This window comes from Solenopsis invicta, chromosome 9 (assembly GCF_016802725.1).
Source record: "Solenopsis invicta isolate M01_SB chromosome 9, UNIL_Sinv_3.0, whole genome shotgun sequence".
In the NCBI taxonomy this organism is placed as follows: domain Eukaryota; kingdom Metazoa; phylum Arthropoda; class Insecta; order Hymenoptera; family Formicidae; genus Solenopsis; species Solenopsis invicta.
In genome coordinates this window covers 6622995-6866600 of record NC_052672.1, presented here as the reverse complement: position 1 = coordinate 6866600, position 243606 = coordinate 6622995, and the positions used below count along the sequence as shown (strand labels likewise).

The 243606-nt window shown below is 30.5% G+C and overlaps 15 protein-coding genes and 1 long non-coding RNA gene across 50 annotated transcripts; 8 read left to right on the top strand and 8 right to left on the bottom strand.

The window, feature by feature from the left end:
• Positions 1 to 4915: 4915 nt before the first annotated feature.
• LOC105200317 (acylamino-acid-releasing enzyme) lies at positions 4916 to 14440 on the top strand. 9 transcript variants are annotated; one of them, XM_026140086.2, is made up of 16 exons: positions 4916 to 5276; positions 5755 to 5875; positions 6105 to 6179; positions 6810 to 7027; positions 7824 to 7987; positions 10106 to 10254; positions 10382 to 10643; positions 10754 to 10905; positions 11465 to 11633; positions 11731 to 11985; positions 12071 to 12208; positions 13199 to 13419; positions 13499 to 13578; positions 13654 to 13701; positions 13883 to 14101; positions 14183 to 14351. In XM_026140086.2, exons 3-16 carry the CDS (start codon positions 6165 to 6167, stop codon positions 14289 to 14291), a joined length of 2199 nt encoding a protein of 732 aa, XP_025995871.2. In that variant the 5' UTR covers positions 4916 to 5276; positions 5755 to 5875; positions 6105 to 6164; the 3' UTR covers positions 14292 to 14351. The 9 variants fall into 9 exon arrangements, with proteins under 9 accessions (XP_025995871.2, XP_039309608.1, XP_025995870.2 ...); XM_026140083.2 differs by having other exon boundaries at positions 4918 to 5276; positions 6795 to 7027; XM_039453671.1 differs by having other exon boundaries at positions 4918 to 5276; positions 5713 to 5875; positions 6795 to 7027.
• LOC105200308 lies at positions 14318 to 41848 on the bottom strand. Of its 2 annotated transcripts, none has more exons than XM_011167785.3 (4): positions 41495 to 41848; positions 18802 to 19034; positions 17319 to 17589; positions 14318 to 17107 (listed from the first exon to the last, which is right to left on the bottom strand). In XM_011167785.3, exons 2-4 carry the CDS (start codon positions 18937 to 18939, stop codon positions 16650 to 16652), a joined length of 867 nt encoding a protein of 288 aa, XP_011166087.1. In that variant the 5' UTR covers positions 18940 to 19034; positions 41495 to 41848; the 3' UTR covers positions 14318 to 16649. The 2 variants fall into 2 exon arrangements, with proteins under 2 accessions (XP_011166087.1, XP_011166086.1); XM_011167784.3 differs by lacking the exon at positions 41495 to 41848 and adding an exon at positions 19325 to 19640.
• LOC105200312 (cilia- and flagella-associated protein 65) lies at positions 19807 to 23713 on the top strand. Its single transcript, XM_026140090.2, has 3 exons — positions 19807 to 19959; positions 21777 to 21996; positions 23224 to 23713. Exons 1-3 carry the CDS (start codon positions 19861 to 19863, stop codon positions 23583 to 23585), a joined length of 681 nt encoding a protein of 226 aa, XP_025995875.1. The 5' UTR covers positions 19807 to 19860; the 3' UTR covers positions 23586 to 23713.
• On the top strand, positions 25293 to 27501 carry LOC113005076 (cilia- and flagella-associated protein 65). The gene is made up of 3 exons (XM_026140088.2): positions 25293 to 25713; positions 26612 to 26818; positions 27095 to 27501. Exons 1-3 carry the CDS (start codon positions 25413 to 25415, stop codon positions 27325 to 27327), a joined length of 741 nt encoding a protein of 246 aa, XP_025995873.1. The 5' UTR covers positions 25293 to 25412; the 3' UTR covers positions 27328 to 27501.
• Positions 26479 to 64311, bottom strand: LOC105200314 (tRNA (guanine-N(7)-)-methyltransferase). Of its 3 annotated transcripts, none has more exons than XR_005575581.1 (8): positions 64076 to 64311; positions 63714 to 63941; positions 63508 to 63641; positions 63259 to 63443; positions 63060 to 63173; positions 60618 to 60719; positions 60359 to 60542; positions 26479 to 26767 (listed from the first exon to the last, which is right to left on the bottom strand). XR_005575581.1 is itself a non-coding variant. In XM_039453678.1 (7 exons), exons 2-7 carry the CDS (start codon positions 63797 to 63799, stop codon positions 60411 to 60413), a joined length of 753 nt encoding a protein of 250 aa, XP_039309612.1. In that variant the 5' UTR covers positions 63800 to 63941; positions 64076 to 64310; the 3' UTR covers positions 60246 to 60410. The 3 variants fall into 3 exon arrangements, 1 of the variants encoding a protein (XP_039309612.1); XR_850960.3 differs by lacking the exon at positions 26479 to 26767 and adding an exon at positions 59958 to 60211 and having other exon boundaries at positions 64076 to 64310; XM_039453678.1 differs by lacking the exon at positions 26479 to 26767 and having other exon boundaries at positions 60246 to 60542; positions 64076 to 64310.
• Positions 30500 to 31462, top strand: LOC105200309 (peritrophin-1). Its single transcript, XM_011167786.3, has 2 exons — positions 30500 to 30616; positions 31071 to 31462. Exons 1-2 carry the CDS (start codon positions 30610 to 30612, stop codon positions 31385 to 31387), a joined length of 324 nt encoding a protein of 107 aa, XP_011166088.3. The 5' UTR covers positions 30500 to 30609; the 3' UTR covers positions 31388 to 31462.
• On the top strand, positions 33116 to 34206 carry LOC120358676. The gene is made up of 2 exons (XM_039453680.1): positions 33116 to 33218; positions 33672 to 34206. Exons 1-2 carry the CDS (start codon positions 33212 to 33214, stop codon positions 33971 to 33973), a joined length of 309 nt encoding a protein of 102 aa, XP_039309614.1. The 5' UTR covers positions 33116 to 33211; the 3' UTR covers positions 33974 to 34206.
• Positions 36144 to 40112, top strand: LOC105200311 (peritrophin-1). The gene is made up of 3 exons (XM_026140094.2): positions 36144 to 36266; positions 38161 to 38228; positions 39612 to 40112. The coding sequence occupies exons 2-3, from the start codon at positions 38162 to 38164 to the stop codon at positions 39899 to 39901; spliced, it is 357 nt and encodes a 118-aa protein (XP_025995879.2). The 5' UTR covers positions 36144 to 36266; position 38161; the 3' UTR covers positions 39902 to 40112.
• On the top strand, positions 44323 to 51137 carry LOC113005078. Of its 2 annotated transcripts, none has more exons than XM_026140093.2 (3): positions 44323 to 44806; positions 44943 to 45121; positions 51025 to 51137. In XM_026140093.2, exons 1-3 carry the CDS (start codon positions 44681 to 44683, stop codon positions 51056 to 51058), a joined length of 339 nt encoding a protein of 112 aa, XP_025995878.2. In that variant the 5' UTR covers positions 44323 to 44680; the 3' UTR covers positions 51059 to 51137. The 2 variants fall into 2 exon arrangements, with proteins under 2 accessions (XP_025995878.2, XP_025995877.2); XM_026140092.2 differs by having other exon boundaries at positions 44323 to 44830.
• On the top strand, positions 61892 to 121983 carry LOC105200315 (kinase D-interacting substrate of 220 kDa). 20 transcript variants are annotated; one of them, XM_039453667.1, is made up of 25 exons: positions 64413 to 64629; positions 66516 to 66585; positions 71858 to 72387; positions 77481 to 77781; positions 104066 to 104197; positions 105251 to 105349; positions 105429 to 105527; positions 106415 to 106612; positions 106685 to 106783; positions 108766 to 109062; positions 109403 to 109778; positions 110956 to 111120; positions 111289 to 111496; positions 111572 to 111994; positions 113459 to 113681; positions 113761 to 113940; positions 114207 to 114666; positions 115109 to 115274; positions 116124 to 116580; positions 116667 to 116840; positions 117053 to 117194; positions 117257 to 117378; positions 118151 to 118156; positions 118297 to 118414; positions 120271 to 121983. In XM_039453667.1, the coding sequence occupies exons 4-25, from the start codon at positions 77632 to 77634 to the stop codon at positions 121011 to 121013; spliced, it is 5037 nt and encodes a 1678-aa protein (XP_039309601.1). In that variant the 5' UTR covers positions 64413 to 64629; positions 66516 to 66585; positions 71858 to 72387; positions 77481 to 77631; the 3' UTR covers positions 121014 to 121983. The 20 variants fall into 20 exon arrangements, with proteins under 20 accessions (XP_039309596.1, XP_025995863.1, XP_039309594.1 ...); XM_039453666.1 differs by having other exon boundaries at positions 77210 to 77781; XM_039453665.1 differs by having other exon boundaries at positions 77148 to 77781.
• Positions 86300 to 93754, bottom strand: LOC113005079. Its single transcript, XR_003269358.2, has 3 exons — positions 91646 to 93754; positions 89240 to 89423; positions 86300 to 89141 (listed from the first exon to the last, which is right to left on the bottom strand). It is a non-coding gene; the product is annotated as an uncharacterized LOC113005079 (long non-coding RNA).
• A 511-nt stretch (positions 121984 to 122494) lies between the features above and the next one.
• On the bottom strand, positions 122495 to 132767 carry LOC105200316 (band 4.1-like protein 5). Of its 2 annotated transcripts, XM_026140068.2 has the most exons (7): positions 131820 to 132763; positions 130916 to 131063; positions 130629 to 130805; positions 128870 to 129571; positions 127752 to 128185; positions 125970 to 126398; positions 122495 to 125282 (listed from the first exon to the last, which is right to left on the bottom strand). In XM_026140068.2, the coding sequence occupies exons 1-7, from the start codon at positions 131970 to 131972 to the stop codon at positions 125151 to 125153; spliced, it is 2175 nt and encodes a 724-aa protein (XP_025995853.1). In that variant the 5' UTR covers positions 131973 to 132763; the 3' UTR covers positions 122495 to 125150. The 2 variants fall into 2 exon arrangements, with proteins under 2 accessions (XP_025995853.1, XP_039309609.1); XM_039453675.1 differs by lacking the exon at positions 125970 to 126398 and having other exon boundaries at positions 131820 to 132767.
• Positions 132768 to 133743: 976 nt separating this feature from the next.
• LOC105200306 (probable cytochrome P450 49a1) lies at positions 133744 to 144285 on the bottom strand. 2 transcript variants are annotated; one of them, XM_026140069.2, is made up of 8 exons: positions 142817 to 144281; positions 140924 to 141167; positions 139972 to 140168; positions 139658 to 139859; positions 138905 to 139058; positions 137381 to 137629; positions 134969 to 135184; positions 133744 to 134607 (listed from the first exon to the last, which is right to left on the bottom strand). In XM_026140069.2, the coding sequence occupies exons 1-8, from the start codon at positions 143025 to 143027 to the stop codon at positions 134500 to 134502; spliced, it is 1581 nt and encodes a 526-aa protein (XP_025995854.1). In that variant the 5' UTR covers positions 143028 to 144281; the 3' UTR covers positions 133744 to 134499. The 2 variants fall into 2 exon arrangements, with proteins under 2 accessions (XP_025995854.1, XP_039309610.1); XM_039453676.1 differs by lacking the exons at positions 133744 to 134607; positions 134969 to 135184 and adding an exon at positions 136940 to 137301 and having other exon boundaries at positions 142817 to 144285.
• A 970-nt stretch (positions 144286 to 145255) lies between these two features.
• LOC105200307 (NTF2-related export protein) lies at positions 145256 to 149164 on the bottom strand. The gene is made up of 4 exons (XM_011167783.3): positions 148829 to 149164; positions 148142 to 148228; positions 147927 to 148071; positions 145256 to 145978 (listed from the first exon to the last, which is right to left on the bottom strand). Exons 1-4 carry the CDS (start codon positions 148835 to 148837, stop codon positions 145800 to 145802), a joined length of 420 nt encoding a protein of 139 aa, XP_011166085.1. The 5' UTR covers positions 148838 to 149164; the 3' UTR covers positions 145256 to 145799.
• Positions 149165 to 152579: 3415 nt separating this feature from the next.
• On the bottom strand, positions 152580 to 159809 carry LOC105200305 (SOSS complex subunit B homolog). Of its 2 annotated transcripts, none has more exons than XM_011167780.3 (2): positions 159258 to 159809; positions 152580 to 153969 (listed from the first exon to the last, which is right to left on the bottom strand). In XM_011167780.3, the coding sequence occupies exons 1-2, from the start codon at positions 159764 to 159766 to the stop codon at positions 153633 to 153635; spliced, it is 846 nt and encodes a 281-aa protein (XP_011166082.1). In that variant the 5' UTR covers positions 159767 to 159809; the 3' UTR covers positions 152580 to 153632. The 2 variants fall into 2 exon arrangements, with proteins under 2 accessions (XP_011166082.1, XP_011166083.1); XM_011167781.3 differs by having other exon boundaries at positions 159314 to 159809.
• A 2922-nt stretch (positions 159810 to 162731) lies between these two features.
• Positions 162732 to 164275, bottom strand: LOC113002766 (52 kDa repressor of the inhibitor of the protein kinase-like). The gene is made up of 2 exons (XM_026129921.2): positions 163518 to 164275; positions 162732 to 163373 (listed from the first exon to the last, which is right to left on the bottom strand). The coding sequence occupies exons 1-2, from the start codon at positions 163613 to 163615 to the stop codon at positions 163193 to 163195; spliced, it is 279 nt and encodes a 92-aa protein (XP_025985706.1). The 5' UTR covers positions 163616 to 164275; the 3' UTR covers positions 162732 to 163192.
• Between the last annotated feature and the right edge of the window lie 79331 nt (positions 164276 to 243606).

Genomic DNA, 243606 nt, shown 5'->3' with positions numbered 1-243606 from the left:
GTAAGATTTCTTGATTTTTCGAAAAAAAATCTGATCTACACCTCATTATGATTTATTGCAGAAAGTGCGTAGGATTTCTGGATTTTTCGAAGAAACAACGCCGATTTACGCCTCGTTACATATTATTACGGAAAGGGCATAGAATTTCTTGGTTTTTCGAAGAAATAATGTTGATCTATGTCTTACCACGATTTTCTACGAAATTGACATAATTCTTTTAGTTATCCCATAAAACTAAGCTTATTCTACGTCTCATTGCGTATTCCTTCGAATTAGACGTAGATTTTTTATTTATGAGTATGTCTATAAGCGTTACAATATTATTTAATACTAAACAATATTCCTAAAATATTATTTAATAAATAGGTTATATGTCCTTTTCTGATGACATTGTATAAATATTATTTGTATTTTAAATAATAAGTAAATAACATTAGATACTTTAATACTTTAAATTATCGGGAATATTATAATTTATTGTAATAATTATAAAGTTTATAAATATTTTATGCACAATAGATTACATTAATTTTTAAACAAAAATAAAATTTATAGAACATTTTCATAATATTTCATGGATATTGAAATAATATACCATGTATATTATTGTATAAAGCAAACATATAACATTAATACAATATTCTTTTAATATTGCAAGTTATTAAAAATGTTGAACAATATTTTTGGAATATTATTTTAATATAATTTTAACATTTAATAATATTGTAATGTTCTAGGAATATTGTAACGCTTATATAGAGATTAAAATACTAACAGGCTTTTCACATGATATTTTGTAAAAAACGCATGAAGGATTCAACTTTAAAATTTTTAACTATAATAGTTTCTATCCAATCTAACGGAAAAATTTTTACAAAAAACTAAGAAAATAACTAAGAACTTTAACGACAAATTACAGGAAATCTACATAGCTGATTGGAACAAAATCTTAAAAAATTTTGGTTTTTTTCCCTAGATATTTGTACACTATAGGAATAATATTTCTTTTAATAAGTTCGAGTTTCAAGTCCGTTGAATTATGCATAACTATTAATCATCACATAATACTACACCGATCGACATTCTTGGACATTTATAGAATATGGTGGAAATATCTACGATAGATTACGAGTGACGACGAACTACGCATAACTAAGAAAAAATCATTGCGTATTTTGATTGTGTATTGAGGGGCTAATAGTATAATTTTCCTTTAATCCCACTCACAAATGTACGAATATGATCGCTCGATAATATTATGCTTTAACTCTGCACAGAACATTAACAAAGCATTGAAATATAATAAAAAAATTGATTTCTGACTCACCGACCCGATGCGCAACGAGTGGAGTTAATCAGCTACGAAGCTACGATGATTACTGTAACACAAACATAAGATTTAAAAATTAAAACTGCGCTCAAAATCAATAAATTCAAAAGTTATTTCTTATACACTCAGAAAAAGGTTTCTTTGAGTAAAAAAATATTTGCTTGACTCAAAGAATGCACTGCTATATGGTTAAAGAAAAGTTTCTTTGACTTAAAGAAATTTTTTGATTGTTCCTTTTATTAGTATTAAGAAAACAATTTAATTGTGCAAAGCAAATTTTATTTAAATGAAAGAGATGGATTTTTAAAATTAGAACAATAAATTATTTAAAAAATTTTTCTTAATACCTTTGTTAAATTAAATAAATAATTGCTTAAATTAAATAAATAATTTAAACAAATAATTAATTTACTTTTAAAAAGGTTTATAACGTGACTTCCTAAAGTCAAATAAATTTTTATGTTCCTCAAAAGTATTTTCACTTCAACTCAAAACAATCGAGTTAAAGAAACGATTTCATCAATTTAAATGTAACTTTTATTGTTGTAACTTTTAAACGATTCGACTATAAACAACGGGAAAATCACTATAAACAACTACAATCAATTCTAAAACAAATATATCAAGCGGATTTGAGATATCTTTAAGATTTAAAAATTCACTTTTTATAAAATTGTTTAAATAATTATATCTCGCGCACGGTTCAATCATAAACGGAAATAATTTTACTATAATCCACTACAAACAATTCTGTATAAGAAACAAACGTTAAAATTGATTTATTTCAAAGTCGGGGATGACATTTTTTTAATTCGCTATATATTTTTTTTATTACTATAAAAAAAACCAGTTTTACTACATTCAACTACATACAAAAATCTTTTGAAAAAATAAAAAAAGAAAATTATTACTGCAAGTCGGGTGCCAAGTTCACAAAGTCCAGATTCTTCGATGCGATTGATCGAGCGTAAATTTAAATTTATCTTATTGTAAGAAAAATTTATTTTATTTTTCTATTACTCATTTTCATTTTTATTTACAAAATGCTAATAAATACTGCGTGGATATACGATTAATACTTTATTATCTAAACAGTAAAACATGCTATGTACTGTATTATAATTGTAAGAGTAGTTTGAAAAAATAAACGTAAGTATCGCTATTAAGAACAGCTAAACTTAAAAGTAAATTTATTTTAAGCTTATTATAATTTTTCCAAAAATAATGCGTCATTTTTAAATATTTCAAATTAATACAGTATTATATATGAAAAATTCACATGCTTATATACATATGCATGAAAAGGACTTAATATTTTTATGTCTAATTTATTATAATTTCTTCTCTGAAAAAGTATAAAAAAATTCGAATTATGGGCCTCAATAATACAATTATAAACAAAATTAAAAAAGAAAACCTTAGATCTCTTAGGTCGTAAATCGGATTTTGGACTGGTCTGGATTAAATTATGATTATCATTATTATTAATCTTTAATCGATTACTTTAGTTTAGTGAAAACTTAATCAAATTGATTGTACAAAGTAAGTATCAACAATAGTTATGTACCATGCATCACGAGCGACTGGTATCTCCCACTATTCTATTCCTTGTCAATGATTATGAAAGAACGCTCCTCCCACCTACAGTAATAATTTTATATATCAAGTTTATACAAAATAATTATTGTTTTTTATATGAAATTGTTCTTTCTCATTTACAATTTATTTCTTTTATATAGAATTTTATATAAAATTGTATTCAAAGTCATCTTTATCTTGCCTATAATAAATTGAAAATCAAAAAGAGAAATTTATTCATATTTGGAGGTTATTATATATTTTTATTTTTATTAAAAACTTATAAAATTATTTTTATTGTTTTTATTTTTATGAAAAGATTAACCATTTTATTAATAATAAAATATTTTAATATAAATAAATTAATAAATAAGAATTAGTAAATAAAAATAAAATTTATAAAATTTAATTTTTATTTAAAAAATTTATTTTATGATTATAATATAAATAATATTAAAAAAAAAAAATAAAAATAAAAATAATTTTATAAAAAATAAAATTAATATTTATATTAATTATAAATTTATGAAGATAAAAAATAGTAATTTATAAAAATAATAATAAATTTATTGCCAATAATCGCGGTTAAACTAAAGTTATTAATATATTTAATTTTAATTTTGAATTATGTAAAATTTTTAAATTGAATATATAATATAATTTTATTTTGTATGGTCAAATATAAAAATTAATGTGATTATGTAAGTAAATTTGAAAAATAGAATTTAGAAAATTAAAATAATAAATTAGAATTAGGATAGATTTTACGAGAAAATCGAAAGGAAGAAGAGAAGAAGAAGCTTGAGAATAGCCATGTCCACGATTTAGCTTATACGATTTTTCGAGACGCCATACGCCATCTCTACAACGTGAACATACACTACGATGCCAATGTATCTACATACATACAGTTGGTCAATACCTCGGAAAGCACGTCAAATGGCGTCTGTTGGCACACCTGGCAAAAGGATGAGTGCCGAGCGCGCGTAAACAAACTTTATATTAATGAGTCGCAATTTATACGAGCGTAATCAGAACGAGACACAAATACTGAAATGTGGCGGCGAATAAATAGTAGATACTCGTACAAATAAATTGACTCACCGTTCGCCGCTGGTCGCTCCGTCCAGCTCCGTCTCGTAGTCTCAACCGTCGCTTTCGAAGATCCAGAAGATCCTCCTCTTTTCGATTCATATTTGGCATAAACGCGCGACACTTGGTTCATTTTTGGCACTCCCGGTACTCACGCCCGTCGAAAACTCGAGATATATACGGGATATACGGGGCAACGGAGAAGACGCGATTGAACGCGCGACGCAACTTCGCACCGTCCCGCTCGACCGTCCATTGTCGTCCGAGTGACACGGAGAATCCAAGGCCGGTATTCATAGTCGATTCTTATATTTAAGATCGTCTTAAGTATCACCTTAAGATGCCATCAACCAATCAGAGAGCCGTATTAGCATCTTAAGACGTTGCTTAAAACAATCTTGAAATAAGACTCGACTATGAATACCGGCCCAAGATTCACGACGATTCGTCTTGATTCATACTTGGCACGAACGCGCGATCCTTCGTTTTCGGCACTCTCAAAACCCTCCCGGTGCTCACGCTTGTCGGAAACTCGGAATAGGAGGCAACGGAGAAGCTGCGAAACACGATTGAACGCGACACGACTTCCTACCATGCATTCGACGCGACGGATGTCGGTATAAAGGCCGACACTTCACTTTCGACAGTCCACAACACTCTCGAAACACTCGTTCACACTCGGTCGCATCAAACACTCGTACGGAATGACGAGGATGCGAGTTGAAATGCGCTGCGACGCGCCGCGACCTCTGCCGTGCTCTCTAGCCGACCGACTGCTGGCACTGCGTACTGCGTAGCTGCGTGACTGGCGCGTGATCACCCCCACGCGCTTGCGCGCCGCTACGCCGCTACTACGTAGTACGCAGTGCCAGCAGTCGGTCGGTTAGGGGGGATCGGTGGAAAGGCATGGCGCGTCGCGGCGCATTTCAACTCGCATCCTCGTCGTCCTGTATATATGAGTTCTTGACGCGAGCGAATGTTTCGAGAGTTTCGTAAAATGTCGGCCGTTCGTATCAACATCCGTCGTCAGTTGGATACGATGCATGGTGCGAAGTCGTGTTGCGTTCAAACGTGTTTTGCATCTCTCCGTTGCCTCGTGTCTCGAGTTTCCGACGCGCGTGAATACTGGGAATGTTTTAAAAGTGCCGAAAACGAAGGGTCATGCCAAGTGTGAATCAAGACGAATCGTCGTAAGGAGGATTTTGGATTTTTCGAATGTTCGACAGCAGCGTCTGAGACCTGAGACAGAGCTGAATGGAGCGAACAGCGGCGAAAGGTGGGTCAATCTGTATACTCATCTGTACTCGTATCTACTGTTTATTTGCCTCTACAATTCGGTATTCGCTCCTCGTCCTCATTGCATTCGCGTAAATTATCGACGATATTGGTGCGGCGAGATGAATCAATTAGTCGCACGAAACTTTAGGAGTTAGGACAGGAACGATTGACTTCGTATACGCGCACTCGGCGTTCTCTTCGCCAGGTGTGCAAACAGTCGGACGACGTTAAAAAATATAAATGAATTAAAATATGAGTCAAATTGTCTCCCTATAACACGCGATATCGATTCGATTAATCATTTCTAGCTTTCGAAACATCTAGCCACGTTGTCACACGTGGTTATATGCAATAGCTACACCTATTCATATACGAACGATATTCATACAAGCAACTTATTAAAAAGATGTGTAAATGTATAACTTGTTTTATAGTTAGAAGTTTCTCTGTCAAAAACATTAAAATTTCTCCGTCAGGGATGTATCTATATATACACGCATACACCATGGTGCAAAGAAATACATGAACATGACGCGACGCCGGTAACGCAGTATGACGCAGTATCACCTTTCGATCGTTCTTATAACCTTATTTCGGGTGAGTGTCACATAAATAAACATGTATTTAATAGTTTGTTTTTTATAGCCAATTTACATTGTAATACAATATTTCAAATTTTCCTTACTTTAACGTTTTGTTTATCATAATGCAATAGCAGAAAGATAAGATACGGTGTATTAAAATGCAAGTTGTGTCATTTACATAAGATAATATTCGTTATCATAAGATAATGTACGGTACATAAACGAATTCTCTTGAATTACAGACGTTTCATGAAACGCTTACCTAAGTAGCATTCGTATTGCAAAGAGACAAAAGATTCAGGATGGCATTGGGACAGGTATGCAATGATTTCCTATACCATACAACCGTATTCATAGTTCTTTCTTGAGAAACAAGGATTCCTTGTTATTGTCTGTCTTTGTCTCACGTACTACGTTTTACCCTATGCAAAACAAAGACAGCCAGAAACAAGAAATCCTCATTTTTTTAAGGAGGGACTATGAATATGGGTATTAGTTTACACCAAGCACTTTGATATGTGTACTAATCCTGCTTAAAAAGTTAGATAAGAAATGATAGAAACATATAGAAATTTAATAGAAGTCTATAAGTTTAAATAAAATTATTATATAGGATTTCTATTAAATTTATAAATGTTTTTATTATTTCTTATTTGGTTTCTTATATTTTTTTAAGTTGGGAAGCAAATATTTACAGCGTTACATACAAGTGCTAAAGATGTGTACTATTTTGATTCAATATGTCTGATACATATTGTATCAGACTAATATGTCATCATTTATATCATTGAAGTAAGTTAATTTATTACAAATGTTATACTTTATTCATATATCAAATGACTGGTATAAACTAAGTTTATATTGCTGATATTTCTTGCAGTAAATTTTTTCTAATTGAACAATGCACAATTGTGCAAAATAATTGTGTCCAGAGAGCATCTTTGCAGGTAAAGGAATTGGTGAATTTATACAAATCATTAGCTGCATATCCATCCTTGAGCAGTGCACAGATTCTTGGTACTACAAGTGGCAGATTGTCCATACAAGGCTCGTGGTCACAAAGAAATCTGGAGAGGAAGACAGATCAACGCTTCTTACAGAATTATGACTTAAACTCAGACTTGACACCAGTTTCTATTGGATTTCCAGTTGATATTACCACAGAGTATGCTATTGAGATATTTTAATAATTACAGAATATTCAATATTGCTTGTAATTCAACAGAGTTGGAAAGTAACTTATTACTTGTATAGAAATTACTGAAGAGTTACTCTTAGAGTTACTCTTTTACAATAACTGTAAAGTTATATTTTTTTTAGTAATAAGTAACTAATTTAGTTGTTATTTTTATAGTAGTTTTATACATATTTACAAATTTATTCATTAACCATATAAACTCTTCAGCAAAATAAAATAATAGTTTATCTTCAAGAAAGCTAATCATTATGCAAACATTACAGTTGAAACTTTACCCTTTAAAACAAGATATTTACAGCAATTTTATTACAAAACTAAAAGAGTTTGAACATGCTAAACTTTTTAACTGAAAATATTGATCCTATAATTTTGATTCTATTTGTATATATTAATTTAATTAATGTATATTAAATATGTTTGATTTTAAGTTCTTAAAATAACTATGATTTATTATAAAATAATGTAGCTTACGACTGTTTTGTATAATAAGCAAAATAATTTATTAATGTTAGAAATAATATAAAAAGATATTTGTATCTATTTAAAATAGCAATACATAAACATTACAAGCAATTAACAAAAAGTAATCCAAGCGGTTTGTTACTTTTTAACTATAACTAAAATTTGTTATTTTTTAAAGATAACTTATAACAGTAATTAGTTAACTTTTTGAAAAAAAAACTGTAAATGTAAACTAAAAACTGTAAACTAATTACGTCTACAAAGTAACTTTTCAGCATTTAAATATATCTATTTGAAATAGGTTGATGTCCACCCTAACAAAGAATGAAGAACGTAGAGCTGTGCTGCGACAAGTCACAATTGATAATTCTACAAAACAGTTTATAGAAATCTGGGATAAGCAACATTTTGTGAAGAATTATGATCTGTCTGCTCTGGATGTCCATGGCGATGTTTACACAGATAGTATATAAACTATCACCTTTTGTCTTACATGAGGTTTCCAACTCAGAAGTTTAAAAAATTAAAAAGCTTGGGCAATACGAAAAATATTTTTTGACAATAGAAAAAATTCTGATAAATAATTAACTGATAATACAAAAAAATATTATTTGGCAGTAGAAAAACTCATAATAAATAATTAACTATTTTTTACTGCCTGAATTTACTCTAAAGCTAAATTCAACTTTTAAAAATTTACTCATTTTTTAATTTTTATTTTATTATTAAACAATGTTTTGGTAATTTTTCTAATTGATAAAAATTAAAAAATTTTTTTCAGAACCTTTTCTATTTTAATTTTAAAAAAATTTTTAATATGAAATTTTGTTTTATCTCCTTTTGTCGATATAATAAAACAAATACGAAAAATAACTCATTTTTTGAAGTTAATTTTATCTCTTCAAGATACATTCTGGCAGTAAAAAAATACAGTTTATTGTACAAAATGATTCCTAAGTGATTACAAAATATTTAAAGAGATATTCTTTGGTTTTTTTATAAAGAAAAGGTGAACATATATCCATAAAGTAAAAAGATATTGGACCATTACTGTAACAACACAAATTAAACAAGAATGCTTTCTACGGTCGTAGCTAGATCTTCATGCTTGTATTATTTGTGTGATTTTATATACTTTCTTCAAATTCAATAAACTGTGCCCCGAATTGTTTTTTCGGTTCATAACGTAGCTCTACATTGAACAAGATTTAGTAATATCACGTATTATTTAATTGAAATTAATATTAACTCCCTCTCCCCTGAAAAAAACTAAAGAATTTATTGCGAAAAATATCACCTCAGCCAGGGTTTTTTCAGGGGGGGGGGGTTTAATATTAATTTCAATTGAATAATACGTGATATTACTAAATCTTGTTCAATGTAGGGATGTGTTATGACTGAAAAAATAATTCGGCGCACAGTTATTAAATTTGAAGAAAGTATATAAAATCACACGAATAATACAAGCACGAAGATCTAGCTACGACCGTAGAAGCCATTCTTGTTTAATATATTCGTAAATTTTTGTCATCTTTTAAAACTTTATTTTATCACAAAATTAAGATTTTATTTTCAAAACAGAGTTTTGACATGAAAGTTAAAAAAAAATACATAAAAATTTTGACAATTTAAAGAACGATTTATTTAAATTTAGTACATGATATTAAGAACATATTTTAATTAAACATTTTTAGATTCACGAAAGACGTTCGTACGGATAATCATATTAAATTTTTTAAATGGAAAAATAGTGAATGGCTATTTTTTTTCTCAAAAGTTCAACAATTTTTTGAACTAAATTTGAATGAAACTTTAATTTTGAACTAAAATTCTATAAAAACTTACTTACATTTTGTTTATGCGGTTAACTTTTGAGTTGAAGTAAAAAATTAAAATTATAAATTATAAATATCATTTTAGGTATCAATAATTTTAAATAAAAACAAAAATAATATCAACAAAAGGTCCTTAATGAGCAAGTAAATTTTAGATTTTATATTGAGAGCATATTAAGTTTAATCCATGGTTTCTTACAACTTACAAAAATCATGTGAATGTTTTGGCTTCGCTAATTGTAAGTTCCTTATTTGCACAAACAATCAACAACAAAAGTCACTTACTAAACTTTAACATAATTACAACGAGGTTTAAATTTCATATAGGTCCACATTCACAGTTTCACAACGTAAAATTTTTCTATACTTAAAGTATTAGTAATTTGTATAAAAAATACATGGTTAAAAAAAGGAAAATTTTATACATTATTATGAATAAGTTGCTTTTTTCAAGAAGTTAATTTTGTTGAGTGTCCAATGTATTCAAATAAAACCAAACCATGTGGATCTCCTCATTATTGTTAATTGATTTAAAGAAAGATAAAAAACGGACCGAACTGAAGTTAAATTATCAATAACTTTAACTCGAAAACATCTAGCCGCATGAAGCAACATAAGAAACAGTTTTTGCAGAGTTTTGCTATATGTATTGTCAAAACTGCATAAATATTTTAATTTCCGAATGGGAAACCTTTGTTTATCAAATTTTTAATATTTTAAATGTATGTTAACTATGTGCTTCTTTCAGTGGAATTTCGTTCATTTGAGTGGTCTCCGGATAATACTAAGATTCTATATATAGCAGAAAAAAAGCTTCCCAAGTCAGAACCGTTTTATAAGCAGAAGTCATTGGATAAGAAAGATAAAGAAAAAAAAGAGGATGATGAAGCAACGGTGGTAAGATTTATTTCTTGTTTCGTTAAACAATTATATACATTTTGTATATATATATATATATATATATATATTTTATATGTATATATATATATATATCTTATTTTATTATTTGATTTTCTTGATCCAGGGTAACGAATATATTTACAAGCCACACTGGGGAGAGCAATTAGTAGGTAAACACCGACCTGTTGTTGCTGTCCTTGATACGACGATGGACACCATTACTGTGTTACCTGGAATACCAGATGAACTATCTCCCGGCCAAGTAATCTGGACAAAAGATCAAGATATAATCGGGGTTGCTTGGAAACATGAGCCAATATACTTAGGCATTACTGCGTGTACTAATAGATACTCTTGGATATTTGTATTGAAAAATGGAGAATATCGTAAGGAACATTGAAATTATTAGTATAGAAGATATATATGTAATAAGTAAAAAAGTATATATGAAATATATATATAATAACAAGAAAAAACAATAACTTTTTTTGTACAGGAAATTTGTCTGATGAAGGATGTGCAGTGCACAGTCCTAGAATCAGTCCTGATGGAAATTATCTCGTATGGTTGCAGAGGGAAACAGGTGCTGTGCCACATCATAACGTACACAAGCTTATATTGCGAGATTTGAGAATGGAAAAAGATCATGTAATATATTAAAACTAAAGATTTAATTAATTTAATTATAATTAATAATATTAATAGCATTACATTAATTAGAATTAATAAATAATAAGTATGATTAGGGTCGATAAACTTGTCAAACATATGAGGAAAACTTATATCGATCTTGTGGTTTTTATGCCTTTTAGTCGAATTGATGATACCTGTATAGAATGTATGGAGATCCGGATTCAAATCCTAGCTCTAAGGTATTAGTTTTCACAATAAATTCTTTACAGTGATGTAAAGAATTCTGTTAGATGTTCATGAGCATCAATATTATTAAATTGCTCGTTAATTTAATTTGTGACATAGTGTGCCTGATTTCATTTTATTTACACAAAAATTATTATAAAAAACAAGATTAATCAAGGATTACTGCAAAATCGATATTGGCTTTACTCGTTTATATAATTAATATATACAGATTTTAAATTAATTAAATTTAATTATTGAATTATTAAATCTTACTAATTATTATCAAAAATTAAATAGAAATACGTTTAATATTCTAAATTTTCAAATTGTTTTATTTTATATCTAGACTATCGAGATTGTGGAAGCAGTGGGAACGAGTAAAACAATTAATCACAGCAAGCAATTTTATGGAATATATGGTCGTTTACCTCGTCGTTGTTGGAGTGACGATTCTCAGTACTTATTTTTCAGTACTCCACAAAAGAACAATATCGTCTCATATATCGTGAATATAAGTAAGATAGTAAACTTTTATCTGTTAGACGTTAGACTATAATTTAACATATTAATAGATTTGTTGCTATTTAAAAACATAATAAATTATCTTTGCAGATACAAAAGATATTACTGAGATAAAAAATGATAAAAGCAGTCTTTCTGTACTGGATGTAAAGGGGAATGTGATTGCGTTTCTAAACACGTCTTTATTGCAACCTTCTAGCCTTATGGTAGGTCGTTTTGAAAATGAAGCAGCAAATAGTGGCGATATCCCCAAGATTGCACTTACAACTCCAATGAAAATTCCTGGTTTCGAAGAAATGATGTATGAGCAAAATGAATATAGTTATAATAATGACGACAGCATAAGTAAGTCTATCATGTTATTATTTGCATAATTTTTTTAATGCATCTATTTGAGTTTTCTAATTTTTCTAAGTTTTCTAATTTTCAGAGCAATTTAACTATATTTATTTCGGTCGAAAAAGTGGTAAAGTTCAATCAGTACCTTTTATAGTTATACCACATGGAGGACCTCATAGCAGTTTTGCAAACACATTTTCTCTAGAGTCGGCTTTCTTTATATTAGCAGGTAAGTTATACATTTTTTTGCATAACATTTGAAACCAATTAATATTGAATTCAATCCACTTTAGCATAGTAGATAAGAATCACAAAAGGTTGAAAAATGAATAAATAATGAGATGAATAATGAGTAATGAGTAAAATAAAGAATAAAAAGTTTTTATTCAAACATTCAATAATAACAAAAGACGATTTTGACTTTACTCATTATCAGTCATCATTAGTCGCAATTAAAAAATAGCTAGATTATCAGAATTACTAATAAATTAAGACATTGAAAACGAATGTAAAGCGTTGGATAAAATAGATATAAAAAAAACCAACCACATTAAAGGTCAGACGTATACATATATAATATAGATGAACACAAAATAAAATTAAGACAAAATGAAAAATCATGGACTTCATTTTTATTGCACAAACTTTTCATGGAAAGTGTGTCTCATTTTGTCTTAATTTTTTTATGTTACATTTTTGTTATTTTATCTATTTTATCTAATGTCTTATTATCATTTTAATATCTTAATTTATTATTTATTTTCATATACTGTTGATCAATTTTTCAATTACAGCTGATAATGACTGAGTAAAATCGAATTTATCTTTATTATTATTGAACATGTGACTAAAAACTTTTTACAATAAATTATATATGTGTATATATATATATGAATATAGACACATGTATAGAAACACATTGTATACATATGCATACACGTATAATATGCAGAATATGACAAAAATCAGAGGAAGGCCAATGAATAATCATAGCAACATCTTAGTGTTCAATAATATTTCTTGTTTGATTTTATATACATTTTCTAGTTCTTCAAATTATCTACCATTACTTTCGAAATCTTGAAATTGTTTTTAAATTGAACAAGAATATTAATAGTAAAAAAATTTTTACTTTTTTTATGTTACTCATTTTTTGACCTCTCTTTTCCATGTTTCTTAATATTTAACAATTTTACTATATTAATTCTGCATAATTCAGGTTTCGCGGTAGTGCTAGTAAACTATCGTGGCTCTACGGGGATGGGCAGCGCGACGGTAGAGTATCTTCAAGGAAAAGTCGGAAATGTGGATGTGAAGGATTGTATAACTGCTACGCAGGAAACGATCAAGAAATATCCCTGGCTTGACTCTAAACGCATAGGTCTTTGCGGCGGATCTCACGGTGGATTCTTGGTAGCACATTTAAGTGGGCAAGCTCCAGTAAGCGAGTTTAATAATAATTTTGTACAATCCATTTTATTAATTTGTATATTGTAAAAGCTATTTTTTTACATTTTAGGATCTGTTCAAAGCGGTAGTTGCTAAAAATCCAGTAATCGATATCTCAACCATGTTCGGTACATCCGACATTCCAGACTGGTAAAGAAGCACTCAATATTAATAACGATATTCCTCACGTCCTTTCAATTATTCAATCCCTTATTTGTATTTCAGTCGCAATGCTCTGACTAAGGAAGAGAAAATAGCGTATCTTCGTAATGTGTAAGCTTAATCGTTATCTCAAATGTACCAATAGTTGCGACTAGTCTAAGCTTGACTGAAATACATAGTCTTCTTTTTGTCTAAATGTACATAAATTATTTGTGATGAGGATGTTTACAAATATATTTGTATTTATATCAAGTGTTTATTCACATTAATGTGATGTAACTTTTTATTGCAGGTGCGGTGTGGAGGCAGGTATTCTTTACAATATCATTACCGGTCCTTGGCCCGAAGACATCGACATGCTCGTAAAAATGAGAAAATGCTCACCCATCATACACGTAGATAAAGTTAAGGCACCGACCTTGGTCTGTATTGGAACAAAAGATCTGCGAGTACCATCTTCTCAAGGAACGATGTGGTACAATCGGCTCAAAATTAACAAAGTGAAAACTAAGTAAGTTGGCAATCATGTTCATATTAAACATGTAAAACATGAAAAAACTTGCGTCGTTAGAGATTTAATTTCCTGTTACAGAATGCTCGTGTACGATGACAATCATCAACTGTCAACTGCATCAGCTGAGATCGATCATATTATCAACGACTGTCTTTGGTTACTGGAACATACATCTAAAGAATCCTAAGACAAAAAATAAATTGCTGCATTTGATTATGTGTGTATATATACATAGATCTTTATTATCACAAATTGAATATTTACAACTTTATTACATACATTTTATAAAGAGATTTACATAACATTCAATCTCCAAAAATATACGCACAAGTCTAAGATTTGTATACATTCTATAAAATTTTTATGTTTTATATACGTACAAAAATTATATACATATATATATAACATATATATGTATATATAAGTCGCGCATACTCAAATAAAGCAGCCCTTAGACGATCAATATGTTGTACAATAATCTTCTGAACAATTCCAAACAAACTTAATATAATCTTCAGACGATCCATAATATTGTGCAATAAATATTGAATGTCTGGGAATTGCTTAAGACGTAACATCAAAGTATGTTACAATACAGCGAGTTCATGCACCATTCATTTCGCGAATGATTGCCTATGAACACAATAAATCAGATTCCTTTTATTTCGAGACAGATATTATCATTATATCAAATATTGTCGCAAGTAATACAATGCATTATAACTTAAATGTAAAAAACTAATAGATGTAAAACTGATAAGATAGAGCTTTATATTTAACGTATTTAAAAAATACGTTAATTAATTTTGTTATAGAAAGTTGTAATATTTACTAACAAAAGAAGATTCAGGTATGTACTAAAAATATATAGTAGTACATATTTACAATTTGCGCATTAATGACCGTCTCATTAGTCCAATCTAATTTTTGTATTATTAAATTTCGAGAGTTCAATGTTATTACAATTATGAATTATTACATCCAATTCTATATCTTTGTATTGAACTTTCCAAAATTTGCAAGATACATATACATGGATCTTCCCTTGTAAGAAGCTGTTTTTAGACCTTTGTTTTTTGTGCTATTATCGATGAATGAAAATGTGTATTATTTCTTCAATATTTGTTAGAAAATAATACAAAACATAAAAACTCACATTTAAAATTCCTGTTTTCTAATTGTAGCCATAAGTTCATAAATCAGAAGTGAGAATTGTCATACAAATTTTTTTCTTACAATAAGCTATTGAACACTAGTAGTGGCATATGGAAAATTTAATTTATTTTAGTGTATATTGGAAGAAAAATTATACGGTTCCTCATTTCTGATGTAATAAAACAATAAAACTGCAAGGAGGAAACAGAAAATTTTAAAACTATACACGTATAATAGAGTGTTCACTACTGGAAAAGAACCAGAAAACCTGGAATTTTCGGAGAATTAATTTTTTTATCCTTGAAAATTATGGATTTTTATTAGCACTTAAGAAAATTTTTAGAAAACTTTGAAATTTAAATTCTATCTTTCTGACAAAATTATTTTGTGACCATTTTTCTTGATGCAAAATCAATTAGCAATAAATATGGCATACACGTTTACGTATATTTTCTTGTAATCCACGAGTTTTTATAAGAAAACTAGTGACAATACATCGTTTTAAATTGGCACTGTGTGTTTAATCACTTTTCGAATTCTTATACTTCTAATGAGCTAAATTTGTGTACTGCGGACGCTGTATGCCATATTTAGTTTATATTATTTCTTTATGATTATATGATTAAGGAATATTAAAAGGTATATAAAAAAATAAATTTATTTCAAAGCTGCATTAAAAAATTCTCTGACATGGAATTTTGAATAAAATTCTTAGAAAATCCGAGAATTCTAGGGAATATTTTTACAAAAACACTTTTTGAATAAACACTCTGATATAAGAAAACTTTAAAACTATACATAAGTAAAAAAAAACTTAACTGAGCTATCTATTCACCACTGCATTTCGCATAATCTCACTAATATACAAAAAGAAACAACGAATATGTGTTAATATGACAGTACTGCATATAAATGTACTGTATGCAGGGGTGCATTTAGATATGGACGGCGGATGAGCAATATTGATGCTCCAATAATAAGGAATTACTTTGGTCAAAATGATTGAAATCGATGCATGCAATAATTCGTTGATTTAACACTATCTTCATCCATTATCAAAGAACGGACAAAAAACATAGTGTCGTGTACTTCTCGTATCTCAGTCACAAATGACTTATTTATAGTATTAATAGCGCAATAATCCTAAAGCTGCGAATTTAACTCACACGCCAGGAAATAACGATTACAGAATCGAAATTGGCGCATGTAACTTTCGTTAATTTATTATAACGTTTTTTTAATAATAAAATCCTGCTCGCACTTTGCAGAACAGTGTACGCGTAGAGGAAGATCGATCTAATTATGTCATTAAGTGCGCGACAACGCAGCGTCTAATTAAAACATTAGACGGTATGTTTAATGCATTTAGTTCATACTCGGATACGATAACTTACGATCTGGCAGGATTACTCTGTTCGGGGAACAACGAGTCGTAACTGGGTGGCAGATCTTTGTCTGCGACGGGTGAGGACACGGCAACCTCCAACATAGGGGCCGTTGGCACAGCGCGATTGGACCCTTGACTTGTGTCCGCATCCGGCAGAGAAACTGGTCGCGAGCACACGTTCGGACCAGCACAGTCTGACGACCAGCACAACTTTTGCGATTTCTTACAGATCCACAGACACATAACGAAAATGATGAAACAGAGAATCATTGTGGTGACCGCTCCTACAGTGACTTTAGTGGCGGTATCGTCCTTAGGATGCCGATCGTTGCCCGCGCAATTCTCTTCGTCTGAACATATGCCGAAAGGACAATTGTAAACCTTGTCGCATAGGTACTCCTTCCGTATGCAACTGTTATTTCCAACCAACTTGTATTGGTCGAGATCTACCTGATTGCAATCTGCAAATGAGTTATCAATAAGTTAATGTATCTATGATTCACGTTTGTTACATTTTATACCAGGGTCTAATTTATAATAATTTACATTGCTTATATTGTCTACATGGAAAAGATTCGTATTAATGTAAACAATAGGTAAATAATCCATATAGATGTAAAATCTTGAAATGCACAACACAACCTTGTTTAATATAAATACGTTAAAACGTACTTTTGTATGGGGTGTAAGCTATAACAAGGTCCAGGTTCTGATGCGACGGTGCTTTGGAAATGAATATTTCGGTTTCTATCATAGACTGCGTATGCCATGGTTTTCGTTGTTTAATGGGATCGTATTCTGCATACATATCATAATTATATAATCGGCTATCGCTTGTTTTACCCGAATTGTCATCAGGCTCAGGAACCGGAAGATACGTTATTCCGCTGCGATCTATCTCCCCGCAGAATTTGTTTGTATAGTGACCGTCGCTTCTCTTGAACTAATATAAAACAATAATTATCGTTATTATTATCAAGAGTTTTTCTAATTTTAAGAATCAAAAAAGATAGAAAGTATCATCAGATAGCAATGTATTGCTGACATATTCCCAATTATATGTTGCTCTCAGAATTGCAGCTCACATTTGTTAAGTAAATTGATGCCTTTACGATATGACAACTTTAAATTTCCCAACATACTAACAACTTTGAAAATGTCATCAAACGGAAGAGAAATCATCTTAAAGCTTGTTTTTTGTACAATAAAAATGAAACATTTTTACATTGTATTGTTATATGTGATGAAAAATGGATTCTCTTCGACAATCGCAAGCATTTGATACAATGATTGGATAAAGATAAAGTGTCAAAATATAGTCCAAAACTGAATATTCACTAAAAACAATATCTAATAATGACTGTTTGGTGGTTCAGTGCAAGTATTATCCTTTATTCTAAACCTGGTTAATTAATTACAACAAATTGAATAAAATGATGAGGAAACTGAGAACTTGTGATTAATCAGCCGAGATTAGTCAACAGAGATAGGGTGTTACAGGAAGAGAAGAGGGCGTTACAGGAAGAGAAGACGGCGTTATAGGAAGAGAAGAGGAGAGGCTAATCCTCTTGCAAGATAACACTGAACCACATATTCCATAAATAATGCTGCTCAAACTACAAGAACTAGACTCAGAAACTCTCTGTCACCTATTATATTCACCAGACCTTATACTTTCTTCCATTGCATTGGACCATTTATAAGGAAAAATATTCAATTCTCAACAAGCTAACATTACAATTCACTTCTTTGCTGTTGGTATAAACAAGCCACTATTAAGATAACAAAACTATGTCAATAGTTTAGGCATACACTTTAATTAATTGTATTGCTTTTTGTTTAAGATATAATACATCAAACTTTTTATTTGAAATTGGACATTTATATTCGATGACCTATATAAAGTTGTCAGCATAAGTAATCACCCTTTAACAAAAAGAACTGGTAAAACGTTTCAATGAACTGATTACCATATCTAATATTTCATGAGTTTATTGGAACACTTTCTCAGTTCTTTTTAAGGGAGAATGCAATTTTATTTACAAGCACTTTATTATCTGGTTACACCTTATTACAAGTTAAACCAGAATTAAAATTAAAATTAATTTATATTGGTGCAAAATTAGATCTAAATAAATGTAATTTATCTACTTACCCGTACATAATCGATACACTGATCGCCCTCGCGGCGGAAAAGCATCTTCTGAATAACCGCGAAGAGGCCCTCATCCTTACTGGTCTTGAAGACAAATGTGCAGTTGCGATTAACCTTGACATCCCAATAATCAAACATGTGACGCGGGACAATAATCGCCGCAGCACTGTTTTGCAACTCGAGCGTATGCTTCTTATTCAGGGGATGACAAATTCTTTCGTTCTCGAGGCGATCTATGGAACAAAACAGTATTGTCAGGTTATATTTATAATAAATATAAGCAAAAATTAAAGTATTATAAATCAATATAATTCCTAAAAAATATTATAAATTTTTCTCCCCTAAAAACTCCTCTCTTTTTTAAGTTACATAATAATAAATTCAAAATTGGAGTTAAGTCTCCCAACCTAGCTACTTTAGGACGAAAACACGTAAAAGTGAGGTTAAACGACTGAGGTTAACTGGCGAGAAGGAAAAGGAGAATGTTTTCTGCCGAGTTGGACGAATGTTAAGTTGGACTTACACTCGTTATAATACTTGTAATTGATGTTACGCGCGCACGAGCACAGGTGCACGATCACGATCAGCAGGTAGACGACGCCTGCGTCCCGGACCATCTTCGGGTCGCGATCGCGCGAGGCTGGGTGTCACAGAGCCATACAGGACGCGTGTGGAACGGCCAGGTCTCGCGGGCGGCGATGACGAGCAATGACGAGAAACGCTGCGACGTGAAAACGCAGCGACGACGGAAGATTATTTACGTGGAGTCGAGCAACGACACCCGGATTGCGCGTTACCGTAAGATGCGTCAGCGTCACCCATCCGTCTCCCCCACGGGGGTGACCAAACAAGTCCCGACGATCGACGACTGACGAGTCGACCGATACCGCCGCCTTCGAGAGAGTCAGACATCGATCGTATGATCGAGACCTCGACGAGAGATTCCGCGGCCCGCTTCTCAGAGCAATCGGAGCTGTGGCTGTGACTGTGAGCGAAAGAAAGGGAAAGAAAGAAAGAGAAACATTGCTCAATCATCAGAGATTGGAACGAAAAGAGAAAATGCTCTGTGATGCGAATAGAAAAATCCATGTGGAATTCGGTGAAGTCGAAACGGGCGCCACGGCTGTCAAGTGGCTAGAGATAGTCAACGAGAGTAGCGTTAGTGTTTGATTCATTTCTACGTTTAAAAGTGATTTTAATCAAGCTTCAATTAATTTAATACAAAATGCATTTAAAAATTATCTACACTTTTTTATTTAGAAACGAAGTAAATTATTTGTTGCATATCTTGAACTATATAAATAAATGATTTTTAGATATGTCTAAATGTTTAAAAAAAAAGGTAATATAATGTCCGACTTTTTATTTATGTTTGCAAGCGATATTAAAAACTTTAATTAATTTAAAAAAGATGCATTTGAAAATGATTAAAACATTATTTTTTTAATTTAAAACGAGAATAGATGATTTTCTGCTCATTGGAACTGTATAAAATAATTTTTAGATATATTGAAAATCTATAATATTTATACATTAAAAAAGAAGTTGCACGTTAGTATCTGATTCCTTGTCTAAAAGCGATTTCAACTAAACTTTAATTAATTTAAAAAGATGCAGCTGGAAATGACTAATTAAAGACCAATCTTTATATGTTATTTACTGCCCTGTTCCCTCTGTTCTTGTATATACATACAGTGTAAAATAATATTTAGACATGTCTAAATATTTAAAAAGGAAGCTGTATTGTGTCCAATTCCTTCTGCATCTAAAGAGCAATTTTGATTAAGCTTCGATTAATTTAAGAAAATGCATTTAAAAATAATCAATTTTTTTATTTAAATTTATTTTATTTTAAAAATATCAAATTTTATTATTTAAAACCAGTAAATTGTTTTCCGCTCTCATTAAACTGTATAAAATAATTTTTAAATATGTTTAAATGTTTAAAAAGGATATTGTAATAGTGTTTGACTTTTTGTTTATTATGTCGGTAAGCGATTCCGATTAAAAACGATTTTGACCAAACTTTGATTAACGTAAAAGGACATTTTTAAAAATGTTCAAAATATTAACTTTTTTAAATTTAAAAACACAGTAGATTATTTTCTGTATACTTTAAGCTGTAAAATAATAAAATAATTTTCGGATACATTTAAATGTTTAAAAAGATGTTTGTATTAATATCCAACATTTTGTTTATGTTAAGAGCGATTTCAACTAATGTCTGTCTCCAGTAATATTAACCTTTAATCTGGATTTAATTTATTTTTTATCCTTTTCAATCCTAAAAATTAAGAAAAGATAAAAACTTAAAATTAAATTAAAATTATTAAAGTTAATCAATGACTTAATTAAGGCTCTGCAAACTAAAGTCAAAAATTAATAGTGCTAATAAGAGAGCCAACATAGGATAGTTGAAAGAGTATATATAATTTTATTAATTTAAATTCTAAATAACAATTAGGTGACAATGTAATTTAGATAAATAAAATTTTATATACATATACATACATACATACGTATATATATATATATATATATACATACATACGTATATATATATATATATATATATGCTTATATTTACACGCGACTATTCCATATTAGCTCTTATATTAGCATTTTTAATTCTTTGATTAAAATTAATTGATGGAAAAAAACATTGAAACTGGTTTGATTAACTTAAGAAGATACATTTGAAAATAACTCAAGTGTCACATTTTTTAATTCAAATAAAAAGTAGATTATTTTCTGCATATTTTTTTAATTATATAAAATAATTTTTAAATGTTTTAAATATTTAAAAAAAAATTAGACATTTAATCTTTTTGTTATATGAATAATTAGAATAATGCGGATAATGAAGAAGTAACAAAAATATATTTTTCTTTTATTTGTCATTTGCTTATAAAGCTTGAATATTTATTTTCTAAAGCAATTACATTGTTATAAGACTAATTGATGATGTAATACAGATTGAGCAGATTTACGAGGCTCGAAGAGATGCGACTACCAATCCGCTGGATCATGTGTTTGAATTATGTAGTTACTCTTGGTCTTTGCTTCCTGGCCAAACGTACAAGTGCAAAATATACTATCGGCCGTTCGTGCCGTTTGCTGTAAACGTAGATTACTTTACAATCGTGGATTCAGCTGGCGAACGTGCGGAAATCCAAGTCCGTGGAACATGCATCGGTACGGAATCCTTAATATATGTTATTTGGGAAAAATATCTTTCGCAATTAAAGCTTCTTATAACTAGAAGCAAATCTGATCAATAACTACTTTTTTATGAACTAATTAATTTTCATTTAGAAATTAATTTTAGTTTACTTAATTACAGTGTTTGCCATTATTTTTATGAAATTATCAAGTTAATCATCTATATAAAAAAATAGTTTTATCTTGTTTTTATCTAAATAATGTATATTATTTTTATTTTGATCTTAGATAAAAGAAATGTTATTTTTTTCAAATTATATAAAATAATATGAAAAATAACGAGAATAAAATTGTAATGATGAGACTATAGTCTCAATACTTATATAGTCTCAATCTTCAAGTTATCATTTATCCTAAAAAGAAAATTTTTTAAAGAGGTAACTCAGATGAGAACTCCGTTTATTGCCAATATAAAAAATCTATAGCATATAAATTTTTAGTATTGTTAGTGTATACCAGAATGCAGCCCAAATTACACAGATTAGTAATAATGCAATATCAAAATTGTCCCAAAATTATAAATTTGAAAACTTTTACCAGGAATTTTGTTAGTTATTTTGTGAGTTATATATTCCTTTTATTTTTTAAATTTTGACTTTATTTGCGTTCTGATTTAAAAAAGAAATATTTTCTTAATAGATTCGATTATTTAAAGAAAGAATTTTTGTTTTTAAGAAATACACATTTAAAAATAAAAATATGAATATATCGTTTTGATATCCTAAATTGTTTTACTCAACAACGATATTTTCTAAAAGTTTATCTAGATTAAATTTTATTTTTTTATTATTAAAATTAAATTATCTTTATTATGTAAGATACATTTACATGTGTTTCATCTTATCTTTATCTAAATAATTTTAAATTATCTAAGCGCAAAGCTACTTAATTATAACTCTCTCTTCCTCCCTCTTCTTTTTTTTCTCCTTTATTTTATGCAGTATTCAGCTTAACTTCTCAGGGGCTCAATTGTTAAAGTGTGACAGACATCAAAAGAATCGGAGAGAGATAATTACGGTTTTATTTTTCCATTGAGAAGCATACGTCATTCGAAGTCCCGGAATAGATTAAGTCCCGTTGCATTTAAGTATTTTAAGTTATGAGTCATTAATTATCCGGATACACATATGTCCTAAAATTGCGATGACACTTACGGTAGACACGCGCCATGTGACGTGAATTGATTATTTACGTGCGCAGGACCTGTGATCTCTTTGTCTACCACGAGATTAATCATGATGTGTACGAGCGAGAATCGCGAGGCGAAGAAACGAATCAGGCTTGTCAACGATTCGAACGCTACAGCAACTTTCGTGTTTGACATCGATCTGCTTATGAGACCGTTCCAAGCAAATCCGCAACACGGACAGATCGAACCCCGTTCTCGCAAGTGTGTAACGATTATCTTCGCGCCGCGGAAGGATGGGATTTACGCGTGCCACTTTCCGTGCTTAATCCTGAATCATGTAATGAAAACATTTGAATTTTTACAAACAACCCCGATGGAAGTATTTACTGAAAGCGTAATAAATAACACTGAAATATTACTGAATTACATATAAAAATATCATTTTCAATGAAAATTAAACCATTTTTAGTATCATTCTATTAAAATTTTAATAATACAATAATTCAATATATTCAAGACGTTAAGATTATATATTCAGTAAAGTTTAAAATAAAATTTAATAAACGCAATAAATTTAATAAAATGATTTAGCAAAATTTATTAAAATTTAATATTGTATATGAATGGATCAGAATAAAAGTATGTCTTCAAATTATAAAGAAATAAAAAAAATTCAATACACTGTAAACCAAGTGGCAAAAATCAACATGTCTCACATTCTATGCTACCCATCCTATACTTCACCATAAGTATATTAATATAGCATGAATATATTCTTTGTTAAAGGTAACTGCAACTAAAACTAACGTAGGATCCGCCGCCGCGCCGTCGTTACCCGATATCTCTTTTGATAAAATTTGTTATCGAGAAAGCGCGGCTGTTACAAAAGAAAATACCGCGCCACAACGCAGATACTCCGGTTAGATAAAGAAATATTTCTGAGAAGAGCGGATGCGATGAGGTACGTAGGTCTCTGATATATGTCACCATGAGAACTGACATGAGTTTCGCGGAATGATGCAAGAGAGATGGCGATACTTCGGCTGATTAAACAAATTGTTCCGCGGAAATTAATGCTACAGTTAGATAAAGAAGTTGCGGATGAAATGACAGGTAGGTAAACATCGGCATTTCTCTTGCATCATTCCGCGAAAATTTCCTCCATGACGGCACAAATCAGAGAAATTAAAAACAAATAATGTACGCGCCGATGTATACCTACCTATCATTTGCAAACTTCATCCGCAACTTCTTTGTCCTTTTGTCTAACTGGAGCATTGTCATTAGCTTCAGAGTCGCAATTTATTTAATCAACAAGTATTGGCGTTGCATCATCCTGCAAAGAATCTTCCCATGGCGACGCATATCAGAGGATCATGTATCTTAAAAACAGATTATGTTCGCGCCGATGTTTATCCATCTATCATGTTATCCGCAACTTCTTTGTCCAATCGTCATTGACTTCCGCTGTCCGCAACTTATTTGTCCCATTGTGAAAGCAGCCGAAGTATCGGCGCCTTTCTTGCATCACCCTACGAAAATCAGCCCCTATGATGGCACATATAAGAGAATCATGTACCTCAACATTGCATCCACTCTTTCCGGAAATATTCTAACCGAAGCACTCGCACGTTTTCTCGATAAGCAATTTTATCAAGAGATAGCATGCGGTGACGACCCCGCATCACGCGAAAATCGCCCCATCAGGTTTTCGAGGATATTCCTCTCTCCTCTGTCGACACGGTTCACAGAACCGTGTTTAGCACAACATGTTCGCGCAGATTTTTAAGTAAACTATCAGTACCATCGACAACGATTCCTGGAACTGCACGTGACGTCCTCCGCCATCTCCCCCGCGTCTCCATTTCCCTTGTACCTCACGGAAGATCTAGTTTAAAACCGGTCTATATATTCTGCTTCCTTATGTTAATGGACTAATCAATTTTCTTATGCACATTGGTTATGCAGCTATGCAACCAATGTTTGAATAGATCCTTAGGGACACCTTGAACATGAAATTTTTTTACTAATTCTCACATTAAAACATTTTTCTTCGCCTCACTTATTTATAAGTATTCAAAATAATTGAAAATATACATTTTTTATTATAAGGAACTTATAAAATTAGCGGAAACAGCACTCTGTCAGACCGCTGTTTACACATGGTACGCATTCATCACTAGTTACAATTTAAGAATTAAATGCGTTTGTAACATTTCATTCATAAAAAAAAATTTCTTATGTATGTAAAGTATTTATAATGATACACATTTTACAGAAACCGATTATCATAGAACTATACGGCTATTGCTGCAAGGCGTTACGTAAGACTTGTATACAAAGTCGATTTACTTATCCTGCGAGGTTGAAAAATGGCTTTGAAGGATACACGAGCGATACAGTCGTCACTGCGCAAGATCTACCAGCAATTTCTTCATCTAAAAATTGCATTGACTTCGGTCAAGCCGACGTGGAGGCGGAAAACGGTGCTCGAAGAATTCCGGAAACCCTGTGTCTTACTAATCACAGTCAGTCTGACGTATTAATTAAATGGAAGGAAGGTAAACGCTTATCGAATCATTAATATTAATATGCTACCATTTACTATTTTTTATCTTGTAAATTGTGAAATTATTTTAAACGGACGTAGAAATTATAAAGTTAAATACTGTTATAAGCACACAGATTTATTCTTCCATAATTAATTAATTAAATGATAAATAATTTTGTACTTGTACACAAAAAATATAAATTTTATCGTTTAAAAATGTAATTACTATATTTACTTTTATTTTTTAAAAACTATTTTTAATAATAAATATTTTCTTGATAATAATTTTAAAATATACTTATCATACAAATGAGAAAAACTCATTATTAGACATTAAAAAAAAATTATATTCTTTCAAAGAACATTATAAAATTGTATCAAAAAAAAAAATTCAAAATAATAAACAAATCAAATATTCGTTTTAGCTTAATATTCTTGATTTATAATAAATTACTATTTATATAAAATAATTATTTCATTATTATCAAAAATTATTATTTAAGAAATAACAAATTTCTTATAAAGATTATAATTTATGATTTATATTTACTATCATAAAATTAATATTTAATTTAAATATCGATTAACTTTAACAATGATTAAAAATTAATACGTTTTTTCAAAATATAATTTAATTAATATAATATTTAACATTAGAAAATTAATATTTAATTTGAATCATTAGTTAACGAGTGTTTAATCATTTTTGTTATAATCTGCTAGATCAATTTCAATTAATACTACGTTTGTAAATCTGAAAAAGTCGAGGTAGTCGTAAATAGAATGACAACTATATATTTCTTAATAAAGATACTTTGACAAACTTATAATACATTTGAGAATAAATTTCTGAAACTTTTGAAATTTTTAAAATAAATAATTGACGGTATGTATTTTTCTGTGTGCAGATGATGAAGGAATTTTTGACATAACACCTGCTGTCGCGAGGATACCGGCGAGCCAAACGGCTTTGTTCGAAATCGCATTTAGTCCCAATCGAGGAAGCAGTCTCTTTGGGAATGACCTCATTGGAGATGTTTTTGTCGAGCAGCAAGAAGATCGCTCTGAAAAAGAAACCTTGATATTCCCTACAATCATGTCCGTGCGGTTAATTGGTGCGTGTGTATTCTTTCTCTCTCTGTTTCTCACGTTTGCATAACATCAAGATTATACTGAAAAAGAAGTTTTTTATATTGAAATAAATATAATTATTTTAATATCATGATTTAAATAAATATTTGCTAATATAAAATAATTTATTTTTATATTTAGGAAATATTTTTTTTAATAAAGAAAATGATAGGATAAACATATTTACTTATATACTTATATACTGAATATAAAAAATCTTGTTCAGTGTATTTATAATTCAATCTATCCTTTTTACACAGGTCACTCTTTTCCTGTTTTCTCTGACGGTTGGATTCCTCAGTACGAGATACCTCATGTAGTTAAGATGCCTCCTTGTGTGCCGTTGTCACCCACGTACACAACATTTCTCATACGAAAATACGGACATCTCCCACTGATGTATCGCTTCGTACCGCCGGCATCGAGTCACTTCGTCGTGAAGCCGATGATGGGCATAATTTATCAGTATTTACATTTAGTATTTAAAATATAATATTTTATATGATTCTAATTACTTGGAAATCTCACTACAAATACTTATTGTACGTAATCAGTGATATGCAACCTTTTGTAAACTAAAAGCCATTTTCAGAAATAGTCTTGCGTGCCGCATACACACACACACACACGCGCGCGCGCGCGTGCGCGTATATTTATATTAATATAAATACATATGTGTGTATAATAATTAAAAAAATTTATTTCTTAGTACTAATAAGAAAATAAAAAATTTCAACCTAACTTATAAAAATTAAATTTTCTAAACATATTTATTTATGAAATAAACTACATTTTTAAATTTAATTTCTTAAAAAATACTTAAAAATGCAAAAATAAAACTATAGAACTATAAACATGTATTACGTATTAATGTGATATTTAATGATTATGTGTTATATTTGATTATGAAGTGAGCGGCAAATGATTTATAAACTGGCCGCATGCAAGTTGCATATCACTGTGCTATATCATGTTTGATTATCTGGATATTTTATTAATCAGCTGATTAATTTCTTTTAAGGAAATAACAAAAAATTTTCTTTAAAAATAGAAAGTTCCAATAACATACTTGATTTTGCAATAAGACTTTTTACAAAACCTTTTTTTTATTATTAACTAGAAATTTTTCAAAATTGTAACAAAATCAAGCAATTTAAAGAAAAAATTTATTGCAATTCTGTAAATTTACAATCTTTTTGCATCCGAAATTCGGATTGCATCCAATCGTTTGTTTTCTAGCATCTCATCCTCAAAACATATTTCATTTTCTACGATGAATTTTGAATTCGAGACAAAATTGAGATAAGATTTTTGTGTTAAGTTTCAAGCTAAGACGAGATTCTGGATTTTAAATTCTCGAAATGCTTGAATCACGAAAAATTATATTTGAGACTCATCGATAGAGATGTCATGTATACGCATCTTTATATATGGGTAAAAATCGAATTCATATTCAGCGTCATAAAGTTCACAGAATTTTTTAATAAAGTTCATAGAATAAAAAAAAAACGTTAAACTTGTCATTACAGAAAATGACTAGTTTGAAATTTGTTTTTTAACTAAATTATTATTTTTGAATTTTAGGAACGTATTAATTCATGTTTTTCTACTGGTAAAATATAAAAATACTATCATTTCTAATTGGCTGATAAAAAAATAAAATATTATTAATATTCGAAAACAAATATATTATCGGTAGTAGCTATTTTAAATTTTGATTATGAGAGCGTTAATGTTTATGACATTGCATTTCGAAGATTAACTTTTCATGTGTTCATGTGACGATTAGTAACGTTGTCTTTTCTAGCGACTATGCTATTCATGTGTTTGTATATCGTGATTAATTTCACTTGAACTCTACGATATATTGCACCTGATAAATCATTCAAACATATTTTGCTACATTTAACAACTTTTTTTTATTTATAATTATTATGTTTTAAGTTTCCATCCTTTTCTTTTTTTCTTTTAGTACGTTTTTTTTATTATTTAAAGGTATATTCTTTTACTCGAAGAAAAGGTAATAATATGGCGTTTATTTATATTTTATACAATAACTCTATTAATATTTAATATTTTATATTGAAACTTGAACGATTATATTAGTCAAAGTGTTTAATAGATTCTAAATTCAAAGTGAAATACTTATTACGTAAAACATGATTTATAAAAATATGACAACACTACATAATAGGTGGAAGGGAAAACATGATAGTAACATGTCATTCCAAAAATAAATTTAAAAAATTAATTTTGTTTAAAGAACACAGTATTTCATTACAAAAATTATATATTTTTAATTTTCCATTGTTTAGCATTTTTCTGGGTTAGAATTTTCCATCTAGAAATATTAGAGATATTTATTTTATCCTTGTTTAACTTTAGAATGACATTTGATTTATTGAAAAAATATTTCAATATAAAAATCTCGCTCAAATAGTCATATTAATAAAATGCTATATCGAAATGAATATAGCCGAATAAGAAAAAGAACACTTGAGTGTACATACATTCGTTTGATAATATGCTCAAGTTTAAAAACAATGAAGAAATATATGTAATTAAATATTAAAATGTATTTTGAAAAAATTTAGAAATGCTGAAAAGTAAAAATACTTTATAATAATCGTCAGCTATTGTATTGGTATATATATAATAGCGCCACTATATAATGGTGGACTATTAAACAACAAATGATTCTATAAGCAATCGTTGAAATTCGTTACTTAACGGAGATAATAGGGGTAATCATAATGCTTACAATAGCCAATACTTATAGCTTTTCCTCTAAATACATTATGCGACGAAAATATGCCAATTGCTATGTATTTTTATCAGACGTTTACTACTTAATTTATATAAAATCTTTACAAATGATGTTGTGAATAGTGAGAATAACTCTCAAAAAAAGTAATAGTTTTTTATAAATTCTTTTCTCATCAATATTTTTGTTTATTTTATGTATTTCTATCATTTGAAATACCTGTTAAATCATAACAGATACAAAAAAAGCGTAAACACCTCATCAATTTTTATAAAACTTAATAATGTAAATAAAAATTTACTTCTTGATTTTTCAAAATTATAAGAAGGTTATCGTCTTTTTTAAATAAAAATAAAAGATTTTTCTTATATAATATATATTTTTCTAATTATTCTATATATAAAAATATTAAGATACAATTATTGAAAAATTAGTAGATTATGAGATATTTATACTTTATTTTAATATACTTCAACATAAAATATTTTATAAACTATTAATTTTTTAAAATAATCATATCATGATTCTTTTATATACACAAAATAATAAAATAAATTAATAGCATAAAAACAACATAGTTGCTTTTTCAATTAAGTTCAGTAATTGTATGTTGTAAATTACATTATTTTATTTTATTATAACTATGCGTTTTCTTTACACCAATTCTATGCATAAAATTATTAAAATACTGTTATCAAAAAATTAATAAAGATTGCCAGGATATTTTATACTTTATTCTTTGACAAAAATATAAAAGATTTCATGAACTATTTTTTTCATATAATAATCATATTTTAATATTAATTCTCGTTTGTACTTGTGAGTACATTTCTAGAATAATCCTAGTTCAGGATGAGAAAAAAAAATTCTTATCAATTTTATCAACGTTATTATCTTTCAAACGATAAAATGATTGATATAAAAATTGATATGTCTGTTGCAACTGCCAGTTATTGCAACTTTAGCTGCCGGACGCGTGTTATATTGTGATATACCAAATTAATAATCACGATGAAAGGTGAGTTTTTGAAGACAGAATAATTATTGATAACAGCAAGATAAGTAATGATTTAAATTCTTAACATTAGTGTAAAAGTTGATATCAAATTATGACGTCAAAGTGCTGCTACATGATTCGCAATAAAATTTATTTCTTACCTCTTTTTATTGTAAATTATATGCAAAAATCTATTTTAAACGTAAGCAAGATTTAACTATTAAATCCAAACAAGTTAAAGTTTTTTTCAGGTAAGAAACAATTTTTTACTGTGACTGTTTATTTAACGCTTATTGACGAGAAATGTTGCATCATCAAACAGTGACATCCTCGATAACAGCCGATAAATGTTATTCCTCATTACGCAGTGAAATGAAAGTTGTTTTCGTAATGTCGTCAAAAATATGCAGGCCTAGACGTAGCTGTTAAAGAACTTAATTTTTTTTCGATAATTGAGAATACTTATAATTTATAGGATACTATTCGGTGATCATTGCACTGACACTCGTCGTTCTTGGAGTATCTGCAAGCCGAATTCCGAGGTCATTTATAAAGGAGCCTGAATGTCCGCAGTCAGGCAAGATCAAGGTACCTTATCCGGAGCTCTGCACTGATAAATATTTCATTTGTGAAAATGGCAAGCCTACCATAAGCGAGTGTCCCGAGGGTCTGCACTTCATTGAAAATCTGCAGATATGTGACTTTCCGCTCAAGGAATGCTACCCCGACAAGCCAATACCTCAAATTATAGATAATTCCGATATACACTCCGCACCTATATTGAAAATTTAATGTAACAAGTATTTACTATATTTAAGGTAAATAAACTATACCAATAAATAGTTATCCTATCTACTATCTACAAAAAAATTAAAAACATGAAATATTAATTTCTTATGTTATAAGAAACTTTTAAAAATCTTTGTACTTTTCTCACATTTATCAATTCACATATGGATAAAACAAGCTGAATAAAAAATACAAGAGCTAAATATTTGTATTTTGCTATACTCCATCCTTGACTAGCCACTTATGTATTATGAAATAATTACTAAACCTTTTACATTCTCTAGAAAGAGTAATCATCAAAAAAAGAAGATTTAACTCAATAATGCTAACAATGTATTGTATCACCAAACATGCTTAACTCGAATCATTCTATTTCCGCCGAAATATAATTAAATGTAAATTTTGTTAACGTTTCTACATTGGCTTTATTCCCATCTCTTAATAAAGTGTATTGTGGGCCCGAAACTCATGTTGTTTTTGTTACAAAATCTTCGTGATTTCTCAAATGCCAGAAAATTGATTATTGCCAAGACCAAAACTAGATGCTGTTTATAAATTCTGTAATTAAAATTTTTTATGAATAACTATATATCATATAGTAAAGAGAATACATAGGTATGTTATAGTGTATCAGCTTTAATAAGTGTATTTACACTAAATATGCTATAACGGAAAAATTATTTTATATTTGTAATTTTTGCAAATAATGAATTGTATATAAAAGCAATTGTATAGAAATTTGTATTGCGGGGAGTATTTTTTTACTACTTTTTTTCACAACTATTTCTGTATTACTATATCTAAATATTCTTATTAGAATAACTTTTGTATTTATTTATTTCTTTTTTTTCATTTTTTTAATTACCTTTTATATTTAAAATATGTTTTATTTTACTGGTTGATTTCAATAATTTTTTTAGTAAATTTAATCTGTTATAATTATTATTTAATTACATAAAGATAAACCTCACAAAAGAGATAATCATCTTTCCAGTTTTTGCCTGCGCAGCTAGATTTACTTTTAGGATATGATACTTTGGACAAAATTATTATCTTATTAACATGCTACCAATGTTACAAAGATTATTATCATATTAAACGATAAAATGATTACTATAAAAATTAATACGTTTGTTGCAACTATTAGTTATTGTCTTCTTAAATGTCAAATGCATTATACGTTTTGATATACCAATTTATTAAGCACAAGAGCTTTTAAAAATGTACAATTTCTGATAACAGCAGAGTAAGTATCTATGAGCAGACAATGTTTTTAAAATTTTTTTAAATATTTATTTATAAAATATTTTATAAACTATTAATTTTTTTTTAATAATCATATCTTGATTCTTTTATATATACAAAATAATGAAATAAATTAATAGCACAAAAACTACATAGTTGCTTTTGAAATAAGTTCTGTAATTCTATATTGTAAATTACATTATTCTTTTTTTTAGTAAAACTATGTGCTTTCTTTACACCAATTCTATGCCTAAAAATATTAAAATACTATTATCAAAAAATTAATAGAGGTTGCCAAGATATTTTGTACTTTATTCTTTGACAAAAATATTAAATATTTTATAAACTATTGATTTTTTTTATAATAATCATACTTTGATATTAATTCTTGCTTGTACTAAGTTCAATTCTAGAATAATCATAGTTTAGGAAGAAAAAAAATCCTTATCAATTTTATCAACATTATTATCTTTTAAACGATAAAATAATTGTTATAAAAATTTACCTGTTGCAACTGCCAGTTATTGCAACTTTAGCTGTCCAACGCGTGTTATATTGTGATATACCAAATTAATAACCACGATGAGAGGTGAGTTTTTGAAAACTGAATAATTATTGGCAACAGCAAGATAAGTAACGATTTAATTTCTTAACATTAGTGTAAAAGTTGATATCAAATTTTGACGAATCAAATTTTGCTGCACCTACATGGTTTGCAATAAAATTTATTTCTTGCCTTTTTTATTGTGAATTATACGCAAAAATCCATTTTAAACGCGAAGATTTAACCATTGAATCCAAATAAGTTAAAGGTTTATCAGTTAAGAAACATTTTTTTTACTGTTAACGTTTATTTAACGCTTGATGAGAAATATTGCATTATCGAATAGTGATATCCTCGATAACAGCCGATAGAAGTTATTCCTCGTTACGTAGTGGAATTAAAGTTGTTTTTGTAACGTTGTCAAAAATATGCAGGCGAAGATGTAGGTGTTAAAGAACCCAATTCTTTCCAATAATTGAGAATACTTGTAATTTATAGGATACTATTCGGTGATCATCGCACTGACACTCGTCGTTCTTGGATTATCTGCAAGTCGAATTCCGAGTTCATTTATAAAGGAGCCCGAATGTCCGCCGTCAGGCACCGTCAAATTGCCTTATACGGAGAGCTGCACTAATTTATATTACATTTGTAAAAATGGCAAGGCCATCATAGCCGAGTGTCCCGAAGGACTGCATTTCGTTGAAAATCTGCAGATATGTGACTTTCCGCCCAAGGAATGTTACCCCGACAAGCCGATACCTCAAATTATAGATGATTCCGATATAGATTCCGAGTAATTCCGATATATACTCTACACCTATATTGAAAATTTAATGTAACAAGTATTTACTATATTTAAGGTAAATAAACTATACCTATAAATACTTATTTTATCTACTATAAAAAAATTTTAAACATGAAATATTAATTTCTTATGTTATAAGAAACTTTTAAAAATCTTTGTATTTTTCTCACATTTATCAATTCACATATGGATAAAACAAGCTAAATAAAGAATACAAGAGCTAAATATTTGTATTTTGCTATACTCCATCCTTGACTAGCCACTTATGTATTATGAAATAATTATTAAACTTTTTACACTCTCTAGAAAGAGTAATCATAAAAAAAATAATAAATGTTAAAAAGTAAATATTATATAAAAATTAACAAGGAAATAATGTTTTGATTTATAAAGAAGATCTATGAAAGCATATTTCTCCAATATAATTAATAATTAATAATTATAATATGTTAACGAATACATTTTATCCTTTGTCTTAGAAATATACGTTTCAAAACTGCATCGCTTTTATGTTATTTGTTTATTTATGTATAAATTGTATTATTTTATAGCACTAAAAAATGTTAAATATCAATTTGAAATAAAGTATTTAAATAATATAATGGTATTACGTTAAATTAACACTCGGGTATATCAAAAATTAAAGACAAAAATTTTAACCAGATATTAACATAAATATTATAAAATATTTTCTATTGTGTGGTTTAATATTAACAGTAAAAAATTATAATCACCACAATACTAACAAAGGCATATAACAGAATGCTTGCGTACAAATTATCTTCACTCTTTTTATTTTATCTGACTTGTGCGGCGTAAATATCATAGTTATTCTATTCGAGAGGTATCTGATTTCGGATCTTATAAATGAAACGACTGTATTTTTGCCGTACAGGGATGACAGCAAAAAATTTTGCAATGCCAGAATAGCGTTGCGTTCTTTATGTACTATCTAACCGAGTTGTATTTTGACAAAGCAATGTGCATCTGCAAAGTCGGTTAATTGCCATTAATAAAATAATAAACAAACATGCAGCGTAAACTTTTGCGCATGAGAATTGAAGTAGAAAGAAATAGAAGCGTGCAATTTTTTGGACTTTCCATTCCTTCAATCGATTATTTGTTTGGGCATGATGTTTCTTATACCATGCGTTTGGACTGAAAAGACAGAAAAAACAATTGATGATGAGGGTTTAGTTATCTTACGTCAGTATTCATAGTCATTTCTCAAATCTCATATCCTAGTCTGTCTTCTGCGTTCTACATTTTACCATGTACGAGTTAAAGACAGACCGAGATTTGAGATTTGAAAAACGACTTTGAATACGGACCTTAAAGCCTTGAGAATCGAATACTATTAATTAAGAAGAAGAAAAAAATAATTTTGGCAAACATATCTCTCCTAGATTTTGATAGCAAGCAATAAATGTATTATAATAAATTATAACTTTTTATGTAATATATTTTATACGTTAAACAAAAAAACATTTATATAAATTACCAAAATTAGTAAATGTTAAATAACAACAGTATTGCTGATTATAATTTATATTTGATTATTGCTAAAATAATAATTTAACTAATTTAAGCGTTTTGTTATGTCAGGATTTTAAATCCACTATTCCTTTTCTCACGATAGCAATATGTTCTCATGTCGCGACTTTTGGTAAATACCAAAAGATATTATTTCATCTCATAATTTTCAATTCATATCTCGATGTTTTTATTTTTGTAACTCTTTGCAAAGGCCAAAGTTAAAATCTTATTAAAACAAAACTGGTTTAAGAAGATTTAATTTAATAATACTAACAATCTCTGTTGTATCACCAAACATGCTTAGCTCGAATAGATGACTCATTGTCAGAATGACTTCTTTATTTTTTTTTTTTTTTTTTTCAATTACCTTTTTTATTTAAAATATGTTTTTTTCTTTACGTTTTATTTTACAATAATTTTTTCAATAATTTTTAATCGGTTATAACTATTATTTAATTACATAAAGATAAACGTTATAAAATAATCATCTTTCGAGTTTCTGCCTGCGCAGCTAGATTTACATTTAAAATATGATACTTTGCACAAAATTATTATCTTATTAACATTATCAATCTTATCAAGATTATTATCTTATCAAATGATAAGATGATTACTATAAAAATTGATACGTTTGTTGCAACTACTAGTTATTGTCTTCTTAAATGTCGAATGTATTATACGTTTTGATATACCAATTTATTAATCACAAGAGCTTTTAAAAACTCTGTACAATTTTTGATATCAACAGAGTAAGTGATAAACAATTTAGTTTCTTTTAACCCTTAACTATATCTATAAAAAGTCACCCTAATCTATGAGTATTTTAGACTCTTGACTTCTTTTCGCTATATCTTCCATAAATTTCAATAAATTTGAATTTTAAAAAAAATAAAAAGCTACACTATATAGAATTTATATCTACAAGCAAAAAAATGTTAATAATAATATTAAAAGTTATATTCAAAAAAACGTAATCAGAAGTTTTTCAAAATAGTGTAAAAAAGACATTTTGTTTAAAAAACAAGTTTTTATTTAAAAAAATAAATAAATAAATAAATTCAAGTACTGTTTTAAAAAAAGGAAATCATGAACTTTAAGAAAAAGATATGTTAAAATGTCAGAAAATTGAATTGTTTTAATAGGGATAAAAGTTAAGATATTTTAAGACATGTTTAAAAAATAAAATCAGAGATACAACTAAAAAAGTAAAGAAGAAGATAACGTTACAATATTATAGCACAAATAATATTTATTGGCATGAATAATTTTGCCAAAAGTACAAATTACTTTTTTTTTATTAATTATGATTATAATTTTTATTATTAATGTAAAAAGGAACATAAAACACTTCTTTGCATCTTTTTCAACTATAAAAATAAAAATCTTTTTGTAAAGTAATAAAATAGTTTAATAATTTATAAAATATTAGTTAAATATTAGTTAAAAAATTATTTTGTTAGCTTTTATTTACGATTTTGTTATTCAAAATATGCACCAACAGTCACTTCACGTTTACAATAAAAATGCATTTTTTATAAATAAAACTGTTTTTTCATTAGAATAATATTTAATTCCAAATACTAGTGAAAAATTTACCGACGAATCTATCTTATTCAAATGCAAGTGTCCAATTTTGATTTTTAAAACGTCTCGCTTGAACATAGAGTGGAATTAAACTATCGCTAATATGGCGATTAATAAAGAAAAGTTCAAATAATTTTATCTACAATTGGAAATTTCATAACTGGCAAACTGTACAGAAATGCTTAGTTTCAGAAAGTGTAATTATTTCAAATGCTATTTGATTAAAACTTTCTTTAGGTAAGAGAATGATGTCCGCTTCGGTTCGGAACGGACAAAATAAAAACATTCTTTGTGATTATCCCATTTATTGCTATACATTAAGCCGTACATGCCAATCACTAACAAAATCGAAACAACGCATCTGATTTACAGACTTTCCACGCTTACAGTAAATACTTGGGATTCTGTATACATATTTATCCACAAATTCTCTGCTTCAAAGACGCAAAACGTCTGCTTTAAAGACACAAAAATTATATACAAAAATAATTTATGTCTTTAAAGCAGACATTTTGTGCCATATTTCCAATAGTACATAATTATCTCATTTTTTATTAATAAATATTTGTTGTTAATAATTTTTTTAATGAAAAGTGAGCATTACTTAAAACCTTTTGCATTGTCACTTAGAACCCTTGATAACATATGTCAGGATTAAGGTCGTCAGAGGCTGTTTCCCTTTTGTGAACATTGATCAAATCTTGCACTATTGCATAAAATATTCGCAATCAAAAGTCAATGAAAGTTACTCCTCTTCCCAGATAGCAAAATACTAGCAATTTGCTAACAAATGGGCAACAAATCAATAAGATTTTTACTGCAGATCCATAATTATCTGTTCGATCAGTTTGTTCCTAATCTGTCGACAAAGCATACAATAAATGTATGTTATATCAGCAGATTTGTGGCAGAAATCGAGCAGGATCTGCGCAATCTGATGGTAGTCTTTGTCATATTTTTGATGATTTACTGACATTATCAAATATTACAGATTCGGTATAGATGTAAAAAAATCTAATTCTTTTCAAGATAATTGAGAATACATTTTATAATTTATAGGATGCTACGCGTTATCATCGCCGCATTGATGCTCGTCACTATCGGAGTATCTGCGTGCCAACCTCGCCGTACGTAGCAAGCATGTCATTATGATATGTTAAGACTAATAGCACGTGAAAAATATGAGCAGTCAATGAGTAAATTATTATTCCATTTTATTGCCAATTACTACCGAATAAAACAGTAAAGCTTGATTTATCGAGAACGAGTATTAACTTATGCTGAAATTGATAAAATTCAACTCTGGGATTTTAATGTTTTTATTCAACAAGTCTCTATGAATAAAAGCATTGAAATCTTATAAAATCGAACTTTACCAGTACGGTGTAAATTAATAGGCACAATCTGCAAAGATCAGACTTAATGTAATCGGTAGCAAATAAAAAAATGTTGATTTCCTTACTGCTTATGTCTTACTACAGATAATACAAAATATTTATAACAAATATCTATAAATATTTTACATTATCTTATATACCCGAAAACAAATATCATAAAATCTTTATTCAATGTGTTATTAAAGTATACATATTTTGTAAATATTTTTACGTGATATTTATGACAAATCTTTATAATTCGTTTAATCTAAGATCGCAAAAATGTTTTGTAAAATATTTTTGTAAATATTTATGAAATATTCACATAATTATTATAAATATTTTATAAATCTTTTATAAATATTTTGTGCTGTTTAAGACTGCTTAAGTTTATTATGTGCCATTAGTTAAACTCGTCATTACGTTGTAACATCTCAACTGATTTGAAACTAATTGACGTATCTATTATGTAACTAATAGGCAAATTTTTGATGACAGAAACATTATAAGAACATGTATTTATAACTTTACGTGATCTGAAAATTAATTAATATTGAGAACACAAATAAAACAAGAACGCCTTCAACGGTTGCAGCTAGATCTTAATGTTTATATTTACTCGTGTGATTTTATATACTTCTTCAAATTCATCAAACTGCGTGCCGAATTACTTATATGACGGAAAAGTAATTCGGCGCGCAGTTTGATGAATTGGAAGACGTATATAAAATCCACGAATAAATATAAAAACTAAGATCTAGTTACGACCGTTAAAGGCGTTCTTGTTTAATTTGTGTTGTCACATTATCGATCGAATATTTCTCTACTTTAATTTTAAGAAATTAAAATTGTGTTTATTGTATTATTATAAATGTGCATTATTATAAAATGCTTGTCACAAACAAAATGGCTATCCTTTAAGGTATTATTTCATCATCTTTTTATTAGATGCTAGAAATCTCACAATACTACGCATTTTATTCTAACTGTATTTTTTGTTGGAAATTAAGTCCACCGCGTACCGCTTACGGATGAGCGATTTTATATTACATCGCGGCAACGTGTGAGAGATATATTATATTTTTTTTATGAATTTACGATCAAAATAGCATATCTCTGTTACATATGATGCAGGCAGAGAAAATCCAAGGTGTTTGCCGTCAGACACTACCACCATTACCGAAGTGTCTACGAATAAAATTCCGACCGAAGCCAATACACTTGATGCCTGCACAGATGCCACATGTCCAATTCCGAAACCGGACGATTTTGAAAATATACTTTACCCATACTATGGTAATTGCACTAAATTTTGCTATTGCATTGACGGCATCCCGTATGTTTGGAATTGTCCGTCCGGATTGCATTTCAACGATAATCTGTACGTTTGCGATTGGCCGCAAAACGTCCATTGCCAATACTAAACAAGCAAAGGATACAATGTAAAATCTAAGAGGACAAGAATTGAAGTAAAAAGAAGAATAAATACAGTTTCTCCGACTGATACTTCTAGTAATTATTCGTACATTGGACTGAAGAGACAAAGGAAAAAATCTCTGCGACATTTTTATTGCGCATTATAAATGTATTATATAATTAAAAAATGTAGCAAAATAAATTGAAATTTATGTAATACATTTGTGTTTATATATTATATACATTAGTTAAGCAGAAAATTATTTATATAAATTACCAAATTGATAAATTTAGTAATCAATTAATAACGGAGTATCTCTACTTACATTTAAATATTAAAAATGATAATTAAATTAATCTTTGTTTTATTACATCAAGATTTTAAATCGATTGTCTCTTTCTTTCGATTATAGCACATATGTTCCATAATTCATAATTTTTGGTAAATTCCAAAAGACGTCATTTAGCTTGATTTTTCACTTTTCATAATTCTTTACAATTCAGCCCAAAATTAAAATCTTGTTAAAATAAAATAGGCTTAAGAAAATTTAATCGTTAAATACCTTTAGCTTGATACGATTTTAATAATTCCTTAAAAAATGATCAAATTAAGCATTTTTATTACTCTTGTAATATTTTCGATTATTTCAACATTGTTACACTCTCTTTACATCATGATAAACGAATACTTTGATAAAATAAAATTCTATTCTTTTACGCGTACTTAAATTTTACATCTACATTTACGAAATACCGCGTTTTATTAATTGCCATCCTATATATGCTATAACAAAATATGCATATATTTTTACACTTGTCTCGAAATGCTTAAATGACTTTTTTAAGAAAATTTTTACTAAATATTTTAAATATAATAGCTTTTTAAGAAAAAGATAAAAGGCACCAAGTATATGCGCTCCTCGAAAAATAACTGTCATACATTTACCTACTTAACAAAAAAATTAAAAAGCTTAAATAGAAATATTATTTACTTTTTGAAAAAACATATATGTATAACTATAAATTTCTTAAAAAATAATAATATCACAAAATTGCGCTAATTAAAAGAAAATTTAAGCTCGTTAGAGGAGATAATGACTTTGTTCTAGCTTTTGATATAATGGTCAATCATAATATCTCTGTTATTAAGTAACGAATTCTAATGATTACTTACAGAATCTGTAACGGTTCTGAGAAGATTGAAAGAGCTTCGTTTAAAGAGTACTGTTTTCACGTGTCTAGAACTTCTTTGTCTGTGTCAAATTACAATTATAGATAACCGGTCTTTACAATTAATGATCTCGTGAGAATTTTTATGTTATCGAGTCTGTCTATCTGTCAATAAATCGAAAAGAACTTGCTTATAACATGTTACACTCGCAACTGATTAAATTAATTATTGTACAGATTAAAATAATCAAAGTTGTCAAATTAAAGTATTTCGAAGTATGACGAATTTAAGAAGAGCGGTTTTTACAAATCAAAGTTGCGTATTAAGTGCGCCGGAGTGTTGAATCGCGTGAAATCGTCCCACGAAGAAGCTTCTTCTATTATCTGTTTTGTTTATCTTGTTAATAAAACAGTACATAAAATAGTACTACCTTATCGAGCCGTTCCAGAGAAGAAAAGGGCGAGTTCTGTCACGCTTTTGTCTTTATCACTTGGCCTCTGTGTTCTTCTATACCGCAAAGCTCGATCGAGGTGGACGCCACATCTTCGAAAAACTTGAAGTCACTCCGTTTAATGTAACAACTTTTTATTAAAATAACTTTTTATCCAGATAGAAAATCACTTCCTTAATACTGTTACTGGAGACCTTTTCTCGTCCGCGTACTGCCTCCGACTAGTTTCAATTCTCTCTCTGAATACACGTATGTCTTTGACACCTCGTATTCTTTGCCTCTCTTTCTCGATCCATTCGGCTCAACGTTTACAGCTCTTCTGACTCCACTTGAATCTGCTCTCTCTCTCTCTCTCTCTCTCTTTCTCGAGCGATGATCGTTTTTCAGCCCCACTTGTTTCGATCTTATTATTTTGATACAGATTTGCTTCTTATGTACATTTGTTTCATCTTTACCGAATTTTCTTTTTATCCATTTATACTTATCTTATTTATAATTATCTCCCTCAACTATCTGTCATTTATTTTTACAACAAGGGATTTTTTACAACAATCTTAATTTCTTGTGTAAATACTTTAAGTATTCAAAATAATTTATACGAAGTTTTATTGTAATTGTCCGTGTAGTTATTTTGTAAATAAATAAATTTTGTTTATTTTACAGAACTGATCTCTGCATTGCAATAAAACTTTACGTAAATAATCTTGAATGTTTAAAGTACTTAAATAGAACATTTTATATTTTTTTTTCATTACTTCTTACTTCATTATTTCATTATTAATTTTATTTTCATTAGAGCACATGTATACTTTTTATTAAAATAACTTTATAGAAAGTTAGGAAATTACTGCTAAATTTTTTCTATTACTTTCAAATGCAATATAAAACAATGTGTAATATTTTCATAATTTTTTTAATGTTTTGAGAAATGTTATATGCATCCTTAATACCACATTTTCTACTTATTGTTAGTTACCCTAGTGATAGTGTCTTCTTTATTACAGAACTGAATCAAAGTTATATGTATCTTCAAATTTTCATTTAAGAATAATTTTGTTTGAATTCAAGTAGTTAAATATAGATTTGAATATAGAAGATAAAATTTATACAAAAAGATCAAAATAGAGGCAATTTCAAAAATATGAAACTTTTATTTAAGTACCATAAATATTCAAGATGATTTATGTAAAGTTTCATTATGATGCAGAGATCAGTTCATATTACCACCTTTTTTCTATCATGTTTATTATTAATTTTTATCTGTTATCATGACATTATGATTTTTTTCAGAGATTATCAGATCATTGTAGTCGGCATGTTACCCAAAAATGACGATGAGCGTGTTTATGTGGAACGTTGGGCGATACGTTTCAATGGAAACACGAAATCGGAATGTTTCATAGATTTTCAAGGATTCACGGAATACGCAAAAGTCAATTTTAGCGATCGAAATATCGTGAGCTTTGCACCGACATTTCCAGGCTGTCAGAACTTGCAGCAGTTCTATATGCGGAATATCACTCGACATACAATAAAGTAAATTTCTATAATATATTAATATTAATTTTATAGAATGTACATATTAATAAGAGACACGCTGGCAGGAAAAATTTTTCCATTTTAAGAAATGCTACAAAAATCTACACAAAAAAATACTAACATTGGAACACTTTGTTAATTTTATTAATTAAATGCATATTTCTAAAAAAAAAAAAATAAATATTTACGAAAAAAACTAATACTTTCTATAAATTTCTATTATTAGTAGAACTTTGTATTTAATCATAAAAATTTTTTTTGCCAGAGTAAACTATTTAACTTTCACTGGGGAGTTCATAGAAATCACAGAAACGATAAACTACACAATACACAAATTTACAAAAATTTAGAAAAATGTTTCAATTCTAGCATTTTCATGTAGATTTTTATGTATTTCTCTCTCTTAAGGTGCAGTTACATGCAAGCGTCGATTGTCGAGTATTGAGTTGCGCAGAAAATTATTGTGCAGCTTCTTGACACTGAAATCTGGACTTGCAGATTTCAGTTTCTTGGCGCTGCAAGGTAAGTAAAGGGAGATTACGTTTTGATGTACCCAAACTTTCTAACATGTAATAATTGAAATAAGAGATGTATTCCAATATTCTGTATACGGAATGTTAACTATAGATTTTCACAATTGGCAATGAATATTGGAACACGGTCTCAATAAAATTATTGCGCATCTTTTAATGCTCGACGCTTGATGCTCCCATGTAAAGGTACTTTTAAATTTGTGTAGAATTTTGTAAGAATTTTTCCGCCAAGGATGCTTTAAACAATTTTAGCATTCGACTTTTTAAACAATTAATTATTAATTTAGTAATTAAACTACTAGCATGATAAAAAAATCTTTCTCTACATTTTCATGCCAAGGATCGAGTCAGTAAATTCTATAACTTTTTAGTAGTAAATAAAATACGAACATACTGCGTTATATAAAATAGGCAAATCGTAATACAAATTATCTATATGGCAAACTAAATTAGTAAAAATGCAATAGATGTAAAAAACAAATTGAAGATATATATTTTTGGATAAAAATTGATCATTTGATAATGTTACGTCCAGTAGTACAATTCTTTTCTTTCATAAAAATTTATACGTCGTTGCGTCAGCATAGTTTCTTGAAATTCAAACGATAAGGACCGTTTGAAACTCGAAACCATGCGTCTGTAGGAACCGTCTCTTCGAAAGATAATAAAAACAAACCTGATAGCTCGGCGGAAAAATCTGATCGCCTCGCAGATGAAATACATTGGATGATAAGAAATGTCATTCGATATTATGCCTGCATGTACATGTAACCAAAGGATACCGCGAATCAATGATTGATACAAGAGCATGCCGTGAAATCTAAATAAGAGTTTCACATAAACATTTAACACAAGTCAACTATCCCCACCTTTTAAAGACGCTAATTTTATCACATCCAATCCTAAATGAGAGGGGTGTGATTCCCTTGAATGGTACCCACTTGTCTGCAACAATGATTGGCCAAGTCTAATTAAAAGACCTCTTGATTGGTGTCATTCAAATTATGGGAAGCATCGAGAAATCGTGAACCTCCACACCAAAACCTTTAGTATCCTATTGAATCCCCCCACCACTTCCAACTTCGCATATATTATGACCATCAGAGTAGCAATCAGACCTTCGGACATCAACGTCGCTTTTCTCTTCTTTCTGGTGTTGCAAAAACTTCGTGAGCTACTACTCGAGAGAAGCTTTAGATTTGCTTGTTGGCCGCATATAGTAAGGGTGATTCTGAATAGCGTGGTTGGTATTGCTAACGCAATTCATTTTAAGTTTTGATTCCTTATTAAGACTTTGTATTCCGTATCTACCTCGAGAATTTGTTGCAAAACCTACTGGCATTCTGGTTGTTTAGTTTCCGAATTTACAAGAGGAGCTGGTACCACTATCAGAAGAAGAAAAGAGAAGCTTTAGCAACTTGAAAACCGAAACCTTCGATCGACTGTTTGGGAAATTCTATTTCACATTACCTGACAAAGAGGCTTCTAAAATCAATATCCAACAGGAGCTGGAACTTAAGCAACCTCGCAAGTAGTAAGTTTAGCACAATTTTTTCATTATATTAATAAAGGAAAAGAAGATAATATGGCACTCATTTTTATTTTATCAAATAACTTTGTTAATAATTAATATTTTTTATTAAAACTTGAATGATTAGATTCATCAAAGTGTTATTTAATAGATTCTAGATTCAACATAACGAAATAGTTATATTGCTTTGGACGTGATTTATAAAAATATGACGCACTGCATAATCAGTGGAAAAGAAAAAGTGTTAGTAATATGGCTAAAGAATCACATTTCAATAGTTATTATTTTATTATTTTTAATATTTTTAATTATATCGAAAAGGTAGATAAAATTCCAACGCGTGAAGTCTCGTAGCGCTCGAGGGGGCCGCGCGTCGAGAGGACGGCGTGCGCGATATTCTTATAGCGTTTTTCACTGGGAAAACTACTGCACTGATTGTGAGTGTGCACTCGCCGCTGGCAATTGGATGTTTCGGTTCGCGCTTTGACGGTGCCAACGAAAACACCCAATTACCTGCAGCAAGTGCACACTCAGTGCGCACTAGTTTTTCCAGTGAAAAACGCTATTAGACGCTCGCAGGAACTGCGCACGTGAAGATCGTGAGCGCAATGTTTCTTGATGGTCGCGGAAACTGCGTGACGCGAGGCTCGCATGTGCTAGGGCCCGTATTGTACCATAATGACACTTTTTAATAAATTTAAACGTAAAAAAATTAATAAATGTATTACAACCAACGGTTTAACATTAGCATCGAACATTCGCCTTTCTTTTGCAATAATCCTGGTTGCAAAATTTAAACAACTAATAACAACATTTTTATTCAATTTATTAATGATCGATGTCATACGTCACGATGTAGGTGTGCGCTGGTATTTTTGTGTGAATCTCCCGAGATAAATGCAGCTCACTATATGAACCCTGTAATTTATGCAGATTCATTGTTAGTCTAAAAAACTCAGTCCATCAAGAGACAAGCTCCCGTGGAGTAATCCCGAGTTGCTTTTCTCTAGAGTTCAATATAAGTATATCAGAAGTAATCCGTGAAAATGTACGTGCTTCCAAGCCTACTTCTGATTTAATTCAGTGGCCTGGACAGTTAAACAATTTTCGTGAAAAATAAAAGAAATATATTATTAAAGCTGCTGAACGACTCCGTGTCCAGCACTTACGTGTCGATCTTTCACACCTCTGCACAGCAGAGGTCTGCCGCAACTGTCAGAGAACGGGAGGAATTACATTTTGTCTCAGAGATCGACTTGCATTAATAACGAGTAAGTTATATTAATAAAATGTGTATAACTGAAACGTGTATAATTAAAATACATACGAGTCACCCGTGCCCCACATTCTGAAACCGTGCCCCCCCCCCTGTACCTCCAGTTGCCTGCGAGAATTAATTAATCAGCGGGTCCCGATAGCGCACATCCCGATAGCACACAAACCACTCACAATGGCAGATGCCTAGAGATTTTCCGTAGGTTGGATTAGATAAGTCAAGATGATTGGTTGGTGGGCTATCGGGATGTGCGCTATCGGAACCCTCCCTTAATTAATACATCTCAATATTAAGCTGAACTCACACACACACACACACACACACACACACACACGCGCGCGCGCGCGCACCTACGCACACACGTACACACGCACACACGCACATAAACCTCAAGTATATACGTATATCTCTTATGAAATTATATGATTCCCTCTCGTTTTGAAAAAGATAGCTGACTCATACTTTAATCACCTTTCATTTATAACAAATTATTTAGACACCTCTATGTACCCGGTCTCCTAAAAATAAAAATCTTAAAATAAAAATCCAGAAAATTATAATCGTTAACATTATCATTGTTTTATGACATTAAAGGAATCTAAAAAAAATTTTAAGCATTTCCATACCCAAAATCCATATTAAAATCCACTAATTCACTAAATAACGAATTATTCTAAGAAATTTTGGAATTTGTCGGAAGTTAAAGAAAATTATCAAACCCAGCTCAAGTGAGAAAACATAAAACCTCAAGCAATTAAGTCTATATATTGTGCAAATCTAACTATACATATATATATAATGACTAAAAATTGATTTTTCAAGCTTTTCAGGGAAAGTGAGTTTTACTAATAACCGAGTAAAATCAGTGAAAACTTATTGAAATGAAAGAGCGCGAAAATATCTTTAATTAAATCTAGAATTTATGCACGAAAAATAAGTAAAAATATAAAATTTCAATTTTTGAAAATTAAGTTCAGTTTTAGGAAAATCATAAGAGTCACACAAGTGAGAAAAATTCTGAAATATAGTTCAACAGGAAACGTATTAAAAACTCATTAAGTAAGCTTACAAATTTTTCAAGATTTTGAGCGGAAGTGTTAAAATTTTGAATTTTTTAAATTAAATTTGAAAGAAATAAAATCAGTAAAGATAACGTCAGTGACAAGTGAAGTGAAATCTTAGAAAAAAAACCAAAAGTACCATTTTCTAAAATAAACCTCTGCTCATTTTTTTTAAATTAAAAAACTGAAAATTTTCGGTAGAAAAAAATTTTTACTAAGTATTGTTACGTCCTGCGTAGTAACAATTCTTTTCTTTCGAGCGAGTACCCCTTTGTTTGACAGAAAGATACGCATAAGCTCCCCCACCAAACGCTAAAGCCAGATAGTCGATAAACACAAGTACGCAGCCCTTTCGGCTCCCAGAAACTCAGCGCCCACACCACAATAAATCGCTTTAAAAATTGTCATTCTCTGCAGTTCGCTAATGAGTCATCTACGCTCTTTACCGAGAAGCCTACTGTCAAAAAAAAATTATGAAGTTCCTTAAGTAGACGGCGTTCTTTGACGCCTGACACGTGTTCGGTCGGCGAAGCGTTAAAGACAAAGAGCGTTATTAAACTGAAACTCATGGAAGAGCGCGTAGGCGTTACAATAAATAAAATCGGTGCGCACGACCCCAAGAATCATCGGCCAAAACTAGTACAAATAAGCAGCCTTCCTAAGCAGGAAAGGCATTCTTTCTTTCCATTTCATTCGTCGCACAATCCGTGGTATCTTGTATGCTCGAGTCTGTGACGCTCGGATTCATTCTTTCCTTCCATCTCATCAACTCTAGTCCGTCGCACAGTCCGTGGCATCTTATATGCTCGAGTCTGTGCGATCGGATCCTCATTAATACTCATTGTCAGTTATTCGGTTGACAACAAGTTCTGCCAGTGCTAAGTGTCAAGACATTCAGTAGAAATTTTTACAAGTAACCTCTTCTTGCAAGTATCATGGGGCTAGACATCCTCCACACGATGGGCAACCAGCAACTCGTTGATCACTACCACCAAGCAGTAAGTCTACACTCCGCTTCTTCCCTTCATTTACCCTCTTATATAAGTACCACCCTTTTCTCTCTCGCAAAGATTTTTCTTTCATATATTAGTACACTTATAAGTATTAAGAATTAGTACTCTCACCCCTCGGTCCAATTCCTTTATTATTTTCTTCCTTTCATTCGGATTGAATTGAATACTTTAATTCAATTCTAAAGAATTTCTTTTCCTACTGCCGCTCTCATCCGGATTGAATTGAATACTTCAATTCGATTCTAAAGAGTTTCTTTTTCTACTCCTCCTCTCATTTGAATTGAATTGAATACTTCAATTCGATTCTAAAGAGTTTCTGTTTTTATTTCTCCTCTTTTTCGGATTAGATTGAATTATTTCAATCCGATTTAAACGAATTTTTCCCACTTCTTTCCCTTCTCGGGTAAACCTTAAAATTTTAACTATACTGTTTCATCTGAACAACCAGAGAGCAACGGTTCCTTATTGTTGATATTTATTTAGTGGACAAAGTTTCCTCGCTACACGAAAGATAGTAATTCATCATTCATTTATTCATTCATTCATTCATTCTTTCTTCCTTTCTCCCCCGCCCCCCCCTTTTTTATTAACTAAAAATCGATTACTAAAGAATAATCACAGAAGTTAATATCCCGTTTCTTTCCGATATATGAAATTAATAATAATCTAGCCAAATCGCCCTCGAAAATGTGTCATAATTATACATACGCTTACTTATATATATTTTGTAACAATTGTTTAATAATCTATAAATTATAATTATTTGAGTAATGTTGTAATAATCAAATAATATTATTTAGATTATATGCTTAGATTATGAACCGTCAAATGTGTAACGTTCGCAATTAATCATCTCTTTTATTTACAACTCAATGAAAAAAATTAACGTTAAACCAATACATCCCTGGTAATAAATAAATGCGGCAAATCAAATTGTCAAATGTACAATCTTCTTTTCTCTTTTATTGATATATAATAATTATATCGTTATGTGTAACACATTAGTTTTAAAATATATGTTATGCTAGTTTTTATAAAGAAATTTAATTGTTAAAATTTATTACATTTCCCCTCAAATTAACCCGTCTCGTTGAACACCTTCTCCTAGTAAAAGATCACGCGAGGTCCAATCCCGAATTAAAGAGAGTAGATTCTCTGACTCAAATAAGGACCAATGATCGCACGACTCTCGGAAGGGCGTCAAAGCGTGTCGTGGCACGGTAACCCAATTTCCAGAGTCATAAAAGTGCGTTCGCCCTCATTGTCATACGTCCGTCTAGTACGATCACGAGTTTAAAGATTCTGTTGCGTCCTTCCCTACCTTTCCTAAATTCCAAATGGCCTTTTCTTAACCATCTTTCCTTGAAGGCTAGACGTAACAGTATCAATAAGGCCCGGTTGTGCCACCTTATGGTAAGTATCAGGTAATTTAACTGTTAGGTAAACCTATGCATTTTGCATAGGTTTACCTAATAATTAAATTATCTGATACTTACCATAAGGTGGAACAACCGGGCCTAAGTGATCCTTCCCTAATATCATCATCCTTTCTATAATTTTCTTCTCTTTTACCCTTCCTCGTTTGTTTTTCTACTCTTCTACAAATCTGGTGCGACTGCGTGGTGAACAAGCGTTCATTACATATCATTGCCGCTTTCTTTCACTTTCAATTCTAAGAAATTATCTTTCTATCTTTTAACCATCTCCCTCATGCCTGCCTTTCTAGAAATCTTGATAAAACTAATTTTGAAAGACATATCTGAAAACTACCTTGAATAAAGAATATTTCTCATTATAATCCATATCCAGCATACGTGCCTCACCACTTTTCATACCCAGCTTAACTCTCAACGCCCCAGGATATTGCCGGCCAAGCAGGTAGCGCTAAAAAGAGAGTAACCCTTTTTCGCGTGACCGAGATACGCGTGAGATCGGAAAGTTCGTCCTCCGAGACGTAACAATATGAAATTAAGTACTAAAGTGTACCTTGAAAAAGTTTCAAAGTGCTCAAAAATAAAAATGCTTTATAATAATTTTTAAATCTTGTGTATTGGTGGCATATTGACGCCATTAAAAAACGGCGGACTAAACGAATAATTCCATAAACAATCGTTAGTATTCGTCACCTGATAACAAAGATAAAGCCGTAATGTCCACAATAGCCAAAATACTTCCTTCTCCTCTATATTTGTAAGAATTTCCTTGAAGGAAATCTCGTAAAATGTTAAATTCTTATTTTAATAGAACTTTGGATATATATTTGTTATATAAATAGATAAATTTAGAAAATATAAATTGTTGCCTAAAAACGGTTTAATCGCCCTTGAGGTGAAATCGCCCTTTATGTGTAAAACGATTTTCAGCTTTTTCGTTATACTTTAAAAAAACTATTCAAGATATCAAAAAAATTTTATACAGTTAAAAGTTTTACAATAAAATTACCTCTATCTATTCATATCAATAATATTTTTTTAAAACTAATTATTCCGACAACTTAGCAAAAATCTTTTGTTAATAATTATTTTTAAAAGACTAATTCTATTAAATATTTTTTAGTGTGCAAGAAATCGTTCCCCGACGACCATCGTAGTCGGAGTATGGCCAAACGCCTACGGCATCGTCGTGTGAGGCAGATTCGAAAACTCCTGACATTAATAGCATTAATAGCATTAATAACATTCATGGTACAAATGACCAATGATTTATTGATGACAACCAGCTTTCTCAAGTATCGAATTCCTACCCCGAATATGTTTTTCAATGAGTTTTTGCGTCTTCTTCACAACCTGAACTCGAACCAGTTCCTCTTTCTCCTGCTCCTGTATCGCAAGTTTAATTTTTACAGACACTGTCTCTAATCTCACAAACAAAATCTTTCCTCTCCTTCCCTTTATTTCCTCCGATTCCTGACAAATCTCGCTTATAATGCACAAATACGAGTACCAATTTTTCGTCCCCATACCTTTTCAGATCATTATCTACCTTATTTATCCACCTATCTATCTGCTGCATATATCCATTATATACTTAATTATATACACATTATACTTATTTAAATAATAAGTAAAATGCAGCATTATTTATAATTTTCTATATTTACTCATAATTTAAAATTTATTCAAATGTATAATGTAATTTTTACATTAACATAATTTTTTTATAATTTTATACAATGTATTTGTTCAATATAATTTTTTTGAATTTTCATCAATAAAATTATTTGTAAAAATAAATACTTGTATAATAGCATATTCATTTTTATTTAAATTTATTTCTAAGTGATCTTTCTTTCATTCTTGCTCCAAAAAAAAATCTGCATTTGGTCCAATTCTGGTCGTAAAACGATTAAATTCACTGACTCAAAATCAGGATTGACGAAGCAACACCAGATAAGCATTAAAATGTTTTAATACGCTAATCTACATTCCAGAATTCTTTTAAGTGTGTTTGACTTGTCGCACGTTCTATTGTAGTGTGCCTGTAAAAAAAGTTTTGTTGTGTCCACTCAGAACTTCTATAATTCCCGTCAAATTAATAATAAATATAAAAAAGAATTTTTTTGAATCTGAACGTAACAATATCTTTTAAAATTGTTTTGAAATTATTGTAATTGTACTGTTATTATTAAAAATATTAAAACTAACTTTCTTTCTTTTTTTTAATTAATAATAATACACTTACATTTATTCTCTTAAGTTGCAAAAAATTAATACAAAATTTTACAACAATCGAAAATTTACTTGCGTCTTCTTAAATAAAATTTTTCGCTTTTTTAATAGTTTTTCTTCAATAATTAATCTCTTTTTTGTAATACTTGTCTTAAAGTAACTAAATTAATTTTATAAACCATTAACTTTAATTTAGTTAAGAAATCTATTTACTTATTCAATTGAGTGATCTATAAATATATCTATTACTATAAAAAATTAATTAATAAATTAGTTAATAAAAATAGAATAAAAACCGTTATGTAAATACACATTTAATTAAAGTCGAGTCTTAATTCAGTCATAATTGGATTTTTGAGCTGATGGATTCCTTGTGTAATTTTATATACTTTTTCAAATTTATTAAACAGCACGCCAACTAAATCTTTTTGGTCTTGAAATACAGTTTTAAATTAAACAAGAATAGCAATATCACACGATATTAAATTGATAATTAATTTAATAATAATGATACTAACAAACATCTCTTTACTTTTTCTCTTCTCCAAATACTATAAATTTAAAACTGTCATAAGATCAAAAATTTATTTGTCGCACATAGTTCAACAAATTTGAAAAGATATATAAAATTACAGAAACATCAACAAGAGCACTCAGTTATAACCGAATAAAGCTTATCTTTAATTAATTAATTAATTAACAGTATTTTTAGAATAAACTGTTGTTTTATTGTTATTACTGTTTTTGATTAATACATTAACATCGTCTTCTTTTAGATATGAATTTATTAACGTATCACCTGAACTTCAGATGCGAAATAGAAATGGTAAAATTTATTCTAACGATATTGTTATTCACGAATGGTTATTCTGTCCTGTGGTACTTGGAGATTACGAATTGGATATAAACTGCATATTGATCGTACTGAAAGACGGAATTTCTGTTGGTGCCAGCGTCTGTGTATCATTACATGTAACAGGAAGATGCGAATCTGGCTTTCTTGTGGTAAATTAATTAATAAATAATAAACCTTTTACAACGGAAGTTAGTAATATAACGAAAAACCGTTATAATTTAAAAAATCTTGGCAAAACAATTTTATTGACCTTTTGATCTTTAATTTCTTTAATATCTTTAGAGTTAACTAATTTGACTCATGTTTTGTCTTGATAGAACTTGGTTACCTATTGATAAAAGTAAAATTTGAGAAAATTAAGAGTCGTTTCTAAAAAATCTGGCAAACGAGTGGTCAGATTAATAGTATAAAATAATAAAATAGTTTATTACGCTACATTATTCAATATGTAAAATAATAAAAAATAATAATAAAAAAAATAATAAATTAATTTTTAAAAACAAAAATATTAAAAAAATAAGTTCAGTCCTAGAATATTTTAAGAATTTTATTCCTATATTCTCAATAATAAAAGTCACTTTTTATCTGAAACCTCTTTATCTGAAATTTATCAATCTTACCCCCTTAACTATAAAAAAAATGTTATAAAAATTTTACAAATAATTATAATTGATATATTTAAAAATATTTAAAAAAAGAAATAGACAGGGTATCGATATTCTAAGGTGTGCATTAAGTGTTACAAAAAAATAATTTTAATAACGCATACTATTACATTTAGTCAGCGCCAGATGAATTAAATTTCGGAGTTCAAGCTTACAAAAGTGTGAAAGAATTGAGTTTTCACGTATTTAATTTGAGTGCCGTAAACATCCATTACAAAATGATATGTAGTCATTGCAATTGGCCATGTATCAAGAATATAGAGCGTGACGTAAAAATACATCCAATCGCGGACACCATTCTTGCTGGTCAAGATAAAGCCATCACTGTTCTTATCACACCCACTACGCCGGGTTATTACGAGTTTTTTGTAAAATATTTTGTGAGGATGAGTTCTGATACAGATACATTGATTCCGAATCAGACATCAAGAAATATCTGTAAAGTGCATTGCTTATGTATACTGCCTACTCTGAAGGTAAAATGCATATTATTTTAAAGTAGTATTTACCAAGAAACGCATTTTTAAATAATATAATTGAAGAATTTTCTATAAAAATCAAACAAGTCCAAAAAGTTAAATTTTCAGAAAACAAAAAAACTTTTTATTTTAAACCGTTTATTGTGTAAACATAAAAAGTAAAATAATGGTTAAATTTTTCTCTGGACGCATATAAGTAAGTAAAAACAGCTATATTATTATTTTGTGAGGATTTATTTAAAAGATAAAAATAGAATAAAAATAAAAAAAATCTCTCGGAACCTGTTTTGGTTCTTGCAAAAATTTTATATTTAGTACCTATTTTTTAAATAATATTTTATATTTATTTTTTGTATAATATTAATGATGAAAAACACAGAAGGAAATATTATTTAAATATTATATATTTTTGTTAACAAAATTTTACAATTTATTTCCAGGGAAAAAGTTTTTTATATATATTTATATATAATTATATATAAAATAAGAGCATAATTACATATAATTATATATATATAATATTTTAATATATATGGACATATTTGATATATAATTCTGTATATTATATATTTAACAAAAATGTCCTTTTATATTCTTTTTATATGAATACAAACGTTTTTCTCCAAATATGTCATAAATATAAAGACAATGTTTTAAATTTTAATTAATATTGTTGCGCCCATGTTGTCGGCCAGGCTTAAATCAGCTGGTCGAAGAAAAAATCAATACAAAATCAGCTGACCGCAGGGAAAAATCGATACCGAACAGAAAGAGTCGTTCATTAAACAGTGACACTTAGGCTCATACCGAGCCTGAAATCCAGGGCTTATAATAAGAGAGTTGTTCATTCGCGACATTGTTGTTTACGCTGCTCGGATTGCGACGTGTGTTCCCGTTTACATGCTCGTTTGTATTTTACGTTGCAATAAAGTCTTTCGTCAGTTATGAAAGAATTCTTTCCCTTCACGAGTGCGGAAATGAGCAACGGATGCAACATTTTGGGGACTCGTTCGTTCGATCTCAGAGCGCGACCAGAAATGAAAAAGGGAGCCATGACATCATGATGAATACTCCGAGGAAGAGAAAATTTGTACTCATTCTTCGGGAGAAGCTGAATACTCGCAGGGAGACAACGAGGGTACGTCAGTAGAATCTGAGACACTAAACACGGAGGCTGTTCTCCGTTCAACGTTGGAGGAGTTCAGACGAATGCGAGATCCCGAGTTGAAATCCCTTTTCCTCAGTTTTGAGAGAGTTCTTTCCTTTTGCAAGTACGGAAGTGCGGTGTGAATCGCGCGAGTGCAAAAGCGAGCGACGGACGCAACAATATTTTGAGAACACATTATAAAAATTAAAAACTTCTGAACTGTTTTGGGTCTTGCAGACATTTTGTAGTTACCATTTGTTTACATGTATATACATTTTCTATTTTCTGTTTGATTTCTGCTAAGAGCAAAATTGTTCATTATGTAATGTTACCGATAAAAAAAAATGATTTGGCGTCATAACACAAGTTTTAAGAAAAATAAACTTGTTTGATTTTTGTAAAAAAATTCTGCAATTATAATTGTAATAATTCGACGAAACAAAATGATTGTGATAAAATAATAATTATTCCTTTTTTATAAATAGGTGACAGATTTGCAATGTTACGGACCTCACCCGAACGCGAGCAAAGTTTTCCTTTGGAAGTTGATGAAAATAAACATGTACATAGAATATTCTGTATTTTTCTCGATTTCATAATAAACACAATTCATAATGTTTTAATCACGCGTGTATATGTGTATTTTTAGGCTCAATATGTTATTCAGAAATTTACAACCGGAAACGTCACAAACATCATACATAAACTTCCCAGCGATGGTTTTACAGAAAAGCCCGACTGTTATAAAATTACTTTTAACCAACGTATCTGCAGTGATTGCTTCGTGGAATATAAAAAAAGTGCAGCTCTGTTCTTGCCGACCAGTTGCAAAAGGCCAAGGTCTTAAATTTCAACGTGCAAAATACGATTGCTTACACAGAAAAGTGTGTTCTATGCAACCAAAAACGGGAAATCTGAAAGTACAACCTTTTGTGATATTACAGTAATTTTATTTATTTATTCATTTATTTTGTAATTTATTTATTCAATATTATTTTTCAATAAAACGCAGCCAAAAGAAGAAGCTTGGATAACTCTAGAGTTGCATCACACATTGTTAGGAAAAACCGAAACAAAGTGGGACTTGGATCTTGGAGATGATCGACACATTTTTTTTATTATAACGATAGAATGTTTATCTGATACTGATAATAAGCTCCATCTTATAAATGGCACGCATTTTAAATTCCAGCAAGTTTACTTTGGTGAAAAGGATCCTATTTATCAGGTTATATTTAATTTAAAGACAATTACATTCCTAGTAAAAAAATGTTAATAAAATAAAATATAAAATTTTGTTAGAATATTAATGAATGTGCAATGAAATTCCAATTACACTTTGTCAAAAATATTATTTTTTACATTTAAGAAAATAGATGACATTCCAACGACAACTCAATGAAAGTGAAATAAAATTTTAACGCAAAATTATTAACAAACTATTTAATGACAGAAAATTTTATTAAAATTATAATAAATTTTTAATAAAAATGCAATAAAAATCGCAGATATTCCATAATAATAAATTAATATTTTATTAAAATTAATAAATAATGAAATTTTGATGAAATCATAAAATCTAAAATAAACATAAAATTCAACAAATGTCATTAAAATTTCATTAAAATTTCTTCACCAAAGCATCTTTGAAATTTTTCAGATGTGTTGGTTGTACAACGGTACAAATCACAGCATTCCGTTTTCCATAAATCCGAGAACAATGCATGAAATAAATCAGGAATATTGTTATAAAGTTTTCTCCTGCGCGACTCTATACGCAATTGCGAATCCGCAAACTTTTGTCCCGATCCTTTTAAAATTTCAGCCAAGGCAATTCGGCATATTTAAAGTACGTATACGTACGTTAATAAAATTAATATATAAATTTTTCTTTCCAGACAAAAAATGTACAATTGTTGTATCTCTTTCTTAACAGGGGAAATTGCATTTGACTCTGGGTGATGACGAAAAAGAGTTAACACTCGAAGGCGAATCCTCCTTGCCATATAAACCGGCAATTGGAGAATATGTGCTATGTGAACATAAGTTCCAGGATGATGAAAGTATTCCTATATACTTTAGCACTGATTGCATAAATGTTTGGCACATGTCTACGCATAGCCATACAGTTAAAATGATTATGATGCACAATAATTTGATGCAAGATGTACTCGCCTATGAATGGAAAAGGTTTGCTATCATAAATTAAACTATAAAAACTGTAAAATAAATTATTATTAATCGGTCAAAATATTTTTCCAAAATGAAATTGATTTTTCTTCATCCCTATCAGACCTGAAATATCTGAAGTAATTAACGTAGACATTTATCCGCGTAAAGGTTTCATAAAGCCAATGTCCGTTAAAAGCTTCCGTATAATTATATACACCAAAGAATACCCCTGCATGATTGATATTGATATACCGTGCATGTTTATTAATGCCAGCCAAAGACGAATTTATCAGCGAAGTATATATATTCACGAAGACTTGTCTCAGGAACTAAAAAGGCAGTTTACTATCACAGAAAAAGGCATCAATGTCCCAGTAAATAAAAATATACAAAATTTCTCCTTAAAAATTTAAGAATTTAAAAATTATTTTAAGAAAATTTAAATGTAAAATTTTTAGGAAATTGATTAATAGTCCCATTCATATAAAAATAAGAATTGTTATAACTTTTAATCTACATAATATTCTATTTTAATCAATCATTTAATTGCTGTTATTTGCGTGTTACATTATTTTTGTATTTAGTTTAGATGATGATTGAAAAAGATTAAGTAAAATCAAAATTTTTCATTATTTATTGTGAGAAATAAATTATCTATTTATCTATTTAAATTTTTATCTTATATGCTCATTATTCTGGTAGAAATATGTTAAGAAAATTTGGATATAATTGTGTTGAATTTTATATTCATCTTAGAATATTTAAACCAGTGATTTCATTAAATTTCATTAAAAATTCATTAGTTTCCATAAAAAATTATTTAATTTGCTAATACAGAATATCTGCAATTTTTCGTTGCAATTTTATCCAAAATTCATTATAATTTCAATAAAATTTATTTTTTCATTAAATAGCTAATAGTTAATAATTTTTCGTTAAAGTTTCATTACATATTTATTGAATTCTCATTAAAATTTCATTAATGTTTTTAATTAAATACACAAAACAATTTTAGCAAAAAATTATTACGAACCGTTATTGCGCCAACTGATATCGATCGACAAGAGGCGCGACACTGAAAGATCGCGCCGTTGTATTGTTTCTGAATATGAGTTCAACTTGAGCTGTATTTATGCACGTGTAATGATCAGCTTATATCTTGTAATGTTATCTCATTAAAACCGTTGCTCTTAAAAAAGACAGTCTTTATTTGCACGAGTGTTTTATTGCTACGAGAAAGTGTTGAAGTGCTGCACGAGCGTAACAACAAAATTAAAATTTCATAGTATTTATATTAAAATTTCATAAAAATTAATAAAACATCAGTTCATCAAAACTTCATATTTCTATCAAAATAACTGTTTTTTTTATGTAAAAGTTAAAGTTTTTCTTTAAACTTTTAAATTCATATTCTTTTGTCTTTAGCAATTACAGACGAAAATGTTAGAAAAACCTCAGCCATTTTATAAAGCTGTAATGATTCGATGTTCTATATATAGCGTAGAAGATAAATTTCTGAAAGTTAGTCTAATGAAAGAATTAACAAGTGCACCGCCAAAAGGTATATGTATCGAGGAAAATGAAAGAATGACATTCGAAAAAGAAGATATTAGTCGGTCTTCGTTTATTATAGAGTGTCTACTGTGGTACTATATATTTCATTTTCATATTTTAATAATAATCAAGATAAGTCTATATTAATTTATTTGTGAAATAAACATTTTTAATAATTTGATCAACTTTATTTTAGGGAAATAGTTAACAGTAAATTATTCAAAGATATGATGCAAGATATTTTGCGGAAAAAATCGAATTTATTTTACTCGCAATTCAGGATGAATTTGTACGAAAGAAATAGATTAATACAAAGATCGTACATTTCACCTCCGCGAGCGTTGATTAACCGTATACTTGAAGAGGTAGGATCTTATTTCTGATTCGATATTTATTAGAGGAACAGAATTTGCTGGAAAAGTCCAATGGGTGGAAAAAACCGTGGCAAATTTTATTGTCTCGAACTTTATCCAATAAAATGAACTAGCCAAAAAGTTAAAAATGACAAATACGTAACACTAAAATATATTTATATAATTTTTTGCAAAAAGATATTCTACTTTGATTAATAAAATAATATCACTATGGTTTAAATTTTAAAGAAAACTAATATTAACGAGCTTACGCCTATTTCTACTAACACAGATTAACTTTAATTTTAGTTGCTTACTCTTTCTTTTTTCAATTCTTAGAACTAAAGAAAAATAAAGAATAAGATAAACTGAGATTAAAGTTAATTTGCGTTGGTAGCAGATTATAGCAATAAAACTATATAATAAAAACTTTCTTTAATACAAATTAATAAAAAGTATATTTTTCTTTAAAACAATCTTAAAAATATAAACATTATTAAAAATTATATTAATTTTTAGTTTAATGAGAAAAACGTAATATCAGAATAAAAAATTGTTAACACTATAGATTCTTTGCGTTTACTATTCAACTGTCTTGTAATAAAAAACTAATTTATTTACTATGTCGATTTATAATCTATTACAAATTCTATTGTAGAATAAAGCTTAAATTGGAAAACACAATCTTAGTCGACAACACTATTTCATTGTTTCCCAATCCTGATTAATTGTCGAGCGGCATTATTTTGCAGATGTTATTCATCATAATGCATGAAGAATTTGCATTGAAGACCGCACATTTAGTTCAACATACGGATGTTAGACATACGGACTATTTGAATATGATACCTAGCGTCAGCAGGAGAAAGACGATTAAAAGAGGTATTACGAAATATATTTTATTTTCAAAAAATAGTTAATTTTATTTCTTGCAACTTATTTTAGAAACAAAGTTGCTATTTCAAGATAAATCTCTCATGACACCAAAATTAGTACCTTCATCCAGAATATCCTTCGTTGAGTAATTATAGCCAAATAATTGCCACTGCTAGCTATTCGTCGCAATACAAGGATCTGCAATTCTCCTGAACACGGCCAGAAACTTATTTCCTTTGTTCCTAGTGACTTTCTTGCCTTCTTCAGTGCTTTCGTATAATTTTTCTACTACAGGATCCGCTGCCTGCGTCAACAAAATTTGTAAGTTTTATCATGTAAAAAATAAAAAAAAAAACAAGAAATAAATAACTATACGTACCAAATCCTGCTTGGCAACTTCTTCAAACAGTGGATGCTCTTGAAAATGTTGAATTATCCATTTATGTAGGTCCTCCACGTCTGTTACAGTATATACAATAGCCTATGTAACAATAATTTTAAAAAATTAATCAAAATATGGCAATATCAGTCGAAAGCGGTTCTTAGTGCTCAATAATTTTTCATAAATAAATTTATAAATATTTATAAGATTCCCCCAAATTACGCGCCGCAATTTTAATTTCGAATGTAATATTACCAAATTAAATTGCTAATCAATTTAATTATTTTTTATGCCACGCATCTCTACTATCCCCCTTAAACTCACAAAACTGTAAGATTATTGCAAAAAATATTACCTCGACTAGGATTTGAACCTGGATTCCCCACTAATCTATCCGAGAAGGGTGTTGTAGCTATTTTGACCATTAAGGCACTTGATAATATTTACCACAATAATTGATGTTATTGCAATTATTGATTTTTACAGTCGACGCGTATATATAATACAAATAATCCGAGTTTAAAGGGGATAGTAGAGATACGTATAAAAATAAAAAAAATAATTAAATTAATTAGCAATTGGTGATATTACATTCGAGATTTTTCTTAAAAAGCTGTATTTTAAGTTCAGCAAATTTGCGACGCGCAGTTTAACAGAATCTTGTAAATATTTATCAATTTACCTAGAAAAAATTATTGAGCACTAAGAACTGCTTTCGACCAGTATTGCGGTATTCGTTATTTTATTTTGTTATTACATTTCTCGGTCATATTAGGATTATTTGTATTGTAAAAAATATTAATTCCTAGAATTAAAAAGATATTTTGCTTTGTTGAAATAAATATTTCATATCCCACTCAAATATTTCATATCTCTTAAAACTAGACAGATCACGGATATTTGCAGTTTTAAAAAATCTCGAGCCACATAAGTTTAAGAAATTCTACTCGTGTACACAAATTTTTGAATATACGATTTAGAAACAATTTAGAAGAACTTTAAGAATCGACAAACAATCAGATATCAAAATTGGTAATACAAAACTAGTTTTGCGGAAAATATAAATAAAGCAATCAAAATAGATGATCGATTTGAATCATAAATGATTCAAAATTTTTGAATTCAAACCTTTCAAACTCAAAAACGAATTGAATCAAACTCATTATGATTCGATTCCATAGACTAAGGTAGACGGAGCTTATACCGTTAGATAGGACAAGGGGGCACTAATTATAAGATAAGTGGTAAAGGAGAATTACCAGCACATCGGTTTGATTCGGAATTGTTCGGAATCATTCGGCTCTTAGCTGTCACGTCAAACTGCGTATAGCTTCGTTGCATTTCACTTCACTTTCGACACTCCACGACATTCTCGAAACACTCACTCGCATCAAAAACTCGTACGGGACGACGAGGATGCGAGTTGAAATGCGCCACGACACGTCGCCGTCCCGCCTTCCGATCTGACTGGTCGACTGTCGCGAAGTACTGCGTACTAGCGGCGTAGACGGCGCAGGCGCGGCCCACACCGCTACGCAGTATGGCGACCGGGCGACGATGGTCGGTCTCAGTCGGTCAAGCAGGATGGCGCGATATCTCTACGCATTCAACTCGCATCCTCGTCGTCCCGTATGAGTTTTTGATGCGAGCGAGTATTTTTAGAGTGTCGTGGAGTGTCGAAAGTGAAGTGAAATATCGGGTGTTCGTGTCAACGTCCGTCGTCAGTCGGATACGATGCATGATGCGAAGTCGTGTCACGTTTAATCGTGTTTTGCATCTTCTCCGTTGCCTCCCGAGTTTCACACGCGTGTATCAGAAGTATTTCGAGAGTGCCAAAAACAAAGAGCCAAGTGCGAATCAAGATGAATCGTTGTGAGAAGGGTCTTGGATCTCGAATGTTCGACAGCTGTGGCCGAGACCGAGCTGGACAGTACAACTAGTGACGATCGGTGAGTCAATTTGTACTTGTATTCGGTATTCGCACCTCGTCCCCATTGCGTTCACGTAAATGATCGTGGGTACAGTGCGACGAGACGAACGAATCGGTCGCATGAAAACGATTAAGAACGATTTAAAGTTGACATCCGTGTACGCGCGGTCGATTTTGATCATAGACCTTAGTCTATGTTCGATTCAATTTGAACTATTCACACTCCTCTAAAAAAAAATACCATAATAATCTACAAAAATCAAATATTTCTATAAAAGTTATATCTTAATTGATTCAATACTTTTCTATAAGAAAAATGTTTTCTGTAATCAACAAAGTAAAACCTCTTTAGGTCCATTTTCACCAATGTAGCTTAACTTTAAACTCGGTTTGACTCTTACTTTTTATTTTTTTTTTTAATTTTTAGAACTAGGAAAACAAATTAAGCTTTTAAAAGTAAGCTACAATAATGAAATGGTCCTTAATATAATAAATTAAGGGATATTTACTCCTTCGGCTAGAACATAAGCGTATTCCGCTAACAGAGACTTGTTAATTATCCTCCATTTATGCTTCGACTTTTTGAAATGTGGATCTGGATACAGGAAAAACATCTTCTTTAGCTATACAAATTAAATATGCAAATTAATTATGCACTGAGACTATTTTATACTCTTTTATAACAGACAATTGAAACTTTCCATTTACCTGTCCTTTGTAAAAATAATTTGGTAGATATTTCATGGCGTTTGTTCTCAGGCAGGCAATGTTTTGGTATCGACCAGGATTTTGCGACCGTAGAGCGGCAATGCGATCCATAACGTAGTCTGATACTTTTACTCTGATTTCCATGCCAAGTATCAGATTGTCAGGGAACATCGAGGACAGAGTAACTGAGGATTAATTCGTTGATTATTTTGATTTTTCAATAACGTCTAGAAAAAAAAGACAGATTACCCAGTAATCCTCCATAACCGCAACCAATGTCAGCAAATTCCACATGTTTCTGTACTTCTGGCGTTTGCTTAGTGTTACTCTGAAAGTGCTGTGGATATAAGGTACTCCAATCCATTAATTCAGGTTTTGTCGGACTACAATGTGAAAATAACAGACAGTAGACGAGAACTTTTTTTATAATTTTATAAAAATTAAAAGTTACTTACTACTCGATGCAGTGATCGGCTATAGGATTCGAATGTGCGCGTTGCCTATAATACTTTTTCTGTGGTAATGCCAATGTCGTTGACATGATTACAGTAATGCTAGATAGTTTTAAGTTGAAAGAAGCTGCAAAACGATTGTTTCTTCGTTCACCAATGCAAAACTCAAATATGCTTCAGGAGGTTAAATCCAATCAATGAAACATTTCTTGTAATCACCGCGTTTTGTTTCTGCAAAATAAATTACATTCCAGCATTTCAAAAAGATAAAAAAAAGGCTAAAGAAACTTATAGACATGCAATAAAAAAAAACAGATTTTTAAAATTTAATGTTTAGTATCACAATAAAACGAGACTATACATACATCTATTTACAAGAAAGAAGAAGGCAGGATGGTGCAGGGGTGGCTTCATTAAGAGAATATAGAATCCGCTGTTCTTATCTGCGATGAGCCACTGATAACAAAAGCCCGAATACAGATCTATCGATGTAACTTGCTTTCGAAATCTGTATGTTTATTAGATACATACAGATACATATATTTACGTTTAAAGTGCAGAGAAAGCTATGGCGCACTGTGGCGCACGTGCGCAGGGCGATCAGCTGATCGCAAACGGGCGCGCTGATTGCGCCGCCTGATGGACGATGACAGCACTAACGGCGCGGCGAGAAAGAAAGACGTGTATGAGGCAGCAGGAGTCTCTTCGTACACGGTGCGGTGTAAGATTCTTCTTTGTTATCGTGTGGCGCGTCGTCGTTGTCGTCTTCTTCCGCCGACGCCGTCGCGGCCTTGCGACGTCAGTGAAAAACATGTAATCGCGGGCGGGAATCGGGTTCACTTATGTAACACACGACGCGGCTCGACGCCGGCTGAAGAGAGCGGTTTACACACTCCCCGGGGGAATTCCTCCACCCCAGGTGAGGTTAGGGCTCGGGTTAGCTGTTCCTACGACGTTACTCCTTTGTGTCTCCCAACTGGACGCCGCGATGAATCAAGGGCTCGTGTACTTGCGTCATTCTACGCAAACGCATCTTTGTCCTTCGCGAACGCGCTCCGCATATTCATTGTCAGATAAGAAACGGATTGTAAGTGACTGCGTCGTTGCGGTAACAGGAAACGACAGTTTCCTATACAGGGTCATTTCTGATCGAGAATTGATCATATGAAATTGAGGTGTTGCATTATTTGCATTGGGCGTTACTTAATTAAAAATAGACTAGGGATTTAAGTAAATCAATAATATTATTTTACCAACTCTCGGTGTGAATTCTTTAATTCTGGAGTGTTGCTCATTTGAGTGTTGCTCATTTATTTTATTTTTTTTTTACATTGATACTTTTTTAGTTAATAAAAGTTCATTCACAAAAATTAAAAATTTTTAAATATTTTTAATATATTGCAAGATGTTGGATTAACTAACCTAACTGACACTATTTTAATGTAAGTTTTATTAAATGCTAAATCTATATTAAACTACCCAAATTTAATAACAAATATCTGCACTTGAATGAAAATCCATAGTAGCACTTTAGATATAATTGATAATAAACTAGATATTTAAGTAAATCAATAGTTAATTAACTAACTTTTAGTATGTTATGTGAATTTTCTTTTAACTCTAAAGTACGACTCATATTTTTCTTACATTAATACTTGTCTACATAAAAATTTAATTACAATATTAAGAATTTTTTTCATTTAAATATGTTTATGCATATTTTTAAAATAGTGTTAATTAAGTCAGATTAACTCACTTAATTTACTCTATTTTAATATAAATGTTTTATATGTTAAATCTACCATAAGTTATCGAAAGTTTAATAACAGATGTACTCTTAAATTAAAAGTCATTCACAGTTGCACTCTGGGGTTAAATAATGATAGATTAGGGATTTAAATAAATCAACAATTATTTTACTAAACTCTCGGCGTAAATTAGATTAGATTAGATGCTACTCATATTTTTTGTACATTAACACTTCTTCAGGTAAAATTTTTTTATATTTTTTTTAGTTTACAATGTATCAGAAGAATTAATCTAATTAACATTATTTTAATGTAAATAAAATCTTATTAAATATTAAATTTATTTTAAACTATCAAAAGTTTAATAATAAATATTGTATTTGACTTGAATCTGCACTTAGATAAAAATTTATCTATAGTAGTATATAGTAGTATAAGTTAATTAATGATAGACTTAGGGATTTAAGTAAATCATTAATTGTTTTATCAACTATAGGTGTGAATTTTTTCTTAACTTATATTTTTCTTATATTGACATTTCTCTAAATAAAAATTTACTCTCAAAATTAAGACTTTTACTACATTTTACAACATGGTAGAGTGTAGAATAATTGATGTAATTATTTTAATGTAAATAAAACTTTATTAAATGTATAAATATATTTTAAGTTATTTATCAAAATTTTAGTTGCAAAAATTATATTGAACTTGAATTACACTTCAGTTGGGTGAAAATTAACTAACAATAGCACTCCAGAATTAATTAACGATAAACCAGGATTTAAGTAAATCAACTATTGTTATTTTAGCAATTCGATTGTGAAATCTTTTTCAAGTAGTAAAAAAAGCGAGAGAAATAGGAAAGAAAAAGAAGGGCAAAAAAGGAATAATAAAGAAATATTCTCCGAACAATATTTTGGAACTTAATAAAATTTTTAAATTACATGAATTTTAATATCGATTTAGTATTGCAAATTATTCGAAGTCCGATTACTATCTAGTATCCAGCTATCTAATCTCCATGTAATTTTTTAAGCAACTATTTTTGGTTTTTCAGGCACATGAGAAAGATTTTATAATTCATGACGACATCGGATCTTTCAAGGGAGCGTTCTTTCATTTAGTTGGTAAGTTATCATTTTTTTGATTGCTACAAGTTAATTCACATAGAACACGTAGACGAAAAGACAAAAAGAAGAATATTTTCACAATTAACTATAATTACAAACGTAAATTAACTATAAACTATAATTATAAACGTAAGTGAGAATTTTAAACACAAGAAAAAATTTTTTTTATTAATTTCTTATTCACAAATATTAATTAAAACTTTATTTATTTTTACAAGAAATTAAAATTGCGTACCTGAATTATCGGTATCAATTTTGTTATTATGTTCTGAAATTTTTATTTTAAACATGAAAAGTTTGTGAAATTGCATGCATGAAAAAGAAAGTTTGAAACGATAAATAATATAGGTCAACACAGGTCTGCGAAATCGTGTGTCGAAACTTTGTTAACAACTTTAGCTATTTTTAATATATTTTTTCTTGTTAAACGCAAATTTATTGGTAAAATTTGGCTGTTTTACTATTTTACGTGACAATTTTAAGAAAAATACTTAAAGAGACAGAAAATGATTTTTATATCATTTTTCTAAGAATTGTGACGTGACAGCTAAATGAGGACGAATTTGTTTTTAGCAGGCTAAAATACATTTAAAAAAAAGCAACTAAAATTATTAAGAAACTTTTTATGACTTTCAATTTCACAGGCCTTTTTGTAATTATCATGAATATTTATTACAATTTAAAATATCACGTAAATAATTCGTTGTAATTAATTGATATAATAATTAAATGATTCTTTGTTGGTGTAATTATTGATAATTGTTTACACAATTCATAAGTAATTATTGGACATAACGCTATTATTATAAAAAAAATCTGATTGAATTTAATGATCGTGTTTTAAAAAATGACCTACCTACATATATAAAACTAGTGTCTACTTACTTATGCTCACGCTCGCGTTCACGTGGAAACGGTCTCACACGTCACACGATGTATCGATTGCATCAATGGAATGTAGATAAGTTTCCAAGGAAATTGCATAACACGATTGATATTTACGCTTCGATCGGTGATACCTTAAATCGATGAGAATGATTATCGGCAAATATTGCGAGCATTTCCTCATACGTCGATTGGTATATGTACCGAAATATCGAAAGTGCAAGTCTTATTCGTGTAAATGTCACTAAGGAAAATTATAAGTGCTTTGCAAAATTGGCAAGTGCAAATGGGCGCAGATTTTGAATATCTGTGGCATTTAATGTCTGGCGAGAGAAATGAGATTTTTGTGCGACCATTGTGTGAAAAAAAGATTTCTTATATTTCCGATTTTAATACGAAAGTTTTTGAGGTGAATCTGAATATCAGAATTTCAAAATTTGAAATGACGGATTCAATAAGACAAATCAAAATTTGGAAAAATAATTAAATTCTTTTAAAAATGATTATTCGAAGGTTTTTTTCAAAATCTGAATCTGATATCAGAATTTTTAAATTCAAATGGTTTCAAATGGATTCAATATGACGGATTAAAATTTGAAAAAATAATTGGATTCTTATAAAAACGATTATCTTAAAATTTTCAAAGTTGCTGAATCCGAATATGATATCAGAATTTTTAAATTTTAAATGGATCTAAAATAAAGAACTGAAGTTGAAGAAAAAATCGAAATTGGCAGCTTAGGGATTTCAAACTTATTGAATCAAAATCTTATGTCAGAATGCCAAAAATTAAATTTATACATGTATTTTCAGGTTGAAATAATAATCCCAAATAATTTGAAGTAAAAATACAGTTTACAGGGTGTTTAACACAGGTCGTAAGAAGCCAAAAATATGTATGAAAAAAAATGTATTGAGCTAACAATAAGTCTTTTTAACAAAATTTAATCTACCACTTGGAATAATAAAATTCTACTATATTATAAAAATCCAATTATTTTACAATTTTGATTTGCCACATTAGATCCGTTATTTTGAATTATAAAATTCTGATATATTCAGATATATTCTGATATATTCAACGACCTCACAAATTATAGGATCAAGTTTCATACAAATTACAAAAAGGTAAACCGATTTTTTTTTAAATATGTTTTTATTCTATGTTATTTTGTGAAGGGATTAAAAGAATCATTAACTAAAAAGCTCATTGCAAGAAGCATTTTTTTTATTGTGTGTGTGTGTGTGTGTAATATTTATTGTTACAATGATATATATATATATATCATTGTAACAATAAATATTTTTTAGATAAACTTACATCTCGCGCTAATTAATATTATTAAAAATTTGACTCAAACTTTTTTATTGTAAAATAAATTGAAAAGTACTTATTTGCACTTTTTGTTGAACGAAGCAACTCGTTTGAATTTTAAGATTGCGCGATATATTTAAATACGCAATCGTTTGTGTCGTATTCGTGCTTGAAGCACAATTTGAGAACCACTGGCTCATGTGAACTTCACGTGCCCGAATACAACAAAGCTTGTGTGAGCGATCGTATGTAAATATATCGTCGGGTGACGACTCTAGTTATTCGTTCGTCGAAATCATCATCGAATTGGTAATCCATAAATCCATCGCAAAGGAAAATGTCGCACGAAGACGACTCGACATTCGAATCTAGGACCACTTCTCCAAAATGGAATATGTCTTGGGATCCTAGGTCGTGGTTCAACTCTAACGCAGATCCCGATTTGGTAAATAGCTTCAAAACTTGTTTTCAAACGGTTACGAATCGCGAAACATGGGCTGACAGCACGTCGCTTTATTTCGAACTGCGAGTGAGTTTAAAATTCTGAAATTTCCTTCGTCTTGATAATTCCGGGTATTTGAGGGAATGTAAAATAAATTTTACCGATGAGGAAAACAACATGTTTTGCATGTATCCTTCTTCGTATTTCTGTTATTAAAGTGAAACAAATAAATTGAGCTTATTGGATCGGACATTTTTCATATATTGTACGTGAATTGCTGATACTATTGTTATTAATTGGTTTTTCCAATATGTGCCATTTCTCTACGTATAGCAGTATAGCGAATATTATACTGTTTCGCGTGTAACAAATAATTTTGTGGCATAAGTAATGTCTTTGATTATCTCAGTGATTACACTTTAATTATCTTTATCGTTGCATTTCTCTGAAACACAAAGGGTTTTACGTGTCTCTTATCTTTATTTAAAAACTACATTTCTCATCGAAACTTTATAAAATAAAAGTACAATAATTATTAATACTTTTTTAATTTATTGTTGACTTTACTTTGTAAACGCAAAGATTGCGAAAAAGATTGTTGCTATCCTATACTGGTATAATTTAATTAATTTTATCTTTATCTTCTCGTTTTTTCTTTCACTCTTTATTCGGGCAACGGATTTCCGTCTCGTAAACACCCTGATGGACAATTACATCGCGCAGTTTTAGTACTGTTATCCATTCTTGCCATAAATATACAGTTGCATTGCTACACTACATTGTTCATCGTCATTTGTTTAGTCTGACATAGCTGATACATTTAGCAATCAGTTATTTGTACTTATAGTCGGTACGTATAGTTGTATACGCAACGCTCAAGTTGTTGATTACACTAATTTATAATAAAAAATTATATATATTTTTAGTAATATAATAGTCTAAATTATTTTAACTGAATATTAATTCAGTTTTATTATTAAGCATTATTACAAAATATTTTTATTATTATAGTAATTATAATAAATATAATAGTCTCTCATCTAAAGAGCTAAACAATATAATTATAATAGCAAAAGTCTTAATTTTTGGTTTGAAGATATTGTTATTTTTCTGTTTTTTTTTTTCAACTCATAAAAATAAGTATTAAGTAATGAAAAATATTTTTAAATAAAACTATACAAAATTTCTTCTAGTAGGCAAATTGTATCTGCTTAACGTTATATAATCTCATTTCAATATTTAACATTTCGAAAATAAAGTTATTTTCAAAACAAGAATTTTTTTCTATATATCTATTGTATTCGTTACATATGCCAAATAGTTTGCTAGATTTATTAGATTTAATTTAAAAATATTGAGCGTTTGTGTTTTTTTGCACAGATTTTGATACGTCTACTTGATTACTATTTTATTGATATTGGAGACACACATACACGCATAAAATTTCCGTATTTATCAATACAACGTAAAATAAAAATTGCCACATTTTAGCATTGAAATACAAACCAATAGACCTATTCTCTGTAACTCTTAACGACAGTTCGATATCATTACGTCGTCGTTGCATAGCTTTTTTTTTGTCATGATATCTGCGCAAGGATACTATAACGATACCAAATGTCATTAAAGGCAGGAGCATAAACTTTTGCATAATGCATAACGCATAAGAGAATCAAATCAATCAATCGGAATCTTTTATTTCCCTTTTTAAGATAGAAATGAATAATATTTTTTCACTTTTTGCGTATAACTAACGCGCGTGCAAACACTCTGAAACATCTGAGATTCTCTTTAAGATCCATACTCTTTAATTTTATTTATTTATTACAGTCATTTATCTACCATTTTATATTCAAATAATAAAATTTTGTTGATTTTTTTAAAATCATGATTTATTGATTTTTTAAAAATGTCGATTTTTGATACTTCAAATAATTGAACTTTTTAGAGCGATTCATATTGTACTATTTTTTTAGTCCAAAGGGTCAACTAAATCTACTTTTTTTGTTGCTTAAAGTTTAAATTTAAAAATTTGAAATTTTTTAATTTAAAGTAGTCATTTTTTGCGAATTTTTGTAAAACCATTTTTTAAAACAATTACTTAAAAATAAAATATTTTTACTCGATTTTTATTTATCTACTCTTGTTTTACTCTGAGGTATTGATTTCACATATTGTGAGCTAAAAAATATGCTTTTAGTTCAGAGATATAGCGTAACAAAGTTTCACAGACTGTTGTGAAAGGTAACTAAAAATGACGATCTAGGGTTAAATCCCCCTTATACGTTATGCATTATACGTTATTCAAAAGTCTGTACTTCCGCCCTAAGAGTTGCATAGCTATTTTATACAATATTCAAACGATCCTACGTAATTATTATCGTTAACATTCTCGTTACTGATGTAGCGATGTCTCGTTAAATGTAACTCTTATTTTGCTGATGCTAAACAAATCTTATCTGAATGTTCAGTAAACGATGTGTGCAAAAATAGATTTTAAACAAGGTGCTTCATGATAATATAAAATGACTATACATATAAAATGACTTCTACATTAAATTTGAAAATTAACGTCAAACTGAGATACAAATCTCCTAAAATCTGACCTGGACGTTTAATGCCAATAGAGATAAAGAAGGGCAACGTCTTCCTCGACAGTCTCCCACGTCCTCCTACGACGATGACGTCGCCGGTGCGTGGTTCCCCTCTCTTCTTTTTCGCATCACCTGGCGAACGGGCTGGCTCTACCATCCACGTGGACGGGTCGCCCACACGCCAGTGTCAGGTGTTGTTGCCTCGGTCAATTGTTCTCTCGGCCGCAGTACGCGAAGGATGTTGCGCTGCTCGGCATCGGCTTCGTGTGTGCACCGAGCGAGCCAACCACGCAATCAAATTATCGTCATCAATCCGCGGTTTCTTCGTTCTAACCGTCCTGATTTCGCTATTCAGTGCGCAAGATACTTTCGTCGTTCGTATATTTTCTCTCGCAATGATGCTGCGGAGAACTTGAAGAATAAATTGAAAACACAGTGAATAAAAAATTGAAAACTTAGAACTTTGATAAATAGACGTAAAAATTAAAGATTAAATGAGAATATTGTGTTTCTGTGCAGTGATATATCTTGTGACAGCCATATGAATTTCTAGAAATAGGATTGTAAGATTGCTAATAGTGTTTCTTTCGCTAATGAAATTATGTATTGATAGAAAAGGGATATATCATTCAAAAAAAAATTCATAGTAGTGGCAACTATAAAATAGACAACTAGTTTTACATGTATAATTACTGAAACAAGTATTTTATAGTTATTGCAACTAGTTTTAGTTGCAGTAATTATAAAACGGTTCTCACCACGTCAACAATATTTGTCCTACTAGTTTACAGTTGCTAGAAATAGCATCTTAACTATAATTACATAGTTATATAGACTTTATTACAAATAAATTATGTCAACTATTTCCAGTTTACGTACGACGTATTAAGTATACGACCGGAATAATTATGATAGCAATGGAGCAGTGATGCAGGATCCTAAGTACTAGAAATGAAAAGGAAGGATCCCGAATTCGAATTTCAGTCGTTTCAATTTTTTCCTCACCTACAATTACATTACTGTTTTTTCATTTAATCAACAATTTTACTAAAAAAAAAATAGAAAAAATAGTTAATATCTCTGCATTTTCTTGGTTTCTATATCACTGTTAAAAATTGGCATCAGAATTTAATGTAATGGAAACAAATTTCAAGCAGGTACATTAAAAACATTTAATGTACATTTAATGTAAATTTAATGTTGTCAAAAGTGCACTAAATTTTATACACATATTTTTCAGTTATAGATACATTAAATTTAATGTGCCATACATTAGATTTAATGTGTAACTTAAAAATACATTGAATTTTGTGACATTTTCAACAGCATAACTTATTGTTTTTATTACAACTTATTAATGCATAGTTGAGATACTATTTATTCACAAATTTATAGTTGCTGATATGATTTTTTTCTCTGAGTGTGTGTATTGATAGAAAGGCATCTAGTTTGAAAAGTGGTATTTCTACGATGTGGCGTGTCAATGTGAGATCCTTCAAATCGGGAAAATTTCCACTGATCGAGCAAGACACGATTAGTCATCCAAGGAAAAATTCTCACTAACGATATGCTCAGTCCTACATTTCGTGACGTTTTTGCAAATTGCGTGATGTCAGGAATCGTGATGATCGTGAGGATCGTGACTAACGACGTAACATACCGCTTCGTTTAGCGAATGATTAAAATCCCGAGCCTTTGATCCTTGGCCTCGATCTACTTTGCCGTGTTTTATGATAACTGTTCTACTGCGCCTCCTTAGACCTAAGTAGACGGCGAGAATTCTCACGATTGTTTTTACAACTTCTAGACAACGATTTATTTTACATTTGATTTGCACTTGTCACTGAAAGACATCTCATTATCATTTTTGCATATTTATTACTCTAGAGGTATAATTTCTATTTAATGTTTTTTACAAGGTACGTTTTTTCACAGTTACTTCTCTATTTGCGAAAATTTTTAAGTATTTCTTATTTTTGATGGAATGATAAGTTTCGAAATTAAAATTTCGTACTTTTAATTATTCTCAGTTTTATTTATCGCAATTACTAGGTCTAATCGATATTTCTGAGCGAAGATTTTAACACTAGGACATAATTTAGCAGAATTGTTTTATTGGTATCCTTGCGAATGGAAATACCTAATGAAATAAATAATGAGGAAATAGGCAATAAAACGAATGATAAAAAAACAGTTACGTAAACTGTTAACTGAAAACGTGACACATTTGGCCATTTAGCGCTCTCGCAAGGACATTATTTGCAAGTCAGGTGTAAGTTTTAATATTTCTTGTATGCTTCAGACTTCTTACTGTTTCGATCGTTTTCCCGTCCTATATATTTGCGACGCGTGGCCTGGATTCACCCCGATTTATTTCTCGCAGAACACTCGATGTCGAGCAGCGCGAAAATAATTCGAGTCACGCATACCAACGGAATGTCAACGTTTTCGATGAAATAACCTATCGTTTTCGTATCCTAAAATAAATAGAAACAACATTGCTCTCAGAAGACGTCGTCTGTATAACGAATTTTATTCAGCCATAATATTTCCTATATCTTAATTCCTTATTTCACTTCTCGTTTATTTTTGCTTTTTCAAACAATTAGCGAATCGCTGCTGTCTCATACACTTACTGTTAACATAAATATATTTTATTTTTATAAATATTTTATTGCTACAATATATATAATCTTTTTATTTCATTGTTATAATATATACGGTCTTAGTTAAAAGTAGACATTTTTTTTAAATATTTATAACTAGGTGAAATTTAAACTGAAATTAAAATGTGAATTATCTTTTGTTGCTTAGAACTCTAAACTTATGTATGATGTTGATAATCAATAGGAAACAATTCAGATAAAAAAAAGTCTGGACTAACCAAAAAGAAACGGTTCTAGATAAATGAAAAGAATATAAGTACCTAATATTGTATTTGGCTAAGGTTGTGCGACATACTCATACATATACACGCGCGCGTGCATCTTTTTGTTGTATATATATGTATATATATTTTTAATAATAGATAATTGAAGCAATAAAAATATATTATAATTTAAGATTTCTAATAAATACTTTAATTTATATTTTTTATTTTTTTAATTACATGAATTTATTATAATTTTATGGCTGATAATACAATAAAGTTATGAAAAATATCTTTGAGCCGTGATAAAATGAATATTAAAATGTAGGCCTGATTACTGACCAAAAATATTTTATTCACGTTAGTACAGAAACGTGACTGCTTATCAGGTACTCGAAAAATAAGCGATACGTGTCGGGTTAAGATGATAAATAACTGACGAAGAGGAGATAAACTGTGCGCACAAAAACGTTGGCAAACATGCTCATGCACGCATATTTACCTTCATTTTCCTCCCGGCGGTAGTGCAACAGTGAAAGCGCGAACTCTATAGTGCGCGGATCAGCTGATCCATCGATCCTCTCACGTGCCGATCGACCTCGATTACTCTTTATCCCTGACCGTAGAATTCTGTTTCACAGTCATCCGTTTAATCACGTCATTTATCGTCAATCCATCAGTATCGTTGCAAATTATCGAAATCTTGCGCACGTTATTGATCATTCGCGGTAATCACTGAATGATAATTTTCCAGCATTTTTTCGCATTTTTGGAATACATATTTATTATCGTCGAAGTGATCATTATCGCATTAAAAATTATTATTTAATTATATATTAAACGATGAGTATCTTGTCCGGTTTATCGTGGCATATGTGAATCATAAAAAGCTGCACCCTCCTTTATTGCTCTGCTCCATGGTGACAATCGTTATCTTCACAAGAATGTCATCGATGATCGCGCGCAAACACGAGAATGTAAGTCGCTCGATTTTTTTTTCAAAGGATTTAATGTAATTGGTGACAGTGCGAGAGATACGTGAGTCTAATCTCTAACATAACATAAAGTTTTATTGCTAAATACTTCAAAAATATCTTGATAAACAATCCCAGACTCATCTTTAGATTTATTGTTCTCTCAGTAAAATATCTATTTTATTGCATCAATAATCCACAATAATAAAATGCAAATTATTGAAAATAAGATGAAACACAAGTCTCTCGATTTAACATTAATCCTGGAGTGCTACTGAATAAATTTTCATCAAGTATTAATTCAAGTTTAATAATTTATGATATTAAAATTTTGCTAGCTTAAAATAATATTTGAGAAGATTTTGTTTACATTTTAAAATAGTGTTAGTTCAATTATTTTAACCTCACCTAACATGCAAAGTAAAAAAAAGTGTAAAAAAGAATTTGTAATTTTATGAATGAATTTTTCTCTAATAAAAAAATCAGAAGTGAAAACGCTTTTGAAATGTTGCAAAAGTTAGTCCTGTTTATACATATTAAAAATTCCAAATCCTAAATTCATATATTCCTTAATTTTTTCAAAAATTAATAATAATATATTAACAATTTTGAACTCACCGGATTGACTTGGCAGGATAATAAATCTTTGAAAAAGGAGAAAGAAAGAAAAGAATTAATTTTCTTTTCTTTTTCCTGAAATCTATCATTCTTCCAAGTGATTAATCGATCCGATGATTTTAAAATTTTTGTATTTATTATTAGTTTTTGAAAAAACCAAAGCTAAGATGAGGGGTTCTTCTTAATACAAACACAAAGAACTACCTTTTACAACATTTTGAAAACGTGTTTCTACTTTTGCTCTTTCTCTTGTAAGTGTTAATTTTGTTTACTACAATTTTTGTTGTTAAAATTTTGTTAGCTTAAAATAGCATTCAATAAAATTTAATAACATTTACATTAAAATGGTGTCAGTTATTCTAACATTTTGCAATTTATAAATTAAAAAAAGTAAAAAATTCTTAAGAGTATAAAAATCTTTTGTTGGTAAATTTCCTTTAAATGCTAATTCTAGTTTAACAGAATTTTTGTTGTTAAAATTTTGCTAACTAAAATAACGTTTAACATTTTGTCTACATTGAAACAGCATTAGTAGTCAAGTTTAATTATTTTAACACCTTGCAACGTAGAAACAAGTATAAAAAAGTTTTTAAAAGTGTAAAAAGTTCTTGATGTTGTATATGATGAATTTTTATCCAGAGTAGTGTTAATGTAAGAAAAATATGAGTAGCATTCTAGGATCATTAACTGATTTAAAAATAATGAATAGGGTCGTGTGAGATAAGTAATAGATTGTTAATAAATTACGACTACGATTAGTGTCATTATTACAAGCCTCGAAGATGATGCATTTCTTTAAACTTGTACCACTTACAACTTTACGCGACTAATATTCATGTGCAACTTTACGTAAACGCGATAGTCACGCTGACACAGTATGTCCGCATAATGAACGATATTATCACATATTCTCGTAACCTTGAGACTACCGAGAAGAGAATCAAGGAAACGAATGCAGAGGACGATTAAACCTGCGTTCTTGTTGCCGCGACCGGGCAGCGATTTCAAGAACCGGCTTGGCACGGTACAACGCGACTTGCGTGCCTCGCACTAAATTCCGCCTCATCGAACGTGCAATTAATCAAGCAATTATGAGAGTTAACCGAGGTGAACGCGTCTGGTGCAACGCTTTTATTTGAAGTGACGAACGTGAAACAGTGCCACGTAGCAAATATTTGGAATGATTCCTCCACAGAAAATCTCGAGGTCGAGACTTATTTGTAGCGCGAATAAAGAGTACGAATGTAAATAGCACATTTGTCGGCTCCGGGACAATCGCGAGTGGTGAATGACTCTTTTTCATTCAACGATCCGAATCAATTTGTCGAGGAACGATCGTTCTCGAAATGTCGCATTTGCGAACGAAGAGCAGAGTGCTCAGTGACAAGACCTACAAGCACGTTACTGGGACAGGAGAATGTCGCAGAAATCAATTTTCTCTGTTGAAAGGACGGCCTCAAAACATCGTACATCGTCTGGAACATCGGTTGCATGAGGTAACTTTGTTTGGAAGGGAATATTACGCGAATGCACCCGTAAATACTTCGTTAGATGTAGTTGTAACGTAACGAGAACTGTTTCTGTTATTTAAAAAGCTTAGTAATGCAATTGTGTATTTATTTCTAGAACTTATTAAATGTCTAATGAACACTGGAAAAAGTTTGGTAATAATAATAATAAAGCCTAGATGATAGTTAATACTAAGCTTTGGTGAAATAATTTTAATTAAATATCGATTAATATGATCAAATATTTAGTAATAGTAATCGTTTTACCTCTAATCGGTTACCACTAATAAAATTACTGAAATATTATTAAATATTTGATTAATCATATATTTAATTAAAATAATTTTACCAAAGTTTAATTATTATGCCCAAGTTTTTTCAGTGTAAGGAATATAAAGATACACGAAACATTGCAGTAAATTGCAGTAAGTGTATATGACATTAAATACTTTTTTTACTCATAACTACAGTCAGCTAAAGGCAATAAAACGAAGGGAGTATGCGAGTTTATCGAGATATGAGATTGATTGCTATCAAAGATCTCTACAACTATATTTTTTTATCAACTTTTGATCAAAACTTTTTATTAAACATACTTGGTTTAAAGATTAGCATTCGGAATAATTAGTGCTCGGAAACGTCAGCAAACCTGTTCTGTAATTCTTAATGACACTTTTATTATCATTATAACATCGTTGCGCAACTTTTTTACCATACATGTATTATACATGCGCAACAACTTTATAACTAGTTCTCGGAATCATCGGAATAATCGAATCGTATTTCAAGATCGAATATCAAATAGTTTGAACTTGTCGAATTGTTCAAACTCATTTCAGATTCGAAAGTTTGAAATTATTACAGTTTAAACCTAAATTTTTTAACAAATTAATGTAAAAAAAAATGAAAAACTGCTGTTTTATTTTCAATGCATACTACGTTTCTGATCTCCTCTACTGTCCGAACTGTCTGAATTTCAGTTATGACGAACTGACATATTATAGACCGATCACTGCTTAAGTTTGAATTGTCCGAAATATTCAAACTGAGAGTGCATTTTTCTTACTTCTAATTATTAGAACAAATCAATCATACAGAATGTTCAAATCTTTTATTTGAGCCTTATAATTGTAACTATTAATTTTTTGTTTAATAAACAAAAATATCAACGCGATTTTTTTAAATTGCTTATAATTCTGTCAAACATGTAGACACAGCAGGTGTTTTGCACATGCCAATCTTATTGATAATATGTATGACCGCCGTAACAGGTTCTTAAACGCATGCAAGAAGCTTAAAAACAAAGGAATGATTTTTCTCCTTCGAGGAATTCAATTATCGCGTGTTCTCACGCGTCCACTAAAATTACTGTTGTTACATGACGAGATGAATCGCACGGTATGTGCCGTGTATCTCTCGCGCGGTATCTAAACTCCATTACGCATTTTCCGAATGACCTATTCTCTAATTTTCTGTCGCTGAATGGATTAAAGCTACGTCATTAATATTATCGCGCGAAGTCACGAAGGTTCTTTCGTTTTGGCAGCGCGCTTTCGAGCAGCGTAAAACACGCGACTCTCTCGTTCAATTCAGCGCCTCTTTGAGACTGGTCGAGACTGACGACTGCCGCGTTACACTCCGCGCTTTCACCGTAAATCAGAGAGCAGCGTGGCAAAGATTACCGCGAGTGTACGTGAATTTGCACGACCAGGATTAGATTTCTCGGTGTAAATTTTAACCGTCAATTTTAACCGACATTACATGATAGTGGATGTAAGATTCTTAAGGATTCTTGCACAGAAAAAAAAACGATTTTGCTGAATATCTAAAAATTTAGCTAGACAAAGATCTGAAAATATTTTTGTCAGACTATCAAGATAATGAACACTACTTTGAAACTAAGCAAATCAAGATTTCAAAGCAATTCACAGAAATAGATTGAGACATAGTTGTTTGTTTAACCAGAAACATTTTATTAAAATAATAAATTATGTAGGACGTTCAAGCTGGTTGCTAGAATGTCAAAATTATATTTAAAAAAGAAACAAAATGCTGTGTTTTTTTTCTTTTTCTTTAAAACATGTTTGAGTATTTAAAAAAAAACGTGCTTGAAACAAAAATATATTGTTTAAACATGTTTCAAACGCGTAATATAACATAGAATAAATATATAACCTTCACATTTTTTAATACAATTATTGTCTCATATTATTATATACAGGATGACTCAAACTTTGTGTGACACCTGTTAATGACAGACTCTTGAGATCATTTCGAGACAAAAATCAAAATGGCACAAAAGTGAAGGTGTTTTTAAATATGATATTAATTTTTTTTGTGTTGATTTTACATACATCTTTGCAATACGATGTGCCATACCTGAGCATGCAAATTTCGGACAATTTAATTTGCCAACTTTAAATTTTTCTCATTTAAAAACTACTGTAACCTCGACATTTTGATACTAGAATTTTCTCGAAATAATCTTCGGAATCTGCTATTAACGGGTGTTACGCAAAGTCACGCGGAAAGAAATTACAATTTTATTACAATTGTAATTACAATTTTATTACAATTTTGTAATATGCGTAGAATTTTCATGTAAGAATTGATTAGTTTTTCTAAATTTACTGAATGGTGCAAAAGTTTTTTACACTATCCAGTAATCACCGATGCAATTAGTATGAATTAGTATTTATTGATTTTATAAGTAGAAACATTTATGATTTTTATAATTGACATCTATGTATTAACATTTATGCATGGCAAGTCATAGTTGTTAACATAATTTTATACTTAATATGATTAAAAATGGAGTTATGAAGAGCATATTCGCTACTGCCTTTTATTTTGTTTTCACCAAAAGAAAATAATATATAAAGAATATAAAGTACTTTGATTATAATACATTATACCTCGTATTATACATATAATCAATACCTGTATTTTGTAGAAAAAACAAATTTGTAACTGTAACTTTTAAGATTTTAATTTTTAATAAAAATAAATATTAAAAAATAAACTTAATTAAATATTTTGTACATATTTTAATATGAAAAAAATATATTTAATTGCTAAAAAATCTATATTTGAATATTGGTATTTACACATAGAACCAAAAATGTTATTTTTATTTATGTTCTCGTATATGTTTTGAATTTTTTTTTTAACACTTGTATTTTAAATAAGATTGTTTATTATAATATTTATGAGAAATACGTATTACATATAATTAAAACTAGGTATTTAAATATTATTCCCTTAAGAATTCATAGTAGTTTCTCAGATCTCAGTCTGTCTCGCGTACGTTGTATTATACTACGCGAGATAAACAGATCTTGAGATCTGAGAAACGTCTATAAATTTGAATCTAAATCTTTATTGATATAATTAGTCAAAATGTTGCTAGGATATCGCATTATTTTGAATGTTTACCACCTTTTACATGGTGGATCGCTCTTCTCTTCGTGGTTATTAGGCAGCCGTAAGTTTATTTTCGGTTACCCTCGAGATTGTGCCAATGCACGCCGCGAGTCTTGGGTGCGACACTGATTAATGAGTCTCCGCTCTTTTCGACGATCTTAAAACCTTGCCAAATTTCTTATTATCATCGTTCAAATAGACGTTAGACGCTTCTTGCCAAAACAGGCTATGGTTCTTGGTTCAAAACTTCCGGTTCAGACAGAAGATGAAACGCGCGAACGACTTTACTCTAATTAAAACTATTTTCTAACTAACCGCGGATTGGTCGAGGCGACTCGTCATAAATTGCTAAAAATATTCCGCTTGCGACGCATTCCAGGATAATTTTGGCTAATTATTTTTATAAATACGGCGAGACGCACGACACTGCGACGCGACTTTATTAACGAGTAACGATTCATTTTCTTTCTAATTAACTGTAACAGTAATTATAACTTTAGCATCTATGTAATAGAGAAAGATAAATGTCTTCAGAATTAAGGGGTTATAAGAGCCTCTTTTCTCTAAGCAATTAAAAAATGCGATATTTTTCAACATCTTGTAAAACTTTTATTTAAAGAGATAAATGAATAATGTGTTTTTACATTGAGAATATGTATTTTTATTTAAAAAAGTAAGACGTAGGATTAGAATAAATATGAAGAAATAAATAAATAATTAGAGCATTCTATCGCGTACACTTTTATCTATTTAGAATTAGGTAACAGCCTCCAGCCTCGATAAATTATCTGAAATTAAAAAGTAAGAATAATAATTTTTTATACTTTGTTATTCTTGAACTATGAAGGGAATTTTTCAAAATTTTATTTTTCGCGAAACTTTACATATTTGAATTTTGAAAATTGTTTTTACAAAAAATTTTTTTTGTTTACTATAAATTATTATTTAAGGAAAAAATTAAAAATTAGAAAAAGCCTTTTTTATAGATACCGAATATTATTAAAAATATTATTTTAAAATTTTAAATTGATCTGATAAACCACGCATGTTTGAGTTATCATGGTTACAATTTTAAAAAATGCTTTTAAAAAAAATGTGTTTATAGTTTAATAACTTATGCAATGTAATTTTGCGTCTTACTTTTTTTAACAAGTATTCTTTTATTTTTTAACAAACATATTTTTAAAATAGAAACACATTATATACTTATTTCTTTAAACAAAAGTTTTATATGATGTTGGAATACTCTATCTTTTTTATTTACTAAAGTCCTGTAATCTTTTACTGTAACTTTAGAAGGATAAAATTATTTTTTGAAACCATATTTGTTTTAATGTTTCTTTAATCTGTACTGTCTTTTAATTAAAGTCTTTAATTAAATTTTCTTTGAAACCAAAGAAATATGTAAAAAACAAAATTTCTAAATTACTATTTGACAGCATTGAACATCGAGCTTTTTTCCTGTTATTTTAACTTTTATGAACATTGATTTATAAGCATTTATACACATTTTGTTTAAGAAAAACATAGATAACAAAATTAATACTAATTGGTATTAATTAAGAGAACCTTTCAAAGTGTAAAATTTGATTTTAATAAAATTTTATATACATATAAGGTAAATTGTTAACTTTTTAAAAATAATTAAAAAATAATTATTTAATATAATATAATATAGATTTAAAACCGTGATTTGTACACAGTCTCGATGCATCGGTGGTCGATGTGGTTAAAACACTTTTCTCTAATAATAGGGAGATTCAGGTTCAAATCCTATCTGAAATAATATTTTTCGCAACAAATTTTTCATTTTCTTCGGAGTGGGGGCAGGGGAAGGGGAATTTTAGAGCTACTAATTAGCATCAGTATTATTGAAATTGATTTTCAATTTTATTATGTGATAATTTTGTTTTGATTTATTTTCAAGAGCTATGTTTAAAACAGAAAGTAACGCACGCATGCAGTTTTAATGAGTTGGAAGCTATATGTAATGAAATCTCATTTCAACACTAAGATCTTGCTACGACCGTTTTGGCCCATCTTCTATTTAATTTGTTGTATAAATATTTAAAACTTATATAAAGCATTTTTTGTTGTCTTAAGTAGTTTTGAAAATATAATGGAAAAAGCTAAAAACCACTTTATACATAAGAGATATGATTTCATCTCTTAAAAGCGTATAACCGCAACTGATAATTTATAAATTTATCTGTTCATATTATTTATATGTACAAAGTTTTATTAATATTAGAATATAAAACTTCGCAAAGTTTGCTTATCAGAATAATAATAAGTGTTATTTGACTCAAAATACAAAAATACTACACTGATTAAAAAAATAGCACTAAATATTTGTATGCTGAGTCATTATCCATTCACTCATTTTCGCATAAATTCTGCCAAAAACATACGTAGGTAATATGAATTACGGTTGAGGAACAATACCATTTCATGACTTTGCGCGACATTCATTGGCAATCTTCGATATTACGATCGATAAGAAGAATGCCTCACGGTCGATCGATTAGAAAATTTTATTCGTGTTCGCAAGCCAATAAAACTGTCATTCGGACTGCGAGCAGCGCGCGAAACCAATTGTAAAATTTCATTAGTGGCGCTATGAATCACGAAGCACTCACGTTTCGTCACTGATACGTTGCCAGGAATATTTTTGGCCACGATACTCGCTGGTGTTCGATAGTTATTACAAGGTAAGGGCTATTACAAGACGCGTATCTAATCTTTCTCTTGTCATCTTGACAAATCACGGTAATTCGAAACTCGTAATTATGGGCAATAAACAGAAAAATTAGAGGAATTTTAAGAGTTATATTTAATTTATTAAATAGAGTGTTTATCTAGAATTTTCAGGGAATTTCTTTTTTATCCTTGAAAGTACACGGATTGTTCAGTACATATAAAAATTAGTATAAGAATAGTTATGCATTTTTACTAAAAATTACGAAAATATTTCCATAATTATTAACGTAAGATGAAATCGTTCAAGCTTTCTCCACATTTTCATTTATATATTCTTTACGGTTTCAAGGTATGCTCTTTCTAATATTTCTCCAATATTTATTTTTTAAGACCAATCACTTCTTACCTAAATATGACTAATCTCATCTTAAATAAATATTCTTATATAAATATTCTCCAATGTTTATTTTTAAGACCATCGATACTTTTTGCATTTTAATTGGCTTTCTATAGTCGCTTTTTATCTCAAGATAGGATATCTCTCAAGAAATGGCCGCTGTTTATCGCGGTTTCGACGTATTGATAATCGGTCATACATGCATTCGCCTTGGATTTCATATCTGCCTTGGCAGTGGTTCACTGACGGTGTGTATCACCTTTTTATTTTACGTTCATGTACGCGAGGTGGTGAAACTCCTCGCAGTCATCAACCAGGATACTTTTTAATTGCTCTCTACTTCCTCGCTCATGTTTGTTGTTCGACACTTCACAAGCGATTTGTATCGTGCCGAGTGATGATTTTGTTCACGCCCGATGATTGATGAATCATCGCGGACGATGATCTGTCGAGAGATCGTAGTTTTCCGCAACGCGTAAAAGGGTGACGAAGAAAGCTCTTCCACAGTTTATCCCCCCGTGACCCTCGCGAGAAGCACTCTCCGTAGATAACATGCAGCAGTCAACGACGTAGAGACTGATGTAGAAACAAGACGAGCTGTGTTACTTGCGAAGCGAACGAACGCCTTTCGAAACTTTTTGGAGATTCGCGAAATATCCACTGACAAGCCTCTTTCGAGAACGGAACGCTGCGCCAGCTGAAAGTTATACGTCCCGACTGAATTTCGCATCAGGCTGCAGAATGCAGAAATGTGTTCGCGACGCGTGACGACGAATCTGACAGAAATGTGCGATTCTTCAGGGTCAAGCGACTCATTCCAGATATTTCCGTCCGTGTATCCTATTTCGGTTATTTTCCGATATGTTTCTCGTGCAATCATACGGACTCGCGCGTACAGATAACAGTTAATCCTAATAAGATAATGGAGGAATTATCTCGCGCTATGCATCGTGATGTTTCGATATTTTCCGTGTGTTGTTCAAACAATTATTTTCTCTTTCATCACGACACGGTCTAATGGATCTAATGACACACCTACGTTTCGATGGATCGGATTGCGATGTAACTCTGGATCTGTGCACATAACGACTTATGGAAATTTATTAAAATCAGCGCAAGTAATCGGGAACGATACGCGTTGGACACTTGATGCGCACCTAATTCGTACCGCTTCTATTTGGCGAGTGAAAAAGGACCACATAAACAAGTCGGGACAAGCCAACTCGTATTACGAAACGGGACTTCATGGACAAAGTGATCAGTTTACGTGCAACAAGTGCGTCAGATCGGGATCGCTCGAAATGTTCGTATTCCCACATCACTTGCATCTGTAATGAGAAACATTAGATCCGTTCTCTTCTACTCTTTAGCACTTGTAATGGATTGTGTTTGTCATGATCGTGTTTTGCGGATAAAGCAAAAGGAACGATCGAAATTTGTAAAAGGCTAAAAACACAGCTAACGGAATTCAGCATAAACGGGGTGCAACTCGTTAAAAAAGAAAAAAAAACGAACTAGTCGCACCGTAACTCTCGTGATTGTTTCTCTTTGTTTTTAATTATACATAATTAATTGGATTTGACGACGATCTTCGTTCCATGGAGTATACGAACGAAACAACGAGTCTGTTGAATAACAGCCAGCGAAATGCATCCTTTCCGTCTTTACCACTACCGCAAGGATCTGGCAGAACCTACGGGTCTCTTTCTTCGACGTGCCAACAAGCCATTCAATCATTTTGGAACAGGAGCAAACAGGTAGACGAGAGATACAGCGATTTATATACGCTTGGCATTTTATCTTTTATTTTCTTATGAAATATAAAATAATGTAAAAAGAATATGTGATATCGTCTTTTCTAATAAGTGCAAAAGTAATCTAACTTATTTTTCCAAGACAATTTTCATATCTTTGTGTATTAAAATAATACACAAAGAAAAACATTAGAATCAAATTAAAATATGAAAATAAAAACCATTAAAATAATACAGAGAAACGTTAGTATTTAATTCAAACTAATATATTCTATTTAACAATTATTGTTTAATATATAAGTAAAAATATAAATTTAACAAAAAATGATTATCTTGATTATATGTTGAAGAAAGTCGTCAATATTGACATAAATTTCCTAAAACGTCATCCTCTTATTTCTCAGAAACTAAACATTACACTATATTAATAATGATAAAAACATGGTCTGCTTAGATAACTAAAGAAATAAAAACCCAATTTTCATACATTCATGGTTCTTTTTCTTTATAAACTATCTGCTTAAAACGAATACTTGAAAAGTCAGAATAAAATTTGCACGATTTGCTCTTGCAAATTGTATAGTTTAAATAATAGTGAGTATATTATTGAATGTATATGTTAGATCACTTTACATGTTGTAGCTTCTCATATTTATGCTTGACATTTTTATCGGTAGTTATCTAAGAGCATATTTTTATCATTAATAATTGCAATGTTTAGTTTCTAAAACAGTGGATCTTAGTGCTGAATAATAATTTTTACAATCTTCGGCTAAAAGATATATTAGGTATAATAAATATTACAATGAATACATTATAATAAAAATAGATTATGTGTTTTATTATTTAGTTTATCAATTTATTTTATTGTTAACTTTTTCCCCGTGGGACCGTATCTGAATTTTGCCATTACTGCCTACTGTGCCAGTTTGGGAGTTTAATTTTTCAAACGATCTTTTTGGGTTGTGTTGGAAAACATTAATTATTACAAAATACGAAACAGTATATTATAAAAACTGTTGTAACGTTTCCATACTAATAGAGGATACTTTTTAGTTTTTATTTGTATTTTTTTATTTTTAGCTTGTGTTTAAGAAATATTACCCGGAAACAAAGCCAGTATTGTTTCTTTTAAAACAATATTTGTTTCTTTTCTTTAATTAAGTCTTATTTAAAAAATTTGATAATCTTAAATTTTAATAAAACATTATACTACATCTCTATTTTGATACAGTATAATTAGACCTTGAATAAAAGATTCATATATACTGTATACAAACATATTCAATCTGTTTGAATAATTCGGAGTAACAAAAAATGAATATGTATCCAGTTCGAATATTTTAAATTGAATAATTCGGATAATTTAAATTTAAGCTGTGATTGTCTGTAATGTCAATTCGTTACATTTTTAATTTGCACAATTTAGACAGCAAATAAAAAAGGAAATGCAATATGCATTGGAAATAAAAGAACAATTTTTCACGAGTCTTCTTTATATATTTGTAATCGTTGTACTTGTTGATGTTTAAAGTTTCCAAAAATTTTTACATTTAAAATAAAATGAATCTACAGAGATTATTGTCTGAGACTACCCGTACACTCTATTCAAAAATGAAGGAAGTGCCTATTTTAAAAAATGTTTCAGACAAAGGTTGTTGAGGATCAAGGAATGCATTATAGCATGTGATTGATCTTGGGTGGTGTCATCAGAATCATGTCAAAATCGATTTTAATTTTTTAAATGGAAACCCTTATTTTTTATTGCATATTCTCATGGCTAATGTGAAAACATTATTTTCAAAACACTGGTTTCAAAACACAAATCCTTTTTAGTTGAGATCTTCCAAAATTATGGGACTTCAAAATTTTAGTACCGCTGGCAGCTGGCGTTATCCAAAGTATACCACATGAATGTTTCCTGGATTTATATCTCTTTCGTGTTATGTGTGTAAATCTGACACATGCCGACGGTATTTAAAGTTTAAAGTTTCGTAACTTTGGAAGATCTCAACTAAAAAGGGTTTGTAATCAATGTTTTGAAAACATTTAACATCAGCTAGAAAAATAAATGCAATAAAAAATAAGGGTTTCTCTTTAAAAAATTAGTCTATCTTGACATAATCTTGACGACCCCAAAATCAATTACGTATACTCATGTAATGCATTACTTAATTCCTAAAACATTTTTTAAAGTAACCGCTTCTCTCGTTTTTAAATAAGGTGAACTTGGACACCTCTATATTTGATCATTAAAAAGAAACTGAAAGAAATGAAGCTGAGTGCAAAAAGTGCAAGCAACGCAAACAGATTTTTTAATCAAAAATCTTCTATGTAAAAAAATTTAGGTTTAAACTTTCGAATTTAAAATAAAATGATTCAAACAGTTCAAATATACCTTCAGTTTAAATTATCCGAACTATTCAATCATCACGTTTCCGAGCATTAAGTACAATAATCATCTAAAGAACATGATAATGTTTTGATAACAATAGATTAAAAAATTCTAATTCTTGGTTTGAAGCTGTTGCTATTTTCTATTTGATGCCTTTTCTTCTCAACTCATGAAAATTATTATTGAATAATGAGAATATATTTTTCTCAATGAAACTGTGCAAAACTTCTTCATGTAAGTAAGTTGGTCTTTAACTATATAATCTGAATATAAAGATATTCTCAAGATGAGAATGTTATTTTATGTGTATTCTTTGATAATTCAACTATATATACTTGCTTTTAAATTTCTTAATCCATCTTTGCGAGTGGTTTGCACACTACGATAGAAATCAGAGCACACTCAGTTTGTTTAAGCTTCTCTAAACATTGGTGGATGCCACAGCTAGTCATAGCCTCCGAAAACGTCGGAGTGGAGCTTCATGAATGAAACTCTTTTGCTCTTTCCTATGATCAGCGTGCCAAGATTTAGTTGGGATAGCTTTCATGATAAATGACATGGGCAACAAGCGATGTCGGGAGACACCTCTTACGAGCTGACAATGCTGACAGCTCGTGGCAGACTCGATGTCTCAGATAATAGCGTCTCGAACGTCGCATCCACCGCGGATAGCATTTTCCTAGTAAACAAATCACGCATAAATGAATCATAATCGGTGAAATTCGTGGTTTGCCTGCAAACGAAGCAAATCCTATTACTATTTTCGTTGATATTTACCTCGATGTTTATTCCGTTAGTCGGCTCGGAATAAATAGCATTAGATATTTTAACTCGCTCGATGTTTTCGTACTCAGCGTAAATCGTACGGGAGATGACGAAATTGCGAATGTTGAGTCAAAATTATATGTACTGTGAAGACGGATGCCTTCCTCCACCAGCAAAAATCTTCTCTTTGGCGTATCTACAAAAATAATTCCTAGAAGTTTGTGATTCAAAATATGTTACATTTACTCGTATACGTTTAAAATTCTTTTTTGTATCGACGATTCGCAACATTGCAATAATTTACAATGCAATCTTTTACATAAAAATGATTTTCATATATAAATTATATTGTCCTGAAATAATTTGTAAATTTAAAGATAAATTTAGAAAATATTATTTGCGACTTAAAAATAATTTCAAAGAGTGAAATTACTTTTTATGTATAAAGCGGTTATTTAATATTTCTAAAAAATAATTATTTTTACAAATTAAAAAAATTTTTTTTTTAAATAGTTATTTTTAAAAAAATATTAACATGGATGAACAGAATTAATTTCATCTTAAATTTTTGTATAGAAACACTTTTTGATATCTTGAATAATTTTTGAGATATAACAGAAAAGACTAAAAACCATTTTACACATGAGAGGTGATTTTATCATTCCAAAAACTATTTTCGGGCCGCAACTGATTTCCTAAATTTATTTATTTATGTAACTTATATGTATACAAAGTTTTTTTAAAATCAGATTGTGACACTTTGCGAGATTTCCTTATAAATTAAAATAAAAATTTAATTCGACTTATTATTCGACTTTTTTTCGACAAAATTTAATAGATAATGTTTTTTGAAAGAATATAAATTCTTTTTTTAATACATAATACTAAATTTTTCTAACATTTGTGATGTATATTTTTTAATATTATCAAGAAAATAATCTTTGTTAAAGATAATCGTTATTTAAAAAAAATAAAGTAAATTGAATCGCTTTTCTTAGTAATAGAATTGATATTTTGCTGTGTGCATAGTTTAAATTTATTAAAATCTAATAGAGTGTTTATATTTTTTATACAAGATTATTGCATGTATTTATTACATAGAACATTACGTAAATTTAAAAGAATATCACACAAATTAATTATGTAAATGAATGAATTATATAACATGATGGAAGCAGAATATCATGTACATAATATTTGTCACATAATTACAAACGCTTTATCGGTTTTCAATAATGTCTAGCTACCGATATACGTACCTTTTATACATGACGTCTCAACGACAAGGACAGGGACAGGAATGTTACGATATAAATATTAGTAAGTTACAGATACAATATTAATATTAGTAACTTCAAATAGAAATTTATATTAATAATATCAATTTGCAGCTACAATAAATTACAACAGCAAAAAAAAATGAAATTACAAAAGTGACAAATAAAATTATATCAGATATTTTTATTTTAAATAGAAATAATGCTTCAAATGAATAACATTTGCAATTCCATATCTGTAAATCTGTAACATTACACGAAAGAACGGTTTTACTAAAATGTTTAAAAATTTAGATAGAGATACAAATATGAAAATAATTTTATTCGGCTATCAATTAATTATGTAGAACACTCAAATTGGTTGTTAGAGTATCAAAATTTTTTGCAGTCTTACCCGTTATACTTAATCTTATCTTTTATCTCAAGTGAATACATTAAGCTAATTGAATCTTGGCGAGGTACCAATTTTATACCGAAAAATCGTATTTGATAATTCAATACTGACCTTATACTGGATCAGCATTAAAGTAACAAATAGTACTAGCCCAATATGTGGATCAATGTTGAACAGAGTAGCCCAGTATACTGCCGGTAGATTTCCGATACTACGTTTGTATTGAAATTGATAAAAATAATATGTCAGGCGTAGGTACTGACCCAATATACTGCCGCGATAGATTTTCGGTACTATGCCTGTACTGAAATTGAAAGATTGTCTCCTAACGCGGAGTAGTGGAAATTCGCAGTCGGAGAGACACTAGATTTCCGTAAAAATATCACGCAATGCATTACAAGTAATACAACCGCGTAAAGTTCAACACTTTTTCATCGTGTGAGAATACGGGTCTCTGCACTAGAGAACCGCAATATTGCAATATTAAGAATTAGTATTTATTTTTGGCATAGTATTATTTAGTATTGTTACAATATTAAAAATCAGTATTGGACGATATCAATATTTGATACCGTTGCAATACGGAAAATCGATACTGTTATGACACTCCTATGTATATCGTATAGTACTGGTATTTGAGGTCATAGCCTATTGGTACCATCTCAGTGTTCTACCAATACTATCTAGTATTAGTGTAATATATCAGGTTATTTAATACTAAAAGTTAATATTGAACTAATATCTCACCGGCATTTAATTCCCATTTGGGATAATTATTTTGATTCAACAAAATTATTTCCGGATCTGTATCTAATTCAAGTTTTTAGATATTTTAGCATTAAAATCATTATTTCCGTGTAACAATTGTATATCTGAAAATATTAAATATACGGTATATTATAGTGCAATATTACACAATCACAATGAATTTTATGATTCAGTGTTTGTCGACCATTTGCAAGCTATCAGATTTTACGATCATTCTTCACGTCATTTATCACGTTTATTGATCGTCAATATGTCATATGAGCATCACGTCATCGTCATATAAACGATAATGTGACGCTTTTCCAATATCCAAACATCAAGTTTTTTGCGATTTATCTAGTCAACACATTCGAATTCAAGATTTGTAGCTTAAAATTCGGAATGTTTCAAATTCCAAGTTAAAGCATTTAACGCAACAGCAATTTGCAGCTTTCAAAGAGCTTGAGAAAGTTAACAATAAGAACAATTAATCGTTCGAGAATTGGTTTAAAAAGCGAGCGTTGGAATAGAATTGCGCCGCGAACTTTTCAATTGCGTTGAAGTAAACTTAAAACATTTTTGTAACAATGCCTCCCTTGATCGAGTTTGTTTTCCAGAATGTTATTCCAAAGCGAAAATCAACTCACGACCGTAACTCACTCGTCTAAATTAATTTATTTATTTTTTCTATTCGTCGTTCTGTTTAATCAGGTGGCGAAATTGAATTCGGCGAGAGCGTAGCTTATCGTCGAACGATCCCGGGAGCAGCGATAGTATTATTAGCTTGGTACTCTTTGCTGCGCGACCATGGTGACACTATTCTGCCATCGCGTCATTTCGTTTTATGAAGCGCAGTAAAGTTCTGCGTACACAATTAATTAATTTACTGAGAGCTTTAATTGGCCGGGATTAATGGTGAGAACTAACCGCGGCAAGTGCCTTTAAAAACAATTCAAAGCAAAGAGATATTCTTTGGCAAATAATTTGGAATTGATTCTCTCTCATTTTATTATCTTTCTTATAGTCTAATTACTTTTATTAAATCAACATATTTTTTTATATAATTACTGTCTTCTTAAAACATACATTATATTTGTTATTAAATTGATAGTAAAAAATAATATAAATTAAATGTATGAAAAGAAAATTGGATCGAATGTTAGAAATTGGAAAAATTCGTAAAATTTTTTTTCCAATACTATTTAAAGTATTTGAATTGTTATGACTACTCGTCTAGGCGAGTTTTTCAATTCATCGATTGATCGATCACATTATTCGCAAATGCAACATTCACAGTACAAAGTTCCATTTATGCATAATGCGTCTAATCAATCGATGAATTAAAAAAACTCGCCTAATTATTTGAAATCGCTCATTTATTAAAACTATGACAATTGATTCAAAAAATACAATTTTTCAATTATTTGTAAAAAAAATTCTGATAGGACCTCAATATTCACTGAAGAATAAGGAACTAATGATACTTTTATTTCTTTATAATTACTAGATCAAATCGTTATAGCAAAATCGCATTTAAAAGTATTATTTTTAATGATTCAAAATATTCTGAAAAACTTTGTTTCTTAAGTTGTAGCGTTGTTATAGAAAATACGCGATATACTTATTTTACTTTAATTTTTTAATACTCTGTTTTGCAATGTTTCGTAAGTTCTTTCATATGTATAGTTTACTCTTGATTTGCCGGCCGTCATGTGATAATCATGTCAAAACATTTCTCTGATTACGCTTTGACACTTCCGTTACTTGTTTAACTAGTTTCTCACGAACGATAGGATGGTTACATAACTTCCAATATTCGCGCTCTTATTTCAATCGCACGTGTCTCACGATGAATGAAGCTTAATTAATTATAATTCGTATATTATTTACGCAATGTGTCGCGTGAAACAAATTGGGAATTGGTAATTTAATTACGTACGCTTTCTCGATTATACATTTGTTTTCACACTAAAAGCAAAATATTTGGTATTTATGGCTATAATTAAATATTGAAATAATTTATGATTAGGGGATCTCCATTTAAGGTGGTGTCAGCTATATTTAAATTATGGCAATTACAATTATTTGTTAACGTAACACATTATATGTTATTATTACTAACATTATAACACATAATACATAATATAACAAGTGTAAAAATGGAGATCCTAATTATTTTAATATTTAATTTTATACTCAGAAAAATTTATAGTAGTGGCAACTATAAAAGTAATAACTGTACATATATTTTTACATTCCATTAATATAATAGTTAGTTCAGTACATAGTTCAGTAAAATATTTTATAATTATTGCAACTAAAGTTTTAATTGCAATAAATATAAAATAATTTGTATGATCACAGCAACAATATTTGCGCGATTATTAGTTTATAGTGAGATAACATCTCAACCATAATTATACAATTATATAGACTTTGCTACAAATAAGTTACGACAATTACTTCTAGTTTATGTACGGTCGATTAAGTATATTAAGGAATGGTATAACTATGAGCAATGGAGTAAGACCTAGTGTTAGGAATGAAAACGAAGGATCCTGAGTTCGAATTTTAATTGGTTCAATTTTTCTATCACCTACATTTGTATTACTATTTTTTTATAATGTATCGCACAATTTTTTACTATAAATAATTAATATTACTGCATTTTCTTAGTTTACATTACTTATTGTTTTTTTTTTTTTTTTTTTTCCTACAAGTTTGTAATGTACAGATAAAATGCTATTTGTTCAAATTTATAATTACTGGTACGATTTTTTTCTCTTAGTGTAGTCACAAATCTCAAATACTTTTCTCTAAATGCAATCGAGTTTTTAACTGAGCTAGGATGGATAATGCTAAGTGGACTTATGTGGAAATAAAATTCACAATTTCATCGCCCGCTTATCACGGTTTACAAAATTGCCTGATCACACCACCGTCGCACCAAAATCACAATGTGCAACAGTGATGATTAACCGCGGAGGATTATAGTGTAATTAAATCGGTGCCGCATAGTGCGTTATCGCGAATAGATGACGTCATTGACACGCTGTATTTCTCTCGCTATTATCTCGAAATGTATATTTCTCTCCCTCTCTTTCTTTCTTTGTCGAGACCGGAACTCCGTTCCAAACAATTCTACATTGATTCCGATGCCATGACGTACTTTACGCAGTACTTATTCTTCTGTGTGTTATACGAATGGCAGAATGATTTAAAGGCAAAACGTACTTTTTTCAATTTTTTTCAATATTAAAAGTTAAAAACTTGCCATTTTAGTTTACTGCATATTACTTTCAGACGGTACAACGCAACATTCCTAGCAAGCCTATTTTAATTTCGACATAGTTATTTGAGTTGCAAAAAGTATTTGTAAATTTTGTTTTCATGTATTTTGTATATGAAGTAATTTTAAAAAACTTTTCATGATTCAATTAATACTATACAACTTCAAATAAGCTTAACATTGCCTCGTGTTTGTAACCAAATTAATTATAATACAGATTCTTGTTTGTAAGGATGATTCTAAACACGTATCTCAATATTGAATTAAAACAGCGGTACGTCGCGTGTAAAGAAAACAGTTTCCGAACCGAAAAGCACACACGCAAATACACTGACGACACATAACACGCACCGTTACGCGATTCAGACTGTGTGTACGTACACGAAGTTAAAGAGATTCTACCGCGATATATAAACGCGATGTATCCGCGCTGAACGTTGTTCCCGAGCGAATTGCTAGCGTCGTCGATGTCTCGCTCGGTCACAGTTCTGAGTCGACACATGCCGCAATTGTCTCCCAACGACGAGGGAGAAGTCGCGCGAACGCCGTTGAAGCCGTTAGCCGCTGGATCAGCGAGACCGAGATCAGCTGGATCACGGATAACCACGCGAAATTTGGAAAAGATGCTGCGACTCACCACTCTGTCGAGGGTCTGTTTCTCACGGTATACCGATAATCCAAAATAATCTTACGGTCGATTTCCTCGGGAAGGGATTTAACTCTATTTATGGCAGGGATTGAAACCGGTATAGCGGTGAGTTGATGTGCCTTTCGATACTGGGGATACGCGAGAAATATCTCCAATATCGAGAGTATACTTGATCACAATTGACTTTGCGTACATCCACTCAATCTTGGAAATTTGAACTTGTCTGAATTGTACTGTTTTCAATTTTTAGCTCTTTGATTGTAGAACACAGTTTTTTTTTTTTTTTAAGAAATCTTAAGTTATTGAAAGACGCAAACTGCAAATTTAAATGTTTTATTTTAATACACTTCAAATGTTTAAACTCTGTAGTTACTTTTTAATTGTTTGGAAACATGTTAAATATAAAGACACATAAAAGCACTTTTTGTAAATCATTTTACATGTTTTTGAATTAAATAGTGCGAAGCGTATCCTAATAATGCGTTTGAAATGTTTAAATATTTAAAACACTTGAAATACCACGTTAAAATAAAACATAAAATGTTTTACAAAAAGCTCTTAAGTGTCTTTATATGTAATGTTATTTCTAAACAATTAATAAATGACTACAGGATTTAAACATTTTAAGTATATTACAATAAAATACTTGAATTTGCAGTGCATATTCATAATTTCTCCACAAATTAACACGTTGAGTTTTTAAACTATAAATTATATTTAGAAAAAACTCCATGAATTGTTATAAATTATCTATTTATTATAAAGTATCTATTCATCACTGTTAGAAATATTTATAATTTTCATAAACATTTGATATACACTGGAGGATGAAATTTAAATTCTCTATAACTGAAAAGATTATTAATGTACATATTAATTAGATTTTCAGATTTAAATTTGTAGTAACTTAAAAATTAAGTGTATTAAAATTTTATATATTTATTATTTACTGATATAAATGACATTTTAATTAACAGTAATTGAAATAATTATTAATAACTATAACTTTAACTATTTACTAATTGTACGTCTGTTTTACAAATCTCTTATATTTTATTAACGCGTAAATTAATTTTTATAATATTATGTTCATTAAATTCAATGCACACGTTCATTACATTTAAAACTATTATAACTTAGTTTTCAGTTATATCATTTATTATTTTTCAGTTACCTGATGTTCACAAGCTTTCCGTTACATATAACGGAAATTTTTCTAACAGTGATTGTTACGAATCGTTTGTTCAATCTGTCAATTAAATTGTAACATATTCCGTTTTGTAAAACTGTAAAAAAATCATGTATTTCTTTAAAGACTCAATTATTATAAATGTAAAATATTTACATGAAAATATTAATGCATTAATTTTTTTACATCAAATTATTATATTATTCTAAAATAATTTTTTTTAAGAGACATTTAATTTTACTAAAGTATGAATTGTTCCCATAATATCAACGATGAATTATTTTCATGTAATATGAAAAATGCAGTCAAATGTTAAAATTCGATGATTCTATGTGTATGCGTGTTTTACTCACAGCAAAAATGAAGATCGTTTTCGGTTTTCGTGTTGAATAGACAGTTCAAAGAGAATGCCATGCGGAAGGCCAAAGACGGGCGTGTTAGAATTGCAGCGGCATTCTTCCGTAATAGTTTTGATCAAGAAGACGATGAAGAAAAGGAGGACAAAGCCACGCTGACAAAAGAATCGGAGAAAACTCTCTCTGATGGCGATTCAACAAAACCTGGAGAAAAGACTAGCGTCACAAATGCGGAGATTTACTCAAAGTTGGCTGCTCCTGACCCTGAACTTGCGACTACCACCTTGTACATGAAAGATCGTACTTTTAAACGCTTGAAATCATCTAAAAAAACTAGCTCGTCGAACAATGTGGATGAACACGCAGTATCAAGTTTCGATAATGCAAAGGAAGTGTATAATAACAAAGACGGTAATGTGATTTCGAAGTTTAAAATGCGAAGACTGACAGTGCCGATAACAGATTCGGGCGGTGCTTTTTCTGCGCCCAAGCACGAAAATGTCGTTGCGAAAGAAATGTCGTCTGCGAGGCTTCAATCTTCATCAATTGGGGACCGCCCACTGAGCTCTCATATGAAACCAACCATTGTGGATAGATCGAAGCTTTCTCAATTGACGCCCGATTTTTTAGAACCTCCTTCAGGATCCAGTGAATACTTTCATTTATCAGAGCGACCAACAAGTACCAAAGAATGTTTGGATGTTGAGAAAACACGCGATACAGTGCCACAATCTTCATTGACAGCCGCTGTTCGAAACAGTTTCGACGAAAAATCTAGTAAATGTGGCGAACGCAGATTAACATTGCCGATGACGAACTCCGACTTGAACCAATCTACCCTGCACAACCCTGCGACAGAGGCCAGCCAAAAGTCATCGACCTTTGATAATATTCTTGCCGGTACTAGCGTGAACCCAATTAGGAAGTCCAGCATAGCGAACGCGGCTATCTGTTCGAGTCTGGCTCCGAGCCTGCTCGGAGCAATCCCTGGTGTGCCGAATTCCCTCTTGCCGAACGGTGACTACAATTTGCAGCGAAGTGCCACATTGTCGAATCTATCGACCACCACTACCATCAGCGACGACATTTCCATTGGTAGAACGCGTCGCGGATTGAGGTCGTTTCTTCGTCTTCACATACCCGAACTGCATCCCGCGACCTGGCATGACGACGAGGGCTATCATCATCACTTGCACAATCATCACCACCACCATCATCATCATGTCTTCTCGCATATTCATGTACCCACCATCACCTTCACAGCGCCAGCCACTGATGGTATCGGTCGCAAGTTTAACTTCGCCATCCGAAGGCACTCGCAGGCGGTTAGTGTAAAGCCAGGATGCACGTCGCTTTGCCATTTTTGTTAACACTTTTTCTATTTTTATTAACATCACTTGAAAGTCTGGCCGTTTTTTCAATCAAATAAAATACTTTTGAATTGGAAGAAGCTGAGTAACATAATATAGAATATTAACAAATAATATTCAAAAACTAATAGATTTACAATTAAATTAAATAATGTAAATTTATGATTTGTACAACTCGCTCTACATCAAAAAACTATATTTTTAACTTAAAAATTTTCCTCATATTTTTATAGTTGCTTTTTTCTAAAAAGATTTTTTAACTTCAAAAAAATTCTTCTAAAGAATAGATTAATAGCATATATTCTCAGGTTTTGTAAAGATTTTTAAGCAAGTTGAAACTATAAAATTTTGTTTGTTTAAGTTAGTTCTTTGAACGACTTTTTATATCATCTTATCCAATATTTAAATATCATGTTTAAAACGTTGATGAGTACCATACTCTATACCACATTGACTATATTAAATTTTAACTATTTAATTGTGACAATTGTGACCAATTGAAATATGGCCTACATAGAATATTATTGTCTGGAAGTTTATTAGGAAGAATATTGTTAATTTCTTAATTTCAAAGAAAATCTGAAAAAGAAGAATATATTCCTATTCATTAAGAATATGTATTAAGAAAGCAAAGTATATAATCCTTTTATTTCGAGAATACATTTTTTTCGGTGTAAATATGGGATTATCTTAAAATATTAACAGATTGTACAAATTGTAGATTTATTCCTTTCTTATTCTTAATTCTTTAAATAACAGCCCATAGCAATTAATTTTAACGTTTATAAAATAACCAAATTATTGACAAATAAAAATTAAAATCTCTTTATCGTTACTTCATCGAGCATAATGAAGCCAAGGCACGATGGTATCACATGTTGATATCAGATTGGTTAGATATTGACGTAAGTGTCTCTACATATAACACTAGATTTGATTAATTTGTATACTAGCCCACGCTCTGATTAAAATAATTTGCGTTTCACATTGATACGCCTGTTTAAGATTGAACCGAGTCGAAACGATGACGACGATCTCGCCGTGAATAATAGAACGTTAATTGTTGCAATTGTAGGCCTCCGTCGTCGACGTAACTCGAGCCTTTATCTTATCGGAATTGTTGCATTTATAACAAGGCAAGTAACACTAATCCGCGCGTAGGAACCGAATGTCACGGCCAATAATCTAGTTATTATCAATTGGATTTGTCTATTGTCTTGCGTTATCTCAACGGTACCAATTAAATGATTTCATAAAACGTTAGAGAAAGATTGAAACCTAAGATTGGAAATCTGGATGATTAAGTTTCAAATTAAATGTTTAAAATGCTGTATGTACATCTCTGTGAAACATATAATCCTATTACTAAAATTTTAAAAATATCTTTTTATAATTTTGAGATAAACATACGAAATTCATTGAAGTAGATTACACTTCTGAATTTTTTAAAACCATGGATTGTTCACTATTCTGAAACTATCATTGTACTAACTACCTTTTATTTTAAAGGGATATATACATTTGCACAAATTAAAATAAAGATCTAACTTTGAGAATCTTTTATGGAAAAATGGAAAAAGAGAAATCGTGTTTATTTCATTGTAAAGATTGTACTTTTCTTTATTTAACACTTAAACTTTTACAAGAAAATAATATAAAATAGCGTCACTATTTAAATTTTCTTAAATCATATTTTCAAATATGCATAACCACTATAATATCTTAAAGATGATTCGACCGATTGACTTGCATTATACATTTTTTTTTTTTTTTTAATATTAAAAACTAGTGTTTCGCGAAAAATTATTTTTACTGTACTTAATTTTTTAAGGTAGTCATAAAATAAGAAACGTTTATGATTAATGAAAAGCCGCTGTTGACTTTGACTATTTTTCATTTTGTTAAAACGCAATATTTCAAAAAAACGTCTATGTCAGGCATTGCATTTATGTTTCAATTTTATAAAATTTATGCCATTTTATGAATCCTGTGGGAGCAGTAATAGTTATCATAAAAACGCCATTTTTTAAAACATGATTTAAGAAAACTTAAAGTGATATTATTTTATATTATTTTTTTAATAAAATTTAAATGTCAAATACAGAAAAGTATGATTTTTTTACAGTGGAAAAAAAAACGACTTCTTTATCACTTTCCATTTTTTTCACAAAAAATTTGCAAAATTGGATCTCGTTTTGCTTCGTTTTAGGTATATTCAATAATCCCGCCATTACAATTCTAAAAATATATTTTCCATCCTGAGATAGATATACAAAATTTAATTGAAATTGAGTACACTTCGGAAATTTTAGCCACACGTTTATAATTCCAGAAATTATTACTGCATCTTTTAACAATAAATGTTATTTATTATGATAAATGATTTGATATATCTAATACGTATCGTAGTGTCTAATGTCCGTGATATGGATTCGATAAAAACGCCCCAGCCTCACGTGACACGGAAATTTTGGAGGCACTTACGTAACGCTAAAGTGCCACGTGCGTAACGCACGTAATGGAATCTTGCCCGACTCGGTTCTGTCACCAATCTTGATAGCTATTGCCCGCGCTATATCCGCCGACACTCGCGAATTAACACAGTGACACTATCTCCAATGCGAAAGCGCGCATCAGTATCGTTCGCTGTGGTACGTATAATATCCCATACCACTGCCAGATTTCAGCATAGTGACAAAATCAGCTGCATGAAATAGAGCTGATCTAATGTATTTCTGTGTGTGTCGTGTGTCTGTGTGCGTTTGCACTGCCGCAACATCGGATTTTTATTCAGTAGACTTCGGACCGTAGTAAACGACGAATGGTGCTATAATCCCTGTAAAAGACTCTAGCATCGGAAAGAAACTTTTCTGTTAATTCCTATTCAAGAATTGAAACGTGCGGAAGCACGTTTCAGAATTTTGATTTCGTGTCAGAATTCGGATTCGCTCTTTTTTCTTTTTTTTTTTAATCTGATATTTATATTTATTTATTTTTAGTCTATAAAATAAATTATCGGCATCATTAAAAAAATATCTTAATTTAAGATTGATAGAGTTTATATGACTCGTGTAATTCATAGCAGAGTTTAATGGCCAATACTGTCGTCATTTGTTGCGCGAGGGAGGCAGAAGACTTTCGCATCGAAGGATTATGAGTATAATCCCGTCACGGTGTATTGCACATTATCCTCTTACATACGATAAATGTGAAGTTCATTTACGCGCAGGTTGCGTAGATTTATCGATAAGATACATCGGCGAAATGTCATTAATTGTTATCGGAGAATCTTCTAAACAAAAGAAAGACGCACGATATTCGTTGCAGGATTACATCCCTGTTCGATGTTTAATTTTGTAATTTTGTAATAACATCTAAACATTGTTATAACATTTGATGCATGTATGTAAATTCCACAACGCAAAACTTGGTGCGCAAAGCATTACAACAGATTCGATCTTAATCGGATTTTATCGTAAGTATGTGTCTGAGCGTACAAGATTTCTGTGTTACTAATCAGTTTGTAAACTGAGCATGAAAAATAACGTGAGTACTAAACAGATAATAAGAAAAATGGATAATTATATTTTAAAACGAAAAATTGTAATGAGAAAAATGACGTATATTTATAATCGTAAAAAAAACAAAAAAATAATTAAGTAAGTATTAAAAATTAGTAATTAAAAATAAGTTGCATAACAGGAAACAAAGGATAATAAATATTAAAGTTAGCGCAAATGAAGCATTAAAGATTAATTTTTAGGAAACAATAAGGCCAATAACGAGCAAATAAATGATGATAGAACTAGAATATCATTTATTAATCATAATTACATATTCAACGATAGTGTAAAATAATATATCAAAAAATATACACAAAGATGTAGTCCTGTTTTTATTATAATAATTATACCAATTTTTTTCTCTTTAATATCTTAGATCAGTCCTAATTTCATTTTTTACATTAACTTAATTTTATATTATATTTATAGATTTTTATTTTATCATGTTGATCGTATTTTTCTTGACACATTTTATAACTTTGACGGATGAACGTGACTTACTTTTACTAATTCGCCTTAATCCGTTCTCATTATGGAACAAGGAATAGATTATAGATGTTTTCTATTCTACCAGGTCTTTATCGACAGTAATTTTATAATTTGAACTTTATAATGTACGTATATTTTATTGTAACATTTTATTTATATTATATGTTAACCACTGATCTAATAGACCAAATTGCATACTGATGAGCTATTTTTCGACTTTGATGTTTAATACCGATATATTCATCATTTTAATTATATTCACCTACTACTAACTATTAATTTTTTCATTTATTTATTATTACGTAAAGACTGTTAATTGAAATACTTTTTATATATTTTTTGATGTATTGTTTTACATTATAGATGAACATGTAATGATTAATAAATGATATTCTAATTATATTACATTAATTGCTCGTTGTTGGCATTACATTTACTGTTTCTTATATTACTTTGCATAACATGAGTTGTTAATGTATTATTCATAAATTTATAACTTAGTTTAATTTCCTTTTTTTATCCTGCTTTGCTCATCTGCGCTCTACGATTAACTGGTTAATTTTTCGTCGCTCCGCTGCTTTCACACGCGATGATCGTCCCTTATCATTCATGTGTGTCGTTCACTATCACTGACCCGGATTCCATTCTGCAAGATTGAGAAGCGCGAGCAGTGTTCTTCATTACTCCAGTCGCGAATGGAGAACGCTCACTCCGCTTGCGATTGCAAACCAAGTTAAAGCGATTATAGTTAATACGCAATACTTTCTTGCATATTTACTCACTAAACTGCTGTCGTATGTCTGTCGCCGTTAAAATAGAACGTCATAAATTCTGCTGAAAACAGAGAAAAACTCGGCTGCATAATGCCGATCTCTGTTTCAATACGAATTGAAGCGGGAATGCGTCCTTTTATTTTATTTTGGAGCTGAAATTGGATGTTTTACAGACGCAAGTATTAACAAAGAGGAAATCGAAAAGTATGAATCAGAATTTTAGAAATTTTAAGGAGTGTATTTTCCAGTTTACTTATGGTTTGCTGCAGATTAATATTTATGTCTCAGATTGCGAGACTGCCCTCCAGCGGCAATCTAAAATCGGCGCTTGTTCTACTACTCGTACATTCAGATAACTCAAAAGCCCACCTCTGTAATATACTGTAGCTCAGCTGCACCATTTACGTCGAATATTTGATGTATTATTTAATGTATTGTTCAAAACTAAATTAAATAGTCATAGAATTGAGAGATTTTTGAATGGAAAGAGATTTAATAGATAAACCTAAATGCAAATTTTTTTAAATCGTTAAATTTTCTACTCGGCAATTACAATTATCCAGAATAAAAGAATTGAATGGTGCAATTTGCTTTATATTTTGCATATGTTTTTTTTCCTGTGCAATTGAATTTACCTAATTTTAATCGTGAGTTTTTCTAACGAATATTTAATAACAGCAGCAATAAAAATCAGACACGACTGATTGAAATCTAACGACGATCTTTCTTGATTCTTTTACAGACATTGCATCGGACTGACTCGATGGTATCGCTTTGTTACCGATCACTCGCGAGCTATATCACAGATGATAATCTCGCCGGACTGCAGAGCTTCCTCGAAAACAAGCGAGTGCAGGTCGACGACAGAGATGAGGTAAATGCGTGGAGCGTCTATCGAAAAGATCTCTGAACATCATTCAATCGTAATTAGAAATTTCATAATATCTCGACCGAATAATAAATTGACTAGTTGAAGCTTCTTTATTTGTGTGATTACAAGCGATATATTGTAATTCAAATTATTATTGCTTAAGATATTTGTGGTTGCATATAGAATTTATTCATAGCTTTGCGAAGAAGCTATAAATTAGATCATTGACGATTTACTTTTTAACCATATTTTTTTAAACTTAAAAGCTTTTTAAGTCGTTTTAAGGTTTTTGAGAATTAAAAATCTAATAACATACTTAATTTTGATTGTAATAAAACTTTTCCAGTATATATGCGACGTAGTTATAAGTAAGTACGTGAAAATAGTTTTTTTTGTAACTTTAACTGCAAATTTCTCAAAATTATATGGAGTAATTATATAAAATTGTATAATTATATTGTTTTATGTACTCGTAAATAAATTATATAAATATATTAAATGAATTATATTTAGCGAAACATATCACGATAAATTATACTATACATATGTGTATCGTTGTAGCCACAAATGACAAATTATAATACAAGTATACGTATATTACTTTATCACTACAGGAAAAATTGCTAATCTTTAGCAAAATTTTATATTTAAATTTTTCATAATTAAAAATAGCTAAAAAAGATAACAAAACTTTAAAAAATGCATTTTATAAAGGATGAGCACTATTCATAATGAAATATTTTTAGTCAGAATTTCAAAATAATGTTAATTTTATTATAAAAAATTTCAAATATCAAAAAAGCCATTTTTTGTACATTAAACCTCAATTATATTGACAACCTGATCTGCTGATAAAATTTTATTTAAGTACGGCATTTTTAAAAATGTATACAATATATCTTGTCTGATTCAAAATAATTTTTGGCCGTAACTAGGGTGATCTTTCTGAATTAATTAAAACTCGAATATTAAAAATCGTAGTTATGTGAAAAGTTTTCTTGTATTTGCCGCATTGGAGCCGTCAAACCTTCTTGATAAATTATTCTCTTACGATAGAACGGTAGTACCGCCCTCATCCTTGCAGCAACCAAGGGAAAAATACACTTCATTCGAGAGCTCATCAATCATGGAGCGGACGTCAATGCTGAAGACGCGGTTGGTTTAGATCGTTTAATTATATACAGTAATTGAAAATTTCGACAATATATGTATGTGTTTTTGTATAATTTTTCAGGATAACTGGACGGCGTTGCTGTGTGCGGCAAAGGAAGGCTATACTGAAATTTGTCTTGAATTGCTCGAGCATGGCGCCGATTTGGAGCATCGAGACATGGTCAGAAGAAGTTGCATATTTTACTAACCTGGAGTAATGCCATTAATGCAAATTGGAAGCTCATCATATTTGCAAAATTTCTCTTTTGTTATATAAACCAAGAGTTTTATACTATTATCTCTTCTTCATAAAAAGTTATTTCCATTAATATATAGCTTTATTAAAATTTTTAACTTATTAACATCTTTTAATAATATTTAATTTGATAATTATTATACGTTTTTCATTAACTTTTGTTTTTTATTTACTATCTTTAACAGAAATTTGATGGAAGAGTTTAATTATTAGGGTAACTAAAAGGTAATATTGTTTTTATAAATAATTCAGAGTAAATAGTTTTATTAATATAATTTATTTAATAATATAATCGTTATCATTTTATATCATTTATACATATTTATGAATTGCCTTTCTCTTAAATTTGAAAAATGTGAGTAAGATGATTAAGTTTAAACATAAGTTGATTTTATAGAGCTTTTTCCTCGTAAAAAGTTTAAATGATTGGAAAAGATAATAATTCGATGAGGAGCGAATACGGTGGATAAAGGAATATTTCCCATCTTAATTCTCTATTTTTTTTTTGCTACATTCTCTTCGAGAAAGAAATTAAAAATCAATAAATAAGCGATTATCGTAGTAAATAATGACGATTATATCATTAAATAACTATTAAATTACATTAATAAAACTGCATATACTATTTACATTATTTATAAAAATGCCTTTCCTCTAAAAATTTGTAAAAATTTATAAAATTTATAAAATTTTTTTTTCCATATATATATATATATATATATATATATATGTGTGTGTGTGCCTTTGTATAAAAAAATTAATGGTTTTATACATAAAAAAACTCCGAAAGATCGGCAATTCTTTTATTGCAGGGTGGATGGACGGCGCTCATGTGGGCGACGTATAAGGGCAAATCAGCGACGGTGACGATGCTGTTGGGGCGCGGGGCTGACGTCAACGCGCATGGAAATTTTCATATATCCTCGTTAGTATGGGCTGCTGGCAGGGGTAATACCGATATAGTTAAAGATCTCATTGCTCACGGATCGAAGGTCAATGTCGGGGACAAGGTAATCAACGGACGTATCTCAAATCGATGGCCATCATTTTACTTTTGATATTCATGTTTATTATTTTTCTAGTATGGCACGACAGCACTTATATGGGCATCGCGCAAGGGGTGCGTAGAAATCGTGGATATTCTTCTTAAGGCCGGAGCCAATGTCGATACAGCAGGCATGGTAAGATCAATAAACCATTGAAGAATACCCTGGAAAAATAATAAAGTTAATAACGTGATAAAAATATTACTATAAAAATAACGTGCGACAAAAATGTCTTCAAAACATTTTGAAAAAATTTATGCGAATCAAATACCTTATAATAAACATTTTTTTTCTTTTTCCTCTTTTTACCGTAAACTTTTAATTTTACAATTAAATAACATTTTATAAGAAATAAATTTTTACACTAAACGTATAATATTACTGCGAAAAACTATTGCATCAATTTTTTCAAGAACTTTTTAAAAAAAAACGTTAAAAATTCAGAAAACCTACTTTAAAATAATTTTTTTGTTAATTTTTGTCCGATGATGTTTTTTTATCTCAAACTTCATAGTAAACAAAAAATACTGAAAAAATACCAACGCTTAATTTAAGATAGGAAAAAATATAGAAACAAATTAGACAGATTCAAAAATCTTTAAATTGTATTTTTGAAAATTTTTTCCCATTTTTTTAACAAAATATTTCTGTGAAATGTAAAAAAATTTTAAACATTTTGATACTTTTGAGTGATAAAATATAACGCCATTTATACAAGAGTTTGAAAACTTTTGTGAATAAATACATAAATAACACCGAGGAGGAAAATTGTGTGATTTTGTTATGCGTCATTTTTTATGTACCGGAAAATTTTATTCTAATAAATTCTTTTGTTTTAGCGACAATGAGAGGAAATATTGTTTTAATGTTTTTGAAACGATGGAATAGTTAGGAAATTAGTAAATATACGGTATATTATCACTGGAAATACCTAGAATTCTTAATAAAAAAAATTATTTTTTATTCTTGAAAATTATGATTTTTGTGGAATTTTATTAGTATTTAGGAAAAATTTTTGAAAAACTTTACTTTTAAATTTTAATTTTATTCTATCTGTCTTGTTTGAGTAATGTTTAATCAATTTTTTTTGATAGTGCAAAATTGATAAGCAATAAATATACCATATATATCAACGTATATTTTTGCCTCTTCATATTAAAAAATTAATGATAATATATGCATTATTTCAAATTGACGTTGTATATTTAAGTAACTTTTGTATTTTCGGTGAGATAGATCCGTGTATTGTAAACAGATCGTTACCATTTAATTCATATTATTTCTTTTTAGTATTTTTTAGTATTTTCTCAAATTTAATATTCGAAACTTAAGTACTTTTTCTTTGTGTCCATAAGATTAAGACTTGGTTGTAACTTAATTTTAAATTCGTTTAACTTACTTTTTATTTTTTCTAAGTTTTAGAGCTAGAAAGAGATAGAAAGTATATTAAACCAAGTTTAAAGTTGAGCTACATTACAAACGGATCTAAGAAACATTAAAATTTTAAAAATGTTTAATTCCTTAAGTATACAATCACAAATAAAAAATAAATTTAATTAAAAAGTATAATAAAATAAATTTATTTCAAAATCATCTACATTAAAAATCTCTAATTTTAGTTGGAATTTTGAATAAAATTTCTCGAAAATTTTGGCTTGGAAAAATTTTTTACAAAATTTGAGTAAACCTTCTACGGATATTTTGTAAAAAAGAATATGTCACTGTCTGTCATCATTGTCATCAATTTGTATAAATTTCAGACACATATCCTTTTTACAAGATATTATATTTAATAAGGGTGATTTTTTTAACTTTTCCATTTTTTTAAAGCATCAAAATAACATTTACTGTCACTGTCGCCAAAACAAAACAATGAAAATGACGCAATAAAATCATATAAATAATTTTTTTTCTCAGTTTTATGTTTCTATGTATTCATTCGCAAAATTTTTTAAACATTTCTCATAATTATAATACATCTCTTTTATTTACACAAATTAATAATCGTGAATAAAAATATTTGAAACACGAAATATTTCAGAACTTCTCCAATTTTATTTTAGATACGAAAATAATTTTTTTATGTTAATACATGTTTTTAACGACTTTCTTTGTAGTATTCGTGGACTGCTCTGATCGTGGCAACTCTTGGTAATCATGTGGAAGTAGTATCGTTGCTATTGGAGCACAAGCCCAACGTGAATGCTCTAGACAAAGACGGTTGCACCGCCCTAGCGATTGCCTGCCGTGAAGGTCATCATGAAATAGCCAACGCCCTTTTAAATGCCGGCGCTTACGTTAATATTCAGGATCGGACTGGCGACACGAATCTAATTCACGCGGTTAAGGGTGGTCATCGAGGCGTGGTGGAGTCATTACTGAAAAAATACGCAGACGTCGACATCGCTGGAAAGGTACGACTTATTCTTCGTCGCACCCGCGTATCTTCCTCGAAGATCGACTTGGAAAAAAAAATTATCTTTTTCATTGATTATTGCGGCTTCCAAATATTGATCATTCTGATAAACCGAATTGTTTCACGCGTCAAGTTCCACATAACGGAACCTGCGAAACTTGTCGAAGTAATCGCTAGCGATTCAAGTCGGTACGATGGGCATTTTAATAAGAGAAGCTCTCGGATCCGGTCTTGTGGTTTCCCTAAGCCACTTCGAGCTAGGTTCGTGCGTGACATCCTCGCGGTTACTACTCGAGTCACTCCAATCGAACTAACCACCCCATCCGTATATATTTTAGGATAAAAAAACCGCAACTTACATAGCAGTAGAGAAAGGCAATATACCGATACTCAAATTATTACTAAACGCTAACCCAGACCTGGAGATTGCCACGAAAGACGGCGACACGCCTTTACTACGGGCGGTGAGGTCGCGTAACGCCGAAATCGTGCAATTGCTTTTAGACAAGAAAGCCAAAGTCTCGGCTACAGACAAGAAGGGCGACACTGTACTGCACATTGCGATGCGCGCTCGATCGAAAGCGATTGTCGAGATACTACTGAGGAATCCAAAGAATAGCCAGTTATTGTACCGTCCGAACAGACAAGGCGAGACCCCCTACAACATCGACGTCAATCATCCCAAGACGATGCTCGGTCAGATATTTGGTGCTCGTAAGTTGATCAGACACCATTATTTATGTCATATTATTACTTATTAATTAAGAAGGTTCTCCCCCCCTCCCTTTAATTTAAAAAGGTGGAAAGAAATCACAATGACTTTTCATAAAATTAATATGTCATATGAATTTGATTGAAATAGTGTCACATGAATTGAATTGAAAAATTAGATGAAGAGAAAGTTTTAAATAAAAAATTAATATTTGAGATGATTTTCATCCACAAACAAAAACAAGTTTAAAATTTACAGATTGACATTGACTTCCTCTATTATACATGATATTTACAAATTCTTTATGATTTCATCTCTTAAACAGTTTTAACATTAATATTCGTATGTTATAAACACTTTTGACTTGCTGCTCATAAGATCACAACTCTTTTTATCGTCTATCATTGTCTATTGTCTACCATTGTTTGTCACTCTGCAATGTTTCGTATGTAAGTCATAATCTCTGTTTACTTTAAGACATCCTAGTGAAACGTTATCTAAAAAATTATTTTATATTCTAAATTATTTAGACTAATCGTTTTATACTTATACATCACAACGTATCACGACTTATAAATATTTGACGAATATCTGCTTTGACTTTTTAACGTAAAGAAATTGATTATGGCTCACACTAATCATTTCAACTTTAAAAGGTTCAACAGAACAACTAAATTGTATGCAACATTGAGTTATAAATTCATCATTTGTGTCAATTAGTTATTCGTATTCATTTATACTAAACATGATGTAATCATAAGACTGAAATATCAATATGTGATTTTTTAATGATTATATACTATTATAAACGCGAACATCGTGTATCAGCTTTTTACTGGCATTACTTTATACTATTGTGATTTATCCAATTGAGCCAATTTTCTTCAATTTTTTTCTTATATTTTACTTGCGATAAAATTATTAAAAATTTTTTTTGCTATAAAACTTAATATTATTTTAGAAAATTATATTTTAAATTTAAAGAAAACTATATAGTCAAAAAATTTGAAAACATTTAGGAATGCCTATATTGGGATTAACATAAACTTATTCTCAAATTTTTATGAGTCTTTTTATCAAATTTTTATGAAAAAACTGTGAAATCTTCTTAACTTATGATATATGAAGAGCATTTAATATTTTAATGTGTTTTTTTAAATAATTTGATAAATGTTACAGGGCGCTTAAATACCAACGAGGACAATGAAAACATGCTTGGTTACGATTTGTACAGCAGTGCGTTAGCAGATATTCTCAGCGAACCATCGCTTTCTACACCAATTACCGTCGGTCTTTATGCAAAGTGGGGCTCTGGAAAATCATTTTTACTAAACAAACTGAGAGGTACGACTAAACAACAGCTATTACAACGCTATTTACACACTTTTTAATGAATTTAGAACAAATCTTTATATGAATATGTTAATGTCGTGAATATGTTGAGAAGTTATTAATTAATTTGCCCACATCTGTGCTACATGAAAAAATACTAACAATAACCATTTTTTACAGAGGAAATGAAAAACTTTGCGCGACAATGGATCGATCCAGTATTCCAGTTTTCTTCCTTACTCTTTTTAGTGATAGCTCACATATCCTTACTTGTGGGCGTCACGTTAGGCCTTGCCTTACAGTCGTGGATCATCGGTCTATCGTCCGGAATAAGTTTATTAATTATCGTTTATATATTTCTGATTCTCGTTTGGTATGCCAACAAGAGGTAAGACTTACGGAAGATGATGAGAAGTAAATTTCTATTTGTTTCACATTTTTATCGGAGATCTATTAATCGCAGGTACGATTGGTACTGGCCATATAATCTAACAGTGGATCTCACTACCAAGATGAATGCGCTAAAACTGCTGTTACAAGTGATCTTTTGTCACCCACCAGGCAGTCAATGTCACGATGGCATAGCAGTGCAACCGATAAAATTTTATTTCACCGATCAGACTCGCGTCGGTACGACTGCTGCCGGTGAGAATGCAGTTGTGCAGATGGTCGGCTCTCTGTACGATTCCATTGAAAACGACTACGGTTCCCTATCTACCAGACTATTTAGGGCGTTTCGACCAAAACCGGATAAATCGACCACTACGTGGAAATGGAGGCGGTTGTGTTGCCTGCCATACGTAGTCATATTCGAATTCTGCTTATGCAGCCTGCTCGTCGGTATCTCGATACTTACGGTGTATCTCATAGATATTTCGAACGACAAGTGAGTAATTGTATGCTGGACGTTAATTCGGAGTGTTTACTACCGGGAAAAACCAGGAAAACTTGGAAGGACGATAGGTAATGGGTCGATTTGCCCACAAAGTAACAAGGTAAAAACGGTTTTTTTACTTTATATAGTTATTAAGCTGCTGGATCTGATTCTGACCCTCAAATAATTTTAATTTGTCGGGAAAGTATTAAAATCAGCAGATATAACTTAAATATTTAATACCATAAATTATTATTGTTGAGCTTTATGAATGTATTAATTCGCATTTTTCTGCTAATAAAATGTGATTATGTTTTTATCTCTAAAAGTTCATGTTCTGTTTGATTAAGAAAAAAAATTTAATTATCTAAAATTAAACACATTATCGATGGAAACTATTTTAAATATTGACTGTGACACTTGAAAACATTGTTGTTCATTACATTTTTTGATGATTTTCTTCCAAAGTATATTATTTTATCGTAATATTTTATTATTGTAAATTTCGCACAAAAAATATTTTTAAAAACCAAGATTTGTTTTGACTGAATAAGGTCTTTTTCATTTATTAATTTGTATTGTTCACACATTGGTCAATTTTTACTTAAAACTCCTGAGTAGTTGCCGCGGCTGTAACAAAATCGTAATATTACAAAAGAGAAATCATACGCAAAAGTTTCTTGCCACTTGTACATAAAGAGAATTTGGATTAAACAAAATAATGAAATGGCTCTAAAAGACTTGTAAAAAAATGAATTTCAACTTCTCCCTCCTCCCCGACGGTCAGTAAATAGTTGTAAAAAGCACGTGAAGTGAAATCTATTCAGGCAGGAAAGCACACGAACAGTTGTTGAAAGGAATGAAAAATATGCTTTTATGTATAAAATACAACAATTACTTTTCTTGCGGCCTATTTCTATGAATTTGGTAAATATAAATCACATTTTTACAATGAAACACATAATAACGAAATGGTATACAAGATTTTATCGTCAACATATTAGTTTTCATGTCTATTAATTCTTTCCGCAATGCGTCGGCATCGTTAACGTAGAGTTGTCAGCCGATTACTTGGGAGCCTTAATATTGTTTATTTTAGCATAGACTCATACTTTTATTAACATACCGTTCTCATAACAACTTCTTATGAATTTAATAGTTTTGGATGTTGATTCTAATACTTTTTCAATACAAATAAAAAAATTTTATAAAAATCAGAAACAGATTCAGCAATTAAAAACTATAAAAAATATACCGTTTTTACTTGCAATTTCGAAGGTTATAATCATATGATTAAGGAATAATACAAAGCACGTATAATAAAATTAATTTATTTCATTAAAAAATTTTTTAATCTTATTTGAAATTTTGAATAAAATTCCTGGAAAATGTGGGAATTTTTTTATAAAAGTTGAGTAAACACCCTGACATAAAGTACTTTTCTATTACCTATCTTACGTATTGAATTGCATTTAGGTCCACGATAGAGCATGTTACTGCTCATATTATTATGATATCGATTGCCTTAGTCTTGGCCATCAGTATAATAGCGAATTTGTACACATGGAGTAGAACGCTGCAGGCACTGGTTTTCTCGCAAAGGAGACACCTTCAACGTAGTATAGCAAAATTGGAAACACTGAAAAGCGAAGGGTTTATTCAAACTTTAAAAAGCGAGGTCAATTTAATGACGGAAATGGTAAATATTCCTTATCTTTCGAGATGACAATTAGAACTTTGCTTTCAGCAGTGTAGCTTTTAATCATGATTTTAAATAGGTCAAGTGCTTGGATAGTTTCATGGCTCAACAAAGTAGACTAGTTGTAATAGTGGACGGTTTGGATAGTTGCGAACAGGATAAAGTTTTACTCGTTTTGGATGCTATACAGGCCTTATTTAGCGATAACGGATATCCCTTCGTCGTGATACTAGCAATTGACCCACACATTATATCTAAGGTAAGCAATCTTAAGACAATCCTAAAACAAAGTACATTGTTTTATTAGAAGATATCTTTGAATTAACTTTAGAGTTCTAAACACAAACAGAGTTCTTTTACACAATTAAATATACAAAAATGAAGACTATAGAGAGCAATTTTATGCTAACAAAAACTTTTTTAAATAAAAAAGTTTTTTATTAGTATTATTTAAGTTTGAAATATTTTTTTCACTTTTAAGATGTTATTCTTGTGATAATAAAATCATTTAATATATGTATGTAGGCAGTAGAAATAAATAGCAGAAGACTGTTCTCGGAATCAAACATTGGTGGTCACGATTACTTGCGGAACATGGTGCATCTGCCATTTTATTTACAAAACAGCGGTTTGCGTAAAGTCAAGGTCGCGCAACAGACTGCTCAACATTATAAGAAAACAGCGTGGACGGAGGCCGAAGAAAGTGTCAACTATACCGCGACCAGCACCATGCATCACTCGGTATCCAGTAGGAGGCTCAGCGCGGAATCGGCTATAATGAACAGCAACGAGAAACTAAAACCTCAAACTAGGAAGGGTAGTAGAAAGATGCGATTGAGCGAATCAATCGCTAGCAGTATCGGCAGTAATTTGAATCGACTGGGAGGCGCGCAGGATCTCAACAAGATGTTGCTCACTGATGATTACTTTAGTGATGTGAATCCTCGTAGTATGAGGAGATTGATGAATGTCGTTTATGTCACCGGTAATACATTAAGTCGTACTATATTCAGAGTTGTCTAAAATATTTCAAATATTTATTTTTAAACGTTACACTGTTTTAAACGCTATACTGTTTTAAACTTTTTTCTTTTTTTTTTTTAAGAAAAAATTTAACATAGATTTTAGAGGAATACTATTTGTAGCTTATTTTTATTTATATATAATGTTTATTTCTTGAAAATATTACAAAAAAGAATGATTTATAAAATATAAATCTTATAACATTATTTAAATATATACGAACATAAACAAAATTTATATCTAATCTATTAATTATATATTTTTGTTTCAGACACGTATTTTTTAATACAGGTTAAAAAAACAATGTATTTTTTAACCTAATTTTTATTAATTGTTGGCTATAATGTAGCGTATTAAAACAGTATACAATTATTGTGTGTATATATTATTTATCTTTTTTTTAGGGCGATTACTTAAAGCATTCCAAATTGATTTCAACTGGTATCACTTAGCTAGTTGGATCAACATTACTGAGCAGTGGCCTTTTAGGACGTCCTGGCTTATTCTTCATTATGACATATATGAGGAGAGTCTAGACGACAATATGTCCCTAAAAAGTCTTTATGATAAGTACGTAGATTTTAATTAATAAATGAATATATATCAGGCTTAAATAAATCAAAATTCAAGAAATAATAAAAGATTAGGAAGCTATGTGTAGATGCCTATATAATTGACATAAAATGTATTTTAAAAAAACCGTTAATGTTACAGAAATCATTTAAACCAAACATTTCAGCCATATATTGCAATTATTACATTATCAGTGGTAAAATAAATATATAAATTAAACATATTAGAAGTTAAAACACATCTTTAGACTCTAGGGATCATTACATTATTTACCTTGGACGACTTGACTTATTTCTTTTTGACATCTAAAATAAATAGATAAAATTATAGATAAAAAATGTAAGTAATTAAAACGCAATCGTTCACAGTTACAATGATAGGTTACATATATATAAAGATTATGGTTACATAATTCAAATTCATAAAACCTCCACTGCAATGTGATTTGTAAAGAACGTCCGGATTGAATAGTAAACAGAGTTATTGAACACTGAGATATCATTGACCAAAATTTTCATATTACGAGACTTTCTGCAGATGTAATGATGACCAAAATGACAAAGTGAAATCATGCAAGATCAACAATGTAATGACTCTTGGGTCTAAAGATTTGTTTTAATCATTAACATGTTTAATTTACATATTTATTTTATCATGAATGATGATATATGGTCGTAACGTTTGGTTTACATAGTTCATGTATCAACATTTTTTTTAGTGCATTTTATGTCAATTGTATAAGCATTAACATCCAACTTGACTTATTAGCCTCTTATTATTATTCTTTAAACGTAAATTTTAAAATTTCATATCAATTTTTTATATATTAACATTTTTTATTATTAGGGTGCGACCACAAATTCCAGTACTGAAAGAAGTACAACCGCTTCTCGAAATAGACAGAGACGAGCGCAAGCTGGATGTTTTTCTCACGTTCCATCGGTCCAGTTTACTCATTAGCGATATGAAGATATTTTTGCCTTTCACTATCAATTTAGATCCATACATTAAGAAAAAGATAAAAGAGGAGCAACAAAGCATAGAGGAAGACGCAAGTCTATTTCACAAACAAAGTAGTGCTTGGCATGGTCATGGTGTTCCGACTGATCAATGGACTTCACAAAGAGGCATGTCAAACCGGCATATGAGACTCGCCAAGCAATCAAGTTTGCAAGGATCTGTGCCGCCAACACCATCATGGACTTATCAGCCAAACTTTGAATGGCAAACTCCGCCAACTTGGATGCAAATGCCTTCCATAGAACCAATGTCAAAGCCGCTTTCCGCAACGACTACGTTACCGGTATATTATAAATTAATTGTATAAGTATATCTCTTGTGTGTGCAGTTAAAAAGATGTGACCTAAATATCTTCGTCTTTGTTTGCAGCCCGAAATTCTGGAATTAAAGCTGTCTTCCTTATCGGTAAACGGAGTCTGCGACTTGATCGACAAAATTGAAAGCCTTAACTCGATCCAAGCACCGATATATAAGCAGGCTGTCAAAGATAACAATATTAATGGGCGAGTTTTATTGCACTGCGATTTGCAAGAATTGAAAAAAGTAAGTACAAGAATTAGATATACAATAATGTATATAAGTTCACACAAGAAGTATTAAACACTAAGATCCAACTGATTGATTTACGCCTTCTAAATTTAGTATATTAACATATAACGGTCTAATATTATATTAATATATCGAAAAAAGTAATCTTTAAAATGTTGCATTTTTACATTTCAAGAAGTTTTAAATACATATTTATATTTTTTTAGGTATTTAAAATGACTTTTGGAGATTGGGAATTATTTCGCATGGTAATTGTATCACTGCGGGAAATGGAGCTCTCGTCATTTACATATGAAGAGGGCCCTCGAAGTGTCCGATTCACCGTAGGATCCGAACAAATACGCAAAGGTATGTTTTTTACTCGTTTCTTATTTGATTTGATCAATAGATCATTCTAGAATTTGTTATAGATCATGCCTTGCAAAATAATTCAATACGTGTATCTGCTCACGTAGAGAAAGAAAAAGGAACATCGAGAACGGATGGGTCGACTCGCCGTGATCAAAATAAGCAATCTATCATGGAAAAACAGGTACGATATAAGTATCGAATGCGAGATAAATAATATAATTGAAAGTTTTCCTACAAAAATCAGATAAGTCCATCTTTAAAAATCTGGATTATGATGCCAAATCATTTTCTGACAATAGCATCACATCATAAAGAATTTTATTCCGGTAAGAATCAAGCAGAAAAATGAGAATCATAAATATAAAGTAGTAGTAAATATAAAATTTCGGCAAAGACCAAACAAGTCCAGATGTCATTTAATTTTTTTTTTTAAATCTATTCTCAAAATATTAATAAAAGCCTAAAACTTTGTTTTTGTATCTATTATATGTCTAGAAAAAATTACTATATGTATTCAAATATGAAAAGATATTTTTGTTAAGACTAATTTATAGTAAAATTTTGTACATCAAAAATAAAAAAATTATTGTTTTAGACTTTAAATAATATTTCCTTTTTTACTTTTATTGTTATTAATGTTATAGAAAAGGTAAATGTTACATATAGAATAAATAGATAGTATGTGTGAAATTTTCGCAAGAATCAAACAAATCCAAAGATAATTTTTTACATAAGTCCTCAAAATATTAAGGCCAATAACTTTGTTCTTACACCTGTTATATATTCTGATAAATAGTTTAAAGATAGAAGTGTTTTTTTATTACTTGAAAATTCAACTTTTGTTTGATTGTTATAGGAAATTTTTTAATTATAAATAAATCTACGAATTAATATTGCAATTGATAACTTACACAAATAAATTTTTGTTTATTTGCATTCGTACTCTTTAACAGTTCCAGGTAAGTTTGTTGCTATAAGTTTGAGAAATAAGATTTTTATATTTAGTAATTTTATTTACCTAATGTATATTTATCTGTCTAATATGTATGTAACAAAATTATTTGTTGTGAATATGTTAAAATGTATATATACATTTCAGGTAACGTTAGAAGAACAAATGATTTGCGGAGCATTGCAAACTTTAAATGAGGAAGCTTGCGAGGATGTTTTAGATGTGCCATCGCCAGCGGTGGCACCAACAGACTCACTTTCTTCAGGTGAGCCTACTCCCCTACCACTTACACTGCCTCTGGTAATAGTGCAAGAACCACCGCAGCCTGACCAAAACAGTGATACCTCCGCCGAATACAGTGCTAATTTGTAGTTGCTAATCTGAAATAGAATGACTATACGATTATATGACTATAGGATGATGTATATATCCGTTAAATAAATCTTACTCGCGTTGTGCATGTCGCGAAAGCGAAGCTTTTCGGCGTAACTTCATATGACATGTGCAACGACTAGGCATTGTCATTGTATTCAAGGACAGTGCCAATTTGTGTAATGTTAAAAGTTTGAAAAAAAAGATTAACATACTTCATCCTATTCGATAGTTTTATTTGTACATCTATATGTCCATAGAATGCTATTTAACAGTATTGCTGACAAAAGATGTACATACATACAATGGCAGTCGACAAACCAAATGATTATATAAATATCAGGGTTGGACGTTTACGCGTAAGATATAAATAATTTACAATGTGTAATCTACATAAATTGTTTTACGTGATATATATATATATATATATATATATATAAAATAATAATCAGAAGATGAATAATTAATCAGAAGATTCAGATTTGAACAGAAATAATAAAAATTACATTCCGTTTTATTTTTATTGCTGCATATTTTTATTAATATTATTAATATTCTTATTAATATTAAAGTCAGACATTAACAATCTTATAATTATTCTTGTATTGTGTCATGTAATTTATAATAATTTATATTACTTGTATTGTCCATATAAAAAAGATTTGTATAAACATAACGTAAACAATACATAAATAATTCATGTAGACGTAATCTTGAAATGTATGATACAACCCTGATAAATATATTGTTATTATAAGGCCATTTGTAACTTACAAAATGAAAGGCTATTCTTTATAGAAATATGTATGTTTTCCTAAAGTACTCATGTGCCAATGCGAGAAACCAGTCATATCGCAAGGAAGAAAAATATAAAAACATTTAACGATTATAATAGGATCATTATTGTATGCGTACTCGTAGGCCTAGTGTAACACTGATTTTATAAGCTAGTTTAATATCGATGTATATCGATGCCATATTGGGGAGAAAAAGAAAGGATTGCACGATGGAAACCTCTATAGTCAGTAAAATGTACGAATATACTCTTTATTGCATTTGTAAATCTATTATATAATATAAAAAGAAAGGAAAAATGTCAGAGGCACTACTCTCACCAGCTATTAGGTGTTTTCTGTGAACAATTCATGTACAAAAGACTGTGATAACACATCGTTGACAAAACGAATATATATATCTCGTATAGAAAATGCTTATGCTAACCGAAGCGACGTGTGTACCAATGTATTATATTTTTAAAACCGTTGTATGTAAAGTGAGTATTTGGCGATAAAATTGAACGTTGCGTCCTGTTATTCCAGTCCATGTTATTTCCCGTACTATGTGTACACCATGAATACTATCGCTAGATTGTTAGCACTTATGTTATGAGCAGTATTATGTTATTACGAGAGCAAGTGGCAATAAAACTTTCTTGCAAACCATATCTGACATTACCTTTTTTGCAATTTGCATCTAAAAGCCTTCAGCTATTACCAGTTGCAATCACAAAGCGTTTCAAAGATTAAAAATTTTGAAATAAGATATAAAAAGATATAATCAAAAAATTTTTTTTATCTCTAACTTTATAGAATTCTATAAACTTCGTTTTTTTGATTAACTTTTTAAGGAACGTATCAGTTTCAAAAATTTCTCGAACTCAATAATATATATTATAGTTAACTTAGAACAGCACTTAGAACACGATAAGCGTATAGTACAAAGCAGATATTATATGAGCTTTTGTTTTAGGACCCGTCATCTCGGTACACGACACGGAGTACGTACTGCTTCAGGCCAATCCGCTGTTACATTGGGTACCGGTTAACGATGATCCAGGTAGCTCGGATGATAGCTCGCATGATTCCACCGTGTTCCTTCAACGCACCAACTCTCAACGCAGTGTCACGTCTCAACGTAGTACGAAATCCGCCTGTTCACACAAGGCTGTGAAGAGAAGCAGCAGCAATATCAGTACTAGACCATCCTCGCTATTCGTTTCTCCGCCAGCGTCACCAAAGCCTGCGATCAGGTCGAAATCAACTGACGAGAGGTGTATGGGGAACAAAATATCTCCGAGAATCACATCGGTATCAACCAAGAGACGTTCGTCCTTAACATTAAATGACGAAGTGGTGATATCGGTACCTACTTCCAGCCTGGAGAAACTGTCGAAGCTGAAAGATCGCTTGATCAGCACCACACCGATAACGAAGTCACCAGCACCCGGTGGCGAAAGCGACGACGAGTCTACACCATTGGTATCTGAACTGTCCACGCCAACGCATTCCCAATCAGATAGCGTATTCAGACATGACTGTAGCGCAGAGAATAGTTCGCCGTCGTCCAACAGAAGCCTACCGCGAGACGGAGAACGTCGCGTAGATCTGGATTATTCTGATATAGTGAGCCTCGTAATATGCGAGTCTTCGAACACTCAATCGCCATCTCGGCGCGACTCCAAAGTGTGGGACGACACGGAGACACCTGTCTGATACCTACCATTTTCTTCTGTACATAATCGTGATACGACGCACGATAATTTATTACGCATACTGTTATGTACATTCGGTTAATACTGATGTCAATGTAATGAAGGTGATTGGCGCCTGCTGGATAAGCTTACACGTCATTCTGTTTTGACGATAAGCGTCGAGATAAGATATATCAGCCTCTTTCACATAAATAACGAATAACGAAAGCGAACAATTTTTTTAGTTAAAATATTAAATGTGTTAATCTGTTTAGTGGTTTGATGGAGAACGAATAATGCCTTCTCGCACAAATCGTGCAATAATTCTTTAATTTAGCGAAACGAGATAATCTCGATATGTACGATGCTGAAGCGACATTCCGTGTAAATATTAATGCATTTACGAATGCAAATATTTATCGACCTTTTCCTTTTTATATCGAATTAATGCTGAATAATGTATTGAAACGAAGGGAACGAATAATATTTCCCGATATATAGTACCAAAGTATCCTCTAATCTCCAATAATTAATTTCAGTCAATTCGTAGTGCAAATAAGTAACTTAAATGGTAAACGCTGAAAAAAGTATTTTAAAGGAGAGGTAATATGAATGACCAGTATACATGATTGTTAGATTACATAAATAGTATAATTTATAGAATTTTAGCTATAATTTTATCAAACAAAAAATGTAGAATATCTCAAAAACAATTTATACAAACAACAATTTTTATTTATATTAATTCATATTTATTTCCAAAAAGGAATTTTTATAAAGAATTTTATTAGGATATTGCAGTATGGACACAATTTAGTCAAAATGTATTAAATATATTCGTTTTAGTATTTCTTTGTAAATTATTTAATATTTTGGTGTATTTTTTCTTTATATCGAATAAAAAAAATAAAAACGATATAAAGAACGAATTAATAATCGGAAAAACGTAAGTATCAATGATTTGTTTTATTAAAAGGCAAAAATTGTAATTACATAACATTGGATATTTAGGACGGAATACAGCAGGGTATTGATCATTCGTTATAATATTGTAAATATATATGTGCATATACATACATATATAAGATATTCAGCAACAGGTGAAAAAAATTCAAGATATGCAATAAAACAATTAAAAAATGAACACTAACAAAAATTAAGATTTGCGATTAAAATTTTATTTTTTAGTAAATGTTTAAATTTTAGGCACTTTTTATGTGAATATTTAAATATTTAGAATTACAAGATCAAGACAAATAAAATTTTGTTGAAGGTTTCATTTTTTAATTGCAATATCTAAATATTCATGTTGTAACAATTTTTATATGAATATTTAAACATTTATAATTTAAAAATGAAGACTTAATTGCAATTTCATTCTTGATTTTCATCTTATTTTATATTTCATTTAGGACCGTGTTTCTTCAGGATATATTATGTTCATTTTTACAAATATGTTAATATTTATATTTTAAATAAACTATATATATACATACACACAAATTGTGTTTATAACATTCCATTTTTATTAAGCAATACAAATGTATAGTTTACTTATTTTAATTTTTGTTGTTATAATATTAATATTTAAAAAATAATAACAAAATTTCCATTTTTCTGTACAAATATTTTAAGTATTCAAGATAATTTATGCAAAATTTCATTGTGGTTTTGAGTGTAGCTGTTCTGCAAATAAATTTTGTTTATTTACAGAATAATTAATCCCTATATCGCAGTAAAACTTTATATAAATCATTTTATATACTTATTTAAAAAATTCAAATTTTTTCATTATTTCCTAATATATTTCCATTAGAACATATTTCTATTTATTAAAATAGTTTTTGATTAAATTAGAAAATCGCTGCTTAATTGTTTGTATTACTTTCAAATAAAATAATACAAATGATTAGAATATTCTATTTTTTTTATAATTTTGAAAATAAGTAATATATCCTTAAATTGTTTCCCACCTGTTGCAGAACATCCTGTATATGATTGTATATGATATATACTGGATCGGAACAAATGTTTGTAGAGTTTTTTATAAATAAAATTCAAAGCAATATATATATATATATATGCTTAGATACTTGTACATGGTTATTTAAATGATTGTGTACAAATATTACACAGAAATGCGTGAAGTATCTCTGCGATGTTCTATATCGTGGATTATTTTCAATTAGCGTTACGATTTGGTCATCAGCAACGACTGTAGGCCTATTAAAAAATATTGAATTTTTATTCCGATTCAATATATATGATTGTAGATATATTAGATTTGAAAATATAGTGTGTGTGTATATATATATATATATATATATATATATATATATATATGCGCTCAGTTTTTTCTTTCTCTCTTTCTCATTAAATACAATAAAATATTCAATCAAATACAATACGTTGCAATAATGTTAAACACTGTATATAATATATTTAGATTTACGAAAACATAACGTACAAAATTGAACCAATTAAAGGGGAGAAATGCTTCCTCTCTACATTCTAACGAACGCATGCTATTTAAATACAGGGATAGTCCCGCTTGTAATTAAATGCATTGTTTGTATCAAGTGTTACGTAAAACGTATCATATCAGTGCAAAGCGACGGCTACGTCCTCATTACACAAGACAATGGAATGTTACAATCATACAGGTTTAAGCTAGCACATCCTCCATAGATATATGTAAAATAATGACATAACGTGATGGTATATCTATTTTAATGCGTATCAATTATGGCATATATCGAAAGAAGAATTATATGTATGTATGTGTATATATATATATGAAAAAAGGAACAAATTACAAAAAAAAACTATCTCAGGATAATAATAATAATTATATATATATATATATATATATATATATATGTATGTATATATATGTATGTATACACACACACACACACACACTGTCATATATAAATATATACAAAATTCGTTTTCATAATTTCAAAGGCGTGGAATAGTAAACACGAATATCTTTATAGCTGCTATGTTTGAAGCACGAATTGTGCTTTACCTAAGACTGGCGATGATTCGCGTATTAATTCCTTATTCATCTATTGATTATTGTCATTATTATAATACATAAATACATTATCCACAAATCTCAAAAAAATAGAATCAATGTCATTAAGTTGACCTGATTAATCATAGCAAATCTATAATTCCTTATCCATCAACAAAAGTGTTCTCAAAAGTTTTGGTCAAATTTACTTACATAACGATTATTCATGTAATTTATATGATATTGTATATAACAGGAATGTAATACTATTTTTAATCAGTCACAGCGAATATAATTTTTTCGTCTTTGATATTCGCATAATTGCTTATTCGTCCATCGCACGTTAAATTCGAAGGCACAATGGCTGCTAATACAAAAGTGCTACCTTATAAATGCAATAGGCTTAGTATTTAGACGCGAGCAATATACGTTGCCTCACGAAATATGTAGGTCTGTTCGTTTTAGCTGCACTCTGTTACTTTAACATAATTAAAGCAAAACGAAGTACATTTGTTCTTTGTACAGAGAATATAAAATTGCAAAAAATAAACATAAAAAGTGTGTTTAATGCGAATAGACCTCGCATACGTACTTTACAATACATGTTGGCAGGTTGTAAGGACACTTGTTTTATCAACACATAAGTTTAAGATAAATGCATCGTATAATTAAGAAATGTTCGCGATGTTATCAACAGAAAGCTTACTTCATTACGCGTTCGTAGTCAGCACAAAATGATTCTACTAACCAACATAAAAATATCCTAACAATGACATTTTAACAATGCCTTTCCTGTGTTCAGAAACATTAGATATATTTTATCCTTATTGTTTACCGAATGTTAAACTAGGATAAAATGATACCTGGGTGCACCGATTCTGAATGCAGCCTTGCTTTTATATTTCAGTACAACTTAAGATTCCTTCATAAAAACTATTTTTTAACATGTAATTTTTTACATGTCCGATTTTAATTGTCACAATTGTAACTGTCATGACTAACATCACAAATTTTGTAAAGCAAGTAAAAAAAGAAAGATGTACAGGCAGCCCGAGGAAGACCAAGGTAAATACGTTGGTGCTATTTTCTCGCGTGTTGTACATCAACATTACTTCCCCTTTATAATATTAAATAAATATTTTATAACTGTGTGGTAATTACCGTTTTTCTCGTGATTACTGTATGCTTGGTTGGTATTTGATCAGGTGCTGGACTTTGCGACGGATCTGCTACCAACCAGGGACTAATGTCCGACGCCGCTTGACTCTCATCCTGCAAATGAAGTATTTTAATACACTACTCCAAGTTTTTCTCGATTACTAATAATAATTATTTTTTAAAAATTGTCATACTTAACCCTAGAATACTACTATGGGTGAATTTTCATTTCAATATTGATTCAGGTTTAATAAAGTTTTTATTATTAAAATTTTAATAGTTTCAAATAATATTTAATAAAATTTTTTACGTTAAAATAGCATAAGTTAAATTATTCTAAAACCTTTCAATCTATATATGTTTTTAATAACATAAAAGTATTTAAACAATTCTTAATTATGAAGGTAAATTTTCAGAGTAATGTTAATATAAGAAAAATATGAGTAACATTCCAGGGTGAATTATAATATTGATTATTTATATTGACTAACTGACTTTAATGGTAACATTTTAATAATTTAAATAACGAACTCGAGAAATATTTAATACTTTACTATTCAACACACATAGAGACAACTTTCACATAAGACATAAAGCAAATTCTCATTACGCTTTCACCAACAGATGCAGCTTACTCCTAGAATTAATCCTTACTTTTCCTTCACAATTAGCGCACTAAGTGATAAATCTCTTAGAGTTATTCTAAGAGACTTGTTCTAAAAGTAAGTTTTCTTGGTGAAATCAGGACGTTTATGTAATAGACAAGACGTCGGCCTGCAAGCATAAAAAAATATAACTGACCTTGTGTGTAAGTGTAGTAGTAGTCGTTTGAATCTCTTCAGTTTTAACGACTCGCGCTCCAACTTTTTCTGCATCTGTCTCGACTTTTTTCTCCGTTGTAACCGGTTGTAAATCTTTGAAGGGATTGAGTATGCCCAGGAACGGATTCGAATCTATGAATGGATTGGTATTCTTTTTCTTGTCGTCCTCCGGTTTCGCTTCTTCTTCGGGAGCTTCGGGTGTGTTAGACGCGTCGTTGTTAGTATCATTAGTGAACGGATTAAAAGGATTTTGCGACTGGTTCGACACTTTCGGGCTTAACGGCGTGGTTTTTTGTTCGATCTGTCCCCAGCTGTCCAACGAAAAATGCGTTACAGTAACAGCATCATCCACAGAAGGATTCACTGCTGTCGTTGCTCCACTCACAGAAAGAGTCAGTTTATCACCGCCCTATTTGATGAAAAAAGCAAGAAAGCAAACACATTATGGCTAGCAACTAGCGATACAAAACAGGTACAATAAATAATGTAAACACGAACAATAGCAAGAAATAATAAATGTGAAATTATTGTTTAATAAGCTGCCAAATTTGCAAAAATTTTATCATACGATACTCGATTTTACATACAAACACGGAAACGTACACAGAAAAAGCATTAGTATCAAATTAAAATATTGAAACTAATAATTTTTAATTTTTTAAATTAATATATTTAACAATTATTGTTTCAAATATGTATAAGCAAGAAATTAATGATATAATTTTGCTTATAAATTCTTTAAAGATATATATATATATATATATATATATAAATATATAGAAATTTTCTTTAAAGAATTTAATAATCTTAAATTCCAGCAAAATATTATATTTTTATTCAATATTATAATAATCATCTAAAAAAATGCAATATATAATTAATAATAATAACATTAAAAAATTCTAATTCTTTCGTTTGAAATATTATTTTCTATCCAATATCTTTTTCCTTTCAACTCGTAAAAATTATTATTACTAAATAATGAGAATATTTTTCATAATAAAACTATATAAAATTTCTTTGGATAAACCAATTATCTGTTTAACGCTGTATAATCTCGATTAAATATTTAACAGCCTATAAATAAAAACATTTTCCCAATAAGAATATTCTTTTTTTCTGTGTATACTAACAAGAAAAGATCTTCAACTCAAAAATTCAAAAAATTATAAACTATAGTAATACATAAGACCGGTATTCATAGTCGATTCTTATTTCAAGATTGTCTTAAATAACGTCTTAAGATGCTAATGTAGCTCTCTGATTGCTTGATGACATCTTAAAATGATACTTAAGACGATCTTAAATATAAGAATCTACTATGAATACCGGCCATAGAGGACATTGTGTTATATATGTAATATATGTAATGTTTTTTCATCATATGGAAAATATCAAAATATTGAGTATATATTCTTTTGATTTTGTTTATATTTTTTCTTTTATAATTCTTTAAATGATTAATAAGTTTCTAATCGATAAATCTCATTAAAGGAAATAAATTTTCTTTATAAGATTTTGTTTCATTTTTTTTTTATGAATACAATAAAAATAATTTTTCTTGATTTTATTTCTTCAGAGTAAATTCAAGCAGAAGAATTGTCTTTAAGATACCTATGTATTATTAAAGCCGCCTAAGGGATAAAATATAAAAGGAATATGCGATCGAATATACACAAAAGATATAATATAAATAATCTAAGCAAGACAGAAAACTATAAAAATACATGAAGCTATAGTTGGAAGTTTTAGCGATGCTTACCACGGAAACAATAGTTGCCGCATCCGAATGTTGATTTTTTTTTGCAATTATTCCAGAGCCGTCCGTAGATGTGATAGAAACCAAATTCGAATTTTTTCCCTGCTCGAGAGTCGCCTTCAGTATGTTACATTTTAATGATTCCGGCGGAATTGGTGTTCGAGGGGGTAACGATGACGTTCCACCCACTTGATTGTTAGGTACTAGCTGCACTTGATTGGCAATAGTTTCAACTGTCAAACTGGTCTTCATAGGCTCCGACTCTTTATCGCTACCTCCGGCTGTCGTCTGGTTTCTAGCTTCCAGTGGTTGTTGATCTTTGGCGAGAGATTTTAACAGAGAATCTACTAAAGGTGACGATGTGCCCTGAATGCTCGAGGAGTCCGAGGACTTTGTACTTGATCGACTCGGCTGGCGCTGCAAAGGTTCTTCATCGGCTAAAAAATATTTTTAAAACATCTTTAACGCATGATGTAAAATAATATAAAGTTCAATAAAATATGACAGATAAAAAATTAGAGAAATAATTTCTAATATGTAGTTTAAATAATTTTGTGTCAAAATTTAAACGAATAAAATAATCCTTTACAAAAACCTTTTCAAAATATTAAAATAAATACCAAATAATTTATTTCAAATAAATTGAAGCATATTTTATTTATTTGTATTTTTGAAGTGCAGCTTGTGAAAAAAATTTTTTTTTATAAATTTTTAATTCAAAATTAAGGATTAAAGTATTTTAAAAATATCTTGATAAAAATTTTTTTTAAATATTTCATAGTAATTTATTTCAAATAAATTACAACATATCTTGTTATTTAATCCAATTTAAAAATAAAGCTTGTGAATATTTCTTTTTAATAAATATTTTAAATAAACAATCAATGTCTAAAGTATTTTTAAAATGCCTCAATAAAAAATCTTTCAAAATATTGACAAAATATAATTCATTTCAAATAAATTAAAGCATAATATTTCGTTATTCACATTTTTTAAGTGCAGTTCGTGCAAATTTTTTAAAATAAATTTATAAAATAAATAACATTTAATACAACATATCATTACATTTTAAAATACATGATTGCATTTACCAAACGTTAATCGTATTAATTTTAACTCACCTGGAGACGGAGATGGCTGCGGCTCCACCTGTTGCTGTTGACGTTGTCTTTCGCGAAGAACGTGACTTTGTCGTCGTGCATACCTTTGACTCGGTCGTCTCTCGAATTGCACAGTGCGACGTGCTCGATTCAATTGCGTCGTTTGAAATTCCGTTTTGCCGCTGTAACGGAAACGCGAACCCATACGGAAGAAGTTCTGGCGGCCACTGGCGCCCTTAACCGGTGCGCGCAGGCGGAAGAAGGCGTGATGCTCCACCGCACACTTCCATAAATGCTTGCAGGCCTTTTCATTCACGAGCCTGAATACAAAGGTATGCTCCTGTTCGCCTCTGCCTTCGTCGTCCTCCTCTACGACCACTAGCGTTAATTTCTTCTTTTTGAAATCTAAACGACCAATCTTCGGCCAAAAAAAGAGACCTATCTTCTGTGTGCCTTCAAAAACCAAGATGCCAGTCGGAGTCAAGCCCAGAGAGTACTCGCAGGCATCTTTGCCAAGAACAATGTGCATATCGACACCGTACATATCTAGCCATTTAGCCTTGCTAAGATACGCAGATTCCGCCTGAGCAGGACTAAGACCGGAACACTTGATATACTCTTCCAGTATCTCTAATTCCATTTGCTCCGTTTGTCCCGGTACAAAGCGGAATTCCGACACGGTTGCGGCGCTGTGTATAGTGGAATCATAATCTCCTAATTCAGCTAAAATAAAAAATATCTATCTTTTATTATGCATCGTAACCGTTAATCATTTACACAATGATAGCTACACAGTTAGAAACTTTTTTGTTAAATTTAACATATATCACACATCCCAAACGGTCTACTCAAATTCTCGTGTTAATTTTAAGCACAAGATGAATACACAAGAAAGTAATATAAATATTATGTAAAAAATTAAAACAAAAAATGTAACACCTTGACACAATTTGAAAACGGAAATAATATTTTTTCCGTATAACATTTGCAATATATTGACATGTATATTTTATCTTAGAATTTATATTTCAAAATTATATTGATTTTATTAGAACATTTCTAACACATGTAGCATGCATTATCTCTTTTAAATTAATATATGTAATCAAAAAATTAATTTAACAAGATATATTTTATTTTATGTATTTTTTTCTGAAATATTAATATTATTAATCATTTAAATCCAAAATATTAACCAAATACTTACTAAAAAAAATAATTTAATATAAATCTGAATTAATAACTGTTTAATAATTTCCTAATGAATGATATGTATATAATTAGTAATCACTTTTTCAAATTTAATTAATATTTATGTTTATTTTTTGTTTCACTTTAATTTTGGAATTTTTGCAGCAACAAAATTTAATATTTTTGTCCTCCTTATTAAAGATTGATTTTGTTTGTTCATTTGCCTATAAACTGTGTTATTTTAACATTAAAGTCTGTTTGCATCAATGCTGTAATGTATAAATTAACTTTAAACTTGGTTTAACTTATTTTCTACCTTTATCTAATTTTTAAAACTAGAACAAAACAAGTAAATTAAATCAAGTTTAAAATTCATCTACATTACTGCAAAGAGGCCTAAAAAATGAATATCAATTTATTATAAAATATTCAAATAACACAATTATAATATATTAAATTCACATTCTGATATGTTAAAAATTCAACATAAAAATTTTAGCAAGAATGAACTGATTTTAACATATAAAATGTTTCCTACCGTATGTTATGATAGTTTAATTTTAAAAGTATTTTATTCCAATGAACTCACATTGAAGAGCTAGAGCAGATAACTGAACCGCAACCTGATGAGGACAGTGAAGCTTGCCTTCTAGAACATCTTGCTTCAATTGCAAGAAGAATTGGTACCGTGTCAACTCCTCACGTAGTGTGTTTGGTTCCGAAGAATAAAACTTCACTTTCAATCTCAGTGTGTACGGAGGTCCAACTAAACAAGAGATCATGTACTAAGCAAGATTATATACTAAATAAAAGAAATTGTATTTATGCACTATTTAATACTTGCTTTAAAAGAATATAAAAAAGTATGATACATACTTTTGACTTGCTTTTTGATAGGTTTTGTTGGATCTAGCCAATGTTGGACATTATTGCTGTCTGTGTATTGGAGTCCAAAATAATCCTTCTCGATCAAGTCGAGGCTATAAAATACTTGCTCATACAAGTCATTAGCTAATGCTTTTTTCTACAAAAAAGGTTTATCAGTTATAAAGCATAATGCAAACATACACAGATAGAGTTTAAAATTTTTACATGAACAACACATTCTAGTCTGATGCTTTTTCTCTGAAGAATCGAAATTTTTATCTTTGTAATCTTTATAATCTTTATTTTCTTTATAATCTTTGTAGGATAAGGGAGATATCATCTCCTTCTTATACAAAAAAATGCTTGGCCTTGTAAAGCTCAAGATTTGTACGTTATAATATACACCGAGTGAGTATCAATCTGGAACTTCAGAAATATTATTGTTTACTGCCTTAGGATCCAGTGCAAAATTATTTCACATGTATGACTTCACGCAAGCTTGTTTGCATTAATGTAAATTAACTTTAACATGGTTTAACTTACTTTCCATCTTTCTACAGTTCTAAAAATTATGTCCAATTCTACTGATGTAGATTAACTTTGAATCTTGGTCTGATCATCTTTTTCTAATTTTAAAAACTAAAGAAGATAGAGAGCAAAATTAAACTAAGATTAAAGTTAATCTATTGATAAAAATTGACATTACATCTGTTTTTCATTCTAATTCTTAGAGCTAAAAAATACAAAAATTAAACAGAGTTAAAAAATAAGGTACACTAGTGCGCAAACGGACCTTGGTCACTTGTTGCAAAAGGATCAGACCGGAATATGATTGTTACAAAAATAGAGAAGACAACAGACTAGAGGGGTCTAATAACAACAATGAAAAGAGGAGCAAAGAGAAGAAACTTGCCGACAATTCTATAGGCAGATCCGTGCCGTCTAGCAGTACCACCCTGCACTGCACGACATTCTTGTTGCTGGGCAACCTCTGGTTCTTGATTTGCGACGAGGCGGTCTGGCCGCCGACGCCGCGCGCCCGCCGTCGCGACAGGAATCTCAGCATCCTGGATCCTGGAGCCGTCAAATCGAGACGCGTAATTGTCGACCATCGACCCGCGGATGAGACGCGTTGATCCGCCCACTCTCCCTCTCTTCCGCGGACGAGCAATGTGACACTATAACGCTATGCAACGCGACGCTCCCGATTACCAAACTCCTCGTCAAACTCGTGGAGTCCAGTGGAGCCTGAGATCTCGCAGCGTTCACGCACCCGCCGTCATAGTCTATACTTATACTGGTCTACATCCCGCTCGGGGAAGTCGGGGAATCATCACATCACGGACATCACCACGCAGAGTTGCGCAGAGCGACGGCGGCCACAACCAGCCACCACGACTGATTACGACTACGACAACGACGTCGACGATTACCGACTACCGACAGTACCAACTACTCGCGTTCATAAGCGTGCGTATGCTCGACGATGGTAAAACGCTGACATGACACTCCTTCCCAACAAGTTTTGGAACGCAATCGTCGAAGGCGTCGAAGTTGCACACGCAAAAGATATGTATGTGTAAAATATATGTATGTACTATGTCCGTAATTCAAACGACGCGTGCCGCGAGAATGTAGCAACGAGAATGTTTCATCAGATGAAATATATATGTCTTCTGGAATTCTTAAAGTATCCAAGTTAGAGAATGCTGATGAAAGGTATAGTAGTGAGATCGAGTCATTTTTTACAGAGTTCGCATTCTGCGAGAATGGAAAAAGACAAAGTAAGAAGGAGAAAGAGAGAAATAACGTCGATGAACAAGTATACCTATAAATTGTTAAAAAAATCTTGAAACGGAATATTTACTGAAAACCTAATAAAAAATTTTTCATATATAATTTTATATAGTTTTAAGTACATTAATTAGTACATAATTTATGTATCAAAATATATATTATATATATTAAAATATATATAATTTATATAAATATATAAATATGCATGATTTTTGTATAAAATTATATATAATTTATATATATACTGTAAAAATTTCTGCTACCAGCAAAACTGAAATTTAGAGCTTTTATATAACAACACATAGAATACTAATGATTACAGTAATCATCCTACAATATGTCTAAATAGACTGTAATGAAATAATTTTAATGATTGCTCTTAGAATTCAATGTGAATTATATGAGATATATGATATTCCATCATTCCAGGTATATTCCACGACCTCAATCCTTCCTCCGTTAAACATAGCAGTAAATAATTGAGAGAATTCTATTCATTTATATCATTTCCCTGTAATAAATTCACAAATTTCGTCTACACTAATTAATTAGACAACCTTCTGTTTTTCCTTATAATATGCATCAACAATTGTTAGAAAGGATGATTGCTTGCTGAGAATGGATATGTTACATTGCATTACCAAGAAATTACATTTACTTACTTTAGATTTAACTACTAAACGTGATTGATTTAAATAAATTACTATATTGTATTATAATTATAATATAAATGTACAAGGAAATAAACGCTGCGTTAAAAAAAAATGAATTATAAAAAAAGTAAAATAATTTTTTTCATATGGATATTTATTTCTCAAATTAAATTTTGTAGCTAATTGCTAATATACACAAGCTAACTAGTTTCATTTATATTCGTTTTGCTTACTTCATCATTACAATAAGTATTTAACAAGATAAATATTTATCAGTGTGAATTGATCTGTATCTCGTCAAAATGATTAAAATTATAATCAAGTCTATAAATGCTGAAATACTAAAATATTAAAAAATATACTATATTATACTATATTATATATTCATATATAAATTGTCTAATGATAAGTGAAAATACCTCTTATGGACAAGTGGGTTAGAAAAACTTTCTACTATTTTACAATTTTTTAATAATTAATGAAATATTAATTAATAAAAATTTAATAGAACTAAAAATAGAAGACTTTTATGTTCAATTTAATCTGCTTTATCTGTCCAGGAGGGGCATTATACTTCCCAATAAATGGAAATGAATTGAAAATTTGTAATCCATTTTAATTCATTTGAATATATTTTGGATTAAAAGACAGCGATTAATTGTCATTTCAATCCTATATCATGAATTAAAATAAATTAGATACACCCGCGAAAACTTCTTTTAGATTATGTTTCATGGATTAAAATGGATCATATAGCCGGCATAACTTTTTTAGATTGAAAAAAATAGAAATCCCGTAATTTCAATCTTATTTCATGGATTAAAATAGATTCAATAATTCTTAAACTTTACCTGAATATAAAAATGGATTTGTGTGGTTATTGCCGAATCCAAATTCTTGATTTTTTTAAACATCCATTTTAAATATTTTGAATCCATTTCCGTTTGATGGGTTATTATATATGTTATATCTCAGACATCCTGTTTGTACTACATCATATATATATATATAAAATATATTCCTGCAACATGTTTGTGATAAAATATTGTTTCAAAAAAACAGTACTAACAATGTTTTCACGATATCCTGATGAATTTTATAAAATGGTAACGGAAACTAAATTATGAAAAGATTTGGTATAATCTATACATCAATGAGTTTGAATGGTAATGGCGATGTCACCGTATTTACAATTTGACTCTTATATTCAAGCGATCCATAATGCCATCCAACCCGGAAATTTCGTATGATCTATACATAAAACAAGTATACTTTTATACATATATTATATATTTTTTTACAATTTATAACATGAGGAAAATAACTTAGAGAATAATGTTTTCACAATCGTTCCGCGTAAGCAATAAACTCATTGCACCAATCACGCTGAACAATCACCAATAAATAACTATTTAAAAAAATATATTAAAAATATATTATAAAAACTCCACTATCTCATGGTAGACATTTTCTAGTTTGTATTTGTTTTCAAATTTTTATTTTTAGCTTTTGTTTAAAAAACATTATCCAAAAACAAAATAGGTTATTGTGTATGCTAGTATTGGCGACTTTTCTTTATTAGAAAATATTTAACTAATAAAAATTTACGAACTTTCAAGAGCAACACTTGCAGATTCATCTCAGCAAATCTTTGTCCAATACAGGTGCGAGTGCCGTAACCGAAAGGCATGTATACAAAAGGATGCACTTTTCCGTATAACGAATATTCGGGTCTATCCCGTAACCACCTCTCGGGAATAAACTCCTCTGGTCGTGGAAAATACTTAGGATCCATCGAAAGCAGCCCATGACAAGCCAGAACGTTCGACTGATGCCATGAAAGAAGTCATTGAAAAATGTAATTTTATTTCATTATTTCACAAAGTACGTTCAATAAAATTTCACTTATGGCATTTTGGAACACACGTTATATCCATTATTACTTTTCAACAAATCGATCACCATAAAAATATTTATATTTATTTTAAGTGAATTTGTTGAATCTGCTTTCACAAATCTTTTTTCTTCTTTTTTTCCATTTAAAAAATGCTTGGTATAATATTTCAAACTGCTACAATGATTATTTATAATCAATATTTGTATAGCTCAGCTTTTTCTTATTGAATCTATCTACTCTCATATAAAATATGACATCATTAAGCATTATGGGCACTAAAAATGTATCGTCAAATTAGGATTAGTTCGAATTTTTTTCCTACTTTTAATTGTATACATTTTATCTTTAAAATTTGAAATTACTAATTTTATATAAAATTCGAAAATTACTAATTTTTAGAAAAACAATATTTATAAATTTAAAAAAATATTTTTTTTTTTATGTTAAAATCGAATTAGCTATCGAGAAAGTTTTTTGGGATTTCAGAAATTTTATATTATGGTTCTATTACACATATTTTCAAAATAATGGAAAAAAATATGAAAAAACTACAGAGTATTGTATTATCGCAATATTTTATATTGAATTAATACAAAATTCGTCAACAATTTTTTTGTTTAGATAAAAAATTATTTCAATTAGAAATAAAAATGTGCTTTAATTGAAATGTAATTATAAATGAAAAAATTGGAATCTTTTAGTCTGAGTATTTTAAGTATTCGAGATGATAGGCTTTATGTAAAATTTCATTACAATGCAGAGATAAATTGTTCTGTAAATAAGTAAAATTTATTTATTTATTTACAGAACAATTGGGCTCATAAAATTACAAAATTTTACATGAATTATACTTAAAGTACTTAATTATACTTAACTACATACGTAATAAATTGAAATGTTTATCATTACATAATAAAACCGAAATGCCTTATCGGTCATAACTACATATTAATATTGATATATTTATAGTGTGATTTTAGATATACCTTTTTAAACTTATGAAATTGCGTGCCCAATAAATGTTCGGTCTTAAAATACATTTCTAAATTGAACAAGAAGTAGTAATATCACGTTATTAAATTGAAAGTCAATTTAATAATAAATGATGTTAACATAAAGCATATAAGTGAGAAGCCTTTTCCCGTAAAAAAGTTTCGTGAACTTGAAAAGTTATTATATATAAAATCACACAATAAAATCAACACTAATTAAGATTTAGTGACGGATAAGGCATTTCATTTAAATTTTGTTTTCACATATTTGTCGAACTTAATTCTCTATTTAATGTGATAAGTTCTCTATTTTATATTTTTGTCATTATTTTTGAAATAATTTAATTTGTAATAGCAAATAATAAAAATAATAAAAAAACACATTTTAAAAATGTGTTTTTAAATAAAACTGTGATGTTATTTGCACATCTTTTACATGTATATAGTATACATATATTTGAAGTATAAATATTAATACATTTTAATTTATTTTGTGAGATACATCTTTAATGTATTTGATAGCCGCGCAATTGCATGACAATATCTACGTATGTTTTCTTACTGAAAAGAATGCAAGTTTTATTCTTTATTTAATTTAAAGTAAACTTTAATAGACATTTAAATGTGAAATTTTTAAGATATTTGATGTTAAAAATTATGAACTAAGCAACTCTTTAATTAAATTTTGGAAAAAATTAACTTATAAAAATTTTTTAAAGAATATTTAATTTATGGGTTGCAACTCAAAAATATTTTTTTCATAACAAAAAATATTTTGATAACATTTATTAACAAGATTTTGGTATTAACCTACCGCCTGTACAAATAAGTCTGAAACGTTCGCCATACAATAACAATTACTATCTTTTCTTTATTCATGTTCAAAGTTCATTAAAAAAAGTATTTAATAATCCTTATGAAATCATCAACTACAATATTGACAGATGTCCCATAAATTTTTTTAGATTTTTTTTACTTATTTTTTTACTTTTTATTTTACTTTAAGATAGAGAAAATAATGTTTAGTAACAGACCTATTTACACTGGTTATGGATGCTGAAAAAACGTGGAGAGTTAAATATTGGTAAATCTTGAGCTTATTAATTTAGAAGAATATTTAAAAAATGATACGTACTCCTTTTGGTATTATGTATCCTCCTATAAGAACATCTCTCTGCATAGTTCTTAGAATGCCACTAGCGATAGGAAACAATCGTATGGATTCTTTGATACATGCTTTAGTATATCGTACATGCTGAAGCGTATTATATGTAATAGGCGTTGTTTTGTTAGGTAGCACAGACATTACTTCTTCTCGCAATTTTTCCTGTTTCTCCACATTATTTGCGATATAATATAGTAAAGCGCCAGCCGCATTGCTGATCTATAAAAATGTTATTTAATCTTAAATCCATTATTTCTATTAGATAATTCTATTACAATCTGTCTTAACTATCAGTCTACACTTCAAAAAAGTCCCTCTTTGTACACACTGGGTATTTTTCACCCGGCGTGTTCTATTGTTTATATCTCGGGTTGTAATGCATCGATTTAATTAATTTTTTATTTAATCGAGTATTTAAAAAATTGTTGAAAAAAAGAATTTTTCAGTACAAAAGCTGGAAAAGTCGTAGCAAAAGATGTTTGGCAATAATTGCTCAAAAATGTGTTTAAATGCTAACTTTAAAAATCGGCCTGAGATTTTAATCATATATGCACACAAAGTTAATTCTGCATTTGCGTTAATGTAAATATATAATTAATACATTGTATTTTATGTATATATTGCTCAGAACAATTGTCATGAAAAAAATGTGGAGCAATTCTTATTTATAATATTATATTTATATATTATTTTATATACATTAAAAGAGTAATTTTATTTATAGAAAACAAGAGGTATACGAATCAAGCATTTTGTGAGATCGAATCGAATCGAATACGAATCGAGTTCAAATCAAATTTTATCAGATTTATATTATATGTTAATTTAATGATAATTTAAAGGTAATAAAGTATTTTCAACGTTGCAGATTCTTTTTAATATTATAAACAAAAAAATTAATTGTAAAAAATTTTAGAAAATAATTATAAGAAAAGTATTCTAAGCAAAAATTTATACATACTGTAAATATTAAGTGTATTATACTGACAAATAAGCATATCGTACAAATTATATTTTACTATCTATAGTATCTTAATAATGCATTTCATTAGGAAAATATAATGGAGTAGGGTAAATGCATACACTGTTTATAATCACTGTACTCGTTTGGCCATCTTCGTCATTTATTAAGTTTTTCTAAATTAAAGTTGGCTGAGTTAAGTGTATAACAATCGCAACATATGCACGTTGCAATTATTTTTCTCATAATGCGATTAATTGCCTTACGTTTCTTTTTTACATTGAAAAAAAATTGTTTTTTACGTAGTATACTCAAAATATATAGTCTTCTTATAACAAACGATAAAAATCTCCGAATTGCAATAAATAGAATTTAGTGTATATTTTAACGTAAACGTGATAGTATTATATTTATGTATTTATTATATTTAGTTATATCATATTAATTTCTTTTATTTGAATTCGAATCTGAAAGATTCGCTGTGATTTTGAATTATTTGCACACTTCTATAGAAAACATAATCATATATTTACCGTATCAGTGCTCATTATTATATCCAAAGCCATTACATGAGCTACTTGTTTATTGACACACAAGAGTCCCTTCAGTACGCTACAATCTTTTAGATTTGTATTTTCTACTGTCTTAAATTTCGTCTTAGCATATTCAATATATCTCTCGGAAATTCTAAAAGAAATTACACTATTCATATTATAAACAGAAATATGAATGTTAGGAGAATAACAAATAAATTATATTTTGAAATTTATTTTAAAATATAAGAATTTTTTGTAAGCAAAATACAAAAACATAAAAATGACAGTAAAAATACACTATATTAGTTTTACTTTTAAAAATAAAAATATAATAATTAGAACATAGGATGATACATAATATTTGATTTTCAATAAGAAATAACATCAAATCGATGTTTATTACATTATCATATTTTGCTAGGATAAAATAATTCACAACTACTCATGATATACATACATACATACATACATACATACATACATACATACATACATGCATACATACATATATACATACATACATACATATATATAAAATTTTTGTTTTTAACATTCTCCGTATACCTATTTCTCCGTTACTCATATACATACATACATACATATATATATATATATATATATATATATATATATATATATATATGAGTAACGGAGAAATAGGTATATGGAGAATGTTAAAAACAAAAATTTTAAAGAAATGGTGTGAAATATCTTCATCATAATATAATAAATATAACTTTCAATATTTACGCGTTAATTGTATCCAACGTTTCGCACAGTTTTTCGAAATTCTTCGTATTGGTCGGTTTCCATAGAGATGGCACATTTTCTAAACGGTATATAAGGTCGAACATTTCCCTTACGCAATTAATCATTATTTGTGGTTCCGAATTTTCGACAAGATTAGGCTTTAAGCATCCCAGACGAGAATTCAATGCAATTGAACACATTGCTTTAATTAATATACAACAACGATGATGAGTCCAATATAAAAATAAAATAATGTAAAAATAAAATAATTTTTTTTTTCTAAAAAATTCTATTTTATTAACTCGCATACTTACATTCTAAACTCCACTTATGCAATTCGTTCATGAAGTCATTTGGCAATTGCAAAGTTTTGGGATCTCGCAATACTCGTAAAGTCTCTACGAACTCGCTGACTATCGCCTGGATTGGTATAACATACGATTTGATTACTTGCAGTTGCATCATTTGCTTATTGACTATTGATCGAAACGCTTGCCACAATTCTCCTTGACTAAAAACAAAAAAGTCATGTTTAAAGGAAAAAAAATGATATGATTTAATTCACCTGGAGTTTAACATGAGATTGCGGAGTTTAATATAAGATATTTAGCGGAAGAAATAAATTCAGGGAAAAGTGCACTATCGTTCATATAGTTGGAAACATTCGCATTCCATAAAAAAATAGTATAAAAAGAGTCTTCAAAAATTGTTGAAAAAATTTATACGATTCAAATACATTTAAACTAATTTTTTTTCTTTTTTCTTATAAACTTTTTAGTTTCAAGGTTAAATATTTTATAGACATTTTTTTACACAAAAAGTATATCTTCTCGAGAAATCAAAGCATTAATTATTTTAAAAAAGCATTTTAAAGCTTAAAAAGCCTTTATTTTAAAATAACTTTTTCTTAATTTTTGTCCGATATTTTATCAAGCTACAGCGCGCGCATCTCAAAATAGAAAAAATATAAAAGTACCAATTTATAAATTTTATGTAATTTATCTAGTTTAAGAATACAAAAGAATATATATTATAAAGATGAAAAGACATACTTAAAGCTTTAAACTTCCTCTTTAAAATGTATTTTTGAAAATTTCTCAAAGATATTTTTTTCACCAAGACTTTTCATGAGATCCGAAAAAATCGCAAACGTTTTCAAATTTTTGATGTAACTTATATAAAAATTAAGATATTGTTTATTTAATACACGAATTAATTAAAATAAAAAAGTTTGATTATATATTTCTTCCAATAGTTACTACTGACCTTGTTACGAGACCATACTGTTTGCCATAAATATTTTCTCTGTTTATGCGATAGCGATGCAAGGGCTCCATAGCTATTCGCATTGGCATTTTACCTTGACACTGATACATATCCTTGTATAATTCCGGACAAAATAAAAAGATTTGTGGTTGTACTTGTGTTAAGCCGTCTAATTTAACAATATTGCCGTATTTATTACGCAGCATCCGCATTAGTGTCAGTACATTCACGTTATAATATTCACCTGCATTGTTTATTTCAATAATCGATTTTTATAAGTATACAGATCAAAATAAATGAATATAAATAATAAAATTAAAGGCTTATAAAATCAATTTCACGTTAAAAGTTACATGAACTACTAACTAGTTAAAAGTTATCTCAAGATTAAATTAAATTAAAAGTTAATTTTGAAAAGCATTATTCATATTAAATTAGAGAAATTCGTAAGTTTTTAAAATTAGATTACTTAAAACAATTATGATATAGATTTTATCAAACAAATTTAATATTTTATTTATAAATTAAGTTTATATGAAATAACTAAATAATGAATATTGTTTTTAATGCAGGAATGTACCTTGTTATTTTTTTACATAGATAAATTTCTAAATCATAGAGAATTTAGATCGGTATATAAAGACACAATATAAACAATCGAGATGCCTTATCGATCATAATTAGATCTTAGTACTAATATTTATTGTGTGATTTTTACATACATTTTCAAGTTCACGAAACTGCGCGTTGAATAAAATTTTCGGTGTTACTTTTTTTGCAACAAATTCTTTACAGATTTAACAAATTTTTTAATAGTATCATTGCTACAATCATTAGGTGATTTTGTTAACATCATTAATTATTCAATTGATTTTCAATTTAATAACGTGATATTACTATTTCTTGTTCAACTTACAATTATGTTTTAAGACCAAAAATTTATTCGACGCGTAGTTTCGTGAACTAGAAAATATATATAAATAAATCACACAATAAAAATCAGCACTACAATCTAACTATGATGAATAAAGTATGATTGTTTATATTGGATAAATTTTTAACTTTAAAAAAAGTTAATAATGTTAGGTGTTTCAAAAATAATTAATTAAAGTTAAAAATTAAATTATTTAAAATTAACTAAGTTGAGTTAAAAGTTATTAATTTTTGTAACTTTATTATTTAACTTTTAACTTTTTAACTAGTTATCCAATCCTCATACAAACACATAAGATCAAGAGACACATAAAAAAATATGTTTCAATACTCAATATATTTGTTTCATAAATGATAAAATAACAGATCTAAAATAATATTTTGTTAAATAATTCTCATTAAAAATAATGAATTTAATATTGAAAAGTTTTACATAAATTAAAAATTAATAAACCCTTAAAATATGTAAATTTGATAAAATACATTTATGATAAAAATATATTTATTATATGGATTTATTTTAATTAATAGCAAACTATACAATAGATAAAATTTATGACATGAATATATTTTATTTATCTTTTTATTTCAATATGTCACAAAAAAGTTTAAATGTATTAAACAGCAACAAGCAAAAAACCTAAATGTATATGTTTATTATCTGTTCTGTAAGTATTCTGATATTACTTATGTACACCTTTTATGCAAATGTCGAAATAAAAGTAGGAATAATGTACATTGATAAAAATAAAATACTGTATCGATACTTAGCATTACATTTACTTATTTGCTCATTACTTATCATTTAATCTAAAGGTTTTCATTATTTATTACCTATGAAATTACACACACACACACCATTCAATTTTGCTTAAAATATAGATAAATCTGAATTTGAATAGCAATGAGATTGATAATAAACGATTTTATTATCTTAGGCATCGATTGAATAACTCTCACCTATGAAAGGCATAAATCTAAAATGATTGCCAATCAGAGGCAATGCTTTTGGACCAGGAATATCTTTGGTCGGCCGCGGGTATGGCATTTTTTTATCCATTTTCCTTGTGTTATATTCCGTCGGATAATTTCTAAATGATCTTATGCAAATTTGCTCGATTTTCGGCAAACGCACATCAATTTGAGTAAAAATTTTTGGCATTAGCGTCATGTTTGATAGAATGTTTTTTTACTTTCTAGAATTGTATCAATATTTACTTGTTTGAAACACAATAAAACTGAAACAATTTTTAATTATTATTTCAAATAATTTTTTAAATATTTACGTATGATTAGTTATAACATTGGTACTTTTACAATAAAATATATATCACTCAATAAATGTATAACTCGAAATATTTATTTAAATTAATAGAAAAGCAAAGTCATAACTTTGAGGCAAAAATTACTCACCATCAAATGTTTTGTGATATGTACATTATGTTTTTCAAAAATCAAGAAACAAGATCAACGTTTTATTTTTGTATAAGAAATTAACTATTCCACGATCTACTTCTTAATAATACAAATTATAATATATAAAATTTTTTTACTTCTATTATAATAAATATAACAATTTTATTCACGCAGACATACACATACACACACACACACAAAGTAAATAACTTGTTTTATAAACTGTCTGATTCATCAAATGTTTCATTTATTGTCGACTCGATGAATTGAGATTATTTTTATATTTCTTTTTACACTAATCGATATAAAATTATGATATGATCTTAACAATAAGAAAACAATTTTAATCAAATATGTATTTAAAGTTTTATATATTTTTATCATACTCATTCCTAACTAAACATATGCAATATTTATAAATTTATGAGATAATTTTGATCAAAGTATTTTATAAAGATTATTAATAATAAAATATTGTTACAAAATAAATCCGCAAATATCTTTAATTAATTGTTGCATGTATTTTGATTTAACAATAGTCCACAGAAAAGAAATACATACCGTTATTGGTGTAAAGTTATCTGTCGCTTGTATTATGGTATTTGAAAATGCACTGTCAGAAAGAAAATATATATATTGCACCTCAATGTCAAAAATTAAAGAATTTAAACAAATTGAGTAATTTTATTATACGAATATATCCTTCGTTCGTTTTTTCTTCTACAGATTCAAGATTCAAGCGACCAATGTTCCTTTCGACGTAAAACTTCCTTGTACAATAAACGAAAGTTAGCTTATGACTGACGATTTGTTTTTCGACCTTTAATGTTTTTAACATCCGTTGTTCTTAAAGGTTCGTCAAGAGGCATAACAAATAAATTGGTAAACATTTGATGAATCACAAAGATAAAACTAGCAACTTATTTTTTTTATATTAATATAATTTTTGAGAATAGAAAATTTATTTTAATTTATTTCCGTATAATACAAAAAAATTATTTTTGTAGTCTATAATTTTTTTTACTGTAATAATTTATTTATTTTCTACTTTGTATTTTCTAATCTTTTTTTGCAAAATTATCTCATTTTAAATTTAGTATCTTTAGGAATAAAAGGAGGATGGAAAAAGAAAGATGAAAAAGACTAATTATTTAATTAATATATAATTTGTTCATTTGTAAAAAAAATGATTACTAATTTTATTTATATTATTAAAAATAACTAAATTAATTTAGCGGACAATATGACAAACCGAGCTGATTCTCTTTCTGCGCTAACTTTGCTGCCCTAACTCACAAAGTTAGCATACCAATTTGTAGAAATGTGCATTGGTAGAAAGTTCCTATATTTATTTTCAAAAAGTAAAAAATGAAAAGTTAAATAACGTGCACAAAACACGCGTCTATAGTGTCTAATCTATTTAAAAAAGATTGACCAACATAAAACGCACCTAAACGCGCATATAGATATTTAAATATATATAAATTAAAAAATAAAATGTCATTAGTTAAATTTTATCGTCTAGAATCATTTCTTAACTCTAGAGATCACATTTTTCTTACATTAATATTACTCTAAGTAAAAATTCAACAAAAATTAAGAATTTTCTCTCACTTTTCTATTTTGTAGGTTGCAAGGTGTTAGAGTAACTAATCTATTTTAATGTAAATAAAATTTTATTAAATGTTAAATCTTATTTTAACCTATCAAAATTTTAATATACTAAACTTAAATTAGCATTTAAGTAAAAATTCACTCACACTAGTATTCTAAGATCAAATTTTTTCTCTTCTGTTTTATATATATATATATATATATATATATATATATGTGTGTGTGTGTGTGTGTGTGTGTGTGTGTGTATATAAAATTGTATCTTACAATATCTTGTCATATATGTACACATAAAAAATATGACAAATTTAGTCACCCACTACATTGGATTAGTACACAGTAAAAACTGCTACATATAAAATATCTAAGTACAGTAGCATAATATAATCAACTTTAACAATGAAATATGATAATACATGTGTATTTTGTTAATGATGTGACAATATCATTATTAGGTATTTAATTGTTCATCTGTTTTTACATTTAACCTTACTAACTTCACAACTTGTACAACAGTATGCACTAATCTGGTGTAATACAAGTGAATTGATTAATACATGTACAGATATACGTATATATCGGTTATTTATGACATAATTCAAAAAACATTTTCCAGTTTGAATGTTTTGAATCATTAAAATTTTATAATATCCTTTTTAAATGTGAATTTGATGTAACGATTTTCACTAGGTACATTGAATTTTCATCAAAATTTTTTCTTTTTTTAGAAAAATACTGATTTTTGAATTTATATTTTAGCAAATGAATGATATATGTATTCGTATATATCACATATTACAAAAGAGAAATGTCTAAAAATATTAAACTGTATGTCACAATACAAAATAATATTTCTTATCTTTATTATTTATTATTTATTAATCTTTTAATACACCTACTAAATGCAATATAACTAACTCGTATTGCTATTTAATAATTCTTGTGCTCGAAAACAGTCGCTTACTATTTTCCATTTATCGCCCATAGCCGTAAGTAGAAAAGTCTGATTAAGCGATTTTGGAGCCTTCTCGTTATATTTCACTTGACCACCAACTTTGACGAGAAGCGTAAATTGGTTGGCTACCTCTGGACCTATTGTTAACATAGTATAAATTTATTTACCATTATTGAGATAGATATTTGCATACTGAAATAAAATGAACTCAATTAACTGCAATTGAAAAAACGCTATTAGCTGAACACTTAGGATATATACTATTTTATTAATAAACAGATTGACCAATTATTTTTCTTTACTACAGATTTTATTCTTATTTGGAATAAGATCATATAATGCTTAAATAGTTATCAATGTAATGTTATATCATTCTTTTAACAGATCTTTTAAGAAGAGATATTGGAGGAAAAAATCTTTTTTTCACTTTACTTTTCAAAATTGCTCACAATGACTCGATAATATTTAAAACAGATATGTTAGTCAGAAAATTTTAAAGAACAGAGGACAATTTTGGAAGATGGTAATTGACAAACAAATTTTTTCTTCCAACATCACTTATATAATTAATTAAATGTTCTGCTAAAAGAATAATATAGCATTTCATTGGTGACTATATTCAAGCATTATATGTAGAAAGAGCAGTGTTAAACATTAAAAAAATTAAAATATATTTTATTTAAATATTTATAACAACTATTTACAATATTCCCTTACCTATTTATGAAACAATGATAATCTGTGGTATATATGTATATAATTTAATTTTCTTTAAAGAATATAATAATCCTAAATTTCACTAAAATATTGCATTTTTATTTCAATATAACAATAGTTATTTACAAAGTACAAGGATTGTTTTATAATAATAGTTATTACTATTATACCCTTAAACACACAAGTGGGTCTGGGAGACCTTCCAGAAAAAACTATACTTTCGTGCCATTTTATTTTAGTTGAGCAATGAAGTTGGTTAATCATAGCAGTCAATAGAGGAGACTTTAAACTTTTTTCCACCTAGCCCAAATTTTCTTTCTCATTCCGTCTTCATACAGTAAACAATCGAAATTCTAGGGAAATTTTCAATATGTGTTTAAAGTTTAAAAAATTTTAATTTTTGAAGATTTGTTATTTTCTATTAGATTTTTTTTCCTTTCCAACTTATGAAAATTATTATTGAATAAGAATATATTTTTTCTTGATTAAACAAAATTTTTCATATAAATAAATTATAATTGTTTGACCTTATATAATCTCATTTTAATATTTAACATTTATAACATTTAGCAAGAATAAAGATTTTCTCAAAACAAAAATGTTCTTTCTTTTTCACATCTTTTTTTCAAATAGTAAATTAATCTCTTAATAGAGAAAATAATGTATTTCACATTATTTTGTACATCTGTGAAAGTGTTAAAATAAGAGAATTTATTTTGATATGACTTACTTAGAAATTCTATCAAAATTTAAGTTATAAAAAGATATAATACAACAGATCCGATTTATAGATCTACTTAGATAGCTGATAATCTTTTACTTATTATATTTTTATAGCAAAAGATATAAATGTAGGCATTGACTTACAAAGTTTTGGATTTATAACATGCTATTGGCTAAAAATTAATTAGTAAATTATAACAAAGCTGATTAAATGCTCATTGATCCATAATCCAAATTAAATATAATATTAAATATTATATTAAATTATATTTTAAAGAACATATTTTATATTATTTTTTAATCACGTATGGAAGTTAATTTATATTTAAACTAAATATTAATTTATTAAATTTTATAGTAACAAATATATAAAAGAATTATAATTTAAAAAAACAACTTGTTCAGTCATTTTCTAAATAGAAGACTATAATTATTTTGGTAATAAAAGAATTATTTTAATATCAAAAATATTAAATATAAATACTATTTGATTTATAATCAATGCAATTGTTGTCTTGGGATTTCATTTGTAAATAAATAGATATCTGTAGATCTAATAGTTTTAACTTGTTTTTGTTCTCTCTCTCTCTACTCTTGATAGTAAAAAATATGCTGAGATTTTAGAATAATGCAATTATCATTTACCTGCAATCGGCTGAGCATCAAGAGTATGAATACTATGTTCTGAAGATGGTAAATCTGTCCAAAATTTTTGTATATTATCTTTGCCAGTTACACCATTTCCGTTCCATATCAGAGTAGCAGAGTCCATATACAGTCTTGAAATCAGCTAAAATTATATATACAGTTAATATATGTAATCAAGAAAGAATATCTTTGACAATATTATTGTTACTTACATGTCTCCGCTTGTCTAAAGATTCGTAATACAGTTTTGTGAATTCTTCTGCAGTGCGACAAGCTTGGTCAATTTTAGATTTCAAGTCCTATAAAAATGAATATAGATGTAAGAACCAAAAGCAAATATCACAAGATAAATATATATTAAAATAATATAAATTTCATAGTATAATTGTTTTTAGAATTTATAAATTTATATAAGAGTAATTACCAAGAGAACATAGCAATTTTTAATTATGTCTTCTTAGCTATTATATTTTAATCTTCTTAACACACAATAGTGATTTGTATCCTATGCATTTGTTCTTTGAAAAATTAAGAGCATTGTAATTGGTTGTAATGTTTATATACTATTATATACATTTTTTAAAATGGAAAATTATACTTTCCAAAGATGTTAAGTACATATTAGAATCATTAAAAAATATTTTTTATAAATGTAAAATTAATTCAAAAGTGTCATAACCCAATTGTGTGTAAAGAAGACTGAAAAATTTATGAATTAATAATCAGAAAAACGACAATATCGACGTATAGCAGGGCACAGAAATTTAGGTATGTAATTAACAAATATAAGGGCATTACATTGTATATTGATAGAGGCACAATTTTATTCAATGCAAAGAAATTGTTTTTAAAGATTTATCATGTATGAACATATTTTATTATATATGTAAAAAGTGTACCTGATCCATCTTGCTTATGTGCTCCAAATTGTGCAAATTTTTGTTTTTAATAATATCGAGCGTATAAAATATAGAATTCTTATGATAAAGTTCTTAGTATAAGGGTATCTCGTTTCTTGTTTAGGTTTCGCCAGAGATGATACGATCAATTCAGCAAGTGCCACCTCCAACCTCTAACCTTCCACAAGGTGAGTTTAAAAATATAAAAGAATGATAATTTTGGAAATTAAATGTGGCTTAAGGTTTATCTGTAGTATCTGTAATTTGTAGAACGTGAACGGCAGTGAACGGAGTGAACACTGAACAGACGCCAAATATGAAATATTCCATTGGCGGAACCATGAGCGAAATGATAAGTCAGATCGGTGAAATGTTGGAAAATTCCGGTGGTGCCCTCCCTTTGAATCACGGAACATCATTAAACGCCCGTAAGGCGGGAAAATTTAAATACGAATATTACAGGATTTACAGAATGTCAAGAGTCTACATAGGCTGCATTCTGAAATTCAATGTTAATGTTTCCTCAACGTTATTTTCCTTCAATGATTATTTACTAAATTTTCCTAATTTATAATTGCTCAGCAAACGAAAATGAATTAAAACGGATAGAAATAAATTCATTTGAATATTTTTAAATTTGCGTTTCAGATTTTTTGAATCAAAAAATAATATGATTTCAATATGATAAATAGCTCATTTTATTTTTCAATCCATTCAAATTCAAAATAATGAATAACGCATTTCGTATTTCAATTAATCCATTTAAATCTAAAAACATTCGGAAACTAAAGCGCAAACTGGGATAAATTAAAAAGAGTGCAATTTTCAATTTATTTGAATTTATTTTTATTTGCTGAGTGTATATGACTCGAACTGGTTCCCCTAACTTTTAGAGAAACTAGTTGCTCTCGATGGCATCTGCAATCATTCCATCATTCATCAAGAACTTTATAATTCTTATTAATCAGTAATTTTATCGGTCCCAATTGCACGTATAAACTTTTGAAAGTGAATAATTGATTCGCCATGATTAGTTGATTATTTAATCATTAGGCTGAACTCAATGAACTTGATATATTCGGGTACAAATATTCGCGCGACAGATCATATAAAACATACATATATAAGAGGGTAATTTTTAATCACATACATTAAATAAATGTATAATATGCGATACTTTAAAATTAATAAAAGTTTTTTCCTAAATATCTAATTGTAGCAGCATTTCTTATACTTAATTTTTGTCTTTACAGTAGTTGCTTTAGAGCAATGTATAACATTACAATTTTACAAATTGACTAGAATTATTTATATTTCATATAATAACTTTTAGATCTAGGATCTTGCAGATCGTTGAACAATCACTAAATAATTATTTTAAAACAGTATTAACCCTAAAGTGCTACTCATATATTTTTCTTACATTTGTTACATTCTTGCTCTTCAGGACAAATGCTGTGGAGACCAATCAAGAATTAGACGCAAGCTAGTTTCCAGCGAGCTCCGACATGCCACAACGCATTTGCATCGAGATCAAAATATTTTAATTTTCCACTCTATCATATGTTGTTCGGTATAATCGAGAACTGTCGGAAAATTTTGGGATTTAGTGAAAACTATTGAATGTTTACGGAGAAACAAGTTTACGTAAAATTCAAATCGTCTTTTGCCTGTGTTTGCCAAAGCTCACTGCATGGAGTCCTAGCTTAACACTGGTATCATTATCATTACTTTTTGTAACAATTACTTTTTTTTGTCTGTAACAGTAAAGAACTTATCATTACTTTATAAATCATGTTATAATTGATCAAAATTACTATAAAGTTTCGTGTTGAACTGAGTAGCGACATAGATAATTGGATGTCATTCTATAAAAAGTCAATAAAATTGTGTAAAAAAAGTAACGAATTGTTTACTGTTTAAATAATGATAAAGTTATTTATAACCAACGTTACTTATAATGATACTTTTATAAAATAATGTTCCCAACCCTCTTACACTGCTTACTCTGGATAAGTAAAAATTCAGCCAAATTAAGAATTTTTTTTTATTTTATAGATTACAAGGTGTTATAATAAAAGAGAAGAGAGTATTATGGCTACTGCGGATATTATGGCTATTTCTGTTATCTCCATTATTAGGTAACGAATTCTAACAATTGCTTATAGAATTATTCATTTAGTAGCCGCTTTTTAGTGGTGCTAATATGCCAAGATACTATAGTTGACAATTGTTATAAGGCAATTTTACTTTTAAACTCTTCTAAACTTTTTCAAAGTACATATTAGCACTTAATTACACATACTTTTTCATCGTTTTTAAACTTGAGCGTATTATCACACAAATGGATGTACACTCGAGTGTTTTTTTATTTAACTTTTTATTCGGCTGTACACGCTTCGAGTTATGTAAAATTGAACACCAACATAAGATTTTGTTAATATGGTTTTTCAAGCGTGATTTTCATATTGAAATATTTCTTCGATAAATCGATAAATTGTTACTCTAAGACTGTGTTCAGAAACATTAAAGATATCATTTTATGTTTGTTGTTTAATGTTAAACTGGGATAAAATGATATTTCTAATGATATCTGTAAAGTCTCTGAACATAGTAAAATTTTGCAAAATCAGGAAAATTCTAAACAATGGAAAATTAAAAATATATAATTTTGTAACAAAATCGATTTTTAAAAATTATTTTTGGGATACCCATATTACCACTACTTTTTTTCTTCCAGCGATTTTATGAAATGCATCATATTATATAAATCACGTCCCAAATAATAAATATTTGATTATTTTGTATATAGAATCTATTAAACAACATCTGTTAAACGATTATATTCGTCACCTATTAAACACACATGACGAATATAATCGTTCAAGTATGGTTTCAATATAAAATATTGATTATAAACAAAGTTATTCAATAAAATGGATATGCATGCCATATTACCCTCTTCTCTGACACTATTTTAAGCAAAATCTCATTATTTTAAGTTATTAAAATTTTAGTAAAAACTGTACTAAACTTGAATTAACATTTCACAGTAACACTCCCGGGTTAATACAAAATAATTTCGTACTATAATGAAAAATTTTTCATCCTAATATACTGTATATTTTATTTTTTTAAGCAGAAAACTTAAATGTTTATTTTTATTGTATGTAATTAAGTGTCACCCTGCATATCCAGTAAGGATGCCACCAACGCAAAGAAAGTTGTTCGTCTAATATACTTTTGAGATTCCCTTAGAAGCAAGACATTTTTAATTATAGGAATAATTTACTATTTCGTGCAACCGATGAGCAGGTGTTTGTGTTAACAAGCATGCTTTTCGCAGTCTTTCATGAATTTTACATAAAATTAGTTTAATTTAGTAAAAATCTTAAAAGAAATAAATCAAATTAATCATATAACAAATATAAAACTTGACCATTTTATATTTTATTTAATATTTGTTTTAAACATTTTGAAAGCAAGTAACAATATTTAGATAATTTTTCTAAATTTAAATTAATCTTAATAAAGACCACTAATGTTAACCCTTAAACATTACACTTTTGCGTTAATCGTAAACACTGCGCATGGGTCTAAAAGAGATTTATGCAACTTGGAGAAGTAATAACTTTCGTTCCAATCAATATTTTTCAGCAAATGTTTTTAAATGAAAGTTCAGTTTCAGAAATATGACAGTATGAATGATATTGCCAAAAAATGATTTATTGTTAAAGGAAAAACCATTAAATAAAAATAAAAATTTGTAAGAAATTTATTTTTAATCAAATCATCACAACATATCTTAGCAACAAAAAAAACTATTAAGAACTTTATATTTTGACGTTTTAAAGCTAAAGAGTAGTACTATTTTAAAAAGTTATAGCACTGTTATTCTTTTCAAAATTATAATTATATAAGAATGAAAATATACAAAAAAAACTTTATTTCCGCATCGTTTGAAACTAGTTGAACTCTAAAGCTGATCAATGCGTTCGATAGTAGATTTCATATTTTCTCTTCGTTCTTCCCTAACCTGAATCTTCTATCTCATTTCCCCTTCATCACATAGGAAGTGATGATAAGGAGGGTGTTAAAAAAGTGTTAAAGTTTTTAATTAATTGTACATGTGGTTAATGTCATTTTCTATATTTAAGCTATTCTTACAATGTTCCTACCGCTTCTCGGACAAATGATTGCCTTTTTTGTTATTTGAAGACCTAAACAATGATTTTTGAAGATTTATTTAGGAGTGCCTTGGGGATCAAAAGTGACAATTTTTTAACACCCTACTTTCATATAGAGTCTCCCAGTGTAGTTTAAGAGTTAATATAAAAACTAATTTATATCTATTTTTATTTATATACAATATCATAAACATATTTTGCGCGATGCATCATATAATTTTGACTGTTTTGCGAGAAGTTTTAATTATTTTTGGCCTTAAATGCTATCGAAAATGTCAAGACTTTTGCATTTATTAAGATTGTCATTTCTTTTGATAAAGAAAAAAACTTTTTTCAAATATTTTTGAAACAGTTGAGACTTTAAATAACGTTTGAAATATCGCAATGATGGAATCGCTCGGAATGAGAAGATAGAATCGAGTGCACATCAAACGAATAAAATTTCGCATACTCATTTTCAGAGTATACCTCATGAGGGACAGTCAGCCGCTGCTTCTGTAAGTAGTTTCCTAGCTTAACAAAACGCACGTCGGAAACTAAAACTTAAAAAATGGTTAAAAAAGAAAAAAAACAATATATTACACAGTCGCACAGATCTGTCGCGTACATCAGTTCACTCATTTATTCGCTTTACACGCATATGATGAGTCGTTTCTTTCTCGTGTGTTATCTCCGGTCGCTACGACTACCGTTCCTATAGCCGCCGCGTCCGCGTGAGTTGCTTTTCGCCGTCGGCGTCGATTTCGCCGTCGAATCTGATGAGGAGTATCGCACCGAGCCACCGGAGAGACCTGCTGATCCACTACCGCTGCTGTTACCGCTGCTGCTGGTACCGCCGCCACTTCCACTGCCACTTGTGGTATTGCCGTTGCCGCCACCACCGTTTCCGCTCTTCGCGGTTGTCGAACTCGCCGTAGATCCGCTACCAGGAGTTGTTGTGTTACTTTGACTTGGCTACAACAGATAGTCCGTATTTTTTTCATAAAGATGTGCAGATATTTATTATAATTTTATATACATTTTCACACTCATGAAACTGCGCGCCGAGTAAATGTTCGATCTTAAACCACAGTTCTAAGTTAAACAAGAGATAGTATTATATAATATCACGTTGTTAAATTGAAAATGTTTTTAATAACAAATGATGCTAACAAACATCTGGCAATGTGGCAATGATGCCAGTGAGAGTCCCATTTTCCTAAAAAAGAAACTATGTTTTGAAACCAAAAATTTATTATTTCCGCGATTTTGTAAACGAGAAAAAATTACACAATAAATATCAACACTAAGATCTAAGTACGACCAATTTCGATTGTTCATTTTGAATTTTTTAGTTTTGACTTCAAATTAGAATAAAGCATTATCAAATTATCTCAGACTAAATTTCACAAAAATCGAGCAAGCAGTTAACAAAATATAAAGGGGTGATTCCAAATAAAGTTACCCATTTATAAAGAATTAATTAATCTATTTAATTCGCTATCAATAATGCAATAGCATAAAGAGCGGAAAAGGGGAAAATTGTTCCGGATGCTGATCCAGTCGCCACTTTGGTCTTCCCTTACTATCGTATCTAATGTCCATTTCTACCAATGTATACTAGGGCAAATCAATATATAATAGAGGAAAAACTAAATAGAGGCAATAATAATCAAAGTAACTTCCTCACATTTATTTCACTTTTCGACATATTCATCCTATACATTCAAACACTTATCCCATCTCATTACAAATCTTTGAAAACCGACGGCAAAGAAATTTTTTGGTTGCTGTCGCAGCCAACGTGTAACCTTTTAAATTACGACACCATCAGTTTCAAAATGACGACCACTCAAATACTTTTTTAGGGGCCCAAACAGGAAATCACTGAATGTACAAGGTGAATATGTCAAAAAGTGAAATAAATGTCAGGAAGTTACTTTGATTATTATTGCCTCTATTTTGTGACTTATATATTCACTTACCCTAGTAAATTAACTTTAATTTTAATTTACTTTTTATCTTTTTTTTTAGGTTTAAGAACAAAAAGTTAATTTATTTTAGTAGAAATGGATATAAATGGCTTTTAATATTACGAAATTTTATAATATATTACACTAACAGGATGGACTTGATCCCAATACTTTTCTTTTTGTCTAATAAAAAAAATAGCTTTTAATATAAACGTAAAATACAAATGTTGAATAATTTCCAATATTTTTGCCTGATGAGTGTCTTGCCAATTAAAGAATCTCTTTTTAAATTAAACTGTTCAAAACCATTTAAACTGTAGCTAATTCATATATCTGTGTCAATTGTAAAAAAACGCACATTACAGAAATATACTGAAGCGGAATGAGGGATCACCACATCTCTAATAAGAGATTAAAGATTGAGACGATGATAGTAATTTTTGCCTATTAAAAATAAAATTAATTTGAATTAAATACACAACGACAAAAATGCATGCAAAGTTGCGTTTTCAATTCAATATCCAGAGGAATATTGATTTCCATCTTGTGCAAATCATAAATTATACAAAAGTACTTCAAAATATTTCAAGTAATTTGATAATAACAGCATTATAGAAATTTAATGACAGTATCAAATTGATCAATGATTCATGTATCATAAAATAAATTGGATATTATTAAATCGTGTAAATAAATGTGTGAAGCTAGCTAGTGTATCATTTTATGGAAACTCATTAATTAATGCGAGTTCTGATTACATTTTCAATAGTTTTACACAGTACCTGATAGGTGAAACAAATAGTTCTGGCCATTAAAGTAAAAACTGACTCAGGACAAAATAAAATTTTACGCCAGATTCACGCAGCATTTCACTTGCCTCACGATTGTCATAATTCTTGCCAAATCTTAAAAAATCTAGTTTTATATAAATTCTTGAAAGAGTTCTGGCTATAAACTTCATTTTAGATTTTTAAATAACTTTTATTATCAAAAATTCGTTTTTATGAAAACAAAAGTGAAATGTAGATAAATTCTTGAGAATTCTATGCATTATAAGATATTTCTTGAGTAATCCTGAATGTACTTAATTATATTTCAAAGAGTTTTGGCTGTTAACATTATTAGCTCCTCATATAGGGATACCCTATACGATTTTTTACATTGCTTTAACTTTTTTATAATATAATTTGGAAATTAGAATTAAGGTTAAAAAAAATTGAACAATTCCAGATACGATAAGCCTACAGGCATATTTCTTTCATTGTTCTCAATGTAAGAATGCACAAAAATTTAAAAAAGTATTTTTGTGTGAATAACTTGTGAATTTTCGATGTTCTCGATACCCTTTTATTTTTTTTTAAATATATAATATACGTTTAGTGGATTCCAAATAAAAGTACATGAAATTGTAGAATTAAAAAAAGGAGTCCTCATGAACATATAAACATCAAAATAGGATTATTTGGATTACCAGAATGAAAAGAAAACTGTAAATCTTTAATAAATTTTACATTTATATTAGGCTCATCCATGAAGACTTGTAGAAAATGTTTTAAATTTAATAAAAGCTTTTAGTTCACTCTTAAATACACATAAAAGATTTTTTGCTGTTGAATTGCCAAGAAAAGCTGAACTAAAACATCTCAGACTTCGTTTGATGTTTCATTCCAGTAGCCAACTGCAATATCTATTTGTTGAGATTGTAAGCACTTGTTGTTACACTTTTATCAAAATAAATGACAAAGTATTCATTTTTAAAATCTTTCAACAAAAAGCCAAATCATAAACAATCGTGTATGCAATTTTGGATCGACTCAATTGTAAATATATGGCTATGGACACAGTATATTCCTTCTTATATTGTGCTATGGAACTGTCTATCTAGAAACATGTATGGAAACATTTTTATGAACAACAACGCAATCGGATCAATTCAATAAATTATGGTAAGCAGTTTTAAATTTTATCATTGGATGAGTTCAAGTCGGCAAAGTGACTAGGCTAATACATTTTTTGATTCCATGACTTTTTCAATGATTTCTATACTGCTCACAACTTTGTAACAGCACATATAATTGCTCTTGCTTTTGTTCATATACTTTTTATAATTTTTTAAATCGATAAGTTTCCTAATCAATAAATCTTAATCAATTTACTCTCTAAAATTTTATTATATTTTCTTTTATTAGTGAATAATAGTAAAATAAAAACGAAAAATGCGCTAATTTTCATACCGATTACCCATTCAAAGTAAATTTGGGCAGTAAAACAAAATTATTTATGTCAGGATAACTTCTATATTCAGTCAAAATTTAATAATTTGTTAACAGTTAGAGCACGTATTATGCATTTGTTCGATTCCGATCAAAATTATTCCATTTTTTCCTAATTTCTATTGTGTTTTCTAGGGAAAGCGGAATAATTCCAATTGGAATCCATTCCAAAGAATTCCATAATACGTGCCCAGAACTCTTCAAAATATAAGTAAATAACTTCAGAGTTAAAAGAAGAAAAAAAAAACAAAATATCTTATAAAGCATAAAACTCTTGAAAATCAATCTGCAACTTACTTTTGTTCCATAACAATATTTTGACAATAAAATTTATTTAAAAATAAAAAAACATATTTATCACTAGAATTCTTTCTAAAACTTATTAATTATAAATCTTTTAAAATCTGATAGAAACTATGATAAAAACTTTTGCAGGACAAAGTGAGACATTGCATGAACCTAATATTGTTGTTCATCTAAGGCATTTTTCTACTTTAATGACCAGAACATTTATTTCATTTATCAAAAACTATAGGACTATTGAAAATGAAGAAAATACTCTAAAAAATTAATGAATTTACATGAAATACTTTGCTTCCACTCAGGAATCCTCATAAACTGTCTAATAAGTTAGCGGAACAAAATAAACTGAATCGATTAATTAATCTTTTTAATTAATCTTGTTGTTTATTTGTTGCTATTATTTTTTAATTAAATGTTATTTTTTTATATGTTCTGCTAAAGAAATATTAAGTTAGCGGAACTATATGTATATATAATATTAAAATTGAACATAAAAATAATATCAGAATTTGTTGCTGACAAAATATACTATCTTAATTTCGTTACTCAAAATAACTATATGCAACAGTGGAGAACTTTTAATTGTGTAGCTATGTAGTTAAAGAGTAAACTATCAGACAATAATTTGTTCTTCACATGATTATGTAACAAAATCATTTTTATGCTATCAAAATATACTATAATCCAAATTAATTTAAATATTACATTGAATGCTAACAGCATCACGTTGAAAATAATTAATTTATTCGAGAAATACGAGCTCTAAAATCTATTACATCGTCATAAAACTGTGTTGCATGAAATCAGTATTAAAATGTTCTACGAAATATTATTGAAATAAACAAAGATCTGAATTTGTTGCTAACTATGTCAAAAAAATCAGTTTTAGTTGAGTCTACTCATTTTGTTCCTCTAAGATGTTTAAATAAATATACCTTCTTAAAACACAACAGTAAACTGAAGCTACAAATAATATCTCAAATTAATTTGATTGTAAAATTTAATAATACTATAAACATTTTAACAAATTGTTAAAAACATATTGTGAAAAATATTAAATTGATCTGACATCTGTTACAAAATAAAAAAATTTTAGATTCATACTCTAATCAGAGTCTGATAAGAGTATATCAATTCGATTACCAAAGCTTATAGTGATGTTAAAATAAAATTATTTATTAAGTATAAACTATAATTTTATAATGTCTACATCCAGCAGAAAAATAAGCTTTGCAATTGTAAAAATCTTTTACGATTGATTTATATATTCAGATTTAGCAGGCAAAAAATCAATCGTATTAATAAATGTTATAACAATTGCTTTTTCTGTTGAACACATCTAACACTGACTATTCATCCATCCATTTGTAAGATTTCTGAAAAAACGTCTTAAAGTTTTCAAATCTAGTTTTCACTAATGGACAAGCACCAAAATAAAATATGGTTAAATTGATCAAAGAGAATGAAAAGAACCAAAAAATAGAGTAAAAAAATGTTTTAACTAGGTTTTCCAATTACTTTTTGCTGTACTACTTACATTTGTTGCAAAAAGTTTATTTATTAATTACTTCGAGTATTAAAAATATTCACAATGCTTTTAACCAACTCAAAATAAGTAATTAAACACTAGCCAATTTTATAGTATTAAATTCTTGTAAGAGAAGAATTTCTTGATTAAAAATAAAATAAATTATAAAAATGATATATATAGTACTGCGCTGATTCCTGCCGACGGAAACATCGCGGGTGGCGTCTTAATGATTTATGTACCAGTGGCCGTCCTGATTGACCCGAGATATTATTGGCGTTGCCATTATTAGTGATACTGTTGTTCACATTGCCAGGTGGACCCGAACCGCTTTGATTGACCAGCTGTTGCACTAGTAGAGGATTCGGATCGCTCATGTTCACCTGCTCGTTGATCACCATACAGAATTCGCCTATCTTCTGAATATCCCCGTTCTTGCCCGAGTACAAAGTCAAGCATTGTCGCCAGACGGATGCGTAGCCTTTGGTGAGTCGCACAATATCGCCTGGCATCAGGAGCTGGCCGGGTTCGTCCCAGATGGAGACGTTCATACAGGCAGTGCTGTCAGCCACTTTGAACGTTCGAACTTCGCGGTTCTCTTTGGTGATGGTAGGATGGCTAACCTCCAAAACGATAAACACTACGTTGATGTTTTTCTGGCCCGCACGGATATCCTTTATCTGCACGTAATCCATCGTGAACCTCCACGGATCACGCACGGATGTACACACATGTACACGCGAGCAAGATGTTACGACAATGACGCGAGACTCGCGTCGCCAGGTGACGTGCGTTCCTCGAATGACACGATTAACGACAACGACAGTGGACGATACGATACGAATCTAACACTGTACGATACTGAATGACCGTATACGTCAAGTCGTGGTTCACCGCCCTCTTCACTGCAAACCTCCTCTTCCCGCGCTGTTCTCGCGAAACCTTTGCCCTCTTTTTTCGCGAATAAGCCGTTCAAAAAATCTCTTTCTTTCTGGCTCTTTTTTTGTTGCGTTGTTAGTTGCAATGCTTGTGCTACTCGCACTCGAAATTTACGGTTCGAAGCCACGCGGCTCGACGTCTTCGACGGAAGCATCGAGAGAAATGACAGAGAGAGCACATCGACAATAACTGACGCGAGCGGTTCGCGTCGGCCATGCTGTTTTTAAATCAGTGTTGCCGCAATGAAAATATTAGGCTTGTTTTCTATTTCTGCACTAGACTACACTGAAACGTTCCTTCTTGCTTTCACTAACTTTCAAATATATATCTATTTCATTTTAAGTGCACACTAATTCAGGAAGTTCAGGAACAGAAAACAAACGGATTGAGTATATTCCGAATGGTGTTAAGCCTGCCGCAGACGATACGTTTTTCCTTACTGGATTTTCTTACTTGCTACCGTACGGACAATGGTACTGGCAGTCACTGGCAGTGCTACTTGGTGCTACTGGCCGTGGCTTCACACGGTGCGAGTTTAGGCTGTTCTACAATGAGTTGCAAATGCTCCGTCGCCAGTTGCAAAGAATGGCAACTAGCATTATTTCCGGTGGCAACGGACTGTCGCGGTTGCCAAACGAGAGTTGACCAACTTTTAACTTTGGCGACAGCAACTAGCGATCACACCACCTTAACCTTATAAAGTGAATTGAAAGAGCGTAGGCACAAATTACGATAAATGTGATTTGTGGTAAGACAATTTTCGGTAGTGATATCTTGAATGTCTGGTGTTCACATGCCTCGCTTAACCAAACATTCAATTTGCACCTTTCGACAATCTCCACATTCAAATGTAGATTAGGCGTTGAAATTATTTATAACTTGCGACTGGCAACTAGCCACTCGCGATTTGCAACTTTTGCAACTTATTGTAGACTAGCCTTTTTTGTACGGGTTGAGCAACTGGAATTTGTTTCATAGAAGCGGTACGCTTAAATATGGATGAGATAGATGAGACGGATAAAATTATTGCAACAGTTGTTGCATCGTCGTAAAATTGCTATTGCATTATTTTTAATTATTGAAAAATTGCAACAACGAAATAAATATCGCCGACGTTTATGCCCATACAGCACAGAAAGTTCCAGCAACGTTGCAATGTTGCAGATTGCAATGCAATATTACGGAGACATTGCAGAAACATAAATTAACAATATGCCTGCAACATCGCTTGGCATATGCCAGTAATATTCCGGAAACATTGCAATATCATAATTTTTTAATAAAGTAGTGGCAATAAAGAGCCAAAGCAGAATATTCGCGTATAATATATTAATTTAATTTATCTATAATTATTCATCTGCATTTAGCTAACTAAAGTCGGGCGACGTTACTAAATTTTCCGCTGAATCTCTACATTCCTTAACAGTACAACCACAGTATATCCAGTAGCGCAACTCCCTGTCGGCACCTTTGATCTTAGCGTGTACGAAATTGAACTGCACATGCGCGAGCTAAGTAGGTAACCAATCATAGATCTGCTCTTTGGTGCTGCACTAAAATGTTGTATCTCGCTTTCACTAAACTTGAAATGTATATGTATTTCATTTCAAGTACAACGGCTGTTCCCTTGTCATCCTTTTATCATTTCCCTCTCTTTTTCAAACGTATTATTTGCAAGTTGGTTGTTATATTTAAGATATAAATTAAATAAAAACGATATAAATAAGTAGTTAATCACGTAATATACTATTCAAACAATAAAAAATATGTAAATAAAGAAAATATATATAACAAAGGAAAAATATATATACAATTCAACAAATATTGATAAAAAAGAAAGTGTGTGTGTGTGTGTATATATATATATATATATATAGTTTCTGTAAAAAAATGCGTAAAATTTAAAAAAAACGTTGAGTGTAAATAAAGAGAAAACACTACCTTTAAAACTCAACTTGTGTAAAAACAAATATTACAAGCACTAGAACAACTTATAATTCTTTATTTTATCATTATAAACTAAGCCTAAATGTTTAATCACCAGGAATATTCATTATAATAAAGATAAAGCAATAACTTATGATTTAAATTCAGTTTTGCGAAAGCGAAATACCTCTAAGACTCAATTTGTGTAATTAAAAATATTACAAATATTAGAACAACTTATATTTATTCATTTTATCATTAAAAACTAGGTCTAAATATTTAATTACTGGAAATATTTATTATAATAAAGATGAAGCAATAACAGTAATGATTTTGATTCAGTTTTATGAAAGCGAAACATCTTGGTGATTCTAAACTTTTAATCTAAATCATAACTGTTTTTGCTTTATCTTTATTTTCATAAATATTTCTGGTGATTAAACATTTAGACTTAGTTTATAATGATAACATAAAGAAATTTAAGTTGTTATATTGCTTGTAATATTTTTAAGTACACAAGTTGAGTCTTAGAGGTAATTCGCTTTCGCAAAACTGAATCTAAATCATAACTGTTATTGCTTTATCTTTATTACAATGAATTTTTCTGATGATTAAACATTTAGATCTAGTTTATAATGATAAAATAAAGAAATTTAAGTTGTTCTAATACTTGTAATATTTTTAATTACATAAGTTGAGTCTTAGAACTTTAAATCAGAGAGCACATTCTTACAGTGAAAGGTGAAATTTACATGGGACAAATTAGAAAGGTAAAAATAAGTTTGTTTATACACATTTGGCTTAAATAACTTTACTTTGTAATCATATACATAATTTATAGATTTTTAACTGATTATAAAAATTTGATACGAAGTGTATTTAAGAGTGATACGTAAAATCTTTCTATAAATGTTTAGATCATACGGGGAATAATAGAAACAATTAAAATAAGACTAATAATATTTATAAAACAAACATTATATTAAAATTCTTATTAACCTAATATTAACATTATGTAATTATAAATGAATTAACTTCTAATAAAAATTTATATTTTGAAAGTTATACACAATTTCAAACTTTTTATATATAATAGTAGTATTTATACAATTCTTCTTCTTCTTGTAGTTTTCTATTTATTAATGCAGCTATTATAATTCTTGGCACAAGAAACAGGAATACCTATTTATGTAAAAAAAAGAAAAAAAAAGATAAAAAAAATTAATATTTTATCTTACATTCTAATGCACCTTATCTTACACACACAGTTGCACCAGTAATAAAAAAGAAATAGGATGAAGATTGGCTCTACTTTTGCCTATTTTGTACCACTTTTCTTCAAAATGCAAGTGGCACAGTCGATAGTTGCGATGAGCGTATTCGGGACCTATTACCTCTAAATCATACCTTCCACATGCACGTATCCATTGCAACCATCTATGAATTTTACAGAAAATTATTAATATAAAAAATTTAAAAAAAAATATATACATATAGATACATAGATGATAGATATAATATAAAATAAATATAATACTGAATTGCATATGTTTAAAAAAAAATTATAGAACAAAACAGTACCTATCATATTCCTTTGGAAATAAAAAGAAGTGTCTTTTCTCCGTAGTATTGTTACACTCCTTTACGACACACCATAAACTTGATTTAGAAGCTGACATCCTCTTTCCTTATATTTTATTATCTGTATCTTCCAAGAAGCTGCACCTGCAACAAAGCTAAGATCAAAGGTGCTTCTAGAAGAGAATAGAAAATCTGTATAAATCTTATAATTAAAATTTATACAGATCAACTATTCTCTGAACAAAGATTCTCCTCGACAGTTAATATTAATTTCCACTCAGTCACTGAACACCACTGAGCACTGAACACTTCTCACTATCTATTTTTTTTGACACAGCTTTTCACTTCGATTCTATACAGCTGATGTACAGCTAAACGTCTGCTCCCGCCAATTCTAACCGAATTCTACATGGCATTTAAATGTGTGACAGAAAGAGCTATAGAAAAACAGTAAGAGAAAATGCGACAGAAAATCTGTTATGTGATTGGTTACCTACTTAGCTCGCGCATGTGCAGTTCAATTTCGTACACGCTGAAATCGGGAGAGTTGCACTACTGTATATACTGTGGTACAACCGTTCATATATCGACTGTAAGCCGACTCATCCAAGTCAGGCTTTCAAAAGTATTGTTCGTTTTGTCTCTCGGGAGCTGCTCGGAGTTGCTCTGAACGAACCCATACAGCATAGAAAATTCCAGCAACGTTATAATGTTGCAGATTGCAATGCAATATTACGGAGACATAGCAGAAACATAAATTAACAATATGCTTGCAACATCACATGGCATATGCCAGTAATATTCCGGAAACATTGCAATATCATAATTTTTTAATAAAGTAGTGCTAATAAAGAGCCAAAGCAGAATATTCGCGTATAATAATATATTAATTTAACTTATCCATAATTACTCATCCACATTTAGCAAACTAAGGTCGGGCGACGTTACTAAATTTTCCATTGAATCTCTACATTCTCTAACAGTACAACCGTCCATATATTAACTGTAAGTCGACTCATCCAAGTCAGGCTTTCAAAGTTGACTGCAAATCGACTTTGCATAGACATCTGCAGACATCCTTCAAATGTTGACTCTAAGACGTCTAGAAAAAGGCATGCGGTTTCGTGGTGTTGTGTGCATCATAGTATTGTTAAGAAACATAAATATTTATATCAATAGATGAAATAGGTCCATATATGAAGAAACCTCGATCTACAGCCCAATGAACAAACAATATTTTTTAATTGTTTTTTTAATAAAAATTTTTTTATATATAATTTAATTATTGTATTATATTGATATACATTTTCTAATTGCATCTTATTTAAACAAATAACAGAAAAGTTATTCCAGATGCTATTCTGTATTTGCAAAATTAGTAAAAAAAACTATAATTTTATATTTGTTTATATAAATATTGTGCTTTAATTATACATATTTCATTTTTTCGATAACGTATATTGACCTGATCTATCAGTTATATACACATATCAGCATCAAGTGTTTAGAAGTCATCATGAGCAATTGTGGCGCCCCCTGGGATATCACTGAGGTGTCGTCAGAAGTTAAAAATTCCCAGGGGAACGCGCGCGGCAGTATTTACAATGGTTAAAATTAAAAGTGTATAGCATGGTCACTCACACACGCTAAAGTACAAAATTAATCGCGACATGCATACTCGAACAAATAGGGCCCTACAAACAGAGTAGTAAAAGTTAAAAAAGGGAAAAATGAGTAAAAAGAAAGAGAAGTAGATAACAAGAAATAAAAATGACTAAAAAAAAACAAAAAAAAAGTAATAATAAGAAGATAACAGAATAAAAAGTACAAAAGCACGCAGTAACAAAATAAATAAATAAATAGTTAAAACCAGCAAGGAGGGGCCCCGTCCACTTGTGATTAAAAGAAAACAACGTAGGAAAAAGAAGAAAGAAGAAAAGAAAGATATCAAGCGCGTAACAAGTAAGTGAATAAACTAAGTGGACATTGGGCCTCCTGCATAGGTTAAAAAGGAGGCGCCAAGACAAAGACTCGAAATAAGTTACGCGACATTCACACTCGTAACTGTGTCGTGCCGCTCTACTTCGTCGGCGAGGCGGCGTCGCAAGTCCACCGCCAGCGGGGCGAGGAAAAGCTTGGTACTGGCAAGTGCCAGACACGTGCTCCACGTATATGTCCCTAGACCAGCGGATGGTATCCGAGACCATCAGGCGCATCAATGACCGTACGGAGTGCCAATCCGCAGCAGTCTCAGCACCGCTTCGTTTCTCGGATCCCATGACGCGAGGGCACCGACGACGTAGACTGTCACGACCACACGGTACCCCCTGTGTTGGAGCTCCTCAGCTAGTGGCGCGTACTTGGCTATTTTCCTCGAAAGCCTCCCAACGGTTTTCAAAAGGCAACGTCACGTCGCAGATGACGACACTCTTGGAGGGCTCGTGCCTGATCACGAGATCAGGTCGCCAAGTTCCCCGTCAATCCCCTCGATCCGCTGGTTTACCCGCTTTTCCCCCGGCATACGACAAGCCTTCCAGAGGCGGTGCAAGACGGCATTGTGCCTCAGCTGTATTGCGGCAGAGTGAACGCCGCAGTGGCAGAGCACGTAGGGTAATGTCTCCGATACCTCCCCGCAACGACGACAGCGCTTGTCTCCATCCCCCCAACGGCGCGCGCCGTTAAGAGGGAGCACGTTCAGCCGTGCCTTGTGGATAAAACGCCAATCGGCGAAGCGAGTAAAGCTGCCGCCACGGATAAAGTGATTGCTCACTCGGCACCGTGACGACACCTCGAAGACCTTACCCTGATCTCGCTTCGCGAGTAAGGTACTCCCGTAATATTCCGCTACAGCTGAGCGCAACTAACCCACTACCTGGGCGCGCGCACCAGGCGGAATCTTCACCGTGGCGCCTCTGGGACCCCGGCACTCCAAGATCATCTCCTCCGTCTCAGGAACCCAATTAACAATAACAATAACAATTTTGCCGTAATGCTTTGAGCCGCGGACGATAGGACGTGGTATCTCTTCAAAACGAGCTCCCACTACAAAAACTACCACGCCGACGCTGATTATAATACATAACTTGTTTTTGGTAGGCTTGCTCGAGATTTTCCGATACCCACTCAACGCTCGTAAGACTTGCATACGTCGTGACCGATATTTTGCCACTATAATAACACGAATAATCTTTAGCGGAAAAACGGTGAAAGATAGTCCAACTTTGGTCAAATTTTTGACAAGAATAGATGTCAGAAGTGAATCCTTTTTCAAGTTCTTTTTAATTTTGCAGAAATTCAGTCGACTATCACTAACGCCAAAATTGCCATCATTCCCACTATTGTTATCATTTCTATCATTGACATTTTCATTGCCGTCGTAATAGTGACAATACGATTGCCCGATCATCATCGCCATCATCGCCATCATCGCCATCATCATCGCCATCATCGTCATCATCATCGCTATCATCGCCATCATCATCAATATCATCGCCATCATCGCCATCATTATTACCATCACCGCCATCATCATCGAGATCATCGCCATCATTGCCATCATCGCCATCATCGCCATCATCGCCATCATCGTCATCATCGCCATCATCGCCATCATCATCGCCATCATCATCGCCATCATCGCCAACATCATCGCCATCATCGCCATCATTGCCATCGTCGTCATCATCGCCATCATTGTTATCATCGCCATCATCGTCATTATCATTGCTATCATCGCCATCATCATCGAGATCATCGCCATCATCGCCATCGTCGCCATCATTGCCATCATTGCCATAATCGCTGTGGCGAACCAAAATCCGCCACCAACATACGCGCGCACGCGAGCGCGCAGCAAGCCGCGGGCGCCAGCGTGGGCGTGAGCGCCGGCGCTAGTTCAGGCGCCGCCGCTAGGCGGCCGCTTTCTCGGGAGGCAAATGCATCCACCGAGCGCATATAATATGCGACCGCAACCCGTCAAGCACGCATCCTCCGATCGAGGCTGAGCTCCTGTTGGGCCCTTCGATCTCGAGAATCGTCACCTGAAGTGCGCTCCTTTACGGGCCCTCTCTCTTGGTGTATCCAGAGGTGCGCTCCTTTCCGGGCCCTCTCCCTTGGTATCACCCGAGGTGCGCTCCTGCACGGGCCCTCGCTCTTGGTGTAACACGAGGTGCGCTCCCTCCAGGGCCCTCAATCTTTTGGCCGAAGAGCTTCGTGGCACGCCAAACTGCCTCGTCGACGTCTTCGACGGGACCGTCCCGGTCCTTACCCGCACCCGGACTGTCCGGGGTGCATCTGTCCTGACGAGTGCCAGGGTGTTCCCATACTCGACCCAGGCGTAGCGTTCCGTCCCTGGGAGCTAAGGGGTATAGAGTTACCACGTCCCGACGACCCTCGCCGCCGGCGCACCGTATCGAGGAGTCAGGGGACCCAAACGTCGCCAACCGCTTCGACCACGTCCAGCGGTACCCAGACGTCCCCTACGCCTGCAACGAGCACTCCGCCAAGGCCCAGAAGCGTCGTCGTCGTCCCGGTCGCTCCTTCGCCGCGTTCTCCACGTCCTCGCACGCCAGGGCGATCTCTCCCCGCAGCAAAGCGGGAGAAAAGGAAACGGAAGAAGGACAAACTGATAAGAAATTTATTCGGCAACTGACCGACTTTTTTAGGCACCTCCGGGCGCCGCCTAAGCCACTACCAAAGAGAAATATACATTTGTAACAAAGAGTTATTCTAATAAAGAACACGTGAACGTATAACGTGCAATTATTTGTGGAACCTTCTGATACCATAAGCAACCCCACAATCGCCATCATCTCCATCATCGCCATCATCTCCATCATCTCTATCATCGCCATCTGTCGTTATTGTGAGATACAATTGATGTGCAGGGAACCGTGCAAAAATCAGGGAATCTTGAATCGGACCAATTGAGATAGAAATGCAACTTGAACTTTTATTAAAATTATACTCAATGTACACTCAATGGGCTAGCGCCTGCAATAAGAATACAAGTAATTCATTTCTTGCAAACTAAACTAAAAATATTGCAACTTAGTAATTAAAAGAATATTACCTGCTATGCACTTGCACGTATAAAATTTTGATTTATCGCGCTTACGATTAGACACAGAAGAAGAAGAACGATCGTACACACAGTGCATAGAGATACAACAGTACGCTAGATAGTCTCACAAACTAACAAAGAACTACTTATCATCGCCATCTACAAACACTTAAACCCAACACTCCTCCTTAAGTAGTTTCTTTCTTAAGTACAGGAAGGGACCTTTACTCAAAGGTTTTGTAAAGATATCAGCAATTTGTTCTTTGGACTTAATATATACAGGACTTACAGTATTGTTTATATGTTCATTTATAAATTTACGTTTAATTTCTATATGCTTTTTACCTTTAGTAACCTTCCCTTCTTCTGTATTTTCTAACATGTGAATAGATGCCTTATTATCTATATATATGTTAGTAGGTTTCGATTCATTTTGCAGTTTTAACTCTTCTATAACTCGTCGTATCCAACAAACTTCTTGTATGCCCAATGTTACAGCACGATATTCTGCTTCAGCCGACGATATTGCAGTTATCTTCTGCTTCTGAGTTAACCACATGATAGGACCGCCGTTGTCGACTGGCAATCCACTTGTAGAGCACATATCAGCACCTCCTGAACCCCCGTAGTTTGAGTCTGTATACACACGTAACTCCGTGTTTCCGTTGAAGAAAATGCCATACTTATCCGTTCCTCGTAGGTATCTAAATATGAGTTCAATTATTTTCCAATGACTGACCCTTGGCTTATTGATTTGACGATTTACATAGTTGACCGCGTAGCTTATGTCTGGTCGAGATATGGTACTGAGATATAACAGACATCCCACTGCTTCACGAAAAGGTTTGTTAGACACTTGATCATTTGTTACTTCGTTTGTCATCATTCCTGGTTCCATTGGAGTACTGGCTTCATTTGCTTCATTAAAGCCAAACTTTTCTAAAATTTTGTCAGTGTATCCTGGTTGGTTGACAAATATGCCATACTGTAGGAAATTTATTTCCATACCGACATATTTCAATTTTCCATATTTTGGATTTTTGGACGTGACTTCAAAATTTGCAGATAGATTAATCAAGAGTTGATCCAAATCCTGGTGATTTTTACTTACGATGAGTCCATCGTCAACAAACAGTGCTATTATTACAGTTCTCTTTGCGTTGTAGAACAAACAAGGATCATCATCCGTCGCTTCAAAATTTAATGTTTTCAAGTAACTTGTAAATTTTACATTCCAAGATTTAGGTGCTTGCTTCAGACCGTATAAACTCTTCAATAACTTGCAAACTCTTCCAGATCCGTCATCATAACCTTGAGGTTGTGACATATATATGTCCTCAGTAAGATCTCCATTCAAGAAGGCAGTTTTAATGTCAAAAGTCCTTACATGTTTGTATTCTTTTACTGCAAAACTCAATAGTAATCTGATGCTGGCATGTCGAACCACTGGCGAGAAGGTTTCAAAATAATCAGTGCCTTGCTATTGATCATATCCACGTGCGACCAGGCGAGCTTTCATTTTTCCATCATCCTTAATTCGAAATACCCAACGATTACTTAGTGCTTTGCGACCTTCTAGCAGTTCAGTCAGTGGCATGTATGTGTTTTGTCCAATGAGTGCATTTCATCATCCATTGCATGTTTCCACTTTGGATTGTTTAAAGCATCCTCGACCGATATCTCTTCCACGTCTCCGATTAATGCCATTAGATTTGAAGCACATGAATCATACCTGTTGGGTGGCTTCAGAAGTTTTCTGTCTCGTAGTCCTCGCTGTAGTACATCTTGAGATTGAATTTCACCTTCATCGAAAATTTGTGATTCTTCGTCCACTTCATCAATGCTGGCAAAGCTTTCTTTATCGCTTGACTCTGTATCATGATTCTCCTCCTGTCGATTGACATGCTCCTCTTTTTCAGAATTTTTGATGTGTTTTTCTTCTTTCAGGCCTTTTGGTTTTCTATTAAGAAAGATTTCCGTCGAGTTTAGGTTTTGATTCAATTTTTCATCAAAAATAACATCGCAAGATATTTCTATTTTTCTTTTATCTGAAACATATATACGATAACCTGTTTCTTCAAGATCATAACCGACAAAGATGCCTTTCTGACTTTTCTTATCCAACTTCTTACGATCCTTATTTGGTATGAGTATGTAGCATTTACAAACAAATGGCTTCATAGACTTGATACTCACATGACGTCCAAACCAAAGTTCAGCTGGACTTTTACCTTTGACCGAGCTGGTACCTGTACGATTTATGGTAAACACAGAATAATTCATAGCTTCAGCCCAAAGTTGCTTGTTAAGATTTCCAGTATGTAGTTCGGTACGAGCAGCTTCCACTATAGTTCTCATTTCTCTTTCAATACGTCCATTCTGTTCTGGAGTGTACTTTGCAGAACGTTCATGAAATATTCCAAGTTCTTCAAGTATCTTTCGACTTTCAGTATTTTTAATTTCTTTTCCATTATCTGACTTTAGAGTTTTAACCTGTCGACCAAATTGAATGTTAACCAACTTTAGAAAAATATTGAGCTTTTCAATTGCTTCTGACTTATTTTTCAAAAAATATATGGTTCGATAATGGCTATAGTCGTCCTTAAACAAGAGAAAGTATTTGGCTCCTCCTAATGAAAATTCGTTCATTTCTCCTAAATCTACGTGTATGACATCCAGACATTCTGTAGCTGTATTCGGATTCGTTTTGTGTGTAGTGCGACATTGCTTGCCATAAGCACATCCTTCACATACGTAACCATTCCAGTCGTCGATATATTTTATATCGTTTCTTTTCAGTATGTCTCTGACATAAGTGACATTTTGGTGTGCAAGTCGTTTGTGCCAATCTTTTATTGATATAGCTGTCAAACATTGATCTTTCTTGTTCCTTACTCTCATTCGAAATAATCCTTTCGTTCTGTCTGCTATTAGTACTGGATTGTTATTTTCAAGGATAATTGACTGACTTGCATTTGCTTGTTGAGTGTATCCTTTATCCCATGCAGTTGTTAACGAGAAAAGGTTGAATGTTAACTCTGGTACATACAAGACTTGCTGAAGTACTATGGGATACCATTCCTTACCACTACAAGCTGTCATGTGTACATCGCCCATGTTATATGATTTTAGTTTCGTTGAATCGCCTAACATTATCGTTGCAGAATTTTCTATCGTTGTGAGATTTGACATCCAACTTAGATTTCCAGTCATGTGATGTGTTGCTCTACTATCTTGATACCATGATTTATGATCATCTGATATTTGTTCTATTTCCGTTGCGGACAAGGCAATTAATATGAAAGCTTTTACATCTTCCTTTTGCAATTTAGGACACTCTTTTACAAAATGGCCAACTTCCTGACAATTATTACATTTGTAGTTTCTTTTAAAATAATCCAAATACTCTTGACACGGCTTTCCATGACACTGACTTTTCTGATGTCCAACATTGCCACATTTAAAACATTTATTGTTGTAATTGCTTGATGACTGATTCTGATTTCCTTTCCATTGTGATAAATTTTTCTTGTGATGCGTTTTATTATAGAGCTTGTTATTTTTGCCTTTAGAAATTAATGCACTTTCTACTGAATTGCTGTCTCTCAATTTTATACGTTGTTCATCTTGTTGAAGTCACTCCATTAATTTTGAAATTGTTTTATCAGTTGATACTGTCGAATCCCAGGCAGAATGGAAGTGACTAAACCTTTCTGGTAGACTATTCAAAATTCGAGAGATAATCCAATCATCTTCTATTTTTTCACCAATAGCACCCAGCTCTTGCGCTAACCCATCTATGGCAAGACAGTTGTCGACTGCAGTTTTATTATCATCGCATTTATAAGCGAAGAATTGCATGCGTAGTCCATCTTTGGTCGATTGAGACCTTTTACCATACAGCGTTTCCAGACGTTCGAGCATTTCCGAAGCAGTTTTGCATACACATATTTTCAATGCTATACTTTCATCAACGTTTATGCCAATGATCGTTTGTGCTTCCAAGTCTTTCCTACATCATTCATCATACGAAGCATCGTTTTCAGAAGGCTTGACTGTAACACCTGTGGCTATATTATAGAGTGCTTTCGTTCTTAGTATAAAATTTACTTTGAAGCGCCATGACGTGTAATTACTTAGACCTGTATTATGAGACTTTTTGACTAGCTTGTCCAAGTTCAATTTTGCTTCAACCATGATTAGCTTTAAATACTTGTTTTATTCTTGTCTATATAACCTCAGTTTACTGACTCTTACTTGCTTTACTCGGTGTTTTTTTGGAGGTTACATTACAATTTCCGCTATTTTTGCACATGGGCCCATAACCTGTCGTTATTGTGAGATACAATTGATGTTCAGAGAACGTGCAAAAATCATCATCTTGAATCGGACCAATTGAGATATCAATGCAACTTGAACTTTTATTAAAATTATAATCAATGTACACTCAATGAGCTAGCGCCAGCAACAAGAATACAAGTAATACATTTCTCGCAAACTAAACTAAAAATATTGCTTAGTAATTAAAATACTTAGTAATTAAAAGAATATTATATGAACTTGCACGTATAAAATTTTGATTTATCACGCTTAAAATTAGACAAAGAAGATGAAGAACGACCGTACACAAAGTGCATAGAGATACAACAGTACGCTAGATAGTCTCACGAACTAACAAAGAACTACTTATCATTGCCATCTACAAACAATTAAACACAACAGATCCATTATGATAAAAGTTAGAACTCTTCGGAGGGCTATCAGAACAGAGATATTAGAGAAATTGGCAAAAATAGTTTTACTAAAAAATTTCGTACTTTGACTGATATAACTCTTTCGTTTATCACTTTAGCGATTTGATCCATTATGATAAAAGTTAGAACTCTTATGGGGCTACCAGAACTCGCGAAATAATGGCAAAATTTGTAAAAAAATTTTACTTAAAAATTTCGAATTTTAACTGATATAATTCTTTCGTTTTTGACTTTAGCGATTCGATCCATTATGATAAAAGTTAGAACTCTTAGGTGGGCTATCAAAACACAGAGATACTGGAGAAATTCGCAAAAAAAATTTTAATCAAAAATTTCGAACTTTGACTGATATAAGTCTTTCGGTTTTCACTTTAGCGATTCGATCGAACATGATAAAAGTTAGAACTCTTCTGTGGGCTATTAGAACACAGAAATATTGGAGATATTCGCAAAAAAAATTTTACTAAAAATTTCGAACTTTGACTGATATAAGTCTTTCGGTTTTCACTTTAGCGATTCGATCGAACATGATAAAAGTTAGAGTTCTTCTGTGGGCTATCAGAACACAGAAATATTGGAGAAATTCGGAAAAAAAATTTTACTCAAATATTTCGAACTTTGACTGAAATAAGTCTTTCGTTTTTCACTTTAGCCATTCGATTCACCATGATAAGTGTTAGAACTCTTCTGAGGGCTATCAGAACACAGAGATATTGGAGAAAATCGCAAAAAAAATTATACTTAAAAATTTTGAACTTTGACGGATATAAGTCTTTCGATTTTCACTTTAGCGATTCGATCGAACATGATAAAAGTTAGAACTCTTCTGTGGGCTATAAGAACACAGAAATATTGGAGAAATTTGCAAAAAAAATTTTACTCAAATATTACGAACTTTGACTGATATAAATCTTTCGTTTTTCACTTTAGCCATTCGATTCATCATGATAAGTGTTAGAACTCTTCAGAGGGCTATCAGAACACAGAGGTATTGGAGAAAATCGCAACAAAAATTTTACTCAAAAATTTCGAACTTTGACTGATATAAGTCTTTCGTTTTTCACTTTAGCGATTCGATCCATGATGATAAAAAATAGAACATTTCTAGGAGCTATCAGAACACAGAAACACTGGAGAAATTCGCAAAAAAAATTTTACTCAAAAATTTTAAACTTTGACTGATATAAGTCTTTCGTTTTTCACTTTACCGACTCGATCGATCATGATAAAAGTTAAAACTCTTCTGAGGGCTATCAGAACACTGATATATTGCAGAAAATCGCAAAAAAAGTTTTCCTCAAAAATTTCGAACTTTGACTGATATAACTCTTTCGTTTTTCACTTTAGCGATTCGATGCATCATGATAAAAGTTAGAACTATTCAAGGATATCAGTACACACAGTCATTGGAGAAATAGGCAAAAAAAATTTTACACAAAAATTTCGAACTTTGACTGATATAAGTCTTTCGGTTTTCACTTTAGCGATTCGATACATTATGATAAATGTTAGAACTCTTCTAGGAGCTATCAGAACACAGAGATATTGGAGAAAGTCGCAAAAAAAATTTTACTCAAATATTTAGGACTTTGACGGATATAAGTCTTTCGATTTTTACTTTAGCGAATCGATCAATTATGATAAATGTTAAAACTCTTCTAAGGGCTATCAGAACACAAAAATATTGGAGAAATTCGCAAAAAAAATTTTACTCAAAAATTTCGAAGTTTGACTGATATAAAGTCTTTCGGGTTTCACTTTACCGATTCGATCGAACATGATAAAAGTTAGAATTGTTCTGTGGGCTATCAGAACACAGAAATATAGCAGAAATTCGCAAAAAAAATTTTACTCTAAAATATCGAACTTTGAGGAATATAAGTCTTTCGATTTTCACTTTAGCGATTCGATCCATTATGATAAAAGTTAGAACTCTTCTGAGGGCTATCAGAACACAGAGATACTGGAGAAATTTGCAAAAAAATTTTACTCAACAATTTCGAACTTTGACTGATATAAGTCTTTCGTTTTTCACTTTAGCGATTCGATCCATTATGATAAAAGTTAGAACTCTACTGAGGGCTATCAGAACACAGAGATATTGGAGAAAATCGCAAAAAAAATTTTACTCACAAATTTCGAAATTTGACGGATATAAGTCTTTCGATTTTCACTTTAGCGATTCGATCCATTATGATAATTGTTAGAACTCTTCTGGGGGCTAACGGAACACAGAGATATTGGAGAAAGTCGAAAAACAAATTTTACTCAAATATTTGGGACTTTGACGGATATAAGTCTTTCGATTTTTACTTTAGCGAATCCACCAATTATGATAAATGTTAAAACTCTTCTAGGTGCTATCAGAACACAAAAATATTGGAGAAATTCGCAAAAAAAATTTTACTCAAAAATTTCGAAGTTTGACTGATATAGGTCTTTCGGATTACACTTTAGCGATTCGATCGAACATGATAAAAGTTAGAATTCTTCTGTGGGATATCAGAACACAGAAATATAGCAGAAATTCGCAAAAAAAATTTTACTCTAAAATATCGAACTTTGAGGAATATAAGTCTTTCGATTTTCACTTTAGCGATTCGATCCATTATGATAAAAGTTAGAACTCTTCTGAGGGCTATCAGAACACAGAGATACTGGAGAAATTTGCAAAAAAATTTTACTCAACAATTTCGAACTTTGACTGATATAAGTCTTTCGTTTTTCACTTTAGCGATTCGATCCATTATGATAAAAGTTAGAACTCTACTGAGGGCTATCAGAACACAGAGATATTGGAGAAAATCGCAAAAAAAATTTTACTCACAAATTTCGAAATTTGACGGATATAAGTCTTTCGATTTTCACTTTAGCGATTCGATCCATTATGATAATTGTTAGAACTCTTCTGGGGGCTAACGGAACACAGAGATATTGGAGAAAGTCGAAAAACAAATTTTACTCAAATATTTGGGACTTTGACGGATATAAGTCTTTCGATTTTTACTTTAGCGAATCCACCAATTATGATAAATGTTAAAACTCTTCTAGGTGCTATCAGAACACAAAAATATTGGAGAAATTCGCAAAAAAAATTTTACTCAAAAATTTCGAAGTTTGACTGATATAGGTCTTTCGGATTACACTTTAGCGATTCGATCGAACATGATAAAAGTTAGAATTCTTCTGTGGGATATCAGAACACAGAAATATAGCAGAAATTCGCAAAAAAAATTTTACTCTAAAATATCGAACTTTGAGGAATATAAGTCTTTCGATTTTCACTTTAGCGATTCGATCAATTATGATAAAAGTTAGAACTCTTCTGAGGGCTATCAGAATACAGAGATACTGGAGAAATTCGCAAAAAAATTTTACTCAACAATTTCGAACTTTGACTGATATAAGTCTTTCGTTTTTCACTTTAGCGATTCGATCCATCATGATAAAAGTTAGAACTATTCAAGGGGATATCAGTACACACAGTTATTGGAGAAATTGGCAAAAGAAATTTTTCTCAAATATTTGGGACTTTGACGGATAAAGTCTTTCGATTTTTACTTTAGCGAATCAATCAATTATGATAAATGTTAAAACTCTTCTAGGGGCTATCAGAACACAAAAATATTGGAGAAATTCGGAAAAAAAAATTTTACTCAAAAATTTCGAAATTTGACTGATATAAGTCTTTCGTTTTTCACTTTAGCGATTCGATCCATTATGATAAAAGTTAGAACTCTTCTGAGGGCTATCAGAACACAGAGATACTGGAGAAATTCGCAAAAAAATTTTACTCAACAATTTCGAACTTTGACCGATATAAGTCTTTCGGGTTTCACTTTAGCGATTCGATCGAACATGATAAAAGTTAGAGCTGTTCTGTGGGCTATCAGAACACAGAAATATTGGAGAAATTCGCAAAAAAAATTTTACTCAAATATTTCGAACTTTGACTGATATAAGTCTTTCGTTTTTCACTTTAGCCATTCGATTCATCATGATAAGTGTTAGAACTTTTCTGAGGGCTATCAGAACACAGAGGTATTGGAGAAAATCGCAAAAAAAATTTTAGTCAAAAATTTTGAACTTTGACGGATATAAGTCTTTCGATTTTCACTTTAGCGATTCGATCGAACATGATAAAAGTTAGAACTCTTCTGTGGGCTATCAGAACACAGAAATATTGGAGAAATTTGCAAAAAAAATTTTACACAAAAATTACGAACTTTGACTGATATAAGTCTTTCGTTTTTCACTTTAGCGATTCGATCCATTATGATAAAAGTTAGAACTCTTCTGGGTGTTATCAGAACACATAGATATTAGAGAAAATCGCAAAAAAAGTTTTACTCAAAAATTTCGAACTTTGACTGATATAAGTCTTTCGATTTCCACTTTAGCCATTCGATTCATCATGGTAAAAGTTAGAGCTCTTCTAGGAGCTATCAGAACACAGAAATACTGGGGAAATTCGCAAAAAAAATTTTACTCAAAAATTTTAAATTTTGACTGATATAAGTATTTCGATTTTCACTTTAGCGATTCGATCCATTATGATAAAAGTTAGAACTCTTCTGGGTGTTATCAGAACACATAGATATTGGAGAAAATCGCAAAAAAAATTTTACTCAACAATTTCGAACTTTGACTGATATAAGTCTATCGTTTTTCATTTTAGCGATTCGATCCATTATGATAAAAGTTAGAACTCTTCTGAGGGCTAACAGAACACAGAGATATTGGAGAAAATCGCAAAAAAAATTTTACTCAAAAATTTCGAACTTTGACGCATATAAGCCTTTCGATTTTCACTTTAGCGATTCGATCCATTATGATAAAAGTTAGAACTCTTCAGGGCACTATCAGAACACATAGATATTGGAGAAAATCGCAAAAAAAATTTTACTCAACAATTTCGAACTTTGACGCATATAAGTCCTTCGATTTTCACTTTAACGATTTGATCCATTATGATAAAAGTTAGAACTCTTCTGAGGGCTATCAGAACACAGAGATATTGGAGAAATTCGCAAAAAAAATTTTACTCAAAAATTTCGAAATTTGACAGATATAAGTCTTTCCTTTTTCAGTTCAGAAATTCGATACATCATGATAAAAGATATATATCTTCTGTGGGCTGTTAGAACACAGAGATATTGAAGAAATTCGGAAAAAAACCAATTTTACTCAAAAATTTCGAACTTTGACTGATATAACTTTTCCGTCTTTCACTTTAGCGATTCGATCCATTATGATAAAGTTAGAACTCTTCTCGGGGCTATCAGAACATAGATATATTTTAGAAATTCGCACAAAAAATTTTACTCAAAAATTTCGAACTTTGACTGATATAACTTCTTCGTCTTTCACTTTAGCGATTCGATCCATTATGATAAAGTTAGAACTCTTTTTGGGGCTATCAGAACACAGAGATATTGGAGAAATTCGCACAAATAATTTTACTCAAAAATTTCGAAATTTGACTGATATAAGTCTTTCCTTTTTCAGTTCAGAAATTCGATACATCATGATAAAAGGTATATATCTTCTGTGGGCTATTAGAACACAGAGATATTGAAGAAATTCGGAAAAAAACCAATTTTACTCAAAAATTTCGAACTTTGACTGATATAACTTTTTCGTCTTTCACTTTAGCGATTCGATCCATTATGATAAAGTTACAACTCTTCTCGGGGATATCGGAACAGACAGATATTGGAGAAATTCGCAAAAAAAATTTTACTCAAAAATTTCGAAATTTGACTGATATAAGTCTTTCCTTTTTCAGTTCAGAAATTCGATACATCATGATAAAAGGTATATATCTTCTGTGGGCTGTTAGAACACAGAGATATTGAAGAAATTCGGAAAAAAACCAATTTTACTCAAAAATTTCGAACTTTGACTGATATAACTTTTCCGTCTTTCACTTTAGCGATTCGATCCATTATGATAAAGTTAGAACTCTTCTCGGGGCTATCAGAACATAGATATATTGGAGAAATTCGCACAAAAAATTTTACTCAAAAATTTCGAACTTTGACTGATATAACTTTTTCGTCTTTCACTTTAGCGATTCGATCCATTATGATAAAGTTAGAACTCTTTTTGGGGCTATCAGAACACAGAGATATTGGAGAAAGTAGCGAAAAAAATTTTACTAAAAAATTTTGAACTTTGACGGATATAAGCCTTTCGATTTTCACTTTAGCGATTCGATCGAACATGATAAAAGTTAGAACTCTTCTGAGGGCTATCAGAACACTGAAATATTGGAGAAATTGGCAAAAAAAATTTTACTCAAAAATTTCGAACTTTGACGGATATAAGTCTTTCGATTTTCACTTTAGCGATTCGATCCATTATGATAAAAGTTAGAACTCTTCTGGGGGCTATCAGAACACAGAAATATTGGAGAAATTTGCAAAAAAAATTTTACTCAAAAATTACGAACTTTGACTGATATAAGTCTTTCGTTTTTCACTTTACCGATTCGATCGATCATCATAAAAGTTAGAACTCTTCTGAGGGCTATCAGAACAGTGAAATATTGGAGAAATTCGCAAAAAAAATTTTACTCAAATATTTCGAACTTTGACTGATATAAGTCTTTCGTTTTTCACTTTAGCCATTCGATTCATCATGATAAGTGTTAGAACTTTTCTGAGGGCTATCAGAACACAGAGGTATTGGAGAAAATCGCAAAAAAAATTTTACTCAAAAATTTTGAACTTTGACGGATATAATTCTTTCGATTTTCACTTTAGCGATTCGATCGAACATGATAAAAGTTAGAACTCTTCTGTGGGCTATCAGAACACAGATATATTGGAGAAATTTGCAAAAAAAATTGTACTCAAAAATTACGAACTTTGACTGATATTAGTCTTTCGTTTTTCACTTTAGCGAATCGATCCATTATGATAAAAGTTAGAACTCTTCTAGGGGTTATCAGAACACATAGATATTGGAGAAAATCGCAAAAAAAATTTTACTCAACAATTTCGAACTTTGACTGATATAAGTCTTTCGTTTTTCACTTTAGCTATTCGATCCATTATGACAAAATTTAGAACTCTTCTAAGGGCTATCAGAACACAGAGATACTGGAGAAATTCGCAAAAAAATTTTACTCAAAAATTTCGAACTTTGACTGATATAAGTCTTTCGTTTTTCACTTTAGCGATTCGATCCATTATGATAAAAATTAGAACTCTACTGAGGGCTATCAGAACACAGAGATATTGGAGAAAATCGGAAAAAAAATTTTACTCAACAATTTCGAACTTTGACTGATATAAGTCTTTCGGGTTTCACTTTAGCGATTCGATCGAACATGATAAAAGTTAGAGCTGTTCTGTGGGCTATCAGAATACAGAAATATTGGAGAAATTCGCAAAAAAAATTTTACTCAAATATTTCGAACTTTGACTGATATAAGTCTTTCGTTTTTCACTTTAGCCATTCGATTCATCATGATAAGTGTTAGAACTTTTCTGAGGGCTATCAGAACACAGAGGTATTGGAGAAAATCGCAAAAAAAATTTTAGTCAAATATTTTGAACTTTGACGGATATAAGTCTTTCGATTTTCATTTTAGCGATTCGATCGAACATGATAAAAGTTAGAACTCTTCTGTGGGCTATCAGAACACAGAAATATTGGAGAAATTTGCAAAAAAAATTTTACACAAAAATTACGAACTTTGACTGATATAAGTCTTTCGTTTTTCACTTTAGCGATTCGATCCATTATGATAAAAGTTAGAACTCTTCTGGGTGTTATCAGAACACATAGATATTGGAGAAAATCGCAAAAAAAGTTTTACTCAAAAATTTCGAACTTTGACTGATATAAGTCTTTCGATTTCCACTTTAGCCATTCGATTCATCATGGTAAAAGTTAGAGCTCTTCTAGGAGCTATCAGAACACAGAAATACTGGGGAAATTCGCAAAAAAAATTTTACTCAAAAATTTTAAATTTTGACTGATATAAGTATTTCGATTTTCACTTTAGCGATTCGATCCATTATGATAAAAGTTAGAACTCTTCTGGGTGTTATCAGAACACATAGATATTGGAGAAAATCGCAAAAAAAATTTTACTCAACAATTTCGAACTTTGACTGATATAAGTCTATCGTTTTTCATTTTAGCGATTCGATCCATTATGATAAAAGTTAGAACTCTTCTGAGGGCTAACAGAACACAGAGATATTGGAGAAAATCGCAAAAAAAATTTTACTCAAAAATTTCGAACTTTGACGCATATAAGCCTTTCGATTTTCACTTTAGCGATTCGATCCATTATGATAAAAGTTAGAACTCTTCAGGGCACTATCAGAACACATAGATATTGGAGAAAATCGCAAAAAAAATTTTACTCAACAATTTCGAACTTTGACGCATATAAGTCCTTCGATTTTCACTTTAACGATTTGATCCATTATGATAAAAGTTAGAACTCTTCTGAGGGCTATCAGAACACAGAGATATTGGAGAAATTCGCAAAAAAAATTTTACTCAAAAATTTCGAAATTTGACTGATATAAGTCTTTCCTTTTTCAGTTCAGAAATTCGATACATCATTATAAAAGGTATATATCTTCTGTGGGCTATTAGAACACAGAGATATTGAAGAAATTCGGAAAAAAACCAATTTTACTCAAAAATTTCGAACTTTGACTGATATAACTTTTTCGTCTTTCGCTTTAGCGATTGGATCCACTATGATAAAAGTTAGAACTCTTCTCGGGGATATCAGGACAGAGAGATATTGGAGAAATTCGCAAAAAAAATTTCACTCAAAAATTTCGAAATTTGACTGATATAAGTCTCTCCTTTTTCAGTTCAGAAATTCGATACATCATGATAAAAGGTATATATCTTCTGTGGGCTATTAGAACACAGAGATATTGAAGAAATTCGGAAAAAAACCAATTTTACTCAAAAATTTCGAACTTTGACTGATATAACTTTTTCGTCTTTCACTTTAGCGATTCGATCCATTATGATAAAGTTAGAACTCTTCTCGGGAATATCGGAACAGACAGATATTGGAGAAATCCGCAAAAAAAATTTTACTCAAAAATTTCGAAATTTGACTGATATAAGTCTTTCCTTTTTCAGTTCAGAAATTCGATACATCATGATAAAAGGTATATATCTTCTGTGGGCTATTAGAACACAGAGATATTGAAGAAATTCGGAAAAAAACCAATTTTACTCAAAAATTTCGAACTTTGACTGATATAACTTTTTCGTCTTTCACTTTAGCGATTCGATCCATTATGATAAAGTTAGAACTCTTCTCGGGAATATCGGAACAGACAGATATTGGAGAAATCCGCAAAAAAAATTTTACTCAAAAATTTCGAAATTTGACTGATATAAGTCTTTCCTTTTTCAGTTCAGAAATTCGATACATCATGATAAAAGGTATATATCTTCTGTGGGCTATTAGAACACAGAGATATTGAAGAAATTCGGAAAAAAACCAATTTTACTCAAAAATTTCGAACTTTGACTGATATAACTTTTCCGTCTTTCACTTTAGCGATTCGATCCATTATGATAAAGTTAGAACTCTTCTCGGGGCTATCAGAACATAGATATATTTTAGAAATTCGCACAAAAAATTTTACTCAAAAATTTCGAACTTTGACTGATATAACTTTTTCGTCTTTCACTTTAGCGATTCGATCAATTATGATAAAGTTAGAACTCTTTTTGGGGCTATCAGAACACAGAGATATTGGAGAAATTCGCACAAATAATTTTACTCAAAAATTTCGAAATTTGACTGATATAAGTCTTTCCTTTTTCAGTTCAGAAATTCGATACATCATGATAAAAGGTATATATCTTCTGTGGGCTATCAGAACACAGAGATATTGAAGAAATTCGGAAAAAAACCAATTTTACTCAAAAATTTCGAACTTTGACTGATATAACTTTTTCATCTTTCACTTTAGCGATTCGATCCATTATGATAAAGTTAGAACTCTTCTCGGGGATATCAGAACACAGATATTGGAGAAATTCGCACAAAAAATTTTACTCAAAAATTTCGAAATTTGACTGATATAAGTCTTTCCTTTTTCAGTTCAGAAATTCGATACATCATGATAAAAGGTATATATCTTCTGTGGGCTATTAGAACACAGAGATATTGAAGAAATTCGGAAAAAAACCAATTTTACTCAAAAATTTCGAACTTTGACTGATATAACTTTTTCGTCTTTCACTTTAGCGATTCGATCCATTATGATAAAGTTAGAACTCTTCTCGGGGATATCGGAACAGACAGATATTGGAGAAATACGCCAAAAAAATTTTACTCAAAAATTTCGAAATTTGACTGATATAAGTCTTTCCTTTTTCAGTTCAGAAATTCGATACATCATGATAAAAGGTACATATCTTCTGTGGGCTGTTAGAACACAGAGATATTGAAGAAATTCGGAAAAAAACTAATTTTACTCAAAAATTTCGAACTTTGACTGATATAACTTTTCCGTCTTTCACTTTAGCGATTCGATCCATTATGATAAAGTTAGAACTCTTCTCGGGGCTATCAGAACATAGATATATTGGAGAAATTCGCACAAATAATTTTACTCAAAAATTTCGAAATTTGACTGATATAAGTCTTTCCTTTTTCAGTTCAGAAATTCGATACATCATGATAAAAGGTATATATCTTCTGTGGGATATCAGAACACAGAGATATCGAAGAAATTCGGAAAAAAACCAATTTTACTCAAAAATTTCGAACTTTGACTGATATAACTCTTTCGTATTTCACTTTAGCGATTGGATCCACTATGATAAAGGTTAGAACTCTTCTCGGGGATATCAGAACAGAGAGATATTGGAGAAATTCGCAAAAAAAATTTCATTCAAAAATTTCGAAATTTGACTGATATAAGTCTTTCCTTTTTCAGTTCAGAAATTCGATACATCATGATAAAAGGTACATATCTTCTGTGGGCTATCAGAACACAGAGATATTGAAGAAATTCGGAAAAAAACCAATTTTACTCAAAAATTTCGAACTTTGACTGATATAACACTTTCGTCCTTCACTTTAGCGATTGGATCCACCATGATAAAAGTTAGAACTCTTCTCGGGGATATCAGAACAGACAGATATTGGAGAAATTCGCAAAAAAATTTTACTCAAAAATTTCGAAATTTGACTGATATAAGTCTTTCCTTTTTCAGTTCAGAAATTCGATTCATCATGATAAAAGGTATATATCTTCTGTGGGCTATTAGAACACAGAGATATTGAAGAAATTCGGAAAAAAACCAATTTTACTCAAAAATTTCGAACTTTGACTGATATAACTTTTTCGTCTTTCACTTTAGCGATTCGATCCATTATGATAAAGTTAGAACTCTTCTCGGGGCTATCAGAACACAGACATATTGGAGAAATTCGGACAAAAAATTTTACTCAAAAATTTCGAAATTTGACTGATATAAGTCTCTCCTTTTTCAGTTCAGAAATTCGATACATCATGATAAAAGGTATATATCTTCTGTGGGCTATTAGAACACAGAGATATTGAAGAAATTCGGAAAAAAACCAATTTTACTCAAAAATTTCGAACTTTGACTGATATAACTTTTCCGTCTTTCACTTTAGCGATTCGAACCATTATGATAAAGTTAGAACTCTTTTTGGGGCTATCAGAACACAGAGATATTGGAGAAATTTTCACAAAAAATTTTACTCAAAAATTTCGAAATTTGACTGATATAAGTCTTTCCTTTTTCAGTTCAGAAATTCGAAACATCATGATAAAAGGTATATATCTTCTGTGGGCTATCAGAACACAGAGATATTGAAGAAATTCGGAAAAAAACCAATTTTACTCAAAAATTTCGAACTTTGACTGATATAACTCTTTCGTCTTTCACTTTAGCGATTGGATCCACTATGATAAAAGTTAGAACTCTTCTCGCTGATATCAGAACAGAGAGATATTGGAGAAGTTCGCAAAAAAAATTTCACTCAAAAATTTCGAAATTTGACTGATATAAGTCTTTCCTTTTTCAGTTCAGAAATTCGAAACATCATGATAAAAGGTATATATCTTCTGTGGGCTATCAGAACACAGAGATATTGAAGAAATTCGGAAAAAAACCAATTTTACTCAAAAATTTCGAACTTTGACTGATATAACTCTTTCGTCTTTCACTTTAGCGATTGGATCCACTATGATAAAAGTTAGAACTCTTCTCGGGGATATCAGAACAGACAGATATTGGAGAAATTCGCAAAAAAAATTTTACTCAAAAATTTCGAAATTTGACTGATATAAGTCTTCCCTTTTTCAGTTCAGAAATTCGATACATCATGATAAAAGGTATATATCTTCTGTGGGCTATTAGAACACAGAGATATTGAAGAAATTCGGAAAAAAACCAATTTTACTCAAAAATTTCGAACTTTGACTGAAATAACTTTTCCGTCTTTTACTTTAGCGATTCGATCCATTATGATATAGTTAGAACTCTTCTCGGGGCTATCAGAACACAGACATATTGGAGAAATTCGCACAAAAAATTTTACTCAAAAATTTCGAAATTTGACTGATATCTTTCCTTTTTCAGTTCAGAAATTCGAAACATCATGATAAAAGGTATATATCTTCTGTGGGCTATCAGAACACAGAGATATTGAAGAAATTCGGAAAAAAACCAATTTTACTCAAAAATTTCGAACTTTGACTGATATAACTCTTTCGTCTTTCACTTTAGCGATTGGATCCACTATGATAAAAGTTAGAACTCTTCTCGGGGATATCAGAACAGAGAGATATTGGAGAAATTCGCAAAAAAAATTTCACTCAAAAATTTCGAAATTTGACTGATATAAGTCTTTCCTTTTTCAGTTCAGAAATTCGAAACATCATGATAAAAGGTATATATCTTCTGTGGGCTATTAGAACACAGAGATATTGAAGAAATTCGGAAAAAAACCAATTTTACTCAAAAATTTCGAACTTTGACTGATATAACTCTTTCGTCTTTCACTTTAGCGATTGGATCCACTATGATAAAAGTTAGAACTCTTCTCGGGGATATCAGAACAGAGAGATATTGGAGAAATTCGCACAAAACATTTTACTAAAAATTTCGAAATTTGACTGATATAAGTCTTTCCTTTTTCAGTTCAGAAATTCGAAACATCATGATAAAAGGTATATATCTTCTGTGGTCTATCAGAACACAGAGATATTGAAGAAATTCGGAAAAAAACCAATTTTACTCAAAAATTTCGAACTTTGACTGATATAACTCTTTCGTATTTCACTTTAGCGATTGGATCCACTATGATAAAGGTTAGAACTCTTCTCGGGGATATCAGAACAGAGAGATATTGGAGAAATTCGCAAAAAAAATTTCAATCAAAAATTTCGAAATTTGACTGATATAAGTCTTTCCTTTTTCAGTTCAGAAATTCGATACATCATGATAAAAGGTACATATCTTCTGTGGGCTATCAGAACACAGAGATATTGAAGAAATTCGGAAAAAAACCAATTTTACTCAAAAATTTCGAACTTTGACTGATATAACTTTTTCGTCTTTCACTTTAGCGATTCGAACCATTATGATAAAGTTAGAACTCTTTTTGGGGCTATCAGAACACAAAGATATTGGAGAAATTCGCACAAAAAATTTTACTCAAAAATTTCGAAATTTGACTGATATAAGTCTTCCCTTTTTCAGTTCAGAAATTCGATACATCATGATAAAAGGTATATATCTTCTGTGGGCTATTAGAACACAGAGATATTGAAGAAATTCGGAAAAAAACCAATTTTACTCAAAAATTTCGAACTTTGACTGATATAACACTTTCGTCTTTCACTTTAGCGATTCGATCCATTATGATAAAGTTAGAACTCTTCTCGGGGCTATCAGAACACAGACATATTGGAGAAATTCGCACAAAAAATTTTACTCAAAAATTTCGAAATTTGACTGATATAAGTCTTTCCTTTTTCAGTTCAGAAATTCGATACATCATGATAAAAGGTACATATCTTCTGTGGGCTATCAGAACACAGAGATATTGAAGAAATTCGGAAAAAAACCAATTTTACTCAAAAATTTCGAACTTTGACTGATATAACTCTTTCGTCTTTCACTTTAGCGATTGGATCCACTATGATAAAAGTTAGAACTCTTCTCCGGGATATCAGAACAGAGAGATATTGGAGAAATTCGCACAAAACATTTTACTAAAAATTTCGAAATTTGACTGATATAAGTCTTTCCTTTTTCAGTTCAGAAATTCGAAACATCATGATAAAAGGTATATATCTTCTGTGGGCTATCAGAACACAGAGATATCGAAGAAATTCGGAAAAAAACCAATTTTACTCAAAAATTTCGAACTTTGACTGATATAACTCTTTCGTATTTCACTTTAGCGATTGGATCCACGATGATAAAAGTTAGAACTCTTCTCGGGGATATCAGAACAGACAGATATTGGAGAAATTCGCAAAAAAAATTTTACTCAAAAATTTCGAAATTTGACTGATAGAAGTCTTTCCTTTTTCAGTTCAGAAATTCGATACATCATGATAAAAGGTATATATCTTCTGTGGGCTATTAGAACACGGAGATATTGAAGAAATTCGGAAAAAAACCAATTTTACTCAAAAATTTCGAACTTTGACTGATATAACACTTTCGTCTTTCACTTTAGCGATTGGATCCACTATGATAAAAGTTAGAACTCTTCTCGGGGATATCAGAACAGACAGATATTGGAGAAATTCGCAAAAAAAATTTTACTCAAAAATTTCGAAATTTGACTGATATAAGTCTTTCCTTTTTCAGTTCAGAAATTCGATACATCATGATAAAAGGTATATATCTTCTGTGGGCTATCAGAACACAGAGATATTGAAGAAATTCGGAAAAAAACCAATTTTGCTCAAAAATTTCGAACTTTGACTGATATAACTCTTTCGTCTTTCACTTTAGCGATTGGATCCACTATGATAAAAGTTAGAACTCTTCTCGGGGATATCAGAACAGAGAGATATTGGAGAAATTCGCACAAAACATTTTACTCAAAAATTTCGAAATTTGACTGATATAAGTCTTTCCTTTTTCAGTTCAGAAATTCGAAACATCATGATAAAAGGTATATATCTTCTGTGGGATATCAGAACACAGAGATATCGAAGAAATTCGGAAAAAAACCAATTTTACTCAAAAATTTCGAACTTTGACTGATATAACTCTTTCGTATTTCACTTTAGCGATTGGATCCACTATGATAAAGGTTAGAACTCTTCTCGGGGATATCAGAACAGAGAGATATTGGAGAAATTCGCAAAAAAAATTTCACTCAAAAATTTCGAAATTTGACTGATATAAGTCTTTCCTTTTTCAGTTCAGAAATTCGATACATCATGATAAAAGGTACATATCTTCTGTGGGCTATCAGAACACAGAGATATTGAAGAAATTCGGAAAAAAACCAATTTTACTCAAAAATTTCGAACTTTGACTGATATAACTCTTTCGTCCTTCACTTTAGCGATTGGATCCACTATGATAAAAGTTAGAACTCTTCTCGGGGATATCAGAACAGACAGATATTGGAGAAATTCGCAAAAAAAATTTTACTCAAAAATTTCGAAATTTGACTGATATAAGTCTTTCCTTTTTCAGTTCAGAAATTCGATACATCATGATAAAAGGTATATATCTTCTGTGGGCTATTAGAACACAGAGATATTGAAGAAATTCGGAAAAAAACCAATTTTACTCAAAAATTTCGAACTTTGACTGATATAACTCTTTCGTCTTTCACTTTAGCGATTGGATCCACTATGATAAAAGTTAGAACTCTTCTCGGGGATATCAGAACAGACAGATATTGGAGAAATTCGCAAAAAAAATTTTACTCAAAAATTTCGAATTTTGACTGATATAAGTCTTTCAATTTTCAGTTCAGAAATTCGATACATCATGATAAAAGGTATATATCTTCTGTGGGCTATTAGAACACAGACATATTGGAGAAATTCGGAAAAAAACCAATTTTACTCAAAAATTTCGAACTTTGACTGATATAACTCTTTCGTCTTTCACTTTAGCGATTCGATCCATTATGATAAAGTTAGAACTCTTCTCGGGGCTATCAGAACACAGACATATTGGAGAAATTCGCACAAAAAATTTTACTCAAAAATTTCGAAATTTGACTGATATAAGTCTTTCCTTTTTCAGTTCAGAAATTCGATACATCATGATAAAAGGTACATATCTTCTGTGGGCTATCAGAACACAGAGATATTGAAGAAATTCGGAAAGAAACCAATTTTACTCCAAAATTTCGAACTTTGACTGATATAACTCTTTCGTCTTTCACTTTAGCGATTAGATCCATTATGATAAAAGTTAGAACTCTTCTCCGGGATATCAGAACAGAGAGATATTGGAGAAATTCGCACAAAAAATTTTACTCAAAAATTTCGAAATTTGACTGATATAAGTCTTTCCTTTTTCAGTTCAGAAATTCGAAACATCATGATAAAAGGTATATATCTTCTGTGGGCTATTAGAACACAGAGATATTGAAGAAATTCGGAAAAAAACCAATTTTACTCAAAAATTTCGAACTTTGACTGATATAACTCTTTCGTATTTCACTTTAGCGATTGGATCCACGATGATAAAAGTTAGAACTCTTCTCGGGGATATCAGAACAGACAGATATTGGAGAAATTCGCAAAAAAAATTTTACTCAAAAATTTCGAAATTTGACTGATATAAGTCTTCCCTTTTTCAGTTCAGAAATTCGATACATCATAATAAAAGGTATATATCATCTGTGGGCTATTAGAACACGGAGATATTGAAGAAATTCGGAAAAAAACCAATTTTACTCAAAAATTTCAAACTTTGACTGATATAACACTTTCGTCTTTCACTTTAGCGATTGGATCCACTATGATAAAAGTTAGAACTCTTCTCGGGGATATCAGAACAGACAGATATTGGAGAAATTCGCAAAAAAAATTTTACTCAAAAATTTCGAAATTTGACTGATATAAGTCTTTCCTTTTTCAGTTCAGAAATTCGATACATCATGATAAAAGGTATATATCTTCTGTGGGCTATCAGAACACAGAGATATTGAAGAAATTAGGAAAAAAACCAATTTTGCTCAAAAATTTCGAACTTTGACTGATATAACTCTTTCGTCTTTCACTTTAGCGATTGGATCCACTATGATAAAAGTTAGAACTCTTCTCGGGGATATCAGAACAGAGAGATATTGGAGAAATTCGCACAAAACATTTTACTAAAAATTTCGAAATTTGACTGATATAAGTCTTTCCTTTTTCAGTTCAGAAATTCGAAACATCATGATAAAAGGTATATATCTTCTGTGGGATATCAGAACACAGAGATATCGAAGAAATTCGGAAAAAAACCAATTTTACTCAAAAATTTCGAACTTTGACTGATATAACTCTTTCGTATTTCACTTTAGCGATTGGATCCACTATGATAAAGGTTAGAACTCTTCTCGGGGATATCAGAACAGAGAGATATTGGAGAAATTCGCAAAAAAAATTTCACTCAAAAATTTCGAAATTTGACTGATATAAGTCTTTCCTTTTTCAGTTCAGAAATTCGATACATCATGATAAAAGGTACATATCTTCTGTGGGCTATCAGAACACAGAGATATTGAAGAAATTCGGAAAAAAACCAATTTTACTCAAAAATTTCGAACTTTGACTGATATAACTCTTTCGTCCTTCACTTTAGCGATTGGATCCACCATGATAAAAGTTAGAACTCTTCTCGGGGATATCAGAACAGACAGATATTGGAGAAATTCGCAAAAAAAATTTTACTCAAAAATTTCGAAATTTGACTGATATAAGTCTTCCCTTTTTCAGTTCAGAAATTCGATACATCATGATAAAAGGTATATATCTTCTGTGGGCTATTAGAACACAGAGATATTGAAGAAATTCGGAAAAAAACCAATTTTACTCAAAAATTTCAAACTTTGACTGATATAACACTTTCGTCTTTCACTTTAGCGATTGGATCCACTATGATAAAAGTTAGAACTCTTCTCGGGGATATCAGAACAGACAGATATTGGAGAAATTCGCAAAAAAATTTTACTCAAAAATTTCGAAATTTGACTGATATAAGTCTTTCCTTTTTCAGTTCAGAAATTCGATACATCATGATAAAAGGTATATATCTTCTGTGGGCTATTAGAACACAGAGATATTGAAGAAATTCGGAAAAAAACCAATTTTACTCAAAAATTTCGAACTTTGACTGATATAACTTTTTCGTCTTTCACTTTAGCGATTCGATCCATTATGATAAAGTTAGAACTCTTCTCGGGGATATCAGAACAGAGAGATATTGGAGAAATTCGCAAAAAAAATTTTACTCAAAAATTTCGAAATTTGACTGATATAAGTCTTTCCTTTTTCAGTTCAGAAATTCGATACATCATGATAAAAGGTATATATCTTCTGTGGGCTATCAGAACACAGAGATATTGAAGAAATTCGGAAAAAAACCAATTTTACTCAAAAATTTCGAACTTTGACTGATATAACTCTTTCGTCTTTCACTTTAGCGATTGGATCCACTATGATAAAAGTTAGAACTCTTCTCCGGGATATCAGAACAGAGAGATATTGGAGAAATTCGCACAAAACATTTTACTAAAAATTTCGAAATTTGACTGATATAAGTCTTCCCTTTTTCAGTTCAGAAATTCGAAACATCATGATAAAAGGTATATATCTTCTGTGGGCTATCAGAACACAGAGATATCGAAGAAATTCGGAAAAAAACCAATTTTACTCAAAAATTTCGAACTTTGACTGATATAACTCTTTCGTATTTCACTTTAGCGATTGGATCCACGATGATAAAAGTTAGAACTCTTCTCGGGGATATCAGAACAGACAGATATTGGAGAAATTCGCAAAAAAAATTTTACTCAAAAATTTCGAAATTTGACTGATAGAAGTCTTCCCTTTTTCAGTTCAGAAATTCGATACATCATAATAAAAGGTATATATCATCTGTGGGCTATTAGAACACGGAGATATTGAAGAAATTCGGAAAAAAACCAATTTTACTCAAAAATTTCAAACTTTGACTGATATAACACTTTCGTCTTTCACTTTAGCGATTGGATCCACTATGATAAAAGTTAGAACTCTTCTCGGGGATATCAGAACAGACAGATATTGGAGAAATTCGCAAAAAAATTTTACTCAAAAATTTCGAAATTTGACTGATATAAGTCTTCCCTTTTTCAGTTCAGAAATTCGATACATCATGATAAAAGGTATATATCTTCTGTCGGCTATCAGAACACAGAGATATTGAAGAAATTAGGAAAAAAACCAATTTTGCTCAAAAATTTCGAACTTTGACTGATATAACTCTTTCGTCTTTCACTTTAGCGATTGGATCCACTATGATAAAAGTTAGAACTCTTCTCGGGGATATCAGAACAGAGAGATATTGGAGAAATTCGCACAAAACATTTTACTCAAAAATTTCGAAATTTGACTGATATAAGTCTTTCCTTTTTCAGTTCAGAAATTCGAAACATCATGAAAAAAGGTATATATCTTCTGTGGGATATCAGAACACAGAGATATCGAAGAAATTCGGAAAAAAACCAATTTTACTCAAAAATTTCGAACTTTGACTGATATAACTCTTTCGTATTTCACTTTAGCGATTGGATCCACTATGATAAAGGTTAGAACTCTTCTCGGGGATATCAGAACAGAGAGATATTGGAGAAATTCGGAAAAAAAATTTCATTCAAAAATTTCGAAATTTGACTGATATAAGTCTTTCCTTTTTCAGTTCAGAAATTCGATACATCATGATAAAAGGTACATATCTTCTGTGGGCTATCAGAACACAGAGATATTGAAGAAATTCGGAAAAAAACCAATTTTACTCAAAAATTTCGAACTTTGACTGATATAACTCTTTCGTCCTTCACTTTAGCGATTGGATCCACCATGATAAAAGTTAGAACTCTTCTCGGGGATATCAGAACAGACAGATATTGGAGAAATTCGCAAAAAAAATTTTACTCAAAAATTTCGAAATTTGACTGATATAAGTCTTCCCTTTTTCAGTTCAGAAATTCGATACATCATGATAAAAGGTATATATCTTCTGTGGGCTATTAGAACACAGAGATATTGAAGAAATTCGGAAAAAAACCAATTTTACTCAAAAATTTCAAACTTTGACTGATATAACACTTTCGTCTTTCACTTTAGCGATTGGATCCACTATGATAAAAGTTAGAACTCTTCTCGGGGATATCAGAACAGACAGATATTGGAGAAATTCGCAAAAAAATTTTACTCAAAAATTTCGAAATTTGACTGATATAAGTCTTCCCTTTTTCAGTTCAGAAATTCGATACATCATGATAAAAGGTATATATCTTCTGTGGGCTATTAGAACACAGAGATATTGAAGAAATTCGGAAAAAAACCAATTTTACTCAAAAATTTCGAACTTTGACTGATATAACTTTTTCGTCTTTCACTTTAGCGATTCGATCCATTATGATAAAGTTAGAACTCTTCTCGGGGATATCAGAACACAGAGATATTGGAGAAATTCGCACAAAAAATTTTACTCAAAAATTTCGAAATTTGACTGATATAAGTCTTTCCTTTTTCAGTTCAGAAATTCGATACATCATGATAAAAGGTACATATCTTCTGTGGGCTATCAGAACACAGAGATATTGAAGAAATTCGAAAAAAAACCAATTTTACTCAAAAATTTCGAACTTTGACTGATATAACTCTTTCGTCTTTCACTTTAGCGATTGGATCCACTATGATAAAAGTTAGAACTCTTCTCGGGGATATCAGAACAGAGAGATATAGGAGAAATTCGCAAAAAAAATTTTACTCAAAAATTTCGAAATTTGACTGATATAAGTCTTTCCTTTTTCAGTTCAGAAATTCGAAACATCATGATAAAAGGTATATATCTTCTGTGGTATATCAGAACACAGAGATATCGAAGAAATTCGGAAAAAAACCAATTTTACTCAAAAATTTCGAACTTTGACTGATATAACTCTTTCGTATTTCACTTTAGCGATTGGATCCACTATGATAAAGGTTAGAACTCTTCTCGGGGATATCAGAACAGAGAGATATTGGAGAAATTCGCAAAAAAAATTTCATTCAAAAATTTCGAAATTTGACTGATATAAGTCTTTCCTTTTTCAGTTCAGAAATTCGATACATCATGATAAAAGGTATATATCTTCTGTGGGCTATCAGAACACAGAGATATTGAAGAAATTCGGAAAAAAACCAATTTTACTCAAAAATTTCGAACTTTGACTGATATAACTTTTTCTTCTTTCACTTTAGCGATTCGAACCATTATGATAAAGTTAGAACTCTTCTCGGGGCTATCAGAACACAGAGATATTGGAGAAATTCGCACAAAAAATTTTACTCAAAAATTTCGAAATTTGACTGATATAAGTCTTTCCTTTTTCAGTTCAGAAATTCGATACATCATGATAAAAGGTATATATCTTCTGTGGGCTATTAGAACACAGAGATATTGAAGAAATTCGGAAAAAAACCAATTTTACTCAAAAATTTCGAACTTTGACTGATATAACACTTTCGTCTTTCACTTTAGCGATTGGATCCACTATGATAAAAGTTAGAACTCTTCTCGGGGATATCAGAACAGACAGATATTGGAGAAATTCGCAAAAAAATTTTACTCAAAAATTTCGAAATTTGACTGATATAAGTCTTCCCTTTTTCAGTTCAGAAATTCGATACATCATGATAAAAGGTATATATCTTCTGTGGGCTATCAGAACACAGAGATATTGAAGAAATTCGGAAAAAAACCAATTTTGCTCAAAAATTTCGAACTTTGACTGATATAACTCTTTCGTCTTTCACTTTAGTGATTGGATCCACTATGATAAAAGTTAGAACTCTTCTCGGGGATATCAGAACAGAGAGATATTGGAGAAATTCGCACAAAACATTTTACTCAAAAATTTCGAAATTTGACTGATATAAGTCTTTCCTTTTTCAGTTCAGAAATTCGAAACATCATGATAAAAGGTATATATCTTCTGTGGGCTATCAGAACACAGAGATATCGAAGAAATTCGGAAAAAAACCAATTTTACTCAAAAATTTCGAACTTTGACTGATATAACTCTTTCGTCTTTCACTTTAGCGATTGGATCCACGATGATAAAAGTTAGAACTCTTCTCGGGGATATCAGAACAGACAGATATTGGAGAAATTCGCAAAAAAAATTTTACTCAAAAATTTAGAAATTTGACTGATATAAGTCTTTCCTTTTTCAGTTCAGAAATTCGATACATCATGATAAAAGGTATATATCTTCTGTGGGCTATTAGATCACAGAGATATTGAAGAAATTCGGAAAAAAACCAATTTTACTCAAAAATTTCGAACTTTGACTGATATAACTCTTTCGTCTTTCACTTTAGCGATTGGATCCACTATGATAAAAGTTAGAACTCTTCTCGGGGATATCAGAACAGACAGATATTGGAGAAATTCGCAAAAAAATTTTACTCAAAAATTTCGAAATTTGACTGATATAAGTCTTTCCTTTTTCAGTTCAGAAATTCGATACATCATGATAAAAGGTATATATCTTCTGTGGGCTATTAGAACACAGAGATATTGAAGAAATTCGGAAAAAAACCAATTTTACTCAAAAATTTCGAACTTTGACTGATATAACTTTTTCGTCTTTCACTTTAGCGATTCGATCCATTATGATAAAGTTAGAACTCTCCTCGGGGATATCAGAACACAGACATATTGGAGAAATTCGCACAAAAAATTTTACTCAAAAATTTCGAAATTTGACTGATATAAGTCTTTCCTTTTTCAGTTCAGAAATTCGAAACATCATGATAAAAGGTATATATCTTCTGTGGGCTATCAGAACACAGAGATATTGAAGAAATTCGGAAAAAAACCAATTTTACTCAAAAATTTCGAACTTTGACTGATATAACTTTTTCGTCTTTCACTTTAGCGATTCGATCCATTATGATAAAGTTAGAACTCTTCTCGGGGCTATCAGAACACAGACATATTGGAGAAATTCGCACAAAAAATTTTACTCAAAAATTTCGAAATTTGACTGATATAAGTCTTTCCATTTTCAGTTCAGAAATTCGATACATCATGATAAAAGGTACATATCTTCTGTGGGCTATCAGAACACAGAGATATTGAAGAAATTCGGAAAAAAACCAATTTTTCTCAAAAATTTCGAACTTTGACTGATATAACTCTTTCGTCTTTCACTTTAGCGATTGGATCCACTATGATAAAAGTTAGAACTCTTCTCCGGGATATCAGAACAGAGAGATATTGGAGAAATTCGCACAAAACATTTTACTAAAAATTTCGAAATTTGACTGATATAAGTCTTCCCTTTTTCAGTTCAGAAATTCGAAACATCATGATAAAAGGTATATATCTTCTGTGGGCTATCAGAACACAGAGATATCGAAGAAATTCGGAAAAAAACCAATTTTACTCAAAAATTTCGAACTTTGACTGATATAACTCTTTCGTATTTCACTTTAGCGATTGGATCCACTATGATAAAAGTTAGAACTCTTCTCGGGGATATCAGAACAGAGAGATATTGGAGAAATTCGCACAAAACATTTTACTAAAAATTTCGAAATTTGACTGATATAAGTCTTTCCTTTTTCAGTTCAGAAATTCGAAACATCATGAAAAAAGGTATATATCTTCTGTGGGATATCAGAACACAGAGATATCGAAGAAATTCGGAAAAAAACCAATTTTACTCAAAAATTTCGAACTTTGACTGATATAACTCTTTCGTATTTCACTTTAGCGATTGGATCCACTATGATAAAGGTTAGAACTCTTCTCGGGGATATCAGAACAGAGAGATATTGGAGAAATTCGCAAAAAAAATTTCATTCAAAAATTTCGAAATTTGACTGATATAAGTCTTTCCTTTTTCAGTTCAGAAATTCGATACATCATGATAAAAGGTACATATCTTCTGTGGGCTATCAGAACACAGAGATATTGAAGAAATTCGGAAAAAAACCAATTTTACTCAAAAATTTCGAACTTTGACTGATATAACTCTTTCGTCCTTCACTTTAGCGATTGGATCCACCATGATAAAAGTTAGAACTCTTCTCGGGGATATCAGAACAGACAGATATTGGAGAAATTCGCAAAAAAAATTTTACTCAAAAATTTCGAAATTTGACTGATATAAGTCTTCCCTTTTTCAGTTCAGAAATTCGATACATCATGATAAAAGGTATATATCTTCTGTGGGCTATTAGAACACAGAGATATTGAAGAAATTCGGAAAAAAACCAATTTTACTCAAAAATTTCAAACTTTGACTGATATAACACTTTCGTCTTTCACTTTAGCGATTGGATCCACTATGATAAAAGTTAGAACTCTTCTCGGGGATATCAGAACAGACAGATATTGGAGAAATTCGCAAAAAAAATTTTACTCAAAAATTTCGAAATTTGACTGATATAAGTCTTTCCTTTTTCAGTTCAGAAATTCGATACATCATGATAAAAGGTATATATCTTCTGTGGGCTATTAGAACACAGAGATATTGAAGAAATTCGGAAAAAAACCAATTTTACTCAAAAATTTCGAACTTTGACTGATATAACTTTTTCGTCTTTCACTTTAGCGATTCGATCCATTATGATAAAGTTAGAATTCTTCTCGGGGCTATCAGAACACAGACATATTGGAGAAATTCGCAAAAAAAATTTTACTCAAAAATTTCGAAATTTGACTGATATAAGTCTTTCCTTTTTCAGTTCAGAAATTCGATACATCATGATAAAAGGTATATATCTTCTGTGGGCTATTAGAACACAGAGATATTGAAGAAATTCGGAAAAAAACCAATTTTACTCAAAAATTTCGAACTTTGACTGATATAACTTTTCCGTCTTTCACTTTAGCGATTCGAACCATTATGATAAAGTTAGAACTCTTTTTGGGGCTATCAGAACACAGAGATATTGAAGAAATTCGGAAAAAAACCAATTTTACTCAAAAATTTCGAACTTTGACTGATATAACTCTTTCGTCTTTCACTTTAGCGATTGGATCCACTATGATAAAAGTTAGAACTCTTCTCGCGGATATCAGAACAGAGAGATATTGGAGAAATTCGCAAAAAAAATTTCACTCAAAAATTTCGAAATTTGACTGATATAAGTCTTTCCTTTTTCAGTTCAGAAATTCGAAACATCATGATAAAAGGTATATATCTTCTGTGGGCTATCAGAACACAGAGATATTGAAGAAATTCGGAAAAAAACCAATTTTACTCAAAAATTTCGAACTTTGACTGATATAACTCTTTCGTCCTTCACTTTAGCGATTGGATCCACCATGATAAAAGTTAGAACTCTTCTCGGGGATATCAGAACAGACAGATATTGGAGAAATTCGCAAAAAATATTTTACTCAAAAATTTCGAAATTTGACTGATATAAGTCTTTCCTTTTTCAGTTCAGAAATTCGATACATCATGATAAAAGGTATATATCTTCTGTGGGCTATCAGAACACAGAGATATTGAAGAAATTCGGAAAAAAACCAATTTTACTCAAAAATTTCGAACTTTGACTGATATAACTCTTTCGTATTTCACTTTAGCGATTGGATCCACTATGATAAAGGTTAGAACTCTTCTCGGGGATATCAGAACAGAGAGATATTGGAGAAATTCGCAAAAAAAATTTCATTCAAAAATTTCGAAATTTGACTGATATAAGTCTTTCCTTTTTCAGTTCAGAAATTCGATACATCATGATAAAAGGTACATATCTTCTGTGGGCTATCGGAACACAGAGATATTGAAGAAATTCGGAAAAAAACCAATTTTACTCAAAAATTTCGAACTTTGACTGATATAACTCTTTCGTCCTTCACTTTAGCGATTGGATCCACTATGATAAAAGTTAGAACTCTTCTCGGGGATATCAGAACAGACAGATATTGGAGAAATTCGCAAAAAATATTTTACTCAAAAATTTCGAAATTTGACTGATATAAGTCTTCCCTTTTTCAGTTCAGAAATTCGATACATCATGATAAAAGGTACATATCTTCTGTGGGCTATTAGAACACAGAGATATTGAAGAAATTCGGAAAAAAACCAATTTTACTCAAAAATTTCAAACTTTGACTGATATAACACTTTCGTCTTTCACTTTAGCGATTGGATCCACTATGATAAAAGTTAGAACTCTTCTCGGGGATATCAGAACAGACAGATATTGGAGAAATTCGCAAAAAAAATTTTACTCAAAAATTTCGAAATTTGACTGATATAAGTCTTCCCTTTTTCAGTTCAGAAATTCGATACATCATGATAAAAGGTATATATCTTCTGTGGGCTATTAGAACACAGAGATATTGAAGAAATTCGGAAAAAAACCAATTTTACTCAAAAATTTCGAACTTTGACTGATATAACTTTTTCGTCTTTCACTTTAGCGATTCGATCCATTATGATAAAGTTAGAATTCTTCTCGGGGCTATCAGAACACAGACATATTGGAGAAATTCGCAAAAAAAATTTTACTCAAAAATTTCGAAATTTGACTGATATAAGTCTTTCCTTTTTCAGTTCAGAAATTCGATGCATCATGATAAAAGGTATATATCTTCTGTGGGCTATTAGAACACAGAGATATTGAAGAAATTCGGAAAAAAACCAATTTTACTCAAAAATTTCGAACTTTGACTGATATAACTCTTTCCGTCTTTCACTTTAGCGATTCGAACCATTATGATAAAGTTAGAACTCTTTTTGGGGCTATCAGAACACAGAGATATTGGAGAAATTCGCACAAAAAATTTTACTCAAAAATTTCGAAATTTGACTGATATAAGTCTTTCCTTTTTCAGTTCAGAAATTCGAAACATCACGATAAAAGGTATATATCTTCTGTGGGCTATTAGAACACAGAGATATTGAAGAAATTCGGAAAAAACCAATTTTACTCAAAAATTTCGAACTTTGACTGAAATAACTTTTCCGTCTTTTACTTTAGCGATTCGATCCATTATGATATAGTTAGAACTCTTCTCGGGGCTATCAGAACACAGACATATTGGAGAAATTCGCACAAAAAATTTTACTCAAAAATTTCGAAATTTGACTGATATCTTTCCTTTTTCAGTTCAGAAATTCGAAACATCATGATAAAAGGTATATATCTTCTGTGGGCTATCAGAACACAGAGATATTGAAGAAATTCGGAAAAAAACCAATTTTACTCAAAAATTTCGAACTTTGACTGATATAACTCTTTCGTCTTTCACTTTAGCGATTGGATCCACTATGATAAAAGTTAGAACTCTTCTCGGGGATATCAGAACAGAGAGATATTGGAGAAATTCGCAAAAAAAATTTCACTCAAAAATTTCGAAATTTGACTGATATAAGTCTTTCCTTTTTCAGTTCAGAAATTCGAAACATCATGATAAAAGGTATATATCTTCTGTGGGCTATCAGAACACAGAGATATTGAAGAAATTAGGAAAAAAACCAATTTTGCTCAAAAATTTCGAACTTTGACTGATATAACTCTTTCGTCTTTCACTTTAGCGATTGGATCCACTATGATAAAAGTTAGAACTCTTCTCGGGGATATCAGAACAGAGAGATATTGGAGAAATTCGCACAAAACATTTTACTCAAAAATTTCGAAATTTGACTGATATAAGTCTTTCCTTTTTCAGTTCAGAAATTCGAAACATCATGATAAAAGGTATATATCTTCTGTGGGATATCAGAACACAGAGATATCGAAGAAATTCGGAAAAAAACCAATTTTACTCAAAAATTTCGAACTTTGACTGATATAACTCTTTCGTATTTCACTTTAGCGATTGGATCCACTATGATAAAGGTTAGAACTCTTCTCGGGGATATCAGAACAGAGAGATATTGGAGAAATTCGCAAAAAAAATTTCATTCAAAAATTTCGAAATTTGACTGATATAAGTCTTTCCTTTTTCAGTTCAGAAATTCGATACATCATGATAAAAGGTACATATCTTCTGTGGGCTATCGGAACACAGAGATATTGAAGAAATTCGGAAAAAAACCAATTTTACTCAAAAATTTCGAACTTTGACTGATATAACTCTTTCGTCCTTCACTTTAGCGATTGGATCCACCATGATAAAAGTTAGAACTCTTCTCGGGGATATCAGAACAGACAGATATTGGAGAAATTCGCAAAAAAATTTTACTCAAAAATTTCGAAATTTGACTGATATAAGTCTTTCCTTTTTCAGTTCAGAAATTCGATACATCATGATAAAAGGTATATATCTTCTGTGGGCTATCAGAACACAGAGATATTGAAGAAATTCGGAAAAAAACCAATTTTACTCAAAAATTTCGAACTTTGACTGATATAACTCTTTCGTCTTTCACTTTAGCGATTGGATCCACTATGATAAAAGTTAGAACTCTTCTCGGGGATATCAGAACAGAGAGATATTGGAGAAATTCGCACAAAACATTTTACTCAAAAATTTCGAAATTTGACTGATATAAGTCTTTCCTTTTTCAGTTCAGAAATTCGAAACATCATGATAAAAGGTATATATCTTCTGTGGGATATCAGAACACAGAGATATCGAAGAAATTCGGAAAAAAACCAATTTTACTCAAAAATTTCGAACTTTGACTGATATAACTCTTTCGTATTTCACTTTAGCGATTGGATCCACTATGATAAAGGTTAGAACTCTTCTCGGGGATATCAGAACAGAGAGATATTGGAGAAATTCGCAAAAAAAATTTCATTCAAAAATTTCGAAATTTGACTGATATAAGTCTTTCCTTTTTCAGTTCAGAAATTCGATACATCATGATAAAAGGTACATATCTTCTGTGGGCTATCAGAACACAGAGATATTGAAGAAATTCGGAAAAAAACCAATTTTACTCAAAAATTTCGAACTTTGACTGATATAACTCTTTCGTCCTTCACTTTAGCGATTGGATCCACCATGATAAAAGTTAGAACTCTTCTCGGGGATATCAGAACAGACAGATATTGGAGAAATTCGCAAAAAAAATTTTACTCAAAAATTTCGAAATTTGACTGATATAAGTCTTTCCTTTTTCAGTTCAGAAATTCGATACATCATGATAAAAGGTATATATCTTCTGTGGGCTATTAGAACACAGAGATATTGAAGAAATTCGGAAAAAAACCAATTTTACTCAAAAATTTCAAACTTTGACTGATATAACACTTTCGTCTTTCACTTTAGCGATTGGATCCACTATGATAAAAGTTAGAACTCTTCTCGGGGATATCAGAACAGACAGATATTGGAGAAATTCGCACAAAAAATTTTACTCAAAAATTTCGAAATTTGACTGATATAAGTCTTTCCTTTTTCAGTTCAGAAATTCGAAACATCACGATAAAAGGTATATATCTTCTGTGGGCTATTAGAACACAGAGATATTGAAGAAATTCGGAAAAAAACCAATTTTACTCAAAAATTTCGAACTTTGACTGAAATAACTTTTCCGTCTTTTACTTTAGCGATTCGATCCATTATGATATAGTTAGAACTCTTCTCGGGGCTATCAGAACACAGACATATTGGAGAAATTCGCACAAAAAATTTTACTCAAAAATTTCGAAATTTGACTGATATCTTTCCTTTTTCAGTTCAGAAATTCGAAACATCATGATAAAAGGTATATATCTTCTGTGGGCTATCAGAACACAGAGATATTGAAGAAATTCGGAAAAAAACCAATTTTACTCAAAAATTTCGAACTTTGACTGATATAACCCTTTCGTCTTTCACTTTAGCGATTGGATCCACTATGATAAAAGTTAGAACTCTTCTCGGGGATATCAGAACAGAGAGATATTGGAGAAATTCGCACAAAACATTTTACTAAAAATTTCGAAATTTGACTGATATAAGTCTTTCCTTTTTCAGTTCAGAAATTCGAAACATCATGATAAAAGGTATATATCTTCTGTGGGATATCAGAACACAGAGATATCGAAGAAATTCGGAAAAAAACCAATTTTACTCAAAAATTTCGAACTTTGACTGATATAACTCTTTCGTATTTCACTTTAGCGATTGGATCCACTATGATAAAGGTTAGAACTCTTCTCGGGGATATCAGAACAGAGAGATATTGGAGAAATTCGCAAAAAAAATTTTACTCAAAAATTTCGAAATTTGACTGATATAAGTCTTTCCTTTTTCAGTTCAGAAATTCGATACATCATGATAAAAGGTACATATCTTCTGTGGGCTATCAGAACACAGAGATATTGAAGAAATTCGGAAAAAAACCAATTTTACTCAAAAATTTCGAACTTTGACTGATATAACTCTTTCGTCCTTCACTTTAGCGATTGGATCCACTATGATAAAAGTTAGAACTCTTCTCGGGGATATCAGAACAGACAGATATTGGAGAAATTCGCAAAAAAAATTTTACTCAAAAATTTCGAAATTTGACTGATATAAGTCTTTCCTTTTTCAGTTCAGAAATTCGATACATCATGATAAAAGGTATATATCTTCTGTGGGCTATTAGAACACAGAGATATTGAAGAAATTCGGAAAAAAACCAATTTTACTCAAAAATTTCAAACTTTGACTGATATAACTCTTTCGTCTTTCACTTTAGCGATTGGATCCACTATGATAAAAGTTAGAACTCTTCTCGGGGATATCAGAACAGACAGATATTGGAGAAATTCGCAAAAAAAATTTTACTCAAAAATTTCGAAATTTGACTGATATAAGTCTTTCCTTTTTCAGTTCAGAAATTCGATACATCATGATAAAAGGTATATATCTTCTGTGGGCTATCAGAACACAGAGATATTGAAGAAATTAGGAAAAAAACCAATTTTGCTCAAAAATTTCGAACTTTGACTGATATAACTCTTTCGTCTTTCACTTTAGCGATTGGATCCACTATGATAAAAGTTAGAACTCTTCTCGGGGATATCAGAACAGAGAGATATTGGAGAAATTCGCACAAAACATTTTACTAAAAATTTCGAAATTTGACTGATATAAGTCTTTCCTTTTTCAGTTCAGAAATTCGAAACATCATGATAAAAGGTATATATCTTCTGTGGGATATCAAAACACAGAGATATCGAAGAAATTCGGAAAAAAACCAATTTTACTCAAAAATTTCGAACTTTGACTGATATAACTCTTTCGTATTTCACTTTAGCGATTGGATCCACTATGATAAAGGTTAGAACTCTTCTCGGGGATATCAGAACAGAGAGATATTGGAGAAATTCGCAAAAAAAATTTCATTCAAAAATTTCGAAATTTGACTGATATAAGTCTTTCCTTTTTCAGTTCAGAAATTCGATACATCATGATAAAAGGTACATATCTTCTGTGGGCTATCAGAACACAGAGATATTGAAGAAATTCGGAAAAAAACCAATTTTACTCAAAAATTTCGAACTTTGACTGATATAACTCTTTCGTCTTTCACTTTAGCGATTGGATCCACTATGATAAAAGTTAGAACTCTTCTCCGGGATATCAGAACAGAGAGATATTGGAGAAATTCGCACAAAACATTTTACTAAAAATTTCGAAATTTGACTGATATAAGTCTTCCCTTTTTCAGTTCAGAAATTCGAAACATCATGTAAAAGGTATATATCTTCTGTGGGCTATCAGAACACAGAGATATCGAAGAAATTCGGAAAAAAACCAATTTTACTCAAAAATTTCGAACTTTGACTGATATAACTCTTTCGTATTTCACTTTAGCGATTGGATCCACGATGATAAAAGTTAGAACTCTTCTCGGGGATATCAGAACAGACAGATATTGGAGAAATTCGCAAAAAAAATTTTACTCAAAAATTTCGAAATTTGACTGATAGAAGTCTTCCCTTTTTCAGTTCAGAAATTCGATACATCATGATAAAAGGTATATATCTTCTGTGGGCTATCAGAACACAGAGATATTGAAGAAATTAGGAAAAAAACCAATTTTGCTCAAAAATTTCGAACTTTGACTGATATAACTATTTCGTCTTTCACTTTAGCGATTGGATCCACTATGATAAAAGTTAGAACTCTTCTCGGGGATATCAGAACAGAGAGATATTGGAGAAATTCGCACAAAACATTTTACTAAAAATTTCGAAATTTGACTGATATAAGTCTTTCCTTTTTCAGTTCAGAAATTCGAAACATCATGATAAAAGGTATATATCTTCTGTGGGATATCAGAACACAGTGATATTGAAGAAATTCGGAAAAAAACCAATTTTACTCAAAAATTTCGAACTTTGACTGATATAACTCTTTCGTCTTTCACTTTAGCGATTGGATCCACGATGATAAAAGTTAGAACTCTTCTCGGGGATATCAGAACAGACAGATATTGGAGAAATTCGCAAAAAAAATTTTACTCAAAAATTTCGAAATTTGACTGATATAAGTCTTCCTTTTTCAGTTCAGAAATTCGATACATCATGATAAAAGGTATATATCTTCTGTGGGCTATTAGATCACAGAGATATTGAAGAAATTCGGAAAAAAACCAATTTTACTCAAAAATTTCGAACTTTGACTGATATAACTCTTTCGTCTTTCACTTTAGCGATTGGATCCACTATGATAAAAGTTAGAACTCTTCTCGGGGATATCAGAACAGACAGATATTGGAGAAATTCGCAAAAAAAATTTTACTCAAAAATTTCGAAATTTGACTGATATAAGTCTTTCCTTTTTCAGTTCAGAAATTCGATACATCATGATAAAAGGTACATATCTTCTGTGGGCTATCAGAACACAGAGATATTGAAGAAATTCGGAAAAAAACCAATTTTACTCAAAAATTTCGAACTTTGACTGATATAACTTTTTCGTCTTTCACTTTAGCGATTCGAACCATTATGATAAAGTTAGAACTCTTTTTGGGGCTATCAGAACACAGAGATATTGGAGAAATTCGCACAAAAAATTTTACTCAAAAATTTCGAAATTTGACTGATATAAGTCTTCCCTTTTTCAGTTCAGAAATTCGATACATCATGATAAAAGGTATATATCTTCTGTGGGCTATTAGAACACAGAGATATTGAAGAAATTCGGAAAAAAACCAATTTTACTCAAAAATTTCGAACTTTGACTGATATAACACTTTCGTCTTTCACTTTAGCGATTGGATCCACTATGATAAAAGTTAGAACTCTTCTCGGGGATATCAGAACAGACAGATATTGGAGAAATTCGCAAAAAAAATTTTACTCAAAAATTTCGAAATTTGACTGATATAAGTCTTCCCTTTTTCAGTTCAGAAATTCGATACATCATGATAAAAGGTATATATCTTCTGTGGGCTATCAGAACACAGAGATATTGAAGAAATTAGGAAAAAAACCAATTTTGCTCAAAAATTTCGAACTTTGACTGATATAACTCTTTCGTCTTTCACTTTAGCGATTGGATCCACTATGATAAAAGTTAGAACTCTTCTCGGGGATGTCAGAACAGAGAGATATTGGAGAAATTCGCACAAAAAATTTTACTCAAAGATTTCGAAATTTGACTGATATAAGTCTTTCCTTTTTCAGTTCAGAAATTCGAAACATCATGATAAAAGGTATATATCTTCTGTGGGATATCAGAACACAGAGATATCGAAGAAATTCGGAAAAAAACCAATTTTACTCAAAAATTTCGAACTTTGACTGATATAACTCTTTCGTCTTTCACTTTAGCGATTGGATCCACGATGATAAAAGTTAGAACTCTTCTCGGGGATATCAGAACAGACAGATATTGGAGAAATTCGCAAAAAAAATTTTACTCAAAAATTTCGAAATTTGACTGATATAAGTCTTTCCTTTTTCAGTTCAGAAATTCGATACATCATGATAAAAGGTATATATCTTCTGTGGGCTATTAGATCACAGAGATATTGAAGAAATTCGGAAAAAAACCAATTTTACTCAAAAATTTCGAACTTTGACTGATATAACTCTTTCGTCTTTCACTTTAGCGATTGGATCCACTATGATAAAAGTTAGAACTCTTCTCGGGGATATCAGAACAGACAGATATTGGAGAAATTCGCAAAAAAAATTTTACTCAAAAATTTCGAAATTTGACTGATATAAGTCTTTCCTTTTTCAGTTCAGAAATTCGATACATCATGATAAAAGGTATATATCTTCTGTGGGCTATTAGAACACAGAGATATTGAAGAAATTCGGAAAAAAACCAATTTTACTCAAAAATTTCGAACTTTGACTGATATAACTTTTTCGTCTTTCACTTTAGCGATTCGATCCATTATGATAAAGTTAGAACTCTCCTCGGGGATATCAGAACACAGACATATTGGAGAAATTCGCACAAAAAATTTTACTCAAAAATTTCGAAATTTGACTGATATAAGTCTTTCCTTTTTCAGTTCAGAAATTCGAAACATCATGATAAAAGGTATATATCTTCTGTGGGCTATCAGAACACAGAGATATTGAAGAAATTCGGAAAAAAACCAATTTGACTCAAAAATTTCGAACTTTGACTGATATAACTTTTTCGTCTTTCACTTTAGCGATTCGATCCATTATGATAAAGTTAGAACTCTTCTCGGGGCTATCAGAACACAGACATATTAGAGAAATTCGCACAAAAAATTTTACTCAAAAATTTCGAAATTTGACTGATATAAGTCTTTCCATTTTCAGTTCAGAAATTCGATACATCATGATAAAAGGTACATATCTTCTGTGGGCTATCAGAACACAGAGATATTGAAGAAATTCGGAAAAAAACCAATTTTTCTCAAAAATTTCGAACTTTGACTGATATAACTCTTTCGTCTTTCACTTTAGCGATTGGATCCACTATGATAAAAGTTAGAACTCTTCTCCGGGATATCAGAACAGAGAGATATTGGAGAAATTCGCACAAAACATTTTACTAAAAATTTCGAAATTTGACTGATATAAGTCTTCCCTTTTTCAGTTCAGAAATTCGAAACATCATGTAAAAGGTATATATCTTCTGTGGGCTATCAGAACACAGAGATATCGAAGAAATTCGGAAAAAAACCAATTTTACTCAAAAATTTCGAACTTTGACTGATATAACTCTTTCGTATTTCACTTTAGCGATTGGATCCACGATGATAAAAGTTAGAACTCTTCTCGGGGATATCAGAACAGACAGATATTGGAGAAATTCGCAAAAAAAATTTTACTCAAAAATTTCGAAATTTGACTGATAGAAGTCTTCCCTTTTTCAGTTCAGAAATTCGATACATCATAATAAAAGGTATATATCATCTGTGGGCTATTAGAACACGGAGATATTGAAGAAATTCGGAAAAAAACCAATTTTACTCAAAAATTTCGAACTTTGACTGATATAACTCTTTCGTCCTTCACTTTAGCGATTGGATCCACCATGATAAAAGTTAGAACTCTTCTCGGGGATATCAGAACAGACAGATATTGGAGAAATTCGCAAAAAAATTTTACTCAAAAATTTCGAAATTTGACTGATATAAGTCTTCCTTTTTCAGTTCAGAAATTCGATACATCATGATAAAAGGTATATATCTTCTGTGGGCTATTAGAACACAGAGATATTGAAGAAATTCGGAAAAAAACCAATTTTACTCAAAAATTTCGAACTTTGACTGATATAACTTTTTCGTCTTTCACTTTAGCGATTCGATCCATTATGATAAAGTTAGAATTCTTCTCGGGGCTATCAGAACACAGACATATTGGAGAAATTCGCAAAAAAAATTTTACTCAAAAATTTCGAAATTTGACTGATATAAGTCTTTCCTTTTTCAGTTCAGAAATTCGATACATCGTGATAAAAGGTATATATCTTCTGTGGGCTATTAGAACACAGAGATATTGAAGAAATTCGGAAAAAAACCAATTTTACTCAAAAATTTCGAACTTTGACTGATATAACTTTTCCGTCTTTCACTTTAGCGATTCGAACCATTATGATAAAGTTAGAACTCTTTTTGGGGCTATCAGAACACAGAGATATTGAAGAAATTCGGAAAAAAACCAATTTTACTCAAAAATTTCGAACTTTGACTGATATAACTCTTTCGTCTTTCACTTTAGCGATTGGATCCACTATGATAAAAGTTAGAACTCTTCTCGCGGATATCAGAACAGAGAGATATTGGAGAAATTCGCAAAAAAAATTTCACTCAAAAATTTCGAAATTTGACTGATATAAGTCTTTCCTTTTTCAGTTCAGAAATTCGAAACATCATGATAAAAGGTATATATCTCCTGTGGGCTATCAGAACACAGAGATATTGAAGAAATTCGGAAAAAAACCAATTTTACTCAAAAATTTCGAACTTTGACTGATATAACTCTTTCGTCCTTCACTTTAGCGATTGGATCCACCATGATAAAAGTTAGAACTCTTCTCGGGGATATCAGAACAGACAGATATTGGAGAAATTCGCAAAAAAAATTTTACTCAAAAATTTCGAAATTTGACTGATATAAGTCTTCCCTTTTTCAGTTCAGAAATTCGATACATCATGATAAAAGGTATATATCTTCTGTGGGCTATTAGAACACAGAGATATTGAAGAAATTCGGAAAAAAACCAATTTTACTCAAAAATTTCAAACTTTGACTGATATAACACTTTCGTCTTTCACTTTAGCGATTGGATCCACTATGATAAAAGTTAGAACTCTTCTCGGGGATATCAGAACAGACAGATATTGGAGAAATTCGCAAAAAAAATTTTACTCAAAAATTTCGAAATTTGACTGATATAAGTCTTTCCTTTTTCAGTTCAGAAATTCGATACATCATGATAAAAGGTATATATCTTCTGTGGGCTATTAGAACACAGAGATATTGAAGAAATTCGGAAAAAAACCAATTTTACTCAAAAATTTCGAACTTTGACTGATATAACTTTTCCGTCTTTCACTTTAGCGATTCGAACCATTATGATAAAGTTAGAACTCTTTTTGGGGCTATCAGAACACAGAGATATTGGAGAAATTCGCACAAAAAATTTTACTCAAAAATTTCGAAATTTGACTGATATAAGTCTTTCCTTTTTCAGTTCAGAAATTCGAAACATCACGATAAAAGGTATATATCTTCTGTGGGCTATTAGAACACAGAGATATTGAAGAAATTCGGAAAAAAACCAATTTTACTCAAAAATTTCGAACTTTGACTGAAATAACTTTTCCGTCTTTTACTTTACCGATTCGATCCATTATGATATAGTTAGAACTCTTCTCGGGGCTATCAGAACACAGACATATTGGAGAAATTCGCACAAAAAATTTTACTCAAAAATTTCGAAATTTGACTGATATAAGTCTTTCCTTTTTCAGTTCAGAAATTCGAAACATCATGATAAAAGGTATATATCTTCTGTGGGCTATCAGAACACAGAGATATTGAAGAAATTCGGAAAAAAACCAATTTTACTCAAAAATTTCGAACTTTGACTGATATAACTCTTTCGTCTTTCACTTTAGCGATTGGATCCACTATGATAAAAGTTAGAACTCTTCTCGGGGATATCAGAACAGAGAGATATTGGAGAAATTCGCAAAAAAAATTTTACTCAAAAATTTCGAAATTTGACTGATATAAGTCTTTCCTTTTTCAGTTCAGAAATTCGAAACATCATGATAAAAGGTATATATCTTCTGTGGGCTATCAGAACACAGAGATATTGAAGAAATTAGGAAAAAAACCAATTTTGCTCAAAAATTTCGAACTTTGACTGATATAACTCTTTCGCCTTTCACTTTAGCGATTGGATCCACTATGATAAAAGTTAGAACTCTTCTCGGGGATATCAGAACAGAGAGATATTGGAGAAATTCGCACAAAACATTTTACTAAAAATTTCGAAATTTGACTGATATAAGTCTTTCCTTTTTCAGTTCAGAAATTCGAAACATCATGATAAAAGGTATATATCTTCTGTGGGATATCAGAACACAGAGATATCGAAGAAATTCGGAAAAAAACCAATTTTACTCAAAAATTTCGAACTTTGACTGATATAACTCTTTCGTATTTCACTTTAGCGATTGGATCCACTATGATAAAGGTTAGAACTCTTCTCGGGGATATCAGAACAGAGAGATATTGGAGAAATTCGCAAAAAAAATTTCATTCAAAAATTTCGAAATTTGACTGATATAAGTCTTTCCTTTTTCAGTTCAGAAATTCGATACATCATGATAAAAGGTACATATCTTCTGTGGGCTATCAGAACACAGAGATATTGAAGAAATTCGGAAAAAAACCAATTTTACTCAAAAATTTCGAACTTTGACTGATATAACTCTTTCGTCCTTCACTTTAGCGATTGGATCCACCATGATAAAAGTTAGAACTCTTCTCGGGGATATCAGAACAGACAGATATTGGAGAAATTCGCAAAAAAAATTTTACTCAAAAATTTCGAAATTTGACTGATATAAGTCTTCCCTTTTTCAGTTCAGAAATTCGATACATCATGATAAAAGGTATATATCTTCTGTGGGCTATTAGAACACAGAGATATTGAAGAAATTCGGAAAAAAACCAATTTTACTCAAAAATTTCAAACTTTGACTGATATAACACTTTCGTCTTTCACTTTAGCGATTGGATCCACTATGATAAAAGTTAGAACTCTTCTCGGGGATATCAGAACAGACAGATATTGGAGAAATTCGCAAAAAAAATTTTACTCAAAAATTTCGAAATTTGACTGATATAAGTCTTCCCTTTTTCAGTTCAGAAATTCGATACATCATGATAAAAGGTATATATCTTCTGTGGGCTATCAGAACACAGAGATATTGAAGAAATTAGGAAAAAAACCAATTTTGCTCAAAAATTTCGAACTTTGACTGATATAACGCTTTCGTCTTTCACTTTAGCGATTGGATCCACTATGATAAAAGTTAGAACTCTTCTCGGGGATATCAGAACAGAGAGATATTGGAGAAATTCGCACAAAACATTTTACTCAAAAATTTCGAAATTTGACTGATATAAGTCTTTCCTTTTTCAGTTCAGAAATTCGAAACATCATGATAAAAGGTATATATCTTCTGTGGGATATCAAAACACAGAGATATCGAAGAAATTCGGAAAAAAACCAATTTTACTCAAAAATTTCGAACTTTGACTGATATAACTCTTTCGTATTTCACTTTAGCGATTGGATCCACTATGATAAAGGTTAGAACTCTTCTCGGGGATATCAGAACAGAGAGATATTGGAGAAATTCGCAAAAAAAATTTCATTCAAAAATTTCGAAATTTGACTGATATAAGTCTTTCCTTTTTCAGTTCAGAAATTCGATACATCATGATAAAAGGTACATATCTTCTGTGGGCTATCAGAACACAGAGATATTGAAGAAATTCGGAAAAAAACCAATTTTACTCAAAAATTTCGAACTTTGACTGATATAACTCTTTCGTCCTTCACTTTAGCGATTGGATCCACCATGATAAAAGTTAGAACTCTTCTCGGGGATATCAGAACAGACAGATATTGGAGAAATTCGCAAAAAAAATTTTACTCAAAAATTTCGAAATTTGACTGATATAAGTCTTCCCTTTTTCAGTTCAGAAATTCGATACATCATGATAAAAGGTATATATCTTCTGTGGGCTATTAGAACACAGAGATATTGAAGAAATTCGGAAAAAAACCAATTTTACTCAAAAATTTCAAACTTTGACTGATATAACACTTTCGTCTTTCACTTTAGCGATTGGATCCACTATGATAAAAGTTAGAACTCTTCTCGGGGATATCAGAACAGACAGATATTGGAGAAATTCGCAAAAAAAATTTTACTCAAAAATTTCGAAATTTGACTGATATAAGTCTTCCTTTTTCAGTTCAGAAATTCGATACATCATGATAAAAGGTATATATCTTCTGTGGGCTATTAGAACACAGAGATATTGAAGAAATTCGGAAAAAAACCAATTTTACTCAAAAATTTCGAACTTTGACTGATATAACTTTTTCGTCTTTCACTTTAGCGATTCGATCCATTATGATAAAGTTAGAACTCTTCTCGGGGATATCAGAACAGAGAGATATTGGAGAAATTCGCAAAAAAAATTTTACTCAAAAATTTCGAAATTTGACTGATATAAGTCTTCCCTTTTTCAGTTCAGAAATTCGATACATCATGATAAAAGGTATATATCTTCTGTGGGCTATTAGAACACAGAGATATTGAAGAAATTCGGAAAAAAACCAATTTTACTCAAAAATTTCGAACTTTGACTGATATAACTTTTTCGTCTTTCACTTTAGCGATTCGATCCATTATGATAAAGTTAGAACTCTCCTCGGGGATATCAGAACACAGACATATTGGAGAAATTCGCACAAAAAATTTTACTCAAAAATTTCGAAATTTGACTGATATAAGTCTTTCCTTTTTCAGTTCAGAAATTCGAAACATCATGATAAAAGGTATATATCTTCTGTGGGCTATCAGAACACAGAGATATCGAAGAAATTCGGAAAAAAACCAATTTTACTCAAAAATTTCGAACTTTGACTGATATAACTCTTTCGTATTTCACTTTAGCGATTGGATCCACGATGATAAAAGTTAGAACTCTTCTCGGGGATATCAGAACAGACAGATATTGGAGAAATTCGCAAAAAAAATTTTACTCAAAAATTTCGAAATTTGACTGATAGAAGTCTTCCCTTTTTCAGTTCAGAAATTCGATACATCATAATAAAAGGTATATATCATCTGTGGGCTATTAGAACACGGAGATATTGAAGAAATTCGGAAAAAAACCAATTTTACTCAAAAACTTCAAACTTTGACTGATATAACACTTTCGTCTTTCACTTTAGCGATTGGATCCACTATGATAAAAGTTAGAACTCTTCTCGGGGATATCAGAACAGACAGATATTGGAGAAATTCGCAAAAAAAATTTTACTCAAAAATTTCGAAATTTGACTGATATAAGTCTTCCCTTTTTCAGTTCAGAAATTCGATACATCATGATAAAAGGTATATATCTTCTGTCGGCTATCAGAACACAGAGATATTGAAGAAATTAGGAAAAAAACCAATTTTGCTCAAAAATTTCGAACTTTGACTGATATAACTCTTTCGTCTTTCACTTTAGCGATTGGATCCACTATGATAAAAGTTAGAACTCTTCTCGGGGATATCAGAACAGAGAGATATTGGAGAAATTCGCACAAAACATTTTACTAAAAATTTCGAAATTTGACTGATATAAGTCTTTCCTTTTTCAGTTCAGAAATTCGAAACATCATGAAAAAAGGTATATATCTTCTGTGGGATATCAGAACACAGAGATATCGAAGAAATTCGGAAAAAAACCAATTTTACTCAAAAATTTCGAACTTTGACTGATATAACTCTTTCGTATTTCACTTTAGCGATTGGATCCACTATGATAAAGGTTAGAACTCTTCTCGGGGATATCAGAACAGAGAGATATTGGAGAAATTCGCAAAAAAAATTTCATTCAAAAATTTCGAAATTTGACTGATATAAGTCTTTCCTTTTTCAGTTCAGAAATTCGATACATCATGATAAAAGGTACATATCTTCTGTGGGCTATCAGAACACAGAGATATTGAAGAAATTCGGAAAAAAACCAATTTTACTCAAAAATTTCGAACTTTGACTGATATAACTCTTTCGTCCTTCACTTTAGCGATTGGATCCACCATGATAAAAGTTAGAACTCTTCTCGGGGATATCAGAACAGACAGATATTGGAGAAATTCGCAAAAAAAATTTTACTCAAAAATTTCGAAATTTGACTGATATAAGTCTTCCCTTTTTCAGTTCAGAAATTCGATACATCATGATAAAAGGTATATATCTTCTGTGGGCTATTAGAACACAGAGATATTGAAGAAATTCGGAAAAAAACCAATTTTACTCAAAAATTTCAAACTTTGACTGATATAACACTTTCGTCTTTCACTTTAGCGATTGGATCCACTATGATAAAAGTTAGAACTCTTCTCGGGGATATCAGAACAGACAGATATTGGAGAAATTCGCAAAAAAATTTTACTCAAAAATTTCGAAATTTGACTGATATAAGTCTTCCCTTTTTCAGTTCAGAAATTCGATACATCATGATAAAAGGTATATATCTTCTGTGGGCTATTAGAACACAGAGATATTGAAGAAATTCGGAAAAAAACCAATTTTACTCAAAAATTTCGAACTTTGACTGATATAACTTTTTCGTCTTTCACTTTAGCGATTCGATCCATTATGATAAAGTTAGAATTCTTCTCGGGGCTATCAGAACACAGACATATTGGAGAAATTCGCAAAAAAATTTTACTCAAAAATTTCGAAATTTGACTGATATAAGTCTTTCCTTTTTCAGTTCAGAAATTCGATACATCATGATAAAAGGTATATATCTTCTGTGGGCTATTAGAACACAGAGATATTGAAGAAATTCGGAAAAAAACCAATTTTACTCAAAAATTTCGAACTTTGACTGATATAACTTTTCCGTCTTTCACTTTAGCGATTCGAACCATTATGATAAAGTTAGAACTCTTTTTGGGGCTATCAGAACACAGAGATATTGAAGAAATTCGGAAAAAAACCAATTTTACTCAAAAATTTCGAACTTTGACTGATATAACTCTTTCGTCTTTCACTTTAGCGATTGGATCCACTATGATAAAAGTTAGAACTCTTCTCGCGGATATCAGAACAGAGAGATATTGGAGAAATTCGCAAAAAAAATTTCACTCAAAAATTTCGAAATTTGACTGATATAAGTCTTTCCTTTTTCAGTTCAGAAATTCGAAACATCATGATAAAAGGTATATATCTTCTGTGGGCTATCAGAACACAGAGATATTGAAGAAATTCGGAAAAAAACCAATTTTACTCAAAAATTTCGAACTTTGACTGATATAACTTTTTCGTCTTTCACTTTAGCGATTCGATCCATTATGATAAAGTTAGAATTCTTCTCGGGGCTATCAGAACACAGACATATTGGAGAAATTCGCAAAAAAAATTTTACTCAAAAATTTCGAAATTTGACTGATATAAGTCTTTCCTTTTTCAGTTCAGAAATTCGATACATCATGATAAAAGGTATATATCTTCTGTGGGCTATTAGAACACAGAGATATTGAAGAAATTCGGAAAAAAACCAATTTTACTCAAAAATTTCGAACTTTGACTGATATAACTTTTCCGTCTTTCACTTTAGCGATTCGAACCATTATGATAAAGTTAGAACTCTTTTTGGGGCTATCAGAACACAGAGATATTGGAGAAATTCGCACAAAAAATTTTACTCAAAAATTTCGAAATTTGACTGATATAAGTCTTTCCTTTTTCAGTTCAGAAATTCGAAACATCACGATAAAAGGTATATATCTTCGGTGGGCTATTAGAACACAGAGATATTGAAGAAATTCGGAAAAAAACCAATTTTACTCAAAAATTTCGAACTTTGACTGAAATAACTTTTCCGTCTTTTACTTTAGCGATTCGATCCATTATGATATAGTTAGAACTCTTCTCGGGGCTATCAGAACACAGACATATTGGAGAAATTCGCACAAAAAATTTTACTCAAAAATTTCGAAATTTGACTGATATCTTTCCTTTTTCAGTTCAGAAATTCGAAACATCATGATAAAAGGTATATATCTTCTGTGGGCTATCAGAACACAGAGATATTGAAGAAATTCGGAAAAAAACCAATTTTACTCAAAAATTTCGAACTTTGACTGATATAACTCTTTCGTCTTTCACTTTAGCGATTGGATCCACTATGATAAAAGTTAGAACTCTTCTCGGGGATATCAGAACAGAGAGATATTGGAGAAATTCGCAAAAAAAATTTCACTCAAAAATTTCGAAATTTGACTGATATAAGTCTTTCCTTTTTCAGTTCAGAAATTCGAAACATCATGATAAAAGGTATATATCTTCTGTGGGCTATCAGAACACAGAGATATTGAAGAAATTAGGAAAAAAACCAATTTTGCTCAAAAATTTCGAACTTTGACTGATATAACTCTTTCGTCTTTCACTTTAGCGATTGGATCCACTATGATAAAAGTTAGAACTCTTCTCGGGGATATCAGAACAGAGAGATATTGGAGAAATTCGCACAAAACATTTTACTAAAAATTTCGAAATTTGACTGATATAAGTCTTTCCTTTTTCAGTTCAGAAATTCGAAACATCATGATAGAAGGTATATATCTTCTGTGGGATATCAGCACACAGAGATATCGAAGAAATTCGGAAAAAAACCAATTTTACTCTAAAATTTCGAACTTTGACTGATATAACTCTTTCGTATTTCACTTTAGCGATTGGATCCACTATGATAAAGGTTAGAACTCTTCTCGGGGATATCAGAACAGAGAGATATTGGAGAAATTCGCAAAAAAAATTTCATTCAAAAATTTCGAAATTTGACTGATATAAGTCTTTCCTTTTTCAGTTCAGAAATTCGATACATCATGATAAAAGGTACATATCTTCTGTGGGCTATCGGAACACAGAGATATTGAAGAAATTCGGAAAAAAACCAATTTTACTCAAAAATTTCGAACTTTGACTGATATAACTCTTTCGTCCTTCACTTTAGCGATTGGATCCACCATGATAAAAGTTAGAACTCTTCTCGGGGATATCAGAACAGACAGATATTGGAGAAATTCGCAAAAAAATTTTACTCAAAAATTTCGAAATTTGACTGATATAAGTCTTTCCTTTTTCAGTTCAGAAATTCGATACATCATGATAAAAGGTATATATCTTCTGTGGGCTATTAGAACACAGAGATATTGAAGAAATTCGGAAAAAAACCAATTTTACTCAAAAATTTCAAACTTTGACTGATATAACACTTTCGTCTTTCACTTTAGCGATTGGATCCACTATGATAAAAGTTAGAACTCTTCTCGGGGATATCAGAACAGACAGATATTGGAGAAATTCGCAAAAAAAATTTTACTCAAAAATTTCGAAATTTGACTGATATAAGTCTTCCTTTTTCAGTTCAGAAATTCGATACATCATGATAAAAGGTATATATCTTCTGTGGGCTATCAGAACACAGAGATATTGAAGAAATTAGGAAAAAAACCAATTTTGCTCAAAAATTTCGAACTTTGACTGATATAACTCTTTCGTCTTTCACTTTAGCGATTGGATCCACTATGATAAAAGTTAGAACTCTTCTCGGGGATATCAGAACAGAGAGATATTGGAGAAATTCGCACAAAACATTTTACTCAAAAATTTCGAAATTTGACTGATATAAGTCTTTCCTTTTTCAGTTCAGAAATTCGAAACATCATGATAAAAGGTATATATCTTCTGTGGGATATCAAAACACAGAGATATCGAAGAAATTCGGAAAAAAACCAATTTTACTCAAAAATTTCGAACTTTGACTGATATAACTCTTTCGTATTTCACTTTAGCGATTGGATCCACTATGATAAAGGTTAGAACTCTTCTCGGGGATATCAGAACAGAGAGATATTGGAGAAATTCGCAAAAAAAATTTCATTCAAAAATTTCGAAATTTGACTGATATAAGTCTTTCCTTTTTCAGTTCAGAAATTCGATACATCATGATAAAAGGTACATATCTTCTGTGGGCTATCAGAACACAGAGATATTGAAGAAATTCGGAAAAAAACCAATTTTACTCAAAAATTTCGAACTTTGACTGATATAACTCTTTCGTCCTTCACTTTAGCGATTGGATCCACCATGATAAAAGTTAGAACTCTTCTCGGGGATATCAGAACAGACAGATATTGGAGAAATTCGCAAAAAAAATTTTACTCAAAAATTTCGAAATTTGACTGATATAAGTCTTCCCTTTTTCAGTTCAGAAATTCGATACATCATGATAAAAGGTATATATCTTCTGTGGGCTATTAGAACACAGAGATATTGAAGAAATTCGGAAAAAAACCAATTTTACTCAAAAATTTCGAACTTTGACTGATATAACTTTTTCGTCTTTCACTTTAGCGATTCGATCCATTATGATAAAGTTAGAACTCTTCTCGGGGATATCAGAACAGACAGATATTGGAGAAATTCGCAAAAAAAATTTTACTCAAAAATTTCGAAATTTGACTGATATAAGTCTTTCCTTTTTCAGTTCAGAAATTCGAAACATCATGATAAAAGGTATATATCTTCTGTGGGCTATCAGAACACAGAGATATTGAAGAAATTAGGAAAAAAACCAATTTTGCTCAAAAATTTCGAACTTTGACTGATATAACTCTTTCGTCTTTCACTTTAGCGATTGGATCCACTATGATAAAAGTTAGAACTCTTCTCGGGGATATCAGAACAGAGAGATATTGGAGAAATTCGCACAAAACATTTTACTAAAAATTTCGAAATTTGACTGATATAAGTCTTTCCTTTTTCAGTTCAGAAATTCGAAACATCATGATAAAAGGTATATATCTTCTGTGGGATATCAGAACACAGAGATATCGAAGAAATTCGGAAAAAAACCAATTTTACTCAAAAATTTCGAACTTTGACTGATATAACTCTTTCGTATTTCACTTTAGCGATTGGATCCACTATGATAAAGGTTAGAACTCTTCTCGGGGATATCAGAACAGAGAGATATTGGAGAAATTCGCAAAAAAAATTTCATTCAAAAATTTCGAAATTTGACTGATATAAGTCTTTCCTTTTTCAGTTCAGAAATTCGATACATCATGATAAAAGGTACATATCTTCTGTGGGCTATCGGAACACAGAGATATTGAAGAAATTCGGAAAAAAACCAATTTTACTCAAAAATTTCGAACTTTGACTGATATAACTCTTTCGTCCTTCACTTTAGCGATTGGATCCACCATGATAAAAGTTAGAACTCTTCTCGGGGATATCAGAACAGACAGATATTGGAGAAATTCGCAAAAAAAATTTTACTCAAAAATTTCGAAATTTGACTGATATAAGTCTTCCCTTTTTCAGTTCAGAAATTCGATACATCATGATAAAAGGTATATATCTTCTGTGGGCTATTAGAACACAGAGATATTGAAGAAATTCGGAAAAAAACCAATTTTACTCAAAAATTTCAAACTTTGACTGATATAACACTTTCGTCTTTCACTTTAGCGATTGGATCCACTATGATAAAAGTTAGAACTCTTCTCGGGGATATCAGAACAGACAGATATTGGAGAAATTCGCAAAAAAAATTTTACTCAAAAATTTCGAAATTTGACTGATATAAGTCTTCCCTTTTTCAGTTCAGAAATTCGATACATCATGATAAAAGGTATATATCTTCTGTGGGCTATCAGAACACAGAGATATTGAAGAAATTAGGAAAAAAACCAATTTTGCTCAAAAATTTCGAACTTTGACTGATATAACTCTTTCGTTTTTCACTTTAGCGATTGGATCCACTATGATAAAAGTTAGAACTCTTCTCGGGGATATCAGAACAGAGAGATATTGGAGAAATTCGCACAAAACATTTTACTAAAAATTTCGAAATTTGACTGATATAAGTCTTTCCTTTTTCAGTTCAGAAATTCGAAACATCATGATAAAAGGTATATATCTTCTGTGGGATATCAAAACACAGAGATATCGAAGAAATTCGGAAAAAAACCAATTTTACTCAAAAATTTCGAACTTTGACTGATATAACTCTTTCGTATTTCACTTTAGCGATTGGATCCACTATGATAAAGGTTAGAACTCTTCTCGGGGATATCAGAACAGAGAGATATTGGAGAAATTCGCAAAAAAAATTTCATTCAAAAATTTCGAAATTTGACTGATATAAGTCTTTCCTTTTTCAGTTCAGAAATTCGATACATCATGATAAAAGGTACATATCTTCTGTGGGCTATCAGAACACAGAGATATTGAAGAAATTCGGAAAAAAACCAATTTTACTCAAAAATTTCGAACTTTGACTGATATAACTCTTTCGTCCTTCACTTTAGCGATTGGATCCACCATGATAAAAGTTAGAACTCTTCTCGGGGATATCAGAACAGACAGATATTGGAGAAATTCGAAAAAAAATTTTACTCAAAAATTTCGAAATTTGACTGATATAAGTCTTCCCTTTTTCAGTTCAGAAATTCGATACATCATGATAAAAGGTATATATCTTCTGTGGGCTATTAGAACACAGAGATATTGAAGAAATTCGGAAAAAAACCAATTTTACTCAAAAATTTCGAACTTTGACTGAAATAACTTTTCCGTCTTTTACTTTAGCGATTCGATCCATTATGATATAGTTAGAACTCTTCTCGGGGCTATCAGAACACAGACATATTGGAGAAATTCGCACAAAAAATTTTACTCAAAAATTTCGAAATTTGACTGATATCTTTCCTTTTTCAGTTCAGAAATTCGAAACATCATGATAAAAGGTATATATCTTCTGTGGGCTATCAGAACACAGAGATATTGAAGAAATTCGGAAAAAAACCAATTTTACTCAAAAATTTCGAACTTTGACTGATATAACTCTTTCGTCTTTCACTTTAGCGATTGGATCCACTATGATAAAAGTTAGAACTCTTCTCGGGGATATCAGAACAGAGAGATATTGGAGAAATTCGCAAAAAAAATTTTACTCAAAAATTTCGAAATTTGACTGATATAAGTCTTTCCTTTTTCAGTTCAGAAATTCGAAACATCATGATAAAAGGTATATATCTTCTGTGGGCTATCAGAACACAGAGATATTGAAGAAATTCGGAAAAAAACCAATTTTACTCAAAAATTTCGAACTTTGACTGATATAACTCTTTCGTCTTTCACTTTAGCGATTGGATCCACTATGATAAAGTTAGAACTCTTCTCGCGGATATCAGAACAGAGAGATATTGGAGAAATTCGCAAAAAAAATTTCACTCAAAAATTTCGAAATTTGACTGATATAAGTCTTCCCTTTTTCAGTTCAGAAATTCGATACATCATGATAAAAGGTATATATCTTCTGTGGGCTATTAGAACACAGAGATATTGAAGAAATTCGGAAAAAAACCAATTTTACTCAAAAATTTCGAACTTTGACTGAAATAACTTTTCCGTCTTTTACTTTAGCGATTCGATCCATTATGATATAGTTAGAACTCTTCTCGGGGCTATCAGAACACAGACATATTGGAGAAATTCGCACAAAAAATTTTACTCAAAAATTTCGAAATTTGACTGATATCTTTCCTTTTTCAGTTCAGAAATTCGAAACATCATGATAAAAGGTATATATCTTCTGTGGGCTATCAGAACACAGAGATATTGAAGAAATTCGGAAAAAAACCAATTTTACTCAAAAATTTCGAACTTTGACTGATATAACTCTTTCGTCTTTCACTTTAGCGATTGGATCCACTATGATAAAAGTTAGAACTCTTCTCGGGGATATCAGAACAGAGAGATATTGGAGAAATTCGCAAAAAAAATTTCACTCAAAAATTTCGAAATTTGACTGATATAAGTCTTTCCTTTTTCAGTTCAGAAATTCGAAACATCATGATAAAAGGTATATATCTTCTGTGGGCTATCAGAACACAGAGATATTGAAGAAATTAGGAAAAAAACCAATTTTGCTCAAAAATTTCGAACTTTGACTGATATAACTCTTTCGTCTTTCACTTTAGCGATTGGATCCACTATGATAAAAGTTAGAACTCTTCTCGGGGATATCAGAACAGAGAGATATTGGAGAAATTCGCACAAAACATTTTACTCAAAAATTTCGAAATTTGACTGATATAAGTCTTTCCTTTTTCAGTTCAGAAATTCGAAACATCATGATAAAAGGTATATATCTTCTGTGGGATATCAGAACACAGAGATATCGAAGAAATTCGGAAAAAAACCAATTTTACTCAAAAATTTCGAACTTTGACTGATATAACTCTTTCGTATTTCACTTTAGCGATTGGATCCACTATGATAAAGGTTAGAACTCTTCTCGGGGATATCAGAACAGAGAGATATTGGAGAAATTCGCAAAAAAAATTTCATTCAAAAATTTCGAAATTTGACTGATATAAGTCTTTCCTTTTTCAGTTCAGAAATTCGATACATCATGATAAAAGGTACATATCTTCTGTGGGCTATCGGAACACAGAGATATTGAAGAAATTCGGAAAAAAACCAATTTTACTCAAAAATTTCGAACTTTGACTGATATAACTCTTTCGTCCTTCACTTTAGCGATTGGATCCACCATGATAAAAGTTAGAACTCTTCTCGGGGATATCAGAACAGACAGATATTGGAGAAATTCGCAAAAAAAATTTTACTCAAAAATTTCGAAATTTGACTGATATAAGTCTTCCCTTTTTCAGTTCAGAAATTCGATACATCATGATAAAAGGTATATATCTTCTGTGGGCTATTAGAACACAGAGATATTGAAGAAATTCGGAAAAAAACCAATTTTACTCAAAAATTTCAAACTTTGACTGATATAACACTTTCGTCTTTCACTTTAGCGATTGGATCCACTATGATAAAAGTTAGAACTCTTCTCGGGGATATCAGAACAGACAGATATTGGAGAAATTCGCAAAAAAAATTTTACTCAAAAATTTCGAAATTTGACTGATATAAGTCTTCCCTTTTTCAGTTCAGAAATTCGATACATCATGATAAAAGGTATATATCTTCTGTGGGCTATCAGAACACAGAGATATTGAAGAAATTAGGAAAAAAACCAATTTTGCTCAAAAATTTCGAACTTTGACTGATATAACTCTTTCGTCTTTCACTTTAGCGATTGGATCCACTATGATAAAAGTTAGAACTCTTCTCGGGGATATCAGAACAGAGAGATATTGGAGAAATTCGCACAAAACATTTTACTCAAAAATTTCGAAATTTGACTGATATAAGTCTTTCCTTTTTCAGTTCAGAAATTCGAAACATCATGATAAAAGGTATATATCTTCTGTGGGATATCAGAACACAGAGATATCGAAGAAATTCGGAAAAAAACCAATTTTACTCAAAAATTTCGAACTTTGACTGATATAACTCTTTCGTATTTCACTTTAGCGATTGGATCCACTATGATAAAGGTTAGAACTCTTCTCGGGGATATCAGAACAGAGAGATATTGGAGAAATTCGCAAAAAAAATTTCATTCAAAAATTTCGAAATTTGACTGATATAAGTCTTTCCTTTTTCAGTTCAGAAATTCGATACATCATGATAAAAGGTACATATCTTCTGTGGGCTATCAGAACACAGAGATATTGAAGAAATTCGGAAAAAAACCAATTTTACTCAAAAATTTCGAACTTTGACTGATATAACTCTATCGTCCTTCACTTTAGCGATTGGATCCACCATGATAAAAGTTAGAACTCTTCTCGGGGATATCAGAACAGACAGATATTGGAGAAATTCGCAAAAAAAATTTTACTCAAAAATTTCGAAATTTGACTGATATAAGTCTTTCCTTTTTCAGTTCAGAAATTCGATACATCATGATAAAAGGTATATATCTTCTGTGGGCTATTAGAACACAGAGATATTGAAGAAATTCGGAAAAAAACCAATTTTACTCAAAAATTTCAAACTTTGACTGATATAACACTTTCGTCTTTCACTTTAGCGATTGGATCCACTATGATAAAAGTTAGAACTCTTCTCGGGGATATCAGAACAGAGAGATATTGGAGAAATTCGCACAAAACATTTTACTAAAAATTTCGAAATTTGACTGATATAAGTCTTTCCTTTTTCAGTTCAGAAATTCGAAACTTCATGATAAAAGGTATATATCTTCTGTGGGATATCAGAACACAGAGATATCGAAGAAATTCGGAAAAAAACCAATTTTACTCAAAAATTTCGAACTTTGACTGATATAACTCTTTCGTATTTCACTTTAGCGATTGGATCCACTATGATAAAGGTTAGAACTCTTCTCGGGGATATCAGAACAGAGAGATATTGGAGAAATTCGCAAAAAAAATTTCATTCAAAAATTTCGAAATTTGACTGATATAAGTCTTTCCTTTTTCAGTTCAGAAATTCGATACATCATGATAAAAGGTACATATCTTCTGTGGGCTATCAGAACACAGAGATATTGAAGAAATTCGGAAAAAAACCAATTTTACTCAAAAATTTCGAACTTTGACTGATATAACTCTTTCGTCCTTCATTTTAGCGATTGGATCCACCATGATAAAAGTTAGAACTCTTCTCGGGGATATCAGAACAGACAGATATTGGAGAAATTCGCAAAAAAATTTTACTCAAAAATTTCGAAATTTGACTGATATAAGTCTTCCCTTTTTCAGTTCAGAAATTCGATACATCATGATAAGAGGTATATATCTTCTGTGGGCTATTAGAACACAGAGATATTGAAGAAATTCGGAAAAAAACCAATTTTACTCAAAAATTTCAAACTTTGACTGATATAACACTTTCGTCTTTCACTTTAGCGATTGGATCCACTATGATAAAAGTTAGAACTCTTCTCGGGGATATCAGAACAGACAGATATTGGAGAAATTCGCAAAAAAAATTTTACTCAAAAATTTCGAAATTTGACTGATATAAGTCTTCCCTTTTTCAGTTCAGAAATTCGATACATCATGATAAAAGGTATATATCTTCTGTGGGCTATTAGAACACAGAGATATTGAAGAAATTCGGAAAAAAACCAATTTTACTCAAAAATTTCGAACTTTGACTGATATAACTTTTTCGTCTTTCACTTTAGTGATTCGATCCATTATGATAAAGTTAGAATTCTTCTCGGGGCTATCAGAACACAGACATATTGGAGAAATTCGCAAAAAAAATTTTACTCAAAAATTTCGAAATTTGACTGATATAAGTCTTTCCTTTTTCAGTTCAGAAATTCGATACATCATGATAAAAGGTATATATCTTCTGTGGGCTATTAGAACACAGAGATATTGAAGAAATTCGGAAAAAAACCAATTTTACTCAAAAATTTCGAACTTTGACTGATATAACTTTTCCGTCTTTCACTTTAGCGATTCGAACCATTATGATAAAGTTAGAACTCTTTTTGGGGCTATCAGAACACAGAGATATTGGAGAAAATCGCACAAAAAATTTTACTCAAAAATTTCGAAATTTGACTGATATAAGTCTTTCCTTTTTCAGTTCAGAAATTCGAAACATCATGATAAAAGGTATATATCTTCTGTGGGCTATCAGAACACAGAGATATTGAAGAAATTCGGAAAAAAACCAATTTTACTCAAAAATTTCGAACTTTGACTGATATAACTCTTTCGTCTTTCACTTTAGCGATTGGATCCACTATGATAAAAGTTAAAACTCTTCTCGCGGATATCAGAACAGAGAGATATTGGAGAAATTCGCAAAAAAAATTTCACTCAAAAATTTCGAAATTTGACTGATATAAGTCTTTCCTTTTTCAGTTCAGAAATTCGAAACATCATGATAAAAGGTATATATCTTCTGTGGGCTATTAGAACACAGAGATATTGAAGAAATTCGGAAAAAAACCAATTTTACTCAAAAATTTCAAACTTTGACTGATATAACACTTTCGTCTTTCACTTTAGCGATTGGATCCACTATGATAAAAGTTAGAACTCTTCTCGGGGATATCAGAACAGAGAGATATTGGAGAAATTCGCACAAAAAATTTTACTCAAAAATTTCGAAATTTGACTGATATAAGTCTTTCCTTTTTCAGTTCAGAAATTCGAAACATCATGATAAAAGGTATATATCTTCTGTGGGCTATCAGAACACAGAGATATTGAAGAAATTCGGAAAAAAACCAATTTTACTCAAAAATTTTGAACTTTGACTGATATAACTCTTTCGTCTTTCACTTTAGCGATTGGATCCACTATGATAAAAGTTAGAACTCTTCTCGGGGATATCAGAACAGAGAGATATTGGAGAAATTCGCAAAAAAAATTTTACTCAAAAATTTCGAAATTTGACTGATATAAGTCTTTCCTTTTTCAGTTCAGAAATTCGAAACATCATGATAAAAGGTATATATCTTCTGTGGGCTATCAGAACACAGAGATATTGAAGAAATTAGGAAAAAAACCAATTTTGCTCAAAAATTTCGAACTTTGACTGATATAACTCTTTCGTCTTTCACTTTAGCGGTTGGATCCACTATGATAAGTGGTTAGAACTCTTCTCGGGGATATCAGAACAGAGAGATATTGGAGAAATTCGCACAAAACATTTTACTAAAAATTTCGAAATTTGACTGATATAAGTCTTTCCTTTTTCAGTTCAGAAATTCGAAACATCATGATAAAAGGTATATATCTTCTGTGGGATATCAGAACACAGAGATATCGAAGAAATTCGGAAAAAAACCAATTTTACTCAAAAATTTCGAACTTTGACTGATATAACTCTTTCGTATTTCACTTTAGCGATTGGATCCACTATGATAAAGGTTAGAACTCTTCTCGGGGATATCAGAACAGAGAGATATTGGAGAAATTCGCAAAAAAAATTTCATTCAAAAATTTCGAAATTTGACTGATATAAGTCTTTCCTTTTTCAGTTCAGAAATTCGATACATCATGATAAAAGGTACATATCTTCTGTGGGCTATCGGAACACAGAGATATTGAAGAAATTCGGAAAAAAACCAATTTTACTCAAAAATTTCGAACTTTGACTGATATAACTCTTTCGTCCTTCACTTTAGCGATTGGATCCACCATGATAAAAGTTAGAACTCTTCTCGGGGATATCAGAACAGACAGATATTGGAGAAATTCGCAAAAAAAATTTTACTCAAAAATTTCGAAATTTGACTGATATAAGTCTTCCCTTTTTCAGTTCAGAAATTCGATACATCATGATAAAAGGTATATATCTTCTGTGGGCTATTAGAACACAGAGATATTGAAGAAATTCGGAAAAAAACCAATTTTACTCAAAAATTTCAAACTTTGACTGATATAACACTTTCGTCTTTCACTTTAGCGATTGGATCCACTATGATAAAAGTTAGAACTCTTCTCGGGGATATCAGAACAGACAGATATTGGAGAAATTCGCAAAAAAAATTTTACTCAAAAATTTCGAAATTTGACTGATATAAGTCTTCCTTTTTCAGTTCAGAAATTCGATACATCATGATAAAAGGTATATATCTTCTGTGGGCTATCAGAACACAGAGATATTAAAGAAATTAGGAAAAAAACCAATTTTGCTCAAAAATTTCGAACTTTGACTGATATAACTCTTTCGTCTTTCACTTTAGCGATTGGATCCACTATGATAAAAGTTAGAACTCTTCTCGGGGATATCAGAACAGAGAGATATTGGAGAAATTCGCACAAAACATTTTACTAAAAATTTCGAAATTTGACTGATATAAGTCTTTCCTTTTTCAGTTCAGAAATTCGAAACATCATGATAAAAGGTATATATCTTCTGTGGGATATCAAAACACAGAGATATCGAAGAAATTCGGAAAAAAACCAATTTTACTCAAAAATTTCGAACTTTGACTGATATAACTCTTTCGTATTTCACTTTAGCGATTGGATCCACTATGATAAAGGTTAGAACTCTTCTCGGGGATATCAGAACAGAGAGATATTGGAGAAATTCGCAAAAAAAATTTCACTCAAAAATTTCGAAATTTGACTGATATAAGTCTTTCCTTTTTCAGTTCAGAAATTCGATACATCATGATAAAAGGTACATATCTTCTGTGGGCTATCGGAACACAGAGATATTGAAGAAATTCGGAAAAAAACCAATTTTACTCAAAAATTTCGAACTTTGACTGATATAACTCTTTCGTCCTTCACTTTAGCGATTGGATCCACCATGATAAAAGTTAGAACTCTTCTCGGGGATATCAGAACAGACAGATATTGGAGAAATTCGCAAAAAAAATTTTACTCAAAAATTTCGAAATTTGACTGATATAAGTCTTCCCTTTTTCAGTTCAGAAATTCGATACATCATGATAAAAGGTATATATCTTCTGTGGGCTATTAGAACACAGAGATATTGAAGAAATTCGGAAAAAAACCAATTTTACTCAAAAATTTCAAACTTTGACTGATATAACACTTTCTTCTTTCACTTTAGCGATTGGATCCACTATGATAAAAGTTAGAACTCTTCTCGGGGATATCAGAACAGAGAGATATTGGAGAAATTCGCACAAAACATTTTACTCAAAAATTTCGAAATTTGACTGATATAAGTCTTTCCTTTTTCAGTTCAGAAATTCGAAACATCATGATAAAAGGTATATATCTTCTGTGGGATATCAGAACACAGAGATATCGAAGAAATTCGGAAAAAAACCAATTTTACTCAAAAATTTCGAACTTTGACTGATATAACTCTTTCGTATTTCACTTTAGCGATTGGATCCACTATGATAAAGGTTAGAACTCTTCTCGGGGATATCAGAACAGAGAGATATTGGAGAAATTCGCAAAAAAAATTTCATTCAAAAATTTCGAAATTTGACTGATATAAGTCTTTCCTTTTTCAGTTCAGAAATTCGATACATCATGATAAAAGGTACATATCTTCTGTGGGCTATCAGAACACAGAGATATTGAAGAAATTCGGAAAAAAACCAATTTTACTCAAAAATTTCGAACTTTGACTGATATAACACTTTCGTATTTCACTTTAGCGATTGGATCCACTATGATAAAAGTTAGAACTCTTCTCGGGGATATCAGAACAGAGAGATATTGGAGAAATTCGCACAAAACATTTTACTCAAAAATTTCGAAATTTGACTGATATAAGTCTTTCCTTTTTCAGTTCAGAAATTCGAAACATCATGATAAAAGGTATATATCTTCTGTGGGCTATCAGAACACAGAGATATTGAAGAAATTCGGAAAAAAACCAATTTTACTCAAAAATTTCGAACTTTGACTGATATAACTCTTTCGTCTTTCACTTTAGCGATTGGATCCACTATGATAAAAGTTAGAACTCTTCTCGGGGATATCAGAACAGAGAGATATTGGAGAAATTCGCAAAAAAATTTTACTCAAAAATTTCGAAATTTGACTGATATAAGTCTTTCCTTTTTCAGTTCAGAAATTCGAAACATCATGATAAAAGGTATATATCTTCTGTGGGCTATCAGAACACAGAGATATTGAAGAAATTAGGAAAAAAACCAATTTTGCTCAAAAATTTCGAACTTTGACTGATATAACACTTTCGTCTTTCACTTTAGCGATTGGATCCACTATGATAAAAGTTAGAACTCTTCTCGGGGATATCAGAACAGAGAGATATTGGAGAAATTCGCACAAAACATTTTACTAAAAATTTCGAAATTTGACTGATATAAGTCTTTCCTTTTTCAGTTCAGAAATTCGAAACATCATGATAAAAGGTATATATCTTCTGTGGGATATCAGAACACAGAGATATTGAAGAAATTCGGAAAAAAACCAATTTTACTCAAAAATTTCGAACTTTGACTGATATAACTCTTTCGTCCTTCACTTTAGCGATTGGATCCACCATGATAAAAGTTAGAACTCTTCTCGGGGATATCAGAACAGACAGATATTGGAGAAATTCGCAAAAAAATTTTACTCAAAAATTTCGAAATTTGACTGATATAAGTCTTCCCTTTTTCAGTTCAGAAATTCGATACATCATGATAAAAGGTATATATCTTCTGTGGGCTATTAGAACACAGAGATATTGAAGAAATTCGGAAAAAAACCAATTTTACTCAAAAATTTCAAACTTTGACTGATATAACACTTTCGTCTTTCACTTTAGCGATTGGATCCACTATGATAAAAGTTAGAACTCTTCTCGGGGATATCAGAACAGACAGATATTGGAGAAATTCGCAAAAAAATTTTACTCAAAAATTTCGAAATTTGACTGATATAAGTCTTCCCTTTTTCAGTTCAGAAATTCGATACATCATGATAAAAGGTATATATCTTCTGTGGGCTATCAGAACACAGAGATATTGAAGAAATTAGGAAAAAAACCAATTTTGCTCAAAAATTTCGAACTTTGACTGATATAACTCTTTCGTCTTTCACTTTAGCGATTGGATCCACTATGATAAAAGTTAGAACTCTTCTCGGGGATATCAGAACAGAGAGATATTGGAGAAATTCGCACAAAACATTTTACTAAAAATTTCGAAATTTGACTGATATAAGTCTTTCCTTTTTCAGTTCAGAAATTCGAAACATCATGATAAAAGGTATATATCTTCTGTGGGATATCAGAACACAGAGATATCGAAGAAATTCGGAAAAAAACCAATTTTACTCAAAAATTTCGAACTTTGACTGATATAACTCTTTCGTATTTCACTTTAGCGATTGGATCCACTATGATAAAGGTTAGAACTCTTCTCGGGGATATCAGAACAGAGAGATATTGGAGAAATTCGCAAAAAAAATTTCATTCAAAAATTTCGAAATTTGACTGATATAAGTCTTTCCTTTTTCAGTTCAGAAATTCGATACATCATGATAAAAGGTACATATCTTCTGTGGGCTATCGGAACACAGAGATATTGAAGAAATTCGGAAAAAAACCAATTTTACTCAAAAATTTCGAACTTTGACTGATATAACCCTTTCGTCCTTAACTTTAGCGATTGGATCCACCATGATAAAAGTTAGAACTCTTCTCGGGGATATCAGAACAGACAGATATTGGAGAAATTCGCAAAAAAAATTTTACTCAAAAATTTCGAAATTTGACTGATATAAGTCTTCCCTTTTTCAGTTCAGAAATTCGATACATCATGATAAAAGGTATATATCTTCTGTGGGCTATTAGAACACAGAGATATTGAAGAAATTCGGAAAAAAACCAATTTTACTCAAAAATTTCAAACTTTGACTGATATAACACTTTCGTCTTTCACTTTAGCGATTGGATCCACTATGATAAAAGTTAGAACTCTTCTCGGGGATATCAGAACAGACAGATATTGGAGAAATTCGCAAAAAAAATTTTACTCAAAAATTTCGAAATTTGACTGATATAAGTCTTCCCTTTTTCAGTTCAGAAATTCGATACATCATGATAAAAGGTATATATCTTCTGTGGGCTATCAGAACACAGAGATATTGAAGAAATTAGGAAAAAAACCAATTTTGCTCAAAAATTTCGAACTTTGACTGATATAACTCTTTCGTCTTTCACTTTAGCGATTGGATCCACTATGATAAAAGTTAGAACTCTTCTCGGGGATATCAGAACAGAGAGATATTGGAGAAATTCGCACAAAACATTTTACTAAAAATTTCGAAATTTGACTGATATAAGTCTTTCCTTTTTCAGTTCAGAAATTCGATACATCATGATAAAAGGTACATATCTTCTGTGGGCTATCGGAACACAGAGATATTGAAGAAATTCGGAAAAAAACCAATTTTACTCAAAAATTTCGAACTTTGACTGATATAACTCTTTCGTCCTTCACTTTAGCGATTGGATCCACCATGATAAAAGTTAGAACTCTTCTCGGGGATATCAGAACAGACAGATATTGGAGAAATTCGCAAAAAAAATTTTACTCAAAAATTTCGAAATTTGACTGATATAAGTCTTCCCTTTTTCAGTTCAGAAATTCGATACATCATGATAAAAGGTATATATCTTCTGTGGGCTATTAGAACACAGAGATATTGAAGAAATTCGGAAAAAAACCAATTTTACTCAAAAATTTCAAACTTTGACTGATATAACACTTTCGTCTTTCACTTTAGCGATTGGATCCACTATGATAAAAGTTAGAACTCTTCTCGGGGATATCAGAACAGACAGATATTGGAGAAATTCGCAAAAAAATTTTACTCAAAAATTTCGAAATTTGACTGATATAAGTCTTCCCTTTTTCAGTTCAGAAATTCGATACATCATGATAAAAGGTATATATCTTCTGTGGGCTATCAGAACACAGAGATATTGAAGAAATTAGGAAAAAAACCAATTTTGCTCAAAAATTTCGAACTTTGACTGATATAACTCTTTCGTCTTTCACTTTAGCGATTGGATCCACTATGATAAAAGTTAGAACTCTTCTCGGGGATATCAGAACAGAGAGATATTGGAGAAATTCGCACAAAACATTTTACTAAAAATTTCGAAATTTGACTGATATAAGTCTTTCCTTTTTCAGTTCAGAAATTCGAAACATCATGATAAAAGGTATATATCTTCTGTGGGATATCAGAACACAGAGATATCGAAGAAATTCGGAAAAAAACCAATTTTACTCAAAAATTTCGAACTTTGACTGATATAACTCTTTCGTATTTCACTTTAGCGATTGGATCCACTATGATAAAGGTTAGAACTCTTCTCGGGGATATCAGAACAGAGAGATATTGGAGAAATTCGCAAAAAAAATTTCATTCAAAAATTTCGAAATTTGACTGATATAAGTCTTTCCTTTTTCAGTTCAGAAATTCGATACATCATGATAAAAGGTACATATCTTCTGTGGGCTATCAGAACACAGAGATATTGAAGAAATTCGGAAAAAAACCAATTTTACTCAAAAATTTCGAACTTTGACTGATATAACTCTATCGTCCTTCACTTTAGCGATTGGATCCACCATGATAAAAGTTAGAACTCTTCTCGGGGATATCAGAACAGACAGATATTGGAGAAATTCGCAAAAAAAATTTTACTCAAAAATTTCGAAATTTGACTGATAAGTCTTCCCTTTTTCAGTTCAGAAATTCGATACATCATGATAAAAGGTATATATCTTCTGTGGGCTATTAGAACACAGAGATATTGAAGAAATTCGGAAAAAAACCAATTTTACTCAAAAATTTCAAACTTTGACTGATATAACACTTTCGTCTTTCACTTTAGCGATTGGATCCACTATGATAAAAGTTAGAACTCTTCTCGGGGATATCAGAACAGAGAGATATTGGAGAAATTCGCACAAAACATTTTACTCAAAAATTTCGAAATTTGACTGATATAAGTCTTTCCTTTTTCAGTTCAGAAATTCGAAACTTCATGATAAAAGGTATATATCTTCTGTGGGATATCAGAACACAGAGATATCGAAGAAATTCGGAAAAAAACCAATTTTACTCAAAAATTTCGAACTTTGACTGATATAACTCTTTCGTATTTCACTTTAGCGATTGGATCCACTATGATAAAGGTTAGAACTCTTCTCGGGGATATCAGAACAGAGAGATATTGGAGAAATTCGCAAAAAAAATTTCATTCAAAAATTTCGAAATTTGACTGATATAAGTCTTTCCTTTTTCAGTTCAGAAATTCGATACATCATGATAAAAGGTACATATCTTCTGTGGGCTATCAGAACACAGAGATATTGAAGAAATTCGGAAAAAAACCAATTTTACTCAAAAATTTCGAACTTTGACTGATATAACTCTTTCGTCCTTCATTTTAGCGATTGGATCCACCATGATAAAAGTTAGAACTCTTCTCGGGGATATCAGAACAGACAGATATTGGAGAAATTCGCAAAAAAAATTTTACTCAAAAATTTCGAAATTTGACTGATATAAGTCTTCCCTTTTTCAGTTCAGAAATTCGATACATCATGATAAGAGGTATATATCTTCTGTGGGCTATTAGAACACAGAGATATTGAAGAAATTCGGAAAAAAACCAATTTTACTCAAAAATTTCAAACTTTGACTGATATAACACTTTCGTCTTTCACTTTAGCGATTGGATCCACTATGATAAAAGTTAGAACTCTTCTCGGGGATATCAGAACAGACAGATATTGGAGAAATTCGCAAAAAAAATTTTACTCAAAAATTTCGAAATTTGACTGATATAAGTCTTCCCTTTTTCAGTTCAGAAATTCGATACATCATGATAAAAGGTATATATCTTCTGTGGGCTATTAGAACACAGAGATATTGAAGAAATTCGGAAAAAAACCAATTTTACTCAAAAATTTCGAACTTTGACTGATATAACTTTTTCGTCTTTCACTTTAGTGATTCGATCCATTATGATAAAGTTAGAATTCTTCTCGGGGCTATCAGAACACAGACATATTGGAGAAATTCGCAAAAAAAATTTTACTCAAAAATTTCGAAATTTGACTGATATAAGTCTTTCCTTTTTCAGTTCAGAAATTCGATACATCATGATAAAAGGTATATATCTTCTGTGGGCTATTAGAACACAGAGATATTGAAGAAATTCGGAAAAAAACCAATTTTACTCAAAAATTTCGAACTTTGACTGATATAACTTTTCCGTCTTTCACTTTAGCGATTCGAACCATTATGATAAAGTTAGAACTCTTTTTGGGGCTATCAGAACACAGAGATATTGGAGAAAATCGCACAAAAAATTTTACTCAAAAATTTCGAAATTTGACTGATATAAGTCTTTCCTTTTTCAGTTCAGAAATTCGAAACATCACGATAAAAGGTATATATCTTCTGTGGGCTATCAGAACACAGAGATATTGAAGAAATTCGGAAAAAAACCAATTTTACTCAAAAATTTCGAACTTTGACTGATATAACTCTTTCGTCTTTCACTTTAGCGATTGGATCCACTATGATAAAAGTTAAAACTCTTCTCGCGGATATCAGAACAGAGAGATATTGGAGAAATTCGCAAAAAAAATTTCACTCAAAAATTTCGAAATTTGACTGATATAAGTCTTTCCTTTTTCAGTTCAGAAATTCGAAACATCATGATAAAAGGTATATATCTTCTGTGGGCTATTAGAACACAGAGATATTGAAGAAATTCGGAAAAAAACCAATTTTACTCAAAAATTTCAAACTTTGACTGATATAACACTTTCGTCTTTCACTTTAGCGATTGGATCCACTATGATAAAAGTTAGAACTCTTCTCGGGGATATCAGAACAGAGAGATATTGGAGAAATTCGCACAAAACATTTTACTAAAAATTTCGAAATTTGACTGATATAAGTCTTTCCTTTTTCAGTTCAGAAATTCGAAACATCATGATAAAAGGTATATATCTTCTGTGGGATATCAGAACACAGAGATATCGAAGAAATTCGGAAAAAAACCAATTTTACTCAAAAATTTCGAACTTTGACTGATATAACTCTTTCGTATTTCACTTTAGCGATTGGATCCACTATGATAAAGGTTAGAACTCTTCTCGGGGATATCAGAACAGAGAGATATTGGAGAAATTCGCAAAAAAAATTTCATTCAAAAATTTCGAAATTTGACTGATATAAGTCTTTCCTTTTTCAGTTCAGAAATTCGATACATCATGATAAAAGGTACATATCTTCTGTGGGCTATCAGAACACAGAGATATTGAAGAAATTCGGAAAAAAACCAATTTTACTCAAAAATTTCGAACTTTGACTGATATAACTCTTTCGTATTTCACTTTAGCGATTGGATCCACTATGATAAAAGTTAGAACTCTTCTCGGGGATATCAGAACAGAGAGATATTGGAGAAATTCGCACAAAACATTTTACTAAAAATTTCGAAATTTGACTGATATAAGTCTTTCCTTTTTCAGTTCAGAAATTCGAAACATCATGATAAAAGGTATATATCTTCTGTGGGCTATCAGAACACAGAGATATTGAAGAAATTCGGAAAAAAACCAATTTTACTCAAAAATTTCGAACTTTGACTGATATAACTCTTTCGTCTTTCACTTTAGCGATTGGATCCACTATGATAAAAGTTAGAACTCTTCTCGGGGATATCAGAACAGAGAGATATTGGAGAAATTCGCAAAAAAAATTTTACTCAAAAATTTCGAAATTTGACTGATATAAGTCTTTCCTTTTTCAGTTCAGAAATTCGAAACATCATGATAAAAGGTATATATCTTCTGTGGGCTATCAGAACACAGAGATATTGAAGAAATTAGGAAAAAAACCAATTTTGCTCAAAAATTTCGAACTTTGACTGATATAACTCTTTCGTCTTTCACTTTAGCGGTTGGATCCACTATGATAAGTGGTTAGAACTCTTCTCGGGGATATCAGAACAGAGAGATATTGGAGAAATTCGCACAAAACATTTTACTAAAAATTTCGAAATTTGACTGATATAAGTCTTTCCTTTTTCAGTTCAGAAATTCGAAACATCATGATAAAAGGTATATATCTTCTGTGGGATATCAGAACACAGAGATATCGAAGAAATTCGGAAAAAAACCAATTTTACTCAAAAATTTCGAACTTTGACTGATATAACTCTTTCGTATTTCACTTTAGCGATTGGATCCACTATGATAAAGGTTAGAACTCTTCTCGGGGATATCAGAACAGAGAGATATTGGAGAAATTCGCAAAAAAAATTTCATTCAAAAATTTCGAAATTTGACTGATATAAGTCTTTCCTTTTTCAGTTCAGAAATTCGATACATCATGATAAAAGGTACATATCTTCTGTGGGCTATCGGAACACAGAGATATTGAAGAAATTCGGAAAAAAACCAATTTTACTCAAAAATTTCGAACTTTGACTGATATAACTCTTTCGTCCTTCACTTTAGCGATTGGATCCACCATGATAAAAGTTAGAACTCTTCTCGGGGATATCAGAACAGACAGATATTGGAGAAATTCGCAAAAAAATTTTACTCAAAAATTTCGAAATTTGACTGATATAAGTCTTCCCTTTTTCAGTTCAGAAATTCGATACATCATGATAAAAGGTATATATCTTCTGTGGGCTATTAGAACACAGAGATATTGAAGAAATTCGGAAAAAAACCAATTTTACTCAAAAATTTCAAACTTTGACTGATATAACACTTTCGTCTTTCACTTTAGCGATTGGATCCACTATGATAAAAGTTAGAACTCTTCTCGGGGATATCAGAACAGACAGATATTGGAGAAATTCGCAAAAAAAATTTTACTCAAAAATTTCGAAATTTGACTGATATAAGTCTTCCCTTTTTCAGTTCAGAAATTCGATACATCATGATAAAAGGTATATATCTTCTGTGGGCTATCAGAACACAGAGATATTAAAGAAATTAGGAAAAAAACCAATTTTGCTCAAAAATTTCGAACTTTGACTGATATAACTCTTTCGTCTTTCACTTTAGCGATTGGATCCACTATGATAAAAGTTAGAACTCTTCTCGGGGATATCAGAACAGAGAGATATTGGAGAAATTCGCACAAAACATTTTACTAAAAATTTCGAAATTTGACTGATATAAGTCTTTCCTTTTTCAGTTCAGAAATTCGAAACATCATGATAAAAGGTATATATCTTCTGTGGGATATCAAAACACAGAGATATCGAAGAAATTCGGAAAAAAACCAATTTTACTCAAAAATTTCGAACTTTGACTGATATAACTCTTTCGTATTTCACTTTAGCGATTGGATCCACTATGATAAAGGTTAGAACTCTTCTCGGGGATATCAGAACAGAGAGATATTGGAGAAATTCGCAAAAAAAATTTCACTCAAAAATTTCGAAATTTGACTGATATAAGTCTTTCCTTTTTCAGTTCAGAAATTCGATACATCATGATAAAAGGTACATATCTTCTGTGGGCTATCGGAACACAGAGATATTGAAGAAATTCGGAAAAAAACCAATTTTACTCAAAAATTTCGAACTTTGACTGATATAACTCTTTCGTCCTTCACTTTAGCGATTGGATCCACCATGATAAAAGTTAGAACTCTTCTCGGGGATATCAGAACAGACAGATATTGGAGAAATTCGCAAAAAAAATTTTACTCAAAAATTTCGAAATTTGACTGATATAAGTCTTCCCTTTTTCAGTTCAGAAATTCGATACATCATGATAAAAGGTATATATCTTCTGTGGGCTATTAGAACACAGAGATATTGAAGAAATTCGGAAAAAAACCAATTTTACTCAAAAATTTCAAACTTTGACTGATATAACACTTTCTTCTTTCACTTTAGCGATTGGATCCACTATGATAAAAGTTAGAACTCTTCTCGGGGATATCAGAACAGAGAGATATTGGAGAAATTCGCACAAAACATTTTACTAAAAATTTCGAAATTTGACTGATATAAGTCTTTCCTTTTTCAGTTCAGAAATTCGAAACATCATGATAAAAGGTATATATCTTCTGTGGGATATCAGAACACAGAGATATCGAAGAAATTCGGAAAAAAACCAATTTTACTCAAAAATTTCGAACTTTGACTGATATAACTCTTTCGTATTTCACTTTAGCGATTGGATCCACTATGATAAAGGTTAGAACTCTTCTCGGGGATATCAGAACAGAGAGATATTGGAGAAATTCGCAAAAAAAATTTCATTCAAAAATTTCGAAATTTGACTGATATAAGTCTTTCCTTTTTCAGTTCAGAAATTCGATACATCATGATAAAAGGTACATATCTTCTGTGGGCTATCAGAACACAGAGATATTGAAGAAATTCGGAAAAAAACCAATTTTACTCAAAAATTTCGAACTTTGACTGATATAACACTTTCGTATTTCACTTTAGCGATTGGATCCACTATGATAAAAGTTAGAACTCTTCTCGGGGATATCAGAACAGAGAGATATTGGAGAAATTCGCACAAAACATTTTACTAAAAATTTCGAAATTTGACTGATATAAGTCTTTCCTTTTTCAGTTCAGAAATTCGAAACATCATGATAAAAGGTATATATCTTCTGTGGGCTATCAGAACACAGAGATATTGAAGAAATTCGGAAAAAAACCAATTTTACTCAAAAATTTCGAACTTTGACTGATATAACTCTTTCGTCTTTCACTTTAGCGATTGGATCCACTATGATAAAAGTTAGAACTCTTCTCGGGGATATCAGAACAGAGAGATATTGGAGAAATTCGCAAAAAAAATTTTACTCAAAAATTTCGAAATTTGACTGATATAAGTCTTTCCTTTTTCAGTTCAGAAATTCGAAACATCATGATAAAAGGTATATATCTTCTGTGGGCTATCAGAACACAGAGATATTGAAGAAATTAGGAAAAAAACCAATTTTGCTCAAAAATTTCGAACTTTGACTGATATAACACTTTCGTCTTTCACTTTAGCGATTGGATCCACTATGATAAAAGTTAGAACTCTTCTCGGGGATATCAGAACAGAGAGATATTGGAGAAATTCGCACAAAAAATTTTACTCAAAAATTTCGAAATTTGACTGATATAAGTCTTTCCTTTTTCAGTTCAGAAATTCGAAACATCATGATAAAAGGTATATATCTTCTGTGGGATATCAGAACACAGAGATATTGAAGAAATTCGGAAAAAAACCAATTTTACTCAAAAATTTCGAACTTTGACTGATATAACTCTTTCGTCCTTCACTTTAGCGATTGGATCCACCATGATAAAAGTTAGAACTCTTCTCGGGGATATCAGAACAGACAGATATTGGAGAAATTCGCAAAAAAAATTTTACTCAAAAATTTCGAAATTTGACTGATATAAGTCTTCCCTTTTTCAGTTCAGAAATTCGATACATCATGATAAAAGGTATATATCTTCTGTGGGCTATTAGAACACAGAGATATTGAAGAAATTCGGAAAAAAACCAATTTTACTCAAAAATTTCAAACTTTGACTGATATAACACTTTCGTCTTTCACTTTAGCGATTGGATCCACTATGATAAAAGTTAGAACTCTTCTCGGGGATATCAGAACAGACAGATATTGGAGAAATTCGCAAAAAAATTTTACTCAAAAATTTCGAAATTTGACTGATATAAGTCTTCCCTTTTTCAGTTCAGAAATTCGATACATCATGATAAAAGGTATATATCTTCTGTGGGCTATCAGAACACAGAGATATTGAAGAAATTAGGAAAAAAACCAATTTTGCTCAAAAATTTCGAACTTTGACTGATATAACTCTTTCGTCTTTCACTTTAGCGATTGGATCCACTATGATAAAAGTTAGAACTCTTCTCGGGGATATCAGAACAGAGAGATATTGGAGAAATTCGCACAAAACATTTTACTAAAAATTTCGAAATTTGACTGATATAAGTCTTTCCTTTTTCAGTTCAGAAATTCGAAACATCATGATAAAAGGTATATATCTTCTGTGGGATATCAGAACACAGAGATATCGAAGAAATTCGGAAAAAAACCAATTTTACTCAAAAATTTCGAACTTTGACTGATATAACTCTTTCGTATTTCACTTTAGCGATTGGATCCACTATGATAAAGGTTAGAACTCTTCTCGGGGATATCAGAACAGAGAGATATTGGAGAAATTCGCAAAAAAAATTTCATTCAAAAATTTCGAAATTTGACTGATATAAGTCTTTCCTTTTTCAGTTCAGAAATTCGATACATCATGATAAAAGGTACATATCTTCTGTGGGCTATCGGAACACAGAGATATTGAAGAAATTCGGAAAAAAACCAATTTTACTCAAAAATTTCGAACTTTGACTGATATAACCCTTTCGTCCTTAACTTTAGCGATTGGATCCACCATGATAAAAGTTAGAACTCTTCTCGGGGATATCAGAACAGACAGATATTGGAGAAATTCGCAAAAAAAATTTTACTCAAAAATTTCGAAATTTGACTGATATAAGTCTTCCCTTTTTCAGTTCAGAAATTCGATACATCATGATAAAAGGTATATATCTTCTGTGGGCTATTAGAACACAGAGATATTGAAGAAATTCGGAAAAAAACCAATTTTACTCAAAAATTTCAAACTTTGACTGATATAACACTTTCGTCTTTCACTTTAGCGATTGGATCCACTATGATAAAAGTTAGAACTCTTCTCGGGGATATCAGAACAGACAGATATTGGAGAAATTCGCAAAAAAATTTTACTCAAAAATTTCGAAATTTGACTGATATAAGTCTTCCCTTTTTCAGTTCAGAAATTCGATACATCATGATAAAAGGTATATATCTTCTGTGGGCTATCAGAACACAGAGATATTGAAGAAATTAGGAAAAAAACCAATTTTGCTCAAAAATTTCGAACTTTGACTGATATAACACTTTCGTCTTTCACTTTAGCGATTGGATCCACTATGATAAAAGTTAGAACTCTTCTCGGGGATATCAGAACAGAGAGATATTGGAGAAATTCGCACAAAACATTTTACTAAAAATTTCGAAATTTGACTGATATAAGTCTTTCCTTTTTCAGTTCAGAAATTCGAAACATCATGATAAAAGGTATATATCTTCTGTGGGATATCAGAACACAGAGATATTGAAGAAATTCGGAAAAAAACCAATTTTACTCAAAAATTTCGAACTTTGACTGATATAACTCTTTCGTCCTTCACTTTAGCGATTGGATCCACCATGATAAAAGTTAGAACTCTTCTCGGGGATATCAGAACAGACAGATATTGGAGAAATTCGCAAAAAAAATTTTACTCAAAAATTTCGAAATTTGACTGATATAAGTCTTCCCTTTTTCAGTTCAGAAATTCGATACATCATGATAAAAGGTATATATCTTCTGTGGGCTATTAGAACACAGAGATATTGAAGAAATTCGGAAAAAAACCAATTTTACTCAAAAATTTCAAACTTTGACTGATATAACACTTTCGTCTTTCACTTTAGCGATTGGATCCACTATGATAAAAGTTAGAACTCTTCTCGGGGATATCAGAACAGACAGATATTGGAGAAATTCGCAAAAAAAATTTTACTCAAAAATTTCGAAATTTGACTGATATAAGTCTTCCCTTTTTCAGTTCAGAAATTCGATACATCATGATAAAAGGTATATATCTTCTGTGGGCTATCAGAACACAGAGATATTGAAGAAATTAGGAAAAAAACCAATTTTGCTCAAAAATTTCGAACTTTGACTGATATAACTCTTTCGTCTTTCACTTTAGCGATTGGATCCACTATGATAAAAGTTAGAACTCTTCTCGGGGATATCAGAACAGAGAGATATTGGAGAAATTCGCACAAAACATTTTACTAAAAATTTCGAAATTTGACTGATATAAGTCTTTCCTTTTTCAGTTCAGAAATTCGA

Excerpts from the sequence above, each read along its gene's own strand:
- LOC105200305 (XM_011167780.3), bottom strand. The coding sequence starts at position 159,766 with ATGGATTACGTGCAGATAAAGGATATCCGTGCGGGCCAGAAAAACATC. Across the intron at positions 153,970-159,257 it reads CGTCGGCAGGAATCAGCGCA|CCAAGTCAAAGTAACACAAC; the intron begins GTACTATATATA and ends TATCTGTTGTAG.
- LOC113005078 (XM_026140092.2), top strand. The coding sequence starts at position 44,681 with ATGACCATCAGAGTAGCAATCAGACCTTCGGACATCAACGTCGCTTTT. Across the intron at positions 44,831-44,942 it reads GGGTGATTCTGAATAGCGTG|TTTCCGAATTTACAAGAGGA; the intron begins GTTGGTATTGCT and ends CTGGTTGTTTAG. Across the intron at positions 45,122-51,024 it reads CTTAAGCAACCTCGCAAGTA|TGTGCAAGAAATCGTTCCCC; the intron begins GTAAGTTTAGCA and ends AATATTTTTTAG.
- LOC113002766 (XM_026129921.2), bottom strand. The coding sequence starts at position 163,615 with ATGTCAGCTTCTAAATCAAGTTTATGGTGTGTCGTAAAGGAGTGTAAC. Across the intron at positions 163,374-163,517 it reads TTTCCAAAGGAATATGATAG|ATGGTTGCAATGGATACGTG; the intron begins GTACTGTTTTGT and ends TAAAATTCATAG.
- LOC105200312 (XM_026140090.2), top strand. The coding sequence starts at position 19,861 with ATGCTCTGTGATGCGAATAGAAAAATCCATGTGGAATTCGGTGAAGTC. Across the intron at positions 19,960-21,776 it reads AGATAGTCAACGAGAGTAGC|ATTGAGCAGATTTACGAGGC; the intron begins GTTAGTGTTTGA and ends GATGTAATACAG. Across the intron at positions 21,997-23,223 it reads AGTCCGTGGAACATGCATCG|GACCTGTGATCTCTTTGTCT; the intron begins GTACGGAATCCT and ends TTACGTGCGCAG.
- LOC105200316 (XM_026140068.2), bottom strand. The coding sequence starts at position 131,972 with ATGCTGAGATTCCTGTCGCGACGGCGGGCGCGCGGCGTCGGCGGCCAG. Across the intron at positions 128,186-128,869 it reads GCAGCCATCTCCGTCTCCAG|CCGATGAAGAACCTTTGCAG; the intron begins GTGAGTTAAAAT and ends AATATTTTTTAG. Across the intron at positions 126,399-127,751 it reads CGGCAACTATTGTTTCCGTG|GGCGGTGATAAACTGACTCT; the intron begins GTAAGCATCGCT and ends TTCATCAAATAG.
- LOC105200308 (XM_011167784.3), bottom strand. The coding sequence starts at position 19,418 with ATGGTCCGGGACGCAGGCGTCGTCTACCTGCTGATCGTGATCGTGCAC. Across the intron at positions 17,590-18,801 it reads AGTGTATCGATTATGTACGG|TTCAAGAGAAGCGACGGTCA; the intron begins GTAAGTAGATAA and ends GTTTTATATTAG. Across the intron at positions 17,108-17,318 it reads AGCTTACACCCCATACAAAA|ATTGCAATCAGGTAGATCTC; the intron begins GTACGTTTTAAC and ends ACTCATTTGCAG.
- LOC105200307 (XM_011167783.3), bottom strand. Across the intron at positions 148,072-148,141 it reads CTTTAGACAAGCGGAGACAT|CTGATTTCAAGACTGTATAT; the intron begins GTAAGTAACAAT and ends ATATAATTTTAG. Across the intron at positions 145,979-147,926 it reads TGATGCTCAGCCGATTGCAG|GTCCAGAGGTAGCCAACCAA; the intron begins GTAAATGATAAT and ends TGTTAACAATAG.
- LOC105200317 (XM_026140081.2), top strand. The coding sequence starts at position 6,632 with ATGTCATCATTTATATCATTGAA. Across the intron at positions 11,986-12,070 it reads TAATAATGACGACAGCATAA|AGCAATTTAACTATATTTAT; the intron begins GTAAGTCTATCA and ends TCTAATTTTCAG. Across the intron at positions 12,209-13,198 it reads GGCTTTCTTTATATTAGCAG|GTTTCGCGGTAGTGCTAGTA; the intron begins GTAAGTTATACA and ends TGCATAATTCAG.
- LOC105200315 (XM_039453660.1), top strand. The coding sequence starts at position 97,185 with ATGCGGAAGGCCAAAGACGGGCGTGTTAGAATTGCAGCGGCATTCTTC. Across the intron at positions 98,454-104,065 it reads TCCGAAGGCACTCGCAGGCG|ACATTGCATCGGACTGACTC; the intron begins GTTAGTGTAAAG and ends ATTCTTTTACAG. Across the intron at positions 105,528-106,414 it reads ATTTGGAGCATCGAGACATG|GGTGGATGGACGGCGCTCAT; the intron begins GTCAGAAGAAGT and ends CTTTTATTGCAG.
- LOC105200306 (XM_026140069.2), bottom strand. The coding sequence starts at position 143,027 with ATGACGCTAATGCCAAAAATTTTTACTCAAATTGATGTGCGTTTGCCG. Across the intron at positions 137,630-138,904 it reads TAATAATGAGCACTGATACG|ATCAGCAATGCGGCTGGCGC; the intron begins GTAAATATATGA and ends ACATTTTTATAG. Across the intron at positions 134,608-134,968 it reads TGCAAGTGTTGCTCTTGAAA|ATCATACGAAATTTCCGGGT; the intron begins GTTCGTAAATTT and ends TTTTATGTATAG.
- LOC105200314 (XM_039453678.1), bottom strand. The coding sequence starts at position 63,799 with ATGTCAACGACATTGGCATTACCACAGAAAAAGTATTATAGGCAACGC. Across the intron at positions 63,642-63,713 it reads GCCGATCACTGCATCGAGTA|TCCGACAAAACCTGAATTAA; the intron begins GTAAGTAACTTT and ends TTCACATTGTAG. Across the intron at positions 60,543-60,617 it reads AAGTTGCCAAGCAGGATTTG|GCAGCGGATCCTGTAGTAGA; the intron begins GTACGTATAGTT and ends TTGTTGACGCAG.
- LOC105200311 (XM_026140094.2), top strand. The coding sequence starts at position 38,162 with ATGCTACGCGTTATCATCGCCGCATTGATGCTCGTCACTATCGGAGTA. Across the intron at positions 38,229-39,611 it reads ATCTGCGTGCCAACCTCGCC|GCAGAGAAAATCCAAGGTGT; the intron begins GTACGTAGCAAG and ends CATATGATGCAG.
- LOC113005076 (XM_026140088.2), top strand. The coding sequence starts at position 25,413 with ATGATACACATTTTACAGAAACCGATTATCATAGAACTATACGGCTAT. Across the intron at positions 25,714-26,611 it reads ATTAATTAAATGGAAGGAAG|ATGATGAAGGAATTTTTGAC; the intron begins GTAAACGCTTAT and ends TTCTGTGTGCAG. Across the intron at positions 26,819-27,094 it reads CATGTCCGTGCGGTTAATTG|GTCACTCTTTTCCTGTTTTC; the intron begins GTGCGTGTGTAT and ends CTTTTTACACAG.